The sequence below is a fragment of the Acomys minous genome, assembly GCF_964271855.1.
Source record: "Acomys minous genome assembly, chromosome: 17".
Lineage (NCBI taxonomy): Eukaryota > Metazoa > Chordata > Mammalia > Rodentia > Muridae > Acomys > Acomys minous.
In genome coordinates, this window is record NC_140500.1 from 21,696,949 (window position 1) to 21,924,774 (window position 227,826).

Below are 227,826 nucleotides of genomic sequence, written 5' to 3' on the forward strand. Positions count from 1 at the left end.
GGGGACTATGAGAAACTGTAATGTGTGCGGCAGTTGCCTGTGTCCCCATCGTAACTGTATGCTCGGCTGGAGGAGGAGAAAGAGGGGTATGCAGGTGCACCAGGAGCCCACTTCCTTTAAGATCCCTGCAGCCAAGTCTAACTTCACAGCGGTCTCAGCTTGCATCACCAGGCCCCTTAGCAGGCTTTCAGGCGGTGCCCCTCTGAGCTCTACCCAAAAACAGCCTTCGCAAGGATGCATGCACACTGTGACACACGGTGACACACGCTTCCTCCTTTCTGAACAGCTAGCTCCTCAGTCCCTAACAACACCAGCTGCCTCTTGGGGCTCACTCGTGTTGAAAAAACGGGATGGGGTGGGGGCAGGACACCAACCGCTTCACCAATGAAGCCCGCTCCCCGCCGTCCTCCTCGCCCCCTCCCTCCCCGAGCCTTCCTTGCCCCTCCTCCTCTAAGTCACAGCCGTCCAGTTTCCCCGCCCCACCCTCGCCACCCCCCCGACCCCAAGACTGGCCAGAGGCTCCCTAACCCCGGGCTCGCAAGCCGCTGACCCAGGGAGACAGGGCCCTCGAGGGGCTGCAAGCTAGCACGCCGCGGGCTGAGCCGGAGAGGCCGGGCTTGGGGGGGAGGGAGGCCCAGAGGGAGGGAGCGAAGGAAGGAGGAGGGTTGGGAGCTGGAGCCGGCAAGCGGCGGGAGCTCAGGCGAGCCTCGTCGGGAGTGCGTCTTCTCTGGAGAACAGGGCGCAACTAGAGGTAAGAGGACCCCTGCCCAGTCCCTCACGAGTCTCCGCTCCCCCTCCACCCCTCCCGCCCCGCCAGCTGCCTCCGCGCCCCTCCTCCCTAGCCACCTGCTGTTTCTGCCCTGGAGAACACCCTAGGTGACAGGAGGGAGGAGCCGCCTGACCTTATCTCATCAAGGCGAAGGGCGAGGGACCCCTGTCGGCCAGGAAGCCCCCAATCTTCCCCCTCCCCTTTCCTCCTCTCTCTGTCCTTCACCTCCTTCTCTCCGTCCTTCACGTCTTTCTTCTTCCCTCCCTTTCTGACTCCTTTTCTTTCTTTCGGAACCACCAAACTGGGTCTGGGGGGGGGTGGCGTAGGTTGGATGAAGGTGGGTGGGAAAGGGTCCAAAGGCTGTAGGGGAGGCCAGTGGGGGGCATCCAGACCAATTCCCTACACCTCCCTCTGGCTATCCATTGCCATGGCAACTAGGATGTACTGGGCTAGATGGAGGGGGGGGGGAATAAAAGTAGGGGGGATGGACTGAGACCTCTTGGGGAAAGCGCGAGTCTAAGGTTCTTTGCAGGAAATAGATGGTGGCACAGCTGTGCGCCCCCCTCCACCTCTTCCCCCTCCCCCCCGTTTGCCCCGAAGGTATTATGCGGGTCCTTATAGCTTCTATTCTGTTCGGCGTTCCACTTGATTTCCTAGTGCCTTCCTCAGATCTCACTGAACCGTGTCACTAAGACCAAGACCCTCCTCCTCTCCCTCATCAGAGGGAAACTGAGGCTCTGGGCCAGGGGAGGAAACCCAAGGTCCCCTAGTGAAGACAGCCAGCCTATTGAAGGTCGGCTCCCCCCCCCCCAGCTCTCTGTCCCCCTGCTCCTACCTCCACCCTCTTCCTTCTCACCCCCCTCGCTCCAGTATCTCCTCCCTAGGGGTTTCTGAACCATTCCTTCTATTTTCAGATACTACCACTTTCCCCCCTTTCTCCTCTGCTCAAACTCTCCTCCTTCTCCCTAGTCCCCCCCTCTTTCCATTTCTGGATGCTTCTGATGTCAGTGGTTCCCCCGCCTGCAGGTTCCCTAGCTACCCACCGCTTCAAGCCCAGCCTCCTTTCTCCCATTTTCCTTTGGGGAGCTGAAGGGGTGAACATTTAGGCTTAGATTTAATGGGCTGAGCGCAAAAGACCACAAGGTCTAGGAGAATAGCATGTAGGAGAAGGGCTTGAATGTGAGTCCTCCCCCCCCCACCTCCCAAAAAAAGGGAAGGCATCACAAGTCTCCCATTAGCAACTGAAAAAAGATCTGGGGACATGCAGACAGGGGTGGGTCTTTTGAGCACAGACTATTATAAGAAGGAAACTTAGAATTCCAAAGCAGGTTGAAAGGGCTAAAAAGAACGGAGCCAGGGAGCCTGTCCCATGTAGTCTGGAAGTGTGGGCGGGCTAATCCGTGTGGGCGAGCAAGCATCTGATTTAAGGCTTGAGAACGCTCCGAATGACCCCAAGGACCCTCAGCAACCAGTCATCCCTACAATTTCAAGAGAAACGGGGCACGAATGAGCTGGAGTTACAGCATAGGCCTAATTTTTGCTTCCTTCCATCCCCTCTTCCCTCACAGCTTGTCCAGGGGACTGAGCTCCACCCCTACCCGCCAAGACTCCCCCAACGGTCAAGACTGGAGAAAGAGACCTGGAAGTTCCCGCACGAGCATCAGAGCTCCCCAGCCACCCTCATCGATGGGAAAGCAGCCAGCTTGCCTCCCTGTCAATTACAGGGATAATTGAGAAAAGGCCCCGCCCAATATGGAGGCTGAGGGCTACCACCTCTATTGACTGTCCTCTGCCTTCTCACCTGCCCTGCCCACCTGGCCTTAGCTGGGTCAGTCATGCGATGCTGAGCAGGAAGGGAGACTCAGGGTCAGCTTGCCTGGCTACAGGGCAGGGATTGTGGGCAGCATCATGGGGGTGTGCGTGAGCGGGGCTCCAGGGTGAGACCTAGCCCCCGCCCCCAGGAATTCACGGGGGGGTGGGGGTGGGGGTGGGGCCAAGGATAGAATGGCTCGGGGTGGGTTGGGGGCAGAAGAGGCCTCCTTAAGGTCAAATGCATTGTCCTGGCTGGCCTGTGGCCTCTTGGCCCTGCTGGCCAATGCCTGGATCATCCTTAGCATCTCAGCCAAACAACAGAAGCACAAGCCGCTGGAGTTACTGCTCTGCTTCCTGGCGGGGACACACATACTCATGGCGGCTGTGCCCCTTACCACCTTCGCTGTGGTGCAGCTCCGGCGCCAGGCGTCCTCTGACTATGACTGGAACGAGAGCATCTGCAAGGTCTTTGTGTCCACTTACTACACGCTGGCCCTGGCCACCTGCTTCACAGTTGCCTCGCTCTCCTACCATCGCATGTGGATGGTGCGCTGGCCTGTCAACTACCGCCTCAGCAACGCCAAGAAGCAGGCACTGCATGCCGTCATGGGCATCTGGATGGTCAGTTTTATCCTTTCCACGCTGCCATCCATTGGCTGGCATAACAACGGAGAACGCTACTACGCCCGAGGCTGCCAGTTCATAGTCTCCAAGATTGGCCTCGGTTTTGGCGTTTGCTTCAGCCTCTTGCTTCTCGGGGGCATCGTCATGGGATTAGTCTGTGTGGCTATCACATTCTATCAGACACTGTGGGCCCGACCCCGGAGAGCTCGGCAGGCCCGGAGAGCGGGGGGCAGTGTGGGAGCCAAAGCAGGTGGGCTGGGGGGTTTGGGCACCCGGCCAGCTTTTGAGGTGCCAGCCATTGTGGTGGAGGATACTCGAGGGAAACGGCGGTCCTCACTGGATGGCTCTGAATCTGCCAAGACATCCTTGCAGGTCACCAACTTGGTCAGCGCCATCGTTTTCCTCTATGACTCACTCACAGGGGTGCCCATCTTGGTGAGATTGAGGTCCCCTCCGCTGTTCTTAATATTCAGGTCCCACCAGTCCTATCAGCCATGCGGAAACTCCATCATGGTTCCTCCAGTTCCGTCACCCATCGTCTTCCCCCTCCACCGGTCCCCTGACACTTGTGGTTCCCTGTCTTTATCATCTATCCTCAGCTCCCACTACTCAATCTCCCAGCTCCATCGGGCCATTCTCCCACTTCTACTTCTATTCTATGATCCACTATCCATCCACCCTGCCCTGAGCCATTATCTACTTGCTAATTCTCTTTGGAGACCAACCAGTCTCCGAGCACTCCTGAGTGGGAACCCCAGGCTTACCCAACCACACTCTCCAGGCCCCGTTCCTCAGTTTCTCTCAGGCTTTGAGTTTCTTGCAGCCTCACTCTCCCTGCCCCCCTCTTTCTCTCTCAGTCTCTCTGTGTGTCTGTCTCTGTCTCCCCCCTCCCCCCCCACTCACACTCAAACCCTCAACAACACCGGGGTTTTGTCTCCAGCACTTCCTGACTTTCCTCATTCAGTCCCTTCTCCATGCTCAGCCGACCTCCCTCGCATTAGGGGTGGGTATGCGGTTTAGGTAGGGCCTGGGCTCTCGGGCCTGACCTGTCATTCCCTATCCCCTGCCAGGTGGTGAGCTTCTTCTCCTTGAAGTCAGACTCAGCTCCGCCATGGATGGTGCTGGCTGTGCTGTGGTGCTCCATGGCACAGACTCTGCTTCTGCCCTCCTTCATCTGGTCCTGTGAGCGCTACCGTGCAGACGTGCGCACAGTGTGGGAGCAGTGCGTGGCTATCATGTCTGAGGACGATGGCGATGACGGTCAGAGGAGGGATGGGACTTTTTCTTTCCTGGACAGCTACCTCTGTTTTCTGTCCTTTCCACTGCCCTTCTCCTTAAGGAGATGTGCTGCCCTAGTGTGCCCCCTGCTGGTCTAAGTTGGAGCCAACTCCTGGCTCCCCTTAGTTCACTCTACCATCCAAGCCTTGCTTCCTCCCGCACTGAGGAGCCTTTCTCTAGGCCTCTGCTCCTTTCTAGAAGCCTACACTGCCCAGCTTGGTCCATGCCAAGCAGAGTTCCAGAGAAAGGGCCCTCAGTCCTAATGCAAAGGAGGCGTGGCATTACAGGGAAGCTAAACTTCCTGAAAGAGATTCTCTGCTCTTGGGACAATGCTTGGAGAAGAACAAGCAAACATATCTGTCTGTATAAAGGACAGTGAATGCAACAAAGTTGGCCAATCCCTTGATTCTCCTGGGGCATACAGGTTAATGGGACCCAAAGGGTCCTCCTGGACTTTCTGAAGGGGATGGGGAAGAGGGTAGGTGCTGTCTGCCTGTAACCGCTCTCTGCTCTTTCTCCCTCCTAGATGGGGCCTGTGATGACTACACAGATGGCCGAGTGTGCAAAATCCGTTTCGATGCTAATGGGGCCACAGGATCAGGCAGCCGGGACCCCTCCCAGGTGAAGCTGCTGCCCGGACGCCATATGCTCTTTCCGCCTCTTGAGAAAGTACACTATTTACAGGTATGGGACAGAAGGACTCACCTCCATTCTGGTCCCCTGCACCACTACTCCACGGCTTTAGACTGCAAGGTACCCTAGGAGGCAGATGAAGGAAAGAGGAGGGGAAGAAAGGTTCGCTCGGACCTCTCAGAACCAGGTTTGCCCACTAGAGCAAATGCTTTGGAGAAACGGAAGAGCGTGAAGCCATCTTGCAGGGTCCCCACTTTGGTTTCTGCCACCTCTACCTTTGTCTCTGCAGCACCTCCAGGTCTCACCTGCTCCTCTTCCCAGGTCCCTTTGTCCCGCCGATTGTCCCATGACGAGACCAACATCTTTTCTACTCCTCGGGCACCAGGCTCCTTCCTGCACAAGTGGTCATCCTCTGATGACATCCGGGTCCTCCCAGCCCACAGCCGAGCCCTTGGGGCGCCTCCTGAATACTTGGGACAGGGACACAGACTGGAGGATGAGGACGATGAGGACGATGCTGAAGGTGGGGGCTTAGCCAGCCTTCGTCAGTTCCTAGAAAGCGGCGTTCTGGGGTCAGGTGGGGGACCCCCACGAGGTCCTGGCTTCTTCCGGGAGGAGATCACCACGTTCATCGACGAGACACCTCTGCCTTCTCCAACTGCCTCACCAGGACCCTCTCCTCGTAGGCCTAGGCCACTGGGTTTTTCACCTCGACGACTCTCCCTTGGGTCCCCTGATAGCCGAGCGGTTGGACTTCCTTTGGGGCTAAGTTCAGGGAGACGCTGTTCCCTGACAGGGAGTGAGGGGAGTTCAAGGGCTTGGGGAAGACCCTGGGGCCCAGGGAACCCCATCTTCCCCCAGCTCACCCTGTGAGGTCACATGGGGACCTGCTTAACTCAGAGGAGGGGACGAGGGTGAGTGAGTACTCCTCATTCTGGCCCTGAGCCTGTGGGAGCTGCCTCCAGAGAGATGGGCACTGGATATGGGCTCTGGAGCCCCAACTCTCTCCCATCCAAGCGACCAGATACCCTACTCACCTGTCTTCACCCCTAGCAAAATGTATTAAAAGGCTGAAGTGTTGCCATGGAAACCTTGTGTTCAGCATCTGCGGTGGAGAATGGTCAGTGGCTTGGACAAGGGAGAGTGGCTCAGAGAGGACAAAATGGAGAAAGGGCACGGGGAAAAGATACAGAGATGGTCCAACATGCAGACGTAGGAGAAATGGGCTTAGAAGCATATGATCCTGAGATGGGACACTTGAGTGTGTTAGCTTGAAATGGAAAGGATCTTTGTTTAAATTAGTAAAAGCGCGCAATCTTCATCTCCCCTAAGTGCATCGGGTCTTCATTTTCTGGGATGAAAAGTTTTGGTGCTAGAATTGGTGTCCCAAGCCCGGAGTCTTCCACGCTGAGTTTTAAAGGTCCTTCTCCATCCCAAAGTGGGTTGGCAGAAGCGTGGGTAGATGAACGTGTGAGGCTTGTCCACAATCCTTTCCAGGATTGACGAAAATGAAGTTACCCCCACGCCACAGGCATCCCAGATCCTCCATTTCACTCTTTTTCATTTTCCTTTCTTATCCACGCTAGACCCATGTGTCCCTCGGAAATCTCGCTTGGTTTCACTTTGGTTTGGCCCTGCGGCAGGACTAAACCCAGCAGGTTTCCTTGGCTTCACTCATTCCTTCTCTCTTCTTCTCCCTCCTCCTCTCCATCTTTCCTTCCTTCTCCTCCCCCTGACCCCCCTTTCCTCTCCCTCCCTCCCTCCCGGCTCCGCGTTTCCCTTCGGCAGTGGGCCCGCGGCTCTGGGCACCATGCTCCAGTTCCTGCGGTTGCTGCTTTTGCTGCTATTGCCTCCCCCAGGGTCTCCCGAGCCTTCCGAGCCCCCGGGCCTGGCCCAGTTGTCGCCGCTGGAGCCACCCCAGCCCCCCGACTTGCTCTACGCGGACGGGCTGCGAGCCTACTCCGCCGGGGCTTGGGCGCCTGCCGTGGCACTGCTGAGAGAGGCGCTGCGGAGCTGGGCGGCACTGGGCCACGCACGGCGAGACTGTGGGGCGAGTTGTGCGGCCGAGCCTGGTGCCGCGCTCCCCGCCCAGCTCCTGGGCGCCCCGCAACCTGCCTCGGGGCCCGGGACCTGGGAACCGCTGTTGTTGCGCGCCACGCTCCGCCGCGCCGAGTGCTTGACCCAGTGCGCAGCGCGAAGGCTGGGCCCGGGGGGCGCGGCGCGGCTCCGCGTGGGGAGCGCTCTGCGGGATGTCTTCCACCGGCGGGAGCCCTACAACTACCTGCAGAGGGCCTACTACCAGGTGCGGGAGCCTGGGAGGGTGCTAAAGTGGCTGTCTTACTTGGAGGTGACCAAGAGAGGGCGAGATGTTCTCCGCCCGGACTCTAGGGTGGAGTCGTGGGGGGCGTATAACGGACCTCTACACTTGAGTGGGTACCATCAAAACGGTGGCCAGTTTTGTGATGGCTGGCAGAGGGAGGGCCAAGGGAGAGTGGGGGTCAAGTTGAAATGAAGAGGAGTCGGAGTAGATCGAATATGGAGGGAGGGCTCTGCAGTTTTATTTTAGCGGCTCTCAGAGAGAGAGAGGAGAGAGAGAGAGAGAGAGAGAGAGAGAGAGAGAGAGAGAGAGAGAGAGAGAGAGAGAGAGAGAGAGAGAGAGAGTGTGTGTGTGTGTGTGTGTGTGTGTGTGTAGTGGGTTGAGCATGAGCCTTCTCAGGGGCAGGACAGAGCTTCAGGAAGGCTGAATGAAGGAGGCGAGGTCTGGAGGAGGAAGCAAGGCTGAGGCTGGAATGTGGGTCTGTGGCAGTACCCAGGGTGCAGCTACCAGGACGGTAGTGATGACTACGTGGCTGGAGGAGGGAGGGGCTCAAGTTACACTCACCTCAGCTCAGGGTCCTAGAGGCCCACAGATTCTAGTCAGTCACGGTCTCTCCCACTGCCCCATCTACTTCAGCCATTCATTTCGTTGTCCCCCAGAACTGAAACCCCGAGATTCTCAGCCCACCCACTGCAAAGATTTCAGACCTCCTTTTTTTTATGTACCAGACTTCTGGGATTCCTAACGTTCTGGCTTCCAAGGGATTTTGATGGTTTCCAGGTGGGACAGTCCAGATTGGTTAGGCTCCCATAAGGCTCTGGGGGAAGCCCGACCCCCCCCTCCAACACCTTTGGGCTCTGATAGTTCATCCCTTTGGCTCTTCAGTTGAAGAAGTTGAACCTGGCGGCTTCTGCAGCACACACCTTCTTTGTGGCGAACCCCACACACTTGCAGATGCGAGAAGATATGGCCAAGTACAGGCGAATGTCTGGGATCCGACCTCAGAGCTTCCAGGACCTGGCCACGCCCCTGTACTGGGTGAGAGCCTCCGTGCTGGTTGGATGCTGCCACCGCTAGCCTTGGGCAGTTTGAGCATCAGGAGAGCTGGGCACAGTTCCTTAGTGGCCCTGGGTGAAGAGGGATCGTAATAAGCCTCCTCTGTGGGCACTAAAGTGTGTGCTGGTCCAACAATCTGATTCTGAGGCCACACTTGTTCTTCCTCCAGGTGCATGAAGTAGGATAATGGATTTTATACTCCAAACAAGCCCATTTCTTTTTCTTTCTTTCTTTCTTTCTTTCTTTCTTTCTTTCTTTCTTTGTTTTTCTTGAGGGAGGGGGTGTTTCAAGACAGGGTTTCTCTGTGTAGCCTTGGTTGTCCTGGACTCACTTTGTATACCAGGCCGGCCTCGAACTCACAGCGATCCACCTGCCTCTGCCTCCTGAGTGCCTGGATTAAAGGCGTGCGCCATCACGCCCAGCTTTAAGCCCATTTCTTTTCCACCTCCTTAGCTTTCTTTTGGAAACAGGCTCTCACTGTGCTGCCCTAGCTGGCCTCAAAGTCAATGAGACCCAATTGCCTCTGCCTCCTTTGTGGCAGATTAAAAGCATCTGCCACCATGCCCTTTGACCTCCCAATCTTGTTTGATAGCCCACCACCACCAGTCTCAGGTGACTTAAGTGCTCCCGTTGCCCACAGGCAGCCTATGACACTGGCCTGAAGCTACTGGGGCAGCAGGAGGCAACATTGGCACTGCCCAAGCTAGAGGAGGCCCTCCAGGGAAGCCTGGCCCACATGGAGAGCTGTCGTGCTAACTGTGAGGGGCCTGAGGAACAGCAAGGGGCTGAAGAGGATGTGGAGGAAGAGAGCCAGGGAGGCCTGTATGAAGCCATTGCAAGTGAGGGGCTTGACTGTGTGCTGTGAGACAGTAAGGATCCCGGGGTGGGGGGGGGAGTATAGAATGTATGCACAGGGTATAGCTCATTTGTATTCTCTGCAGGACACTGGATACGGGTTCTGCAGTGCCGGCAGCGCTGCGTGGCAGACACAGCCACTCGTCCTGGTCGCAGCTTCCCTGTCCCTGACTTCTTCCCCAGCCAGCTGCGAAGGCTGCATGGGGCCTATGCTCAGGGTCAGCTTGGGATAGGATGGCGGCTCACGGGAGGAGTTGAAGATTTGTCTCTGGTGCCATTCTGAGCTCCATCTGTCTCTGCTTTCCATCTGACTCTGCACTGATGGTCAGGTCCCCTCTGGGGACCATCGCTTTAGAATGCTGTTCTTTGTCACCATTGTGCAAAGTTGGGGGGGGCGCTGGGCTACCTCAGCCCTTTGCTGCTTCTCGCCTTCCCCCTTTATTCTCCCCTCCTCCTCTTCTTTGAGCTCTGCCATTGAAGGTATGTTTGAGGATGCTTTTGAAAGAAGTGCTGGGTGGGCACATCTCACCATCAGGCTGGGGCTTCTGGGAGTTGGCAGTTTTCCAAGTGACCTTCAGCTTTCCTTATCTCCTGCCCACTTCTGACCTTCCTCCGTCTCCAGTGGGGAATGTGTCTCAGGCCATCGAAAATGTCCTGAGTGTCCTGCTCTTCTACCCAGAGGATGAGGCTGCCAAAAAGGCTCTGAACCAGTACCACACTCAGCTGGGAGAGCCAAGACCCGGCCTGGGACCACGAGAGGTAAGCCCTCCCTTCAAGCTCACAGATGGGTAAGGCTTGGAGCAAGCACTCTCAGCAACCCTGAGAGTGACCTGGATTCTATACTTCATTGTGGCTTCTTTGTTTAATTAATTAATTAATTTGTTTGTTTTATTTTATTTTTATTTGCTCACATGTATATGCTCCATATATGTGTGCTCTCAAAGGTCAGAAGAAGGCGTGGAGCCGGGGTGATGGGCGCACACTCCTTTAATCCCAGCAATTCAGAAGTTAGAGGTACGCAGATCTCTGTGAGATGAGGCCAGCCTGGTCAGCAGAGTGAGTTCCAGGCCAGACCCTGTCTCAAAACAAACGAACAGACAAACAACAAAAGAGGGCATGGATGGAATGGAAATTCCTGGGATGGAGTTAGGATGGTTGTGAGCCACCTTGTGGGTGCTGAGAACTGAACCTGGGTCTTCTGCAGGATCAACAAGTGCTCTTAACTACCAAGACCCTTATTTACTTATTTATTTATCTTTAGCCAGGGTCTCAATATTTAGCTCTGGCTGGTCTGGAACTCACTGTATAGACCAGACTGGCCTCGAACTAACAGTGACCTGCCTGCCTCTGTCTTCTGAGTGTTGGGATCTAAAGTGTATAAGATTACACCCAGCTCTTTCTGGCTTCTTATCCAAGCTCTTTAGCCACCAAAGGGACCCCCAAGTCTAGGTTCTGACTTCTGCCTTAGCTCCCTGACCGCCCCCTGCAACCTCCCCCCACATCAGGCGGTGTTTACTTAAGAGTCTATCTCCAGAACTATTTTCTTCCCTTAATCTTATGTCTGCCTGTCTGTGTGCATCAACACACACACACACACACACACACACACACCTCTCAGTTACTCTCTTATTGTGAAAGCTGACCCACTGCAGCATCGGGCGTGGTGAAGGACCTCAAGAGCGTGCAAATGTCCCACAGAGCCCAGGGCTGCCCTGTGTTCCAGCTTTCTCTTCCTTTCTGCTTTCTGTCTCCCCTCCTCTCCGTCTCTGCCCGGCTCAGGACATCCAGCGCTTCATCCTTCGCTCCCTCGGGGAGAAGAGACAGCTCTATTATGCCATGGAGCACCTGGGCACCAGCTTCAAGGACCCGGTAAGCAGTTGTGTTCTCTCAAGAGTGAGGCACAGTGATGGTAGATGGCCATGTACCGCTGCAGTCCGCAACAGTGTCCCACTTGCCCACAACCCTGCAGACTTAGCGAATTCTGGCATCCCGGGTTTTCAGGGACAGTTAAAATGGCCCGGGGATCATGCATGGCTAAGAATCGGTCTCTCTGCCACAAATACCTTCTGGTTACCAGCTTGCCCTGATCCCAGTTTCTTTACCTGTAAATTGTAAAGATCACACACTTTGCACAGTCCTATAAGCTGTGCCATCTGATTTTTTTTTTTAAAGTACAGAAAGCGTCACTACTGCCAACTCCATTACACTCCTTTAGTTATGAGGAGCAAGTGTCATTGTCACGAGCCGTACTTAAGCCAGTAGTTTTCCAATTGACTTTTGGAGAGCTGGGATGACTTAGTGATCAGTGCTTGCCCAGCACACATAAATTCCCAGGGTTCTATCTCCAGTACTGCAAAAAGAAGATGGAAGGGAGGGAGGAAGAGGAAGAGAAGCGGGAAATATTCTGGACCCGCTGGTTCTCTGTTGGAGGAGGGGATGGGTTGTCCCACACCGACGGTGGGTGTTTGGCTGCTGCCCTGACGTCTTCCCAGTAGATGACAAAAGCACACCGATAGTCCTTAAATCATGAAATCAATAGTTTCCAGACACTGCCTAGTGTCCCCTGGGAGGGTGTCAAATCCCTCTCGCTGAGGGTGATGGATAAAAGTGGGGGCTGTAAGGCTGGTTTAAATCCTACTTCACCACTTATGAGCTATGTACAGTCGGCCCTAGTATTTGGCCTTTCTGTGTCTCAGAACCCTCAGCTGGAAAGTGAGCACGTGGGAACTACCTGCTTCGTTAGACTATTACAAACTTTAAACTACACATCTCACTGCAAGTTGTAGAGCTTTTTGTGGCTCCCCACAGCTTTTAACACCTAGGAAACAGTAAGTGCAACGGGAGTCGTTGACCATTATAGTCTAGAGCCCTGAGGCCGTAAGCTGTGGGTGAGTTAGCTCTGGCACCGAGTGCAGGCTTTTCTCTCCTTTGCCTTCCTCGTTGAAAGCAGGAAGCCTTTAACATGGACCTTCAGATTTTAGTGTCAGGAATCACAGGAGCTAAGCATGCCGTGATGGTGGTGTTCTTGACTGTCACAGGACTCATGGACCCCAGAAGATTTCATCCCTAAGGCACTGAGAGAGAAGCTCAGGTAGGACATGCCCTGTGGTGGTGGCCACTTGGCCAGGCTGGGAGGTGAGGGTGTGTCCCCGCTGTCTACTGAGTATGTCTCTCACCCCTGAGAGAGGATCAAGAGAAGAGGTCTTGGGACCACGAGCCTCCACAGTCAAAGCCCCTCACTTACTGGAAGGGTGAGTTCCTTAGGCTGTGCGGCATGGGGGGGGTGTTGAAGAGGGGGGTAGAAGCCTGAATTCCTGAAATCTGCCAGCTGAGGCCCTCCAAGTGAGCCCCAGTGACCTGCCCCCCCCCCCCCCCCCCCGCTTCCCCTTGTAGATGTCCTTCTCCTGGAGGGTGTGACCCTCACCCAGGATGCTCAACAGCTGAATGGGTCCGAGCGAGCTGTCTTGGATGGGCTGCTAACTCCAGCTGAGTGTGGGGTTCTACTGAAGTTGGCTAAGGTATGATGGGTGTGGTTCAGCTGCCTGGTTAGGGACCCTCAGGCTCAGCTGCCTGCTCCTTGAACTTGGCCTGTGTCCACCCAGTGTTCTGGCTGTCTCAACTTCCTCTTAAAGTCTGTATTTTATCTCAACTGCGGAAAAGTTCCTTTTCCTCTTTTTATTTATTTTACTTATTTTTCCATAAACACAAGGAGTTTATCATGATACGCTCTTCACAGTACCTCATGTAAAGTTAATAGCCCAAAAAAGTCTATTTAAAACTATACTGATGAGCCAGGCATGGTGGCGCACGCCTTTAATCCCAGCACTCAGGAGGCAGAGGCAGGCGGGTCTCTGTGAGTTCGAGGCCAGCCTGGTCTACCAAGCAAATCCAGGACAGGCAAGGCTAACACAGAGAAACCCTGTCTTGAAAAAAACCAAAACCAAAAACAAACAAATAAAACTATATTGATGATGTAAAACAGGCATAGCATGAAAACAAAGACTCTTCCTGATTTTAGAGACTCTCTTAATATGGAATTATCTTTTTAACATTTTTAGTGTCAGTTCTGAGTGAATCGGGGTGGCCTCTTCCTTTGTCGCTCAACAAGCCTCCTGCCCTGATCCTGTTCTGATGGCATCTCTCGTGTACACAGTGTCTGTGGAAGGAACTTTAGAACAGCTCCCTTTTTTTTTTTAGATTTTGAGACAGGGTCTCACTAGGTAAATCAGGTTGGCCTTGAACTCAGAGAGATCCAACAGCCTCTGCCCGTGCTGGGATGAAAGGTGTGCGCCACCATGCCTGGCTCCCCCTTCTTGGTTCCTTGTTTGAAGTCTTCTGGACTACTTTTTTAGAGCTATAGCTACGGAGGACATGTGTCTGCTTTGGGTGACCACATTTGGGACAAATGCCTGTGTTGTGCTTAGTAAGGTCAGAAGGGTTTTTTCTCCTACATCTGTTAACGTCAGTCCTGCATCTGTTTTGGGAGCTGCCATCCAAACGGTGCTGTCTAAAAGGCCAGAACTTTCTATATCCACGGGTATCATTTGCTAGTGTGTGAGTGTGGGTGGACGCTGGCCTGCTAACGCCCACAGGGGGGCTGCAGCCGCTTCCAGAGCCTCCAGGATGCCCAGGGCACACAGGCAGAAGCCCCAGCAGCAGCCGTCAGTCGCCACGTTCCTCTACTTCCTTTCCCTCTTAATTTAGCTGACACAGATAGGGTGGGGTGTCCTTATTTGAGACAGGGTCTTGCTATGTTGCCCAGGCTGTCCTTAAATTCAGGATCCTCCTATTAGTACCCCACCTAGCCTTCTGTCCTAGAATGACAAGCCTTGCAGGTGTATGTCACCACACCTGGCCGCAGTGGATGTGCCTTACAACTAACAGAAGAAAAGGCAAAACGGAAGAGCATAGGCTGGGTGGGTCCAGCAAGGCTCCCTGGCTACCCGAGAATTCAGGTGCCACGCAGGGTCCCTTTCCCAGGTATTCCATCCCAGCTTGGGTTGAATGACCCATGCTCACATGTGGAGGCTGCCATCTGGTGATGCTTCGGTCCTCACTCCAGACCTGGACTCATTTGTTATGTATTCATGGAGTGCCTGTTGTGGACCAGAGAGCTCTGAGTTCGAGGCCAGCCTGGTCTCCAGAGTGAGTTCCAGGACAGCCAGGGGTACACAGAGAAACCCTGTCTTTGAAAAAAAAAAAAAAACAAAGACAAACAAACAAAAACAACAACAAAAAAGGAAAGACAGAAAGAAGTGTGTACTATCTAAACAGAAACACTGGCATGCCGAGTCGTAAGTGGTTTTCCCAGAGGGCTGATATTCCAGTTCAACCCTACACCAGTCTTGCTGTGCTTTGCAGTGTCAGGGGCTCAAACCAAGGCTGCTGTGCACATTAGGCAAGCACTTTGCCACACCCTCAGCGCCTTCTATCAGTCTTACTCATCTGTTGCCATCCTAGCCACTGGGGAGGCTCAGGCAGGAGGATTGCTTGGGCTTGAGCTTTTAAAGCCAGCCTGGGCAACATAAAGAGACCCAGTCACAAAGGAGAGAAAGAAAGCAGACAAGGGAGAAGACAAAGAAGAAGAAGGAGGGGCTGGAGAGATGGCTCAGTGCTTAGCAGCATTGACAGCTCTTCCAGAGGACCCAGGTTCGAGCCCTACCACATGGTAGCTGACAGCCATCTATAACTCCAGTGCTAGGTGATCTGAAGTCCAGCTTACATGCAGACAAAAACCCCAAGACACATTTTAAAAGTATAACAAAAACATGAAGGAGGAGGAGAAGCAGAAACAAGTGCTTTCTAGGAACTGTAGTAATACATGAGTTAAAACTGTGGTCCAGAACCAGGCAGTGGAGGCGCACGCCTTTAATCCCAGCACTTAGGAGGCAGAGGCAGGTGGATCTCCATCAGTTCGAGGCCATCTTGGGCTACAGAATGAGTTCCAAGACAGCCAGAGCTGTTACACAGAGAAACCCTGTCTCAAAAAACCAAACAAACAAACAAAGTGTGGGCCAGGCTGGGCAGTGCTGGCACGCACCTTTAATGCCAGAATTAAGGAGGCAGAGGCAGGCAAATCTCTAAGTCTGAGGCCAGCCTGGTCTACAGAGCAATCAGTTCTAGGACAGCCAGAACTACATAGAGAAATCCAGTCTCAAAAAAAAAAAAACAAAAACAAATGAGGCTCAGAGGTTAAGGGCACTGTCTGCTCTTCCAGAGGTCCTGAGTTCAATTTCCAGGAATCACATGGTGGCTTGTAACCATCTATAATGTGATCTGATGCCCTCTTCTGGCCTGCAGGGACACATGCGAGCAGTGTACTGTATAAGTAATAAATAAATCTTTAAAAAAACAAACACAAAACCCAAACCAAACAGAACAAAGTGTGGACCAGATCCAGTATTTACCTGTGACTTTGGGCAATTCATTTAAATGTTTGTGAGTTAGTTTCTCATCTGTAAAGTGAAGTTAATCATAATGTTTCTATCATGGTGTTGTCCTGACAGTTAGATAAACTAGCACATCGGAAAGCCTTTAGGAGGATGGAGAAAGCTCAAGATGCTTAGTTGCTGTCATGCTGCTGTCTGTTATTAAGAGGATATAGGAAAGAGGGAGAGAGCCCAGAGTGGTGGCCTATCAGCAGGGAGGGCCCTCTGTTCCCTCGCAGGGAGTGTCAGCTTGATTGGCAGCTGGTGGATTTAAGCAGAGCACATCCCAATGAGGGTAGATCCAAGCGCTGCATCCTGTAGACTCAGGAGCTCCCTCTAGTGACAGTCTTCAGAAGGCAACGGGAAAGAAATGGGTGGAGGAGTATTAGTATTAGGAGAGGTTCAGTGAAGAGAGGGGAACAGACAGGAGAGGCAAGGAGTAAAAGTGACAGAATGCAAGGACTAAGTCTGCTGAAGGCAGTGAGAGGACGACACCAAGGGTAGCCTCAGACATCTTTTCAATCCTTAGCTTAGTCTGGCCTGAGGACCTTTGCACTTGTTTTTCCCTTTCACATATTCAAGTGGCATCTCTGCAGTGTCTGGTTTCAATTTATAAATCACCCCTCTAAGTAGCCACAGGTGAACATTTGTAAAATCATAACCTTTGTTTTAATTTTCTTCATGCCACCTCTGGCCATCTGAATTGGTTTTTCTATGCATCTTATCTTAAAACATAAATCCCAGGGGCGGAGGAGGTAGTTTATTTGGTGGAGGGCTTGCCTAACATGCACAGAGCCCTGGGGTTTGATTTCTAGCACCTCATGAGCCAGGTGTAGTGGCAGAGATCTGTAACCAGCACTGAAGAAAGCTGAGGTGGGCTGGAGAGATGCCTCAGAGGTTAAGAACACCGACTGTTCTTCCTAAGGACCTGTGTTCAATTCCCAGCAACCACCTGGTGGCCTCTTCTGGGGTGCAGGTGCATATGTGGGCAGAGCAATGTATACATAATAAATAAATAAATAAATAAATAAATAAATATTTTTTAAAAAAAGAAAGAAAGAAAGCTGAGGTAGGAGGATCAGGAATCCAAAATCATCTTCCGCTACATAATCAAGTTTAAGATCCACCTGGGCTACGTGAGACACCATCTCAAACAGCTTACAAACAACGAATAGGGCTAGATGGTTCGGTGTATAGCTAGCTCAGAAGTGGAGATTGCTCGGCATGGGTTGGTCCTCCCTAGGTTTCATCCTAGCATTGCAAAAGAGGAGGAGAAGGAAGAGGAAGAAGAGAAGGTAGAGGTGGCAGCCAGATGTCTTAGTGGTCTCTCGGGGCTGAGGTTTGCACGCAGAGGCAACTGTGGAGTCACGTTCATACTGAGATTCAGCAAGCAGACTGGAAAAATGAATGTCTGTAGGGCATGGTGGTTCACTGCTATGATCCCAGCACTTGGGAAGTGAAGGCAGAAAGATTGTGGCAGACTAGGCCACATATTGATTTCCAGGCCAACCTTGGCTGCAGAATGAGACCATGTCTCAAAGCAAACAAACAAACAAACAAACAAAAATCCCTTAAGTAGACAACCAAACATGGCGTGACCCCAGGTGGCGTGAATCATTGCTAATCGTTGGATAATAAGGATCTAGCATCAGGAGCAATGGAATCCTGGAGCCCATAGGTTCTCCAAAACAAAACAAGACATCAGTGGGACAGGGTCAGCACTGTCCCACCCCTTGAAGTCTCTGCCTGGCCCATCAGATTCCTGCTAGCATCCCACTTGCAGAAAGACTCCTGTCTCCCTAGGGAAGGGTGACCCAGTACTTCCTGCTCCAGACTCCAGCTCTGTCTCTCCTCCAGCCATTTTTTTTGGGGGGGGGGGTGTTTTTTGAGACAGGGTTTCTCTGTGTAGCCTTGGCTGTCATGGACTTGCTTTGTAGACCAGGCTGGCCTCGAACTCACAGCGATCCACCTGCCTTTGCCCCGCCCCCCCAAGTGCTGGGATTAAAGGCGTGCGCCACCACACCTGGCTGCCTTCAGCCATTCTTACAATCTCAAGGTCCCTTCTTCCCCACTATGGGATGCTCTCCAGGATAAAATCTGCAGGCTTCCCTTGGTAAGTAGCATTCCAGAGCTTTTTTGAGAGTGACAGTCCAGGCAACTGGGACAATTGCCATTCTCTGGGGGAAAGGCCATAGCTCAGGAAAAAAAAAGTCACAAGGGAATTCTGGAAGATTCTAGTCACCTCCAGGGAGTGAGAAGGCCCGGAGGAGAGCCTGGTAGTGTGTGGCAGGGAAGTATGCTGGGAGTGACTAAACCCCTTCCTGTTTAGGATGCAGCTGACGCCGGAGCCAGGTCTGGCTATCGCGGCCGCCGCTCCCCTCATAGTCCTCATGAGCGCTTTGAGGGGCTCACGGTGCTCAAGGCTGCTCAGGTAAGAGGAGGCACCTGGGCTGGGCTGGTGCTCAGGGACTTGAGAAGAGAGGCCATGTCAGGAGGCTAGGTACCAGGGCCCAGGCTCCCATGGAGGCATTCTCTGGGGACCTAGATCACTGTGTTCTTGGTCCGTAGTTGAGTAAGGGTGTGTTCTGAGCCCTAGGGCCCTGGTGTTGTCATGGAGGAGGAGTTTGGGCTACTGGACAGTCTAGACCCACATAGGAGAGTAGTGTCAGAGAAACGCGGCAGCTAACACTAGGCCTACCTTCCATGGCCTCTCTCCCTGCCTGCAGCTGGCCAGGGCTGGGACTGTGGGCAGACCTGGTGCTAAGCTGCTTTTGGAGGTGAGTGAGCGAGTACGGACCTTGACCCAGGCCTACTTCTCCCCGGAACGGCCACTGCATCTATCCTTCACCCACCTGGTGTGCCGAAGTGCCATAGAAGGTAACCGTCAGGGAACCGCATCATGCCTGCCCAGGCCTTGGGTTCCGTCTTCACTGCAGAACATCCCCTACTGGCCTAACTGGGGGCAAGGAGCACCTCTGCTTACTTGTTGCCCCAGGAGCTACAAGGCATGTGGGTAGAGTGAGCCCAGGGGGCCGAGGATGGGGACCCTGATTCGTTCACTAGATCTGTTTACATCCCAGGGGAGCAAGAGCAGCGCATGGACTTGAGTCACCCGGTCCACGCAGACAACTGTGTCCTGGACCCTGAGACTGGTGAATGCTGGAGAGAGCCCCCAGCCTATACCTATCGAGACTATAGGTAGGTCACCTCTCTGGGGACAGGCAGGTAGTCATACAAAGGTCCAAATGCTGTCTTGTCGCAGGCCTGGGACTGGGTTGGGGTGGGGGTGGGGGTAGGGTGGGCATGGGTGGGCAGGGATCTCACTGCCTCCTGTCTTTACTTCCCAGTGGACTCCTCTACCTCAATGATGACTTCAAGGGAGGTGACCTGTTCTTCACTCAGCCCAACGCCCTCACGGTCACGGTAGGGGGTTGGGGCAGAGGGCCCAGCTGTGGGGTCAGGATTCAAAACAGAGGCTCTCCAGAGGCAAATGCAGGGAAATGGCTGGGGCCACATTAAGCCTGTCCCTCCCCGCCTCTCTGGTCCTGCTGGCCAGCAGAGGCTGAGCCCCACAGGAGATCTCTAAATGGTCTCCCGCCCTGACTTCATAGTTTGCCTCACCTCCTGAGGGCGGTTGCTAGGCACAGGATACACATTTGGAGTTCCAGCTGTTGAGGAAGCTAAGGTTGGGGGAATCACTTGAAGCCAGGAGTTCAAGGCCAACCTTGGCCAGGAGGCAGCTCAGTGGGTAAAGGTGCTTACCCCTAAGCCTGACCACCTGGCTTTGGTCACTCTAGGACTGACATGGAGGAGGAGAGAGCCAGTTACCACACCTGTCCTCTGACCTCCACACCAGGGTGCAGCATTCATCCTCACTCATAATAGAAATAATAACTCAAAACCAAAACAAGTCAAGGAGGGGCTGGAGAGATGGCTCAGTGGTTAACAGGACCAGGCTGCTCCTCAGAGGACCTGGTTTGATTCCCAGCATCCACATGGTAGAGTCTCTAACTCTAGTTTCAGGGGATCTAACCCCTCTTCTGGCCTCTACAGGTACCAGGAACAAAACATACACACAAAATCATAATATATATAATCAAAGGAGAGTGAAGCACAGCCCACGGGGACCCCACAGAGCCCTGTGTGTGTTCATATTCTAGGGATGTGAAGGCTTAACCCTTCCTCTCCCACAGCAAGGCCCCAGTGGAGCTGGTAGCATAGACACAGACAGGATCATTGGACTAGAGTTCATGAGGGGGTGGGGGGGCAGGTCCTAACATTTCTGAAACTCACTCTCCTAACTAAGGGTGATAGTAATAGTATCTATTATTATTGACATTGGTATTACTACTACTACTACTAATTTATTATTATTATTATTATTATTATTATTATTATTATTATTATTATTAACAGAGTTTTGCTGCATAGACCAGGTTGGCCTTGAATTGACTATGTAGCTAGCCCTGGCTGCTCTTGAACTTACAGAAATCCTCCTGTTTTGGCCTTCTGACTGCTGAGATTAGACATGCACCACCCCCAAGTGACTGACTAGTTAGCTGTCTCTTCTTTTCCTTTTGTTTCTAGAGACAGGGTCTCACCCCGTAGCCCTGGATGGCCTAGAGCTCACTATGTAGGCCAGGCTGGCTTTGAACCACAGAGATCCACCTTTTCGACCTCCCAAATGCAAGGGATTAAAGTCATGTGCCACCATGCCTGGCTTTGCACACACATATTGTGCAGAGTGCAGGTTGTGTGCATATGCCAGGACATGTGCGTGTCCCCGTGCACATGTGGAGATCAGAACACAGTTTCAGGTGTCATCCTCACCTCCTATCTCTGCCAAACATCTGGACCTAGGATTACTGGGATTACAGGCAGGAGCTTCTTCATCCAGCTTTTCTGTGGGTTCTGGGGGATCCGAACTCGTATCCTCATTCTTGCACAGCAGGCACATTGCCCACTGAGCCATCTTCCCATACTTACTATGAGAAGTCATTTTTTTAATGTTTATTTATTTTATGTGTGCATGTGCGAGAGGTGGATGGAGGGGAGGGCGCATCACACACATACACACACACACACACACACACACACACACACACACAGCTCGTGTGTAGAGCAGAGAATAACTTGTGGGAGGTGACTCTCTCCTTCCATGTGGGTGCTAGGGGTTGAGTTCAGGTTGTTTGCTGGTCTTGTTGGCAAGCACTTACCCCCTGAGCTATCACTCTGACCCCATAAAAAGTAATTTATATAATATGTTTACAAGAATGAACCACATGGGTAGGGGGTGGAGGTGGGGGTGGGGGCGGCGGTGCATGCCTTTAATCCCAGCATTTGGGAGGCAGAGGCAGTCAGGTGGATCTCCATGAGTTCAAGGCCAGCCTGGATTACAGAGTGAGTTCCAGGACAGCCAGAGCTGCTACATGGAGAAACCCTGTCTCAAAAAACCAAAACCAAAAAAAAAAAAAATTAATGAGCATTAGGTGTTGCTATTCTCCCATTCCTCGATCATGGAGACTTCTATTCCTGGTCCTAGAAATGGGCAGGAAGAGGGGCAGGCATGATAGTACACACCTGTAATGCTAGCATTAGGGAGGTTGAGGCAGGAGCTCCAGGCTAGCCTGTGTTCTTACACAGAGGAATTCTGCCTTATTCTTCATCCTAAAGCATAAGCAGAGAAGATCAGTTGCCTTCTGTGTACTCGTGCACAAGCTAGGATTTCCTCAGGATAGAAACGCTTCCAAGGTCTATGTCTCCTTCCATCACATCTGGCGCCGCCTTAGGGCTCATGGGGTCAGGCAGGAAAGGTCAGGCTCCAGGACAGGGAACCAACGCGACCCGACCCGACAAGAGGCACCTCCCCCTTTGGCTTCCATCTCCTCAGGCCCCGGTTTTACATTTGCTCCTTCCTGAGCTGAGTGCAGTTTCTCATTTGCCCCCTCCCCACCCCCAGCTAGTCCCTGAATTACGGAGTGAGGAGTAACAGACAAGGAGTCTGATTCTGTGTTGCCTTTCCCCTCAGGCTCAGGTTCGTCCTCGATGTGGGCGCCTGGTGGCCTTCAGCTCCGGTGGTGAGAATCCCCACGGTGTGTGGGCTGTGACTCAGGGACGGCGTTGTGCCCTAGCACTGTGGCACACGTGGGCACCTGAGCACAGGGAGCAGGTGAGGAGGAGGAGGGGTAGGAGGAGGCGAAGAGATGGGCAGGTGGTCACTGCAGACAGACGGGCTAACTAACGGAGGATGGAGGGATGCTTCTGAGTGGGTGGAGCTCTTGAGTGAGTAAGATGGTCCAGGAAAGGGGGCGGGACCCGGCCTGAACTACAGTTTTATCCATCCTCAGGAGTGGATAGAAGCCAAAGAGCTGCTGCAGGAGGAAGAAGAAGAGGAGGAAGAGGAAGAAACTCCCAGCAGAGACTCTGCCCCAGAACCCCCAAGTTACAAGCTTCAGCGGGTCCAGGACAAAGTTGGGAAGCCACACCGGGTCCGAGAGGAACTGTGAATGGCTGAGCCAACTTCTTAGGGGTACGGCCACTGAACCTGTGAAGGAACCGAGGAGAAGGCCTTGGGTGACATCAGGAACAGAGTACCATGCCCTGTCCCTTCAGTCTACCATCTTGGGGACCTACAAAGGCCACCAAGGCCTGGACTCACAAGCTTACTACACAGACTGAGCCTAGAGCCCATCAAGCCTGGGAGGTCTGGCCCCAGCTGAGGGACCTGCAGGGTCCCTAGGACAGAAGAGATCACTGTGCCTCTCTGAAAGCCATGGCAAGGACTGATGGCTGACTGCTTCTAATAAGAAAGACAGAGAGGGAACAAGCCCAAGCCGGGCATGGTGGCGCACGCCTTTAATCCCAGCACTCGGGAGGCAGAGGCAGGTGGATCGCTGTGAGTTCGAGGCCAGCCTGGTCTACAAAGCAAGTCTAGTACAGCCAAGGCTACACAGAGAAACCTTGTCTCAAAAAACAAAAAACAAAAAACAAAAAAAAAGAGAGAGAGAGAGACGAGGCCATCCTCTCCCAACCTGTGCAATAAAGAACATGAAGCTGCCCTAGCCAGGGCCTGGTCTGGTTCATCCCAGCTTTGGCGCCTGCTGGAGGTCGGGGTGGCTAGGGCTGGCCTGGGTGGAGACAGGTGGTATCTTTGGGCCTCCCAGAGGTGGAGCCACGACAGTCTGTGATTTGTCAGGGAAATCTCAGCCACCTGCTGCCTCATGCAAATAGGCCCGCGTGCCCCATCACCATCACAGCTGCTCCTTGGGCCTCCAACTCTAAGCCCTGTCATCCGTCCCTGAGGTGGGCAATCCCTCTGGCTCCTACCTCCCCAGTCCGATAAGACCCCAGGAGTCACATGATCAAGCATGAAGACAGATCCCCACCCACCCACACCATTCTAGGAGAAAGACACAGGGTTCTATTCTCTTTTGTAGCCATTTCTTTGCCTACAAGGCAGGGGCACATTGGCCCAGCTGCCCCCCGCCCCCCCGGGGTCCCGTGTCAACTCCCCCCCCCAACTAGGATCAGGCCCAGGGGCAGCTGGTTGGGGCTTGTCGAGAAACAGGATTATCCGGCTCAGTCCCCTCTAATCTCGGCTTCTGCCTGTACCCTCTTCCCCCACAGCCCTCAGTGAGGGAACGTGGTTTGGGGTGTTGACAACAGGGTCATCTATCACCCTCCTGTCCTGGCTGCTGGCCTGCTCACTGAACAGGCCCGCCCTGCCAAGATCATGACCACAAGTGGCAACTAGGGCCTGGGGGCCCGCTGGAGCTGCGGCTGCTGCTCCTGTTTTGCTCCCCAAACCCAACCAGTAATCCTCACAGCTTTTCCTTGATCCATCGGCTGATGCTCTTATCTCTGCTGGCAGACTGACCATAGAGGCACCCCTTCATTCCCCCCAACCTTCGTGTGGCTGGGTGAGAGGGGGGCTGTGCTGTTCTTCTCTGGCTCACTGGCCTGCTCCCCACCCCTCCAGGCTAGCCCAAGTCTCTAGAAGCCTCACACCTCCCCCCCTGGCCTCTTCCCCACCCCTGGCAGCTGATTTCATTTGCCTGACGTGGTTGTTGCTGGACTTACCCTTCCCTGTCAGTCCCTCCCCGCCCCCCCCCCCCCAGTTCCCAGTCGGGGCCAGGCCAGGCCAGCTCCTCTGGCAGCAGAGGGGGGCAGGTGACAGGCAGGCATCGCAGCTGAAGAGAGTGAGGAGGCGCCTGGAAAGCGGAAACCTGGGAGACGTCCAGCTAGAGCCCAAGTAAGAGGGAGCTGGCCAGCTCTGCCCTCTGGGGCTGGGGGCCCACAGGGAGGGCTCAGGCAGGGCTGGGATTGATACCCAGGAGGGATACGGCTCTCAAGAGTAGGGTAGGACGGAAGGGACAGAAACACGGTCTGATGGGCACTCCTCAACACCTGTTCCATGTTCCCGGCAGGAGGCAGAACTACCCCTCATCCTGTGTGCCATGGGGGAGATGGAGCAGTTGAGGCAGGAAGCGGAGCAGCTCAAGAAGCAGATTGCTGTAACCCCAGAGCCCTTGCTTGTTCTGGGGACCCTGGAAAAGAGAACTCAGGACATGTGGGGGTGTGGCCTGGGGGAGGGGGGCTGGGCTCACTCTTGGGTGACACTTTAGAGACCTCTGGCCTGGAAGGATTCAGAGACTTTAAATTTGAGGATCTCACATTTGAGACCACTGCCCACCTGCAAGAGCCCCACACCCACCCACATGTGAGGTGCATGTGTGTCCCCCACCCCCACCCTACCATAGCCTCCCTGATGCCTGCTTTCCCCCACAGGATGCTCGGAAAGCCTGTGCGGACATCACCCTGGCTGAGGTGAGACCTTCTGCCCCTCGGAAGCAAGCGGGACAGGGTAGGAGGGAAGGGGACTGACCGAGCACCTCAGGATCATGACCATACTGCCGCCTGAGCTTTTAGTACATCATGTCCTTGAAGTGAGGAAAGACATTCATGATTCAATTCAACAAACACCTCTTAAGATCTGCTCTGGGCCAGCCATTATATTGGATGCTGAAGACAGACACTGGTCTTGTCCCCCTTCAACCTGAGCAGTAAGGACCCGGAGGGTATGCAGGATCTCTCATAGACTCGAATTGACGGTTGTCTAAGACCGTGGCTTCTGAGATGCACGTTTCTTCACCGATTTCTCTAAAACCGAGATGCATCTAACAAGACGTGATAACCTTGTCGCCCTATTGTTTCTCCCTTGGTGATGCCCTTGGTAATACTGTTCCTTAGACTTGATTCACCAAGCCATGTCAGGTAGCACAGACTCGCAATCTAGCTACATGGAAGACCGAGGCAGGATTGAAAATTCAAGGCATGCCTGGCCTGCGGAGTGGGTTTAAGACCAGCCTGTCGCAAAGTAAAGAGTTGAGCTATGAAAAGAGAGATAAATCCTTTTAAAAGAAGACATGAAGTTGGGTAGGGGGAGGAGGGGGAGGGTGGATGTGGGAGGAGTTAGGAGAAGTAGGGGTGAGTATGATGAGCATGCATTGCGTGCATGGGTGAGGTTACCACATAACTAATAGAAATATTATATTAAAAGAGTACAAAGGGCCTGGGGATATAGCCCAGCGATAGAGTTCTAAGCTACCGCACCTGAGGTCCTAAGTTCAGTCCACAGTGCTGGGGTGCGAGGGTGGGGGTGGGGGGTGGGGTGGGGAGACAATAGAGCCGATTGTATTAAATATGTTCATAAGAGTAAACATGAAAAAGACACTGGGCCAGACACTTGACATAATTCTGTATGATATCCATGGCAACTCTGTAAGATAATAAGCCCAGAGAAAGGTGTGATGACTTGCTGAAGGTGACAAAATACGGCAGACCTGGCCTGTGGCCTCCGGAGGTTTAGCAGCTAGGAGGCTGGTTGTGGCTGAAGGGGTGGAGGTCGGGATTTCAGCAGGTGCAGTCCCGGCTGACGGCAAACGTCACGTGTGTCGCCTGTGTGCGGCTGGTGTGTGAGAGCAGACGCCTAGCAGTGCGCTGTCACCTGGGTGTATCTCGCTCCAAGTTTATGTTCAGCGACCTCATAGCAACAGCTTGAAATTGTTCAAGGTGGGGGGCTATCTCCAGAGCAGCAGTTCCCCCTCCATCTCAATTTGGAGTCACTATGCTAAACACTTACTATACCATTTGGCAATGGTATCCAAACACCTGCCTACTGTAGGGGGCTCAGTCACTCTAGGCCGGGGACCTCTTTCTCTAATGTTAGGGAACCCGCTCAAGTGTCTGGTTCCCAGCAGAAGCTCATAAGGAGCAGGGGCCTTTGCTGACACGTGAAACCCAATACCCTTTTCTCTGCAGCTTGTGTCTGGCCTAGAGGTGGTGGGACGAGTCCAGATGAGGACGCGGAGGACATTAAGGGGACACCTGGCCAAGATCTATGCCATGCACTGGGCCACTGACTCTAAGTGAGGATCCACAGGGGTCTGAAGGGGAGAGGGAGGCAGGGTAAAAAAAAAAAAAAAAACCGGGATGGATGACACAGGTGCCCTCTCTCCAGGCTGCTGGTAAGTGCCTCGCAGGATGGAAAGCTGATCGTGTGGGACACTTACACCACTAATAAGGTATCAGTCCTTCCTACTGACCATCCTCCAGGAAGGACCCTCCATCCATCCTGGGGGGGTGCTATGCCTAAGCTCTCTGCCCCGTTCACCGGAAGCACAGTCTCACCTGCCCCAAATCTACCCTCTCTGCAGGTGCACGCTATCCCACTGCGTTCCTCCTGGGTCATGACCTGTGCCTACGCGCCGTCAGGGAACTTTGTGGCGTGTGGGGGGCTGGACAACATGTGCTCAATCTACAACCTCAAGTCCCGTGAGGGCAATGTGAAAGTCAGCCGGGAACTCTCCGCCCACACAGGTGCGAAGGACTCTTTCTGCTGTGTAAAGGGTAAAAGAAAGTTAAATAAAGTCCAGGTCCCTGGGCCAGTTGTGACCTGGAGCCAGGGAACTGTCCTTCTAACCACCTCCAGGTTATCTCTCCTGTTGCCGCTTCCTGGATGACAACAACATCGTGACCAGCTCTGGGGACACCACGTGGTAAGGGGTGAATGTCGTGGGTGCTGAGGCAGGTCATCCTGTCCTGGGCAACTGTGACCTTTTCTCTTCAATGGGCCCCTTCTCTCCTGGCAGTGCCTTGTGGGACATTGAGACGGGGCAGCAGAAAACAGTGTTTGTGGGACACACTGGTGACTGCATGAGCCTGGCTGTGTCCCCAGACTACAAACTCTTCATTTCGGGAGCTTGTGATGCCAGCGCCAAGCTCTGGGATGTGAGGGAAGGGACCTGTCGTCAGACTTTCACTGGCCATGAATCGGACATCAATGCTATCTGTGTGAGTGTCCCTCTAGGTGTGGCCTTCAGGAACTACCCTAGACCCCAATGCACAATCTCTGACCCACTTCCTCAGTGCCCTTTCCTTGTAATTTTTTTTTTTTTTTTTTTTTTGGTTTTTCGAGACAGGGTTTCTCTGTGTAGCCTTGACTGTCCTGGACTCACTTTGTAGACCAGGCTGGCCTCGAACTCACAGCGATCCGTTTGCCTCTGCCTCCCGAGTGCTGGGATTAAAGGGGTGCGCCACCACGCCCGGCCCCCTTTCCTTGTAATTTTTAAAAATAATTTTATCTTAGAGGATAGTTTCAAAGCCAATAGCAAGAAACCCTATATCTGCTTTACCCAGATCCACTGTAAATATTTTGCTACTTTTGCTTGACCCTTGTCTCTAGACACGTGTGTGTGCATGCACATGCACATACACACACGCGCACACACACACACACACACACACTCAGATCCTCCCCTCTGTTCTCTATTCTCAGATCCAACTCAGAGCTTTTTACACGTTAGACAAGGGTCCCCCCCTAGGTCCTCCTTCCTGGGTCGTTTGAGAGTAGATTACATATATCATGGTTCTGCCCCCTTTAAATACTTCCTGGAGGGCAGAAGAGGGTGCTGGATTCCCTGAAACTGGAGTCACAGTTATCAGCTGTCATGTGGGTGCTGGGAACTGAACTTGGGGCCTCTGCAAGAGCAAGTGCTCTTAGCTGCTGAGCCATCTCTCCAGCCCTAAGTCATAAGTTAAAAAATACCTCCCAGCCAGGTGGTGGTGGCACACACCTTTAATCCCAGCACTCGGGAGGCAGAGGCAAGTGGATCGCTGTGAGTTCGAGGCCAGCCTAGTCTACAAAGTGAGTCCAGGATGGCCAAGGCTACACAGAGAAACCCTGTCTCGAAAAACCAAAAAAAAAAAAACAACAACAACAACAACAAAAAACCCTCCCCTGCCTCTGCCCCCCAAAAACAAGGTTTCACTCTATAGCTCTAGCATGCTATAGCTCTGGCTAGCGACTGCAATTTGCTCTGTAGACCAGGCTGGCCTCACACTCAGAGATCTGCCAGCCTCTTACCTCACAAGCGTTGGGATTAAAGGCGTGCAGCACCACTGCCTAGCCAAGTTTTTAATTTTTTTTTTGTTTTTTTATTTTATTTTTTGTTTTATTTTTTGTTTTTTTTTTTTCGAGACAGGGTTTCTCTGTGTAGCCTTGGCTGTCCTGGACTCGCTTTGTAGACCAGGCTGGCCTCGAATTCACAGCGATCCGCCCGCCTCTGCCTCCTGAGTGCTGGGATTAAAGGCGTGCGCCACCACGCCCGGCCTCAAGTTTTTAATTTTTAAAAAATTATTTTCAGTCTGTGATGTACATGTGGTGGAGCTAGTCAGAAAACAACTTTTGGGGGGTCAGTCCTCTTCTTCCACTGTGAGTTCTGGAGATCAAACTCAGGCCATCAGGCTTGTGTACTTGTGTAGCAAATCCTTTTTACCTGTTGAGCACATCCCCCCTGCCCCCCACCCCATCCCCCTGTGCCCCTTCCCCCCACCCCCCCACCCCAGGTGTTACTCTATTTCCCACACATTTAAAAAATTTTTTTGTTTTGTTTTGTGTTTTTTGTGGTTTTTCGAGACAGTTTCTCTGTGTAGCCTTGGCTGTCCTGAACTAGCTTTATGGACCAGGCTGGCCTCGAACTCACAGCGATCCGCCTACCTCTACCTCCTGGGTGCTGGGATTAAAGGCGTGCGCCACCACGCCCGGGCTCATTTAAATTTTTTTTTAAAGTTTTCTTTTTAATTTGTTCACTTTACATCCCAATTGTGGCGCCCTCCCTCATCTCCTCCTGGTCCCACCCTCCCTCTTTCATCGCCCCCTCCCCACTCCCCTAGTCCTCAGAAAGGGGGAGCCCTCCTCCCCTATCATCTGATCCCAGCCCGTCAAGTCTCGTCTGGACTGCCTGTGTGCTCTTCCTGAGAACCCCATCAGGGGGAAGTGATCAACCAGTGGGCACTAGAGTCCACATCTGAGGCAGCCCCTACTCCCCGGATTATGGGACCCACAAGGAGACTGTGCTGCCTACCTACTATATCTGAGCAGAGGGTCTAGGTCCTGACCATGCCCAATCCTTGGTTGGTGCATCAGTCTCTGCAGCTGCCCCACCAGCACCACCTAGGCCCAGATTTGTTGGCTCCATCAGTCTCCTTGTGGAGCTCCTGTCCCCTCCATGTTTTATTTCCGTCACGCTATAGGATGAGCCCAGGTGAAGGCTAATGAGCTGTCTCCTCAGTCCTTCCTTCTGGCTTCTGCGACAATCTCATTGAGTTGTCCAGGCTTGACTGGCACCCACTTTATAACCTAGGCTAGCCTTGAGCTTGAAGCAATTCTCCTTGCCTTAACCTCCCAAGTGCTAAGATTACAGGTATAAAAGGCTACGGTGTAAGTCTTATGTGTATGAGTGTTTTGCTTGCATATATATCTGTGCACTGTGCGCATGCCTGTCGCCATGCGGGTGCTAGGGATTGAACCCGGATCTGCTCTTAACTCCTGAGCCGTCTTTTCAGGGCCGGTATAATTTGGAGAACCAGGAAATTCAACATATACAGAATACTGTAGTTCATATTCAAATTTAACCAGTAAGTCTCATGCATATCCGTGCCACACTTTTTTGTCTCTAGCCTGGAACCACTCTTCTACTTTTCTAGAGTCTGACATTATCTCCCCCCACCCCCACTGAGGTAGGCTTTCTCTGTGTAGCCTTGGCTGTCCTGGACTCACTTTGTAGACCAGGCTGGCCTTAAACTTACAGAGATCTGCCTGTCTCTGCTTCCTTGAGTGCTAGGATTACAGGCAAATGCCACACACCCGTTTTTCATTGGTTTGTTTTTGTTTTTCGAGACAGGGTTTCTCTTGAACTAGCTGTTTGCCTCTGCCTCCCAAGTGCTGGGATTAAAGGTGTGCACCACCACTGCCCAGCAACATTTGTTGTTATTATGTTTGTTGTTTTCTTTTTCTTTTTCTTTTTAAGACTTATTTATTTATTACGTACACAGTGTTCTGCCTGCATGTCAGAAGAGGGCACCAGATCTCATTATAGATGGCTATGAGCCACCATGTGGTTGCTGGGAATTGAACTCAGGAATTCTGAAAGAGCAGACAGTACTCTTAACCTCTGAGCCATCTCTCCAGCCTGTTTTTGTTTTTGAGACAGGGTTTCTCTGTGTAGCCTTGGCTGTCCCAGACTTGCTTTGTAGACCAGACTGGCCTTGAACTCACAGAGATCTGCCTCCCTGAGTGCTGGGATTAAAGGCACCACACTTAGCTAATATTATATCTTTTTTGATAAGAACACACCAGTTTTCTATAATTTCTCTCCAAGCATACCTGTTATTCTTCATGATGGCAGTCAGGTTATATGCTTGGACCTTGGGCTGTTCTTACACACCCTGATCTAGTCCATTAAGGTACTAGTTGTAGGCGTCTGGTCTTTCGGTTGTGTGGTCATGGGAAATTTTGCGGCTCTTGCCTGCAGGATGGAATGATGCCGGCCTATAGTGCTGCAGTCAGGGGCAGAGAGAGCTATAAAAATACAGTAGTGGACAACTATGCTGCAGCTGGCTGCCTCACCCTACCAAGCAACAGACACAGAAGCTGGGAGAAGTGACTCCCCATTGGGAGCCAAGAAGCAGGCAGGAAGGCAAGGCCGCCCAGGGCAAGAGCCTTGACCACTTTTTACCTGTATCCTCAGTTCTTTCCCAATGGCGAGGCCATCTGCACCGGCTCAGACGACGCCTCCTGCCGCCTCTTTGACCTAAGGGCAGACCAGGAACTGACTGCCTACTCCCATGAGAGCATCATCTGTGGCATCACGTCCGTAGCCTTCTCGCTCAGTGGCCGCCTGCTCTTCGCAGGCTATGATGATTTCAACTGCAATGTTTGGGACTCTATGAAGTGTGAGCGTGTCGGTAAGGGTGTGCCCCAGACTTCCCAGCCCTCCGTCCTTCCCACCGAAACCTTTATTATTTATTTATTTATTTATTTATTTTGTTTTTTTGAGACAGGGTTTCTCTGTGTAGCCCTGGCTGTCCTGGACTCGCTTTGTAGACCAGACTATCCTCGAACTCACAGCCATCCGCCTGCCTCTGCCTCCGGAATGCTGGGATTAAAGGGACCCTCTTAAAGCTGTTCCCTAATTGTTGCTTACCTGAAGCCTTGGAGACCACCACCCTTTGCTCCTGAAACTAAGACCAGGCTCACCAAACAGGAAGTGCTCTAAGCAGCCCTTCCCCTGCCTAGTGTCATGCCTGCTCCTTCTGGGTACCCCCAAACCTGTGTACCTTAAATGTCCGGTCTTTTGGGTACCTGAGGCTTCAGGTCCATACAGTGTTGGGACAGCCTCAGGGAAGTGTGGATGGGAGTGAATTGAGGATGGAGAGGACACCAAGGTCCAGGGTCTAGCCTGGGGCCTTTTCTAGCATTAGTCTAGCCTAGAGTAGAAAAAGACAGTCTGGCTTCTATCAGGAGAGACCAACAACTGAATGAAAAGAACACATACTCCAGAGGTAGACTGCAGATCCTATTCAGGTGTTTACTTTCTCAGTTTACTTATAAAGGTCATTCCCCTGGGGCTTGCTTTATTTTATATATATATAATTTATATAGTATTCTGCAGGCATGTGCTCCTGCCCACAAGAAGGTATCAAATCTCATTACAGATGGTCTTAAGCCACCATGTGGTTGCAGGGAATTGAACTAGGGACCTTTGGAAGAGCTCTTAACCTCTGAGCCACCTCTTCAGCCGCTGGGGCTTGCTTTTTTTTTTTTTTTTTAACCTGGAAACAAAGGACCCCTTTTTTGGGCCCTTCAAAGTGTGCCTGGCCTCCCCACAGCATACTGTACTAATCAGTTTACCTTTACCCCACCAGTGACTCACGTTCTCCTGACAAGAAATCCCTCTCCTCAGGGCTAGCTTCCTTCAGTTCCTTAGTCTCTGTCAAGGTAGTCTGTCTAGTCCTCCCAAGCTAGGGCTTCTGTTCGGTACACAGGGTTTTCCTGTGTAGCCCTGGCTACCCTAGAACTATCTCTGTAGACCAGGCTGGCCTTGAACTCACAGAGATCCTGCCTGTCTCCCGAGTATTGGGATTAAAGGCGTGTGCCACTGCTGAAGCACAGACCCTCACACACTGTGACAAAGCAGGCTGACTCGTTTCTCTCTCCCTCAGGCATACTCTCTGGCCATGACAACAGAGTCAGCTGCCTGGGGGTCACAGCTGATGGGATGGCTGTGGCCACTGGTTCCTGGGACAGCTTCCTCAAAATCTGGAACTGAGGCGGCTAGAGGAAGAGAGGAGGAATGCCATGAGGATTCTCACTGCTTCCTTCCATGCCCCATCTCCTTAGGGTCAGTCTTCTATATCCCGGGGGCCATTCCCAGTAAGTTTCCCTTTGAGAGCAGTGGGGATTATGGGAGTGTGCCTTTGGAAGCATCAGGGACACAAGGGCAAAGAACTGCCCCATTTCCTCCCATGGTCTCCCCTCTCCTTAGTCAGCACGGCTTCCCCCTTAATAAACAGGATGACCCCTTCCCCACTCTAGAGTCCCCCTGGGCTACCATAGCCTTTGTCCAGACCTGGAATGGCCAAGGTGCTCAGCCCACGACTATGGCTGTCACTACTGGTCTCCTGGCTCCCTTCCTTTTACACTTTCTCCTTTTCTATCCTTCCCCCCCCCCCCTTTCTTATTACCTAATAAAACGTAGCATCCTGGTACCTCTGTGATGTCTGGCTTCTGCCCCCTTTGTGCTCCAAAAATTCCCAGGTCCCATTAATGGACAACAAGATATTACAAATGCTAGGATAAAGGCTAAGTACTAGGTAGACTGTGGGCAGGAGCGGAAGTCTCACAGGGAGGCTGAGTGGCTGGGGAGTGTGTAACAGCTTGCCATGGACGACAGTCATAACAGGTGCAGAGCTGACAGGAGTTCGATGACAAGGGGCCCTGCAGGTCATTAAAGAGTTTCACATGGGGCAGTGAGCTTGTCAGAAAAACAAGTTTACGGTGGTGAAATGAAAAGAGAGGCTGGGGGTAAGAAACGCAGGGGCGGCAGGAGTGGGGCTGAGTATGCAGTTCAGTAATAAAGTACTTGCCTAACATGAGCAAAGCTCTGGGTTCACTCTCCAGCAACACACATGCACACACATACACATGTACACGCACACTTACGCTTATGCGTGCACACACGTGGCAAAACAGAAGAGATTAAAATACATAGACTCACCAGGATCTAGTGACAACCTCACAGATCTGTCTTTCTGAACAGGAGGAATTCAATATGATGACCAATCTTAGGGAAAGCTCATAGAGTTTATTTTAGGGAAATTAATGGTGAGTGCATTACCTGGAGAGAGGGACCTGAAAATTATCAGGAGCAGGTAAGTAATAGCTAAATGCAAACAAAAGGGGAAGAGGAGAGAAGGGCAGAGCCCTGGGGACATCACAACGTAAGCTACATGAGAGGCTCCGAAGTGGCAGGAGAGGATTGTATCCAGGCCCCATGGGCCCCAGGCTGCCGTTCTACACACAGAAGACCCAGTGCAGCTTTGCTCTAACTTTTTAAAGTATCATTTAAAACCATCTCCTTTAATATACAAGAAACACACAAAACATCAAAGAATAATGGCCAACTACCAGAGTTGGTAGCCTGGGAGGACTCAGAAAACAGGACTGTCCTCGGTGCCATTTGGGACGAAGAGGTGAAGAATGCAGCCTGTCACCAGCCCGGGGAGAGGGCAGCGTGGCCCTAGCTCTCCATCAAAGCAAAGTGCTGGTTTTCCTTGTCATGGTCCTGGTTTTGTTCCCATGCGCCTCCTCCAGTTTTCAGAAATCTTCCAGTTCCAAGAATGGCTCCTTCCTTCAGGTCCTTAATATTTTCACTTAGGGGAGATGGCCGCTTACCCTGCAGAAGGAAGTAAGTGTGGGGCCAGAGGGATGCTGTTAGGGAGAAGCGATGCTCGTTTTCTCCCCTTTAAATATTTTATATATGTATATATAATATTTATATATTATTTATATATATAAATGCTCTATGTGCATGTATGCCTGCATGACAGAAGAGGGCATCAGATCCCATTATAGATGGTTATGAGCCACTAAGTGGTTGTGGGTGTTGAACTCAGAACCTCTGGAAGAGCAGCCCATGAGTGCTCTTAACCGCTGAGCCATCTCTCTGGCCGTATCTTCGTGGCAATTTTCACCCTCTCATCCTTTACCTGTCGTAGTGTCAAGGTCCCAGGGGAGTTGTCATCCTGCAGGATGGTGAGAGGGGACCTCCCTAGCACCTTGCTGTTGGCTTTCCGTCTACTGCGCTTAGAACCTATGGTTAAGAAAGGTTTTGTTAAAGTAAGGAATCAAAGTTGACGGCTTACGGTTTATTCTTCATCCGTTATCCCAGGACAAGGTCCCAGCTTCTCCTCCCCCATCTCGCTCTTCGATTTTGTACCTGAAGACTGGGGGGTCTCTGGATCTCGGCAGGGCTTGTCTGAGTTCTGGCTGGCCACTACGGTCTCTGTGGATTGTTTTGTTTCCTCCTTGGTAACCATCAGTTTGGAGGGGAGTTCAGCCTGGCTCCTAGGCAGCAACTGGTCATCAAGGGATAACTGAGAATCCAAAGGCAGCTCTAGTTCAGAAGATAAAGGCGTTTCCTGGGGCAGAGCAAGCTCTGGGGAGGAAAGCGCTTTGGACACTTCGGTCTCAAATACTTCACTCAGCTCTTTCACCAGCGGACTCTTAGTATCTAGAGGAAAGAAGGAAAACAAGCTGTGGCCTTGTGATACAAGCAAGGGGGAAGAGATAAAGGGGCGCATGCTCAGAGGGAATCCAAGATGGGAGGAAACAAACTATGGAGAAGGGTGTGGTTCAGAGTGTAAACACAAGCAGGAGGGCTGGGTTTCATCCCAACTGGGCCAGGGGAACTGGGCATCGTACCGCATCCCTACAGTTTTAGCACTCTCAGTACTAAAGTAGGATTGCCTCAAGTTCCAGACCTAGTCTTAAAAAAAAAAAAAAAAAAAAAGGAAAAGAGAAAAACGCCACATTAGTAGATAAAGGAGCTTGTTGCCTGAGTTGGATCCAAAGAAGCTACACGGTAGGAGAGAACTGACTCCCTAATGTTGTCCTCTGACCTTCACACATGAACTGTGCCAAGTGCGTGCCCACACACACATATAAATGTTAAGAAAAAAAAAAGTTTAAGTGAGAAAGGTCCAAAACAGGAGGATGGAGCCCCTGGCATGCTCAAGACCTTTGGTTCAAACCCCAGCACAACAAAAAACAAGCAAAAGAAGTCTACCAAGATGAGACTTGATAGGCTGTGACCATATGGTGGGGGAGGAGGTCCCCTTCTGTCACAGACCTAGGGGAGGGGAATAGGGTGAAAGAGGGAGGGAGGGAGGAACGGGAGGAGACAAGCAAGGGGATAAAAATTGAGATGTAATCTGAATAAAAAAATAATAATAATAAAGAAAAAACAAAAACAAAAACAGTAAAACAAAAATGGTCTTGATGCTGGCATTGAATAGGTGTAGGTTTCGCCAGCATTCCCTGGGCCCATCACTTACCAGCACCACTGATCTTCATGGGCGTCCGTGCAATGCCAAGAGTAGGAGAGCGGGGATCCGGGTCTTGTGCCTGTTTAAGACTGTTCAGCTGTTCTGTCATTAGGCTTGGCTGTGGAGAGCTCTCCACCTGTCAATACCATAAGTTAGAATAAGTCTGGGCCCTGATTTTATCTCCTCCCCATATTCCCAGCCAGAACTGCTGATGCCCACGGATATGCAGCCTGCCTGACGCACATTAAGAATGCAGAAAGTTGGTGGCACGGCGGTGGCACATGCCTTTTATCTCAGTACTCTGTAAGTTCGATGCCGGCCTGTTCTACAAAGTGAGGCCAGGGCTCTGTTGTTACACAGAGAAACCCTGTCTCAAACAAACAAAGCAGAAATCCAGTTAATGAAGAAAGAGCATGATTTTGGAAGACAGCAAGGAGGGTAGGGTTTGGAGGGAGGAAAGTAAAGGCAAAAATGATGAGATTATATTAGAACATCAAAACAAATAATAATAAAGAAGGAGGGGGAAGAATGCAGAAAGTAAAGTTCCAGGGCAGGGGGATGAGGACTCGTACAGAAACAAGTTAGGCAGAGACAACTTCTCTGCATACCCTCCCCGAGCCCAGCATACCTGAATAGGAGTGCGCTGGATGCCGGCACTAGGTGAACGAGGGTCTGCTACTCGAGCCAGATGCTTATTGTGGGGCAGAGGTCGTGCTGGAGTGCCCGAGACGCTCTGAGTAGAACCCATCTCCACTAGGGGTGGGGACGGGGCCCGGCTGTGCAGACGTGGAGGAAGGGACGTTCGTCAGGAGCGACTCCGGTCTCGGAGCTTACCCGCCTCTGTGTCGGACCTCTGACCCCAGACCCACCCTATCTTCCCAGTTTCCAGCAGAGAAACTTCCAGGCCCCTAGCCCAGGGACCTCTTCGGGGATAATGAGTTGAGCTTTCTAAAGTAGATTTTCGGATTTACCCAATAAATTTACTCGCATCACTTACCGGGCCCCAGCTCGGCCACTGGGAAGTTACCAACTCGAGAAACAACTCCAAAAGCCAGGGGTTTCAAACTTCCCGCCACGCCCCCTGCCCTGACCCTATTGGCTGAACCGAAGCCGACTCTCATAGGCCAGTTGTGGGGACGTGCGCCCATTAGAGCACAAAGCCATTGGTCTGGAGGGTGTCTATTATTGAGGACTGGCCAATGCGCTGAGGACTGGCTTGCCCTCCCGTGAGCCGGGGACTTTTGTTCAGTATGAGCCTGTCAGCGGTCGATTTGAGATCTTGTTGAGTGCTGCTTAGCTTTTATGTTTTGTTAAGCAAAATAGAATGAGATTAATAAAGTATATGCACAAAACTCGCTGGAGAGCGAGTTACGATGGTTTGCCTAAGGCGAGACAGCAATCCTTATTGGTTGGCGGAGTTACCACACATCTCTCAAAGTCCGCTTCATTGGCTACTGCTTTTCAAATACCAAGAGGACAAGTGCCCATCTGCTTTCCGATTGGACGAGTCCTTGGCAAAGTTTCAGTAATCACTGGGTTTAAACAACCCGCAGTTTCTGCTCTTCCGCGAAAGGGACTCTACTTCTAGAGCCCTTGAGTCAGAGCCCCAGCAACCCCTGGCCCTCTCGGCGCCTCCACCTGCGCGCCTGCCCTGGCAGAGCGGGATTGGTCCTTCCGACCAGCAGTTGTCCCAGCAGCGCTTTTTATTGGCGTTCGCGGAGAGTGGACAGAGGGCGGAGCACCAGGGGCAGGCTGAGTCCAACTGTCGTTCTCGCGCGTCTTGCTTTTAGCGCATGCGCCTAGCGAGCTGCGCTCATTGGACGCCTGAGTAAGGAGTAGGGGGCGGAACTAGGGGCCGTGGGAGCTGCTGTGTGAAGAGGTGCTGCTGCCGGTGTCATGGCGGAGCTAAGTGAGGAGGCGCTGCTGTCAGTGTTACCGACAATTCGTATCCCCAAGGCGGGAGACCGGGTCCACAAGGACGAGTGCGCTTTCTCCTTCGACACGCCGGTAAGCCCATTCCCCACGCCCGCAGGGACCACGACTTCCTTCCATTGCCCTGGTCATTCGGCCAGGCCTTGCAAGCCTGGGGCTACCGCCTCCTTGCGATGCACCCTGGGACTTGTAGTTTCCCTCTCATCTCTCTGCTTTTGCTTTGCATTATCTGGAGCTCTAGTGTGACTACCACTCCCAGAAGCTATGGCTCTCGCCTTGCCCATTCCTGGTCTCGTGAAGCATTATGGGCATTGTAGTTGTCTATGTCCCTTGTTCCCATTCTAAGCTAGGGTTGGAACCCGACCGGCGCACTACATCCCCCAGGCGACACCCAGAAAAGGCCTGGAAGGTGGCCTTGCACGTTGCGCAGAGCTCTCCGGGTTTTGTAGTTTCAAGGGAGAGGACTAGGGGGCGACTCCCCACTATTCTGGGGAGGGGTCGAGGTTGGGAAGGTATGGCCTGCTGCTTCTAGTCTGGAAGAGGGCTGGGAAGAAGACCAATATGGAGAAAACCTGAGTTAAACAGTCTTCACGTGTGGTTAATTTGGACAGGAGGTGGAGAAGTGGGCTATTGATAAGAAAAACACCCAGTGGAAAGCTCTAGGCGTTTCTCCTTGAACTATGGCCGCGCCCCTCTCCCTTTTCCTCCGTTCTTCACAGGTTCCTGAGACAATCCCCTTTCAAGTATTCCTAGTAAGGGTTTCTTTCTTTGGAGGATGCTAAAGTCTCCTTTTCCCATCTTGCTCCCACTCTTGTCTACTTAAGACAAAAGCCGCCACCCACACCGCGCTTCACGTCTTGGAGGCTCCACCTTTTACCTCCCCTCCTGCTGTTCTGCCTCCCTGTGTCATCTTCAGCTGTAGACAAGCCTCCAGGCCCGAGCTGAAAGGGCTGCAGTTTGGTTGGGATCCGCCCCCCTCACCACCCCTCCCCTCAAGCGGCTGTTGGGCCCTGCCCAGAGCATTCAGCCAGACCAGCTCATAGCCTGAAAACTGCAAGTCAGACTGGAAAGGCTTCGTTAATGCATTCCCAGTGCTGAGTATAGCAACATGATGTGATGCCCTCTTCAAGACCAGTACTGTGACTTGTGGTTTGTCTGGTCTGCTGGGCTGTTGTCAGGGCCCTAGATAAAGCTCTGCCTCTTTGGCTTTGGTAGAAGTAAAGGCAGACTGCTGGCCACAGCACCAGAGGTTTTCTGTCCGTGCTAAAGCTGGCACCTTTTGTTTTCATCTGGAGTTGCTTGAGAGTGCCCACCTTCCTCCCAGGAGGAAACGGTAGATGTCCGTGGGTCTCTCCTTATACTTAGAGCAACTTCAAAGTTCTTGTGTCTCCTCAGTAAGTACTTTATATATGATGCCCCCAAGATGTTTTTGTTTGTTTGTTTTGTAATTTGCTAACGCCTTCCCATTTTCACTCTAAAGTAAGAGCTCTCCAGTGTAGCCTGTGTGATTTAGTAATGAGCACATCAGATCATGTCTGGTCCTTTTTATGGAAGAGAGTGTAGCTGAGGTTTGTGATGAGAAATGCTTTATTCATGAGCACTGCTGTCTACACTGTTCCAGGGGTGGCACGGTGCAATTTGCTGGTCCACTAATGGCCTTAGATACTGTTTTACTATCACAGTGGAGAAAACTTCAAGGCCTCAAAGACTTGTATTCCAGGAAAGGATGCTATTGTCAATGCCTTGGATCTGAGACAAGACTTCATTCTCCAGTGTCCTCTCCCACCGCCTCTATCGCTCTTGCAAGGGCACAGGCTTAGCCTTGGCCGCTGTGACGCAGGATGGGCACTTACCTTCCTGTTCTTCCTGAGCTTTACTCTTCATGAAGGGGATCTCTCAGATGGGTGTGGTGGCAGCACACCTGTGACCCCAGCCAGCCCCGGGAGGCTAACGCAGAACAAAAGCCATCCTTGGGTCATCCTGGGCCACACTGCGAATTCCAGCCAAGCCCAGGTTACATGAGGAGATCGTGTCTCCAAAGTAAATAAAAGGGGATGGTAGCTTTGAAGCTGCAGGTAGATGAGGCTTCCCTGGGCATCTTACAGAGGAGAGGGATGAGGTAGGTAGGGGTGGCTACTGGCTGTAAAATGATGGGTTTTGTGACCTTACTAAATTAGGGTCAGGTTTAGCTGTGAGTCCCAAGCGAGGTATTTTTCCTGAAAGCCAGGGTTTTCCTCTAGGGGAGAGTGTGGCAAAGGAGAGGTTGACTTTTGTCAGGCTCATGTTAGGTGTACTGCTTGGTGCTGCAGTCTCTGCTCCTCTGAATGACAGAGATCAGGTGGGGTTTGTCTGGTTGGGATCTGTCTGAAAGCGTAGGTCTTTTTTTTTTTTAATATTTATTTATTATGTATACAGTGTTCTGTCTGCATGCACATCTGTAGACCAGAAGAGGACACCAGATCTCATTACAGATGGTTGTGAACTACCATGTGGTTGCTGGGAATTGAACTCAGGACCTCTGGAAGAGCAGCCAGTGCTCCTAACCTCTGAGCCATCTCTCCAGGCCCAGTGTAGGTCTTTTTTATCCAAGAAGGATCTCTTTTTGTTTTGAATTTAATCCACACTGTAAACCCCATTTACTTTCTGGGCCTCCTGAGCTAAAGAAGAGGAAGGGACCCTCTGTGGTTGGTTGAGCATCAAAGCCCACTCAAAGAATGAGCGAGAGCATCAGTGACTGCGGGGTATCAGCTGCAACATGAGCTCGTTGCTGTTTTCAAATTCAGACAAGGATAAGGGAGACCTTCAGCCATGTATCATGTCCCGAAGGCTAAATAAGTTGCTAAGAGCCACACAGTGTCAGGAAACCAGCTGCTTCTGGCCCTTGGTCCTTGGTTTCCCCACATGTGCAAGTTTCCTCTTTCTTGTTTCCCCATTGTGTCCTGCAGGAGTCTGAGGGTGGCCTCTACATCTGCATGAACACATTCCTGGGCTTTGGGAAACAGTATGTGGAGAGACATTTCAACAAGACAGGCCAGCGTGTCTACCTGCACCTCCGGAGGACCCGTCGACCGGTAGGCACGGGGGCTGAGGTGTAGGCTGGGAATATCCAGACACATTCCCTGGGGTGCCTGTTGTGGATGTCTTTTCCCTTCTTAGTTAGGGTTATTGCTGTGAGGAAACACCACCACCAAAAACAAGTTGGAATAAGCTTTCGCATCATAATAAATCAGTGAAGGAAGGCAGGACAGGAACTTCAGCAGGGAAAGAACCCGATGCAGAGGCCGTTGGAGAAGTGCTGCTTTCTTATAGAACCTAGAACTACCAGCCTAGAGTTAGCAGCCACAATGGGGTGGACCCTCCCACATCAATCATAACTAAGAAAACACCCTACAGCAGTGCTTCTCAACCTTCCTAATGCTGCGGCCCTTTACCACACTTGTTCATGTTGTGGTGTCTCTAACCGTCAAATTATTTTCATTGCTACCTCATAACTGAAATTTTGCCGCTGTTATGAATTGTAATATAAATATTTTATATGTGATCCCTGTGGGGGATGCATGCATAGCTTGAGAGCTGCTGCTCTGCAGGCTTGCCACAGCCCAATCTTATGGAGACATTTTGTCAACTGAGTCTCCCTTGTATCAAGTTGATATAAAACTAGCCAGTACACCTCTAACTCCCCTATTATTGTCCTTTGCTTTTCTTTTACCTGCTCTCATTTGTGTCTCTAAAACTTGCTACAACTTCCATTTTGCTGTTAACCATCCTTTTTTTCTCCCGTCTTCCTCTGCTGGTCCTGACCCTCGTGTGTGTGTGTGTGTGTGTGTGTGTGTGTGTGTGTTTTGCTTTTGTTTTTGTGTTTTTTTGAGACAGGGTCTCACTGTGTAGCCTCGGATAGCCTGGAACTCATAGAGATCCTGCCTCTGCCTCCCAAATACTAGGATGACGTCATGCACCATCGTGCCCAGCCCTCTGAACCTCTTTTCATTGCAGAAAGAAGAAGATAGCAGTGCAGGCACTGGAGACCCCCCTCGTAAGAAGCCCACCCGGCTGGCAATTGGTGAGCCATCTGCTAGGAGAACCCTGAGCATGGTGGGTGGCCTTGGAGCTCTGGAGGCGACACATTGGAGAAGAGACAATGACAAATGCTCGTTGCCCTGCTTTCTTCCTTATTCCCTGTCCTACCCAGGTGTGGAAGGTGGGTTTGACCTCACCGAGGAGAAGTTTGAATATGACGAGGACGTGAAGATTGTCATCTTGCCAGACTACCTGGAGATTGCCCGGGATGGGTTGGGGGGGCTTCCTGACATTGTCAGAGATCGGGTATGGCTCTCTTATCACCCTCCCCAGAGATTCCAGGGCAGGGGGGCTGCTCTTGTTGTACTTGGACAGCACTAGGGGTGAGAAGGGGCCATGGGGCAGAAGTCAGATCCTGGCTGACTCTCTGCTCCCTTTAGGTGACCAGTGCAGTGGAAGCCCTGCTCTCAGCTGATTCAGCCTCCCGCAGGCAGGAGGTACAGGCTTGGGATGGGGAAGTGCGTCAGGTGTCTAAGCATGCCTTCAACCTCAAGCAGCTGGACAACCCTGCTCGGATCCCTCCCTGGTGAGGCCTGGCTCCTCTGATCTGTGGGCACAATCCCTAAGGCAAGGGTAAAGAGGAGCTGGTGAAGGGACAGGTAGGGAGCAAGACCAGAGAGAGGACGTGGGGGAAGGTGACCGATGCACGACATAGCCAGAAGGGAGAAGAGCGGGCTGCTGGACTGGCTAGGGTCTGCGGAGCACCCTCAGGCTGCCAGCCCCAACCCACAGTTCAGCTCCTTTTCTTCTCCCTGGGCCAGTGGCTGGAAGTGCTCCAAGTGTGACATGAGAGAGAACCTGTGGCTCAACCTGACAGATGGCTCCATCCTCTGTGGCCGACGCTACTTTGATGGCAGTGGGGGCAACAACCATGCTGTGGAGCACTACAGGGAGACCGGCTACCCCTTAGCTGTTAAGCTGGGCACCATCACACCCGATGGCGCTGGTACTCACCTGCCCCCCCCCACCCCACTTAATGTGTTCTAGTTACTCATTTCCTTTTTTTTCGTTTTTCGAGACAGAGTTTCTCTGTGTTGCCCTGGCTGTGCTAGACTCACTTGTAGACCAGGCTGGCCTTGAACTCAAATTGATCTGCCTGCCTCTGCCTCCCAAGTGCTGGGATTAAAGGCTTGCGCCACCACACCCGGCCTCTAGTTACTCCTTTCATATGACATGAATAATACATAAATGCATTCCCCTGATTAAAAAAATGAAAGACTTATAATTTCAGTACCACCTTTCACAGATCCTAGCCCCCTTAGAGACGGTGTTGTCTGTTGAGTAACTCTCTCTAAACCTGTCTGACTGTAGTAGCTTGTGGGCAAGGGGTGGAGTCAGAATCAGAGTTAACACTGGGTATGGGAGTGCACTGGTGCACATCTGTTGTCTGAGCACTTAGGGCGTGGAAACAGAAGGATCAAGAGTTGGAGGCTATCCTCAACTTCATAATGAGTGTGAGGCCAGCCTGGGCTATGTGAGACCTATCACCAGAAACAGAGGAAAGGAGAAAACCCAACACTTACATGCACTGAAAACGAAAATCACAATCCCACCCCTCATCCTGTTTGACCCTATTTCCTCTGACAGTCAATCCCAAAGGGGCTTGTGCCTCCCTGACATTCAGGTGAGCCAAGAGGGTGGTCCTTCACTGGCTGTCCTTATGTCCTCTGGGCAGGAGGTAGAATTGGCGGCCAGGCCAACGCCAGACTATGCCTCCTGCCACACGGCCTCTGCCTTCTGTTCTAGATGTGTACTCGTATGATGAGGATGACATGGTTCTGGACCCTAGCCTGGCAGAGCACTTGTCGCACTTCGGCATCGACATGCTGAAGATGCAGAAGGTGAGGACAACCCCGCCCCTGCCCCAGTTAGCTTCAGATTCTCAGTCCTGCCCCTGGCCCTCTGTGCCTGAAGCCGAGGTCACCCAGGTGAGCGCGTGTGCACACACAGGCACGCAGGCGCGCACGCGCACACTCAATTTTCTCTTGAGAAGTCTACAGTCATTGGTCATTCAGTGAATACTACCAGATAGTTGTTACATACCAGACACTGTGTGAGTAAAATAGATCTGGTCATTTGGGCAGTGGTGGTATATAACTTTAATCCCAGCACTTGGGAGACAGAGGCAGGAGGATCTCTGATTTCAAGGCAAGAGAGAGAAAGAGACAGACAGAGAGAGAGAGGGAAAATTAGGTATGCTCCTTGCTTTCAGAGAAGTTCTAGGAGCAGGGCAGGTCTTAGTCATGTGGTAGTTGTCATCACCATGGTTTGCGGCAGAGGCCCTGGCCTGCCTCGGGGACCAGGGATGCTTCTCTGAGCAGTGTTCTTCGACTGATGATCTGAGGGTGAGTACAGTGACTTCAGAATGGCAGCAACCATCCTGAGTCAGGAGAGGCTTGCTCATTTCACCCTCGTTCACGCAGAAGCCTGATGGTTAATAGCCCTGGGGCGACGCCCGAGCCCCTAATTCCATAAACCCTGGGCTGTGTCTGGGTCTTGCCCTAGACTCTGGGAAACTTCAGGGCTGAGTTTCTTGCCCAGTCTAAAGTTCGCTTCTCTGCAGACGGACAAGACAATGACTGAGCTGGAGATAGACATGAACCAGCGGATTGGCGAGTGGGAGCTGATCCAGGAGTCGGGCGTGCCGCTCAAGCCGCTGTATGGGCCTGGTTACACGGGCATCCGGAACCTGGGTAACAGCTGCTACCTCAACTCCGTGGTCCAGGTGCTCTTCAGCATCCCTGACTTTCAGAGGAAGTGAGTGATTCCTTCTCTTTTCTACTGACCTGTGGCTATGTACTGTGCACCTAAACCTCTGTAGGGTTTAGTTTTCCACATTTTTGAGTGACTTAAGGAAGGCTGTGAGAACCTGTGGAGGGGAAAAGATACAGTAGCTGAGAGAATTATTAGTTGACTGAAACCAATTGCCTTTTAACATCTTAGCTCCTCTCCTGGTTGCCAGTCTCTTTGCACACTGTCCTTGGGCTGTCCTTGGTACCCATGTGCCTGCTATCCTTCTTTAGAATAGCTCTGTTCTCCCATGGCGGGCATGCTGTAAAGGGAGCATGTTATAAAGCTGCCCTAGCGCACACTCCCCACCTGTAGAGTAGAAAAGAACAGAAGAATATGAGTTCTGTTTATTCTGACCCTGCGCTCTTTTATTCCCTTAGCTCTGCCTGGGAAAGAGTCTAGGAAGAGTGCCTTGGGCACACTGCATGCTGCCTTTAGTTGAGGAGGGAGGATGTACAGAAATGGGCTATAGCACCAGGGTGAGCACGTTCATGGGATTAGTGGATGATTTGTCCCTTCCTTTTTCCTGCTTCTCTTCCTTTGCCTCTTAGGTATGTGGACAAATTGGAGAAGATCTTCCAGAATGCCCCAACAGACCCTACCCAAGACTTCAGCACCCAGGTGTATGTACCCAATCATAGCTGTTGAGAGCCTCCCAGCTCTTTACTCCATGACCGCCTGGGATGGGCACGAGTAGAGCCCCTAGACAGCTAGACGCTGCTGCAGACTGCCTCTTCAACTGAGTCCTGTGCAACCTGAGGTGTTCCCATCCCTACAAAGCCACACATAGCTTGTTAAGAGTTGTCTAAGTTATTGAAGGGAAGAGAAAAAGATGCACACAGCTTCAAGGATCATTAGTTGACCAACTGCATGGTTTTCTTGGATATTATTACAGGGCCAAGCTGGGCCATGGCCTTCTCTCTGGAGAATATTCCAAGCCAGCATTGGAGTCAGGTGATGGGGAGCAGGTACCAGAACAAAAGGTGAGCTTCGGACTTTATTCTTTGTAGGCTCTAGAATTGTAGAGAAAACTTAACAGCTGGGAGATGTCTAAATTGGGTCACTTGGTGCCTACTGAATCTCTGCCCTGGCTCTGCATAGGAAGTTCAAGATGGCATTGCCCCTCGAATGTTCAAGGCCCTCATTGGCAAGGGCCACCCCGAATTCTCCACCAATCGGCAGCAGGATGCCCAGGAATTCTTCCTTCACCTCATCAACATGGTGGAGGTAAGAATGGGAGGACGGCAGAGAGGCCGCCATTGATTCTGTTTGCCTTCGCTCCCCACGCACTTGCTTCCTCTCCCCAAACCAGTCCCTGGGATTTAGCAGTCTGCTTGCACTTAGCCTGCCCTGGACGTAGTAGTTGTGTCTGAGGAGCTTAGTCGAGACAGTGACCCTTACCTGTGATTCCTACTTGTGGTCAGCCCAGTTAAGCTGAGAGCAGCAGCAATGAAAGGGCCAGGAGGTGGGGCACAGAGGGAGAGCACTTGCTCAGCATGCACGAGTCCTGGGTTAGGAACCCCAGCAGGGGAACTAACAGGGAGAGACACAGGGAGAGAGTATTACGGAGTTTGAGGACAGTTACCTAGGGGAGGCTTCGACTCTCTCTTGCACCCCTGTGCTCCTGAGTGGCATCTTCCAGTCCACTGCCATTCCCTACTGGCTCTCTAATAAAATATTTTGAGCCTCAATTTGTTCTCTTGGCTGCCCAGACCTTCCTATCCTGCCTGTTTCCCATAGAGGAATTGCCGGAGTTCTGAAAATCCAAATGAAGTGTTTCGCTTCTTGGTGGAGGAAAAGATCAAATGCCTCGCCACAGAGAAGGTTAAGTACACTCAGCGTGTTGACTACATCATGCAGTTGCCCGTGCCCATGGATGCAGCCCTTAACAAAGGTAGCTTGCTTGTTCAGCAAGGCCTTGGTGTGAATGGAGGCCGAGGTGTGGGGATGGGGTTAATCTTTCCTGCAGCTTGTTAGCACTGCTGAGGTGAGAGGCAAGGCACAGGACACATGTATGTCCGGTAGGCTTTGGTGGGGTAGGGAAACGGGAGTAACTTAGGGCACCAGGCCAGCAGGCAAAGTTTAGCAGAGAACAAGGGGTGTCCTCTAAGAATGCACCTCCTGATTGTTTCCCCAGAGGAGCTTCTAGAGTATGAAGAGAAGAAGCGGCAAGCGGAAGAGGAGAAAGTGCCACTGCCAGAACTGGTTCGGGCTCAGGTGCCCTTCAGCTCCTGCCTGGAAGCCTACGGGGCCCCTGAGCAAGTGGATGACTTCTGGAGCACAGCCCTACAGGCCAAATCAGTAGCTGTCAAGTATGTCCTTTGGCCTGGGTTTGCGCTGCAGGCATTGGTGGGGAAATCACTAAAGACATTGACCCTTCTGTGATTCCTACTTGTAGTCAGCCCAGTTAAGCTGAGAACAGCCTCTTGGCTGTTTGCTCATCCCTTTGGTGGATGGTCTCAAGATTAAATCCTCTAGGCCTGGGGTTTTGTCCCTAAGGGTACCAGAAGGTTTTAGCGGGGATAGACATGGATGATGATGTCATCTCTTACCTTATCCTTTCCTGACACTTGGCCTTGTCCTGTAGTGCAAGCTTTTTCTAGTATGGCCTCTGTGCTTGGCCTCTGGCATGACTTTGAGAGCTGAAGAGTTTTAGGGACCAAGAGTTTAGTTGAGTTTTAGGGATAAGTCCTCATTGCTGCTCTGCAATAGTCCTCCTCCTGCCTTCTGCAGCTCCTTGTGTAGACCCTGATTCCTACCCAGGCAAGAAGAGAGGGGACTGTCTTGTGGGATACTGGACTTTATCTAAAAGAACAAAGCCCACTGTAGAGAAAGGAGAGTCCTGGACACCAGCACATTTTCTTTCTCCAGGACCACACGGTTTGCCTCCTTCCCTGACTACCTGGTCATCCAGATCAAGAAGTTCACCTTTGGCTTAGACTGGGTGCCCAAGAAACTGGGTATGCTGGTTGGGATGAGGGTGGTGACATAGAAAGTCCTAGATAAAAGATAGTCTTGTTTTGTTTTGTTTTTGTTTTTCGAGACAGGGACTCTCTGTGTTAGCCTTGCTTGTCCTGGACTGGCTTTGGAGACAAGGCTGGCCTCAAACTCACAAGGATCCTCCTGCCTCTGCCTCCTGAGTGCTGGAATTAAAGGCCACCACACCTGGCAAGGTAGTCTTAACATACATCAATTAGCCGGGCATGGTGGCGCACGCCTTTAATCCCAGCACTTGTGAGGCAGAGGCGGGCGGATCGCTGTGAGTTCGAGGCCAGCCTGGTCTACAAAGTGAGTCCAGGACGGCCAAGCCTAACACAGAGAGACCCTATCTCAGGAAAAAAAAAAACCAAACCATACATCAATTAGTGTTCCTCAGATTCTCTCTGAAAGGGGAAACATTTTGTGTATCTAATTTGAAAAGACACAAATTAAAAACTTTTTGTTTTGTTTTTGTTTTTGAGACAGGGTCTCACTGTGTAGCCCTGGCTGGCCTGGAACTTGCTGTGAAATCAGGTTGGCCTCACACTCACAGAAATCTGCCTGCCTCTGCCTCTCAGGTGCTAGGACTAAAGAAAGGCACATGCCGTGGGGCCTGCCTAACCCTGTTTGGATTGTCATGAATTCCTGCTGATGGCATTGTTGCACATTTCCTAATTGATGCGCTTGATGAAGGTGCTTTTATTGTGATGATCTTGGAGCAGGTCTTACAGGTCCTGGCTCTAACTTGACACTACTGATGTATCTTGAGTCTCTGGAGAAGGAAAGTGAGACCTTCAGAAATACAAAGCACTCCGTTGGAGAGCCCCTGCCTGTCTGTAGCTCCTGGTGCTAGATGTAGGGCTAGAATACAGGTGCCTTGACTCCTACGCTTCCACATTGTCCCAGGTTGAACCTATTAAGACCAAAACAGTTCTAAGACATGGGCAGGTGCTTGAGGGTTCATGGTGCCTTCGCAGGGCAGCAGGAGCCGCTCAAGTAACCCTTCCGACCTTCACAATTGCAGACGTGTCCATTGAGATGCCAGAGGAGCTAGATATCTCCCAGTTGAGGGGCGCAGGGCTACAGCCGGGAGAGGAGGAACTGCCTGACATTGCCCCACCCCTGGTCACTCCGGATGAGCCCAAAGGTAGCCTTGGTTTCTATGGCAACGAAGACGAAGACTCCTTCTGCTCCCCTCACTTCTCCTCTCCGACATGTTAGTGATTCTTCTTCCTGCCTGTCTCTCTCCCTTGCTAATGGGGAGGGCTTCTCTGTATTGCCCCCCCCTTTATGTTTCTCCTGTCCTCCCTTTCAAATTTTCCTCTTTACCCTTGTTGGATGTGAAGACTGGCTGAAATACTCGCAGCTACATTTTTACTAAGGATATCAGTAGCAAGGCTAATTGCCTCTCTGTCTTTGTTGCTTCCTTGGGGTGGGTTGGGGAGGGGGAAAGAAATCATGCTCTATAAATGTCAGAAAAGTGATCACCTTTGGGATACCAGGTCCACATTTCTTTGTCGTTATTTTTAGTTCTGTTATGAAATGCCTGTCTGTGGAAGCAAAAAGCATGTAATGGGTGATTGGGAAAAGGCTAGAGGCTGGCCATGTGGGAGGCTAGAGAAACAAATGGAAACAGTATCAGTAAGTCAGAGTGCCTGCCTTTCTACTGCAGCACCCATGTTGGATGAATCCGTTATCATTCAGTTGGTGGAAATGGGCTTCCCTATGGATGCCTGCCGGAAGGCTGTCTACTACACAGGGAACAGTGGGGCTGAAGCAGCCATGAACTGGGTGATGTCACACATGGATGATCCAGGTAGGCAGAGGTGGGTAGGAGGGTGGGGCAGGATCTCCATCCATCCCCCAAACACTCTTCCCTTCCCCATCCACAGATTTTGCAAATCCCCTCATCTTGCCTGGCTCCAGTGGGCCTGGCTCCACAAGTGCAGCAGCAGATCCCCCACCAGAGGACTGTGTGACCACCATTGTTTCCATGGGCTTCTCAAGGGACCAGGCCCTGAAAGCTCTACGGGCCACGGTATGGGCTGCCCCAGCTAAGGACTTGGAGCCCATGGGGGAAAGTGTGGGTGGGAGTAAGGTCACGTGAACACCTTTGGTTAGTAGTAGCAAAAGCCAGTGTAGTGCGGTTGAAGCCGCCAGAGGCCCCCACCCCCACCCCTTGACTCTGATAGCCAGTGTTGGGTGCCTGCCTGACTCGTTAGGAAAAGTAACCCTTCCGTCCTCTCCAAGAACAACAGCTTAGAGCGGGCTGTAGACTGGATCTTCAGTCACATTGACGACCTAGATGCAGAGGCTGCTATGGACCTCTCAGAGGGACGCTCAGCTGCTGATTCCATCTCTGAGTCTGTGCCAGTGGGACCTAAAGTCCGGGATGGTCCTGGAAGTGAGTGTCCCCAAGAATCAGGGCAAACCTAACACTGTCTGCTGCACCTGCTGCACTCTAGTGCTGTGCTCTCCTCAGTCTGAGGGGTCAGAAGCGCTCTCTCTGATGGGCCTTGTGAGGGTGGAATTCTAGGTCCTGGGATGCCCTTTGCCCTGAGTTTGAGCTGTCCCGTGGGAATCTCTTGTGTTTTCTCCTTTGCTTTATCTTTCTCTTCTTCTCCAGAGTATCAGCTCTTTGCCTTCATTAGTCACATGGGCACCTCTACTATGTGTGGTCACTATGTCTGCCACATCAAGAAGGAAGGCAGGTAAGGGGCTGGCACTGGGCGCTGCGAGTGAAGAGGTACTGATGGGAACAAGGAAGGGCAGTCTGGGAGGCAGGAAAAAAAAAATGCCTCCCACAGGGATAAACAAGCCACATCTCAGCACTGAATCTGGCTGTCTGCTTTTATAAAATACATTTTACTGGTACCTAGTCATCTGCTTGCTTATGGATTGCCTGTGGTACAGTAAAGTTAAATCGTTGTGGCAGACTGTAATTACTCAGTGAAAATGCTGGTCAGTAGCTGTGTGTGCTGGCTTCATAGCTGCAGTGCTAGCACTGGAGGTAGAGGTGGGAGAACCAGTAGTTGAAGGCTCATCCTTGGCTACATGGTTAATGAGTTTAAAGTGAGCTTGTGCTACATGAGACCCTGTTTCCAGGGGGTGTGGGGTGGGCCATAGAGATGTTTGTTGGCTAAGAGCATTTGCCACTTTTTTTTTTTAAGATTTATTTTTTATTATGTATGCAGTGCTTTGCCTGCATGTACACCTGCAGGTCAGAAGAGGGCATCAGGTCACATTATAGATGGGTGTGAGCCACCATGTGCTTGCTGGGACTTGAACTCAGGACCTCTGGAGGAGCCGTCTCTCCAGACCAAGCACTTGCCATTCTTACAGAAGAGCTAGGTTCAGTTCCCAGCACCCAAATGGAGGCTAACAATCATCCATGACTCTACTTCCAGGGGGTCTGGCACCTTCTGGCCTCAGTGAGCACCTGACTCCTGTGCACACACCCTAACCACAAACACACACACTCACATTTTAAATCCTTTTTTAAAAAAGAAAAAGGAAAGCCGGGCGTGATGGCACATGCCTTTAATCCCAGCACTCAGGAGGCAGAGGTGGGCGGATCACTGTGAGTTCGAGGCCAGCCTGGTCTACAAAGTGAGTCCAGGACAGTCAAGGCTATACAGAGAAACCCTGTCTCGAAAAATAAAATAAATAAAAAAAAAAAAAAGAAAGAAAAGAAAAGAAAAAGGACCTCTTATAGGGACAGTGCTTAGAGGCACTCAGAATGGTCCAACGTTTGACATGCCATTGTAGGCTCTCCTACAACACAGCCTCTAACAAAACTAGGCTGTCTGAACCCCTGGCAACAAGATTGTTTACCTATACACCAAGGTTGGGAAGCAGCTAAATCCACATGCGGTATGTGTCCAGGCAGACTGCCCGGGGTTCATGCTGTGAGGCTACACTTATGAGACTGCCCGAGACAGAAGCACATCAGCTCATCCTACTGTGGCTCCATGTGTGCCAAGTGTGTCTGCGACAGGATCGAGTGGGCTTTCCTTATTGAGCAGAAAATCATTGTGAAAGTGTTGAAGGCACAGGCATAGAAAGCAAAATAAATATGCAGCTTTTTTAAAAAAAAGATTTATTTATTAGTTATACAGCATGTGTGCCTACAGGCCAGAAGAGGGCACAAGATCTCACTATAAATGGTTGTGAGCCTCCATGTGGTTGCTGGGAATTGAACTCAGGACCTTTGGAAGGACACCCAGTGCTCTTAACCTCTGAGCCGTCTCTCCAGCCCCAAATATGCAGCTTTTTAAAGTAATAAAAGTCAAGGCTTGGTCTTAAAAAAATCTGGCTCACCCACAGGAATGGGTGGAAGATGAGTATAAAAAAAAATGAAATTTAGACTGACAAGATCCCAGTGAATAAAGGCACTTGTCAATCCTGACAGCCTGGGTCAGAACCAGAAAACTTCCTCTGACCTCTGAACACACCATAGGTCAAGTGCTTATTAGTGCAAAATAATTGTTTGAAAATACAATCTGGCTGGGCATGATGGTGCACACCTTTAATCCCAGCACTTGGGAGGCAGAGGCAGGCAGGTGTCAGAGTTCAAGGCCAGTCGGACTAAGGAGAGAGTCCAGGAAGCCAGGGCTACACAGAGAAACCCTGTTTTGGGGTTGGGTTGGTTTTTTTGTTGGTTGGTTTGGTTGGTTTTGGTTTTTCAAGACAGGTTTTCTATGTGTGTAGCCTTGGCTGTCCTGGACTCACTTTGTAGACCAGCCTGACCCTGAACTCACAGAGATCCACCTGCCTCTGCAAGCTGGGCGTGGTGACGCATGCCTGTAATTCCAGCACTCTGGGAGGACCCCTGAGTCTACAAAGTGAGTCAAGGACAGTCAGGGCTACACAGAGAAACCCTGTTTTGCAAAACAAAACAAAACAAAACAAAACAAATGTAATTTGGCTGTGGGCAATCAAATACACATTTGATCCCAGCATTGGGGAGGCAGAAGTAGCTAGATCTCTTGAGTTTGTGACCAGCCTGATCTACATATAAGGTTCCAGGATGGGACCCTGCTCAGAGTAAACATCTGAAGACATCAAATAGGGGAAATGACCCAAGATTTTGAATCTCCTTTCAGACTGTTAGCTGGACTATAGATTTGGGCATCTAGGCATGGACTGAGAGTTGGCATCTTTTCTCAGAAGCACCTCAAGGGCCATGCCTGAGAGATGAACATGATGCAGCGCATGGACTGCCCACTTTGTTCATTTTCTCTGTCTCTTTACTTCCCAGATGGGTGATCTACAATGACCAGAAAGTGTGTGCCTCCGAAAAGCCACCCAAGGACCTGGGCTACATCTACTTCTACCAGAGAGTGGCCAGCTAAGAGCCCGCCCTCAACCCTTACCAATTTGGGCAGGGGACAGACCATCTGGCATGAGGGACAGGGGCTGAGGGACGGACTTCAGCCTCCTGCTCTGTACCCTTTTTCTTTTTGTCCCCAGCAGCAGGAAAGAGCTGGAGGCCATAGGAGAATGGCCAAGCAAAGAGGATGGGTACTCAGTAGACTTTGGGGTTAGAGCAGGGATGGGACAGGAAGGGGCCAGCTGCCTGTCCACAATGGGACCTCGCTGCTTCCTTCCCCCGTCCTTTGGATCCACAGTGCTCTGCTTCTCTGTGATGGCCCAGCCCCCGAGTGGGGAGGGTCTCATCTGTGTGTGCGTGGGTGTGGCTTTATGCAGCTTTCCGGGGGAGGGAGCGACTGTGCCTCCCCTCCCCTTATGTGTTTGCTCCCTCGTGGGGCAAAGGAGGATTTGAGGGAAATAGGGACACCCCCACACCCTTTGCCCTTCTGCCTCAGCCTCCTATTCTGTCCTCTCGGTCCTCTGGGAAAATGCCAAAAATACACGATGTGAATAAAAGTACAATGACTGGTTTTGTTTAGTTCTTTTGGGAGGCTTACTTCTGCGGGAAATTACTGGAGGGGGCAGGTTCAGTGAGGCCCAGCTAGGGTCCATTGTCCTAATCCAGCCCCAGGCTGTTGTCTCCAGTTCTAGAAGTGCTCAGAAAACAGCCAAGGCTACACAGAGAAACCCTGTCTCAAAAAAACAAACAAAAAAAGTGTTTAGACCACTGTGAGGTGGGAAAAGGGAATAAAGGGGTGAATTTTGAATAATCCCCTCTCCCCGTAAATACTGACCGTGTACTTGGTCTAGCCCTGCTGTAGCTGGACAAGTAGAGAGCAGGGTGGGCAGTCCATGCTGCTCTCAGCCAGTCTGCCTCCGTCCCCTTACGCTAGCATCCCACTCTGCTCCATTTGGCCAATGCCTGACAAGACCTGCAAGGACTGAGGCCCAGTAACTACAGCGATGTTTGCGAAACACTTGGTTCCCTTCCCTTGTGATTGCTGGCAGGGCCCCTCAACCATGGCTTTGCCTTGTGCTATAGGGGGAAAGGGGCTCTCAGCCCCAAAGAGATGGCTGGCCCAAGGCCGTGTTGCTGCCAGCTCCACTGGGAAGTCCTTTGGTTTGAAATTGCAAAGTTGGTTCCCCTGAGCGCGAGACTCAACATAACTGTCTAGCGACTGAGGCAGGACGTTTGAGCCCCCCCGGAACCCCTCTAGAACGTTACTACAAAAGAGGAGAAACGTCAGAATATCGAAACATCAACGGGAGGTGGAGAGGCGGAGGGGAAAAGCCTAGCAAGCAAGGGGCCGGGCTAACCATGGCGGAGGGCGGGGAAAAGGAGGAGTTCTGCTTCACAGCGCTCTATATAAGAGGCCAGTGGCCAGGGATGTGTGCTGGTATTGACCTTCAGCTAGACTGTTCTAGAGCAATGGCGCCTTCCAGGAAGTTCTTCGTGGGGGGCAACTGGAAGATGAACGGGAGGAAGAAGTGCCTGGGAGAACTCATCTGCACACTGAACGCTGCCAAGGTGCCGGCGGACACAGGTGAGCTGCGTTTGGGAGCGGAGGTAGGGGGGATGGGTCGGGCGTGGCAGCACCTGCTCAGCGTCCGAGTGGACCTAGCTGGCTGGCCAGGGGACAAGGGCTATTTGGTGTCCAGGCAGCACAGAGATGTACGGAGGGGGGGGAAGGCATTTAAATTGTTCTCTGGGCCTGTGGGGTCCCGAAGGGTTTCTTGGGGTGGGGGCTGGGTGGAAGATCGCCCTTGGCAGCGGACGGGAGTTGAACCAGCTAAAGGGACAAGGGTTAGGAAGCGGAACCAGTGTCTGGTTGGATAATCAAGAAAAGTGGCACGTGTCCCCCAGATGGTGAGGGAGGAAGCTGGGCTTGCGCGGCCTCTCAGCTACCTGCCCCCTGGGCCTCTGGATCCGTGCGTCTCAGCACGTAGCCCGAAGCTCCTCCCCTTGCGGCCGCTCGCTTCGGGCTCTGAGCTGGGGTCTCCCATATCTCTACCCCGCCACAGCCTGGGCCACTCCTGCCTTCTGCCTTAGGGACTGAGCGGGTGCCAAAGATACTGAGCGGTTAGGGAATGAAAAGCAAGCCTACAGCTCTCTTCAGTCTGGAAATGGGAAATCACAAGGTCTCTTGTGAGCCAGTCAACTCCCTGCTGCTCACAGGATCCTCGGGCATCTCCCTCCCCCCCCCCACGCTACCCACCTAAATCAGAACGACCGAAGGGTATCTCCCTGCTCATTTATTTCCCAAAGAGTCCAATACAAATTCCGGTAGTTGGCCTTTTATCCTTAAGCTAAAAAATCCTTGCCGGGTTGGAGAAGTGGAGATGGCTATTTTAGAAAAAGGTTGGCCCCTGGAGAATGCTGAGTCTAGAAGGTGTCCATTCCCAGAATAGCCTGAGGAAATTAGAACCCCAGCTGTTAAAAGAGCAGAGGGCTGGGTAAGGGCCATGGCCTGTCCCGGGCGTTAAGAAGGTTCTGGGATTGGTGCCGGCCCAGCCTGGGCAGTAGTATAGTGGACAAAGGTCAATTTTCTGGACTGAAAACCGGAGGAAAAATCAGGACCGTGAAAGTGAAGGCATGACGGTGAGCCTGGAGAGTGAGGCTTTCTCCCGTCTCGTTCTCAGAGGTGGTTTGTGCACCCCCCACCGCCTACATCGACTTCGCCAGGCAGAAGCTGGATCCCCAAATCGCTGTGGCTGCGCAGAACTGCTACAAAGTGACCAATGGGGCCTTCACTGGGGAGATCAGGTGACCCAAGGGCAGAGAGCGTCTAAGGTGGGGGGGGGGGCGCTTCCTTGGGGGCTCCTTGCTAAACTTTGGTGTTTCTTGTTTTAGCCCTGGCATGATCAAAGACTTAGGAGCCACATGGGTAGTACTGGGACACTCGGAGAGAAGAAATGTCTTCGGGGAATCCGATGAGGTCAGTAAGCGAGAGGGAAGACCGGCTGCTTTCATCTGAGTGGATGTCTTACCACATTTATTGTTCGTCAACAGCTGATTGGGCAGAAAGTGGCCCATGCCCTGTCAGAGGGACTTGGAGTGATCGCCTGCATTGGGGAGAAGTTAAATGAAAGGGAAGCTGGCATCACGGAGAAGGTTGTTTTCGAGCAAACCAAGGCCATCGCAGGTATCTCTGGAGAAAAAGACCTTTGAGCCTAGCAAGGGCCACCGAGTCGGGGAGGTCAAAAGCCCTGCAGCCTGCCTGTTTATGTTGAGCCAGGAAAAGCCCTCTGTTCCTGCAGAGGGCTTAATCCCTACCAGTCAAAAGCCACTGGGGGTTGGTGAAATGGCTCTGTGGGTAAGGGTGCTTACTGCCAAGCCTGAGGAACTGAGTTTGACCCTTCCTTCCGCCCCCTCCCACCCCCCACCCTAAACCCACATGGTAGGAGAGAACCAGCTTGTGCCTCCCTATGTGCACCCTGGCATATGAACACATACACCAGGGCCAGGAGGCCGTAACTGGTGGGACAGCTCCGCCCTGTTCACTGTTTTCTCTCTGCTCTCCGTCCTGCAGACAACGTGAAAGACTGGAACAAAGTTGTCCTGGCCTATGAGCCTGTGTGGGCCATTGGTACTGGCAAGACTGCAACACCTCAACAGGTAATTGCCCAGGAACCCTCCCCTCGGCCTAGCTTGCTTCTATAGACCTGGGCAGCTAATGCGGCTCATCCAGGCCAACCCCCTTTAGAGACAGGGGGGCCCCAAACTCACCAAGAGTGACTTACCAGGGATGGTCTGTAAAAGTAGTGTTTATTTGCCTGTTTCAGTTGCTGTCTCCCAAGGCTTGCTGCCTCCTCTGTTAACTTAGGCCTAGAGTGTTTTCAGCCTCTGAGTTACTGCTTAATAAGCTCACCTTCACTTGCTCTTTCTGGGCTCATAGCTGGCTGGTTCAACTCAGCTGTTCTGGCTCAAACTCTTCTCCAAGCTGACTTACTTAATCTGGCTTCTCTCTCCGCCTGGATCTCCTCTGCTTGGCCTGAAACTAACTCAGCAGTCTGCTCTAATCATCTGCCATCTTCTCATTTTCTGGCTCATTCCATCTTCACCTGAGTTCTCTCTCTCTGTAAAACTGCCTAAGTAACTTCCCTTTCCTCTCTCTTCTGAGAGTTGGGCATATCCTATTCTGTCAAATCTCTGATTTGTCACTTTTTCTACCACTCATTCGACATCACTTTCAAACATGGGTATTTCCTTCTACACACTAACTTTACCTTCGTTGTTTGGGAGTAAAGGCGTGTACCACCACTCCCGAACCTAAGCTTTTCTTTACTTGATGCTTGCTCTACACCACGCTGGCCTTGAACTCAGATCTGTTTGCCTCTGTCTCCTGAATTAAAGGTGTGTTTGTATTCCAGCTGGGTCACACAGACCTGGAAGGTCTTTGGGTGTGATCTCTTGCCAGAGCAGCCATGTTCTGAATTAACATTCCTCGACAGTGTCCATTCCAGGCTGGGCTGGGATTGGAGTTTTGCTATTCTCTGATCCCAGGGCTTTTCTGGAGACTAAACTCTGTCCAGATTCCAGTGATTCTTAATCTCTTTGTATGAACAGCAAGGGTCTTACTTAGGCTGCCTCCTCCTTTTAGGCCCAGGAAGTACATGAGAAGCTCCGGGGATGGCTGAAATGCAATGTCTCTGATGCGGTGGCTCAAAGCACCCGGATCATTTATGGAGGTGAGTGGCTTTGGCTCTAGCCAAGGTAGAAATGGACTAAGACTGAGGTGGCCTTCCACAGAGAGGTGGGGCTTAAGTGTACTCATCATAGCCCTGACCAAGCTATCTTCCTGTTTCTGTTACAGGTTCTGTGACTGGAGCAACCTGCAAAGAGCTGGCAAGCCAGCCAGACGTGGACGGCTTCCTCGTGGGTGGTGCTTCTCTCAAGCCTGAATTCGTGGACATCATCAATGCCAAACACTGAGCACCAGCCATCCCCTGCACCCGCCTGCTAAACCAGGCCTAGGTTGCCCAGAAGTGTAGTAACTGCTCCCACCAGTCAGGAGCTTCTGATGATGTCATCTGCCCCATCTTGTGGCCTAATCCACACTGTACCTTCCTGAACCTTTTACACCTCCTTGTGGTTGGGACCAGGCCACTCCCTTCACCGCTTACAGTGGTTAGAATGAAATATGTCACCAAGGTGTCTTCCTGGCTGAGGGGCAGAAGGGTGGAACTGACTTAAGTCCCTCCAGGCCCTAGCAAGGGCTGGAGTTAAATCACCTTCCTTTCCATTTTCAGTGTACATTAAGGCCAAGATCCAGTGTACATTAGCCCAAGAGGCAGGGATGCTCCCCTCCCCCACAGTGCCGAAGCCCTACTACTGTGTTTGTGATCCATCCTCCGTGTAAGGGAATAAACACCTGGCCCTAAGCTTTGTGGTTTGCCATCTTCATTGCGTGTTTCTATATACTTTTTAAAAAAGATTTATTATGTATACAGTATGCGTCAGATCACATTATAGATGGTTGTGAGCCACCATGTGCTTGCTGGGAATTGAACTCAGGACCTCTGGAAGTGTAGTCAGTGCTCTTAACCGCTGAGCCATCTCTCCAGCCCTCCATATACTTTCTTAGACAGTGATAGGACTCCATGGGGTGGGGGGAGAGGGGGCAGTGAAGAAAAACTAGGCTGACAACACCTCGTTTTTTTTTTGTTTTTTTACTTGAAAAACATCTTTTGTCCTAGGCTGCCACGGCCTTTAGTATCATACCCATGTCTTGCCCCTTGGATAAGGATTAGTGAAGGGACCCAGCCTCTCCCCTCAGCGTCACTGGCGTTTGTTTAAGTTGTTTAGGCCAGCGGTGCCTCTCCACCTGTCCCTACAGTAGGGATGGTGGCAAGGTGCCAGCACACTATAGTGCTACAGAGTCATTTGTAGAGCAGGTAGCGCTTCATGGCAGGGGGCAAAGGTAGAGTGGTTATTTGGCCAAGCCGGGTATCCCCCAGTGCACGGCGCACACACAAGCGGCTCAGGTGCAGAAGGGATTGCGGTTCCTCCGCTGAGAGAGAAGGAAGGCAAGGTTAAGTAGAGGTGCAACTCCAGCCAGACATCCTCAAACCCTAAGATCCGCTCAGGCTCCCTTATTTCCTCCTCCAATTCTGCCTCCCCCTGGGCTGAGAGACCTAAAGCTCTGAATTTCTGCATCACACATCCAGTAAGGCCTGGGAGTGAAACTAGAGCCACGGCCGCCTAAGTGACAGGCCAAAGTGAAACGAAGCCCCCTTCCTGTAGTCCGACCATGGGCTTCCATCCCAAATCATTGCCAAAAGAGGTAATCCAACCCCCCACACCTAGTCCAGGTCTCACCTCTTCTTTCGCCCATGTAGCGGATGCGCACCTGGCACTGGCCCCAAACAGCGCTTACAGAGGGATAGAGGGTCCTGCCCTTCAGTCCACGGAAGGCTGGTCCCAGGTAGGTGCCCCCAATAGAGTAGCCCAGAGTACCCTCCTCCATGTCGAGAACCACCACCAGCTTCTCAGGCACCACCAGCTGCTCACCCTGAGGTCCGGCTGGGTACTGGGGGGCCTCAAGACCCTTACTCTGATGATACAATTTTCCCCGCCCAATATCCCAGCCCCACGACTCGCTGTTGCTGCCCAAAAGCGCCGCATAGTGGTCAGCCTGCAGCGGGGCTAGGGCGGTGGCCACGCCCACCACGGCGTGTGTGCCCCTCTGCTCCAAGGGCCAGCTGATTTCCCAGGCATGCAGGCCCCTAGAGTAGCCCCTCTTTCCCCGAACCCCATCAGTGCTCTGGGCCACAGGGCGCCGCTCAAAACACAGCCCCCCTTCCTTGACATCGATGTTCTCGGAGCAATCCTTGGGGTTCCAACCATGGCGTCGTTGGACCCCTAGATCAGGAAGGGGGTCAGATAGGAGCTCCTCCAAGCCCTCGGGGGGAGAGAAGTCAGAGTACAGAGCCTGGGAGGTGGGGGTGCTGCTGCTGCCCCTTGCCAGGGCCGTCTGGCCCATGAGGTGTGCAGCTGAGGGGCTTCTCGAAACAGGTTTGCTGGGGCGTCTCTCTTCTGGAAGTTGAGCTCCGGATCGTCCCCTGGAGCAGCGTGGGGGAGAGAAAGTACTGTAAGGCTCAGCATCTTTACCCTAGGTCTCCCAGCTGTTCACCAGTGTGTGCCAACCAGCTGGCTCTTTCCTTGGTCCCCCAACCCTCCCAGGCCCATCACTCTGCTTTCACCTCCTCTGCGCTGCGGCCCCAAGTTTCTTACGAGTTCGCCCCATCAGACCTCACCGGGGACCATCCCTTTGGAGTCTCTAACGGCCGCCCCCATGCCCGCACCTCGCTGGGTACACACCGCACACACCAACCCCCGCCCGCAGGGACCTCAGCCGAAGCACAGACAAGGGTAGGTCTAGACGCGCCCCTCTGACCAGCAACTGCTTCCGGCTCCAGCTGGGCTGCAGGACACCCGCCCGCGCTCCGCCCCCCCGGCCTCGCGAGGCGGTTAACCCTTTCGTCACCGCCCAGACCACGCCCGTCATGCCACGCCCCCTTGCGAACCTCACGGCCAGCAAAGAATCCAGGCAAAGAATGTGTGGTGATTCCAGTCGTGGACAGGCGAGCGTGCTTTGTGGAGCACACTCTGGATGGGTAACCTCTTATCCCCCACCCAGGACTCGATCTTCCCCGACGTGAAACTCCTCCCGGCAGTATATCCTTGGGAGGACACCTGACAGCTGCGTGCCCCGCCCCTTCCCCCAGCGTCCCTGCTTAGAATTAACCCTTTGATGACGTCATCGCCTTGGATTCTGTGGGGAGAGTGTCCTCCACTGGAAACCTTTGTGCTGTCTGGGCGAGTCATTCCTGAGCCCCTACGTGTAAGAAAGAGGCTTTGACACCGTTCCTGAACTGCTGCTCCCCATCCCGTAGGTCGTGGGGACTATGAGTGTTTGCGACTACTTAGCAGGCACATTCTCTAGTACATGTGTTTTCAAGGGTTAGTTTTCAACGAAGTTAGATCACCAGCTGCGTGATCTTAGGAAGGTTGCCATTGATTTTTTTTTTTTTTAAGATGGGGTTTCTCTGTGCAACCTTGGGGTCCTGGCCTCTCTTTGTAGACCAGGCTGGCCTCGAAGTCACAGTGATCCCCCTGCCTCTGCCTCCCAAGTGCTGGGATTACAGGCATTGGCCACCAGGCCTGGCTGCCATTAAATTTTGACCTCCTCAAATGCCTATTGATAACAGTTCAAAATTCCCATAATGCAATAGGTAGTTTTAACTCTCTGTGTGTGACAGGTCTCGCTCTGGGGTCTCTGCTGGCCTAGAACTCCCTAAGTAGTCCAGGTTGGCCTCGAACTCACATTGATCATCAGCCTGCCTCTGCCTCCTGAGTGTTGGAATTAAAGGTTTGAAATGGCCTCCTGTAGCTTTATCCTAGGACAGAACTGGATCTGCAGCCAAGAGCTGGCCTTGAATTCCTGCTCCCCTCAGCTCCACTTTCAAGTGCTAGGATTATAGGGATATGAGTCACGTAGGGCTAATTTTAACTTTTTAAAATTCACATGTGGGGCTGCCGAAATGGCTCAGTGGTTAAGAGCACTGGCTGGCTGCTCTTGCATGGCACACCCACATGGCAGCTCACAACCATCCATAAATTCCAGTTCCAGGGGACTTGATTTCTTCTGACCGCCACATGAATTTGGAATAGACACCCTGTGCTGTCTAGTCTTGTATCAATGTGACACACAAAGGAGAATTTTGAGAGGAGGGAATCTTAATTGAAAAAAAATGCTGCCATAACATCCAGCTGTAAGGCATTTTCTTAATTATTGGCATGGGAGGGCCGGGCGGGAGGGCCCGGCCCATTGTTGGCAGTTCCACCCCTGGGCTGGTGGTCCTGGGTTCTATAAGAAAGCCGCCAAGCAAAGAGCATACATGGGCTGGACCTAGACCCCCTACACATATATAGCAGATGTGAAGCTTGGTCAACATGTGGCTCCCCTGTCAATGGGAGTAGGGGCTGCACTGCTCTCTGACGCTGTTGCCTGCCTCAGGCCTCAGTGGGAGAGGATGTGCTTAGTCTCACTGAAACTTGAGGTACCAGGGTGGGTTGGTACCCATGGGGGTAGGGCTTCTCTTCTTTGAGGAGGAGGAGAAGGGGGAATGGTGGGAGGGAGGTGGGAGGATGCGGCTGGGAAGGAGAAGAGGGAGAGGGGCTGGGATTGGGTTGTAAAGTGATTAGACAGACAAACAGATGATAGATAGATAGATAGATAGATAGATAGATAGATAGATGATAGAAGAAAGCAGGCTGAGCAAGCCATGGAAAGCAAGCCAGTCAGCAGGACCCCTCCATGGACTCTGCATCAGCTCCTGCCTCCAGGTTCCTGTTTGAGTTCCTGTCCTGACTTCCTTTGGTGATGAACATCAGTGTAAGCCAAAATAAACCCTTTTCCCCACACCTTGCCTTTTGGTCATGGTGTTTCATTGCACCAACCGAAACCCTAAACAGGACACACGCATTCATGCAAAACAACCATACACATAAAATGAAATCATCTTTAAAAATAAACTTTATATGTAATAATGTTACTTAAATAAATGTCGCCCAATTATTGTTTCCTTTTGGGTGCTGGAAATTAAACTCAAATCCTATTTACTAAGCAAGCATTACTTACACTACCACTGAGATACAACCTCCCACCCCTACCCCAAGCTACTCAGTGAATTTCATGTGTGTGTATACGCTTGCCTGACAAACACCAAAGACATTTCTCCCACTCCAGAAGGTATATTTGTTACTTAGTCCCTGATACTCTATATTCCTAAGGGTATGACATCATGAACAATGTTTGTTTGTTTTTTTTCCAGACAGGGTTTCTTAACCTCTAAGCCATCTCTCCAGCCCCTGACTTTTTTTTTTAAAGACTTATTTATTAATATGTATACAGTTCTCTACCTGCAGGCCAGGAAAGGGCATTAGATCACATTACAGATGGCTGTGAGTCACCATGTGGTTGCTGGGAATTGAACTCAGGACCTCTGGATGAGCAGGCAGGGCTCTTACCTTCTGAGCCATCTCTCCAGCCCCGACTTTTTTTTTTTTAATATTTGTTTATTATTATGTATACAGTGTTCTGCCTGTATGAACACCTGCAGGCCAGAAGAGGGCATCAGATCACATTATAGATAGTTGTGAGTCACCATGTGGTTGCTGGGAGTTGAACTCAGGACCTCTGGAAGAGCAGACAGTGAGTGCTCTTAACCTCTGAGCCATCTCTCCAGGCCCTAGCCCATGACTTCTTATTTAGCCCTGTATTGCAACTGCTGAGCATTTTCTGGTTCGTGTCTCAAAATCAGTAAGTGCAATACATTTAGACAGATTTGGATTTGGTTGGTTTGGGGTTTGTTGTTGTTTGAATACATTTAAATATTTTTAAATTGCACTTATTTTTGTGTGTGTGTGACTGTGCGTGTGTGTGTGTGTGTGTGTGTGTGCGTGTGTGTGTGTGTGTGTAGAGGTCACAGGTTGACTTTCAGGCATTAGCACTCTGCTTCCATCTACCATGTGAGTCCCAGGGTTGAACCCAGGCAGTGAAGCTTGGCAGCAAGTGCCTTTACCAGTTGAACCACGTTGCAGCCTCTGTGTGCCTGTGTTTCTAATGTATATGGGTATTTTGCCTGCATGTGTGTCTGTGCATCATATATGTGCAATGTCTATGGATGTCGAGACCAGAAGAGGATCCTCTGGGGCTGGAGTTGCTGATGGTTGTGAGCTGCCGTGTAGGTAGGTACTGGGAATTGAAAATGAGTCTACTCTGGACTGATGGAGAGATGGCTCAGAGGTTAAGATCACTGTTTGCTCTTCCAGAGGTCATGAGTTCAATTCTCAGGAGCTACATGGCTGCTCACAACCATCTATAATGAGATCTGGTGCCCTCTCCTGGCCTGCAGGCACACATGCAGGCAGAACACTACCCAGAATAAATAAACCTGAAAGAAAGAGAGAAAGACAAAAAGAGAGAAAGAAAATGGATCCATTGGAAGAGCAGCTAGTATTCTTAACCAGAAAGAGAGAGAGAGAGACAGACAGACAGACAGACAGAAAGAGAGAGAGGGGCTGCAGAAATGGCTCAGAGGTTAAGAGCACTGGCTACTCTTCCAGAGGTCCTGAGTTCAATTCCCAGCAACCACATGGTGGCTCACAGCCATCTGGAATGAGATCTGGTTTCCACACATGCTGGAATTAAAGGCGTGAACCACCACTGCCCGACAAGCAGCTAGTATTCTTAACCACTGAGCTATCTCTGCAGACCTTGGGTTTGTTTGTTTCATTTTGTTTTCTTTCTTTTCTTCTTCTTCTTCTTCTCCTCCTCCTCCTCCTCCTCCTCCTCCTTCTCCTTCTCTTTCTCCTTCTTCTTCTTCTTCTTCTTTTTGGTTTTTCGAAACAGGATTTCTCTGTGTAACAGCTCTGGCTGTCCTGGAACTCGCTCTGTAGACCAGGCTGGCCTCAAACTGACAGAGATCCTCCTGCCTCTGCCTCCCAAGTGCTGGGATTAAAGGCGTGTGCTACCACCACTCGGCTTCTTCTTTTTTTTTTTTTTTTTTTTTTTTTTGAGACAGCATCACATGCAACCAGGCTGGCTTCCATCTAGTGTGTAGCCAAGGATGGCTTTAGACTTCCAGTCTTCCTCCAAGTGATTTTCTTTAAGATCTATCACATGAGCAGGGCAATAGTGTTGCACGCCTTTAATCCCAGCACTTGGGAGGTAGAGGCACGTCCCTGTGAGTTCGAGGTCTGCCTGGTCTATGGAGTGAGTTTCAGGACAGCCAGGGCTGTTACACAGAGAAACCCTATCTACAACAACAAAACAACAACAACAACAACAAAAGATTAATCACGAGCTTTTATGGAACTGAAATAATTTTAGATTTAAATGGTCCAGGTTTACAAATGTCTTTTTTTGTTTTTGTTTTGGTTGTTTTGTTTTTTGTTTTTGCTTTTCAAGACAGAGTTTCTCTCTATATAAAGTGGGAATTATTGGCCCTAGTTTAGTAAGCTTTTCTTCCAGATTCTTTTTTTTTTGGGGGGGGGCAGGTTTGTTTGCTTGCTTGCTTTTGCTTTTTATTTTTGTTTTTGTTTGTTTGTTTGTTTTTCTCCAGACAGGGCTTCTCTTGCAGTTCTAGCTGTCCTGGACTTGCTTTGTAGACCAGGCTGGCCTTGAACTCACAGAGATCAGCCTGCCTCTGCCTCCTGAGTGTGAGGATTAAGGTGTGTGCCAGTACTCCTGGTTTCTTCCAGATTCATTGTTTGGGTGACAAATGAAGTGGTTGGACTGCCTGCAGATGGGTCCTGTTGTACGGAAAAAAAGGTCCTTTAGAGCACCACAACCTAACTGAAAAAACTAAACAGATCTAGCCTTTTAAGATATACAGAGAAGACCAGCACTGGGCTCAGTAGAACACTGAGCAGCTTCCATCTTACAAGATGGCCAAGCTTTGCCCTATTTAACCAGATCATTGCTGAGTCATTCAATATGCTGTTATAAAACTAAACCTTCTCTTATTCTCACAACAGACGATTCCAGTTTTCACAGACTCATACAGAAGGTTTAGGTATGTTTAACTTCAGCCTTGCCAGAACTAAAGAGCTAGTAAAATGGTAGCATCAAGTGTGGGTGGGGCGGGGGAGGGGGCAAGGGGGAGGGAAGACCAGGACATCTGCTGAGACACTTCTTTATGGGACAGAGTGTCTGCACCAGTGAAATTTCAACAATATGGTTGCCTAAACAAGGCCTGAACAGCAGACAACACCAGCTGACATGCCAAGGAGGAAGGAGAAAATCTCACAAGGCCCCACCCCTGGATGAAGAGCTAAATGCTGCTGAGAGAGAATCAGTATTCCTCAGGGGTGAGCGCTCTACTTGGGTTTTCCAACACCAACTAATCAGTCCTAAAAAATATATGCATCCGAGCAACACTGAGTGAGTTCAGCAGGTTGTATTTATATGTTTATATGTATCAACAATTAAAAACAAATGATATTATGTAACGTGTAAAACAAAGCAGAAAGGACCAAACCCGAAAAGGAAACCTATTTTCCAAACTCACCAATAAGAATGAAATGGCAACTGGTCTGAGGTTGAGAAACCTGCCATTACTGGACGCCCATAGGCCCCGCCTGCGGCTCCGCCCCCATGCCCCTGGTGCTAGTCCCGTAACTAAGGCAACGCAGGGGCAGGATGGGAGCGGGGAAGCTGACTCACGCTGGCTCACGGTCACGCGCGTGGGCGCACAGTGTGCGCTGCGGCAGCCTGGGGGTCTCGCGCGCCCCTCCGCGGCCGTGTGTGTGTGTGTGCTGAGTCCTCAGCCCGCCCCAGTGGTCGGCTGTCCGGGCCCTCTCCACGCAGCTCCTGCTTTGGCCTTTAATACTCAGGTCTGGAATGTTCCACCAGAGGACTCCTGGCTGCGGGGACCCCGTAGGGGGGTGTGGGGGGGGCGTGTGTGTGTGTGTGTGCGCGCGCGCGCGCGCGCGCGTGCGCCTTTTGAAGGTGAGCTGATATGTAAGCAAGAGTTAGAATAAACCTGGTGTGGTGATGACGCCTGTAACCTTAGCTATGTGTCTGGCCAGAAGGATGATGGAGAGCTTGAAGCTAGCCTGGGGTATATACCAAGACTCTAGCTAAAAACAAAGCAGAATCATACTGAAAAGTTTCTCCTGCAAGGCGGAGAAAGCATGGATGTAGAGAGAACCGAACCTGGACCCCGGAGGGTGATTTAGGGCAACACCTTAATTGAGGCTTGCCTCAACCCAGTTTGTTTTTGAAGATTCCGTAGTGGTAGCCCTGATAAAATGTTTCCTTGCTCTTAGTCTTCCGACCTTCTTGATGTAAGGCCTCCACAGGCAATCTGTTTTTATGTTTTTCTCCCAAGGTCTGAAGTGGGAGACCGGTCAGTTTATGTTAGAAATCTCACGGGGCAGGGGGCTGCAAGGTCAGTGGGAGAGGGCTTTCCTAGCATGTAGTAGATCCTGGAATTGATTCCTGGCAGTGGGGGCGCCGGGGGAAAACCAAATAAACCACCTCAGGGAACGGTCGCAGGAGACCCCATCTTGAGAATTTATGGGCAGCTGTTGATGCTGGGAAATTGAGAAAGCTATCGTCTGTGGTGTAGACATTGGTTAGTCAACAACCACCCAAATTCTGAAGTATGAAAGAACACAGCCATTACAGTAGCCACGCCCTCTAAAGCTCTGCCAACTCCACCAGATATCTTAGTTTACCTAATAAAATGCTTTGTGATCTTAGTGGAAAGAGTCAGAACAAGAGGACCAAGACACAACCTGGGTAGGGTACGTGTCTCAAAACAGTTATGACCGAAATGCTTATTTGCAATCCTACCCTTGACATTCTTGGCGGCCTCAGTTTCCCTCTGATGCATCCTAACCAGGGTACTTTCCAGGCTTGGCGTTTCACCACTCTTCTCCAGTGATGGCCCAGGAAAAGGGAGGAGCATTTTGTTAGTTAGCAAAGCCAAACGGAAGGGAAGGTTTCCAACGATTGCTTTTTATTTTATTTTATTTTTTAAAAAGATTTATTTATTATTATGTATACAGTGCTCTGCCTACATGTACATCTACAGGCCAGAGGAGGGCACAGATCACATTATAGATGGCTGTGAGCCACCATGTGCTTGCTGGGAATTGAACTCAAGACCTCTGGAAGAGCAGTCAGTGCTCTTAACCGCTGAGCCATCTCTCCAGCCCACGATTGCTTTTTAAAAGCATGGTAAAGTGGTTGGAAAGATGGCTCAGTGGCTGCTCTCCCAGAGGATTAGGGTTTGATTCCCAGCACCCGTCTAGCGGCTTACAACCACCTGTAACACCAGTTCCAGGGGATCTGATGTCTTCTTCTGGCCTCGGGGAGCACTAGGCACATACATGATGCACCAGACATACATGCAGGCAAAACACATGCACGTTTTGCTTTGTTTTGTTTTGTTTTGTTTTGTTTTTGTTTTTTGAGACAGGGTTTCTCTGTGTAGCCTTGGCTGTCCTGGACTCACTTTATAGACCAGGCTGGCCTCGAACATACACGTTTTTTAAAAAAAATAATTAAACGATATTTTAACCACATTGAGAAGCCAACTGTGGTACAGATATGTAATCCCAGGAGAACAGAAGATAGTTCTGGCAATCTAGTGAGACTCTTGTCTCAAAACGAGAAGGAGAGCAGGGCCAGATGTTGTACACACATTTAATCCCAGCACTTGGGAGACAGACAAGTAGATCTCTGTCTATTCCAGTGCATCCAGGTCTATATAGCAAGTTCCAGGACAGCCAGGACTATATAGTGACACCATGGAGAAACACACGGACAGACAGACAGACAGACAGACAGACAGACAGACACACACACACACACACACACACACACACACACGGGGGGGGGGGGGAGGGTGCTCATGCACATGTAGGTCACTGGTAGAAGACACTCAGCGAGCATAATGCAAGGCTCTAGTTCAGTCACTAGTTGTTGTGTGACAAACTTTTCCTGGGGAGACACGACTCACATCTACTCACTCCAGATAGGGAATCCACAACAGACCCAAGTATGAATATCCTCAAAGTCCAAAGTAGTGAACCAGTTAGCTTTATTGGGGTTACTTACAGAAGTAGATATGACTCAAAGACAGCTGTGTTACCAAAACCCACCCAAGTATGGATGACAGCTCACAAAAACTAGGGAACAGCCTGCCAGCTCAACAGATTAGAGTGTGTTTTTCCAGGTGCCTCAGCTGGTCTAAACCTCCTCCAGGCAGCTGGTTTGTTCTAGAGTCTTCTTTGCAGCCCACCTTTTTTCAACATCTGAAATGGACTCTCAGCTTTTAATGTACTCCGGCAGGGAGGGGCCTAGTTGAATCTGATCGGTTTCAGGGACTTCCTGAAGCTATTTTGTGTTGCTTACCTTCTTGACCAAGGAGCTTGGCTAAATGAAATGTTTCAATCTCAAAGGAAACTGTTACAAAACACCCTCAAAAGAAAAAAAGGAAAAAAAAAAGTGATGTGGGCGCACACCTGTAATCTCAGCAGTCTAGAGGCCCAAACATCATGGCTATGGTTGGAGAATTGTCTGGGCTGCATAGCAAGACCTTGTCACAAGAAGAACAACTGAAAGATAGCATGTTAAGGACTATTGAGGTAGTTCAGTGGTTAGCAATCATCAGTAAGCCTGCCACCTCAATTAGATTCTTGGAATCTACATGGTGGAAACACACACACACACACACACACACACACACACACACACACACACGCACGCACTGTGGCAAGTTCTGTCTGTCTGTCTGTCTGTCTGTCTGTCTGTCTGTCTGTCTGTCTCTCTCTCTCTCTCTCTCTCTCTCTCTCACACACACACACACACACACACACACAGAGTTAAAAACTGACAGAGAAGTCAGTGAACCACGGCTTAAATCTAGCCTGCTTGGCACCTGTGTATAGTATACGGACCCTTTTGCCTAATGTCTTCTCTGGTCTCTTCAGTGGCAAATTGTGGTTAAAAAAGGAATGGTCATCCATGGTGGCGCACGCCTTTAATCCCAGCACTGGGGAGGCAGAGGCAGACAGATCACTGTGAGTTCGAGGCCAGCCTGGTCTACAACGTGAGTACAGGACAGCCAAGGCTACACAGAGAAACACTGTCTCAAAAAACTAAAAAAAAGAAAGAAAGAGAAAGAAAGAAAGAAAGAGAAAAAAGAATGGTCAAAGAAAAACAGGAGGAGGACCTCTGAGTTTGAGGCAAGCCTGGTCTACAAAGTAAGTCCAGGACAGCCAAGGCTACACAGAGAGACATTACCCTTCCCCCAAAAAAGTGTTTGCTTCATAATCACGAGGACTGGAGTGCAGATCCCATGTGCTCTTCTGGTCTTCTAATGCACATGTGGGCGCACACATATTTGTATACACTTATGAAAATGCACACAATAAAAGCACACAAGATTGCTGTGAGTTCAAGGCCAGCCTGGCCTACCAAGTGAGTCCAGGGCAGCCAGGGCTACACAGAGAAACCCTATCTTGAAAAAGTCAAAAATATATAAATAAATAAACAAACACACAACACTTTGACAAGTTCTTCTGAGCCCCCTCGCCTCCCTTCCGAGCTTACAGATAGCTCCCACATCACCGTGTCCTCCCTCACATGAGGCCTCAGGACTTCCTGACACTGTTTACTCGTGTCCCTGGTATCTGTGTGTCCTTACGTCTTCCAATAAGAAAGAACTCCAAAAAGGAGAAAAGGATGAAGCCTGGTACTAGCCAGAGGAGGAATTGGTTCCCAGAAGATTTCAGACTCAGTTCTGCCAAGCTGTCACACCACCTGCAGGCGCGTGTGAGCAGAGACCTTGAGGGCCAGGTTAGGGTGTGCATATTGACAGGACCTCACATATGACTTCAAGCCCGGGAACCCAGATCCCTGTGTTTTCCCAAAGGGGCAGCATGGGAATAAAGCTTTCTCTCCTTTTCACTACTAATTGTCATTGTGTTGGGTTTGGGGTGGAAGCTGAGAAAACTCACCAGATATGGCAGCTTAAAATGGAAGCTCAGTGGCCAGGCGAGGTGGTGCACGTCTGTAATCTCAGCATTCCAGAGGCAGAGGCAGGTTGATCTTTGTGAGTTCAAGGCCAGCCTGGTCTACAAAGAGAGTTCCAGGATAGCCAGGGCTATTACACAGAGAAACTCTGTCTCAAAAAACAAAACAAAACAAAAAAGCCGGGTGTGGTGGCGCACACCTGTAATCCTAGTGCTCAGGAGGCAGAGGCAGGTGGATTGCTGTGAGTTCGAGGCCAGCCTGGTCTACAGAGTGAGTCTAGGACAGCCAAGGCTATACAGGGAAACCCGGTCTCTAAAAAAAAAAAAAAAGAAAAAAAGAAAAAAAAAAAAAGAAAGAAAGAAAGAAAAGAAGACAGCCAGTTCAGGATCTGAACTTGTCCCCATGGGAATTCCTTTTTTTTTTTTTTTTCCAGATAGGGTTTCTCTATGTAGCCCTGGCTGCCCTGGACTTGCTTTGTAGACCAGGCTGGCCTCAAACTCACAGAGATCCACCTGCCTCTGCCTCCCAAGTGCTGGGATTACAGGCGTGCGCCACCACACCTGGCTTTGTACTGTATATTTAAAGGATAAAAGCCATAGAGCAAGGGGAGCAGGGTGGGCTATAGCCTTGTCCAGTCATATTTTGAGGGTTTTGGCTAGGAATTTTCTATCAGTCAGGATAGGAGTAGGTTCCTGGGCCTGGGAACATGAGTTTAGTTGAGCCCGCCGGCAAGAGGGAGAAGTTGTCCTTGAAATGGCTGGAGTCAGACAACTGTCTCCTTACAAATTGTCCCTGAGATGTCTGGACTCAGACAACTTGCCTGCATGTACACCTGCAGGCCAGAAGAGGGCACCAGATCTCATTATAGATGGTTGTGAGCCACCATGTGATTGCTAGGAATTGAACACAGGACCTCTGGAAGAGCAGCCAGTGCTCTTAACCTCTGAGCCATCTCTCCAATTCTGCCCCCCAACCCCCCACACAACTGTTTCTTTATAACAGAAGCTATTCAGCTATTGGGAAGTCCCCAGCTCCCCTAGGGCCTGGGGCCTTCCACTTAGTTTTTCCCTATGAGTCTGAAAGCGAAACTGTAGTACTTAGAATTAAGTTTCATTTGCTTGTTCCCACAATTGAACTTGTCATATTGAGGACTGGTGGTAGAATCCAGCCTGCTAGAACAGCCAGGGCCCCAAGTATCAGTAACAATAATAATTTTACTACAATCTCTATCTTGTTTCGTTTTTCCGAGACAGGCTTTCTCTGCGTAGCCATGGCTGTCCTGGAATTTACTCTGTAGAACAGACTGACCTCGAAGTCAGAGATCCGCCTGGGATTAAAGGCGTGCACCGCCACCACCCAGTGTAAAATCTGTGTTCTCCATGTGATTTGCCGTCATTCGTGTCCGTGAAATGCTGTCACGGCATGCTGCTGTGTTTTCTCCCTTCTCCTTGTTCAGTCACAGTTTCAAATTAGCCATTTTTATCCCGTGCACACACAAACCAGAAAGTGCTTAAAAGCAGAGATTCCTGTTCTTCCTGTAGAGTCTGATGTTGGACTTTGTCTTAGTTACTGGTGTGTTGCGGCAGACACCACGACCCTGGTTCCAGAGCGTCAGAGTCTATGACCATCATGGCTGGTAAGACGGCAGCAGGCAGGCAGGCATGGTGCTGGAACAGTAACCGAGAGTGGACGTCCTGACCCGCAAGCACAAGGTATGGGGAGTAGGAAGGTGGGCAGAAGAACTAAGCTTTTGAAACCTCAACGTCCACCCCAGTGACTTACCTCCTTCAACAAACCCTGTCCTCTCACACAGTTCCAGCAACTGGGGACCACGCAAGCATTCAAATCCATGAGCGTATGGGGGCCATCTCAATCAGGCCACCACAGATTTTGTGTATTTATTTATTTATAAACAGGTTTTGACTAGATAGTGTAGACCAGCCACAAATTAGTTAATTTGTTAATGTAAACTAGTTAGTTAAATTTTAATTAGTTAATTAAAATTAAAAGAAAGAAAGAGTTTTTCTTACATAGCCCTGGAGAGTTCCAGAACTCACTCTATAGACCAGGCCATCCTTGAACTCACAGAGAGCTGCCTGCCTCTGCCTTCTCAAGGGCTGAAAGGAAGGGCGTGCACCACCATCCCCAGGTCCCTCCCTCAAATTATCTTTGTAAGAGGGATGAAGAGGATGACTTGGCAGTTGAGAGTACTTGTTGCTCTTGTAGAGGACTAGGAGTTCCACTCCCAGCACGCACACGGTGGTCCACAGCCATCTGTAGCCCCAGTTCCGGGGAATCCAGTGCCCTTCTTCTGAACTCCTCAGGAACCAAGTACACACATGGCACATACACATACATGTAGGCAAAACACACATAAGTAATTAAGGGATTTTTGAGGGGGGTTGTTTGTTTTGGTTTTTCTTTCTTTTTTAAATATATTTTATTAATTTATTCATATTACATCTCATTTGCTATCCCATCTCTTTTATCCTCCCATTCCTCCCTCCCTCCCTCCCATTTCCCCCTACTCTCCTCCCCTATAACTGTGACTGAGGGGGACCTCTTCCCCCTGTATATGCTCATAGAGTATCAAGTCTCTTTTTGGTTTGTTTTAGTTTTTCAAGACAGGGTTTCTCTGTGTAGCCCTGGTTGTCCTGTCCTGGAGCTTGCTCTGTAGGCCAGGCTGGCCTTGAATTCACAGAGATCCACCTGTCTCTGCCTCCTGAGTGCTGGGATTAAAGGTGTGTACCACTATCACCTCGCTGGTAATTTAAGTTTTAAACAAAACTCTTTTTTTTTTTTTTTTTTTTAAGATTTGCTTTGTTTTTAATTATATGCATGTGTGTGTTTGCAAGTGCTCCACAGGGCAGAGGCATGGATCTCTGGAGCTGGAGCTGCAGGAAGTTGTGAGCCACCTGACAGGGGTGCTGAGAACCAAACTTTGGTCTCCTGCAAAAGCGGTGCATGCTCATAATCTCTGAGCCAAGCTGCCAGCCCATAACCTCAAACTCTTTATCTTCCTGTCTCAGCCTCCCAAGTGCTAGACATGAGCCACCATGGCTAGGTGGATGTTATTTAAAGTCTTTTGTTTATTTTTGAGACAGAGCCTTGCTATGTGTAGCTCAGTCTGGCCAGGTGGATGTTATTTAAAGTCTTTTTTTTTTGTTTATTTTTTTTTTTTTTTTTTTTTTTTTTTTTTTTTTTGGTTTTTCGAGACAGAGTCTCTCTGTGTAGCCTTGGCTGTCCTGGACTCACTTTGTAGACCAGGCTGGCCTCGAACTCACAGCGATCCGCCTGCCTCTGCCTCCCGAGTGCTGGGATTAAAGGCGTGCGCCACCACGCCCGGCTTTTTTGTTTATTTTTGAGACAGAGCCTTGCTATGTGTAGCTCAGTCTGGCCTGATGCTCACCATATAGTCCTACTCTGACCTAAGATTTATGGCGATCTTGCTTTAGCCTCCCAAGTGCTGGGATTACAAGTGTGTACCACCACACGCCAGGCACGGTGGCATGCACCTATAGTCCTAGCACTTGGGTGGCAGGGGCAGGGTGATCTCTGTGAGTTTGAGGTCAGCCTGGTCTCCAGAGTGAGTTGCAGGACAGCCAGGGCCACACAGTGAGACACATAACAAAACAGCCCACAAGTGTGCACCATCCCCTTTAGCATATAATCTGAACATAAGAAGATAGAAATATGGAGCTGGAGAGATGGATCAGCCATCAAAACCACTGGCTGCTCTTTCAGAGGAGCAAGGTTCGAGTCCTAGCATCAGCATCAGGCAGCTCACAGCCGTCTGCAACTCTAGCTCCAGGAGATCCGGCCGCCTTTTCTGGTCTCTTGAGTGCACTGTATGCACGGGATGCACAGATATACATGCAAGCAAGACACCTTTACACATTAAAGACTAGTAACAACAAGAAGAAACACACATATACACATCTCTCGTAGTTGCTGGATACAAAAAGCTGTGGCTGGTTAAAAATACAAAGGAGGTCTTCTGAGAACCCATGTTTTCCAGACAGGTAGGCACATCAAGGTATTCTCCAATGAGATTTTGATCTTCGGCTGTTTCCAGTCTAGAGAACATAGGCAGGTAGGTGTGCTGCAAATCCGTAAGCCCAGGATATATGAGGTGGAGGCAGGAGGGCCAGCTGTATGGGGCCAGTCTCTGCCCATGAGCCCCTACCCCTACCACCAAAAGGTAGCCAGATAGACAGAGCGCCTTTGGGAAGTTCCAGGCCACAGTGACCAGGTTCACATTGGCCAGGCATCACCTAGGAGAGTGTGCTTAAAGCCCCAGGTGGGCAGCTGGGCGTGGTGACTAATGCCTGGAAAGCCAGCACTTGGGAGGTGGAAGCAGGGGTGTGGTCAACTGTTCAAGGTTAGGGCTGGAGAGATGGCTCAGTGCTTAAGAGCACTTCTTGGTCTTGCAGAGGACCAGGCTTTGGTTCCCAGCATCCGTGTGGTGGTTCATGACCACCTGTAACTTCAGTCCTATGGAATCTAATGCTCTCTTGTGCCCCCCTCACGCACCTGGCACACGTGGTGCACATATATTGTCAAGTGAACATTCATACACATAAAAGTAAATAATATACAAAAAATTGTAAGCCGGGCGTGGTGGCACATGCCTATAATCCCAGCACTCAGGAGGCAGAGGCAGGCGGATCGATGTGAGTTCAAGGCCAGCCTGGTCTACAAAGTGGGTCCAGGACAGACAAGGCTATACAGAGAAACCCTGTCTCGAAAAACCAAAAAATAAAAATAAAATTAAATAAATAAATAAATAAATAAATAAATAATTGTAGGTCCAGGGCTATCCTCAGCTGTATAGTAAGTGTGTATAGTAAAGTTGAGACAAATCTCAGCTACATAAGACCCTTAAAAAAAAAAAGTCCTACATGTGACCAAGTCTTCTAGTCTCCAGAAAGTGTATCAAACACAAAACTAACAGGTGTGGGCCCTGAACAAGTGATGGATTCACTGTGTTGCTAACTCTTTAATCACCTTCGATAATAAATCCTATTTCCTGAAAGAACAGAAAGTAAAGCAAGCCTAACTCTTCTCTTGAAAAGAGGCAAGTCCTGGTGAAACACTTCCAACAAAAAAAGTAGAAGTGATGACATATGACTTTTATGTATGTTCGTGTGCACAAGGGTATGGGGAAAGCCCTAGTGTATTGCATGTGAAGGCCAGAGGACATCCTTAGGTACCAATCACTGCTAGGATGCCAGCCACCCTGCCTTCTCTGAAACCAGATCTCCTATTGGTCTGGGGCTCACCAACTAGGCTAGCACCATTGGCCCAGGGATCATTCTATTTCTGCCTCCCCGGTACTGGGATTACAAGCCTATACTATCATGCTGTGCATTGGTATATGGGTTCTGGGAATTGAACTCTGGTCTTCCTGATTGCAAGGTAAGTACTTGACTTGATTTATCTTCCCAGCCCAATGGTGTGTGAATTACAGGATTAAGTTGTGTTTTTCTGTTTTGTTTTACGTTTATGTGGTTTTTTTGTTTTGTGTGTGTGTTGATGTTTGTTTGTTTTGTTAGTTTTTAAAAATATTTATTTGTTTATTACATATACAGTGCTCTGCCTGCATGTTCATCTGCAGGCCAGAGGAGGGCGTCAGATCACATTATAGATGGCTGTGAGCCACCATGTGGTTGCTGGGAATTGAACTCAGAACCTCTCAAAGAGCAGTCAGTATGCTCTTAACCACTGAGCCATCTCTCCAGCCCTGTTTTGTTAGTTTTTTAAACACAGGGTTTCTCTGTATTGTCTTGGCTGTCCTGGACTTCTTTGTAGACCAGGCAGGCCTCGAATTCACAGTAATCCATCTGCCTCTGCCTCCCAAGTGCTGGTACTACAGGCATGCGCCACCATGCCCAGCTGTTTGTTTGTTTTGAGGCAAGGTTTCACTATGTAGTGCTGGTTGGCCTGGAACTCATTATGCAGACCAAGATGGCCGCAGACTAACAGATATGCCAGCCTTTGCCTTCTGAGTGTTGGGATTAAATGTGTGCCCCACCGCACTCAGGCCTGCTTTCCCTCTTATTTGGGGACAGGGTCTCACTAAGTTCCTGACTGTCACCCAGACTCCCCCGCCTCTCCTCCTGCTTCCCCAAGGATTACAGACCTGCACTTCCAGACAGCGTGTTCTGGGTTGTTTTGAGACAGGGTCTCATGTATTGCAGACTGGCCTCAGCCTCTGTGTAGCCAAGGATGACCTTAACCTTCGGATTCTCCTGTCTCTACTTCACAAGTGCTAGGACGCTGAGTGTGCACCACCACGCCAAGTGTACGAAGCGTTAGCACTGAGCCCAGAGCTTCATACATTCTAGACAAACTCTCTACCTACTGAGTTACATTCCAACTCTGGAGATTACGCTATAAAAAGGATAATGACTTCTAATCTTAGTCTCTTCCTTTCTTGGGTCGCTGGGTTGATGTGAACCAGCTGTCATAGTCTGAGGGCACTCAGCTTCTAGAGAGGACAGAAATAATGGGCTGTCTTGGCAACAGCTGTATGAGTGTGTTATCTTGGAAGGGAGCTCCCCCAGTTCAGCCCTGCACCTGATAGTCTGACTGTAATACCACAAAGCCACTCTTGGATTGTAACACAAGAAACTGACATAAAGTTTAAGCAAATAAAAATAAATAAATTAATTAAATAAAAAAGAAAGAAAGAAAGAAAGAGAAAAAAAATCGCTGCGCGTGGTGGCGCACACCTCTAATCCCATCACTTACGGAGTCAGAGGCAGGTGGATCTCTGTGAGTTCGAGGCCAGCCTGGTCTACAAAGCAAGTCTAGGACAGCGAAGGCTACACAGAGAAATCCTGTCTCAAAAAAAAAAAAAAAAAAAACAACCCTCAAACCAAACAAACAAAAAATAAAAGAGGAGAAGGAGGAGGAAGAAAAGGAAGAAGAAGAAGAAGAAGAAGAAGAAGAAGAAGAAGAAGAAGAAGAAGAAGAAGAAGAAAAGAAGAAGAAGAAGAAGAAGAAGAAGAAGAAGAAGAAGAAGAAGAAGAAGAAGAAATTTTTGTTTGTTTGGTCTATTTTCGAGACACGGCCTCAATATGTAGCCCAAATCAATTGACATGGAACTTGAAGCAACCCTCCTGCCTCAAAGGACTATAGACAGGAGCCTCTGTAATTGAACTGTATTCTAACTAGACCAGGCTCTGGGGGAAGGAGAATCTAGCTCTCATCACATAGTGTAGATGTAGCTCTTGCCAGCTAAACACAAAATCAAACCTTCAGCGGCTCCCCACAGCTTCCAGGATGAAGTCCAAGCTCCTCACTGTGATCTAGCTCTGTTTCCCCTCCCCTTGCACACACCCCCACACTGCACCTACTGTTCCAGCCGGGAGAGCCACCTGCTTTCCTTGAGCAGGCATTGAGCGCTTTCTTCAGGCCTGTGGTACAGGTGCCTGCTCAGTATGGAATCTGCCCCAAATATCTGATACTGTGCTTACACAAATACTGTAAAATTACCCCCTTGGGCTTAGGGTGTGGCTCAGTGGTAGAGTGTTTGCTTAGCACGCTTAGGGCCCTAAGTTCCATCTCTAGCTCTGAAAACAGAAACGGATAGCAACGACAATAATGAAACTCTCCTGCCACTCACTAAGAGTCCCATCCTGCTGGCGAGTATTATGATGGCACCTGTTTCATTGTCCTGATTGCCTGTGCACTTAGCCCCAACACTGTAAACCCCTTGAAGACAGAGGCTGTACTAGACGTGTGTGGGGACTTAGCTCTCACAGCCTGGCCCAGAACAAGAGTCCAACAGAAGTAGATTGAAGGATGCATCTGATACACCTACCTATTTCTTCTCAGATAAAACCACACCCGTTCCATTGACCACATCCTCTCACGTGGGTCTTCTCCTCTACAGTGAATTAATGCTTGTTGTTGGTTTGAGACAAGGCTGTGCAGCCCAGTCTAAGCAAGGTAGAAAGATGGGGAAATTATAGGGAATACGAGGAGCCAAAGTCCCCTTCCCAGAATCTGACTGAAGTCTCTCTCACTAGTAGAGACAAGTCCTTACTCTCTGTAGTGGCTGCTGACACTGAGGTAACAACTCCTTGGAGTAACTAGACTGTTACTTAGTTGCAGTATAGATACTGTATCCTGCATCCCCGTGAGCTCTTAGCTACTGAAATGCCCTCAGGTGGTCCCAGGAACCAACCACCTCGTTAGCTTCTTTGTTGACCCTTTGCAGAAAATAGCTTCAGATCACCAACATTTTATGTATGATTGTGGTAAAGATGAGGTTCTTTTGACGAACAGGTGGGCCTCTCAGGTGGGCTTAACTTTTCTTTCCTTCTTTTTTTGTTTTGTTTTGTTTTTTTGAGACAGAGTTTCTCTGTGTAGCCCTGGCTGTCCTGGACTCACTTTGTAGACCAGGCTGGCCTCAAACTCACAGTGATCCACCTGCCTCTGCCTCCTGAGTGATGGGATTAAAGGCGTGCTCCACCACAGTTCAACCTTTTGTTTTGTTTTGTTTTTCGAGACAGTGTTTCTCTGTGTTAGCCTTGGCTGTCCTGGACTCGCTTTGTAGACCAGGCTGGCCTTGAACTCACATCAATCCACCTGCCTCTTCGTCCCAAATGCTGGGATTAAAAGTGTGTGCCACCGTGTCCGGCTCCTTAACTTTCTTTTCAAACAACTCTTTTCCCTTCTTCACTAACATGCTTAGAGTACGTGAGTGCGTGTATTTTCATAAGAGGCCAGAGGTTGGGCAAGAGAGATGGCTCAGAGCACTGTCTGTTCTTCCAAAGGTCCTGAGTTCAATTCTCAGAGACCATGCGATGGCTCACAAGCATCTATAATGAGATCGGGTGCTCTCTTCTGGCATGAAGGCACACATGTGGGCAAAATGCTGTATAAAATAAATAAATGTAAAAAAGGAGGGGAAGAGGTTGATATCAGGTGTCTTCCTCTGTTGTTCTCCACCTTCTTTTTTAGACGGGGTCTCTCACTGGACCTAGAGTTCATGAACTGATTAAAGTGGCCAGTCAGTGAGCCTCCTGTCTCTGCCTCCCCAGAGTTGGAATTACTGGACTTTGCTGGCTCTGTTTTTTAACAATTAAACTTTATTATACAACCCAACTAGCTTACACAAGAAGGAAAAAAGGGTAAAGGGAAACAAGAGTGAACCTTCTGGTATCCGTTCCACGGGACAGGTCCCTAGGTGTTTCTGGCCTGCATGCTGGTCCAGCCTGTCCACTGATCCTTTTCACGATCCATGTGCACTTGAGCTGCCCCCTCTCGTCCGTCCTCTCTGCCTGCCTGTCTCTCACATGCAAGGGCCAGTCTCCTCCTCCCATGGAGGGTGGATTAGAAACACAACGTGTCTTGGTATCCCCGCACACACACACACCTGCCCCGCCCCTCTGCTTCCCAGGGTGGCCCCACCCAGTCTATCTCAAAATTAATCTCAGGGAGTATCCCTGGTGTGTCCAAGGGCAAAGCCGGCCAAGACTGCTTTCACCTGTGACAAAGTTTACAATCCTTCCCACAGGACTTTTTTGGTTTTGTTAGTTAGTTTGTTTGTTTTTTGTTTTTCTTTTTTGAGACAGGGTCTCTCTGTATCATCCTTGGCTGTCCTGGACTCACTTTGTACACCAGGCTGACCTCAACTCACAATGATCCACCTGTCTCTGCCTCCCCAGTGCTGGGATTAAAGGCGTGCGCCATCACACCCCGCCTTTTGTTTTGTTTTGCTTTGTTTTTTGAGACAGGGTTTCTCTGTGTTAGCCTTGGCTGTCCTGGACTTGCTTTGTAGACCAGGCTAGGTTTGAACTCTCAGAGATCTCCCTGCCTCTACCTACTAAGTGCTGGAATTACAGGCATGACCCACCACGCTAGCTGGACTTCCGTTTTTAGTGTGGGTGTTGGGTGTCTGAACTTAGGTCCTCATTGATGCCCAGTTACCCACTCAGCCGTTTTTTCCAGAGCAAAAATAAAGTTTTTTATTCTTTTTTTGTCTTATATGTATGAATGATTTACCTGCATGTATGCTTTTATGTGTACCATATGTGTGGTACACATATGTACCTAAGGAGTCAAGAGGAAGGCACTGAATACCTTGGAACTGGAGTTTCAGATGGTTGTGAGCTGGCATGTGGGTGCTGGGACTGAACCTGCATCCTCTGGTCCTCAACCTTCCTGATGCTGTGACCCTTTAATAAAGTTCCTCGCTGGATGTGATGGCTCACTCCTGTAATCCCAGCACTCTGGGAGGCAGAGGCAGGTGGATCTCTGTGAGTTCGAGGCCAGCCTGGTCTACAAAGTGAGTCCAGAACAGGACAGCCAGAGCTACACAGAGAAACCCTGTCTCGGGAAAAAAAACAAAAACAAAAAAACAAAAATTAAAGCAACCATACTGTTAAGATTTCATGGGTTAGCCTGTAATTACTTTCTCTGTTGAAGCCATGAGTCCAGAGTTGACCTGTGGTCCCTGAATTCCTAAAGGATTAAGGGAATCCCCTAGGGGGTGGCAGAATAGTCCTGTGTCTCCTCTCTTGTCCCCTTGACAGGCTAACCTTGAACTTACTTTATAGTCTAGGCTGGCTTTGAACTTAGAGCAGTCCTCCTCCTACAGCAGCGAAGTGCTGGGATTGACTCAGCGCACTCGCTCCTGCTTGCAAAGCGCTTTCAGCTTTCAGAGAACTTTATTATCCATCCTTTCGCCTATTATTCTAGCACTTGGGGGGCTGAGGCAAGATTGCTGGGCCAGCTTGGGCTACACTGTGAATTCCAGGCCGTCCTGGGCTAGAGACTGACAGTCTGTCTCCAAATATTTTTTTTTTTCTTTCCTCACAATAACATCAGTACTGAGACTACCGAGGGGGTGGGCAGGAATTTGTTTAATAAGAGTCAACCAGCCGGGCGGTGGTGGCGCACACCGTGAATCCCGGCACTCGGGATTAAATGCAAAACCGTTTATGTTGTTCTTGAAAATTCTCTAATCCTTTGAGGTGAATGCTGCTTCATTTTGCGGTAGCCCAGGCTAGCCTGGAACACCCTCTTGCTTTACAGAGAGCTGTTGCTTACAGCTTCACGCCACTGTGAGTAATTCAGCAACATAGTTTTAGATAATATAGGCTTGTGTGGCATAACCGGAAGACCACGCAGCTATTGCGTGACAGAGATGTTGGGAACCTTAGTATTCATACTTTAAAGTTCCTGCTTCACTAAAGCCCCTGCTCCGTAACACCAGAGGAACAGTTTTGTCTATGGTGTCCCTCAAGCTAAACTGATCCAAAGGAACACTTCCTGAATTTCAGCCCACATCTTCCATCAGATGCAATCTTTAAAAAGATTTATTTAACTTTGTCAATGTGTGTGGGAGAGAGGTGGCATTGTACATGAAGGGTAGAGACATTGGATGGCCAGGAGACAGAGTTATAGACAGTTGTGAGCCACTTTTTGTGGATGCTGAAAGCCAAACCTGAGTCTCCTGCAAGCACCTGAGCGCTCTTAACCATTGAGCCATCTCTCTAACCTCCAACTGTTTATTTTGGTATTTTGAGAGAGTATTCCATTGTATAGCCCTGGACTCACTTTGTACGCCAGGCTGGCCTTGAATTTACAGAAATCTGCCTGCCTCTGCCTCCTAAGTGCTGAGATTACAGGCAGCTCCACCCCACCTGGCTTTTTAGCTTTCTTTTTCTTCTTTTTTTCTTTTTGTCTGGCCTCCAGTTTGCATTTTATCTACAGCATGTAACAAGTTAATGAGTCCCATATCTTGTGGTATTACTTAATTGTCCCACAAGATAGTATTAGCTGGGAACGGCAGCACACACCTGTAATATCAGCATTTAGGAGGCCGAAAAAGGAGAGTGATTTCAAGACTGCCTGGCCTACAAGACTGCCTCAAAACAAAACAAAACGCAGTCACGGCAAAGACCCAGAATGACTCAGCAGACTCTCGCCAGTTGTTAAAGTTTATTCTACAGAATCCTAGAGAAATGCTAGTAAACTGCAGATCTGCCAAGACTCCAAGCTGGGCCTTTTATTTTTCGGATTTATTTTTATTATTTTACATGTGTGAGCGGTTTCCTGCTTATGTATGTGTATCGTGTGCGTGTCTAGTGCTTATGGGGATCAGAAGAGGACCGTCAGAGCTCCCTAGAGCTTGAGTTACAGATGGTGTGTGGGTTCTAGGGATCGAGCCTGAGTCCTTTAGAAGAGCAGTCAGCGCTCTTAAATCGCTGAGCCATCTCTCCATCACCTGCAAGCCGGGTGAATGGGTGGGGTGGGGCGGAGGTGTGTGTGTGTGTGTGTGTGTGTGTGTGTGTGTGTGTGTGTGTGTGTGTGTGTGTGTGTGTGTGTGTCTCGCATGCTGGGTCTTTTGATAGCATGGCCCTTCCAAGGCCTACCAGGAAATAACAAATGAGCCGAACCAGAGCAGCAACAGATCTTGCCTCTCTTAGTGCCTTCCCCACTCGTCTACCGACCTCCCCTTTTGCTTTTTAGTCATAGTCTTAAAGCTCAATGTTCTTTGCACCGGACACCTGGTCTCTTTAAGGACTTAATGGCCAGCCCCGCCTCCCTCTCACTGCTCTGCGCCGCTGTTATAAGTGGACCATTGTTTTATGTCCGCCGACAATTAACCCCGTGACACTCTTTGCTTGCCTCCTCCACGTTCCCGGGATTGGGAATTTGGCCTCGTAACCTGGCAACCACTGAACTACTCGCTGAGGGTGGGTGTAGGGACCTTAAGGTTTATGCTTTACGGTTGGGTAACTCCAGACTCTCAACGGAAGCTGGCTGCAAAACCAAGCGTCCCGCCCCCGTTGCTATAACAACAGTATACAGCCCCTGCCTCCCCGCTGTGTCTTCCAAAACACGGTCCTTGCCGCTGCACAAAGATCCTTTCCATAGCTAGAGGAACAGAATCAGGGTCTGCGGCCCCTTCTGAAGGCAAATTGGGTTGGAGGGTTGAAGACTGTGCGTCGGGGAAATAGTGTTAAGCGGAGAGATCGCATTAGTAGAGCAAGGGGCTGGGGGCGGAAGAGAACCGGGAGGGGACGTGTGGGTAAGGGAGGGGAGGGGGGGAGGAGTTGGTAGAGGAGATTTTAGGAAAACATGTGAACTCTACCAAAGGGAGTTCGGGAGGCAGGACTCTGGGCTTGCTGGGCCAGAGTTGGAACCACTGTGAAGGCAGGAAGGGTCTGGGAGTATGGGAAAGTGTCCTGAAGGGAGGGGTGAGAGGAGGCGTCCTCCAAGCAAAGATTAGGAATCCAAAGATGGTCTCCAGAATGAGGAAAGAAAGACGCTCAGGTGTGAACTCAGAGGTGACAGAGTCTGTAGAGGGTACCTGTAAATGGAGGTGAGGGACTTGGGGGCGGGGTGGTTGGTGGAGCGGGGGCTAAGACGACCTCTCTCAGCACCAGGACTGAGTTTCATCTGACTCCAGAGCGCAGAGGGGAGAAAGATGTCGGACGAAGATGATCTGGATGACATTGAGCCGGACCAGGATGACCTGGAAAAAGATGAGGATGAAAAAGAGATGGAGGAGTGGGAAGACTACAGGAAAGAGGGCGAAGAAGTCTCTGAGGAAGTGAGAGCCTGGAAACGGAGGGGACCTGGGGGGACCTGCGCTTGAGGGAGCCGCAAAGGGCTGCCTCTGTTACTCTCCTCTTGCAGTGGATGCCCATGCCCCTCACCGAGGCCATGATGAAGGAAGGGCTGTCTTTACTCTGCAAGACTGGCAGTGGGCTGGCCCATGCTTACATTAAGCTGGAGGCTAAGGAGAGGTGAGGGCCGCAGAAACTGCACGTGCCTTCCCTCTCTCCCATCCTGACCTAACTGGAAGAAGAGGAGCCGGGAAGGCGTGGTGGCGCTCGCCGCCTTTAATCCCAGCACTTGGGAGGCAGAGGCGGGCGGTGCGTTAGAGGCCAGCCTGGTCTACAAAGTGAGTCCAGGACAGCCAAGGCTAACACACAGAGAAACCCTGTCTCAAAAAAACCAAAACAGAGAGAGAGAGAGAGAGAGAGAGAGAGAGAGAGAGAGAGAGAGAGAGAGAGAGAGAGAGAATATGAATTCACTTCAGAGAACTTCTGAGACCCTTGGTGGCTGGAAGGGTGGGTAGCTAGCTAGCTCAGCGGGAGAGAGCTTGCCTCTGGGTTCGTCTTCAGCACAGTAACCCTAACCGAAACTTCTGTGTGGGCTCTGAAGGCTTACCTGAAGCGTGTGGGAGAGCATTTTGTTTCATGTAGCCTTCATTGTAGAGTCTCCCTGCCTGGGCTGAGTGGTAAGAAGGCTTGCCTACAGTGCACAAAGAGATCATTCCGACCTCTTCACTGAAAACCAAGAGCAAAGCTTCGCCTACCTCCTCTTCCCCCTCCCATTCCGTCATCCTGTCGTAAGCTACCTCTGCCTTACCCTCTGTTTTAGCACCTCTCCCAGTCCTTGCTGGGTTCTTAACCTTTATGGTGGATCTTCTCCCCTGCCGTCTCCTAGGGACCTCACAGACATCTACTTACTCCGCTCCTATATCCATCTTCGCTACGTGGACATTTCTGAGAACCACCTAACGGACCTGACCCCGCTCAATTCTCTCACTCACCTCCTGTGGCTCAGGGCTGACGGCAATCAGCTTCGGAGTGCCCGGTTGAATGAACTGCCCTACCTTCAGATCGCCAGCTTTTCCTACAACCTGATCGTGGACACGGAAGGCATCTTTCATCCCCGTCTGGGAAGCTTGGATCTCAAAGGTGGGTCCTTAGGAGGAGATGCACAGAGCTCCGCTTCCTAGCAGGTAGTATCTGATTCTTGGCTGAGCGGCACAGCCCATCCATCTGTATCCATGCATTCATCTTACAATAGTCTTTATTAAATTTTATTTTTAATTACATTATATGGGTTTGTGCAGGTGTCCGTGGAGACCAGAAGAAAGTGTCAGCTTCCTGTGATCTGCCTGCTGTGGGTGCTGGGAATTGAACCCAAGTCTTCTGGAGGAGCAACCAAGGCTCTTTACCATAGAGTCATCTCTGCAGCCACTCATTATAATATTTATGACAGTTCTTCATGCTTGAGATACAGCAATGAGCAAAATCAAAAACCTCTGTTCTAATGGAGAGTCCATTCTAGTTTGGAGGGATGGATGGTTAAGAGTGAGTGTAATAATAAGTCTGGTGTGGTGGCGCATGCGTTTAATCCCAGCTCTCTGGAAGCAGAGACAGGCAGGTCTCTGTGAGTTCCAGGCCAGCCTGGTCTACAAAAAGAGTCCAGGACAGCCAGGGCTCTGTGCAACAGAGAAACCCTGTGTCGAAAGTCAAAACAAAAAAGAGTGAGCATACTAAATACAAGCCAGGCACAGAGGCTCACGACTGTAATCCTTACCCGCTGGAGGCTGCGTCAGGAGCGCTGAAGCTCAAAGGCAGCCTGGGCTTCATAGGGAATTACACATCAGCTCAGCCTGCAGAGTGAGACCCTATCTAAAACAGAACCCAAAAAGGAGATAAATTCTATTGAAAAATAGGTTGGAGAAAGACCATTGTGAAAGGCACAGGTGACACAATCTCTCTCTCTCTCTCTCTCTCTCTCTCTCTCTCTCTCTCTCTCTCTCGTGCATGCTAGGCAAGCACTCTTCCACTGAGCCATATCCCCAGCCCTATCATAACTTATTTTATTTTATTCATTTATTCATTTATTTATTTGGTTTTTTGAGACAGGGTTTCTCTGTGTAACAGTCCTGGCTGTCCTGGTCTCTCTTTGTAGACCAGGCTGTCCTCAAACTCACTCTGCCTGCCTCTGCCTCCCAAGTGCTGGGATTAAAGGCGTGCGCCACCGTGCCTGGCACCTTACCTTATTTTTTATAAGTTTTGTTTTGGTTTGTTTTGTTTTTTGGTTTTTCAAGACAGGGTTTCTCTGCGTAGCATTGGTTGTCCTGGACTTGCTTTGTAGACCAGGCTGGCCTTGAACTCACAGAGATCCGCCTGCTTCTGCCTCCTGAGTGCTGGGATTAAAGGCGTGCACCACCACACCCGGCATTTTTCATAAGATTGTTAAAGGTTTACTTGCTCTGCACTTTAAGTATGAGTGCTTTGTCTGCCTGTACAGCATTGGATTTCATTATAGATGGGCTGCAAGCCACCGTGTGGTTGCTGAGAATGGGACTTGGTACCATGCTCTGAGCAGCCAAGCCATTTCTCCATCCCTGACTTAGTTTTAATTTTGAGAGATAAGGTCTTATAAAATTTTCAAGCTGGGCTTGAACTCACTCGGTAGTAGAGCAGAAAGGCTGTAGATTTGTGACTCTGCTGCTTTGGGCTCCTAGGTATTATAGGTCTGAAACACTGGGCCCAGCACAGATGACATTTTAAACTGGTTGTTTAGGGAAAACATCACTTGACCAAAGATGTGCACGAGGGAAGAAGTTTGTCCTGTGCATTGCCAAGGCATTACCAAGTCATTCTCAAAACACAGATGGACAAACCCAGGCCCACTTGCCTCAGGGCTCCGAAGATGTTGGCCTTCCACCCTGCATTAGAGAGCAGAAAAGAGACAGGGGAGCCAACATTTTTAGTGTTGAGCATTGAGAACGCACCTCTGAGCTCTCGACTCCCGCCTTTTCTACAGGGAACCGCATCCGCTACATCACTGGTCTGGATCCTGAAAGACTGACTAGCCTGCACACCCTGGAGCTCCGGGGGAACCAGCTAGAAAGCACAATGGGAATCAACCTTCCTAAGCTAAAGAATCTCTACCTGGTAGCTTGCTGGGCCCCAGGGTGGTAAAGGGAAGGGGCCACAGCCTTAGGTTCTAGTAGGCTCAGCCAAAAGCCTCACCACCTTGGAGGTGATGGGCTCTGAGTGGTGCCTGGCTGGCCCACGCCTTCAATCTCAGCACTCGGGAGGCAGAGGCAGGTGGATCCCTGTGACTTGGAGGCCAGCCTGGTCTACAAAGTGAGTCCAGGACAGCCAGGGATACACACAGAGAAACCCTGTCTCGGGGGGGGGGGGGGGAATTTTATTTTAGCCAGGCAAGGTGGTGTATTCCTTTAATCCTAGCATTGGGGAGGCAGAGGCAGGCAAATCTCTGTGAGTTTGAGGCCAGCCTGGTTTACAAAGCAAGTCCAGGACAGCCGGGGCTCTGTTACACAGAGAAACCCTGTCTTGAAAAACCAATATATATATTTATATTTACATATATGTAAAAGAGTGTTTTGTCTGTCTGTCTGTCTGTCTGTCTGCGTAGTAGCATGTGTGTGCCTGGTGCCCCTAGATGTGAGGAGGGAGGTCAAGGTCAAATCCCCTGAAACTGGAGTTACAGATGGTTGTGAGCTGCTGTGTGGTGCTGGGAACTGAGCCTGGGTCCTGCTAGAAGAAGAGGAGGTGCTCATCAGAGCCATTACTCTGGCCCCAAGTTTACTTTTTTTTTTTTTTAAAGATTTATTTATTATGTGTACAATGCTCTGTCTGCATGTGCACCTGCAGGCCAGAAGAGGGCATCAGATCACATCATAAATGGTTGTGAGCCACCATGTGGTTGCTGGGAATTGAACTCAAGACCTCTGGAAGAGCAGACAGTGCTCTTAACCGCTGAGCCATCTCTCCAGCCCCTTACTTTGTTTTTGAGACAGGATCTCTTTGTATGGCCTACACTGGCCTGACTCCTTAGATGGCTCAGACTTGCCCTCTTATCCATCCCCAAGTGGGCGCTGGGGTCACAAATGTACACTGCCACACCAAGCTCTAAGGGTCTGTCTGTTTAGCTGCATTCCAGAATGGTACTATAGCCACTTGTCAGTTGGTGGGCGGGGCTCCTAGACCGAGGGCAGGTTCAAGTAGCTTTCCTGTAATAGGGATGACCCTGATGGGATAAATAGCAGGAGACTGTAGCCGAGCTTTACTTGTGGTAGCAGTGGCTTTTTCTTTTTCTTCTTTTGTATTGAGAATTGAAACTAGTGCCTTACACATGCTGTAGGATGCGCTACCACCAAACCGCCTCCCAGAAACTATTATGGGTTTCCATTTTCCATTGACAGAGTTATTATTGCTGTTGTTGGAGTTCTGGGAAATCTAGTCTTTGGGCTTCTCTCTCTCTCTCTCTCTCTCTCTCTCTCTCTCTCTCTAGTTAAAATTACTTTATAATTATTCTTATTTTGTGTATGGGGCATGCACAGCATGGCATGCATCTGGAAGTCAGAGGATGGACAGCAGGAGTTGGTTCTTTTCACCGTGTGGGTATGTGGGGCGGGGTGGGGCGGGGTGGGGGATGAACTCACGTTGTCAGGCCTGCCTGCAAGCACCTTTACCCACTGAGCCATCCTGCTGGGCCCCTCGTCTTTGTGTGTGTGTGTGGGGGGTCATATTTGAGATGGGGTCTCACACTAGAGTCCAGGCAGGCCTGCGATCCATGAGATAGCCCAGGCTGGCTTCTAAGTTATGACAATTCTCCTGCCTCAGTCTCATGAATACTAGGATTTGGGGACTGGGGCGGGGCATCACACCTAGCTTTGCACTTCTGTGTTCTCTGTACCACACCATCTGCCCCACTCCCCTTCTGCACTCCTCCCATTCTCCTTGGATTTCTTCTTGCGTCAATCTTTTCCAACGCCCTCTCTCTTCTCCCCTCTCTGGGTCAATGTCCCGTATGTTGTGTGCAGGCTCAGAACCTGCTGAAGAAGGTGGAAGGCCTGGAGAACCTGAGCAACTTGACCACCCTGCATCTTCGAGACAACCAGATTGAAACTTTGGATGGCTTCTCCAAGGAGATGAAGTCACTGCAGTACCTCAACTTGAGGTATGGGTGGGATCTTCTCTTCGACCCGCCTTGCACCTGCCCGTCACCAGGAGCAGCTCCTGAGTCAGTGGTCCCTCTCCTAGGAACCCTCGCCTGGTTCTCCTTCCCAGTCCCGCCCTCCACTTCCCTTTCTTTTCCATTTGCTTCGAAGAGCAACACAAAGATCTAGGGAACCCTGTATCCTTAGAGTAATTCAATCTACGGTGAATAAGAACTTAATGTGGCCTGTGGCCGGGCAGTGGTAGAGCACACCTTTAATCCCAGTACTCGGGAGGCAGAGGCAGGCAGATCACTGGGAGTTCGAGGCCAGCCTGGTCTACAAAGTGAATCCAAGACAGCCAAGGCTACGCGGAGAAACCCTGTGTCGAAAAACCAAGGGGAGAAAAAAAAAAGCACTGTCCACTCTTCCAGAGGTTCTGCCTCCTGAGTGCTGGGATTAAAGGCATGTACCACCAAAATCTTTTTAAAAAAAAGAACTTACTGTGTTTGGTAGGGCCTGTGCTATGCTTTAGGAACATCTAAAAGAATCAGAAGTGGCTGTGCAGTGGTGGCGCACGTCTTTAATCCCAGCACTTGGGAGGCAAAGGCAGGCAGAGCTCTGTTAGTTCGAGGCCAGCCTGGTCTGGTCTACAGAGTGAGTTCCAGGACAGCCAAGGCTACCCAGAGAAACTCTGACTCAGGGAGAAAAGAGGCGGGGGGGGGGGGGGAGGGAAAGAGAAGCAGTCCCTGTTTGTTTTGAGACAGGGTTTCTTTCTCTGTGTAGCCCTGGCTTTCCTGAAGCTCACTCTGTAAACCAGGCTGCCCTGGAACTAACAGAGATCCACCTGCCTCTGCCTCCTGAGTACTGGGATTAAAGGCATGTCACCACGGCCCACAACTGCCCAACTTCACTTTCTTTTCTTTTTTATTTATTTATTTTTTCTTTTTCTTTTTGGTTTATTTCTCTGTGTAGCCTTGGCTGTCCTGGACTCGCTTTGTACACTGGCTGGCCTTGAACTCACGGAGATCCGCCTGTCTCTGCCTTCTGAGTGCTGAGATTAAAGGTGTGGGCCACCATGCCCGGCTTTCATTTTCATTCTCAAATATGAGAGTCTTGCAATGTTACCCAGGCTAGCCCCAGTCTCTTGTATTGGATTCAGCCTCCTGCCTCCTGGGTAGCTGAGGTTATGGGCATTCACCACTATGCTGTTAGTCCCTGTTTTTAAGTGATTCACAGTCTGACCTTTTCCTGTCTCAATCCTATACAAATGGCCTTTTACCTCTCCCTTTCTCGTCTTCTTTCTCCTGAGCTGACCGTTACCTGTAAAGGACAGTTCTTAACCTAAGATACTAAACATAAAATATGTTGGGGGGGATGCACACCTGTAATCCCAGTACTCAGCAGAGGCAGGTGGATCTCTGTGAATTTGAGGCCAGCCTGGTCTACAAAGTGAGTTTAGGATAGCCAAGGCTACACAGAGAGACCCTGTTTCAAAAAATCAAAACCAAAGAAACAAAAAACAAAACACCAAAACCAAATAAAACCAAAAACAAACCCCTCAAGGCCGGAGGTGGTAGTACGTGCCCATAATCCTAGCACTTGGGAGTAAAAAGCAGGCCGGAGCTCTATGAAGTTCAAGGCCACAAAGTGGTCTACAAAGTGAGTCCAGTACAGTCAGGACTACAAGAGAAACCTTGTCTTGAAAACAAACAAACAAACAAAAAGGTTTTATAGATGTGTGAAAGCAGGAAGGTGCCATTTTCCATACAGTCTTGGAAAGAAGTATGTTAGAAGACTGAGCTTTGTGTTTGTGTTTGTTTTTGTTTTTGTTTTTCTTTTTTTCCAAGACAGGGTTTCTCTGTGTAGCCTTGGCTGTCCTAGACTCACTTTGTCGACCAGGCTGGTCTCGAACCCAGAGATCCATCTGCCTCTGCTGGGCTTCAAGTGCTAGGATTAAAGGTGTTCGCCACCACAGCTGGCTAAGACTGAGCTTTTTATTCAGGCTGGAAGAGCCAATGTGTCCCCAGCTCTGGGTTTCTTACTGAAGGAAGCCCCCCTCCCCACTCTCAGGTCTGACCTCCAACTGAGCTGACCTGACCCTCCTAACGTCTGTTGTGGTATGGCTAATACAGAAAATGTCTGCTCCTATAAGGGGCATTTGCCTCTCCTCCCCAAATACAAGATGGGATGAGGCCTAGCTTTGCTGCTCCAAAGTGTTAAGATGTCACTTGACAAGAGTGTCTAGACACTGGCATTGGGTGATGATTCCTCGAGGGCAGAGGGGTATGGGCTGGATAAGTCTGGTCCTTGACCATCCTTGCTTCCAGGGCTCAGCAGGAGGTGTTCTGACAGAGGAAGCCCAATTCCTAGCTAGCAACCAAAGCCCATTTTCCCAGGTTAACCCCTCGTGGTGTGACCTCATCCACAGGAGTAACATGATTGGTGACCTGAGCGAGCTGGCCAAACTGCGGGACCTGCCCAAGCTTCGAGCCTTGGTGCTCCTGGACAACCCGTGTGCGGAGGAGACTGACTACCGCCAGGAGGCTCTGGTGCAGATAGCGCACCTCGAGCGCCTAGACAAAGAGTTCTACGAGGATGAGGACCGCGCGGAAGCCGAGGAGATCCGCCAGAGGCTGAAGGAGGACCAGGAGCAAGATCTCGAGGCAGAACATGACCTGGAACAGTACATTCCACCAACTTAGTGGCTCTTCCAGCCTGCACGGACAGTAAGGGTGATGCTAGGGAGGCAGCTGGGGGAGGTCGAAGGCCGGGCACACAGGAGGAGAGGCCAGGAGAACCCTTAGCAGAGACCAGAGTTAGGGGCTGGTGGTATCTTAGGTATAAAGAAAAGATCAGAGCGGTGGTGGCGCACGCCTTTAATCCCAGCACTCGGGAGGCAGAGGCAGGCGGATCGCTGTGAGTTCGAGGCCAGCCTGGTCTACAAAGTGAGTCCAGGACAGCCAAGGTTACACAGAGAAACCCTGTCTCAAAAAACCAAAAAAACAAAACAACAACAACAAAAAAAACCCAGAGAGGCTTAAGAAGAGCTGATAAAAGACACAGGCGACCAGAAAAGTAAGAAGAATTGGAGGGCGGGCAGAGGAGCTGGTGTACAGCCATATCTGGCAGAGAGACTAGTAGGAAAGGATGGGTCTGGAGAGCGGTATGGGGGAGCTTATGGGGAGGGAGGTTGCTGGTGGTGTGTGGAGGATGTAGCTGGGCCAGGGAAAAGATCCTGCACTGAAAAGCTGACGCTAAAAATAACAACACAGGGTGGGGAGGCAAAAGGAGGGCAGGGTGAAGCAGAGAGCCCGAAAAGCCTGGAGATACAGGCATTTCGAGTGGAGCACAAGCATCACGTCTGTTTTCTTCTTCCAGGAGGCCAAGGACACCAGCCTCAAGAATTGATAAGACTCCAGTGGGAGGACCACCACATTTATAGCCTTCCCACAGGAAGTGGGAGATACTTCATTTTGTCCCAGACTCGAAATCCATCACATCCCAAAGCCCAGACTCTGGGGTGGTCATTTCTGTGGGCCTAAACTCCTAAGGTCTGTCTGGCTGGAGCCTAGACCTGGGACGGATCACAAGCAGGTCCAGGGCAACTAGGATGTTAGTAGGTGTTGTCTGGAGAGAAAGGAGCTGAGGAGGTGGGCTGTGATGGGCCGGTTCAGGTTTCAAATAAAAAGGCATTTTTATATTGTGTCTGACTGAGTTCGTGAGCCTCTGTGGTGGGCTTCTCTCCATCAGTATGGGCTAGTACCTGGCGCAGTACTGGAGTGAGGCTGCGCCTGATTCCCTCGAGTTGGCCGGCTGGACAGGGATTCTGAGCACCGGTGTGCTTAGGGGGTGGCCAACCTGGTCCTAGTTCGCCCCGGCCCCTCCCCCACCCATTTGGCTCCCCACCACCACCCGCGCTCGTACTTGCATCTCCGCCTGCAGCTCTTGACTCATGGGGGCCCCCCAGGTCACATGCGTCCGCCCGGCTCTATAGGCGCCGCCCCCTGCCCTCCCCCCTCCCCCGCCCGCGCCAGGAGCCGCAGCCGCTGCCACTCCTGCTCTCTCTGCGCCGCCGCCGTCACCAACGCCACCGCTACCGCCACCGGCTGAGCCTGCAGTCCTCGAGGTGAGGCCCGTATAGGGCCGCATCCCCCTAACTCGCTCCTTGCCGCGTCCACTCCCCGCTGTCCTGAGCTTGGCACGCCCGGCGGGTGACGCTGCATACCTGCCTGTCACCTGCCTTCGCTGGCACCCTCCATCCCCGGCCTTCCCGGACAGCTCCCGGCTTTCTGGCTCGTAACCTCCTCCTGGTTTTAGGTACCAGCTCTCTGCACCTGTTTCCCTAACTGCACGATTCCACCTTCGCCTGCCCCTCTCCCCACGCCGGTGTTCGCCTAGGGTCCTGCCGATTTGTTTCTTAAGTTCTATGCCAGGCAGCGCGTGTTTTCCTGGCACATCCTTTTTGCTTTGCGTTTGCGAAGATACCCTCTCTCACCCTTCCTTGGCTGTCTCAGACTTGCTCTATCTGGACTCATCCATTAGTCTCTCCTTCTCTTCCCCTCTCTCTGGCATTTTGTTTTCTCTCATGCATGGGGGAGGGATGGAAAAACTGAGAAATTTGTCTCGGGGTAGGGAAGACGATGGGTCTACCTCACCATTCCCCGCTGCAAGCCGGTAGGGACTAGAGGCCTCCTTAAAAAGAGGAGGGACTCATATTTACGAGAGAGAGGTGACGACCCCGGAGTGTTTCATAGACCCTGTGTATGTGGGCTGTCAAGTTGGGGGTCCACCTGCCCCGACAATGCCTCTCCTTCCTGTTCCAAGAACGAAGGGAAAAAAATGCCAGCCTGGCAGCCATCCTCCTGGGGAAGTCTAGGGGAACCCCACTGGTCGGTGAAGCTGCTGAGGGGCGAAGAAAATCGCTGTCGCTCTCCTCCCCTCTTCGCTGCGGTGCTCTCCCATCTTGTCATGAGATGTACCCCGCCCCTACTGCAGTGACCTCCCCTTCCTCACTGCATTGACCTTCCCTTCTCTCCACGGGGGAGGGAGAACCCCTTCTCCTGTGGTTGATTGCAGCTGCTCCTCCCCACCCCCTACCCACTGCAGTAACCTCTTTCCCAGCCCTCCCAGCCTCTGACCCCTCCCACTAGCCTAAGGCTCCACCCCGCTAAGCCTCTTATCTTTCTCCTTCCCTCCCTTCCACCCAAGGAGATCCCAGCCATCATGTCTATAGAGAAGATCTGGGCCCGAGAGATCTTGGACTCCCGTGGGAATCCCACCGTGGAAGTGGATCTCTATACCGCCAAAGGTGATGGGCAGGCGGGCATGGACTTTCCATGGCCCCCACTTCTCCTACGCTGGGCCTGGACAGGGTTGAGAGGTCTTCTTTCGAACTCAGGGGCCATGGGTGCTGGATCAGGTTCCCAGGGCTGGAGTGTGGAATCTGATCTTCCTTGACTCTTGGAGCCAGGCTAGGTGGGGGTGGGTGGGGTGGGGGGGGTCTGTGTTCTAGTTCAGAGTGAGAAAAGGCCCTGCCTCTGTGTCTGTTCTGTGTGCCTGTGTGAACACAGGAGCACGGGGCTGCTCTGCCTAGCATAGCTTCGTTTCTGTGGCCTCCCACTTGTGCCCGTGAGGAGGCCCTGCTTGTGTAGCCGGCACACTGCAGGTGAGTGTGTGTGTGGTGTTAGGGCACAGTACGGGGAGAAGTCTGGATGTGGCAGGCAGGAGTTGAGGCCAGAAGGCTCACGGAATCTTTGCCTCCGGAGTGTCCTCCCTCCCTCCTCACTATTCATCTTCTTCTAGGTCTTTTCCGGGCTGCAGTCCCTAGTGGGGCGTCCACTGGCATCTATGAGGCCCTGGAGCTAAGGGATGGGGACAAACAGCGTTACTTGGGCAAAGGTGATGACTTCCCTCTCCCAGCATGCCCCAGTGCCCTAGGTGCCCTCTCCCTCCTCTGTCCACTCTCCATCTCCTCCTGGCCTGACCAGCCCTTTTTCCTTTCTCTAGGTGTCCTGAAGGCAGTGGAGCACATCAACAGTACCATTGCACCAGCCCTCATCAGCTCAGTGAGGCCCGCTCTTTCCTGGGAGTGGCTGCTAGACCAGAATCCTAGAAGAAACCTTGGGGGCAGGGGGGGGGGGGAGGGGGGACCCGCGCAAGGGGAGACCGGGGGGGAAAAAAAAGCCCACTCTTTAGGAACTGTAGTTACAAAGGCAAGGGTGGGGGAAAATACTGCTTACGTAGTCTGTGCATAAGTTTAAGGTCCCAAAAGCTGGCAGGGACCCCGCTCAGATATAAGGCTGTGTGTGAAGGGGAGGGGGGCCTCCATCTTAGGGCCCAGCCTCCATCTTGGCTCTGGGTAATGGGGGGCTCTGCCCACAGGGTCTCTCCGTGGTGGAGCAGGAGAAACTGGACAACCTGATGCTCGAGTTGGATGGGACCGAGAACAAATGTAAGCAGGGGCTGGGCTCGGAGGAGGAGGAAAGCCCGCAGGGAACTGAAGGGGCTGGGGGGGCTGGGGTCACTTGGACTGTCAAAGACTCTCCTCCTCCCTCGCCCAAAGCCACTGCAGAAGGAGGGAGTGACATTAAACAGAAGGAAAAGCCTTCCTTAAGCATAAAGACAGGAGTGGGCATGAGGCAGTCTAGAGGATGCTTAGGAAGAGGTGAGGCCTTCCCTTTCTTGTCACCTCCGTTTCCCAACCCCTCTATTTGTAGTAGAAAATGAGCTGCTGGGGGCGGCGGGAAGTCCCCTTTACTGGCTCTTCCGAGGAGTATAGGTTGGGGGCAGGGGCTACAAAAGAGAGGAACTTTTTTGCTTAGTGACTTCTTCCTCTATAATCCTCCCAGCCAAGTTTGGGGCCAATGCCATCCTGGGTGTGTCCCTGGCCGTGTGTAAGGCTGGAGCAGCCGAGAGGGACTTGCCCCTCTACCGCCACATTGCTCAACTGGCTGGGAACTCCGACCTCATCCTGCCTGTGCCGGTGAGCACTGCACTTGCCTAGCCTCTCGCAGGGGAGGAGGAAGCATGCCACCCGGTGAGGGATGATGGAAAGTCGGAATGTTGGGCAGCTACAGAGAAAGGATGGGAGTGTGAAACCTGAGCCTGGCATCCGGGCATCTCAGGATGGCTCTCTCAGGGCCAGGAGGGAAAGGCTTTAGGGCTCTTCTGTGACTCTTTGACCTTCTGTGGCTCCCCAGGCCTTTAATGTGATCAACGGTGGCTCTCATGCTGGGAACAAGTTGGCCATGCAGGAGTTCATGATCCTCCCGGTGGGTGCTGAGAGCTTTCGGGACGCCATGCGACTTGGGGCTGAGGTGTACCACACACTCAAGGGGGTCATCAAGGACAAGTACGGCAAGGACGCCACCAACGTGGGGGATGAAGGCGGCTTTGCCCCCAATATCCTGGAGAACAGTGAAGGTGAGGCCCGGAGCCCTTACTCTGGCTCTGAGTCTCACACTGGGAAAGGTGGCACACACAGGTCCTGTGGGGGTACTGGTGGAAAGCCCTTGAACTTCTGAAAATCTCAAGAGGTCCCAGCTCATGGGATAGGCTCCAGGGGGCCTTTTGATTTCGCACCCAGACTTTGGAGCTCAGGCTGTTACCAGCCCGGCCAAATCTGTTAGCGTAGGTTCTCACTGGAACTCCTGAGACTATTGGTAAGTAGTCTGGGTAAGGTCTGGTTTTTTGGTTCTGTTTTGTTCTGTTTAGATTTATTTATTTGTTTTTATGTATATATGAGTGTTTTATCTGCAAGGACACTGGCAGGCCAGAAGAGGGCATCAAGATCAAATTATAGATATAGGTTGTAAGCCACCTTTGGAAGAGCACACAGTGCTCTGAGCCATCTCTCTAGCCTCTCCAGTTCGTCCTTTAGTGCCCCTGTCTCAGTTAGATGGCATATACCATGCTGTAGGGAGGTGGCTGGTACCATCCCCTTCCCAGCCCCTCAGGTATCGCCAATTCTTACATTTCCTGTGGTGCAGGAGAATAGGAACTGTAAAGGTAATGGTTAAAAGTGAAGACAGCCGGGCGGCGCAGCGGCGCATGCCTGTAATCCCAGCCCGGCACTCAGGGAGGCAAAAGCAGGCACATCGCTGTGAGTTCCAGGCCAGCCTGGTCTACAAAGTGAGTCCAGGACAGCCAAGGCTACACAGAGAAACCCTGTCTCAAAAAAGAAAAAAAAAAAAGTGAAGGCAGTGGTGGCACATGCTTTTAATAGCAGCAGAGGCATAGGCAAGGTAATCTCTGTGCCAGCCTGGTCTACGGAGTGAATTCCAGGACAGCCAGGACAGCAAAAGCCTGTCTCAAAAACAAACAAAAAACAAAAGAAACAAACAAAACCAACAACAAAACAAAAAAAATGAAGAGACTAGTTGGAGGTATGGCTCGGGGATAGAGTGCCTGCCTGCTCAGCCTGTTTGAGGCCACCAAGCCACACGCAAATGTACTAGTTTGTGCATGTAATCATGCACATACTTACACACACACACACACACACACATGCGCACGTGCACACACACGCACACGCACATGTAAATGCATGCATATTCATACCCATGCATACACAGACTCTGCTCTGGAGTCAGATTACTTGCATTTATTTGAACCTTGAAGAGTTACTGGCTGGTGTGCCTGGAGAGATGGCTCAGAGGTTAAGAGCACTATCTGATCTTCCAGAGGTCCTGAGTTCAATTCCGGGCAACCATGTGGTGGCTCACAACCATCTATAATGAGATCTGTTCTCTCTTCTGGCATGCGCTTGCCAGTAGAGGACTCATACGCATAAAATAAATAAATAAATCTTAAAAAAAAAAAAAAGAGTTGCTGGCTGGAATTCCCCCATTTGGGAGGTTGAAGCATAAAGATTGCTATAAGCTTGAAGCCTGGACTATATAAAACTCTGAAAAAAAAAATATATATATATAATGAAAGAAAGAAAGAAAAAATAAAAGAGAATCATGATAATAGAAAGATACAGAAGTGCCGGGAGGTGGTGGCGCACACCTTTAATCCCAGCACTTGAGAAGCAGGGACAGGCGGATCTCTGGGAGTTCAAGGCTGGCCTGGTCTACAGAGTGAATCCAGGACAGCCAAGGCTTTACAGAGAAACTCTGTCTAAAAAAAAAAAAAAAAAAAAAAAAAGAAAGAAAGAAAGAAAGAAAGATACAGAAATGGCCTTTTTAGGAACCAAGCATTTAGGGCTGATGTTGTGGCACACACCTTTAATCCCAGCACTCAGAAGGCAGAGACAGGTGGATCTCTTGAGTTTGAGGCCAGCCTGGTCTACAAAGAGAGTCCAGGGCAACCAGGACTAGATAGAGAAAACATGTCTCAAAAAAAAAAAAAGAAAAGAAAAGCAAACAAACAAACAGACATACAAAAAACAACAAGCATTTCATCAGGGCATGGAGGTGCATACCCTTAATCCCAGGTAGGGGCAGATACAGCTCTGAGTTCAAGGCCAGCCTGATTTACACAGAAAGTTCCAGGCTAGCTGGGGCTACATGGTAAGAACCAGTCTCAAAACAAAACAAAGTGAAACAAAAGGGAATAATCCAAGTTCTACGAATGTCACTGAAGATTTGAATGAGATAATATATGTAAAATGCTAACATGAAGTGATAAACCAAAGAAAGTGGCAAGAGGCTGGAGAGGTGGCTCAGTGGTTAAGGACACTTCCTGCTCTTGCAGAGGACACAGGTTTGGTTCTCAGCACCCATGTGGTTCCAGGGGATCCAACACTCTCTTCTGGCATCCATGGGCACCAGCATGTGCATGGAGCATGGACATACATACATGCAGTCAAAACACTTAATACACATTACATAAAAGTAAGCAAATACTTAAAACACACACACACACACATGCACACACACACACACACACACACACACACACACACACACACACACACACACGGCCTGCTAGCCTGGTGGTGCAGGCTTAAGCATCCCAACCACTTAGAGGTGGAGGCAGGAGAATTGAAAGTTTAAGACATGCCTAAACAAGCTGGGGATGGCGATGAATGCCTTTAATCCCAGCCCTCTGGGAGGCAGAGGCAGGCAGATCTCTGTGAGTTCAAGGCTGGCCTGGTCTACAAAGTAAGTCCAGGACAGCCAGGGCTACGCAGAGAAATCCTGTCTCCAAAAACCAAAAACAAACAAACAAACAAACAAAAAGACATGCCTGAGCTATGAAGTGAGTTGAAGGCCTCCTGGGCAACTTAGACCCTTTCTCAAAATGAAAAAGAAAAAGGGATGGGAATGTGGCCTAGTGGCAGAGAACGTGCCTCAAATGAATGAGTTTTAGATTCAAACATCAGGATGATGATGTGTGGGGTGGGAGGGTGGGGGAGGGGACCAACACTGCTAGCTACAGAATTCCACTTGTTTCCCTAGATGGCCTCTCTTGCAGACCCTTTCTTCCTTCCTTCCTTCCTTTCTTTCTTTCTTTCTTCCTTTTTTGGTTTTTCAAGACAGGGTTTCTCTGTGTAGCCTTGGCTGTCCTGGACTCGCTTTGTAGACCAGGCTGGCCTCGAACTCACGGCGATCCACCTGCCTCTGCCTCCCGAGAGCTGGGATTAAAGGCTTGCGCCACCATGTCCAGCTTGCAGACCCTTTCCACACCTCCCTACAACAGCCCTCTCTTTCCACTCTGAATCTCCTTTCTGTCTCTCTTTCCTTCCTACCTATTTTTGTCTCCTACTTAGAATCTCACTGTGCTTGTCTCTAGCCTTGGAGCTGGTGAAGGAAGCCATTGACAAGGCTGGCTACACGGAAAAGATCGTGATTGGCATGGATGTCGCGGCCTCTGAGTTCTATCGCGATGGCAAATACGACTTGGATTTCAAGTCTCCCGCTGATCCTTCCCGATACATCACTGGGGACCAGCTGGGGGCACTCTACCAGGACTTCGTGCGGAACTATCCTGGTGAGAGCAAGGGATGTGGGAGATAGGAGAGGGACAGAGCAGAGACAGACAGGGACCCTGAGAGGGCAACTGAACTTCATGGGGTACAGAGTCTGGAGTCCGGTGATGTCCTAAGGAGCCTGAGAAGCAGAGACGAGGGGGAAGGAACTTCCTGCAGAGCTGTGCTTTCAGTGGCATGCACATGTGCACACTGGGATGGCTGTCTCCTCCATCCAGTTCAGAAGCTGGGCTCTAAGAGCTGCAGGGTCCTAGGGAGAGCTCTAGAAGGAACCAGGGGTGGGAAGAACATGAATGGATGTGGCAGAAGATGGGCGGGCATTCCCACCTTTGATTGGTGAAGGTAGGTACTGAATGAAGTTGGTACTGTGGCCTGGGGAAGGAGCAGAGATTCCACATCTGCCAAGAAAGGGCTTCCGTCCCGATCCATCGAGACGGCTGCTGGTCTCCATCTTCCTAAGACAGAGCGAGGGAAAGTAGATACCAATTGGGAAGGAAGGAAGGACTTCCTGGGAGTAAGAGCAGAAATAAGTATGTGCTAAGGTCGCTCCCTTGCTACTGGAAGTTTTATGAAGTGCTAGGGACCAGAGCAGGCTTCTTTGGGAAGGTGGGGGAACAAGGAAGAGGGGGCTGTCTTAGCTGGGAAGTCAAACGGGGGGGGGGTGTCCTTCCAGAGAGCAAGAAGCATCAACAGCCCCTCTCCCCTCCCTGGACAGTGGTCTCCATTGAAGACCCATTTGACCAGGATGATTGGGCAGCTTGGTCCAAGTTCACAGCCAATGTCAGCACCCAGATAGTGGGCGACGATCTGACAGTGACCAACCCAAAGCGCATCGAGCGGGCAGTGGAGGAAAAGGCCTGCAACTGTTTGCTGCTCAAGGTCAATCAGATCGGCTCAGTCACGGAAGCCATCCAAGCGTGAGTGGCTCCTGGCCTTCTCCTACCTGGCCTCTTTGTTTCCTCAAAAGTCCTGCTGGCTCGATTCCGCACAATTCTCTCACTCGTCATCTCTCTGTACCTCATGGTCTGCCCACACTTGCCCTTAGCCACTTTCCTCCAGGTGTTTCTTGACATAGACCAAGCCTTGGGCTGGGAGGGAATAGCTGCACTTTGGGGGTAGAAGGTCAGGACTGGTCTATGCTGCAGGTGCAAGCTGGCCCAGGAGAATGGCTGGGGGGTGATGGTGAGTCATCGCTCCGGAGAAACAGAGGACACATTCATTGCTGACCTGGTGGTGGGACTGTGCACAGGCCAGGTAAGTAGAGTCAGTCTGTGGTATTAGGGGATTTTAGGTCTGGGTGGTTCCTCTCCTGACGGAAGGATGAGAGAACTTTTAAGAGTAGAAGTTTTGCCAGGCGTGGTGGCACACGGCTTTCATCCCAGCACACTGGAGGCAGAGGCAAGTGGATCTCTGTGAGTTCAAGGCCAGCCTAGGTTATATTGTGAGTTATAGGACAGCCAGGGCCACACAGAAGGACTCTGTCTAACAAACAAAGAGTAAAAAGAATAGAAGTTTTTAAAAAATTTTTTATTTATTATGTATACAGTATGCATCCGATCACATTATAGATGGTTGTGAGCCACCATGTGGTTGCTAGGAATTGAACACAGGAACTCTGTAAAGAGCAGTCAGTGCTCTTAACCACTGAACCATCTCTCCAGCCCCCAAGAATAGAAGTTTTTTAATTCCAGCACTCGGGAGGCAGAGGCAGGAAGATCACTGTGAGTTCGAGGCCAGCCTGGTCTACAAAACGAGTCTAGAACAGCCAAGGCTGCACAGGAAAACTCTGTCTCGGGAAAACAAACAAACAAAAACAAAAAGAATAGACATTTTGAGCTGGTGAGATGCCTCAGCAGGTAAGGGTGCTGGGTGACAGGCCTGAATGACAGTGCCTGGCACCCACATGTTGGATGAAGAGAACCAACCCGTTGTCTTCTGGCCTCAACATACACGCACAGCATAGCATGAGCAGACCCACAAGCATATACACAGACACAAAAGAAACAAAGCATTAATTTTTACAAACACAAAGTAGAACTTTCAAGGCTGGAGCTTAGCTCAGTTGCAGAGTAACTGCCTAGCATGTGCAAGGCCCTAGATTACATTTAAAAAAAAAAAGAGGTAGGGTATGATGGCACACACTTTTGGTCCCAGCAGTTAGGAGGCAGAGGCATAAGGATCTCTATAAGTTTAAGACTAGCCTGGTCTATATATCAAGTGCCAGGACATCCCAGGCTACATAGTAAAACCCTGTCCTAATAAACAAATAAACAAAAGATGGCACATGCCTATAGTTTTTTTTTTTTTTTAAATGAGACAGGGTTTTTCTATGTAGCCTTGATTGTCCTGGACTCTCTTTGTAGACCAGGCTAGCTTTGAACTCACAGAGATCCACCTGCCTCTGCCTCCCAAGTGCTGGGATTAAAGGCGCGCATCACCATATGCCTGTAGTCTTCACACTTGGGAGGCAAGAGGATCAGGAATTCAAGGCTAGCCTGTCACTTTGAGGCCAACCTTCATGAACTATCTCAAAATTGGAAAAAAAACGGGGGGGGGGCAGGTTGCGGGGGAGGGGAGTACAGTTGTTCTATCAGGTGAAGGAAATCTTTAAGCTGCATATCTCCTGGAATGTTCCAGATCAAGACTGGTGCCCCATGCAGATCTGAACGTCTGGCGAAGTACAACCAGCTCATGAGGTGAGGAGGGTCCCTGAAAAACAAGAAACTGAGACCTGGGGCTAAACATCCCAGCCGTTACCATTCCGTGTCTAGCACTCAGGACCTGCATAGTAGTTGAAGCCGAGAAAATAGTTTTGCTTAGTGGGTTCAGGGACGGTCTGAGTGACAGATCACTATGGTTACACAAAAGCCAGGGAATGTTCACCTTGGGGCAGTCCTCGGAGGAGGAGCCTGCAGAGGGGACCCAGAGAGAAAAGCAGAGCCCTCTGCCCTGCTGACTGCTACCCTCTCCCATCGTCTCTCAGAATTGAAGAGGAGTTGGGGGATGAGGCTCGCTTCGCCGGACATAATTTCCGGAACCCCAGTGTGCTGTGAGCCCTCTGGTTGCCTGAGGACTGGAACCTCCGCCTCATCCTCTGGAGCCTCCTTGCTGCTGTCCTGACCTGCCATAGTTCACCCCGATACCTTGAGCCCAGACTCATCCAGAAGACCTCGATGCACCTGCCCCAGCTGTTCTTGGCTTCTACAACCCCTTGCTGTCTCTGCTCTTCCTCTTCTCTGGGGCCCCATTTTTTGGGGATTCCATTCTCCCCCCCCCTTTTCCCATCTATTCTCTCTTAAAAACAAAACAAAAACAAACAAACAAACAAAAAAAAACCAAACAAAGCTGGAAATGAACATGAAGATTAGAAGGGGTCCACAAGAGAACCCTCGGTGTCAGATGGGAGCTTCAGGATTAGGGTGTTGGGGTGTTTAGGGTGGAGCCATGTGGCCTGTGTGCTTTGTTGTTGTTTTCCATGTTGCGTGTGTAAGCCTTGAACTATGCATAGAACTAGTGTTTGGGGGGTGCTGGGTGTGTGTTTATGCTTGGTTAAGGAGCGCGTGTGCATATTTATTTATTTATTTACTTATTTACTTACTTATTTATTTATCTATCTAATCAGCTGGTTGGTCAGTCATTTCCCTGTAACTCTATAGTCTGGAAATGACCCGACTTGACTGGACTGGCCTCTGTGTTTTCGTGTGGCTGCGCCTCCTGATGACTCGGGATGGGAGGCTTCGCTAACATGGGAAGGGTAGCAGGAAATGGCCTTAGCAATCGGTTCACTTAGTGCACTAACTGAAGCTTGGTACTTTACAGAATGGGGCTGTGTGCCTTGGGGGGTGGGGGTGGGGGGGCTCTTCTCCTACAAATCTCTCTCCAGCCCTCGGTTCCCTTCTCTTTCTCCGGCTGCACCAGAGCACTGCCTCACTCTCCCACGCTATCTCCCACTCTTGCCACTGTCTCTGTGGCTTTGAAATGAGCGCCACCATTAAAGTCTGAATCGCAGTGTACTGCTCGGTGTCTGAGGACTTTTACTCTCTATTCCATATGAGAGGAGGAAAGACAAAGGACTGGATATTGGTGAAACTAAATAGCAGGGCTGGGGAGGGCACAGAAAAAGGAAAGCCACTGAGCACATGACCAAGTCTGTGGCCTTGCTGGCTAGGTGGGGGTCCATGTTGATTTTAATATTTATATATTTATTTATTTTGGGGGCGTTTGTTTGTTTGTTTGTTTTTGTACACAGGGTTTCTCTATGTAGCCTTAGCTGTCCTGGACTCGCTTTTGTAGACCAGGCTGGCCTCGAACTCACAGAGATCCGCCTGCTTCTGCCTCCCGAGGGCTGGGATTAAAGGCACGCACCACCACGCCCGGCCTTATTTTTGGTTTTTCAAGACAAGGTTTCTTCATGTAGTTGTCCTGGAACTCACACTTTAGACCAAGCTGGCCTCAAACTTAACAGAGATATGCTTGCCCTTGACTCCAGGGTGCTGGGGTTAAAAGCGTGCGCCACTGGGCAAGACTGAACTAAAGACTCTTAACCCTCAGATGTTAGGGATAGCATGTGGGGTGAGGAGTAAGGTGTTTACGGTTCCCAAAGGCTTTTCCCAAAGTACTAAAGCAGTAGACTTAAAAACTTAAAGCGTTCCTGTAGTGGGCCTCCTCAACAGAATTCTGGGTGGCTTTGAACTAAGTCAGGATTTCATGGCTACCGACTTGGTATTAGGGGCCTGAGGAATCTGAGTTCTCCAGTAAAATGGATGCTATGCCTTAAGTACTCAACAGCCTCCTCAGCTGGCCAGACTGTGAGGAGGCTATCAGTGTGTGGCTAGAGGCCCTTTAACTCTTCAGATCCAGTGGGGCCCTGATCTTGAACCACTTACCCCACCTTGGGGTACGGTTTCCTTTACGTGACTACGCTTCAGGCACTAGGGCTCAAGCTTTCAGGCATCTGCCCATGGGTAGCCGTGACCACTAGAGGGAACCCAAGTTCTGCAGGACACCGTACTAGACGCCAAGGTGAGGCTGGGGTGGGAAGAATTTCGAGGTTGCACTCTCTGCCTGCCTCTAACTGATCCTCTCAAGTTCTGGTCTCAGGCTCCCTCAGCTTTCCTTTCCCATTCTAGGGTTAACAGAAATGTTCAGGGGCCACATCGCCGCCCTCATCTCATTCTCCCTCCCCACACCTTCCTCTATTTTCAGTTCAAAGAACGTTTTGCCCCCTCTCCTTGTGCCTCTTAATTTCTGTGTAACCATCTCATCTTTCCCTTCTCTCCTAGCACCCCTTTCTGCCTTGGATAGGGCTTGCTTCCTTTTTCTCTGTGGCTGCTTTCCCAGAAACTCCCAGGCTGGCCAGGGCTATTGGAGCTGCCGCCACCTTTCCTAAGCCTTGTCTTTTCTTCCCTCCATCCTAGCTAGGTGTCTTTCTCTGACAGCACTCCCTCCCACCCTCCAGGTACTGAGTTGGATTGGGTTACAGCGAGCTCTGCTTGAGCCTCCAAGGCCCCTCTCTACTTTCCTTTTGTGCCGTTGCCTGGAGACCAGTGGGTTGTGGGGGGCTGGGGCCAGAGAGGGAGCTGGGGTGAAGGGTGGGGGTGGGGTGTATATATGATGCTCCCAGCAGTGAGCTATGAGCCTGGCTTTGGGCACCAGAGGAACTAGAAGCGGCAGTGCTTTCTTCTTTTCCTAGTCTCATGTCGTTCCCCCACCCCCACCCCCACTCCCCCCCACCCCGCCTTACCTAGGCCTACGTTTTTGTTTTTGTTTTTTTCTCTTAGGCTTAGATAAGTTACCATTCTTGGCTGTTGCCTCTGTGGTTAAACATAGAGAAAAGCTCAGTCTAGAAAAGATTTAGAAAGGGTCTGGGCAAGGCCCAGTGGGGAACTGAAAGGAAAGAGAGAAAATGCAACAACGGGGAGGGTAAAAGGGAGGGGAAGGAGAGAGGAGGAGTCATAGAGCAAAACAAGAGTTGGTGGAGGGAAGTCCATCTCGGAGCACAAGAAACAAGGGCACGAGAGGACAGGGGGTTGGCCTGGTCCCTTGGAGGCCCTGGAAGGGGACAAGAAAATGGGCATGGGGGGGGGGAGTGTAAAGTGAGTCCCTGCAGAAGGGATTTCAGAGTGTGGTAGGGGGGCGGTGATGGTGGGGAGGATATTCGCTCCTAGATCAGCAAGCATTCTTTCTGTTTCCCTAGTGCTTTGGAATCTGTGTAGAGCTTTTGGTTAAGTTCAAGAACTTGGCTGAATCTGGCCTAAGGAATGGTGGCACAAGATCTACTTGGGTTGCTACAAGGCCGGCCTTTCTCCTCCCTTCCCAAAAGGTGGCATGCCCATTCAGGGCCGTCCCCTCCCCCAACCCCACCCATTTGCTGTGCAGGTAGACTGTCCCCAGAAATACCCCACCCCCACTCCACAGCTAGTGAACTACTAAGGGCTCCCAATCCAGACTCCAGCTCCAGCTCTTCCCGCCTCCCAGCCTGCCTCCCTCCCTTTCTCTAGCCTTCCCAATTTCAGCTGCCAAAAATCACCCTGTCTCTAGTGTCCTTTGTCCTGAGAGATGTTGTTGCTGGTGTGGGGCCAGACTTAAGAGACCAGAAGAAGGCAGTGGTAGACTGATGGGGAGTGCTGACTTCATGGCTGTAGACTGGGCATGGCTGGCACAGGCTGGAGGAGGAGAGCTAGGAAGAGCATGATGTGGTCTGGGCTGGGGGCTGCCACCATATTCCAACAATTGTTATGGGGAGCCAGGGCACCTAAGGATGTATGTAGGCCCTTTCCACCTAACGCCCCACTTCATCCCTTCTGTGACCATGACTAAAGATGCTAGTGGTAATGACTTCAAAACACCGATACAGTAGTATATGGAAGGACCCGAGTGACGTTCCAGGGCCTGCCGACCCCATTCTGTCACTTCTCCACAGTGTTCTCCCTTCCCACCTCTAGCTCCTCTCTCTTCCCATCACTGACCCTCCCTCCAGGATGACACAAAGGACCTATTTATCACGTATTTCCTTCCAGATCTCTCTCGTCCATTCTCCTCCACTTTATTTGCCAAAGGAAATAGTTCTTAGTGCGATTGGGAGTCCTCGCCTTCAGGTTTTGTCAACCCACCTGAAACCAGTCTCCCTCCAGAACAGGCATCTGGCTTCACCTTTCTCCGGGCAACCCCTCTTCTCTCCCACAGAGCTATCTCCGGACTTCCCTCCAGCCTTCCTTCATCATCCCCAGATTCTGGTGGTTTGCATTCAACACCAATCACCCCTTAACTTTGTCTCCATTCCAGGAACACCATCCTCTTAGTATGTCTTCATCTTTTCATTCTTCTCCACCCAGGTCCCCAAACTTCCATCGTATTCTCTCCGAATAGCCCCCTAAGCCCCTTTCCAGCCTTAGCTTTCCGGCCCAACCTCTCCATCTTTCCAATATAGCCCATTATCCCAATCTCTACTTCGGTATGCCCCAAACTCCTCCCACCTCACCCCTGCCACAGCCCCTCTAGTCCCCAAACTTCTCTAGCCTCCCCATGTCTGCCTTTAGAGTCCACAGCCCCTCCCACCCAGCCCTCTCCCGCTCGGGGCCCGCGAGCTCCCCACGCTCTACGCCGCGAGGCCCTCTCTCTCCGCGCCCCGGCCGGCTTCGGCCAACTCGCCCGGCGCCTCCCCTTCCCCGATCCTCCTCCCCCCCACTGCCGCGCGCTCCCTCCCTCGCGTCTCCTCCGGGCCCCTCTCTCCACCGTTCCTCCGCGCTCCCTCCTTCTCCCTCTTCCTCCCTGCTCCCATCCCCCTCTCCCGAGCGCCCTCCCTCCGCCGTCCGCTTTCCTGTGCGAGTCGCCGGACGCGCCGCCCAGCCTGTCCGCCGGCCCGCAGCCCCGCGCCGGGCCGGGGCCTCGGGCCAATACGCGTTTCGGGGCTGCTGGCCTCGGGGCGGGCTAGGGGCGCGCGGCACGAGCGGCGGGAGGGCAGGGGGTCGCGGGCCTCGCCGGGGCCCGGAGTGCGGGCGGCGGCGGGCGCGGAGGCGGGCGGCGCAGCGGGGGCGGGCGGCGCGTTCCGGGCGGACGGGCGGGGAGCGCGAGAAGCCGATCGGGGCTGCGAGGGGAGCGGGGCATGGGGGCCGCCCTCCGGGGGGGCCGGGGTCGCCGCCGCCGCCGCCGTGGCGGCGACTGAAGCCGCGCAGCGAGCAGGGACGGGGAGTGGCCGCCGTCTCCGGGAGGCGCCGGAGCCCGACTGCACTCGCAGCTAGCCAGCCGTCCCGAGCCGCTCGCAGGTAAGGTCCGCTGCTGCCTGCCCGGGCCGCCCGGTGGCTCCCCGCCCCCCCCTCCCGGTCCCCCCCCTCCCGCCGCCGCCGCCTCCATTTGTTATTTTCCTGGTCGCGTTCCCCTCACTGCGGGCACGACCGGGCCGGAGGCTGGGGGGCTCAGGGGGTGGGGCCGCCCGGAGGAGGGACGCGGGCCCGGGAGTCGCGAGCTCGGGAGGTGGGGGAGGAGGGTTTCGGGAGGAGGGCAGACCGGGCCGTGCGTCGCCAGGACCAGAGCCTAAAAGGGGAGGAACCCCCGAGGTGGAGACTAGGCGAAGGTAAAACGGGGGATGCTGTGCGGGTGGTTCGCGGAGAAGGCAGGACGGATCGGAGAGATGGCAGCGAGGTGGGGCGTGAAGGCTCCCGAAGCACCACAGGCCCAAGAGCCTCGGTTCCAAAACCTAGGGTTGCGGGTATTAGGAACAGAAGGGAAGTGGGAACCGGGAAAGGGGTGTGGTAGGTGGTAAGACGAGGATTGTAGCTGCCGAGAAGAGGAGGATTGAACCCGGCAGGGGTGGTGGTGGTGGAGAAGGACTAGGAGAGGCCCAGCTAGGAGAAGCTGGACGTTTTCAGGGGTGGAAATGGGAAGGCTGTATCTTTTGTGACTCAGTTTTCTTTTCCCCCACTCCAGTTCACCTCTGACCCTGTTTTCATAATCCCAGACCTAGTTACTTCGTGAAGGGGCACTGAGGCTTGGCAGTGTGAGTCCTCCTAACACCAATAAGAAAGGCAGGAATACTGAAGGAAGAATTAGGAAGGTTGGGAGGATTGGGCAATCGTGGAGGCATTCCAAGGAATTGTGACCTCCACCCTCATCCCCAGAGCACTGGGCCCCACAGCTGGGCTCTATCTGGGAGGCCGTCCGTCGTTACTGCTTTGATGGCAGAGGTCTCTCTTTGTGCCTGGGGGCAGGTTACCCTAAAGCTCCCTTCCCTGAGGGTACCGTGGGAAGGTCGGAGTTGCGTTGGCAACTAAGGTGGTAATAATGGCTGCCAGATGGACCCCTGGGATGATCTCTTGAGGGGCACTTTTTTTTCACCCATTTGTTGCCATGGCAGTGATGCAGTGGGAAGTCCACTAGGTGGGGATTCGGTATGTGGACTGGACCTCAAGCCTGTAGCCATGTCCTGGGGGCTCTTGGTGGGGTTTTGCGAGATGGCTAAGAAGGTGCACCCTTCTGCCCCAGAAGTCTGTTGGACTGGGTAGCCCTGTTGCTGCAGGTTGTTCCTGCAGGCGTCTATCTGGGTATGACAGGAAGATGAAAGTATTGTTACTCTAGCTATACGATCTTGGGCTGGGGGTAGCTCAGTGCCAGCGTTGTTTCCTAGTATGCATACACAGGCCCTGAGTTTGAGCTTCAGAACCAAACGAAATAAAGAACCAAGTTATATCATCCTGGGCAGTTTCTTCTGGCCTCTTGCCACCTGTGTGTCTTGCAAATGGTTGACTTTTTAAAACTATTTTATTTTCCTGAATTCCTCTTTGGACCTCTCTTTCTTGTTGTCAGTTCTCGGGGTGACCCCTCCACTCAGCTACTCCTTGGCCTTTCACTTTTCTGAACTTACTGAAATGGCATGGCTCTCCATGCCTGTCTCAGGTGAGGGCAGCCCAAGGGAAAGGCCATGACACAGCCTAGAGTACAGCAAGATGCTCCGGAAGGGGAGCCAGGAGACTGGGGCATACCTCTGGCTGTACCTCGGTGACCTTGGGCAAGTCACTTCTCTTGTCTGTGAGCTTCACCTCTGTTGTGTGATGACACAGCGTCTGTGGTTCCTTCAACGGTCCTGGGTTCTAACAAGGCTTAGGATACTGCTTTGCTGTCTGCCGGTCTGTGCTTCATGGACATACATAGCCTGGCCGGTCAAGAATGATAGAGGCTGGCCGGTGACCCTGAAATACACTCCGTAAGTTCTTCCCCGGAGAGCCTGTAATATAGACATTTTCTGACATTCATGTCACATTTGTTCCTTATTTTCTGTTTTTTTTGGAGGGGGGGAATGTAATTGCACTTATTTATTTTTGTGTGTGCAGTGGTGCACATGTGGAGGTCAAAGGGTAACTTGGGTTGGGTTCTCTTCTACCATGTGGGTCGCATGGGTCATTTGGTTTTTTGTTTGTTTGTTTGTTTGTTTTTAACTCACTACCTAAGGAAATGACCTTGAACTAGTGATCTCCCTGCCTCTACCTTTGATACCTGAAACTGCAGACATTCACCACACCCTGTTTTATAAGGATCTAAACCAGGGCTTCATGAATGCTACTCCCCCACCCCCACCCCCCTCCATCCACCGATGCTTACTTATGGACTCTTTACTGGTTTCTCACTTCCCTTGCCTTCTGAGTTTGGTCTTCCTTGCTTTAGGTAGGGAAGGCAAGTATGTGCAGTTGCACAGGGCTGATACTTTATAACTGTTAGTTAGTGACAGCCTTCCAGCCAAGATGGAGTGCCACTTGGTGTTGCAGTGCGCCTCGCCTGCATTCGGACTTACCTATGATCTGATCAGTTCCCTCCCTCCCTCTGCCACTCCTTATCCCAGGAATTTCTGCCTGGTTTGTTGACTGTTTTTTTCCCTTCCAAAGCTACTCATTGCAAATTTAATCAGATTTCGCCTGATTAAAAAAGGTAAGAAAGGCTCACAGTGATTGCTCTGTTCTCCAAGGCACTTCGGTTGTATTTTTTGACCTTTCGGCTCTTTTAGGATCCAAACTGACTTGGTGAACTGGTTCTGTGATGGGCGGAGATGGGTACCCTGTTTGGGGAGGTGGGGGGGTGCGCTGGTAAAGAGCCAGGCACAAGAAGTCACCTTTGTTGTTATTCTTGTTTTTTAAATAATTTATTCAGATTACACCTGATTGTTATCCCCTCACTTGTATTCCACCCCCCCACCCCACCCCCCCTGTCATTCTTGTTAACGATTTCTTCTGCTTAGTACTGTTCTTTGGAAATTTGTTTATTCTCCCTCCTCTTTTCATTTGTGGTTTCTTTTTCTGAGAGAGGGTTGTGCTACTTAGACTGGCCTTGAACTTGCTATTTGCCAAGGGTGGCTGAGTGTCACCAGGCCTGGTGATGTGTACTACTCTAAAACCAACCCACAAAACAACTAGAAAATATATAAAGGAAAACTATGACAATAGCATTTTTTGCTTTTAAAATATCTTACAGGCTGGGGCATGGTGGCACACACTTTTAGTCCTAGCTCTCAGGAGGTACAGGCAAGCAGATATCTGTGAGTTCAAGGCCAGCCTGCCTCTGAGAAGCGGGTGGAGAGAGAAAGGGATGCTGGAGAGATCGCTTCGTGGTTTAGAGCACTTGTTGCTCATCCAGAGTACCTAGGTTCTAGTCTCGGCTCCAAATGACAGCTCACACCACCCTAACTGTAGTTGCAGGGGATCTGTTAGCCTCTTCTGACCTCCTCAGGGACTAGGCACACACGTGGTACACACACATACATCCAGGCAAAACACTCATACATAGTAAATGAAAACTTAAAGATGTGTGGGTGGTATTATGGAGGGATTTGACAAGTACCAAGGGCCGGAAATGCAGATCAAGGTGCTTGAGGTCCAGGGTTCAGAGCGTAGCACCAAGTAAGCCTGTAATCCTGGCCGGGGAGTGAGGCCGGAGGGCCAGGAGGTGAGCACAGCTGAAAGTGGCTGGCTGTGGTGACAGCGATAGATAGATGGCGGTATCCATATTTGTAGTGCTGGATACAGGTAGATAGATAGGCTGGTGATGCCAAGTGAGAAGACAAGCTTAAGATTTGTAAATCTAGGCCGGGTGTGGTGTCGTACACCTTTAATCCTAGTACTCGGGAGGAAGAGGCAGGTGGATTGCTGTGAGTTCGAGGCCAGCCTGGTCTACAAAGTGAGTTCAGGACAGCCAAGGCTACACAGAGAAACCCTGTCTCAAAATAAACAAAAAAAAACAAAACAAAAAAACCCCACCCACCCACCCAAACAAACAAACAAACAAAAAAACAAAGAAAGAAAGAAAGAAAAAGAAATATTTTGAGTTAGTCCAGGCTATGGTGGCATATGCTTTTAATCCCAGCACTGGGAAGGCAGGTGGATCTGAGTTCTGGACCTGCCTGGTCTTCAGAGTGAATTCCAGAACAACCAAGGCTACACAGAGAAACCCCGACCCCATCCCCCTCCCCCCCAAAACTTTTTTTTGAGTTGGGCTGGTGAGATGGCTCACTGGGTCAAGGCACTTGCTGCAAAGCCTGACAACAGGAGTTTGTTTGATCCCTAGGTCCCCCATGGTGAGAAGGGAGAACTGACCTCTGATCTCCAAACATACATTATAGCATGCTCATACCTGTCCCCTCAGCCAGCCAGCCAGCCAGTATATTTTGAGTCTGCCTAGTGTGAAAGCTTTGACATTTCTTTTAAGCCCAGGAAACACGAACATAGTCATCCCTTGCGATCTGGGGAATTTGTCCCAGTACACTCCACACACAGCAAAATGAACACACTCAACTCCCGTGGCTGTTTATCCCTGCACACACTCTCCCATCATGTGAAGATCATATACAGTAGCCAGTCCCACGTGTTCGTTAAAGTCTACCTGTTCAAAGCCGAGGCTACAAACCGTTGTAGACCTAGCTACCTGCCGCCGCACAGAGGTGAACAATGGTTGGCTGGTGAAAGCAGGAAGAGGAACTAAGGCTTGTGAAAAGGTGGGACACAAGCCGGCCGTGGTGGCGCACGCCTTTAACCTCAGCACTCGGGAGGCAGAGGCAGGCGGATCTCTGTGAGTTAAAGGCCAGCCTGGTCAACATAGTGAGTTCCAGGACAGCCAAGGCCGCACAGAGAAACCCCATCTGGGAGAACAAAAACCTAAATAACAACCGCCCCACCCTGTAAGACTACTAGATAATGCATCCTTCTGAGGCTGTCTGAGTGCTGGGCAGTTCTGAAGATGCCCAGCTTTGGGGTTGATGTTGGTGAGGCAGTGCTGCTCGAGACTGCAGATAGGACACATTTTTTTTTTTCTGCACCATCTTATATAAAAAAAAGATTCTTATCTGTGTGACTGATCTAGGCCTTCTTAGAATTCTCTCTGACTTCGGAGGAAAGTTGAGAAGAGCGATCGTGGCCTTTGAAGTTGGATTGCTGAGGGCTTGGCTCTGGCTTCGTCGTCGCCGCTCTTCCCTGTGGCCGGTGGGGCAGGTCACAGCCACAGTTTGAGCCTCAGTTTCCTCACTTCCTCATGCCCACGTTAGAGTGTGACCTCAGAGACGTTACAGGAAATCATTATATAGAGGGCTTGACACAAAGGAGACATTCGGTGACCTAGCCCTTCAGCCTCGCTTCTTCCTGCTTTGGAGTTTGTAAGGCTCTGGAATTCATGAGTGCACAAATGTTTTGTTTTGTTTTGTTTTGACACGGGAGTTTGCTGTCTAGATTAGGCTGACCTTGAATGTGTGATGACCACACTGCAGCCTTCTGAGTGCTGGCATTACAGCCCCCACCACCATACCAGGCCACAGGTCTTTTTTAGGGCTGTGAAGGGTAAAATCCTGCTGTGTTAGGCTGGGGCTCATAGGTACATCTGATTTTTTTTTTTCTTTTCTTTTCTCCAAGACAGGGTTTCTCTGTATAGCCTTGGGTGTCCTAGACTCACTTTGTAAACCAGGCTGGCCTCCCAACTCACAGAGACCTGCCTGCCTCTGTCTCCCCAGTGCTGGGATTAAAGACGTGTGCTATCACGCTCAGCACATCTGAATTTTTGGAAGAGATATAAGAATTTCCTTCCCTTATCTGATGGAGGAGTCACAGTCTCTTGTGGTCTCTGTCACCTGACCCCAGTGCAGCTTCAGCCCCTACTGTTTCTGCTACAACATGAAGACGCTGATGGTTTTTCCTAACAGGTTTCACTGAACACACCCTGCAAGTACCACGTGCCCACAACCGCTCCCAGCTTCCCAGGACACAGCTGTGGGGAGCTTGGGGCACAGCAGACAAGTTTCTGTATTCAGCTGCCCAGGCAGAGGAGAATGGGGTCTCCACAGCCTGAAGAATGAAGACACGACAGAATAAAGACTCGGTGAGTAGACGCCATCGTAAGCAATATCACGGGCTGGGGCAGGAAAGCTAGGAGGAAGAATTGAAACAGTCTGTATAGCCTAAAATTAGGTGCAATGTAATAAAAACACTACCTGCATCCCTCCTGCCCTCAGATGTCAATGAGGAGTGGACGGAAGAAAGAGGCCCCCGGGCCCCGGGAAGAGCTGAGATCAAGGGGCCGGGCCTCCCCTGGAGGGGTCAGCACATCCAGTAGCGATGGTAAAGCTGAGAAATCCAGGCAGACAGCCAAGGTATTCCGTCCTCTGGTCTCCACGGGTGCGCGGCACTGCAGCTGAGGGGTGTTTTGGGGGCTTCAGGTCTGGCAGAGCCTTGAGGTAGAAGACGAGAGTGTTCTCTTCTTCCTAACAGAAGGCCCGAGTAGAGGAAACCTCCACCCCGAAGGCCAACAAGCAGGGCCGGAGTGAGGAGATCTCAGAGAGTGAAAGTGAGGAGACCAGCGCACCCAAAAAGTCCAAAACTGAGGTCAGAGACCTTGTAACTATCGTGTCGTTTTCTGACTATTCTTTCTCCAGACTTCTTGTGTGCATTGTTCCTGCCTAGGTAGGAAAGTGCTGTCTTGGTGTGTTATTTGGGCGGTTCTGTCTGTAGTATGGTGGACGGCTTGTGGAACTCTAGTTAGAACACTAAAGGGACTGGAAAGGTAGGGAAGGGAATTACAGTGCAAAGAAGAAGTAAGCTATAAGGAGGATGCAGAAGTGCTCTACCTAGTACATAGTGCTCAGTCCAAGCACCTAATAACATCTAAAAGCAGGTGAACCTCTCTTATCCTAGCATTCAGAAGGTGGAGGCAGGAAAATAAAAACTCAAGGTCATTCTGGCAGTAAGGGCAAACATATTTAATCCCAGCACTCAGGAACCAGAGGCAAGCCAGCCTTGTCTACAAAGAGAGTTCTAGGACAGCCAGGGCTATCCCACAGAGAAACCCTGTTTTGAAACAAAACAGAACAAAAACAAATATCAAAAATAAAAGAAAGAAGGGGGCGCGGTGCTTGGATAAATGGTCCATCAGTTGAGAGCACTGGCTGCTCTTCCAGAGGAACGTGGTTCAATTCCCAGCACCCACATGGCACCTCACAACTGTCTGTAACTCCAGTTCCAGGGGATCCAACATCCTCATACAGATATGCATGTGGGCAAAACACCAGTGTATGCTGGGTGGTGGCAGTGCATGCCTTTAATCCCAGCACTCGGGAGGCAGAGGCAGGCGGGTTCGAGGCCAGCCTGTTCTACAAAGTGAGTCCAGGACAGCCGTTGGGACCCATGTATGCTGGTGGAGGTGAGACAGAGAAACTGTGTCTCAAAAAACAAAAAACAAAACAAAAAAACCCCCACCAGTATACATAAAACAAATCTGTACACCCCCACCCCCCGCAAAGGAAACCAAGCATTTGGAAATAGCTAGAGGAGGCCTGAGAGGAGAGGGTCCTCGTCAGATGGCAAAGGTCAGCAGTCGGCTGTGAAGGGACAGGGTTTGAGATGGACACTTGAGAAAGACTAGGGTTTGACAAGGAAGGAGATGTGTCGACTATTAGGAAGCAGGTAAGATGTGGGAGACGCTAGGTGACAGACGGTGGCTTCACGCGAGCCTCCCCATCACCGTGTAGCACAGCACTACTGTGAAGAGGAAATAACTGTGGGAGGTAAGTTTGAATCCTGGGAGAAGAGGAAAACTTAGCCCTCTTCCCTGACAGCAGGAGCTCCCTAGGCCACAGTCCCCCTCGGATCTCGACAGCCTGGATGGGCGGAGCATTAATGATGACGGCAGCAGTGACCCTCGGGACATAGATCAGGATAACAGAAGCACATCCCCCAGCATCTACAGCCCCGGAAGTGTGGAGAATGACTCGGATTCATCTTCTGGCCTCTCCCAGGGCCCGCCCCGCCCCTACCACCCACCCCCACTCTTTCCTCCTTCTCCTCCCCCGCCAGACAGCACTCCCCGACAGCCAGAGCCTGGCTTTGAACCCCATCCTTCTGTGCCGCCTACTGGATATCATGCTCCGATGGAGCCCCCCACATCTCGATTATTCCAGGGCCCACCTCCTGGAGCCCCTCCCCCACACCCACAGCTCTACCCAGGGAATACTGGTGGAGGTGTTTTATCTGGGCCCCCCATGGGTCCCAAAGGGGGAGCAGCTGCCTCTTCAGTGGGTGCCCCTAGTGGAGGCAAGCAGCATCCCCCACCCACCACCCCAATTCCAATACCAAGCTCTGGGGCCAGTGGTGCCCCTCCAGCAAAGCCGCCCAATGCACCAGTTGGCGGTGGGAACTTACCTTCTGCTCCACCGACAGCCACTTTCCCCCATGTGACACCAAACCTGCCTCCTCCGCCTGCCCTGAGACCCCTCAACAATGCCTCAGCCTCCCCTCCTGGCATGGGGGCTCAGCCAATCCCTGGGCACCTGCCCTCTCCCCATGCCATGGGGCAGGGCATGAGTGGACTTCCTCCTGGCCCAGAGAAGGGTCCAAATCTGGCTCCTTCGCCCCACCCTCTGCCCCCAGCTTCCTCCTCTGCTCCGGGACCCCCAATGCGGTACCCTTATTCATCCTCTAGTAGCTCAGCAGCAGCTTCTTCTAGTTCCTCCTCCTCTTCCTCCGCCTCCCAGTACCCAGCTTCCCAGGCCCTGCCCAGTTACCCTCACTCCTTCCCTCCACCAACCAGTATGTCTGTCTCTAATCAGCCACCCAAGTACACCCAGCCCTCCCTCCCATCCCAGGCTGTGTGGAGCCAGGGCCCACCACCTCCTCCTCCTCCTCCTCCCTATGGCCGCCTCTTGGCCAACAACAATACCCATCCAGGGCCTTTCCCTCCTACCGGGGGTCAACCCACAGCCCACCCACCAGCTCCTACACATCACCATCACCAGCAGCAGCAACAACAGCAGCAGCAGCAACAACAACAGCAACATCATCACGGAAACTCTGGGCCCCCTCCACCTGGAGCATACCCTCCTCACCCCCTAGAGAGCAGTAGCTCCCACCATGCACACCCTTACAACATGTCACCCTCCCTGGGGTCTTTGAGGCCCTACCCACCAGGGCCAGCACACCTGCCTCCACCTCATGGCCAGGTGTCCTATAACCAAGCAGGTCCCAACGGTCCCCCGGTTTCCTCTTCCTCCAACTCTTCCAGCGGCGCTTCCTCTCAAGCCTCTTACTCGTGTCCACACCCCTCCTCATCCCAGGGACCCCAAGGGTCACCCTACCCCTTCCCGCCAGTTCCTCCAGTCACCACCTCTTCAGCTACTCTTTCCACTGTCATCGCCACCGTGGCTTCCTCGCCAGCAGGCTATAAGACGGCCTCACCACCTGGGCCCCCTCAGTACAGCAAGAGAGCCCCATCCCCAGGGTCCTACAAGACAGCCACCCCGCCTGGATACAAGCCAGGGTCACCACCCTCCTTCAGAACAGGGACCCCACCCGGCTATCGAGGCACCTCTCCGCCAGCAGGCCCAGGGACCTTCAAACCAGGCTCGCCCACTGTGGGGCCAGGGCCCCTGCCACCTGCGGGGCCTTCGAGTTTGTCATCTCTGCCTCCACCACCCGCGGCCCCGGCGACAGGGCCGCCCCTGACTGCCACGCAGATCAAACAGGAGCCAGCGGAAGAATACGAAGCCCCCGAGAGCCCGGTGCCTCCGGCTCGCAGCCCCTCGCCCCCTCCCAAGGTGGTAGACGTGCCCAGCCACGCCAGCCAGTCCGCCAGGTGAGCAACCGTGCGGCGGGGGGTGGGGTGGGGATCTGGAAGCGGAAGGCGAAGGGGCGACAGGGAGCCTCGAGTTCACGTTCTCCGTGCTACTAAGAGTTGGGAGACACGAGCTGGTGGGGACTGCTTTTTCTTTTTTTTGAGGCTCGGGCTCACACTTGTGCGCCCGGCAGGTTCAATAAGCACTTGGACCGTGGCTTCAACTCGTGCGCGCGCAGCGACCTGTACTTCGTGCCGCTGGAGGGCTCCAAGCTGGCCAAGAAGCGCGCCGACCTGGTGGAGAAAGTGCGGCGCGAGGCCGAGCAGCGCGCGCGCGAGGAGAAGGAGCGCGAGCGCGAGCGGGAACGCGAGAAGGAGCGCGAGCGCGAGAAGGAGCGCGAGCTGGAGCGCAGTGTGGTGAGTGCGTCACAAGGTGCGCCGCGCGCCTCGCCCGGTTCCCGGGCTTCGCGGCGCCGCTCGCTACGCCGCCTGGCGGAGGGGAGGAGCCACTGCAGCCCCGAAAGCTCAGGTTTCCAGGCAAAAGAAAAAATGTGATGTGGGATGGGGCACATTGGTTTTCGATCACTGAGGACAGATGGGCAACCTGGGGCCAGTAGCTAACTGTTTCTCGTATTCGCTATTTTGACTCCACTTGTTTCTGTATCCTACAGAAGTTGGCCCAGGAGGGCCGTGCTCCAGTGGAGTGCCCGTCTCTGGGTCCAGTACCCCACCGGCCTCCTTTTGAACCTGGTAGCGCTGTGGCTACGGTGCCCCCTTACCTGGGTCCTGATACTCCAGCCCTGCGCACTCTCAGCGAATACGCCCGACCTCATGTCATGTCTCCTGGCAATCGCAACCACCCATTCTATGTGCCCTTGGGGGCAGTGGACCCGGGGCTTCTGGGTTACAATGTCCCAGCCCTGTACAGCAGCGACCCAGCTGCCCGAGAACGGGAGCGGGAAGCCCGTGAACGTGACCTCCGTGACCGCCTCAAGCCTGGCTTTGAGGTGAAGCCTAGTGAGCTGGAACCCCTCCATGGGGTCCCCGGGCCAGGCCTGGATCCCTTCCCCCGACACGGGGGCCTGGCTCTACAACCTGGGCCACCTGGCCTGCATCCTTTCCCTTTTCATCCGAGCCTGGGGCCCCTGGAGCGAGAACGGCTAGCTTTAGCGGCAGGGCCAGCCCTGCGTCCCGACATGTCTTATGCTGAGCGGCTGGCAGCTGAAAGGCAGCATGCAGAAAGGGTGGCAGCCCTGGGCAATGACCCACTGGCTCGGCTGCAGATGCTCAACGTGACTCCCCATCACCACCAGCACTCCCATATTCACTCTCACCTTCACCTGCACCAGCAGGATGCCATCCATGCAGGTAAGACACCATTTCCTGCTTTGGACTGTGGCTCCATTGTATCCTGTTCCTCCGGCCAGAATTTTCCTCCCCTGGTCCGGCCTCAGTCACCCTCTCCTGAGATTACTGTTCTGATCTTTGCTTCCTCACTTTCCTTCCCACTCTCTCACACCCTCTTTATAGTCCAGCCTTGTACCCTTGACAGCAGAGCAGGCTGGAGCCTTTCGAAGGACCATCTTATCTACGGCCCTCTTCCTCCAAGCCCCTCACACAGCAGCGTTCTTGTTTCTCTGTACAAATCTTGTTTGTCGCCAGCATGTCCTTTCCTTATAGCTAGGGGGTCTTCTGTGTTTCGGCCCATCTGTAGGCTTAGAACTTTTTGTTTGTTTGTTTTTTGTTTTTCTTTTTAAAGATTTATTTATTATTTATACAGTATTCTGCCCACACGCCTGCCTGCCCACCACAAGAAGATACCAGATCTCATTACAGGTGGTTGTAAACCACCATGTGGTTGCTGAGAATTGAACTCGTGACCTTCAGAAGAGCAGAGGTGCTCTTAACCATTGAGCCATCTCTCCAGCCCCATGTTTTTTGTTTTTCGAGACAGGTTTTCTCTGTAGCCTTGGCTGTCCTGGACTCATTATGTAGTCCAGGCTGGCCTCGAACTCACCAAGATCTGCCTGCCTCTGCCTCCCGAGTGCTGGGATTTAAAGATTTAGAGCCTTTTAGGAAAGCCCATATAGCGTTGGTTTTGGTGCCATAGGCAATAATGAGCTTTACTGTCTTACTAAAGTACGTAGAGCCCAGGACACTGCCTGCTTGGCCTTTAGACTTGTTCTGTTTTAGTTCCTTGTTTCTTCTTTCCCTCCTACCTTTTCCCTTGTTAGAGCTTTATTTATTTAGTAAGAAAGTATGTAAAACAAGAGGCTTTTGACATTTTTGTACATTGTCCCCTGTTCATATCCAACTGGCCTCTTAATATTTCTTGTTTTTCTGGGTTTTTATTTGTTTGGTTTTGTTTTTTGTTTTTTGTTTTGTTTTGTTTTTTGAGACAGGGTTTCTCAGTGTAGCCCTGGCTGTCCCGGACTCTCTTTGTAGACCCGGCGGGCCTTGAAATCCCAGAGATCCACCTGCCTCTGCCTCCCTGAGTGCTGGGATTACAGGGGCGTACCACCGTATCCAGCCCTGTTTTCATTTCTTAAATTTTAAAAAAAGAAAATGTTTCCTAAACATATTCTTCATCCCTTCAAAGTAACCTGGTCTTGTCTTTGCTCGCCGGCGCTCTGTGCTAACTGCAGTCTCCTGGCTTCAGTCATCTGTCTGCACACTGTCTGCACACTGTCTTCACACTGTCTTCACACTGTCTGCACACTGTCTGCACACTGTCTGCACACTGTCTTCGCACTGTCTGCACACTGTCTGCACACTGTCTGCATACTGTCTGCACACTGTCTTCTGTCCATCACCCAGGCCTTTAGCTCCTCTCTCCTGGCTTCAGTCCACTTTGGGCCCTTTGTGCCCATCTCGCCTCAGGCTGAACCCCTTCCACCCCCATGCATGCTTGTCCCTAACCCTGCCTCCTGGTGACACCGTCCTCTTCTCTGCCCTCCAGCCTCCGCCTCGGTGCACCCTCTCATTGACCCCCTGGCCTCAGGGTCTCACCTTACCCGGATCCCCTACCCAGCTGGGACCCTCCCTAACCCCCTTCTTCCTCACCCTCTGCACGAGAACGAAGTTCTTCGTCACCAGCTCTTTGGTAAGGATGGAGGTCGGGATGGAGAGGCTCGAGTGAGGGACGGCCTGGAACAGAGGCACTCGGGTGGTGGAACGGGCTGAGTGGAGTTTGCAGAGAGATGTGTGCAGCTAAGCTGAGGCCCTTCTACAGAGCCTCAAGGCCGAGGGCCAGGCAAAGCGGTTAGGCCTGATAGGCGGTGTAACTTTACATTTTAGCCGTAGCTTCCTCCGACTTCCTGGAGAGTAGTGGCTGACCGTCCTCAGCCGCCAGTCATAACTCCTGTGCTTTCTTCTCACAGCTGCCCCTTACCGGGACCTGCCAGCCTCCCTTTCTGCCCCCATGTCGGCAGCTCATCAGCTGCAGGCCATGCACGCCCAGTCAGCCGAGCTGCAGCGCTTGGCGCTGGAACAGCAGCAGTGGCTACATGCCCATCACCCATTGCACAGCGTGCCACTACCTGCCCAGGAAGACTACTACAGGTACTGTGGGTTGTCCCCGGAGCAGAAGGGGAGGTGGGCTGTGGGTGTGGTACAGCAGGGATGCCGGGCTCTGTGGAGGGGGAGCCGTCCTTTCTCAGTCTCATCTCTATGACGCGTTGCCTCTTTATCCAGTCACCTGAAGAAGGAAAGCGACAAGCCGCTGTAGAACCTGCCATCCAGAGAGCACCCACTGCTCCTTCATCCAGACCTTGGAGGACCCTCCCCCAACCTTTTGACCCCACCCCACCCCACCCCCAAGCCGAGGAGAGGGTGACGCCCACTTGCAGAGTTTCTGCAGCTGCGCAGAGGGAAGAGGGGACAGACAAGGCCTAGGCCCCGGCTTGTGTGCAGAGCTGTGAAGTGGCGAGGGTGGGGACAGAAAGTGCACAGTATCTTGGACCAGGTCCCTCCTCCTGTCCCCTGCTTTTCTTCTCCTCTATGCCCAATGGTTGGTGGCCACCGCCCCTCCCCTAACCCGTTGGTGTGATTATTTCATCTGTTAGACGTGGCTGTTTTGTGTAGCATTGTGTGCTGCCCCTGCTCCGTCCCTGTGTGTGCACCCCCTCGGCGATATGTGCCCCTTGCCTATCCCACATTAATAATTTATATTATATAAATATCTATATGATGCTCTTTAAAAAACATCCTGACCAAAACCAACCAAACAAAAACATCCTCACAGTCCCCCAGGGATATGTCTGTGACTTGTTTTTTGGGGGTGGGTGGGGAGGGCGGGTGTGGGTGCTGGTGGGTGCGGGGAGGGCGAGAGAAAGTGGGGAGGGATGGGGTTTTCTTACGGAAACTGAAGAGTTGGACAGGATCTTTCTTGATTTTTGGATTCTCAGCTATACTTATGGGGGCGCCCAAGATTGGGAAGTTAAGGCAGCTGAGGTCTTTCAGAGCAAGAACAGGATCACAGCAAGCATGACCAAACCTAAAATCTATAAAGACCCAGGAAGTCCCTATGTCCCTGATCTAAGGGTGCCACCAGAGTGCCTCACAGACAGCTTCAGAGATGTGCCTTCACTTCTATAGCACAGTTCGATAAGTGGTTTTGAAACAGTTGAGTTTACATAACTTCAGTGGGCCAATAAGATTAGTTTTGAGGCATTTAAAAAAGATTTGTTTATTTAGTTTTTTTGAGACAGGGTTTCTATGTAGCCCTGGCTGTCCTGGACTCGCACTGTAGACCAGGCTAACCGGTCAGCCTCTGCCTCCCACGTGCTGAGATTAAAGGCATGTGCTACTGGGCCAGGCTAAAGATTTATTTTTAATTGTGTATGTGTTTGTATCTGTGCTCCTGGATGTAAGGGCCCAACAGAGGTCAGAAGAGGGTGTTGGATCCCTTGTAGCTTGCATTGCAACAGTTCAGAATTACCAATTTTCTAACTCCTCTGTGTAACAGCCCTGGCCATCCTGGACTCGATTTGTGAACCAGGCTGGCCTTGAACTCACAGAGATCCGCCTGCCTCCTGAATGCTGGGATTAAAGGCGTGCGCCGTGGAGCCCACCTCCCTCTATTTTTCATGAGGGCCGGGTAGAGCAGGCTGGCCTTTAACTAGTGATTTGGCACACTATACCCTACCCGGTCAGGCCTGAGGTTCTGGAGCCCTTGCAGTTTGAGGAGACGGAGGGTTGGCAAGAGCCTGTAAGGATAAGAATACAAGACATCAGGCCACATCGCCTACTACTACATAAGGCCCATTTGCGTCGGCTTTTGCTCGAAGCTTTTATAATTGCGAAGCTTTTTTTTTTTTAAACTAACAGCAAAGGAACGGTGATTGGCTGTTTTCAGCCAATCAGCATTGAGTCATTTGCATAGCTTCTATCAAGTGGTCACAAACTCAAGAAACGATCAATTTTAGTAGTCTTCTAGAATATTATTTACCGAACTGAATAAGAAAGTGTGTCTTGTCATTCACACATTAATGGAAGCATGAGGGATTGACACATTGGTCTCACCCTCACCGAAAGTGGAGTTCGTGTTCTTCCCTGGCTCGCGGCAGACACACTTCCGCCAAGTGTTACAGCTCTTTTTGAATTTGTCTAGCAGGTTTTCTGACTTTTGTCGGAAAACCCTTCCCACTCTCACAGGTCTAAATGACAGTTGCCGTTGCTGGTGGCCCGGGGTGACGGGGTCGGGTTCCGCGGAGGCTCTCTAAAAAGGGCGTGCGTCTATACCGCGCGTAGCAGACACTTCCGCCCCGTACTTCCTTTCCGCCTCCGCCGGCCTTGCAGCCGTGGGGGGAGGCGGCTGGCTGCAGGCTTCTCCGCATCTCCTCTGTATTCCCAGTGTCCAAGTAGCGAATGGCGTCCGCCTCGGCCCAGCCCGCGGCCCTGAGCGCAGAGCAGGCCAAGGGTGAGGAGCCTCGTCTGGGCGTGGGCCGTCCTTACCGGGAGGGCGCGATACTGTCCTTCCCCAACTGGGGGGCCCCTGCCCATCGGGACGAAGGGTCGGGAGGATGAGCCTGTTGGGTTGCGGACGAGGCCTCGGCGCACTAACTCCCTGCCTCTTTCCTCCTCTGGGCTCACCCGCCCTGCTCCGCGGACCTCCCTGGGATGCTGTCGCCTCGCAGTGGTCCTGGCGGAGGTGATCCAAGCGTTCTCGGCTCCAGAGAACGCCGTGCGCATGGACGAGGCTAGAGACAATGCGTGCAACGATATGGGCAAGATGCTGCAGTTCGTGCTGCCCGTCGCCACGCAGATCCAGCAGGAGGTTATTAAAGCCTATGGCTTCAGCTGCGACGGGGAAGGTGGGTCCCACATGCAGTGGCCAAGGGATGGTCTGGGGGGTGGGGCGCATGGTCCGTGGGCCCCTGAGTCGATCCCTTCCTCGCCACAGGGCGGCAGTCACATCAAACATTGGCACTCAGATCCTAGCCTGAGATTGCTTTTTCTTTCTTTCTTTCTTTCTTTCTTTCTTTCTTTCTTTCTTTCTTTCTCTTTTTCTTTCGTTCTCTTTCTTTCTTTCTTTCTTTCTTTCTTTCTTTCTTTCTTTCTTTCTTTCTTTCTTTCCTTCCTTCCTTCCTTCCTCTTTGAAGTTCTAGCTCTTGAATCCAAAGCCCATAAGCTAGGCAACCTCTCCACCACTGAGCTGAGCTCTATCTTCCTAGCTCTCTTTGAGTCAGGTTGCCCAGGCTGGCCTTGAACCAAAGAATCTCCTTTCTCAGCCTTCTGAGTAGGTGATATGACAAGCTTGAGTCACCAGGCATAGCTCTAACCTGAATTCTTGTGTGCCTGACAAGCAGGCTTCCGCAGTGCATTTTGGTTAATAGGTTTGGTGTTGGAGGCTGAATGCTCTCTCTTCCCAAGGACTCATGTTCATTGATTGATTTGGCCTAGCTAGCCAGCCAGGGACTACCTAGAAAACTCATTCATATTTAGTATGCTTGAGACAAAACTGCTAAGCATGGTTTACCAGAGAATGAAAAACAAAACAAAACGAAACGTAATTTTGTTTTCCAAGACAGGATTTCTCTGTGTATCCCTGGAACTCGCTCTGTAGACCAGGCTGGCCTCGAACTCACAGCGGTCCACCTGCCTCTGCCTGCTGAGTGCTGGGATTAAAGGCGTGCGCCGCCATGCCCGGGTGCTTTCGGGCTTTTACATATTGTGTGCAGGTGTGCCTAGTGAAAAATGGAGGAAGGTTGATTGAAGCCACGCAGGACGTCGGCGTGTGTGGTCCTCTCTTGCAGATGGCCGTCTGGCTAGGAGATCCCCTACACTAGGGAACGCCCTGCACACTGGTCTCCAGCAGTGTGGACTGACTTGCTCCCTCTTGCAGGTGTCCTTAAGTTTGCCCGCCTGGTCAAGTCTTATGAAGCCCAGGACCCTGAGATTGCCAGCCTGTCAGGCAAGCTGAAAGCCCTGTTCCTGCCACCCATGACACTGCCGCCTCACGGGCCTGCATCTGGAAGCAGTGTGGCTGCCTCCTGACTTGGTTCTTTGTGCTGCCGTTAGGGGAGAAGCCCCTGTGTTCCAGAGGAAAATAAATGTGCTTGTGACTAAACCTCCGAGTCAGTCATTTGTAGTCCTGACTTGTTGCCTCCTGACTGCCTCTGGCCTATCCCCACCCCGTCAGGTCTAGTCTTTGCAGGGCCCAACCCTGCTCTCAGGAGTCCCAGGCCCCTCCTTCCTTCCCAGGGTGTGGGAGGCTAAATGGGCCCCTTGGCACACTGGGAGGCTTGCTCACCAAGGTGGTACCTCCTACAGGCAGTGGGTTTCCAGGGTTTTCTTCGGGCCCTCTGCTTTCCCCTGTCTGTGAGATACTGTGCTGGGGGCGGGCCCTTGGCTAGGGTTACTTCCTGGTCTTTGCCTCTACCCGCCCTCAAGCTGCTCCAGTCAGTTTGAACTCCAGGTGGGACAGCAGGACGCTCCTCCCCGTCCGTGAGAGGTAGGTCCTGGCAGGCCTAAAGCCTGCTGGACTGCTGCGGGCCTCTGGGGAATTTGGCTGTGGTGGGCGGTCTCGGGCCGGCCCCGCCCCACCTGTCTTTCCCTCCGAGACCTGTAGTCCAGTGCCATTGGTTTGACAGACTGGCTAAAAGGAGGAAGAGGCTGAGAACCGGACTAATCTCCCTGAAGGAAGGTCTGGATCCCCCAACAGCTGAGCCATTCGATTGGCCCCGCCCCCGCCGCCCTTTGACTGTGACTTTCCCCACTCCTCCAAGAAGATGCTGTCCCGCGGGTAAGTCCCCTGCACCACCTGTGTCCTACAGACTCCTGTTAGTCTAGGTGGAAGGACATTGTTTACGCACTCTCAACAAGTATGCCGCCATAAAAAAACCTGCCACCACCATCACCCCCTGCCCTGAGTCGGCTTCCTGTCCCTGTGAACTCTCCTTACCAAGATACAGGACCTCCAGGCTCAATCATATTCCGCTGCCTCGTCTTTCTCCCTCCTGCCCCGCCCCCCCCCCACGTGTTTTCTCATTTTTAACCAGGGGCCTGTGGTCCTCTGCTTCTACCTCCTGCCTAGGACATGCCCCGCCCTAGGTAGTTCGCATCACGCTAGAGCAGACAGTCTGAAGGCACAGTTCAGAAAAATTCTCCCACTCCTAGGCAACCCCATCTCCCTTACTTCTGGATCTTGGTTGTGTTGCGTCCCTTCACTGCTCCCCGAAGGGAGGGAGCAAACTTTGATAGATAAATGGTGAGTATCCACGGTGGGCAGGCGGTACTGATCAAAATGTTGGTATATAAGCCAGATCTAGTGATCTCTGTCTAGAGAGCTGACACTGTAGCCAGAGATGGCAGAACGAATACATAGGCAACCCAATGACTAGGATGATTTTAGATGGCTGAAGTATTAGCTAATGCCCAGGAAAAGAAACAGCTGAAGGTGCTAGCAAGGGTGTGTGCTGGAGACGTAAGTGGCTGATGGTATTAGGGAGCACTTTCAGAAGAGGTGCTGTTTGAGTTGAGACCTGGTGATGAGATAGGGACAGCCATATTGTCATCAACAAGTCAAGTACCATCCCAGGCAGAAATGTCAAGCGTGAAGCCTTGGTTGGGGGACGAATTGACAAAGGATGGTGTTGTTCCTCCAGAGGGAAGCCTAGACTTTGGTGGGGCTCAGATGTTGTAAGTGAAAACCCACCCAGGGAGGGCTAATGGCTTTGTGGGTTGTTTGCCCTGGGATCCTGCTGCTTTTGCTTTTTTGCTTTTCATGTTCACGTGACCCTTTCTGTTTGCATTCTCCATCGCCTGAGGTCTGGCGTGGCAAGGCCTCTCCCAGTAATAGGGCTCTTCTTGGTTCTTCAGCCTGGACTTGCAAGACCTCTGCTGCTGGGGTCCAGCCCCTGGTAGACTTTGGTTCAGTTGCGTCCGTCAGCTTGCACTGAGCAAGCCAAGTGTATGTGATGCATGCCACCCCTGTGTTCTGGTCCATCTGCCGTGGGAATGACCTGCTCCCTCCATCTCCCAGCATGCTCTGCTGTACCAGTCATACCCCTTTAAACCTGCTGTGACAGACAAATCTCTGGCCCCAGACAGATTTGTTGTTTTTTTGTTTGTTTGTTTTGTTTTTTCTTTTCACCTTCCCACTCACCAGTCACTCAAAGCTTGTGACTTTGGGCAAGTTACTTAACATATCTGAGTTTTTCTTTTTGTTTCTAAGATTGGGATAGAAACAAGTAAACAGTATTGTCATGAAAATTAACAGTAGTACAATTGTCTCAGGTGGGTATAGTGGTTTATGACAGCACTAGGGAGGCTGAGTTTGAGAATCTTGAGTTTTAGGCTAGCCTGGGCCACACCTGGCAAGATCCTGTCTAAATAAACATGATCATCATCATTACCATCATCATCATCATCATAATAATAAAACAAAGATGAGGGTTATTGCCTGGCAGGCATAAAACCCTGAGTTTGGGCAGGTGGTGCAGCTAAGGCTACACAGAGAAACCCTGTCTCAAAAAAAACAAAACAAAACCAAAAAACAAACAAAAACGGGGCAAGGGGGCTCACACCTGTAATCCTAGAACTCAGGGAGGCAGAGGAAGGCAGATCTCTGTGAGTTCAAGGCCAGCCTGGTCTACAAAGCAAGTCCAGGATAGCCAAGGCTATACAGAAAAACCCTGTCACTAAAAACCAAAATAAGTAAATAAATAAATAAATAAATAAATAAATATCTAATAAAGCAAACAGGTGAGGCGGCTTGTGCCTGTAACCCCAGTGTTCAGGAGGCCGGAGCCTGGGACAAAAGGTCAAGTGTGATGGGACATGGCAGCCCTAGGGAGGTCATCCTCACCTACATAACTGCTAAGTGATACAGTTTCGTGTCATCAGCTTTCACGTTTTACAGTGGATTCTGTCTTTTGATTTCGCACTTGCAGGTTCAGCCAACTATAGACAAAAGGTATATCTACTGGACAGGTGCAGACCTTTTCCCTCGACAAAATTTCCTCAGTAATACAATATAATGATTTGCATAGCTTTTACATTGTATTGTGTACACAGGGATGATAAAATATGCATCAGTACACGTGTGGGTCACATGCAAATACATCTGCACAGTTTGGTATCTTCTGGTTGCTCTGGAGTCAGTCCTGCATGGACATTGACAAATGACTTGTTTTTCCTATGTGTAGCCCTGGCTGTCCTAGAACTCACTCTATAGACCAGGCTCGCTTTGAACTCACAGAGATCCACCTGCCCCTGTCTCCTGAGTGCTGGGATCGCAGGCATGTGCCACCTCACCCAACAGTCAAGAGTTTTCACTGGAAACTTCTCTGTGTTGGGGGCACATGGGGGCAAGTGAGGATGCTGGTGGACCTCTCCATGCTAGAACCATCTATGCCTCTTGTTTTTCCGACCCTCGTGGTGATCTGAGTCCAGATAGTGTAATATACAGGCATTTAGCAAGAAGAGAAAAGCCTAAAAGGAAGGTGGAAGGGAGGGAGGGTTTAAGTGATATTTGATGTTTTCTTTCAATTTATTTATTTATTTTTGGTTTTTTGAGACAGGGTTTCTCTGTGTCCTGTGTCCCTGGCTGTCCTGGACCCACTTTGTAGACCAGGCTAGCCTCCATCTCACTGAGCACCACCATGCCCAGCAGATATTTGATGTTTCCAAGAATACTCAAGTTCTTGTCATAGAGTATTAAGTTTAAAACAAAAACCCAATAACTACCAGGGCTTACTACATAGCCCTAGCTGACCTGGAACTCTTTATAAAGCCTAGGCTGGCTTCAAACTTGTATTTATTCATTTACCTCTGTCTTTCAAGTGCTGGAATTACAGGTATGTGCCATTGCACACAGCAACCCAGGGCTTCCTACACGCTAAGCAAGAACTTTACACAGCCACAGTAAGCCCCTGTGTGTTTTTTTTTTAGATTTATTTATTTATTGTCACATTATAGATGGCTGTGAGCCACCATGTGGTTGCTGGGAATTGAACTCAGGACCTCTGGAAGAGCAGGCGGGTGCTCTTAACCTCTGAGCCATCTCTCCAGCCCCCTTGTTGGTTTTTTTCTTTTTTTTGGTTTTTTGAGACAGGGTCTCTCTGTGTAGCCTTGGCTGTCCTGGACTCACTTTGTAGACCAGGCTGGCCTCGAACTCACAGCGATCTGCCTACCTCTGCCTCCCGAGTGCTGGGATTAAAGGTGTGCGCCACCACGCCCGGCTCCCTTGTTGGGTTTTTATATTCTCTTATTTTTCATGTTTTTGAAATATGATATGTACACTGTGAATAAATATTAAGCATACAAATAACTCTACATTTACTCATGAATTTCCTGCATTTGTTGCAGAGGTGGAATCTAGGGCCTTATGCTATCACCGAGCAACACCTCAAGCATGACACAATTTTTAAAAGTGTAAGGGAGCCAGATGTGGTGGTAATGCCTACACTTCCAGCTACTAGAGAGGTTGAGGCAGGAGGATTACAAATTCAAGGCTACAGAGTGAGTTCCAGATTATTCTGTGCAACTTAGTGAAAGCCTGTCTTGAAATTTAAAAAAGGAAAAAGAGAGCTGGGGGTGTGGCTCAGTGGTAGAGCATTGACCTAGCATGTCTGAGGTCCCCAGGACTGCAGAAATGTGTTTTTATGTTAGTTTTGGTTTTTGAGATAGTGTTTCTCTGTGTAGCCTTAGCTGTCCTGGACTAGTTTTGTAGACCAAGCTGGACTCAAACTCACAGAGATCCGCCTGCCTCTACCTCCAACCCCATGGAATTATAGGCCTGTGCCACCACACCCAGTGTCAGAAATGTAAAGCGAATCAAATGAATAAGAAATAGGCTGGACATGGGTGGAGCACGTCTTTAGTCCCAGCACCCGGAAGGCAGAGGCAGGCCGATCTCTGGGATCTTTGTGAGTTCAAGGTCAGCCTGGTTTACAAAGTGAGTCCAGGATAGCCAGGGCTATACAGAGAAACCCTGTCTCAAAAAACAAAACAACAACAACAAAACAAAACCAAAAAGCCAAAGAAGGAAAGAAAGAAAGAAGGTAGAAGACATGCCTCAAGTGATGCTTGCCATGGATGCTTAAAGGACTGGGTTCTATTTATTTATTTATTTATTTTATTATTATTATTTTTTTTTGAAATAGGGTCTCATACTATGTAGCCCTGGCTATCCTTGAACTCACTTTGTAGACCAGGCTGGCCTCAAACTTACAGCAATCCACCTGCCTCTGCCTTCAGAGTGCTAGGATTAAAGGTGTGCGTCATCATGCAGGGCTAGGGCCAGGATTCTGATTCCAGTATGACAAAAATGTCGAATCACCACAGACAAATAACCTCCTAAAAAAGGCCTCTGTCCCAGCTCTGTTCTCCAGCAACTTGTCTTCCCTCTGGTCTTGGCTTGGTAGCTGTTGTATTGTTTTGTGTTTGTTTATTATTTTTTTAAAAGATTTATTTATTGACCCGGGCATGTGAGTTTGAGGCCAGCCTGATCTACAAAGTGAGTCCAGGACAGCCAGGGCTACACAGAGAGACCCTGTCTCAAAACACAAAAAATAAAAGCAAAAAAACAAAAAACAACAACAAAAAAAGCCAGGCGTGGTGGCGCATGCCTATAATCCCAGCACTCGGGAGGTAGAGGCAGGTGGATCAGGCATGTGAGTTCGAGGCCAGCGTGGTCTACAAAGTGGGTCCAGGACAGCCAAGGCTACACAGAGAAACCCTGTTTCGAAAAACCCAAAAGATTTATTTATTTATTATTATGTATACAGTGCTCTATTTGCATATACACCTGCCCACCAGAAGAGGGCATCAGATCACATTATAGATTGTTATGAGCCACTATGTGGTTGCTGGGAATTGAACTCAGGACCTCTGCAAGACTAGTCAGTGCTCTTAACCCCTGAGCCATTTCTCCTCCCTTGTTTTGCATTTATACCAGGGATTACCTTCGGGGCTGAGAGATAACCATCCCTGTGAGCATCTGCCATTGTTGGGATCTTGGCCAACTCTAACCTCCAGGAGTAAACCCCCCCATCCCTCTACCTGCCCCCCCTGCCCCCCCCCCCCCCCCCCCGCCTCAGAGTCAGGGTATAGGAAAGAGGCCTATAAACAGATAGTCCTACAAGTAGAAATGGCCCACAGCAGACGGTGCTGCCTGAGGCTGCTCTGTGGGAGCTCTCTGCTGCAATGGTATCTCCTTTGGACAAGGAGTCTATTGACTACTGTTCTTTGGGTCCCCGAGGGCTGGCAGGCAGTATTTAAAAATCCTTGGCTGAGTCCTGCATCTTACTAAGTATAAGGCCTGGGGCCGATGCCTCAAATTCCTCAGCCTCAGTTTCCTTGTCCGTCAAAGTGGGGATCAAGATAGCGCCTGTGTGAGGAAGCTGTGGTGAGGTGTATCTCACAGGAGGCATGCAAATGACATTGTAGCACCTGAGTCCTGCATGTGGCAACACTCCATTAAATGGCAGTGTCCCTGCACACCATCATTAACTAGACTGTGCCAAAGAGTGCTGAGCAGCAGCAGCTGGTAGAGGAGGAGGGGGTGACCTGATGACCCTTGGGATTCGTGGGGTGTGAATCTTGACCTGCAGGGGCCCCAAGGGGCGTGACACACACACACACACACACACACACACACCTGTCCTTATCTTCTGAGTCATGAATGCATAGTGCCATTCTCCTGTGCCTTTGATGGCAGACTGTGGGAAGTGGGCCCTCCCCCACCCTGCAACCCTTCTGGCTTCTCTTCCCTTGCTCTGAAAAGAGAAGTACAAGTGAGTTCCCCCAAGGGGTCGGCCGCGCCCCTTCCTGTCTCCGCCCTGCTGGCTGCCCCAGGCCAGTAGAGTGGTAGCCCGTGAGCAGGACAGCAGGTTGCCTTCATAGGAGGCCTTGGCTCTGAGAGCCCTGCTTGAGGCTCAGCCCTAGAGTTTTGGCACGCCTGCTGAGACCGGGCTGTTGCCTTCACTTTTCCTACAAGCCAGTTCAGCAAGAGCCCCAGGATGGTGAGGTAAGGACCTGGGACCCATCCATGGAAGGTAGGAAGCAAGGGTGTTCCTGGAGTCCAGGGGACATTACCTCATCGCCCTATGTTCCTTTAGGTGGTTTCACCGGGACCTCAGTGGGCCAGATGCAGAGATCCTGCTCAAGGGTCGCGGAGTCCCTGGGAGCTTCCTGGCCCGGCCCAGTCGCAAGAACCAGGGTGACTTCTCGCTCTCAGTCAGGTGGGTACCCCTCCCCGCGCTTTGGCAGCTCATCGTGTGGGCCCTGAGCATTCTTGCGTCCCCTGGGTTGTGCCGCCTGCCTCCTCACGTCACCCTGTATGTCCCTGCCTGTAGCCCCAGCATGTCCCCCATGACTGTCTCTGTCCACCCCGTGCCTGGCCTGGAGGCTTTTGCCATCAGTCCCCCTGTCTCCCTTTTCATCCCACTTCTGTTCCTGTGCCTGGAACTCACTCGCTACCCTGGTGCCTCACAGGGTGGATGACCAGGTGACCCATATTCGGATCCAGAACTCGGGGGACTTCTATGACCTGTATGGAGGGGAGAAGTTTGCCACCTTGACGGAGCTGGTGGAGTATTACACTCAGCAGCAGGGCATCCTGCAGGACCGAGATGGCACCATCATTCACCTCAAGTTCCCACTCAACTGCTCGGACCCCACCAGCGAGAGGTGAGGGGCATGGCAGGCTGGCCCTCTCCTTTGACATAAGTGTAAAGGAGGTGAGCACCCAGCCAGGTGACCTGCTCAGTCTCTTCCGCCTCCCTGCTCTTCCGCCCCTGTTATAGCTCAGTCCTTTGAGCCTCTTTCCTCAACAGCCCGATGACGCCCATAATCAACCGATTCCCTGTGCCCTGAGGAAGCAAGACAAGGGGCTCCCTTTGCCCTTTCTGCGGGGTTCCTGTGGCCTAGCAACCTAGCCTTGAGAGTGACAGAGAGGCCACCCCTTGTGGCTGGTGGTTCCCATCAGGTTGGGCTTGTTACTAGAAAGCTCTTTCTTCTATGGAGCTCTGTTGCCTTCCTCTAGCTCTCCACGCAGTCTTGGGCTGTAGGTCCCAGATGTTAACAAGGTCTTGGAGGTCCGCCGTTACTGGAACAGTCAGGGGCTTATCTCAGCAACACAACGAGGTAGGGCTGGACAGAGCTTGGTTGAAGCAAGGTCACTGGTATAGAGGGGCCCAGGCTTACTTGGCTCAAGGAAACACTCAGGATAACCCCCACTAGTGCTTCAAAGACATGGCCCCCATAGCTGGTCTGGCTGGTCTGTGGGTCTCCACAGAGCATATACGAGGGGTAGGCGCATAGACTGATGGATGTCCCTCAGTCTGCTGTGGCTCATCTTACCTGTATGACATACAGTGACTGACAGCTCCAATTAAAGCAAAGGGCACTGTAATAACACTGGCTTTTTATTTTATTTTTTTTAATGGACTCCTGGGGCCATGCCAACTTGTTAAAATGATTCTGAGCTTTCATCTCCCCAGTCCCTTACTCCTCTGCTGGAGCCTGAACTCAGGGCCTCGTGCATACTGAGACCCTGCTTTGCCACTGGGCTACCTTCCCAGCCGTTTTTTAAGGATTTTGTTTGCTTCTTTGGTTTAGACTTGTACTTACAAACTTAGCTCTATGTTTTTGTTCACAAGTTATTGACTAAAGCTTAGAACTGGAGGCCTCCAGGCTGCGGTTCAGTAGGCAGAGTGCTTGCCTGCCATGCGTTAAATACTGCGGTTGATTCCCCGCAATGCACAAGCCTGGTGCCACATGGCTGCAATCCCAGGTGGAGGCAGGAAGACCGGAGAAAGCCAGGCCCATCCTCAACCACATAGCAAGTTTGAGGCCAAATTGGCCTATATGAGACCCTGCCTTTAAAACCTAAAACGAGCTCGGTGTGGTGGCGCACGCCTGTAATCCCAGCACTCTGGGAGGCAGAGGCAAGTAGATCTCTGTGAGTTTTTGAGGCTAGCCTGGTCTACAAAGTGAGTCCAGGACAGCCAAGGCTACACAGAGAAACCTTGTTTCGGGAAAAACGAAACACAGGTGGTGGCGGCACACACCTTGAATGCCAGCACTCAGGAGGCGAAAGCAGAAGCCAGTCTGGTTTGTAGAGCGAGTTCCAGGTCAGCCAGGGCTATGCAGAGAAACCCTGTCTCAAAAAACCAAAGCAAACAACAACTAAGCCAAATAGACAAACAAAAATAAAAACAACAACAAAAAGGACCCTGTGGTTCAGTTCCGGAGACCCCTTTTCAGCCAACATTAAGAAGCTGGTCTAAGCTTCCTGGGAGACGTGCCTCTCCTGTGGTGAAAGGGAAGGGAAGCCAGTCCTCACCTGCAACACCCAGGGTGGTCCTGCCTTTCAGAGTCTCCTTTACTTTTTTTTTTTTCCCCTTTGTTTTCCCTTTGTTGCTGTCCCAAGCCAGGATCCATCCTGCTACAGGAGATGAATTATGGGGGTACAGCAGCATGGTAGCCAGTGTGTTCCCTGGGACAGGGTATCAGGAGAGACAGGACAGCATCAGGAAAGCTGGGGGCGGGGGATGTGTGTGGGGAAGCATGGGACACTACACGGATGATACACTGCGGACAGGGTTGTGGGTGACTCCGAGAGAGGCACTTTGGATCACCAGCTAGGAAAGCTCACTTTCATCCCTAACCTTAGGGTGTGTGGAAGGCAAGACCCAACACTCCTTGTGTCTTTTCCCCTCCTCTTCTGGGAAATTTGCATCTGTCCCTTCAATGGTGAAGCCTGTGGTCAGTTCACATTTGCATGGAGACTTCCTCATCCTGTCCCTGAAGGAAGGAGTGTGAGCCCCCTCACATTGCTTGGGGGCCCTGGCCTGTCCCTGAGGTAGGCTCGGGTGGCCCAGGATGCCTGGGTTAGGGTAAGAGCCTCTGAAGGACCCTGAGCCATGGTGTCCTCTGGACAGAGTTGAGGAGGATCAGGAGGACTCATACTAGCCCCAGTCCCTGCCGTCCTTACCCCCTCACCCCGTCCTGCTCCCTCCCCCACCCCCCATCCTTGCGGTTGGAAAAATGCTGCCCTCCCCTGCCCCTGAGCTGAGGAAACCTCACAACCTCACTTCTCACTCTCTCCCCAGAAGGAGTTTTGTGTTTTTTCCATCACGTGGTTTCCTGTGAGGCTAAGCATTGTGGGTCTACAGTTTCCTCTTGGGAAGGGGGTGCTTCACGGAAAGGCCCTTAGTTCTCCTTTCTGACCTGCAACCCCTTGGAGCCCCCTGGAACCCCCGCTAACCCTGGAACCCTGAAACTGCTCTCTCCTCTTTCAAGTGTTTGCGCCCCTGCCGCTGCCGCCACCGCCTCCTCCTCCTCCTCCTCCTCCTCCTCCTCCTCCTCCTCAAGGCGGTTCCCATCGGTCCTTACCGACTGCTGTCTCTTCTGTGGTTTGGGTCCGCGTACATTATTCTGTCCCAGTTCTTAACTCAGTCCAAGTCTGCTTCATGGTGACACTTCATTTTGTCCCTCTAAGTATTCTCGGTACAGCCTTTCTGTTATTCCTGACTGATCAGGAGCAGCTTCAGGATTTGGCTGGAACCCTTCCTCCCGCCCTCCCGCCCTCCCTTCCTTCTGTTTATCTAGGTGCTGGGAAGGGAAGCCAGGGTCTTTTTTTTGTTTTTTGTTTCCGAGACAGGGTTTCTCTGTGTAGCCTTGGCTGTCCTGGACTCTCTTTGTAGACCAGGCTGGCCTCGAACTCACAGTGATCCCCCTGCCTCTGCCTCCCTGAGTGCTGGGATAACAGGCGTGGGCCGCCATGCTCGTCTGGAACCTAGGGTGTTACAGGTCCCATTGAATTTAGTCTCAGTGGTTAGAACTCTGTGGAGGTTTGTCTTCCAGGATCAGTGTGCAAGTGCTTAGCATCTTTTTTTTCTTGCTGTAAAGTAGGAAAAATGGCAACCTCTCAGGTTTAGTTTTGGTTTTGGTTTATTTTGGTTTTTCGAGACAGGGTTTCTCTCTGTAACAGTCCTGGCTATCCTGGACTCACTTTTGTAGACCAGGCTGGCCTCGAACTCACAGCGACCCGCCTGCCTCTGCCTCCTGAGTGCTGGGATTAAAGGCATGCGTCACCACCGCCTGGCTATTTTTTGACTTTTTGAGACAGGGTTTCTCTGTGTAGCCTTGGCTTTTCTGGACTGTAGACCAGGTTAGCCTCGAACTCACAGTGATCTGCTTGCCTCTGCCTTCTGAGTGCTGGGATTAAAGGAGTGTGCCACCATGCCCGGCCCAGCAGCAAACATTTTTATCCATCTCACATAAGCCCTTTCCTTCCTTCCTTCCTTCCTTCCATTTCTTTTCCTTTCTTCTTTCTTTCTTTCCTTCCTTCCTTTCTTTTTTTTTTTTTTAATTTTATTTATTGGTGTTATGCCTATATGTATGTCTGTGTAGATCTGTCAAGTTACAGACAGTTATGAGCTGCCATGTGAGTGCTGGGAATTGAACCCTGGTCCTCTGGAAGAGCAGTCAGTGCTTTTAACTGCTGAGCCATCTCTCCAGCACCCCCACTTCCTTTCTTTTTGAGAGACAGAATCTTACTGTGTATATAACTCAGGAGGGCTTGACACTCACTATGTAGACCAGGCTAGCCTCAAACTTACAGTGATCTTGCTTCTGACAACCCAAGGCTGGAATTATAGGTTTGGGTCACCACACCTGGCTGTTTGTTTTGTTTTTGAGTTAGGGTCTCACTGTGTAGCTCAGGCTGGCCTGAAACTTATCATGTAGAGCAGGCTGGCCTCTTTGAAGCAATTCTTCTGCTCAGCCTACTAAATGCTAGGTATTTATTTATTTATTTATTTATTTATTTATTTATTTATTTTTGGAAAAGGGTGAGTCTTTTTTTTTTTTTTGAGACAAGGTCTCTATGTTAGCCTTGGCTGTCCTGGAGTTGCTTTGTAGACCAGGCCGGCCTTGAAACTGCCTGCCTCTGCCTCCTGAGTGCTGGGATTAAAGGCATGCACCACCACTCCTGGCTTTGAGTCTTTTTCTTTTTTTTTTCTTTTTCTTTTTTCCCCCAGAGCTGAGGGCCAAACTCAGGGCCTTGTGCTTGCTAGGCAAGCGCTCTATCACTGAGCTAAATCCCCAACCCCCTGACTTTGAGTCTTAAAGCTATGTTTATGCAGATCGTATTGGCCTCAAATTCACTATTACTCTCATGTCTCCTGAAAGCTGGGATTCCAGCTCCAAGCTGGGATTCTAACACTAACCCTGGCTTTTTTTTCCCCCTCTCAGCATTTATGTGAGATAGTAATGGATCCAGTTGTAGTGGTAGATTTGAAAGTTTGTAGTTCAAGCCTAGCAGGTAACAGATCTCAGCTCTCACCCTGGGACTTAGCCACCATCTTTTCGATGTATCCTCTCTAGGTGGTACCATGGCCACATGTCTGGAGGCCAGGCTGAGTCACTGCTGCAGGCCAAGGGTGAGCCCTGGACATTTCTTGTGCGTGAGAGTCTCAGCCAGCCTGGTGATTTTGTACTCTCCGTGCTCAATGACCAGCCGAAGGCTGGCCCAGGCTCCCCACTCAGGGTCACTCACATCAAGGTTATGTGTGAGGTAAGTCAGCTGGGCTGTGGGGAAAGGCCTCATGCTAACACATCAGGGGGAGCTGTTGGGAGGGTTTTTTCCTTGGGTTGGATTTAAGACTGGGGGTGCCAAGAGGGGGACTGAGCCCTGAGGGGTGGCCCTGCTTGGTGTCCCTTCAGGGAGGACGCTATACTGTGGGAGGCTCAGAGACCTTTGACAGCCTCACCGACCTGGTGGAACACTTCAGGAAGACAGGGATTGAGGAGGCCTCGGGTGCCTTTGTCTACCTGCGGCAGGTGAGGGGCCAACATGCTTGCTTGCCTCTTCCCTTCCTCTGAGCCATCAGAGAAATGGCCTTCAGAGGTGTCTCAGCCACTGACTTCCTGCCCTCCCTCACCCCAGCCTTACTATGCCACTCGGGTAAATGCAGCAGACATTGAGAACCGGGTCTTGGAACTCAACAAGAAGCAGGAATCGGAGGACACAGCCAAGGCCGGCTTTTGGGAGGAGTTTGAGGTGTGTGCTGGGCACAGCAAGGCTGGGAGAAATGAGGCCACCTGCCCTCTCTCCGTACCTCCAACATGACCTATATGACCTATGGCCTCTCCCACCCCACCCCACCCCCCACCCCCGATGTGCCCTAGGGCGGGGGCTCAGTTCTCTCCCATTTCAGAGTTTACAAAAGCAGGAGGTAAAGAATTTGCACCAACGGCTGGAAGGGCAGCGGCCGGAGAACAAGAGCAAGAACCGCTACAAGAACATTCTCCCCTGTGAGCACGAGCAACCCTCGCCCCGCTCCACCTCCCGCAGACTCCTACCCCCTCGCATCCCCACTGCCCAGCAGAGCTCTCCTCCATCCCAAGAACCTCCAAAGAACGCACAACTACCAGGCCCTGGCCCCTCCTGCTCATGAAGCCCCTGCCCCAACCAACCCTAGACACATTTGTCCCCTACCTGCTGTCCTATCCTCTCTGAGCCTATGGCGTTGGAGACAAGAACAGCTGTGAGTTTGGGAAGGGTCTGCCCCACTGGGTGACCCAAGCTGTTCCTTCTTTCCCCATGCCAGTTGACCACAGCCGAGTGATCCTGCAGGGGCGTGACAGTAACATCCCTGGGTCTGACTACATCAATGCTAACTATGTTAAGGTAAGCTGGGTCAGCCGTGTGGGAAGGAACAGATGATGCTTTGCTGAGAGCTCCCGGTTTCTTGGGGTCCATGGCTACTGATGCTTCTGGGAAAAGGTGATGGTGGGTGGTGCTGGCACACCCTATGCCCAGAGGTTTACAGTTCTGGGTTGGGTCTCCCTGTGCTTGTACCCCAGAACCAACTGCTAGGTCCAGATGAGAACTCTAAGACCTACATCGCCAGCCAGGGCTGTCTGGAGGCCACAGTCAATGACTTCTGGCAAATGGCCTGGCAGGAGAACAGCCGCATCATCGTCATGACTACCAGAGAGGTGGAGAAAGGCCGGGTAGGGCAAAGCCCCAACTTCCTGACCTCTACATTTTCTTTCTGACCCTCCTCAGTCCCTGTTCACCACCATACACAAGCAAGATCAGGGGCTCAGAGGGGTAAATGTGCTTGCCGGCAAGCCTGACATTGTGAGTTCAATCCCTGGGACCTCTGTCTGCAAGTTATCCTCCAACTGTGATGTGCATGCTGTGGTACATGTGCACCCATACAGGGACATTCACACACACACACACACACACACACACACACACACACACACACACACTACAATTTTTTTTTTCAAGGCAAGATCAGATGCCAGTATAGAGTAACACCTCAGTGACAAGGTCCCAGTGCCTCCTGAGCTGAAATGTCCACTATAAATTGTGACTCCTGAACATTCAACCCTTCTGAGTGACATATGCTCAGCTGTGATGATATAGCCCAGTGGCAGAGTGCTTGCCTACTACGTGAACCCGGGTTCGATCCTCAGCACCACAAAGTCTTTAGTGTATTCCAAGGCAAACATTCCTCATACGTCCCCCTCCCCCAACCCCATCCCTTTGCCATCAGCCCCTCCCCAGCAGGCTTCACCTCTGATTGCTTCTAGATGAAGAGCTGCCCCTTCAAGTCCTGTAGCTTCCTTCCAATCCTCACGATTCTACGTAATGCCCATTGCCTCTGCTGGGCTGAGCGTGTTGGCCTTCTGAAGGCACTAGCTCCGTTTTTGCTAGGAAATGGCTTTCCCGGACCTTGCAGATTGGAGGCCAACCTCCTCTGTAAAGCTATCTTGCATTGCCTCCATAGCCCTGTGGGAGAATTGGCTCCTTCCCTAGTTCTGCTCCTGAGATGCGCCCTGTCTGCCCATGTCACCTGCCTGTGTGTGACCCTGTGTCCTAGGACATGGACAGTGTCTGACTTGGTCTTTCGGTTTCTTACTGCTGGGGATGGAACTCTGGGCTTTGTTATAAGCACGCGTTGTTCTCACTGACTGAACTGTGCTCTCGCTCTCCGCCTCTCCTTTGAGTTTGCCCCACAGCTGGTTGGTACAGCTTCAGTGGCCCCTGACTGGATGGTGTGCTTAGATGGTTAATGAGGTCCTACATGGTGCGGGTTAGCCCGAGGCCAGATCTCACGACCGATTCTGAGCTGGCTCATCTGTTACCTAACAAACATCCAGGGCATGGATGGGGACGGCTTAGCGGCTAAGCGTTTGCCATGAGGGCATGAGGACGAGAGTCTGGAACCTCAGACACCCTTGTACATTCTGGGTGGGCAGAGGGGTGTATACCTACAACTCCAGCTTTGGAAGTAGGGTACAGGGGACCCCCAGTGTAAGCTGGCTAGCCCAGTTTGCCCTCTCTGTGAGCTCTGGGTTTGACTGATAGTCCCTGCCTCAGTGAGTAAGGTGGAGAATGATGGAGGATGACTCCCAACATCATTCTTATGCTTTTATAAGCATACCACCCCCATGTATGTCTCTATACACACATGTATACCATCCCCATGTATGTGTCTATACACACATGTATACCATCCCCATGGATGTCTCTATACACACATGTATACCACCCCCATGTATGTCTCTATACACACATGTATACCATCCCCATGGATGTGTCTATACACACGTTCACCATCCCCATGGATGTCTCTATACACACATGTATACCATCCCCATGGATGTGTCTATACACACGTTCACCATCCCCATGGATGTCTCTATACACACATGTATACCATCCCCATGGATGTGTCTATACACACATGTATACCATCCCCATGGATGTCTCTATACACACATGTATACCATCCCCATGGATGTGTCTATACACACACGTTCACCATCCCCATGTATGTCTCTATACACACATGTATACCACCCCATGGATGTCTCTATACACATATGTATACCACCCCATGTATGTCTCTATACACACATGTTTACTATCCCCATGTATGTGTCTATACACATGTTTACCATCTCCCATGTATGTCTCTATACATACCTGTATGCCACCCCATGTATGTTTCTATACACACATGCATACCACCCCCATGTATGTATCTATACATACATGCACACCATTCCCCATTTATATATCTATACACACATCCAAAAAACCAAAACCGAAACATTTGGTTCTATGGCTGGGGGCCCGGAGGGAGACCCAGGGCCCGCCTCTGCTTTACCACTTTCCTTCTCTGTTTTCAGAACAAATGTGTCCCATACTGGCCCGAGGTGGGCACTCAGCGGGTCTATGGGCTCTATTCCGTGACCAACTGTAAAGAGCATGACACAGCGGAATACAAACTTCGCACCTTACAGATCTCCCCACTGGACAACGTGAGCATCCCCAGTCCTCGCCCACGGCAGGAGTCTCTCCTTGATTTGTTTGCTAGTCTGGGTGGGTGGGACACGGATATTTTGTAGAAGCAGCAGGCATTTGACTCTGTGTCCTTGGTATAGGGGGACCTGGTTCGGGAGATATGGCACTACCAGTACCTGAGCTGGCCTGACCATGGGGTTCCTAGTGAGCCTGGGGGTGTCCTTAGCTTCCTGGACCAGATCAACCAGCGACAGGAGAGTTTGCCTCACGCGGGGCCCATCATCGTGCATTGCAGGTGAGAGCCCGTCATGTGGGGGTGGGTAAAGAAAACAGAGCTGGGCCTGGAGCTGCTCAGAGGTTCAAAGCACCCTGGCTACTCTCCAGAGGACCTGGTTTGATTCCCAGCACCGACATAGTGACTCATAGCCTTCTGTGACTTCAGTTCAGGGGATTCAGCACCCCCTTATAGCCTACAAGAGCACTGCCTGGTGTACAGACACACGTGCAGGCAAAACACCCCACACATGTAAAATTAAAATAACAGCCAGTGCCCGGGGAACACTGCTGGGTCAGCACTTGCAGCCACGTGGCTAGGGACTCAGTTAATGTCTGTCTTCGCCCCCCCACTTCATTTCCCCGTACCCCCACCCCAGTTTCTGGGCTCCCTCGCTGGTCCTGTCCTGTGGGTGGGCCTGGCTTGAAGCAACCTCACTGCTGCCTGTTATTCTGTTGTGCCTTCCCCAGAGGCCTCCCCAGCAAAGGCATCTAGTCCTGGCCGCCAGATACAGATGCAGAGAGGCCTGGTCCCCAGGAATTAGCCCAGATCTGGCCACTCTGTTTTCTGAGATCAGCTCTACTCAGCCAGCTTCTAAACAACTTGCATTTATTTGGGATCAGTGTGGAGCTACCACCCTCCCATTCTCTCTTTTTTGTTTATTTTTTTCGAAGACAGGGTTTCTCTGTGTAGCCTTAGCCATCCTGACCTCACTTTGTAGGCCAGGCTGGCCTCGAACTCACAGCAGTCAGCCTGCCTCTGCCTCCTGAGCCCGGCTACCTCCTCCCCTTTGACATGAATAGCTGGCTCTGTGGCTAGGTAAGAGGAGGTGGGCAGGCAGGTCAGCATGGGGAGAGGTCCTACAAATGAGCCTTCCCAGGTGGCCTTGCCTTGGTTGGTGGGGGACAACAGGGAAGGGCTCTTGGATAAGAGGCTGCTTGCTTATATCAACTCTGTGACCTTGGGCAAGTTACTTATCTTCTCTGACCCTTGGGTTTCTTTCTCCTCTCACTGCTCATTGCTGGGTATGGTGGCATAAGCCTGTACTGTCCCAGCGTTTGGGAGGCTGAGACAGGATGATCATGAGTTCTAGGCCACATAAGACCTTGTCATTATGGTCATCCCTCCTCCTTCTGCTCCTCCTCTTCCTCCTTCATTTGTTTTTTTGGTTTTTTGAGACAGGGTCTCCCTGTGTTAGCCTTGGCTGTCCTGGAATCTCTTTGTAGACCAGGCTGGCCTCGAACTCACAGCGATCCACCTGCCTCTGCCTCCCGAGTGCTGGGATTAAAGGCGTGCGCCACCACGCCGGCTCTTCTTCTTTTTTTAAAGACTGATTTATTATGCATACAGTGTTCTGCCCTCGTGTACACCTGCATGCTAGAAGAGGACACCAGATCTCACTCTAGATGTGAGCCACCATGTGGTTGCTGGGAATTGAACTCAGGACCTTTGGAAGAGCAGCCAGTGCTCTTAACCTCTGAGCCGTCTCTCCAGCCCCTCTCCCTCCTCCTCCTCCTCCTCCTTCTTCTTGGCAGGACATCCCTTGGAACGGCCCTGGCGGCCCTAGAGCTCTCTTTGTAGACCAGGCTGGCCTCGAACTCCTAGAACTCTACCTCCCTAGTGCTGGGATTAAAGACCTCATCTTAAGGACAAAAGTTTCTAGTTTGTGTGTGTGTCTTTGGGTGTGTGTGCCTCTGTGTGTATGTCTATGTATCTGTGTGTTTTTCTGTGGGGAAACAGGAACCAGTTCTCCTCTTCGTGCACGTCCTTGGAACCCCAGGGCCTGTGGGAGCTTCAGACTCCCTCCTTCTCTGCACCGTTAACCTGCAACTGGGCTGGAAGTACCCTCCCATACAGTCTTGGGGGACAAACTCTGCCATCCTGGGGACACCTCATCCCCTAGAACCTCTCTGCCACCCCTCCCCCATTCGCATACTTCTTGAAATCCCCATGGCCTTTATTTAGAAGTTGCAGGAAGGAAGTGGTATGGGGGGGCGTTATTTTTGACAATCTGGGTTTGAAATTAGACAGCTCAGCTTATGGCACGGGCAGCGCGGACTGGGCTGTAGGAGGGGTCTGGGGTCCAAGCCATCTATTTGCCCAGGGGTGGTGGGCAAAGGGAGGTGCAGTACTGCATTTTTTTCACTTTGTGTGCCCCAGGCCAGCGCTTGCCTTTCTGTCATGTTGAAGAAAAGAGAAATGAAATTCCACAGAGAGAAAGGCCAAATGCCACCTCCTCTGTCTGTCTGTCTGTCTGTCTGGTGCTGGGGATGGGACCCCAGGGCCTTAAGCATGTTAAACACATGCTTTACCACTGAGCCACACCCTAAGCCAAATATAACTTTGTGTGTGTGTGTGTGTGTGTGTGTGTGTGTGTCCCCGGTGTGTGAATGTGTGTAGAGGCCAGAGATCCAAGTGTTCCTCTATGGCTCTCTACCTTATTTTTGTATGTATATATTTTTGTGTGTTTGTCTGTGTGTGTGCGTGTCTGCGTGTGTGTGTGTGTGTGTGTGTGTGTGTGTGTGTGTGTGTGTGTGTGTGTGTCCCAGTGGCCTGGGATTTGCTAGGTAGACCAGGCTGGTTTTTGTTTTTGTTTTTGTTTTTGTTTTTCCCCAAGACAGGGTTTCTCTGTGTTAGCCTTGGCTTTCCTGGACTCACTTTGTAGGCCAGGCTGGCCTCGAACTCACAGCGATCCACCTGCCTCTGCCTCCCAAGCAGGCTGGTCTTGAATCCACAGAAGTCTACTGTGTCTGTCTCCCAAGGACTGGGATTGACAGTGTGCACCACACCAGACTCTCCACCAGGGTCTCTCGCTGAGCCTGGAGCTTTTCATTTTCAACTAAGTTGGTTGGCAGTGAGCTACAGGGATCCTGTCTGGACCTCCCCCAATGCCCTGGTGATGGGATTACATGGCCTCTGTGCCTGTCTTTGTTGTGTGCTGGGAATCTGACAGCAGGCCCTCATGCTTGCATGATAGTCACTGAGCCATCTAGCCCATCCCAAATATTTTGTTTATTTGTTTGGTTTTGTCTCTCTATGTAGACCAGGCTGGCCTCCTGAGTACAGAGATTAATATCATGTGGGGGCTGGAGAGATGGCTCAGCAGTTAAGAGCACTGTCTGCTCTTCCAGAGGTCCTGAGTTCAATTCCCAGCAACCACATGGTGACTCACAACCACCTATACTGGGATCTGATGCTCTCTTCTGACATACGGTGTACATGCAGATAGAGCACTCTCATACATAAAATAAAAAATTAATAAATCTTAAAAAAAAACATGTGTCATCCAGGCATAGGGCACACACCTGTAATCCCAGCACTCAGGAGGCAGAGGCAGGCAGATCTCTGTGGAGTTTGAGGCCAGGCTGGTCTATAAAGTGAGTCCAGGACAGCTAAGATTACACCGAGAAACTCTGTCTTGAAAAACAAACAAAAAATCAAACCAAACCAAACAAAAAATGACGTGCCACCACCCCTGGCTCTAAATATAACTCGTTGGTGTTGTTTTTTTGAGACAAGATTTCTCTTTGTAGCTTTGGCTGTCCTGAAACTCATCCTGTATACCAGGCAGGCCTTGAGCTCTGTGATCCTCCTGTCTCTGCCTCTAGAGTGCTGGGATTAAAGGTGTGTGTTACGACCACCCAGCTCCAAATTTAACTCTTGAAGGCAGTCATGGGGGACCAGGTACCCGAGGAGCCGGCAGGACAATGTCAGGGTGTGGGTACTGTTTCTCCCATGAATGGGGATTGCCATCAGTTGGGAGGAATGACAAGTGGGAACAGGAAGTGGGGGACGAATGCTGGGAAGGAAGGAAATGGTGTCAGCACCTCAAAACAGGCCCCTGCTTGTACATCCATGACTGGGGCAGAAACATACGTGCACTGCTGGCCACAACCTGCCTTTGCTGGCCTAACGATCCATACCCACTACTCACTCCTGTGGCTGTAGCCTTGCCTACTGTTGAGGTTGGCCCCTGGAACAGTTTGTTTCTTGGGGACAGCCAGGCAGGCCTTGTGACGGTGGTGCCTTCTCTCTGCAGCGCTGGCATCGGCCGCACAGGCACCATCATCGTCATCGACATGCTTATGGAGAGCATCTCTACCAAGGGTGAGGTGTCCTGGGAGGGTGCAAGGGGGTGGGGGTGAGAGACGGGCAAGCGGTCCCCTGGCCTTTGTCTACCCTCAAGTTCCACTGCCACCCTCGTCCAGGGCTAGACTGTGACATTGACATTCAGAAGACCATCCAGATGGTCCGGGCGCAGCGCTCTGGCATGGTGCAGACGGAGGCACAGTACAAGTTTATTTATGTGGCCATTGCCCAGTTCATTGAAACGACCAAGAGGAAGCTGGAGATCATACAAGTGTGTTCAGAGTGGGGCTGCTGGGTGGCGAGGGGGAGAGTGGGCATCGCCCAGGCTTGCTGGTACTACCATCCTCCCACCACACCCACCTTTGCCCACAGTCCCAGAAGGGCCAGGAGTCAGAGTATGGGAATATCACCTACCCTCCTGCCATGAGGAGTGCTCACGCTAAGGCCTCCCGTACCTCCTCCAAGTGAGTGGTCCTGCTTGCTCCCCCCAGTCTCTCCCCTCCCTCTCTTGCCTTAACTGTCCTTTCTGGAGTGGGCTAGTGTGGAGGTTGGAGAGATCCTGCTTCGAGGTCAAGCTTCTTCCTACTGATTGGTTAAATAAACAGTGTGAGCTAATTGGAGACGAAGCTGAAATAGACAAATGCAGGTTTATTAGGTTTATTAGGAGGGGGAAGGGGAGGGGGAGTGCTCACTGGGGGTCGGGGAAGGGAAGGAGAGAGGGTAAGGAGGTGGAGAAAAAGGGGGACCCTGGAACCAAAATGTCTGGTCTACACAGTGAGTACCTGGGAGAGGGGAAGCCCCGCCCTTAGGTAGAGGGCAAGCCATGCCAGCCACGCCCTGTTCTTAAATCTTTTTTTTTTTCTGAAGGGCCCATTGTGAGCATGTGTGGGCCCATGCTATGGACCATGCTGTGGACTCATGGATGAGATGCAGCCTCTGTCCCTGGGAGCCTTGGGTCTAGTCTATGGTTATCTTGCTGTCCCGGGGGCTTCATAAGTGAGAGTCTGGAGGGGCTGCTGGTGCTGGGTCACCCTTCACAGTTTCCAGATGTCTCCTCACCCCGCTCCCCCACCCCCCCAGACACAAAGAGGAGGTGTACGAGAACGTTCATAGCAAGAACAAGAAGGAAGAGAAAGTGAAGAAACAGCGGTCGGCGGACAAGGAAAAGAACAAGGGTTCCCTCAAGAGGAAGTGAGCTGGGCATTCGTCCGCAGGTGGCCACGGTGCGGGCCCTTCCTGCATCATCTCTTCTGCCTCTTCTCTCCCTGCCCCCACTTCCCCCACTCCGGTTCAGACATGCATGGGATGGTCACAGTCTCACCTGACCCTGTCTGTGTGTCCTTAGATCTTATGTCCCCTTCCCGGGACCCAGATACCCTCTGACCCACTTCCTCTCTTATTTGCAGCATCAGCCTTAACCCCTGCAGAGGCCTCCACTGGACAGATCAAGAGCTGCTGCCCATACCGGAACTTGGGACCGCCCCCATCCTCTTGTAATTTAAGTGACTGTGGTCCTCTGAACCTGTATATAGCTCAGCAAGTCCTCAGGCAGAGCTGGACCCTCCTATTCTTGTAAATAAAGCCCCTGGACCACCGTGGTGTGTTGCCTCCAACTTTGTGCCCTGTGTATCCAGGGACCCTGGGCAGGACGGGCTGGGATGACATGGTGTGGCTGCATAAAAGCTCAGCCTAGACCCGACTCCGGATGCCACTTCACACAGCTAGACAGATGGCTGTGGCAGTCCTGGTGCTTAGATCGCTCTGTTTTCCCTGTCTCATCCGTGCTGGGGATGGAACCTAAGGCCTCCTCCTATGTGCCAGGCAAACAATCCAGTCTTCTTACAACAGAGGGTGATCTGGGCTCTTCTGCCCTCCTTGGCTTGGTAGTGAAGATCACTGAGCCAGTGAGTGCCTGTGACAGTGGCCATAACTGCATTACACACTGGCAACAGGCCCAGGTACTATTTAAGAGACTACAGGCTCAGAGGGTGTCAGGGAGACCAAGCACTTGGCTTTTGTTTTGTAGTACTTGGGACAAAGCTCAGGGCCTCTCACATGCTAGGTAGGGAACAGCTCTCCAGTGAGCTACAACCCTTAGCTCTCAGTCTGGATACCTTTTTCATCCTTACTATACAATGGAGAAAACAGAGGCAGAGATCAAATTAACTTGCCCAAGGTTACAGGCCTACTGGCCTTGAGAGTTCGTGTCCTCATTACCTTGCAGACTCAGCAGGGTCCACCCCAGAAGGTTCGCCATGCAACCTGCTGTTGATTGCTAGATCCAACCAGGCCGATTTTTTTTTTTTTGAGGGATTGATCCAGGCTGGCCTCCCCTGATCAGCAGTTCCCAAAGCACACGGGGAACATCCCACTGCACCCACTGAGGCGCCCATCTCTCATCGTCCTCGACACGGAAGATCACTTTATTACTCTCTCTCCCTTCTTTTCCCACTGTCTAGTTGAGTTCTTTAGATATGACTTGAGTCTCCTTGTCAGCTGAATGTGCCAGCCTGAGTCTCCTTGTCAGTTGAATGTGCCAGCCATACCTTGGGAAGAGCAAGGGTTAAGGATAGTACATTGGGCTTGAATGCCCACTGTGTCATGGATCTGAGGGTAGTGAGGGTGACATGGGAGTGAGCTTACCCTACTGGGACTCAGAAGATGTTGAGGGTGGAGGGTGGGGGTGGGGGGTGGGGTGGGGACCAGGTCCGAAGCAGTCCACAAAAAAATAATCACAACGGAAAAGTATGGAGAACAAAGAGGAGGGAGAAAGGAGAGGCTCGGGGATTGAGCAACCTGATAGCTCCCTGGAGCTGTGGCCCTCCAGGGGGTGCATGGGTGGGGCCACCACCTGTGCGCCTCAGGGCCCCTCTCCCAGCAACACAGAACCACACAGAAGAAAGGCAGGATCTATTCCTCTAACCGTCCTGGACTAATTCTTCCAGGGCCAACTGAGAAGAAGGCTTGCTGAGAGGTGGGTTGCTAGCACTGTCTGTCCAGGCCTAGCTGCTGCAGGGCTAGGGCCGGAAATGGTGGGGTTGGCGGGAGAGGGGGGGGGGGGACTGTTTTCATCTGGACAGGGTAAAAACCAAAGATCCGGCGGCATGCTACAAGGGGCTTGGAACTCCACAGGTCTTGTAGGGTTTACTCCTTTCGCAAGTCTCAAGGGGTCGCCCAACTCTGGCTGAGGACAACCCTGGACAGGGACACAGACCAATGCCTGCCCTTAGCTGACCCCACACTGACCTCAGGGATGATCCTCTGACTCTGGCCGAGGGCAGGGTTGGAGAGGCCTCAGGGATGCCTGAGGAGAGGGTTTTTTGTTGTTGTTGTTGTTGTTTTTCCCCCTTAGCTTGTGGAAGAAGCCGCTGGGAGGGAATCCAAAGATGGCCTCTCTCTTTATTCCTTTAGAAACAGGCAAAGACTAGGTAGGAGAAGAAAGGCCGCCAGAAAGGGCGGGAGGCCTGGCGGGGTGGCCAGGCCTCAAGAGGAGGTGCCCAGGGCTGGTGCTGGCAGGGAAGGAGTTAAGGCGGAGAAGGTGGGGGGCCAGCCTATGGCAGGAGGACACACCTGTGCGCAGGGCAGCAGGCGGGCGGGGCCCAGGTGAGGCGCCAGTGTTGCCCGGCAGGTGAAGGAGGAACAGTGGAGGCCAAGCTGGCTCTAGGCGGTTGAATCCGGGGCCGTTGACACCCCTTCTTTTCTTCTGCACCATCCTAGGGGTCAGGCGGGTCTGGCACCAGGTAAAGGCCACTGATTAAGGGGTCCTGGGGCTGCGCTAGGAACCGAAGAGCTCAGTGAATTAGTGTGTTGGGGGCAGGGACAGGCTGTGGAATGGTAGGGGGCTGGCTCGCAGGCAGACAGTAGAGGGGTGAGGCGGGGGGTGGGGGGGCTTGCTGAAGTTGGTTTTGGCTTCAGTGATGAGCAGCTTAGGTACGCCGGGTGGTGAGCTGCAAGGCTCACCCGGAAGTGTCCTCAATGACGCCGAGGTGGGGGATGGGAGCCGGAGATCTGCGGCTTCTCCACCGGGCTTGGCCTTAGCCAGGGCTGATCTTGGAGGTGGACTGGTTGGGTAGGGGCCCTCGTCTTACCCAGCAGTGTTTGGGTGCTGTTTGGGACTCTCTAATACTGCCGGGTAATGATGGAGGCCCCTGTCCCTGTGTCAGCGTCGTCCACTGCTTCAGGCCCCCCATCTGGCCGCAAACCCCTTCCTCCCCCACATACCCTGAAAGCACCTTCTCCTGAGGTAAGGGTTCTGTAGAAGTGGCTCTCCGCTTGGCCGCTTGCCCACTGGAGGAACACAATGGCCCCAGCCCCTCCTCCAACCTAGTGTGATTTGTCATCTGGTGGAGCCAGAACTTACCAGAAGGAGACCTTGGCCTTGGGTTGTCTACGGAACGCTAAGAGGCCTCTGTGTGCCAGCCAGAGGCTACTTCGCTGCTTCTCTCTAGCACTTGGTCAGCGGGAGTCTGGTTCTCTGTTGTCTGGCTCTGGGTCCATCTTCCAGTGCAGTGTTGGATGGTTGAAGTACGAAGCTCCTAACACTGTCTGGTAAAGATGGCCCCCGGGTCAGTTCCCTCAGCCTACCTTGGAGCCTCGAAGACCACGGAGGCCTCCAGACCAACAGCCTCTGACCTTTAACCTTCAGGATGGGGTGTGTATGTGTGAATCACTTGGCCAAGGGCAACAATGGGAAAGACACAAAATGGCTGCCTTCAGAAGAGCAGAAAGATTTGGAAACACATCTGGTCCCCAGGCACTTCCATTGTCTTTTTACCAGGGGAAGATGAATGCCCAAGGGTCACATGGGATGTTGATTCAGGGCCACTGCACTGTCTAGCTTAGGCTTCCTAGACAGGAGAGAGAATCTATTTCCTTCTAGAACACACGAGCTGAAGCTTTACTGCACCCTCTATAGAGCCCAGTTAAGATTCCATTCTTCCCCTATTGCATTGTGTTTTATGGTTCCACATATTTGTCTACCCCCAAAAGAAAGACGGCGAAGGTTCTAGTGAGCAACATGTATGGACAGTGGCTTTTCCCAGCACCTGAGACTGTGTCCCCAGAAGAATGAGGTAATCTGTGGAAAAATAGGTTCTTGTTCAGTCGGCCTCCAGGGCCTGCACCTCCATAGAGAGAACCCTATTTGCAAATACCTCACTGCACCTGGTGACTAAGTAACAGTGCACTGGGCTTTGGGACACTGAAGCCCTCAGGAGGAACACACAGGATCTCCCATAGCTACCCAGAAGCTAGTTACCAAGGAAGCATCTCCCGTTGGGGTCACCCCAATTTTAGTTTGGCTCAGCAAAGCCACAGCTGCTTTGCTTTACAGAAGATATTATTAAATCAGCTGGTTCATTAGGTAGACACGTGGGCAGGGTGAAGGGTGCAGTTGGGCCTTTGGTTCTGAGGCCTGCTGCTCCCAGCTCAGGTCCTACAGTGGCAATCTCATAGTCACAGCCAGACTGCTTGTGCCCTCTGCTGGCAGAGGCCCAGGGTGCATGTGACCAACTGTATGTAGCTCACTCAGATGCAAAACTTGGACTTCAGTTTTAAGTAATAAAAATTTTATTGAGAATTCCTGGGATGGTGGTTATCTCCCCCCTCATTCCGGGAGAGGGACAACACTGCAGGAAATCGCTAAGAAATCACACTGTTCCCATCCCCCTGGGCCACTACAGGGAGGAGGGAGACCCTCTCAAAGTTTTGCTCTTCAGTCTTCCTTAATCCAAGAGGGCAGACACAAAGGAATCCATCACATGATGCTTGGGTCAGGGTGGGGTGTGCTTCACCCCGCAGCTGGCTCCTCGGAACTGGAGGAATGCACCCTTCTCTGGCGGTGTTCCTGCTGTCTGCTCACTTCTTCTTTATGAGACTGTCACTGTAGAACAAAGGAAACATCTCTAATGTTACTGGGGACATAAATATGAGATGCAGAACATCCCAAACCATCCCTTCTTCCCAAATGAAGGTTCGACTATGGGAAGGTGTGGGGAGGGGCAGGTCCCAGAGCAGATGGCCCGCAGGACCCTACAGTAAGGATGCAGTCACTTACCTTCCCCTGAAGCCAGCACGTTGTCAAGTGAGCAGGAAACAGAAGAAGAGAAATATGTGTGATGAGTCGGTTTCCGGCCCCAGCTGCCCTAGACCCTTCCCCGCTCCACATAAGCAAAAGAGCTCTCTCCGCCTCTATTTCTGTGTCCTGACAAGCTTTCATTACCAATGAAGCAGCGTTCTCAAGCAAGGACACCATCAGCCATCACATTAAATCACATTAAACTTAAATATTTATAAATAAAGTGCCTTTTCCATAAGACATCCTAGTTGGTTTCATGAAGTCAGTCCTAGAGGATCTAAGATAGCGACTGCCAACTAGCCAGATGCCCATTTTTCTGACTAGAAACTGTCAAAGGCCCTGTGCCTACTGTGACAGAACCCAGAGCCGAAGGAGCAGAAGTAGGTGCTCTGTTCTCTGCAGTGGCACCTCTTACCGAGTAAAGCTTTCATCCTGTAGATTCAGCACAAGGTTGTCAGCTGTGAGATAGATGCGGTTCTGTGATGTGGCGATCTACAGGATAGGGAGTGGATGCCTGCGTTACAGGGGCCTCGAGTCTCTGGGGCCCAGGGGAAGACAGCGATGAACAAGAACAACTGCTCTAGTACAAAGATCCAAGCAGTGAGAAGCCTAGCTGTTACAGTCAGTTTCCTAACAGCCGTTAGTCCAAAGGCTGGTGTGCACTGTGGGTCACGCTGGTCGGGGGGGGGGGGGGGGGGGGCGGCGAAGCATGGTACCAAGGAAGTTGTTCAAGCACAGACTCAAGCCAGGCTCTAATGGGCATCCCAGGGAGAGCGCGGCCGTCCACTCACCGTTTTAGAGATGTTCTGGGCGGCCCGGATCTTCCGGAGCTTGATGTAGCCAGGGTTCTTGCTCAGTGCTTCTCCAAGGTGAGCACACAGGGTTAAGGGTTATGGGGCCATCTAGACCAGGTTACATCTGCAACCCCCACCTCCACCCCAAGAGCCATCCAGGCTGTCAGATTCAAGGTTGCGCTCACATGGCTACTCACACTTTGGCTACCCACTGTGGGCCTCCCTACAGGACGCTGCCAGAGCTATGGTGGCAGCCGACACGAAGGCAAGGCCAGCAGTGCTATCGATCTGGCCTTACAGTAGGGAGTCAAGCTTCTGTACCCCCACCAAGATTTCAGATCTCACTGTAGCTGTCCCCACCCCACCCCCACCAGCCAAGAGTCAGTAGGTGGTCGCATTCGCCTTAGTCTCATCAGCCAGCCCAGGAGGGAGGGGAACAGGGTGTCCGAAGGGAACAGAAGGATATCATCTTGGCAGCCTCGGCTTCCCCCTCAGCCTGCACGATCTTCTGTCGCTGTTCCTGCTTTGCTTTTTCCACCAAAAACTGGGCCCGCTGGGCTTCCTGCTGGGCTGTGTTGGTGAGTGAACCAGAGGTATAAGAATCCGGAGCACACACAGCCCCCCCCTCCGCCCGAAGCCCCGTGATCCACGCCTCCTGGGACTTACCCACTTGTTTGGCTTCTACAGCAGCTGTGTATTCCCGGCTGAAGCTCAGCTCTGTGATGGCTACATCATCCAGGATGAGGCTGAAGTCCTTGGCTCGCTCTGTCAGCTCTCTTCGGATCAAAAGGGACACCTGGGGGCAAGGGCGGGGCGGGGGAGGGAGGGGTGGTTTGAGGGGATCAGAGAACTGGGAGGAAGATGGTACTGCTGTAACCATCTGGGTACCAGGCTCCTGAGCATGGGAAGCAAACCCACCACTTAAATCCTCAAACATTCACCAGAAACACACTGATTCAATCCCCGCATGTGACAGGTGTTATGACCGGCCCGTGTCACACTGACACCTAAGCTTCCCTTTTTTCAACGCACTATGTAACTCCTTAGCCTCCTGCCAAGCAAGGAGAACTTTAGAGATGTGGGTAAGACTATATTGCCGTTTTTTTCTACTGTGCTTCCTCAACACTGACCGGTATCAGGTTCTACAATTGTTTCTCCTTGTTTCCCACGTCAAACTGGCCATGCAGCCAAGGGTAACTTAAACTTCTGATCCTCTGGCTTCTACCTCTTGAGTGCTGGGATTGCAGGCAGGTGCCACACCTGGCTTAAATAATGCCTGGGAACAAAGCCAGGGCTTGTGCATGCTAGGCTAGTGTTCCCCAACTAACCTACAGCTTCACCCCCACTCCACCCCAACCCCCATCCTCAAATGCCTCTGTTTTGGTCCCTAGTACCCTGGACCAAGGACAGACATGCTGTTGCCATGCAGACAGTGATAAAAGTCAGACCTGAGCCCGCTGGGTAATCAGCTGCGAGGCATTGAACTTGGCCACCACACTCTTGAGCACCTCGTTGACTATGGACGGCAGCACTCGCTCCTCGTAGTCCAGCCCCAGGCGCTGGTACATGCTGGGGAGCTCTTGGGCGTTGGGTCTAGACAGCACGCGCAGGGAGATGTTCACCATCTGCAGGTCTGAGGGAGGCGGCAGCGGTGGCCGGGTAAGGCCAAACCCCTTCCTGAGCGGTTCTCCCGTGAGCGCCTCCCACCATGCCTGGCATCACTGTGTGGCAGCGCAGGTAAAACCGATTCCTGTTTACTGTGAGATCTTTCCTAGAGGTCTTCTCCTGGTACAGCCCAGCCCCCCCCCTCCACCCGCACCCCCAGCCCTTCTTCTGCCCTAGACTTGGCACAGCCTCCAAAGTGAACTCCACCAAGCAGCATCACAGCCATGGGTTTCCCCCTAGACTCTATAGAGACTTTGAAAACCAGAATTGGGAACTGTTTATTTCGCAAGACCAACAGCTTCAGGAACGAATAAACAACATAACCCTGAAAAGAGCACGAAGCAGCACCTCACTTGGGCTACTTGCCTCCATGTGTACATGTGAGTGGGGCAGAGACCTGGGGGAGATCTCCCAGGCCGGGCTTCTAAACAGCTAGTGAAGAGTGGGGGCACTTTCTCCAGAGCGCGGATGTAATCATCCTTGGATGCAATCAAGCAAACAGGAAAAAAGTTCACATCTAGGCAAGGGTGACCACAGAGAAAGGCAATCCTGATTCCTTTTACCCTAGGCAGAGGTAATATTTAAATGTGCAAGCATGGCCCAGCGCTGGAATGTTCTGTATTAAGCCACAAGGCATGCTCTTTTTTTTTTTTTGCAGATGGAGAAACTAAGCCTACCGTTTCTGGCGGCCTTGCCAGGTTCATTTTATGTTTACTTGTTACCCCACCGCCTCGCAGCTCCCCGTTGCCCTCACTTACCTTTGGAGCCTGTAGGGGAGGAGATTTTTCGGGGTCTGGCCCGAATGTCATAGATGATGGGGTACTGGAACCAGGGGATCCTGGAGAAGAGGTCAGGGACAGGGATTGGGAAACTGCAGTTTCATGGATTTTTTTTTGACAAGTTTCCCCCACCACACGTCTTTGGGCCTGTTCCTCCCGATGACCACAGACAAGGAGATTCTCTTTTCCCTTTCGAGAACAGCCCTTTATGCACGGCCTGAGTTTCGGAGCACCTACTGTCCTGGGGACAGGAGTGAGGATGGGAAAAGGCATCACCGAATCCTGTTTTGCAAGTCTGGCTATAGCCGTCAAGGGTGAAGGGTCAGGGCCCGTTCGCGCTGCCCGCCATTACCTGAAGTGAAGGCCTTCGGCCAGGATCGTGTCCTGTTGCACGCCACCAATGCGATTAAAGAAGATGGCTCTATGACCCCCTTCCACTGTGGAGAGAGGGGGTGGGAATCAGGAAAAGCTGCTGGTCGGCGCAGGTGAGGCGCGGACGAGGGAGCAGGTAGGTGCGGACACCTTGTGTGTGTGTGTGCGGGTGGTGGGGTGGGGACAGGCCAGTGGAGACCGCGAGGTTCCAGGCCAGTGGAAGGAGGTTGCTCACCGGTGAACACGGACTCACGGACGCCGTAGGCCACGGCCCCGGCCCCCAGCAATAGCTTGAGCGCCGTGCCCATGCCCCGAGGCCCGGCGGGCAGGCGTCCCGCTAAGTCTTTTAAGTTCTGGGCCATGTCTGCTCCTCCTGAAGGCAGCGGCACCAGCGGTCAGGAGGGGGGTGCCCGCCAGCTTCTACCCCACTCCAGTTTATAGACCTCGCCTTGCGCACACGAGGATTGGGGGCCCTGGGTGCTCGCGGGAGAAAGGGCACCGGAAGTGCGCGTACTTCTGACCCCTCCCCCTTTTGCCTAGGGCGATCCGAACTCCGCGCACAGGAATGGCGCACCCGGAAGTCCCGCCTCTTTTGGAAGGATGCCCTCCTAGAGAGGCTTCGGTAGTTCAGGACTGCACGTATCGCCATTTCCAAGCGCCCTCTTTCGAAATGGCAGCTAGAAAGGAAGTTTGCAGTGAGGCCGGAACGCGAAGTCCTAACCTAAGGACGTCAGCGCGACTTCCGGTCTCCTTACAAGATGGCTGCGCCCAGTGGTGGTTTCCAACCTCGTGAGCGGCGTTTTCCAGTGCAGGAACAGGACTGGGATACGGCGCCGCCTAAGAGGCCCCGACTCGGGGCAGGAAGCAAGAGCGGAGGCCGAAGGCTCATCGTGGTGCTGGAAGGGGCTAGCCTGGAGACAGTCAAGGTAGTTGGAACAGTGAATGTGGAGTGGTAAATTGACTAGATTCTATGGGGACCAAGGGACACAGTATGTATGGAAAAGCTGAGCAGTGAAATTTGTTTTTGAAGAATGACCTTATTTTGCAGGCTGTTGGCATCCTGGGTTGGCAGTACCTTGTTTTGCTCTTGACTCATTCCAGCAGTCAGAAACCTCGATTTCCTCCCCCCCCTTTTTTTTTACTAAGTGATCAATTAGACTTTTACTTTAATGTAGTAATTAATATTTCCAGCCTAACTGCAGGCTTTTATATATTCCTCCCTAAGTGATTGCCTATCACCAGTACTTAAATTTTTTTTAATGTGCATTGGTGTTTTGCCTGCATGTATATATGTCTCTGTAGGAGACACTTCCTCTGGAAGTGGAGTTACAGACAGTTGTCAACTGCCATACGAGTGCTGAGAATTGACCCCGGGTCCTCTGGAAGAGCAGCCAGTGTTAACTGCTCCATCTATCCAGCCAGCATTGTTATTATTACTGTTGTTGTTGACAGGGTCTCATTGTGTAGCTCTGGCTGGTCTGGAACTCTCTGGTGTCTTCCCATCTCTGCCTTCTGAGTGCTGGGATTGAAGGCGTGCACTGCCAGGCACCACCAGCTGCCTATTAACTCTGAGTGGTATTGTTACTTTTGGGTTTTCTGAAACAGGGTTTCTCTGTTTGGCCTTGGCTGTCCTGGACTTTCTTTGTAGACCATGGGGCCTCCAACTCACAGAGATCTGCCTGCCTCTGCCTCCCTGAGTGCTGGGATTACAAACCAGCGCCACCATGCCCGGCCTGAGTGTTAATTTTGACATTATTATCACACTAGTAATCCTATAATAACAGTAATGTACAGTAATGTGGAAACCTTTCCTGGACGAGTGTTTGAGACAGTAGATGCACCAGATTGCTTCGGTTCTTGTCCTTCTGAATGCCAGTTTTGTGATGTAGGCAAATCAGTTCACGTAATTGTTATAACTGGCTAGAGTAAAGTTATTATATTTATTTAGAATAATGTCTGGTACCTGAAATACATTAATATTACTTATTACAGGCTACTTACTAAGAAGTCAAAAGGTTATGGCCAATTAAAATTCCTAGAGCAAAGTGGGAGTGATGGCTTGGCTAAGAGCACTTGCTCTTGTAGAGGAGTTTTGGTCCCCAGCACCCACACTATGGCTCCCAGGTGTCTGTCATTCCAGGTTCAGGAGATCTGATGACCTCTTGGCCTCCCCGGGTACTGCACCATGTGGCACATACATACAGGCAAGCAAAACACCTACACACATAAAATTACATTAAAAATATGTGTATACATTTTTTATACATTATATGCATTCTAATGTATGTACACACACACACACACACACACACATATTAGCCCACCACCTGCCTTTAATCACAGCACTTGGGAGGCAGAGGCAGACAGATCAGGGCAAGCTGTGAGTTCAAAGCCAGCTAGGTCTGCATAAAGAATTCCAGAACAGCCAGGTCTCCATGTATAGAGACTCTGTCTCAAAAACCAACCAGCCAACCAAAAATACATATTAAGAAATTCCTAGCTGGACATGGTGCCCTATACCTTTAATCCCAGCACTTGGGAGACAGAGGCAGAAGGATCTCTGTGCGTTCAAGGTCAACCTGCTCTATAGAGTGAATTCTAGGTTAGCCAAAACTATACACAGAGAAATACTGTGTCAAAACAAAACAAAATAAAAAAACAAAAAGAAAGAAAAAAAAATTCCCAGAACATTTATAGTCTAGAAGAGCTCCAGGCTAGGTAATCATCAGTAGTATTTCAAAACTGATAGAAAGATAGCTGGTTGAGATTTTCACAGACTATATTATCCTTTTCTTTTTACCCCATCGTCAGGGCTGGGGATTGAATATACTAAAGAAGTATCCGATCACTGAGATACATGCCCAGTCTCTTTTTCCCTTTTGATTTTGATGTCCAGGGTCCCAGTTTGTTGCCGGGCTGGCCTTGAATCACTCTGCAGCTCAGGTTGACCTTGAACTTGTGATCTTTTTGCCTCTACGTCCTGAGTGGCTGAGATTACAGGCCTCCCTATCAGTTCCAGCTGTATTTGTAAGTTTTGTTGAGCCAGGGTTTCTCTGTGTTGCCTTGGCTGTCCCGGACTCGCTTTGTAGACCAGGCTGGTCTTGAACTCACAGCAGTCCATCTGCTTCTGTCTCCCGGGTGCTGGGATTAAAGGCGTGCCCCACCATGTCTGGCATCTTTAAATTCTATTTGTATCGTTTATGTGTGGGTGTTTGCCGGCATGTGTGTCTCTACCATGTGCATGCCTGATACCCAGGGAGGCTAGAAGTTGTTAGGTCAGACTTACAGGTGGTTGGGAGCCACAATGTGGGATCTGGGAATGAACTGGGCCCTTGGGGAGAGCAGCCTGTGCTGAGTTGAGCCATGTTTTCAGCCCCACATTAAGTTCTGTGAAAGCATTAAGTTCTCTTATACCATAAGGCCACTGAATATTATTAACTGCAAACCCTCCTGATTCGTATTTTTTGTATCACTAATTACTACTTATTTGTTCTCTTTTTTTGAGACAGGGTCTTATTTATTTATTTATTTATTTATTTATTTATTTATTTATTTTTTATTATTTTTAATTTTTTTTTGGTTTTTCGAGACAGGGTCTCTCATTGTTGGCCTTGCCTGTCCTGGACTTGTTTTGTAGACCAGGCTGGCCTCGAACTCACAGAGATCCGCCTGCCTCTGCCTCCCGAGTGCTGGGATTAAAGACGTGCACCACCACGCCTGGCTTGAGACAGGGTCTTACCATTCAATCTAGGCTTGTCTAGAACTTGCCATCTTTCTCCTTTGCCTTAGCCTCTTGAGTGCTGGAATTGTGGGCATAGGCCACCATGTCCAGCTAATTGTTGAATATCTGTTGCTGTTCTATTGTACTTTTTGAGATGGGCCTCACCCTATACCTCATACTGGCATGGCATCTGGTGGCCTCCTAAATGCTGGGATTACAGGTGTGAGCCCCCACATCCAACTTGGGATGCTGCTTCTGAGACGGTTTCTCTGTGTGGCCCTGGCGCTCTGTAAAGCAGGCCAGCCTGAAACTCACACCTGCAGACCCACCTGCCTCTGCCTCCCAAGCGGGCACTCCTGGCACTGCTTCACTTTAGTAGAGGTTAGACCAAGGGACTGCTACATCCCAGAGGGCAAGATGGTTGGGCTAGCGGAGCGTTTACCATGCACTCCACAAACATGGGACTTGCGTTCTATGTAAGGACCTATGTAAAAAGCCCAGTCAGGCCTTTAATCCCAGCACTGTGAGACAGACAAGGAGGTAGATCGCTGAGTTTGAGGACAGTTGGAAGAAAGGAAGGAAGAAAAAAAAAAAAAAAGAAAGGAAGGAAGAAAGAAAGAAAGAAAAGGGCCCAGCTCAGTTTGTAATCCCGCATCGGAGAGACAGGTGAATCTGTAGGCTTGATAGCCTGCCAGCCTAACTGAATTGGTGAACTCAGGTTCTGTACGGAACTCCATCTCAGGAAATAAGAGTGATGGGGAGGACAGCAGACACCAACCGCTGGCCATTGCATGTAAGCACACTGCGTGCGCAGGCACACGCTGTACCCACACAAGCTGATGTAAAAGTATAGAGGTTCATCTATTAATAAACCATTTCTGTTCTTCATAGTTTGTAGAATCGTGATAGTTTACTGTTTCTCTGAGGACAGAGTATTAGATTTCAAACTTTCTCCTGTTTTGTCTTTTTTTTTTTTCCTTTAAGACAGGGTCTCTCTGTGTAGCCTTGGCTGTCCTGGAATCGTTTTGTAGACTAGGCTGGCCTTGAACTCACAGCGATCCGCCTGCCTCTGCCTCCCAAGTGCTGGGATTAAAGGTGTGCGCCACCACGGCCGGCTCCTGTATCTTTAATAACGTGAAGTGTGTGGCTTTAGGCCAGTACAGGTACTCACGCTTCACAGACTGTCATGGTTACTGGGAAGCACGCTCATGTTTCCTGTTGTGGTTCATTAAAAGAGAACCTGGGCTGGGCATGGCTGGTGCACACCTTAATCCCAGCACTCAGGAGGCAGAGGCAGGTGGATCTCTGAGTTCAAGGCCAGCCTGGTCTACAAAGTGAGTCCTGGACAGCTAGGGCTGTTACAGAGAATCCTTGTCTCTAAGAACCTGGGCCTGGAGAGATGGCTTGTTCTTGCAGAGGACCCAGGTTCAGTTCCCAGCACTCACAGGATGGCCCATAACCTTAGGTCACTCTAGTTCAGCAGGATCTGATGCATCCTTTGCAGGCATCAGGCACACACATGGTGCATATGTATACATGCAGGCCAAACACTCATACATGTAAAACCAAGTAAATCTTTTAAAAAATTAAAAGCACAAAACCTCCAGTTTTATCCTACTAATGGATTGAAATTGGATCATTCAAAAAGTCATTTTCTTTTTTTTTGGTTTTTCGAGACAGGGTCTCTCTGTGTAGCCTTGGCCATCCTGGACTCACTTTGTAGACCAGGTTGGCCTCGAACTCACAGCGATCTGCCTACCTCTGCCTCCCGAGTGCTGGGATTAAAGGCGTGCGCCACCACGCCCGGCACAAAAAGTTATTTTCATTTATGATTAAGGGCATCCTAAGGACTTAGTTTTTGATCATTTGTTTTAGTCTGGCAGTCTATTTTTATGTGTGTGTGCTGCCTGCATGCGTTTATGCATACCCCATGTGTTCAGGTGCCTGAGCAGGTCAGAACGCTCCTGGAGCTGGAGTTAGAGATGTAAGGCACCATGTGGGTGCTGGGACCTGAATCTAGACCCTTTGCAGGAACACTCTTAACCACTGAGCCATCTCTCTAGCCCCTACTCCATTTATGTGGGGCTGGCTCAGTGACGGCTTCCAGAGGACCAGGTTCAATTCCCAGCACCCACCCACATGGTGGCTCACAAGTGTGACTCCAGTTCCAGGAGGTTCAGTGACCTCTTTTAGCCACCACTGGCACTGCATGAATATGGTACACAAACATACATGCAGGCACACATGCACATAAGAGTAAATAAATATAAATATTTATTTGTAACTATGTGTATGTGTGTGTACCACTTGTGTTTGGATGCCGGTGGCAGCCAGTTTTCAGATCCCCTGGAGATAGAGTTCTAGACCATCTGACACGGGGGCTGGGAAATCAACCCGGGTCTCTTCAGCACTGGATCGTTTCTCTAGCCTCTTGACACTCTTGTTTCAGCTATTCTGTTGATCCTAAAACTTTCATCCCCCAAATATTTGAAATGCTTATTGTCACTTTGTCTCTAGACATGAGTTCTAGTGATACACAAAGCAGACTTTGAAAACCTGTGTTTGTATATAACACTATGTTTTTACACTTAAAAATTTCCTGGCTGTAGGTGTGGGTTCTTTCCTACTGTGTGCGTCCTGGGGATGGATGTCAGGGCAGGCTTGGCAGCTAGTGCCAACTCAAAGGCCATGTTTATAGACTTCTGTATGTGGTGTGTGTGTGTATACTTGGGCATGTGTGGAGGTCAAAGGACAACTTGTCGGTTCCCTCCTTTCACCACATGAGTCCTGGGAATTGAACTCAGATCTTCAGGCTTGGTGGCAAGCACCTTTATCTGCTGAGCTATCTGTCCAGCCAGGTTTAGATTTGGACGGACGGACTGATTCTCCTAATGTCCTGCATTTGAAGTTGCAAATGACAGATATCTGTTTCAGAGTGCAGCCGCAGCTGACTTCACTTGCCCTGTTAATAGCATGCATAGCCCTGGCAGGGTACTTCTCAGGTGCCCAGTTCTCCTGACACGCCATCTTTGGCTCTTTGCTTTCGAGGATTCTTCGGTACAAGGGAGTTTCACATATAATCCTAATTCTCCAGTGCCTCCCCTTTTTCTTCCAACTTTTCAAGCTTTCATTTTGTAGTGTTGGGGTTTGAAATCAGGGCCTTGCTAAGCCCTCTGCCACTGAGCTACACAGTCCACCTGCTTTCTCTCTTTTTTTTTTTCTTTTTCAAGACAGGGTCTCTCTGTGTAGCCTTGGCTGTCCTGGACTTGCTTTGTAGACCAGGCTGGCCTCGAACTCACAGGGATTCACCTGCTTCTGCCTCCCGAGTGCTGGGATTAAAGGCGTGTGCCACCACGCCCGGCTTCCTGCTTTTTCTCAATGGTTTGCTTATACCAGATTTTTTGTTTGAGGTGGGGTCTTGCTGTGTCATAGGCTGGCATTTCCCTCAGCACATACACACTGCTCTTTTGACTAGTCTTGGTCATGAATTCCTGTCTGATTCTAGAACTTGTGATCTCGCCTGATAGCCATAGGCCCTAAAAACTAGATGTGGTGTGACTTGTGCCCCTCCTTCTGTGCTGTGAGATGGTCATTCTGTGTGACAATGTGGCCATAGGTTGGTGTTTCTGGCTCAGGTCTAGAGTGGGCTTGGATTCGTTGCGGTTTGCTCAGGCATGGCTCTCCTCATGTTCTGTTCTTCAGGTAGGAAAAACTTATGAGCTCCTCAACTGTGACAAGCACAAGTCCATGTTGTTGAAGAATGGACGGGATCCAGGGGAAGTCAGACCAGACATCGCTCACCAGGTAATTGTGGGGGCAGAGCTAGTGACCCTGAGTCCACAGAAGGCAGCCAGCACTGTTTTCTCAGCTTCCCTGCGCCTTGCTGTCTCCTTTCCTCAGAGCTTGCTGATGCTGATGGACAGCCCCCTGAACCGAGCTGGCTTGCTACAGGTTTATATCCACACACAGAAGAATGTGCTGATTGAAGTCAACCCTCAGACTCGAATTCCTAGGACCTTTGACCGCTTTTGTGGCCTCATGGGTGAGAAACCTTAGGACTTAAGTTCTGAATGAACTGGCAAAGTGAAGAGGAAAAGGGAGACTCTCACATACCCAGGCCTCCAGCAGTGGGGAGTGACCGCCATGTCCATGGAAACCCACTTCCCTGTTCTTTCTGTGTGAGGGATAAAGCTGCCTGAGCTTGTCAGCAGTATTAGTGATGTGCCCGACAGTGTGTGCAGCATCTTGGAGAACACGGGGTGCTGTAAAGGACACACAGCTCAGTGTCCCCAGGGCTGCTTCTGCTGAGGTCACTGGGCAGAGGAATGTGGTCTCTTCCCACTACTGAACTCTCTTTTCCACCCCCTAGTTCAGCTTTTACACAAACTCAGTGTCCGAGCAGCTGACGGCCCTCAGAAGCTTTTGAAGGTGAGCTGGTGAGACCTGTTGGTAGGTTCTAGGGCTGGTTCTGAGGCTGACTTTTCCTTTTGTCCTTAGGTAATTAAGAACCCAGTGTCCGACCACTTCCCAGTTGGCTGTATGAAAATTGGCACTTCCTTTTCCGTCGCAGATGTCAGTGATGTGCGAGAGTTGGTGCCCAGTAGTGACCCAGTTGTTTTCGTAGTGGGGGCCTTTGCCCACGGCAAGGTACAGTGTGGGCTCTGTGCTTAGTTCTTCCTGGAGCTGCAGCGCAGGGCGGGCGGGCTTCCACAAGCAGTTAGCTAGCCTTTTGAGAAGCCCTGTCCTCACAAAGTGGAAGCGCAGGCACGACACAAGCGGCAGTTGCATTCCTGCCCCAGCATGCATTCTTTGAGGACTCTGCCATGTCTCTAACAGATCAAGAGCTAAGTGTCCGGCTTTTGTAGCAGTCTGACATTGAGCGACAGTGCTGCTGAGACGCCCTGGGGTTTGAACCTGCCACAGGGCAGCGTTGCCTGACAGCTCCTTCTCTCCGCAGGTCAGTGTGGAATACACAGAAAAGATGGTGTCCATCAGCAACTATCCGCTCTCTGCTGCCCTCACCTGCGCTAAGCTTACCACAGCTTTTGAGGAAGTATGGGGTGTTGTTTGAGAACAGCAGCGCCCGGTTTCGGACAGGACTGTTACGTCTGTTGACTCCTAACATCTGCTGGAAGTTAGTCTTCTGAACCAAGATGGCGGAGTGGGGAGCCCACACCCAATAGTCGTTTTTCCTATAAAGACTGTTTTGTTTTGTTTTGAAACCCGATTGTTTTTGAGTTCTTAAACTCAGCAGCACATGGTAGTGTAAACTGTCCCCCTCAGGTTCTGGTGTTCCAGACTTGAAGGTACGAGTTCCCGATTTCCTAGATTCCTGTGCTCTCAAGGACCCTGATGACCTCAGCTTTAGCCAGCACAGAGCCCGTGTACGAAAGAAAGCAGTCTGAGGTGCTAGCAGTGAAAAACTGAACAAACAGAAGTGACTTTATCTGGTATAGTTCCAAGATAGAAAAAGTGGAGCAGGCAGGCCTTGTCCCCTCCCTCCCCCCATGGGGGGGCGGCGGTATCGGCACATATACAGTCGTAGTAGATTGGCAGAAGAAAACACAACAGATTCCTGGCTAGAGGGAAGAAATAAGGCAACGTGCATGGGGGAGTCCAAAGGGGGTGCAGCCCCTCTGCTCCTCCCACAAGAGCTTCCCCTTTGGCCTGGTGAAGACTTGGCTGTGGCAGAGGCACTGGGAGCGCTGTGACGTGTAGCTCCTGGCATCTCTGCTCTGGGGTGAGGAGTGCTGTGAGAAGGGAGACAAGTAGCTCCTGCACCGGTCCAGCTCCCGGCCACCTACGAGGCAGGGTGTGTGGTTAGAAGGTCGCCCGAGCGCGTCTGGTCCCTTCCCAGCAAAAGTGCACTCCCAACAGGGCGCGCTACACCGAAACCCACGCTTTCCCCACACTCTTTCTCCCCAGTCTGCGCTTCTGGGCTATTTACTTACCAGGGAAAGAGGTCATTCCCTTTTTTTTAACTTTTCTTTTCTTGGCACCATTGCTTTGTGAACATAAGGCAATACGAACAGTAGGCTCAAGAAGAAGACGTGTCCAAGGAAGTAGATGGATCTGTACACCTGTGGAGAGACAGAGAGCACTGAACCAGATGTGAGGCGCAGGCTGGCTCTTGCTTCTTGAGGCTTTAGTGACCCTGGGGCAGCCTTGCAAGCTGGTCCTCACTACCTTAAGCCATTTGTCCCATGTGAAGAGGCAGAAGGCAGTCATGGAGTAACCCATGAAAAGCCAGTGGATGGTCTGCTGCACCAGGTAGTAGCAGGGCTGCAGGGCAGTGATGGAGGCCAGGCTGCTCAGGACTGGGCTCTCCTGAATTAGGCTGGTGACCTGGGGAGGAGGCGAGGTCATGAGTCGGGCCCTTCTCCCCAGCCCCCTTCTCCTACTACCCTGGAGTCATACCTGCTTTTCCACAATCACAATGAGGAATTCCATCTGGAAGCAAATCAGGTATCCTGAGTGTAGGCCGTGCCAGAGGGCCAAGAACAGCAAGGACAGACCTTGTGAGAGTTCTTTATTTCCAAGAAACTTGAGGCGTTTGAAGATGTAACTAGAGGAGAGGGTGGGTAAGGATGAATCTCACACTTGACTCTGGGTTCTGGCTCCCACTTGTGGCCACCGAGGGTACAGGAAACAGTGCTACTAGGTTGGCTGAGCTGGAGGAAAGCTGCCATAGTTCAGACACAGCAGAGACTCCAGGCTTAGATGGGTAAATGGGGACCACGCAGAACTGAGTGTCTACTGAGCGTCTGGCACCGCAGGTGCTATGGTGCAAGGATAGGTTGTCAGGCTGCTTATGTGTCAGGGATGGGACTATCCAGACAATGGCAAGACCAGGGTTTCTAGCCAAGGCTTGAGGCACTTTTACAGGTTTTTTTTGGGGGGGGGGGAGGGGGAGCTTGGTGAGAACAAAAGCTTAGAGTGATAAGTAGGAAACAGGGACAGAGGTGACAGAACATTCCTGCCCTCGGGTGCAGTGCTTACCGGGCTACCCAGGCGTTGGTATTGATGTTGAAGGAGGCGATGGTGCCGTTGAAGCGAGGAGTCGTTTCAAAGAGCCACACTTTCATGTTAGCACAGGCATCCCATTTCGCAGTCCCATTTTCAATGCCATTAAAGCCCAGTCCCGACAAAATGCACACTCCTTCCTGAGGGGAGGGGCGGCTTAGGGTTCTTGCCACTCTACCCTCCTAGTCTCCCCAACTTGTCTAAGTGTGAGTTATCTTCCCAACTTACTGTGACCAGCCAACAGGTGACATACTTGTACAGCACAAATTTGCCCCAGATCAGCATGTACATGCACCGGAACCAGAATGGGCGGCTCTTGAGAAGAGAAACATGGGCATTAGGGGTGGCACAGAGGCATGGCACGGTCCCCTCAATACTATTTTTAAACATGTGCCAGCTCCTTCACTCCTGTCAATTCCACAGGTGCCATGACAGTACTGACCTGCCTGTCTGTAACCAGCCCACTACCTCCTCCTCTGCAAAGTCTGGTTAGCACAGAGGCGCCCTGCATATCCACAGTATGTTAGTTTTCAGAGATACGGAACTACTGTAAGCTTTTCAGGGGGACTGGAGCAACAGGCAGCTTTCCCTCCTCTTGGAGTATGAACTCCCCACAAGCCCCTAAGTTGCTCAGTTAAAAGAAGCCAGGCTGCAGAGTCACAGCTACTGCACTCCTAGGAAGTCATCTGGCATGAAGCAAGGAAAGCTTGGGGGTTTTTGGGGGGAGTGGGGTGTGGGAGTCAGGGAATGTTAAAGTGTAGCTGGCTGCCCCCCATACCCAAGGTTTGCTCATGCAGGTGATGGTCTGGGTGGCACACACCAACTTCATAGACTACAACAACCCACATGCATCTGTAGATGGTATGGCCTGCTTCTCAGTCCTCTACAGGGCTCTTATCCCTTTTTGTGAGGCATTGCTATGCGGACACCACTCACATCATAGTCCTCAGTGAGAAGGTAGTCTTCTGTGATGTGGGGGCTCAGCACGGTGTAGCCTACCAGGTAGATGAGGCCCAGACTCAGGCGTTTGAGAGCAGGTATGGTGCTAGAAAGGAACAAGTGGGGTCACAGACCGGAGGGCCCCGCCCCTCACCCTCCGACCTGCAAAGAGAGGCATTTCAGGGTGTGGCAACTGCATGTAGTGGCACCAGGGGTTTCCAGAAAGACACTTCTGTATGCTTGGCAGGACTGAGGGCAGAAGGGAGCAGTGTGTGGGAGGCTTTAACCCTTGGCCTGTCACTGAGCTCAGAAGCTCACCAGGATTCTCAGTCAGTGGGAAGATTAAAAACCCCTGTACAAGCGGGGTACAGAAGCACACCCCTTTAATCCCAGCACTCAGGAGGCAGAGGCAGGCGGATCTCTGAGTTCAAGGTCAGCCTGGTCTACAAAGCGAGTCTAGGACAGCCAGGACTGTTACACAGAGAAACTGTGTCTTGAAAAAAACCAAACCAACCCCATGTACAGGACAACCAGCAATTTCAACTCATGCTGAAACAGGGTGACGACTTCCCAGTGAAGATTCTAGTGGCTTTTGCCTTATCTCCTGTTAAGTATATATTTTCTTTCTTTCTTTTTTTTTAATATTTATTTATTTATTATGTATATAGTATTCTGCCTGCATGTACTGCAGGCCAGAAGAGGGCACCAGATCTCATTGTGGATGGTTGTGAGCCACCATGTGGTTGCTGGGAGTTGAACTCATGACCTCTGGAAGAGCAGTCAGTGCTCTTAACCACTGAGCCATCTCTCCAGCCCTAAGTATATATTTTCATATACACTTTCGTATATTGAACAAGGTCTATGTGAGAGGAGGCTTTGAAGGGAGGGGCATACCTGGAGGGCAAAACCCCAAGGCATAAAAAAACAAGTCTTTACATCTGTACTTCAGGGTCAGCAGGAATGGCTGGGGAGGAGCACGTGGACATTATCCACATGACACTGTGTAAGTTGGGCCTCCATGCTGGGGTTGGCCTTTAGGAAAGTCACTTCAGAAATGGTAGCACTAAGTGGGATACCTACACAGAGGTGTTGACTGAGAGGGGCAGTTACCTGTTTGGCATCCTCCCCGGTATGTCAGTCAGTTGTCCCTGCACCAGCTTCATGTAGTGGTTCATTGAGAACTGGGGCCCTACCAGGAAGGCTCCATAGAAGTAGGAGAAGCCAGCAACTTCCAGCAGGGAAGGGACACCCCGTATGGCATATTTCTGCTGCTCAATGGTCAGGGAATTCTGTGCCAAGGAGAGAATGCACGGTTCAGGATAGCTTTGACTCTTACCCCCAAGAGCCGGTCTGAGGGCTCCCAACTTGTGCCCCACTGCCTGGAGCTCTTTAGTTTGGCTTCTCCTTGGTGGGGGTGGTGCGTGGAAGGTTGCTTTATGTGTGGGGTAGCTTAGCCAACAGCTGCCTGTGGCTGCTGTGACAAATGCCTCGCTGGCACTGATCTCTGAACTTTGCGCAAGAGCTGGATCCTGGACAAGACACCCTGGCTGGTCCTCGCCCAGTTGTTATCTGAAAGACCGCTCGGAGGCTAGGGAATGAGGCAGAAGCTCCGTCCTCGTGGCAGAGCCGTCGTTTGGTAGCAGTGCATTTTCTCCCTCCCTCTGGTTCTCCTTAGCCTCTGCCACGGAGTAACTACGTACCATGTCTTTGCCTCCATCATAGTAGTCAATAGTCAGGCCTGGGCAAAGAGAGGAGGGGGGGGGAGACATGAGGATGTGGTCTGCTGCTAGACAGGGACATCAATATGGTTTATTTTTGGCTTAGTGGGGGAGGGACCCGGCTGTAAAGGAGGAGTCCACTTACCAATTAGCTTTAACGTCAGGACACAATGTGGCATTGTCCACTTGATATCGTAGTCACCAGTGGCTGTGTAGTAATATCCAGCAAGAAGGTAGGCCTAGGAGAGGGGAAGTCTTTACCCTTCTCCCCCCCTTTGTGGTTTATAGCCTGCCACGCATAACTCTCCTGCCTTAGCCTTCCGTGCCTGTGCCTGTGCCACCATGCCTCACTTCTTAAGTGTCCCCTTGTTCTGAAATGCCCCGTAGTCTTTCATTCTGGTCCCATAATTTAAAGCATTACAAAGTTCCTTTGAGCCAGGCTTGCTGGTGCAGACCTACAATCCTGGCACTTGAGAGACTGAAGCCAGCTTGAGCTATAGAATTTGAAGGTGCCTCGGTCACATGGTGAGACCTGTCTCAATAAATCAAGAAATCCTACAAGTGGGGGCGTTGCCACCTCAGCGAGGAGTGGGTCGCCTAAGGCCCCAGATGGACACTTACACACTTAGCTTCCTCAGCTCACTCTATATTGGTCTTCTGCCTCACTTTTGAGTGACAGCCCTTATGTCAGCTGGGCCAGCCCTGGGGAGAACCAAGGAACCCTGCTGGCACAGTCCAGAGGCAAGCGGTGAGCTACTGCTACCATCTGCCCAGGGCCGGTGCTGCAGGACCTGCCCAGCCAGAGCGCTGTGTGTTGGGAGGAGGAAGTGCAAGCCAGGTCTCTTCGGTCACTATGCTATCACTCCCTGCCTCGCCCCTCCCCACACCTGCTGTTCAGATGGGAGCCGAGTTGTTATGAGAGAAATTTACCATCTGGAAGCAAAAGGTAGTGAAAATGGCAGTGGCGGTGCGGCCCATGAGTCGCAGGATGAGGAACTGAAGGACGACACATAGCAAGGAGTGGTAGAACTGGGAGCCTGGGTGCAGAGAGGAGAGCAGCATTAGGACCTTCGTGTCCACACTCCTCCCGACATCCCCAACCACAACGAAGAACACAGCAAGCCGCGCGGGAGGATGGGGATGCAGCTCAGGAGGTAGCATGCACACAGCCCAGGGGCTGGTGGGCTAGGCTGGACCAGGCACGGTGTAGAGGCAGGAGGATCAAGATCACCTTCTATACAGTTCAAGGTCAGCCTGGGCTACGAGACACTGTCTCAAATGTGTGTGGGTGTGCTGTGATAAGTGTAGAGGTCAAAGGGCAACTAGAGGGAATTCGGTGTCTTCATCCAGCTTGTGGGCAGGTCATCAGACTTGGCAGCAAGTGCTCTTACCTGCTGAAACAACTCTCCAGCCCCTGAATAACATTAATTATCGTTATTATCATTATTATTTTTATTTTTGAGACAGGGCCTCACTATGTAGCCCTGATGGGCCTGGAACTCACTACGTAGACCGTGCTGGCCCTCCTCTGCCTCCTGAGTGCTAGAATTAAAGGTGTGCGCCACAATGCCTCGTACTAATTTATTTACCTCTTAACTGATACATAAGTGTACATACTTATGGGGTACCAACTGATCTTTTGATATATGTTACCTTACTTTGAATTATTTAACATACTGTTTTTCAACATGTTTAAAAATATTTACCTTGGATCAGAGGGATGGGTCAGTGGTTAAAAGCACTGATTGTTCTCCCAGAGGACCTGGGTTCAGTTCCTAGCACCCACATGGCAGCCCACATCTGTTTGTAACTCTGGTTCCAAGGAATCTGACCCCCTCACACCAATATATGTAAAATAAATTTAAATATATTATTTAAAAAATCTTTATCTTAGCCGGGCATTGTGGCGCACGCCTTTAATCCCAGCACTCAGGAGGCAGAGGCAGGCAGATTTCTGTGAGTTCAAGGCTAGCCTGGGCTACAAAGTAAGTGCAGACAGCCAAGGCTAGACATAGAAACACTGTCTCGAAGAACCAAACTAAACCAAACCAAAATAAAACAACAACAACAAAACCCCTCTTTATCTTTATTTATGTGTTTGTGAGTATATGTGGGTGTATGCGGGTCCATGTAACCAGAGGAGGGCTTCAGACGCCCTGGGACTGGAGTTACAGGTGGTTTTGAGTTACCCGGCATGAGTGCTGGACTGAACTTGGGTCCTCTGGAAGAAAAAATCCTGCTGTGGCATCTTTCCTGAATCCCATTTTCCTCCTTTGGTTTTTCAAGACAGGGTTTCTCTGTGTAACCTTGGCTGTCCTGGATTGGCTTTGTAGAACAGGCTGGCCTCGAACTCATAGAAATCTGCCTGCCTCTGACTCCCGAGTGCTGGGATTAATGGCATGTGCCCCCACGGCTGGCATGACTCACAAATATTTTTATCAGTAGGGGAATGTAAAAAAACAAAAACAAAAAAAAAAAAAAGAAAGAAAAATTAAGTTGGTTTTTAAAAAAAGAAAGATTTTAGTTATTTATTTTATGTATATGAGTGCTCTACCTGCAGGCCAGAAGAGAGCATCAGATCCCAGTGCGGATGGTTGCGAGCTACCATGTAGTTGCTGGGAATTGAACTCAGGACCTCTGGAAGAGCAGTGTCTTTAACTGCTGAGCCATCTCTCCAGCCCCTTAAGTTGTATTCTTACTGATTCAATTCTCTTTATTTTTTTAAAAAGATTTATTTACTTATGTATATGAATACTCTGTTTGCATGTATGCTTGCATGACAGAAGAGGGCATCAAATCCCATTACACATGGTTGTGAGCCACCATGTAGTTCTGGGGAATTGAACTCAGGACCTATGGACGAGCAACTGTGGCTCTTAACTGCTGAGCCATCTTTCCAGCCCTCAATCTTTTTTTTGTCGAGATGAAAACATTTTAAAACTAAAACTTCCTATCCCAGGGGAGTTTTGCTCTGCTCTGTTCCTCCCCAGTCACTTACCAAAGTTGAAATAAGCAATTGAGAGGCCTGTCACAGTGTGGAAGAGATGGATGAGGTAGCTGTCCTTGTAGAAAAGGTAATGCCGGTAAAACAGAGCCAACGGGTAGCCTAGGTGGGAGGAAAATAGGAAGAGGGTCATTGATGCCTGGCGCCATTGAGATAGAAAAAACAGGATTAAAAAAAAACCATTATTATTAGCTGGGCATGGTGGCGCATGCCTTTAATCTCAGCACTTGGGAGGCAGAGGCAGGTGGATCCCTGTGAGTTTGAGGCCAGCCTGGTCTACAAATCGAGTCCAGCTAAGGCTATACAGAGAAACCCTGTCTCAAAAAGCAAAAACCAAAACCAAACCAACCAAACAAAAAAACCACCCCTATTATTATTATTACTGTGTGTGTGTGTGAGGTATGTGTGTGTGTGATGTATGTGTGTGTATACTCTGTGCTACAGTGAACAGAATGTTAGACCACAGCCTTTGTAGAGTCTACTCTTTCCATCCACCTTATGTAGGATTCAGGGATCGAACTTAGGTCTTCAGCTTACTTAACAAGTGCCCTTTACCCACTGAATCATCTCACTGCCCACCCCTGCCAAAAGACATTATATGGAGGCTGAAAGAGAAGACAGAATAGTACTCCCATAAATGAAGTTGTTTGTTTTTGTTGTTGTTTGTTTTGTAAATACACATTTAGAACTGCAAGTATTTTTAACTAAGACAACATAAACTGAATCCCAGGACTAGCTTTTATTTATACCTACCAACTACTGAGGAAACGGTGTAGTGACAAACATCCACAAAAGGGTGCTGGGGCCAGCCTGGGCTGCACAGTGAGTACCTGGCAGGGCTGGGCTCCATGGCAGATTATGTTTCAAAAAAGCCTAACAAGGGCTAGAGATCTCCCTCAGAGTGCTTGCCAACATGCATGAAGCCCTGGGTTTGATCCAGACACAGCAGTACACACTTGAAATCCCAAAACTCGGGAGGTGCAGTCAGGAGGACCCCAAGTTCAAGGCTACCATCACCTACTTACCAAATGAGGCTAGCTGTGGGTGGGACCCCGGGTCAAACAAGACAACTATTGCTAAGAAATCCTCTCTCCACTGAGAAATAATAAGGTAAAGACACAAAGTCTGGGCATGATGGCACATGCCTCTAGTCTTATCACTTGGAGAGGCCAAGAAAAGAGATTTTGAGTTTGCAGCCAGTCTAGCCTATGTAGAAAGAAACCTGCTAAACAAACAAAACAAAACACCCAGAGAGAATATGTCCACGACGCTCAGAAACAGTGCCTTGCTCTCTGTGATCTGTCCTGTGAGGACAGCACCCTCGGACTTCTGAGAAGACTAAAACGAACCTAAAACTAAACTAAACTGTTAAACTGCTGAACTTTGGGCATCAAGTATAGAGCTTATTTTGGAACAGTAGAAAAATGTCTTCCAAACTTAATTCAGGGTATGATCCAAGGGCTATGAGCAAACTTTTGGGGGAGCTCCTAGAGTTCTACACTGCCAAGAGTTGCTCAGTCAGAGAGGGCCAATGCATCTGGTATCCCCAAGTCCAAGACAGCATCGGCAGAAGCTTCACTGCTGGCCGAGCTGGCATGCTTGCCCTTGGGCACATATGGCCCAACAGTCTCCCTCTTGGTTTTCTGGAAAGACACCTCACCTACTCTGGGAGCTGGTCATGGCTCACAGTTGCTGTGGTTCTTGCTTTTAAAATATAAAACACAGGGACAGGGAGATGGCCGAGCTGGGAAGGGCACTTGCCACCAAGCCTGATGACTTGAGTTCGATCTCTGGGGTCTACATGGTGAAAAGAGAACCGATTCCTGTAAGTTGTCCTCTGACCCTCGCACACACAAGTAAATGTAATAAAGGAATTAAAACAAAATGCAGCTGGGCATAGTGGCCCACACCTTTAATCTCAGCACTTGGGAGGCAGAGGCAGGCGGATCACTGTAAGTTCGAGGCCAGCCTGGTCTACAAAGTAAGTCCAGGACAGCCAAGGCTACACAGAGAAACCCTGTCTTGAAAAACCAAACCAAACCAAACCAAACCAAACCAAACCAAACCAAACCAAGCCAAACAAAATGCAGTTAGTATATTATTGGCAATATAGTTTTGAGCTTGAGGTAACTGATTTTTGTTGTTGTTTGTTTTTTGTTTTTGTTTTTTTGAGATAGGGTTTCTCTGTATAGCTTTGGCTATCTTAGAACTTACTCTGTAGACCAGGCTGGCCTTGACCTCAGAGACCCACTTGCCTCTGCCTCCTGAGTGATGGGATTAAAGGCGTGCACCACAACTGCCTGGCAGTAATTGCAATATTTTAAAGAGCGTCAATTCAGAAGAAAAAACACAACTATGTTTGTATTTGCAGTATAAAGGACTGAACCTAGTGCCTCACACATGCTCACAAAATGCCACACCACTGAGTAATATGCCCATCCTCTGTTTACATTTCATTGTTTTGGATAGGGGCTCAGGAAGCTCCCTACATTGACCCTGAAGTCTCTACCATCTAGATAGGCCTTGAACTTGTAAACCTTAGCCCAGAGTAGCTTCATCTCCAGTTATTTGTTATAAGCAAATGGATAACCACATAATTGTAGCCTTGGCTGTCCTGTAATCACTTTGTAGACCAGGCTGTCCTGGATCCACTTGCCTCAGCCTCCCTGAGTGCTGGGATTATAGGTGTGCGCCATCAGGCCCAACTCATAGTTGTCCTTTTTTTTTTTTTTTTGGGACACAGGGTCTCTCTATGTTGCTCTGGCAGTTCAGGAAGTTGGCCTGATGAAGTCCCACGCTGGCCTCAACCTCACAAAGATACTCATGTCTCTACTTCCGAGGTACAGGAACTGAAGATGCTGCTGCCGCGCCTGGTTCCTCGCAGTTGTCCTTACACAGCCCAGGCTAGCCTGGAACTCACTCTCGTTCTGATTTCTCGGGACTACAGAAACCAGACGTGGTGGTGCATACACCTAAAATTGTAGCACTTGGGATGCAGAGACAGGAGGCTCAGGAATTCAAGGGCATTTCTGGCTACACATCAAGTTAGAGGTCAGTCTTTGCTGCATGGGATGTGCCCAACAAAACAAAAAACCGTAAACTTTTTACTTTAAACAATCTATTTATTAGTGTGTGCCTGTGTGTGTGTATGTGCGTGCATGGTATGTATGGGTGTGAGGGCCACAGTGAGTGTGTGGAGGTCAGAGGGCAACTTTGTGGAGTTTGTCTCTTGAACCATTACACAGATCCTGGGGTTGAATTCATGCGGGAGGCTGAGGCAGGAGATTCTCGTTGCCCCGGGGGCTTAGAAATCCTGGATACAGACTGTCTCCGCGGACTAAACCCTTTAATCTTGTGGGATGCCCCAAAACTAAGGAACATAAAGCACTACTCTGCCCCCTACAGTTGAGAATTTAAAGTTTTCTTCTTTTTCAAAGATAGGGTTTCAGGTGGCCCAGGCTGGCGAATTTGCTCTGAGCTGGGGCTGGTCTTTAATTCCCAGTCCTTCCCCTCCTGACTGCTGGGATACTGCCGGGGTTGCTGGCTCCTACCACCTTGCTGGATGGCACCCAGGGCCTGTACTCCCCTCCAGCCCTAAGTCAGCACTTGTTGGTGATAGAGGTCACTGCATTTCAGAGTAGAGCTGTGATGACCTCCTGCCCTGTGGGGTGTGGGAAGCTGCCTCGTACTCTAGAACTTCCACTGTCCTGGATGCCGGGCTCTTGTATCCACTTTGTCCAGTTTTTCCCGTCCTTTCCCTTTGCTATTCTGGGATCAATAGTCACTTCTTGAGCTCGCAACAGGCCTGCCAAGAATAGTTCCTCTCCCTATTTCTAACTCACCACGGAGTTTAGAAAGCATGATTTTGTAAGACAAGAAAAGATGCGTGACAAGAGCCAGGGTCTTGGCTGTGTGTGCTCTTGTAGACTTAGCATAGCTTTGGTTCTGGCTGCTTCAGGGGACCTGCTTGCTACCTCCTGGTTTGGGAAGTTTGGAGGAGTGCAGGTTGTACAGTCCCACACAGGTCAGGGACTGCCGCAGACTGGGAAACACATAAGAAGTCGAGGAGCTGGCAAGAAAATAGAAAGGACAGAGCAAGCTGGGTTACCAAGAACACTGAGAGCACAAGAGAGAAGGGTTAAGGCTGTGAGGAAGCTGCTAAGAGGAAAGGGATGGACTGGGCTGGGTGACTTGCTGTGACAACCCAGGCCCATGGTGGGTATGTAAACACTGAACCTTGCTCTTGGCTGTTGCCCAACTCAGCAAGCTTTGAAGCCTGGCCGCTGGTCACGAGGAGGAGCTGTTTTCAGAGAGAGAGAGAGAGAGAGAGAGAGAGAGAGAGCGGTGCCCTGCAAGCTGTTTCTGAGTCTTAATTCCTTCTTTGTGGGAACTAGTGCTTAATACAGTGGCAACCATCACCTACAAACCCTCAGAAACACCAAGCCGCACCCAGCTGCTTGCCCGTCGGTCTGACTGGGAAGGACGTGTGCTTCAGCACCACCTTGCTAAAATCCTAAAGACAGGTCCCGAGAACGAACTGTCAGCTTTGGTTCAGTCTCACTACACAGGTTTTAATAACTCTGAGGACCTGTGGCCGTGTTGTCTTTCTCCTTTGTGATTGTTAAAGGAGGTTCTTAGCGGGTGAGGAATGGGGTCTGACATACAGCGCAGGCCAAGGGAAGCCAGGCAAAGCTGCATTCCCTGTGGTCTACACGTGCTTCTGACTGAGCTATGGCTGGGACCTGAGACACCACGCTGTTGCTGCTATGCTAGCTCCTCCCTCCCTACACACTTGTTGTACAGTTACCTATCAATCTTAACGTTCGAAGAAAACGGGAGTGAACTGTGTTTATTAGGGCCTGATGCATTTGTCTTTCATCTCTGTGGCCGTTCATGAACTCTGCAGGAATATGATAGGGTCCCATTTGGTCTGTCAGCAGGTCACATGACCCAGGCCCAAGAAAACGAGCTACGTTTGTCAGGTGAGAGGAAGGAAGTGGAATTCCAAGTGCTATGTGCTGCCGGGCCAGCTGATATCAATTCTACAGAATAACACCCCCCCCCCCCCAGCTGGGGGTTGGGGTTTGAACCTAGGGACTCGGGGATTGAACCTAGGGCCTCACACACGCTAGGCAAGTGCTGAATTACTCCACCCCCACTGAACACTTTTTCCTGCCTCCTAAAACATCCAAACTTGTTTCTCTATTTTTGCTGTATTGCTTCTGTGGAAACTCCTCGATGCTCACCCAACCTAATATGAACTTTTCCTATTTTAGTCCCATATCCCCTGGCTCCTCCCTGGATATTTTTAGTGTGATATTTCATACTATCTCAAATGCCGTATAACTAAACCATCTTTTTTTGTAAGATGATTTATTTTATACAGTGAGTGTTTTGCCTGCGTGTACAAATAGGTACCATGTATGTGCCTGGTGCTCATGGAAGCCAGAAGAAGAAGAATGTCAGATCCCCTGGAAATGGAATTACAGAGTTGTAAGCTGCCATGTGAATCCTGGGAAATCAAGCCTATGTCCTCTGAAAGAGCAACATGTGCTCCTAACTGTGGATTCACCTCTCCAGCTTGTGTGTGTGTGTGTGTGTGTGTGTGTGTGTGTGTGTGTGTGTGATGTGTGCTACATATATTTTCAGTTAAGATCCCCCCTATATCTCACCCCTAAGCCCTGGCAATGGCCTCCCAATGTAGCCACATGCCCCAGCAACGCTACCTCACAGAAACTCTCCTTCAAAACCTCAGAGACAGCTGGGCGGTGGTGACGCACACCTATAATCCCAGAACTTGGGAGGCAGAGGCAGGTGGATCTCTGTGAGTTCGAGGCCAGCCTGGTCTACAAAGTGAGTCCAGGATAGCCAAGGCTACACAGAGAAACCTTGTCTTGAAAAACAAACAAACAAACAAACAACAACATATTTTTGACAGGTTCTCACTAAGTTATCTAACTATCCATTTATTTATTTATGTGTGTGGTGGTGGGCTGCGCATGTGTGTAAAGGTCAGAGGACAACTTACGGGAGTTGGTCTCTCTTTTCACTATGTGGGACCCGGAGACCAAACTCAGGTGCTGGTAAGTGCCTTACTTACTGAACCACCACACTGGCCCCCAAATCTCAGACTTAAGGACTGTTTTCTAAATTTCTAGCTAATGCCCACCCCCACGCGTAACTAAAACAAGCCTGTCTGGTTTTACCCAAACATGTCCTAGGTGTTTTGTAGCTGTGCCGAGCCCTTGCCAGCTCCCTTGTGTGGAACAGCTCCCCTCAAAATCTCTACAGAGCAAAATCCTGGCCATTCCTCAAAATTCAGCTAAGTATCTCCTTCTGACTACAGAGAACTCATGCAGTAATGTATTATGGCCTTATGACCTAAGTGTCTGGCACACAACTCACTGTACACACTGCATAGCAGCCCTTATGTTTTGTATTGTGTGTCTTTGGATATCTGATAGTGTGCTCTGCCTATACTTTATATACATAAACTTTTTTAAAGGTTTATTTCATGCATCTGTGTGTTTTGCTTGAATGTATGTATGCACACCGTGTGGGTGCCTGGTGCCCACAGAGTTCAGAAGAGGGCATAGGATCCCCTGCAACTTGAGTTAGGGATGGTTGTGAGCCAACACTGTGGGTTTTAGGTGACACACCCATGGCATCTGCAAAAGCAACCAGTACACTGAATTGCTGAGCCAACCCTCCAGCCCCAGGTACTTTCTATTTTGTGTGTTTGGACAAGTGATTGACCTTCAGTAGCTGTTTCCATACCGTGTGCCTGCTTTTACACACACACACACACACACACACACACACACACACACACACACACACGGGATAGTAATACCAGACGTGCACCAACCACTGCATCTGGCCGTTTACACAGGCTCCAGGGATGGAACTTGCGCTCTCAGGGTCGCACAGCAAGCTTTCCGTTCAGAGCTGTCTCCCAGCCCCTTCCTGTAAATTATCCCTTTCCCCTTCCTAGGATCCGGGGCCTCACAGGTGCCAGGCAAGCACTTTAACCCAGCACTCCTATCACTGTTGTGTTGAGTGTGATATGGGCACTGGTATGCCCAGTGCACACACAGAGGTCAGAGGTCAATTCTGTGATCTGTGCTCTCCTCCTACCTCTATATGGGTTTTGAGAATTGAACTCAGCGTGTTAGGCTTGTGGGCCAGGTGCTTACCCACTGAGGCACCTGGCTAGCGCCCCAACACCCTGTTTTATTTTTGAGACACAGCCCACTATGCTGCTCAGGCTGGCCTTGGACTCACGAGCCTGTTGCTTCAGCCTTACAGTTTCTGAGACGGCAGGAGTGTTCCACGCCCCACATAAGTTACAGCATGCACTAGTATACTCTCGGGGGACACTAGAGTGACAAACTGGTCTGAATGCTTGTCCTGCTCCTTCTCTGTCACCCCTGGCCACGTGGAGCCAGTGCTGTAGAGTGAAATGGGTACCTACTGGAGGCTGCCCCCTGTGCCTCGACAGTGACCTGTCCAGTGATCTAGTTCTTCAGAACCCATCCATAGGCTGCTGTTTACCCATTGGATGTCTCCTCGAGCTCAGAGCCTCTCTTGATCGCCACTTGCTACCTGCTCAGCATCTTGTGTGGGTGTCTGCTCAACGGACAGCTTGACCTACCGGGCGCAAGAACCTGCCCCTCTCGGGGCCTTCCTTGTCTCATTTTATCTTATTTTTATTTTAGGACAAGGTCTCACCGTGCAGCCCTGGCTGGCCTCAAACTCAGAGATCCATCTGCCTCTGCCTCCCAGGTGCTAGGATGAAGGGCGCGCGCCACCATGCCTGGCCCCTACCACATTCCAGACGGCAGCTTACTTTTGTCTTTTTCAGAACTAAAACCCTGCCCACCATCACTGTTACCTTCCTTCCCTTCTCTTCACAACCAGCCAGTTCTGTAGGTCTACCATCAGAGCGTCAGGGTTCTGCCCTCTCCTCTTCACCTTCGCTGCGTCCCCTGGTCAAGTCACCATTATAATTACAGTCATCTCCTGAGTGGCCTCCCCACATCCTTCACTCCTTACGCCATCGCAGCATCCAGCTGATTCAATTCTGAGTCAGACAGTGCAATCGTATGCTGGAAACCCTCTGAAGGCCCATCTTAGAGAGCGCACGCCCAGCCAGAACATGCAGCACCCGGTCCCATCTCTGCTGGCTCCTCTCTGATTCATCTCTTCCCCTGGTCTTCACCCATCTGCCCTGGATGTAACCCCCGCCCCCTTTCCTGGAATGTTCCAACAGGGTCGGCCTTAGAGCCTTCACATTAAGAGTTCCCCGTATGTACGGAATGATCTTTCCATACAGCTCCTCAGCACTTCAGATGTTTGGTAAAATGTCACTTTAACAGCGAGGTCTTCCCTGACCATCTTACCGCACCACTGCTCTCCACCCCTGTGGCCGTCCCAGCAACACATGCTATTCTTTCTGTGCTCTGTCTAATTTCCCCCTTGGCACTCACCGCTCTTTAACAGACTGTATATTTTATTTACTTATCAGCCTTTGAAGGCAGAGATTGTTGCCCACTTTGTTCCCTACTGGACAGCACACTGTTGGGCGGTTGAAAACAAATGCTGTATTCTCTCCACAGCTAATAAGATAATCATTAAGCATCCATCATGTGGCTAAGCATTGCACTAAGCATTAAGAGACGTATGGCAGGATTGCTAGGGGCACTTTTTTTAATCTTAAGGAGCCTGCAGCTTTTCCTTAAGGTAGAGATAAAGAAATGCCAACTCTAGGTGCCATGGCAAGTGCTAACTGTGGGGAGGGCAATACTGGGGGGTTTAGAGGAGAGACAGTGATGCCGGAGTGGGGTGGATAAGGCCCTTCCAGGGGGGAAGAGGTCAAGACAGTGACATAGGCAAGTGCATGAAACATGCATTCACTAACTCACAGACTCACCAACATAAAAACAAACCTCAAAAAGAGTGACTGGCACAAGGGTTGGCACAGGACCTTGGGGCAGAGCCAGTGTCCTCTGGGGGGCCACCTGCCACCTTTTCACTTCCACACTCCTGCTGCTTTAAGCAAAGAAATGTGGGATCGCTCGCTCTTACAAGGCCAGCAGCTGTAGCACAGGGAGTGGCCAGCCACTGCCCCAAGACAGGGTAACACCAAGGAGGAGGTGGCGAGGTGCTGGGGACCTGTCCCTGACACGCTGGATCTCAGCTTGTTCACTCTATGAACTCCCAGAACTCCTTGCTTTTTCAGAGGGACCTCTGACAGCCAGTTTAAACACAACTGACAATCCTCATGAAAACAATATCAAGATTAGAGGGCTAACAGGTCAGTTTTATCTGGCACGATGACATTCCTATGCTTTAGACCTTACACAAAAATTATAAACTAAAGGAACCCGATGGTAACCAGCTCCCCCCCCCCCACCAGTTGTATTGTTTTGTTTTTGGTGGTTTCTTCAAGACAGGGTTTCTCTGTGTAGCCTTAGCTGTCCTGGACTCACTTTGTAGACCAGGCTGGCCTCGAACTCACAGCGACCTGCCTCTGCCTCCCAAGTGCTGGGATTACAGGCATGCACCACCACACCCGGCTGTTTTGTTTTTAAATTGTTCTTCTCGTCCCTAGCTTACAAGAGAAGTAACCTAAAATTACCATTTTGCATCTGCTCTCTCTCCAGGTCTTTTCTGTCAGAATCGCCCTTCTCGGGATGGAGAGACGCCCAGGGGTGAAGGACGAGTACTTGTTTCTCCCTGCAAAGGACCCAAGCTCGTTCCCAGAACCCACATGGTGGTTCACCAGCCTTCCTTCGTTCCTTCCTTCTTTCCCTCCCTTCCTTCCTTCCCTCCTTCCTTTATGTTGTTTCACTGTATGCTACAGCCAGTGTATATAGAATAGTTAAGCCTTGTGAAACAGAAATCCATGAAAATTCAGAGAGGTAGATGTTAAGGATCGATAAGCAGAAAAGACTGTGTATCATGGCCCGTGTTGTAGAGACGCTTCTGTACAGACTTCAAGTTTCCGTGAGTCTTCACTGGCTCACGAAAAGCGGTTTGAGAAACCTCGAGATGTATGCCTACAGAAGGAACAGACTTTCTGGGGTCTGAAGGGACTTGTACTTGAAGACAATCCAGTCAGCAGAGGGTCATGGTGAGTGTTCTACAGACACAACTGTTTCAAGGCTGCGGCTGCCTGGGACACCTTCACGCGGCTGAACCCAACATTGCGCTAGGGACAGTCTGACTGCCAACTGAGGAGCGGCAGGTTGCGGGCCACAACCATTTCTAACTCCAGTTCCAGAGACTCTGATGGCTTCTTCTGACCTCAGTGGGCACTAGGCACACACATGGTACATTTACATGCACTCAGGCAAAACATTTGTGCAGAAAAAAAAATTAAGCTGGGCAGTGGTGGCCCATGCCTGTAATCCCCGCACTCCGGGAGGCAGAGAGAGGTGGATTACTGTGAATTTGAATTCAAGGCCAGCCTGGTCTCCAAATCGAGTCCAGGACAGCCAAGGCTACACAGAGAAACCTTATCTTGAAACACAAACAACAACAACCATTACTCTTCCTGTTTCCTCCACCTATTATTCTATTCTGTAGAATGAAGTGTTCCTCAATCTTCGTTTTTTGTTCTTGGAGACAGGGCTTTTCTGTGTAACCCTGGCTGTCCTGGACATGCTCTGTAGACCAGGCTGGCCTCGAACTCTCAGCGATCTGCTGGCTTCTCCCTCCCTCTGTGCTGGGATTATAGGTATGCACCACTGAGTCTGCCGGTGCTTCCTAATCTTTAAGACAAAACAAAACAAAAAAAACCAAAAAACCCAAAAAACCACACCTTTATGATTACTGTGTGTAAGCTTGTGCCTGTGCATGTGTGTCTGTGTGGTGTGTGCACACCTGTGTGCTTGTGTGCTGGAATACACATATTTGCTTGTGTGGTGCTCAGAGAAAGTTTGTTATTTTCTGCTTCCACCATTACTTGGACTCCATGGATCTCATGCAGGTTTTCAGGCTTGAGCCTCCAAGTGCTTTTATGTGCTCAGCCACCTTGCCAGTCTTTTACAGATTTAACCTTTATTATTAACTCACTCTGTAGACCAGGCTGGCCTTAAGACTCACAGAGATCTGCTTGCCTCTGCCTCCCGAGTGCTGGGATTAAAGGTGTGCGCCACCACGTGCAGCAAAGGCTGGTTTCTTTAGCTCCCCATGCCCGTGAGTCCCCGTGGCAGGTCTCTACCGAATGAGGTATTTGTTCTCTGACTTGAAGCTGCTTATCTCATATTGCAGCTTGGTGGTTAGGAAGAAGGTGATACCACTCAAAGTGACACAGAGATTGGCTGCTGCCATGGCATGGTTAGTGACAGATAAACCCAGGAAGAAAGATAAGCACAAAGGCAGATCATAAAAAGGAGAGACCAGGTGGCAGCGACAAGGCTCAGCAGGTGGCCTGGTGGCCTGAGTGGGATCCCAGGACCCACATGGTGGAAGACCTCTAAGCTGTCCTCTGAGCTCCATATGTGTGCCACATACAGGCATGTACACCACATACAGGCATGTACACCACATACAGGCATGTACACCACATACAGGCATGTACACCACATACAGGCATGTACACCACATGGAATGAAACAATAGAAACTGTGACCAAAGGTGAAAGCCAGAGAAAAGAACTGAATCATTCCCAAGCCTCATGAACCCGCCCCCCCCCCACATGTGAGTGGCAGCACGAGGGTCACAGAACCAGGAGTCACTAGCCACTGAGGGCGAGTGACAGTGTAGAAAGGCAGACTGCAAATGAAGGCTACTCCTTCAAGGACTTGCTACTGAGGAAAGGAAACATTTCTTTGTTTTTCTAAGACAGGGTTTCTCTGGAATTCCCGCTGTAGATCAGGCCTCCAGGGTGGGATTAAAGGCAAGTGCCACCACTGCTCCGCTGAAATGACATATTTTTTTTTTTTCCCTTTTTGGTTTTCGAGATAGAGTTCCTCTGTGTAGCCTTGGCTGTCCTGGACTCACTTTTGTAGACCAGGCTGGCCTCGAACTCACAGAGATCTGTCTGCCTCTGCCTCCCAAGTGCTGGGATTAAAGGCGTGTGCCACCACACCTGGCCTGACAAGATCTTACTATGTCATGCTGGATGACTTGGACCTAGACAGACCCCCTGCCAGGGCTTCCTGAGTTCTAGGAGTACCTTTTATTTTATTTTATTTTATTTTATTGATAGTGTCTCCAATATGTAGCCCAGATTGGCTTCAAACTGTTGGCCATCCTCCTGCCTCCATCTTCTTTATGCTATGTACCCCTAAACTCATGATAAATGTATACTCAGTCTTTTATTTTTTTTTAAAGATTTATGTATTATGCATACAGTGTTCTGCCTGCATGTATGCCTTCACAACAGAAGAGGGAACCAGATCTCATCATGGATGGTTGTGAACTACCATGTGGTTGCTGGGAAATTGAACTCATGAGCTTTAGAAGAACAACCAGTGATCTTAACCTCTGAGCCATCTCTCCAGCCCTTATTCAGTCTTTTTTTTTTTTTAATTAAAATTTTTTTTGGAGTGGGGATTGAAACAGGGTCTCTCTATGTAGCCCAGGGTGTCCTGGAACTTGCTTTGTAGACCAGGCTGGCCTCAGACTCACAAAGATCCACCTGCCCCAGCCTCCTGAGTGTACTACTATGCCTAGCCTAATTTTTTTATTTTTAAATGTGTCTCTGTGTGTGGAGTGTGTGCAGGTGCCATGGAGCTGGAGCTGGAGCTGGAAGGTGACCTCAGTCCTCTGTAAGAGCAGGCTATTCTCCTAAACCCTGAACCATCTCTCCAGGATGGCCAGACACTCACAAGAGAACTGCCTGCCTCTACCTCCTGGGTGCTGGGATTAAAGGCCTGAGCCACTGTGCCTGCCTTTTTCTTTTCTGAAAGAGAACCAGCCATTCTCCTGCCTTTGTTCCTAAATGCTGGCGTTAGAGGTGTGTGGCACCACACATGCACAGATGGACCACACTCAGATACGGCTTAATTTCAGTTTGCTTTTGTCAAATATTTTCGTGTGTTAATTTTTAACACTTTTTTTTTATTCTGAAGATTTGTCACTTAAAACTTTTCTCCCTTCCATTCTTTCACCAAAATGGAGATTCCTTGTGTAAGCGAACTGATAGAAAGGGGAGAACTAGCTGTGCCTGCTAAGCCTAAATGAGTTCCCCATTAAACACTCCGTGCTGGGACTTCATTACTGATCCACTCTGTAGCTGCAAGGCATGGAGAGCAGGGACACTCAAGAGGGGGGCATGGCTCATCTCTGGATATGCTCAGAACAGATTCTTTTTGCTTTCTGATCACCAGATTAAGCCGGCCTGGCAGTCTGGGCAGGGTGCCAACCCACCTTCTGCACTCCAGCAACCTTGCTTATCTTCAGCTGAGTCAGATTCCTCGAACTGAAGAAAGCTTAGAAATCATCTACTCAAACCCTTCATTAGGCAGATAAGGAACTGAGCCCCATAGGGGATGACTGGTGAGCTGAAGTTAATAGAGCAGGGCTCAAGTTAGACTCCACACCGCCCGACTTCATCTACTGCTCGGGCCATGTGCGTTGGAACTTCGCAGTGACCTGGGAGTGGCGCTACCGATAACTAACTTCCTTTTAAAAACTGCAGCTATATTCTCTGGTCTTTAGATAACAGTCTAAGCCCAGCCCTTGTTCACAATCACACCCATTTTTATGCCTGCATACCCCCCTGTTTAAGAACGTTTCATAAAAATCTTCTTTTCAGGTGGGTGCCGTGCTGGCAGCACGTGCCTGCAGTCCCACCTAGTTGGGAAGCTAAATGGTTTGAGCCCAGGAACTCAAGGGCAGATCGGGCAACATATATAGTGACACACAATCTTAAAACAAACCCACAGCACTTTAATGCTACATACAAGTGCTTTCCTGTACTTTGTCAGTCTAATTACTGGGTACTCAATTCCCTTCTCTATAATAATACCCCAGGGCTGAGCATCTTCAGCATTCTCCACAACAGTGATAAGGGACTAAGGAAACTAGGACAAGTGATCAAAAGTGTCCAGGGGATGAGGGCCCGAGGCAGCGATTATTATTACTACTCTGCAGTATTGGGATGGAAACCAGGACCTCACGCATGCTAGGTTAACAGCTAGCTCTACCCCTGACCTATAGCTCTGGGATGGAGGATTTAACTGTGATTTTTGTTTTATTCCTTTTAGACACAGGCTCTTGGGATGTAGCCCATGCTGGCTTGGAACTTACAATGCAGCCAAGGCTATCCCTAAACGCTTAGACTCCTGATCCGCCTGCCTTTCCAGAGCTGGGATGTCGGGATTACTGGTGTGTACTGCCACACCTGGTGCTAGGGGATATTCTGAAGATGGACTAGTGGTTAGTGAAAACGAAAAAAGTATTTTTGTGGATGTTAAGAAGTATTTTTTAAAAGCAGAGAGATTGATAGTATTCATCTATAAATCTCAGCACTTGGGAGGCAAGGCAAGAGGATCAGGAGGTTCACGCCAGCCTTGGCAACAGCCTAGGCTACGTGAGACTCTGTTTCAAACAAGGACAACTACAAAAAGTATCTTTTTGTTAGTTCCTCAATGCATCAAAACATTCTAAGCCTAACTTCCCCAGAGCTCCACCAAGAGTATGCCTTCTTTACTTTCAAGCCAAGTACTTTTAGGAAGTCAGTCTTTCCGTTTCAAAGCTAATTAATGGCTGATCTATGAAACTGTGGCGGCTTAGCCAGTATCAACAAAAGCCAAATGAGAAAACTATGCTGAGGCAGGAATAGGGCTCTGCCATCACCAGCTTACTATCATGAGTTCAGTGAAAGTCATCCTGAGGGCTGCCCTTAGGAGCACTTCCTGGCTGATCAGATGGCCAAAGCAATGTCCCGGTGCCTGGCATCTAGACTGCAGCATTGCCCTACGGAACGACACAATGTTATTTCTCTTAGTAGAAGAGTGACCACAGCCCTTCAGGCTGGTTTTGAGGTACCCAGGAGACCCTATTTGCCTCCCCTGGCAAAGGTAAACGACCTAGCCGTCCTGCTAATTGGGGGGCATTTAGTCACACTTTAATTCTCTTCAAATTACCACAGCATGTAGTAGCCAGATTTTCTGGGCTCTGGAATGGGAGTGGTCTGGTCAAGGTTCAGATCTACAGGCTGAAAAAAACCCAGCCACATCCCATTTCTGAACTAGGGAAAATACCAGCCATGGAGCAGGCCACTCTGCAGATTAATAGAAATTACCAGCCATGGAGCAGGCCACTCTGCAGATTAATAGGAAATACTGGCCTTGGAAGACTAGCCTGATGACCCAAGTTCAGTCCCCAGAACCCACATAAAGGTGACAGAACAGACTCCACAAAGTTGCCTCTGACCTCCACAAGGGTGCCATGCACATTCTCCTACACTAACAATAAAGAAATGGACCTGCAAAAGCACCATGCACATAAAGCCCTTTATCTCAGCGGTCACTGATTTCACATACTACACAAAACTCTGCCACCCAGAAATACTGAATGGATTGCTTTTTTTTTTTCTTTTGTTTTTTCCAGACAGGGTTTCTCTGTGACTATCCTGGACCCACTTTGTAGACCAGGCTGGCCTCGAACTCACAGAGATCTGCCTGCCTCTGCCTCGTTGAGTGCTGGGATCAAAGATGTGCACCACCATGCCCAGCTCTGAATGGAAAATTTCAAGAATAAACAAGTCCTAAAACTGTACACTATTCTGAGGCTTGTGAATAAGTCTTGCACTGACATGAACCACCATTCTTTTATCTAGGGTTTCCATGCTGTATATGCTACCCACTTGTTAGTGACACTTGGCCATCACACAGGCAGATCCACACTAGTGTCTGCAGATGAGAGTAACCTTCACTTAATAATGGCCCAAGTGAGAGAGCAGTGAGGCTGGCAACTCAGACATGCCAGAGAGGCCGTCAAGTGCTTCCTTTAGGTGAAAAGCTAAGGTTTGTTTTTGTTATTTCTTGGTATATTTGAGTCTATGGCTGGTCTAGAATTCACTATGTAGCCAAGGCTGCCTCAAGGAAGCCCTCCTGTCTCAGTCTCCCAAGGGTTGGGATTACCTATGGGTGGCTGTAAGGAGTTACAGTACAATAAGATGTCTATGTATGCATGTAAGATCTGCCACATGTATAGCATAATTTTAATTACAGTGCAATCTTACAATTTCTCCTTTATTATTCATTACTGCTGATCCTTACTGTACCTAATTAAGCAATTAAGCTTCATTACCAGTGTGTGTGTGTGTGTGTGTGTGTGTGTGTGTGTACACAGTACATATAGGGTTTGGTGGGATTCACTCAAGAGTCTTAGACTGCAACCCTGTGGATTAGTGGGAGAATATTATACTTTAAACAACTTGAAGATATCTGCTCATAAAAGTTCAAATATCTCATATAAGCATATTTCTTTTTTTTAATTATTTTTATTTATTTATTTATTTATTTATTTTGGTTTTTCGAAACAGGGTTTCTCTGTGTAGCCTTGGCTGTCCTGGACTCGCTTTGTAGACCAGGCTGGCCTCGAACTCACAGCGATCCACCCGCCTCTGCCTCCCGAGTGCTGGGATTAAAGGCGTGCACCACCACGTCCGGCTTTTGTTTGTCTTTCTTAAGAAAGGTTATCTTTGTAACCTTGGCTGTCCTGGAGCTTGCTCTGTAGATCAGGCTGGCCTCAAATTCAGAGATCCTTTCTTAAAAGCCATTTAAAAATTTTTTCATTGTTACTTTGTGTGTGTGTGTGTGTGTGTGTGTGTGTGTGTGTATAAGGATGAGGAAGTCAGAGGGGTGTCAGATTGCCTGGAGCTGAAGTTACAGGTAGTTGTGAACTGCCTGGTGTTGGGTGCTGGGAATCGAACTCGGGTCCTTTGGAAAAGCAATATGCGCTTTTAACCACTGTTTCTCCAGCCTCTGCTGCTTGAGTGCTGGAAGGAAAGGTGTGCACCACCATGCCAGGTGCCAGCTGGGGAAGGAAGCTGGCTGCCTGTGCCAGCATCAGGCCCGAGGAGGAGCGGTCAGGCTGAGAAGACTCTGCCAGGGTGAGACTCCCTGGGAAGCCAGCTGGGATGTGGGTGGCACCTCCCAAGGAAATCTGAACGGAGAGGCAGCAGGATGATTGTTCTGGACTCTGGAATAAACAGTCACTTCGAGCTTGCTGGGCTTAGCACAGGAAAGTCTCACGATCTAGGGAACTTCCTCGTTGGCTGTTAACATGTTTATCTGCAGAGCATCCAGGGGAGAGAAAGCCCAGTCCTGTCTTATCTGGTCTGCTGGGGGCTAGGCCTGCTCAGCTTCATGGCCCTGTGATTTACCTGGTTTCTTTCCAACCTTCCCTAATACTGCCTCCCTGCCATCAGTGGGGCAAAACCTAACTGTTAGAGATATAAACAAGGTAGGCAATACTTCTTTGCTCAGCAGATGTCTCAACAAATAAAATAAGCTCTGTGCTGCTCAGCTGTGGTGCTAACAGGAGAAAAAGTAGTCCAAATTGTCCTTATCAACTTGAGTTTGTGTCACTGGGGCATTCTTGCTTTCTTCTGTGTCTTTAGTGGAAAAATAAAGTTGGTGGTGATGGTGGTGGTGGCAGCAGTGGGGGTAGACACGTGAGTGTGTGTACATACATAGACACAAAGACACACACACACACACACACACACACACACACACACACACACACACACACACTCCTTTAATCCTAGCACCCAGGAAGGCAGGTTTGTCTTGAAAAACAAACAAACAAAGAAACAAACAAACACCCCAACAAAACCCAAAACAAAACAAAAAAAGAGTGGAGACAGGCTCCCCAAGGGAGAACTTTTACTACCTGTCAGTTTCCCAAGATTTTTTTGGGGGGGATGGGGAGGGTTTCGAAACAGGGTTTCTCTGTGTAGTCTTGGCTGTCCTGGACTCACTTTGTAGACCAGGCTGGCCTTGAACTCACAGTGATCTGCCTGCCTCTGCCTCCTGAGTGCTGGAATTAAAGTCGTGTGCCACCACCACCTGGCTTTACAACAAGATTTTAAAGGTAACATGGCACAAAACGCTCTTTCTTCTTTACCCATACTATTTACGGGGCTTTAGATGCTTTATCTAATTTTTAAGTTAAATTTATTTTATTTTATTGGTTTTTCGAGAGGGTTTCCTTTGTGTAGCCTTGGCTGTCCTGGGCTCACTTTGTAGACCAGGCTGGCCTGGAACAAACAGAGATCCACCTGCCTCTGCCTCTGCCTCCTGGAGTGCTTGGATTATAGGCATGCACTGCCATGCCTGGCTAATTTTTTTTATTCTATTAGGCACATATATGGTTTCATTCTTACTACATGAGTAGATTTTATTAACTGGTTTTCATTTTATCGCATCTCATACAGTAAGTTAAATACAACTGAAAGAGGCATCCCTTCTTTTAGTATTACTGTTATTTATTTTATGTGAATGGGTATTTTGCCTGCAAGTACGTCTATGTACCATGTGATGCCTGGTGCTTGCTGAGACCAGGAGAGTAAGCTGGATCCCCTGAAACTGAGGCATTATGTGGGTGCTGGAACTGAACCCTGACCTCTGGGAAAGCAGCCAGTGTTCTTAACTGCTAAGGCAGAGGCTCTCAATCTTCCTAACCCTGTTGCCCTTTAATTCAGCTCCTCATGTTGCAGTGACCCCAACCATTAAAAAAAAATTATTATTATTATTAATTTAAAGAGACAGGGTTGGGGAGGGGTTAAAAAAAAAAAAAAAAAAAAAAAAAAAAAAAAAAAAAAAAAGAGACAGGGTTTCTCTGTGTAGCCTTTGCTGCCTTTGTCTCCTAAAGTGCTGAGTTTATAGGAGTGCACTGTCTTGCTTGGCCATAAAATTATTTTCATTGCTCCTTCCTAACTATACTTTTGCTACTGTTATGAATAAATATTTTTGGAGATAGAGGTTTGCCAAAGGGGTTGTGACCCACAGGTTGAGAACCACTGTCCTAGCCAGGCATGGTGGCACACACCTTTAATCCCAGCACTTGGGAGGCAGAGGCAGGTGGATCACTGTGAGCTCGAGGCCAGTCTGACCTACAAAGTGAGCCCAGGACAGCCAGGGCTACACAGAGAAATTTGTCTTGGGAAAATAAAACAAACAAAACAAACAAACAAAAAGAGACCCACTATGCTGAGCCAGCTCTCCAGACTCTCATCCCTTACCTTTGAAAAGTTGTTTATTCTTTTATAATTGCAATGGAGCGTGCACGGGCACACACGGGTATATGACATACTTTGGTGGTATACCCATGTCTAGTGCCCTCTTTATATCTCTCTTCCTCATTCTGTGTGGTTGAATGGTGTTCCATTATATGGGCAACTTACTATTTATTTTTTTCAAGACAGGGTTTCTCTGTGTAGCCTTGGCTGTCCGGGGCTTGCTTTGTAGACCAGGCTGGCCTCAAACTCACAGAGATCCGCCTGCCTCTAACTCCCTGAGTGCTGGGATTATAGGGGTGCACCACCATGCCCGGCTTTAACATACTGTTTATTAATTCATCGGTTGGTGAACAACTGGATTGCTTCCACTTTTAGCTGTTGTAACATCATGTTGGCTTATGTGAGCAGATGCTTTCAGCACTCTTGAGCCTATCCCTCGATTCACCCCACTGGTTCTCAGCCTGCAGCACAGGGAAGAGGTACTTTGGGTACACATTTTGCAGATTAGATGTTAGTTGTTTAACTTTCTGAGAAACTGGCAAACTTCCACATTTTACATTGCTAATAGCAGTGCACACTGGCCCAACTTCCCCTGTGGCCATCATGTGTTCTGCCTGAGACAAGCTATGCAGACAAGCTGGTCTGTGCGGCTGTTGGCTTGTTTTGTTCTGAGGTGATCTTGCTGTATGCTCCAAGCTGGCCTCAGTCTCAGGATCTTTCTGTCTTGGGTTCCTGAGTCTGGGATTAGGGGTGCACCACCACATGCAACAGTCAGCACCATACTTCCGTAGCAACCAATGTTATCAAACGACTCTAGGGCAGTGCTTCTCAACCTTAATGCCGCAACCCTTTACCTCATGTTATGGGGCCCTGCCAACCATACAATTATTTTCATTGCTACTTCATAACTGTTACTTTGCTACTGTTAGGAATCATAATGTGAGTATCTATGTTTTCTGATGGCCGTATGTGACCTCTCTGAAAAAGTCATTTTTTAAATTATGTACAGTGTTCTGCCTGCATGTACACCTGCAGGCCAGAAGAGGGCACCAGATCTCATTACAGATGGTTGTGAGCCACCATGTGGTTGCTGGGAGTTGAACTCAGACCTTTGGAAGAGCAGTCAGTGCTCTTAACCTCTGAGCCATCTCTCCAGCCCCCTAAACTTTTATTCTTATCTCGTATCCCAACTTCAGTTTCCCCTTCTTCCACTTATCCTAGCCCCTCTCCTCCTGTCCCCCAGATCTCCAGATTCACTCCTCCTGTTTGCCAGAGAGAGAGAGAGAGAGAGAGAGAGAGAGAGAGAGAGAGAGAGAGAGAGAAAAGCAGGCTTCCTAGGGATATCTGCTAAGCATGGCCTAACAAGACACAGTAAGACTGGACACAAACCCTCATAGCATGGCTGGACATGGCAACCCAGTAGGAGGAAAAGGGTCCCAAGAGCAGGCAAGGGCCAGAGACACCCCCACTGCCATTGTTGGGAGTCCCACAAGAGCAGGTAGCTACACAAGCATTAGGTACATGCAGAGGAGCTGAGTCAGCCCCATACAGGATCTGTGTTTGTCACTTCAGTCTCTGTGAGCCCCTATAAGCCCTGTTTAGTTTATTTTATGGGCCGTGTTCTCATGGTGTCCTGACATTTGGGTTCTTTTTATTACTGAATTTTATATATAATTATATATATGCCTGTATATTAGACACTTAGGAAATACACGAGTTACAAATATTTTCTCCTATCCTGTGTATTATTTTTTCATTATTCATGACAGTATCCTTTGATGTACAAGAGTTGTTACTCTCCAGTTCTAAAGGAAAGCAGTTTGGGCTGGGCATGGTGGTACACACCTTTAATCCCAGTTAGTACTGGTCTATGGCACTTTTGTTGTATGACATCATAAACAAACAAACGAAGGGAGTATGTCCTTGGCTGTATGGTGCTTGTCTTCCGAGCATTAGGAGGTCAGAGGCAGGAGGCTTTCAGTGAGACTGAGGGCCCTTAAACCTCATAAGGAATTTAAGGTCACCCTGGCAGCAAGCCACGTGGACTGGGGTGTGGCTTGTTCAGTAGACCCTGGGTTCTATTCTGCAGGCCACAAACCCAAAGCAACTCACTACTCACTACCTACAAGTTTGTGTCCTTGCTTTCAATTCCTAGGTTTTCAGATGGGCGATGCCTTATTTAGGGACATGACCACAGCAACGCTTATAAAGGAAAGCATTTCACTGTGGCTGGCTGACAGTTCGGAGGTTTAGTCCACTGTCATCATGGCGGGAAGCATGGTGACATGCTGGCAGACATGGTGCTGGAGAAGGAGCTGAAAGTTCTTCATTTGGATCTGCAGGTAGCAGGGAGAGACTAAGACACACTTCCTCCAACAAGACCACATCTCCTAATTGTGTCACTCCCTATGGGCTACGGGGGCCACTTTTATTCAAACCACCACAGGCGATCAATGAAGAGTTTTAAAAATGGTCAATATCAGGTTTGGTGATGCACACCTATAATCCCAGCTACTTAGAAGGCTGATGCAGGAGGATCACTGCATGTTTGAGGCTAGATTGGGCAAGACAGAAAGTTCCAAGTCAGCCTGGGTAACTTAGGAAAATCCAAATAAAAATAAATGAAGTGAGACAGCTCGTCCTTTAACTACGAATGTGGATTAAAAACAAGAGTGAGTAATCCTGGCGGTGCCCACAGTTCAGCATTTTTGCTCAGGTCCCATGTCTACACTCCATCTTGAATCAATCTTGTCCACTTTTGTCTGAGGTGTGGTGCCAGGAGCTGTAAGGGGCACCATTCCAGTTGGCTTCTGCTTGCTGGCTTGGAAAGAGCGGTTTCCTATTTACAGACAGTAATCTAGAGTGGTGTCCAGTGGACCTGAGTTTAGAACTGCTGTCACAGCACAGTGAGACCCTCGGGAGCTAGAAAGTAATTACCACCGCTACAGGCACGCAGACGGAGATCCCACACTACACCACGGCCTGCATAGGTGGGTAAATCCTTTATTTCTATAGTGAATTCTTCATTACTTCCAAAATGACTGCCTCACTTTATATGGACTTTAACAGATAGGACCATATCTGGGCTGTTTGTTTTGAGACAGGGTGTCACTCTGCAGCCTTGGCTGGCCTGGAACTCAATATATACAACAGGCTTCAAACAGCTTCTAATTCACATTGATCCTGCCGGCCACTGACTCCCACAGTGTGTGTGCCATCTCCACCCTTTGGCTTCTTGGCAGCCTCTTCCTTGCCAGAGATGCCACAAGGATTTGAGGGCTCTGATATCTGATCTGATTCTTCAATGACTTTAGGGTTACCTCTTAAGAGTATGTTGGGGGTTGTTAAGAATAGTAATAAAGGCCCATTAAGTCCTTCTAGTCAAGAGAGCAGACATCTGCTCTGGGTGGAGTCATTGGAAACTGTGATAAGAGTATCTTATTTGCTGGGCGTGGTGACACAGGCCTGTAATTCCAGCATTCTGTAGGTGGAGGCAGGTGGATCTCTATGAACTCCAGACGAGACAGGGTGACTCTGCGAGACTTGGAATGTTGAACCCAATCTAAAACCTCAGTATGATTATTTTTGACTTAGCTGGCTCTCTCTGATGAACCTTCCCTCTAGCTATGATGCAATGTCACAGGTACCCAAAGCCTTTATTAATGTTTACTGTATACGTGGTTCTTTTTTTAGTGTTTTTTTTTTTTTGAGAAAGGGTTTCTCTGTGTATCCCTGGCTATCCTGGACTCACTTTGTAGTCCAGACTAGCCTCAAACTCACAGAGATCCACCTGCCTGTGCCTCCTGAGTGCTGGGATTAAAGGTGTGCGCCACCACGTGTGGCCTGTATACGTGACTCTTATGCTGAACAGTTCATTCAAGGTGCCCAGAGCTCATTCTCCTGACTGATCTTCAAAGCTATGATTTGAATAGAGAGGAAATGAGATCTTAAAAACCGTACATTTCAAGCCAAAATAAAGTCCTCAACCAGAAATTACTTTTTTCGAGTGCTTTATTCTCCGTACCCCTTTCTTGGTTTGAAAACGGGGAGAGAAAAACAACACATATGACGCTTGCTGAGTAAACAAGATATAGGTAAGGTGTCATGTCTCATGCTTGCTTGCTATCACAGCTGACACTAAGGGGAGAGTGGAGTTCCTTCCTGGGTACAACAGTGAGCCCAGGTCAGCCTGGGTTACACTATGAGACCTGGCATGGTCTCCAAGGAACTATTACTGTTTCACCAAGAAAACTCGTCCTAGGCTTTAAATCTCCTGGTCTTTAATTTCTAACTGCTGGTAACACACACACACACACACACACACACACACACACACACACACACACACACACACACAGTTCCCCGGCAGGTGCAACTGGGATCTAATTCTTGTTAAAGCCACAAGCCAGTTTCATTAATTGCATTAATAAATGTAACATCAGTTACATTACGAGGTGAGTGATGACTCAACAGCCCAGGATTTGAAGAACAACAGGGCATTGCTTAGAGCTCAAGGCAAGCCTATAGGCCACATGAGGTCCAGGCCAGCCTCAGAAAAACAAACAAACAAACAAAACAGAAATGCTATACTGCTCAAGGTGGCTGATTGGATACAAAAAGCTAAATTGGCAACAACTTGGTCCAATCATGTTGTAGGGAAGTTCTGTTAACTGACCCCTCATTTGAACCTCCCGGATGGACACAGTCACAACACTGAGGATCTATAAGGAAGAATGACCAGGCACGCTGGCCAGTGGGGGACACTAAGCCACAAAGAATCCAAGAGAGCCGTTTTTCCAAAGATCTTAACATACACTGAAAATGTCAAAAAGTTTGAGACTATCTGGACATCAAGTATTACAAAATAGATGATGAAATATTTTCAACAGTCTACCTTGTAGCTCTAGGGCAGTAAGTGTAAGCCGAAGGTCTTACAAACAGGCAGGTCTTGGCGGGGCCTGGTGAGTGAAACCGGAGATCCCAGCACCTGAGGCTGAGGCAAGAGTGAGCCCACAGTCATCCTGGGCTGAAGACAGGACCCAGTCTCAAACAACTGGTGGCAGATTACTCAACTGAGCCTGGTGGTGTGGGCCTATGATACTAGCTACTCTGGAGGCTGAGGTGAGAGACGTGATATAACCTAGTGCCTGCTGAGCAAGGCTGGTTTCAAATAAAAAGCAAGAGGCGAGCTAGCTGGGTAGGACAAGTGGCTGAGGCAGGAGGATTCTGTGAGTTGAGCGCCAGCCTGGGCTACAAGGTGAATTCCAGGCCAGCCTAAGGTACAGTGGAACATCTTAGCCTATATATCTTCAATCAGTCCAGAGTCCGGTGCAGCTGACACCAGCATTCCATCCCAGCACCTGGGAGACGGAGCTGCAGGATCAGGAGTTCAATGTTACCCTTGGCCACTCACAGACTCGTCTCAAACCAGAAGCTTCAGATGCTGAGAAAAATCTCTGGCCGTGAATTAGCATAAAGTCTGAGAACACAGATGTCATATAATTTACCTAGACTTTTAGAATTGGAAGGGCCCGGTTTTATAGTATGGCTCAGTTGTTTAGTTAATGTGACTGAATTGTTCCATTTAGTTAGCTTTGATGTCTTTAGGTTGTGATTTCAATGCCACCCCAAGAAAGACTGCAGGGAACAATGGCTTTTTCCCTGACTTTGGTCCACAGGGAGTTAATCCATGGGCCTTGTCCTATTTTTCTTTTAAGTCACTAACATGAGTGACACTGATTCTAAACTTCCAGGCAAAGAATTCCTACTCCTAACTGCAATTTTTGAGCAGCCAGTCAAGCAAGCTACGGCCACAGCCACAGAACCCCATGTGGGCAGAACGGCCATCTGTTCTATTTGGCCAGTTCTGACTTTGGATGCTGAAGTATCCCGTGTGCTGAAAACACCTTCGTTAACAGAAAGGATCGCGGAGGACATTTGTATTTTGAACCTCTACTGGCTCCACCCAAGCCCAATATGGCCGTGAGCTCGGACTCCAAGTAAGTATGTTCTTAAGTAATTCATCCCTTCTAGTCCCTGGTTGTTGGGAACAAGGGAGATTACAGCAGTGCTGCAGTCATCTTCTGAGAGCCTGCCTGAGCATCCGCTGCAACAATGTCTGGCACACAGCAAGCCCTTCATAAATGGCAGCTACAGAAGCCCAGTGTGGTGTTCCTCACTTGCAATCCCAGGCCCCGGGAGAGGGGGGTGGAAAGATGAAGGCCAACCTGGGCTACCTGGGATGTCATCTCACCAAACACAAAGAGAGAAATAATAAATAACGGTAGTTACTTCTGTTGTTAATAAGGCAGTGATATTAACCTAATGGATTAGACCCTCTTTACCTATAAGCATTTCACTTCCTATCTGATTCAAGCATGAAACCTAACTGTACTCCGCCACCTGGCTCTTATGTAGCACAGGCTGGACTTGGTAGCTGAGGCCCATCCTGAGCCACCTTCCTCCACCTCCTGAGTGCTGGGATCAGAACAGGTAGAGATCAAACCCAGGACACACAGCAACTGAGCCATCATCCCAGCCCTGCCTAAACCCGCTTAGCTTCTTTCCCAAATCCAAGCTCAGGTCTTACAATTTCCTCCGAAGTTAAAGTAAACCTCAGAGTAGATCGTGATGCGGCCCTGAACAGTAGCCGTGCTTCTTTTTGTCTCTCTGTGCACTTTAGGCAGGTGCTGCTGTATAAGGCTCCTGGTCTCCCACTGAGCTACATAACCAGGGCTTGGCTTAGGGTCTAGGCTGGCCTTGAACTCAGGACTGTGTACAGACGGACACAACTACACTCAGTCTTTTTGGAGGGGGAATTACTTTTCATTTTACCAACAATTATTTCTGGAGTCAAGTGCTACGCTGTAAACTCCGTGGACACTGTGGTAACTAGTAATCTACAGCAGGAAGATTTCATTCAGCACAAGGAAATATAAAAAAGGGACTTGATTTCAAATGCGTGTCAGGAAAGGGCGCTCAGAGGAAGCAACAGTTTGGTGAGCAACAGGTGTGTCAAGTGAGTAGCTGAGCGGAGAGCTTCAGGGCAGTAGGGTCAGCTTTCACAAAGGCTCGAGGGCAGGAAGGGCTTACTGCTTTCTCTGAGGAACCAAGGAAAGGCTGTGTGGCTAGAGGCTAGGTACGCACTTGTTTGAAACAAGGCTAGAGCAGCAGGTCGGGGCTTACCAGGCAGGCATGGGGAGCCCCTGGATGGTGCTGAGCAGGAGACGCAGGAGGCTGCTGGGGGCAGGGGTGTGTGTGTGTGTGTGTGTGTGTGTGTGTGTGTGTGTGTGTGTGTGTGAGTGACAGATGGCTGGTGATGGAGAGGAGGAGAACTGGAGACACAATTTGTTGTTTGCACAAATGATGATAGGGGTGTGAGCAGTGAGTGACAGGGAGGTGACATGGTGGAGTCTTTTATTTCCCTGAAACATCAGCTATGTAGATGAAAATATGTTCAGAAGCCACTTTACAAACAATTCTGCATTTCCCAAATGGATCCACTTTGCCTCCAAGTCATCTGAACCCAAATCAATGAACGTACTAGTTACTCCCCACCCCCCACCCCTTTTAAAATCACCTTTGTACGTGATCTTTCCAGCTATAGCTCCGGGCACAGTATTGCCCATTCAAAAATCAAACACCAACAAGGTTTTTGTCTTTGTGAGACAGCCTCATTGAGCAGCCCAGGCTGAGCTAGAAAAAGTGGCGCCCCTTCTCCATCGGGGTCCTACTGCTCATGTGCTTCCTACGTTTTCCCATCTGAGTCCGAGGAGGAAACCTCACTCTGTACCTGAGGTTCATCACTTACTGAAATGCTCCATCTTTAACTCTCATAATGCTTTTGTACTTCTTACAGCATTTGGGTTTCCGTCTTTTATTGCGATCTGCACGCTGCTCTCACGGCCTATTCCCCACCGTGACAGACCATAATGTCTGAGCGCACGGCTTCACTACACATGTCACTGCTCTCACTGCTCTTGCCCTTGTGACATCAAGAGCACTACTTGTGCTGGGTGGTAGTGGCACATGCCTTTAATCCCAGCACTTGGGAGGCAGAGGCGGGTGGATCTCTGTGGGTTCGAGGCCACCCTGGTCTACAAAGTGAGTCCAAGACAGCCAAGGCTACACAGAGAAACCCTGTCTCAAAAACAAACAAGAAAACAAACAAACAAACATGGCACTACTTGTCCATAACAGATATAATTTGTTGAGTTTATTAAAGAATTCATGTTATAAGTTAAGGAATAAGACCCAAGTTGAAGGGGGATGCTTCCCAGTAGCATTTGTCAGCACCAGGGCTTGTAACAAAATTCACCCTTAGCATCCATGCAATCACACTCAACACAAATGTCTACACCAGTAGTGATCTAGCTACTGAAAATACTACAATACAGCCCCCCACATAACCTCACTCTGGCCTTATATGTTGAATATTAAAATTATAAGGTGGTGAGTCTGGTATGGTGGTACATACCTTTAATCCCAGTCCTGAGTTAGACTCAGACAGACCTCAGCAAGTTTGAGGCCAGCCATGGCTACATAGTGAGACCTGTCTCAAAAAGAGTTAAAACAACAATAACAAAACAAGCGGCCCAGCAACATTAGCACGTGTGAAGCCCTGGATTCAATTCCCAACAGGCCCTCCTTCCCCTCTCAAACTATAATCAGGGCTCTTCTGGAAGCTTCTGTAACTCATAATGCGTCATGAGTTCAATGTAGGGACATAAACGATATCAAAATAAGGCAGGAAGGGCCAGCATTGTTTCCCAAAAACTTGTTTCTAATATATTTATACACTGTGGAAAGTATTCTTTCTCATCATAGGTCTTTAGCAGGGAGATCAGAAAACCAGGGTTTTAATACTCTTCAACCCACAGAGAAGGTAGAGAGCTGGGCGCGAGTTCAGTCCCCAGCACCTGATCACTGCCTCTCCCCATTTCTTTCTTTCTTTTTTGTCTTTTGCGACAGGGTTTCTCAGTGTAGCTCTGGCTGTCCTGGAACTCACTCTCTAGACCAGGTTGGGCTCAAATTCAAAGAGCCATCTACCTCTGCCTCCCACGTGCTGGCATTAAAGGCATGTGCCTCCACTGGCCACCAGCATCACTTTTTTCTTTTCTTTTCTTTTCTCTTCTCGTTTTTGTGGCCTTGGCTATTCTGGACTCAGTTTGTAAACCAGGCTGGCCTCAAACTCACAGAGATCCACCTGTCTCTGGCTCCTAAGTGCTGGGATTAAAGGTGTGCCCCCACTGCCCGGGTCACTGTTTTCTTTAAGATTTATTTATTTTTTAAAATTATTTTTAATTCTGTGTACTTCTTCTGTGTGGATATGTACAGGTGAGAGCAAGCACCAGCTGTGCCAGGTCCCCTAGAGCTGGAGTGACAGGCAGTTGTGAGCCCAGTGATGTGGGTGCTGGGAATTGGACTCGGGTCCTCTGGAAGATTAGCCCCAATTTTGTTTGGTTCTTTGAGGCAGGTCGGTCCCATGTAGCCCAGATTGGGTTCAAACGCAAACATGCTGTTCAATAAAAGGATGACCTTGAACTCCTGCTGCCCCTGCTTGCACTCCCAAGTACTGGAATTACAAGTTAATACCTCTATAAGGAAAATGCATTTACAAGCAAAACATACTTTTCATGTACGGGCCAACCTTATCAATTTGTATTTACACGTGTATATTTAACCTATGCCTAGAAATAGCATCATATATAGACATGTAATTGGACAAGGAATGCAGTGTAGTGGTCCAATGCTTGGCGAGTGTGAGTTAGGCCTTGGATTTAACCCCCAGTATGGGAAAGAAAGAAACCAGCCCAGAGTTGATCTGAAAACAGTGTATAAGCTGGGTGGTGGTGGTGCACATCTTTAATCCCAGCTCTTGGGAGGCAGAGGCAGGCAGATCTCTGTGAGTTCGAGGCCAGCGTGGTCTATAGAGCAAGTTCCAGGACAGCAAGGGTTGCTACACAGAGAAACCCTGTCTCGAAAAAAAAAAAAAAACTAAAAAAAGAAAAAGAAATTAAGCAGTGTATGTGCAAAGACAGGAAGGGAGGGAGGCCGTGGGACTGACAGAGTGAATAGGCGAGAAGGCTTGGAAACGTGGCAGATGTGCCAGGTGTTTGTTATGTGTAGTGATGACAGACGAAAGAAGTGGGGTAGGATGTGCACACAAAAGACAGATTCCAAGTCCTAATTCCAACCAGAGTTCCATTTAACAGGCTGACCTGACAATTTGTTGTTGCTTGTCTTAGACTTAGACTCAATATACTGTTGAGTAAGCAGCAGAGGACCGCGTACCTAATGAATGTAAGCGTTCTTAATTGCCAATCCCAACTCCAACAAACTGGGTCAGGAGCAAGGTTCAAAGAGTAAGTAACAAGCTCAAAGCTGCTGTGGGTACATAAAGCTAGAGATGTGGGGTGCTGAGAAATCTGAGTAATGTCTGAGTCCCATGCACCTCTAAGGTCTTGGGATCCTAGCAAGGAACAGGATAACCTTTATCAGAAGGAAGATCTTCTTGGCACGGCAAGAAATAGGCAAATAACAATAGTATTGGTCAGCTGGGCGTGGTGGCGCACACCTTTAATGCCAGCACTTGGGAGGCAGAGGCAGGTGGACTGCTGTGAGTTCGAGGCCAGCCTGGTCTTCAAAGCGAATCTAGGAGAGCCAAGGCTACACAGAGAGACCCTGGCTTCAAAAACCAAAAAACTAAAACAATGGTATTGGTTGGGGTTGTTTAAATATGAATTAAATCTCCTGTCATTACCTACATTGGCAATATTATGTGTCAATGTCTCTACTGACTCCTGGATAAATTCCAATTTCCTTCTGGAATTTAAACCCTTCCACACCAGCCCAATCTATCTCAAACTTTTAATTTTTAAAATAGGGTCTCACACCAACGTCCCAGGCTTAAACTCACAATTTTCTTGCCTCGGTCCCACAGTGCTGGGAAATACAGGCAGGCATTAAACCACCGCACCCAGTTTATCACAAACTTCCTACAGTTGAGATCTGCTAGCCCCCTCTACTCATGCCCGGGCCATCTTTCCTAGAGCTTTCACTTATTTTTTTTCCCCACCCTCACTCTCTCAAGTTAAAGTTGTACAGCCTTCCCCAAAAGTTCCAACTCCTCAAAAAAATCTATGGAATTGACTCCCATCTCTGATCCCTTGGTCTATGGATTTTTACAGGAGTTTACAGCAATCTTATGGTAAGCACAGCTAGCACAGGATTTCATATATAAGAAAATTACATGTAGAGGGATTAAACAGCTTGTATAGGGTGCAGTCCTTTGTGATAGGGGCAAGGCTGGGTCAGATTCCTTTAACTTCTAAGTCCACGATTTTTATCACACCATACTACCTCTATGTATTAAAAAAAAAAATCTTGAAGAATGTGGTTTTAAAAAAAGCCTATAAAATAGCTATAATACAGCTTGCCATGACATACATTCAGATACATCACACCCTTTGAACCATACGAATTATAGTCACTTGGAACAAGCACGAAGTTTTTTGTTTTTTGTTTTTTTTTTTGAGACAGAGTCTCTCTGTGTAGCCTTGGCTGTCCTGGACTCACTTTGTAGACCAGGCTGGCCTCGAACTCACAGCGATCCGCCTGCCTCTGCCTCCCAAGTGCTGGGATTAAAGGCATGCGCCACCACGCCCGGCCCATGCACGAAGTTTTTTAAAGGGTGTTAATAGTCCTGTTTCCTAAGACCAGTGTAAGAATGTATTCCAGGGTAAATGACAGGTGGGGGGCTAAGCGGAAAAACAATATAAGGAAATATTAGAAACAGAGCTGAAAGATTATAAGTACAATATACGTTGTCAGTGCACAGAAGAGAATGAAAAGACATAAGTATGTTATATGGGGTAGAGGAGGCCCATAGGGCTAAAATAGCCCAAGTTTGAGGCGTATCATAAGAGGAGCGCATACTGGGGGCTGTTAATAACAGATAAGCAGTACACATGGCCAGAGTCGAACTCTCGAGAGCCACATATAGACACGGGTCGCGAGGACACGGTCCGACATATCCATGACAAGGTGGGAGGTGACTGAGGGGCCAAAGGGCACGGGCCGAGAAGAATGGAAAGAGGTTCAGAGGGTACGGAGACCCCAGACTCGAGACAGGACTTGTGTCTTCCCCTCCACAGCTGGCTGGTGTACTCGAGGACCTACACCCGCAGCCCCGGAGCCCTCTGGGTGGTTCAGGGCAGATAGGTCCTGTCCCCAGTCCCCAATCTGCCTATTTCCCTGGGACTCCGCGAGGGGGCAGAGGCAAGCAGGAGGGTCCTTACCCAGGAAGATGGAGATGATGAGCCGCAGCGCCTGTTCCGACGCGCCCAGGGACGCCGCCAACTTGTTAAGGCTCAGATCCTCGACACCCGGCCACAGCCCCCGCATCTGCTCCAGCGTCTCTCCCACGTCCCCGTCCGCTGCAGACGCCATCTTAACTGCGGGCGCCCCCCGGGGACCCCCAGCTCCGCGCCCCGAATGTGGGCAGAACGCGGTGGCTTCACCCCCAATTCCGGCCGGGGGCCCGCCCACGGCGTGCGCATTGGCTGCGGGCCCGCCCAGAGCCTCTAGGCCCACCCGATTATTGGTCGATCCAGCCGGGGGCGGGGCCGAGCGCAGCAAGGTAGGAAGAGGGCGGGGCCGAGCGTTTGTAAGGCAAAGGTGACTCCCGTGTGGAAGGCAAACGGACCGGGACGGCAGGGCGGGGCTTGCGATCGCGACCTAGCTGCCATTGGAGAGCAGCCGGGAGCGCGAGGCGAGGTGACAGTACAACTCCGTCCTGCGGGCTCCGGGAAGGAGTGGGTCGGCCGGGGTGTCCGGCCGGCTCGCTCGCTGCCTTCCCATTGGTTGAGACAGGAGCAGGCGAGAGTCGGGGCGGGGGGAGTGTGTGTGGGGGCGTCACCAGACCGCGAGGTTACTCTCGGTCGCCAGCGCTGGGGTTACTGGGGCATGTAACGGAGAGGCGCGAATGCCTGCTAGCGCTTCGCGAGCGCCTCCTAACGGTACCTTTTCGGGGGGTCCTGCAGTTCTCAAGCCTTTCCAGAGGGGTCCGGGGCGGGGGTGGGGGGAAACCCAGGGCCCCAAGAACACTATTGGACCCTTTTATTCTACGTAGCCCTTCCCTTCTTGCGTGTCCCTTTCGGTTGTTCACTTTCTCGGGAATCGAACCCAGTTCACATGCACGCTTTCCCGCCGGAGCTACCACCCTACTCCTTACGCCGAGTTCCTTTTCTATAGTAAAACCGACCTTCGCTCCAGAGGCAATCTAATTAGGATATGGATATATATATATATATATTATATATATATATGTATATTAAAAAGAGCCTATTAAAAACTTGCCGTTTTAAAATTAACAATTAGACTAGTTTTGTCACCGCTTAAATAACGTGTGTTCATGAAGAACACTCAAGCAGTAGAGGCTCCTATGTCGCTTTCCGGTCTCACTTCCCATCGGTGACCCCAGGGAAGGTAACAATCCACAGGCGTATGTAACAAAGGGACTCACAATTAATTTCTTTCTTTCTTTCTTTCTTTCAAAGATTTATTTATTTTATTTGTCCAGTATTCTGCCTGCATGTTCCTGCATGCCAGAAGAGGACACCAGCTCTCACTCTAGATGGTTGTGAGCCACCATGTGGTTGTCTGGGATTTGAACTCAGGACCTCTGGAAAAGCAGTCAGTGCTCTTAACCTCTCAGCCATCTCTCCAGCCCGGGACTCACGACTTCTTGTCATACAGAGTTCAGCTATGGCTTACACTTACATAGCACTTTGTACTTTTTTCCTGGCCCCCACCCCCCATCCCTCTTCTTTTTTTTTTACTGGGGAATTGAACCTAGGTTTTGCACGTGCTGGGGAAGCATTGCATCATTGAGCTGCATCTTCTGCCTTTTTATATGTTCTACTTTTATATTTATTTATTTAGGCCTTTCTTTCTTTCTTTCTTTCTTTCTTTCTTTCTTTCTTTCTTTCTTTCTTTCTTTCTTTTTTTTCGAGACAGAGTTTCTCTGTGTAGCCTTGGCTGTCCTGGACTAGCTTTGTGGACCAGGCTGGCCTCGAACTCACAGCGATCTGCCTGCCTCTGCCTCCCAAGTGCTGGGATTAAAGGCTTGTGCCACCACGCCTGGCCCCTTATTTTTAATTAAAACCTTTTTTTTTTACATTTATGTGTATATATGTTGTGGGGGCGGGGCGGGGGAGCGGCTAGCTTTTTGTCCCAGAACCATTTGCAGGAGTTCTTTCTGTCTTTCACCATCTGGATTCTGGGAATCAGACTCGGGCTGTCAAATGGTAACAAGTGCTTTTACCAGATTAACCCTCTCTCTGGCCCACAATGATTTTAATTGGTTAAATTTTAATGTAAAAAAAGATTTACTTTTTTGTTGTTTTGTTTTGTTTTGAGACAGTTTCTCTGTGTAGCCTTGGACTCTGTGTCCTGGACCTCGCTTTGCGGACCAGGCCGGCCTCCAACTCACAGAGATCCACTTGCCTCTGCTGAGATTACAGGTGTGGGCTACCGAGACTGGCTGATTTACTTTATTGTTAATTATAGATTTGTGCCTGTGTGGGTAGTGTGTAGAGGAGGATTTCCTTTCACCGGAGTCTGGAGTTACAAGGCAGCGGTGAACTGTTTGACGCGGGCTCTGGGAATTGAACGCAGCAGTACTCGCTTTTAACCACTGTGTCATCTCTCCAGCCCTGCCATTATTTTTAAAAAAGAAATATTTCACTCTTACTGAAGAGTAGAGACTAAGAAAAAAGCACCTAAGCCAGTGGTTCTCCGCCCTTTAACACAGCTCCTCATTTTGTGCTGACCCCTAACAATAAAGTTATTTTCATTGCTACTTTGTAACAGTAATTTTGTCACTGGGATGGATCATCATCTAATTATTTTTGGAGCTAGAGCTTTGCCTGAGCGGTTGAGATCCACAGGTTGACAAGCACTGACCTATCCGGGTTGAAGAGCCTGCTGTAACCCTTTCTGATGTTATCTCTTCCCTTCTTAATCTGAGACTGAAGATCTTAGTCAGTCACTTGACTGATATCAATATTCATCTCATTAAGCCATTTTGTTTAAAGCAGTGAGACTGGGCCTTGGGTGCAGCAGGTGAAAGGGCTTGCTGCAAAATCCTGTCTGACTTCCTGCAACTCATGATAGGAAGAGAGAACCAACTTCAAAAATCTGTCTTCTGACTTCTACACATGTACCGTGATATACCTGTGCCCACACTCACACATGCGTACACACATCACATCATACACATACACACAAATTTTTTAAAAAGGTTTTTTTTAGTTTTTGTTTTTTGAGTTGTGGTTGTTGTTCTTCAAGACAGGGTTTCTCAGTGTAACAGCCCTGGCTGTTCTGGACTCACTTTGTAGACCAGGCTGGCCTTGAACCCACAAAGATCTGCCTGCTTCTGCCTCCAAAGTAGTGGGATTAAGGCGTGCATCACCACTCCTGGCACAAATAAAAATTTTAAAAGTGAGTGGACATGGTGGCACACAGCTTTCCCAGCACTTGGGAAGCAAAGACAGGAGAATTTCTGTGAGTTCAAGCCAAGTCTGACCTACAGAGTGAGTTCTGATACATCCAGGGTTACACAGAGAAACCCTGTCTCAAAAAAACTGGGGGGAGGGGGGCAAGACCATTTGCTTCTGTGGCAGAGGACTCAGCTTCTCACGTCAGGCTGCCCACGCTCACCTGAAACTCCAGCTCGAGGGGATCTCGTTCCCTGCTCTAGCTTCTGTGGGGAGCCACATGTGGCACCCGCACAAATAAAAGTAAGTTTTAGAATTAGTAAAACTAGAGCTTGTGGTGGTGGCACCGGTTCTGCAGTCCCAGCGCGTGGGGAGCAGAGGCTGTAGGATTACTACAAACTGGAGCCCAGCTGGGGCTACACAGAGTTGATACAGGAAAAAGGAAGCTGGGCCAAAAATAGTGGTTCATGTACTTGGGAGGCCTTAGACAGGATGAGTTCTGTGAGTTCCAGGCCAGCCTGGACTACCCAGGGAGATTCTGTCTGTCTGTCTGTCTGTCTGTCTATCTACCTACCTACCTACCTACTTATCTGTCTGTCTATCTATATATCTATGAAAAGGAGAAAGAAAGAAAGTAACATTATTTTTTTAAAAATCATGGTGGCTCATCTTGGTATTCCAGACACTTGGGAGGCAGAGTGAGGCAGGAGGGTCATGAATTTAATGTCACCTTCAGCTACCTGGATAATTCAAGACAGCCTGGGCTATATGAAACCCTGTCTTAAAAAACAAAACCAGCAGGGCGTGGTGGTGCACGCCTTTAATCCCAGCACTTGGGAGGCAGAGGCAGGCGGATCGCTGTGAGTTCGAGGCCAGTCTGGACTACAAAGTGAGTCCAGGACAGTCAAGGCTACACAGAGAAACCTTGTCTCAAAAAACAAAACAAACAAACAAAAAACCCAAAAAACAAAAAACAAAACAAAACAAAACCCAATGGCCAATCATGGTGCTACATGCCTTTAATCTCAACAGTTGAGAGACAGAAACAGGTAGATCTCTGTGAGTTTGAGACTAGCCTGTGTTCCAGGCCAGCCAGAGCTACACGATGAGACCTTGTCTCAAAGCAAAACAGGTTTGTTTGACCTGTAATCCTCCTAACACTTAAGAGTCAGAAGACAGGCAAACTGCTGAGAGTTCCCGGCCAGCTGGGACACCTACTAAGTTAGAAGGGCCAGCCTGTCCTACTGAGTGAGACCTTGTATCAAAACAAACAAAACAAAACAAAAGAACTCCAAAGTGGGCTGACACAATGACTCTGGGTGAAGACACTCGCTGCCAAGCCTGATGACCTGAGTTCGATGCCCAGAACCCACTGGTGGAAGGAGAGAACCAAGTCCTGAAAGATGTCCTCTCAGCCCTGCTGCCTCTGACATTTCTCTTTACAAAGGACCAAAAACCTAAAGCTAGAGAATTAGAGTCCTTCCCTAGCATGTGCTAAGGCATGGGTTCCATCTAAGCACGGTGAAGAAGAAGAAGGAACAAAAGAAGGAAGCAAGGAAGCAAGGAAGGAAGGAGGGGTGAGGATGGAAAGAAAGTGCAACCACACCTGCTTTTTTTTTTTTAAGATTTATTTATTTATTATATATACAGTGCTCTGCCTGCATGTACACCTGCATGTGAGAAGAGTATACCAGATCTCATAGATGGTTGTGAGCCACCATGTGGTTGCTGGGAATTGAACTCAGGACCTTTGGAAGAGCAGTCAGTGAGTGCTCCTAACCTCTGAGCCATCTCTCCAGCCCCCCACACCTGCTTTTTATGTGGTGTTGGAAATCGAATCCAGGGCTTTTTGCTTTATACCTCTTGGGCAAGCAGTCAACAAACTGAGCTACAGTTCCGTGCTCCACTTCAGGATTCAGTCATCTCCAACAGGTCCAACCTGAGAGTGTCTCCTGTAGCCCGTAGAACTCAATATCCGGTGGCCCAGGATGACCTTGGACTGCTGGTCCTCATGCCTGCATTCCCCACTGCTAGGATTACAGGCCTGTAACACCATGCCTGCTTGGTGGTGAGGACTGGAGCTGGGGGCTTCCTGCAAGCACCCTATCGAATGAGCCACATCTTCAGCCTCCAACCTCTTAATGTGAACACACGGCTCATCAAGTTTCAACATTTAAGCCTTTGATGTCTGGCAGCGCCTGCAGGGTCTAAGATCCCGGGAGACCCCTCCCCTCCGCCTTTCTCTCAAGTTACTGCCTTCTTTTCCTCCCTGATCACACTTCTGAAACACAATGCCCTGCGCAGCTGTTCTCTTGTTCCCTCTATGCCCTCCGACCTCCTCTGCTTCCTTGTGGCTAGGCCAGGTGACCAGGGCTGGCCACGACTGTAAGCAAGAGTGAAGTGTACTGTTTCTAAGCCAAGGGTCAGTGTGCTTTTTAATTTCTGTCTCCTCTCAGCTTACAAACGTCACCTGGCGTGGCTGTTAAGAGGGACAAAACATGCGGATGGCATCAGACTTACTGTGAGCTACAAACGAGTAAACCTTTATGCTATTAAAACCCCACAGTCCAAAGTTACTGCTTAAATTACCTATTACTCTTTGTTTTGGGGGCAGGGTCTCCTGTAGCTCAGGCTGGCCTCAAACTTACGATGTAGTCCAGGATGGCCACCAGCTCCTAATCTTCCTGCACTTGCTTCCCAAATGCCGGCATCACAGGTCTGAGCCGCCATTCCTGGCATGTAAAAAAAAAAGCCTTTCTTTCTTTCTTTCTTTCTTTCTTTCTTTCTTTCTTTCTTTCTTTCTTTCTTTCTTTCTTTCATTTTTTGAGAGGCAAGGTTTCTCTATGTAGCCTTGGCTGTCCTGGACTCACTTGATAGACCAGGCCGGCTTTGAACTCACAGTGATCCACCTGCCTCTACCTCCTGAGTGCTGGGATTACAGGCATAAAGAAAATATTTTTTAAGACAGGGTCTTCAGGGCTGGAGAGATGGCTCAGTGGTTAAGAGTGCCGCCTGCTCTTCCAGAGGTCCTGAGTTCAATTCCCAGCAACCACATGGTGGCTCACAACCATCTATAGTGTGATCTGATGCCTTCTTCTGCAGATAAAGTACTCATATACAATAAGTAAATAAATTAAAAAAAAAAAAGACAGGGTCTTCACACTCACTATGTAGAGCAGGCTGATCCTTGCAGCAATTCTTTTGCCTCAGCCTCTTTTATTTATTTATTTATTTTTTTGGTTTTTTGAGACAGGGTCTCTCTGTGTAGCCTTGGCTGTCCTGGACTCGCTTTGTAGACCAGACTGGCCTTGCCTCAGCCTCTTAAGTTGGTAGGAACAAAGGCAACATGCCTGGCTATTCACTACTCTATCTTCATAAGAAATCTCCTCCCCCCCCCCTCGTGTGTGTGTGTGTGTGTGTGTGTGTGTGTGTGTGTGTGTGTGTGTGTGTCTGTTGCTTACTTGCTTGCCCAGCCTGATTTCTTAGGTTTTTGGTTGTGAGCCATTTCTCCAGCCCCAACCTACTTTCTTATAGCACCCAGGACCACCTGCCCAAGAGTGGCTTCACGCACAGTGAGCAGCCTCTCACTCATTCCTTAATTAAAACCTTTCCTCATAAACTTACCTACAGCTTGCTAAGATTGCTTTGGCTAGCTGTGGCTTTTTGTGTTTCATATAAAATTTGAAATTGTTTTTTCCTGTGTCTGCAAAGGATGGCCCTGAAATTTCTTCTGGGATTGCACTGAATCTGTAGATTGCTTTCCATAGGATGGTAGGCCGTTTTCACAATATTAATTTTTCCAAACTATAAACATGGAAGGGCTTGCCATCTTCTAGGATTTTCTGCAATTTATGTATCTATTTTCTTTTCTTCTTCTTCTTCTTCTTTTTTTTTTTTTTTTGTATTTTCAAGACAAGATCTCACTATGTAGCTCTGGTTGTCCTGGACTCACTTTTTAGACCCGACAGGCCTTGAACTCACAGAGATATGCTTGTCTCTTCCTCCCAAGTGCTGGAATTAAAGGCACATGCCATTTACACTTTATTTCTTTATTGCTTAACCTTTCTTTGTAGAAGTCTTGAGCTCCTATTAATTTTTGTTAATTACCAATTTTATATTTTCAATGATTTGAAAATCCAATTAAAGACTGATTTAAAAATATTTATTGCCACTGGGCGGTGGTGGTGCATGCCTTTAATCCCAGCACTTGGTAGGCAGAGGCAGGCAGATCTCTGTGAGTTCAAGGCCAACCTGGTCTACAAAGTGAGTCCAGGACAGACAAGAATACACTGAGAAACCCTATCTCAAAAAAAACAAAAACCAAAAAAACCAAAAAAAAAACCAACAAAACAAAACAAAACAAAAAAAAAAACCCAACCAAAAAACCAACCAACAAACAAAACCCCCAAAACCAAAACAAAAATCCTCCCAAACAAAAACAAAAACAAAAAAATTATTGCCTAGGACTTCTAGTTAAATACACAAAAATAAAACAATTTAGAGACAGTAAATGTTTCCATTGGGAAGAGCATTAGAGCCAAGCTATCTTTAGTTAGAGTCTCCTCCTTTTAACACTTGCAGGTTGAATTAACACACTCACCAAACATTAAACTAAGTCATCTTTGTCTTCAAACATTTCCTCCCTTCCTTAAATCAGAGGGGAGTGTCCAAGGCAAACCGACCAAATGAAAGCAATTTAACAAACTAAATGGCCAGAAACCAAAATGACTGCAGAGGCCTGGAAACACATTTGAAAACACACACACACACACACACACACACACACCCCAAAGCTGAATGGTGGGAAACAAAAATGCTTTCAAAGTGAGCAAAATAGAGCCTGAAACACATGCTTCGAAGGCACACACTCTCAAAAAAGGCAACGAACAAGGAAGATCGAAACCAAGAAACTCAGAATAGACAACAAAGAGATTGCTGGCTGAACTAAGGGAAGTCTGAGGCCCAGAAAGAACCCAGCAGAATCTACCCAAGGAGATAGTGTTGTCAGGTCTGGACACAAAGGACCTAGCTGGTAACCTCTACCCCCTCCACCCCTCCCACCCCTACCCCCCCACCCCGCCCCCACCCCCGCCAAATCTGGGTGACTAGTCCAGTGGTTCATTCCACGACTGTTGACACTCAGACAGAAAGCTCACCTCACAGGGAACAAATATGAATGGTCACGGCCCAGGAGCACAGATGCAGGTTACCCCAAATGCCGTGTTCCAATTTAATGACAGTTTCACCAGGTGTTCAGCATAACAGAACAAAGAAAGCAACAGAAAAAGAAAGCCACAAATGAAGGCGCTTTTCAAATGCAGTGGTGGGAACATCAGGTGGGTGGGGTACAGCAAAGCAGGAGAAAAATCTCTGTTGTGGGCCCCAGATACTATCTGATGACATGCTTGGCCTTTTGGCGGGAGTTCCAGCCTCTTAATACAGTCCAAAAGGTTCCACCTGATAGGTACAAGGATGCTAGGTCAGACACAAAAGTCGCCAAGAAATGGCTAGTGAGGGATCTGATGACAGTCTGAGATGGACTGTAATTAGGCTCTCCTAATTCCAATTTCACCTGCTTCCACAACCACTGAAATTCTAGTCAGTTACTTGGCCTTGCAGAAAAGTTTCTGTAAGGTGTGGTTCCTTCTAGAAGCTTCTATTCAAACACACACACACACACACACACACACACACACACACACACATATGCACATATATATGTATAGGTTGGTTGATTGGTTTTGTTTTGTTTGTTTTATTTTTCAAGGCAGGGTCTCTCTGTGTAGCCTTGGTTGTCCTGCACTCACTTTGTAGACCAGGCTGGCCTTGAACTCACAGTGATCCACCTGCCTCTGCCTCCCGATGGTTTTGTTTTTCAAGACAGGTTTTCTCTATGTAGCCCTGCCTGTCCTGGGACTCACTCTGTAGACCAGGCTGGCCTTGAACTCACAGCGATCTGCCAAAGTGCTGGGATTAAAGATGTGTGCCGCCTCCTCCCAGCTCATATATATTTTGTAAGGCTTTCTTTACTTTTATTTTATGTGTCTGGCTGTTTGGCCCGTAAGCATGCCTATCCAGTATGTGCATGCCTGGTGCCTGGGGAGTCCCGAAGAGAGCTTTGGATTCCCTGGGACTGTTACTGATGGTTGTGAGCTGCCACGTGGGTGCTCAGAACTGACCTGGGTACTCTGAAAGAACAACCAGTGCTCTACACCCGTGAGCTACCTCTTCAGTCCCCATATCGTATTTTCAGTGAGCATCTCTTGGCCTCAAACTCACTGATGACCTTGAACCCTTGAGTCCCCTGTCTCTGCCTACCAAGTTTTCTGGGATGATAGGCACAGACCTCTATTCGTGCCTAGGGTGTACACCCACAGCACTGAAGGAGGGCGCCGGTGGGGTGGGGAGACAATAAGTTCATATATTTAACATATATATATTCATCTATGTGTCTGCAAGGAGGAATGCTTAAGGTGATTTACTGTGACTGTTTAATTGAACACATGGTACCATCTAGCGTCACTGGGAAGGAAGTCTGTCTCCATGAGGAAGTTTCTAGATTAGGGCAGCAGTGGTCTAGTTTTGTTTCTGTCGCTATAGTAAAATACCCTGACAAAAAGTGACCTAGGGGGAGTATGGCTAGTCTCATAGCAACTTGACACAAGCTAGAGACACTGAGAGGAGGGAGCCTCAGTTGGGGAAACGCCTCCATGGGATCAGGTTGTAGGAAGCCTGCAGGACGTTTTCTTAGTGATTAATGTAGGAGGGCCCGGCCCTTTGTGGGTGGTCCCATGCCTGGGCTGGTGGTCCTAGGTTCTATAAGAAAGCAGGCTGGTAAGCCATGAAGAGCAAGGCAGTAAGCAACACCCCTCTATGGTTTCTGCATCAGCTTCTGCCTCCAGGTTTCTGCCCTGTTTGAATCTATCTTGGCTTCCTCCATGGTGATCAGCCAAATAAACCCTTTTGTCCTCAAGTTGCTTTTGATCATGGCATTAGCTTTGTGTCCAGCCATTGAGTTTCCTCTCCTACATTAAGCCAAAGGCAGATCTCCAATGTCTGGAATCCCTTAGTGAGGGCCACGGTTTGCTCCATGTTTCATTCTACTATTGGAGTATTTGCCAACACCCTGTACCATGAAGCGTAGAACTCCTATTGAGCCGATGCCAAGAAGGGTGGCTTGGTTCCCCTTCTGTTCCCTTTGCTGTCAATCTAAACTCTCAGTATCTATTTCTACTTATGTTGCTAAGATTTCTGCTTATATAAATTAGACAACAAGCAACCACTTCCCTTTAGTCTTGAAACAGAGTCACACTATGTTGTCTCTATTGGCTCCAACTCCTAGGGTCAAGCAATCCTTCCTGCTTAGCTTCCTGGGTTGCTGGGATTTCAGGTCTGGCTTAAAGCACCCCTCCTCCTCCTCCTCCTCCTCCTCCTCCTCCTCCTCCTCCTCCTCCTCCTTGTTTTTTTGAGACATGGCTTTTCTGTGTAACAGCCCTGGCTGACCTGGACTCACTTTGTAGATCAGGCTGGCCTCCTACTCACAAAGATCCGCCTGTCTCTGCTCCCTGAGTGCTGTGATTAAAGGTGGGCACCACCATGCCCAGTAAAACAATTCTTTTGGAGTATGGTACATCTCCTGGTGGGTTATGCTTTTCCTCTTAGTGTTGCTGGAACTTAAGTTGTATAGATTTAGACACAGAGTGGAGGGGTGGGGTGAGTCCCAAAGAGCCATGTATTGTTTTGCTCAGCAACGGCTTCAGGGAGGTTGTTGACATTTCGTTATTAAGCAAGGCAGGTGTCGTGAGTGGTGTTATGTCAGAAACAGGCAGACATGTTTGTTTCTTTGGACAGTGTCACAGTGTGTTGGTTAACACCAAATCCACAAGCTACTTTGATTTGGTTGGCTGCCATTTGCCAGGTAGTCCCAGTTTTCCTTGATAGATAGCTGGTGTACGGGTACTTTTACTCCAATCTTAAGCACTTGGGAGGCAGAGGCAGGTGGATCTCTGTAAGTTTGAGGCCAGCCTGGTCTACATAGTGAGTTTCAGGACATGCAGTGCTATGATGCTACAACAACAACAAGCAGCCTTGTGTCATATTTCTCAGCATTTGGAAGGTAGGGGCTAGGATTAGAAGTTCAACATCATCTGCTACTACACGGTGAGTCCCAGTCAACTTGGGATATATGAGATCCTGTATAAAGGAAAGAAGGAAGGAAGGAAGGAAGGAAGGAAGGAAGGAAGGAAGGAAGGAAGGGAACAGGTCCAATAGGGCCGTTGCTATTGAAATGTTAGGTGTTCCTTTCTTTTTCTTTTTAAAGATTTATTTATTATTATGTATACAGAGCTCTGCCTGCATGCACATCTTCAGGCCAGAGGAGGGCATCAGATCACATTATAAATGGCTATGAGCCACCATGTGGTTGCTGGGAATTGAACTCAGGACCTCTGGAAGAGCAGTCAGTGCTCTTAACCGCTGACCCATCTCTCCAGCCCCAGGTGTTCTTTTCTTTATGGGAACCAGATGGAGTTTCGCACTCTAATAGGTACAGTGTGTTGGATCAGTTCTCTGGCCTGGTTTCCTTGATATGATTTAAATATGCTCATATGGTTCCAATTTTGTATCATAAAGATACAAAAATGTTAAAGAGGGCCGGGGAAAATGTTCAGGACCTGAATTTGGATCTCTAGCACCTGTGTAAAAAATAGGTGTGGTGGTGCACATTTTTGTTTGTTTGCTTGTTTTTGAGACAAAGTTTCTCCATGCAGCCTTGCCTGTACTGGAGCTAGCTCTGTGGACCAAGCTGGTCTCCAACTCACAGATATCCACTTGCCACTGCCTCCCGAGTGCTGGGATTAAAGGTGTGTACCACCATACCAGGCTGTGGTGCCCATCTTTTATCTCAATACCAGTGAGATGGAAGATCCTGGGAATTTGCTGTACAACCAGTTTGACCAAACTAGTGAGCTCCAGGCTCAGTGAGAGACCCTTTCTCAAAAGCAGACTTCAGCCACCACCACCTTTACCACCACCACTACCAAAACCAAAACCCAACCAGTGAATAGGGAAAAACACTTGACATTGACTTCTGGCTTTCATATGCATGTGCACATGCATGCACTAGCGTGCACACACACACACACACACACACACACACACACATGCACGCGCACACACACACACAGCACATATACACCTAGCCCTACCCTGGTAATATGACAACAATTTCAGTGGTTGGCGATTAGGTGACAAACTGCAGGTGTTGCTGAGGAGCCAAGCCTCCAGCCTGCAGCTGAGCCTCAGGGTTGAGCCAAGCTGCAGAGACACAGCATAGGTTGGGTCCAGAAGGACAGACAACTGGGTAGATGGACAGATGGATGGATAGAAATTTGAATAGGTCATGTACAATGGGGACAACTGAGCTGAAGCTCATGGGATGACCCGTTCTCTGCCTGTTGGTCCCCTGATACAAACATCAGGTGGTCGGATGACAGGTCCTTTAGGGTCACTGCCATCACAATATTTGGTGTCCTTTAAGGGAGCCAGATGAGGATTTTGCTGTCCTCTTAGGTCTGGTGTGTCTTGTTGGTTCTCTGGCCTGCTTTTCTTGATATAATATGCCCATACAGTTCCACTGACTTTGATAAGCTTACAGAGCTGCACCCTTTTTACTCCGAGGAATGAATTTATCAGCCCAGGCCTCCTGGGTGGTGCTGGGCAGGCGGGGGTGTCTACATGCCCAGCCAGGCAGGGAGTTATCCTGCTTCTGCGTTCACACTCAAAATGGAGTTCAACACTGCCCTAGAGAGACACAGTCTGGCTGGGCATGGTGGCTCACGCTTTTAATCCCAACACTCGGGAGGCAGAGGCAGGCAGATCTCTGTGAGTTCAAGACCAGCCTGGTCTACAAAGTGAGTCCAGGACAGCCAGGACTGTTACACAGAGAAACACTGTCTTGAAAAACCAAAAAAAAAAAAAAAAAAAAAAAAAAAAAGAAAGAAAGAAAAAAAAAAAAAAAGACAAAACAAAAGAGAGACACAGCCTGAAAAGCTGCTGTTCTTACTATGAGAATTACAGTCTGATCTCAACAGCAGGGGGATCCTTTGGGGAGCAGGGTGGGAAGGCTGGGATTGCCAGCTCCATGGCTTCATAGATAAAGGCTAATACTGCAAAGCCTCACTATTTAAATTCAGTCTCTGGGACCCACATAGTGGAAGGAGAGAACCAACTCCTGCAAGTTGTCCTTCCCGCTTCCATATGTGTGTTCACACACACACACACACACACAGAGACACAGACACAAAACAAATGCACAGGCACACATGCACACACTACACACACATATACCCACACACATGAACACACATATACCACATGCACACACACACACACACACACACACACACACACACACAGAGACACAGACACAAAACAAATGCACAGGCACACATGCACACACTACACACACATATACCCACACACATGAACACACATATACCACATGCACACACACACATGCACACATGACACATAGCACACACATGAATACACAGAGTGTAATTTAAAACAGAGGATGCCGCTGGGCATGGTGGCACATGACTTTAATCCCAGAACTGGAGGGGCAGAGGCAGGTGGATCTCTGAGAGTTCAAGGCCAGCCTGTCTACAAAGAAGTCTAGGACAGCCAGGGCTGTTACACAAAGAAACCCTGCTTTAAAAAACCTAAAACCAAACCAACGAACCAACCAAACAGAACCCAGAGGACTCAGGCCTGGTGATGGTGGTAACCCAGCACTCTGAAGGTGGACCTCTGAGCCTGGTCTACAGATCAAGTTCCAGGACACCAGAGCCACACAGAGAAACCTTGTCTCATAAAACAAACCAAAACTAGGCTTGGTTATGTCCACCTGTAACCCCAGCACTTGGGGAGGCAGAGGTAGGGGATCTCTGTGAGTTTGAGGCCAGCCTGGTCTACAGAGCGAGTCTACAACAGCCAAGGCCACACAGAGAAACCCTGTCTCAAAAAACCAAACCAAACAAACAAACAAAAAAAACCCAAAACAAAACAAACAAAACAAAAGGAGTCTTCTCCCTTCCATGGAGATGGGTGTGCTTCTTTCAAAGTGACAAGTTTCATCAGAATTTAGGGACTTGGGGCTGGAGAGATGGCTCAGAGGTTAAGAGCACTGACTGCGCTTCCAGAGGTCCTGAGTTCAATTCCCAGCAACCACATGGTGGCTCACAACCATCTATAATGGGATCTGATGCCCTCTTCTGGTGTGCAAGTGTATATGCAGGCAGAGCACTGTACACATAATAGATAAATAAATAAATCTTAAAAAAAAAAGAATTTAGGGACTTGATGTCTGCTTCATCAAGGTTTCCCCACATGTCCCCATTATAAAGAATGGAATCCTGTCACTTCCCAGTCAAGCACTTCAGTTTAAGAACAGATATCAGGCCAGGTGGTGGTGGCACACACCTTTAATCCCAGCTCTTGGGAGGCAGAGGCAGGCTGATCTCTGTGGGTTCAAGACCAGCCTGGTCTACAAAGCAAGTCCAGGACAGTCAGGGCTGTTACACAGAGAAACCCTGTCTCAAACAAAACAAAACAAAATAAAGCAATACAAAGCAAACAAACAAAAAACCCCAACAACAACAACAACAACAAAAAAGACACCAGGGCACTGAAGTTCAGTGTGCTGTAACTTAGCCAGTTGCAAGATGAAACTGGAGGTGAGCAACACTGGGCCTGCAGCTACAGGAGGAGTGTTTCTGTAGCACCCAGAGATGCTGTCAGGCTAGTTGTGGAGTTCAGGGCGCAAGGCTGCAGGAACATACCTGCCTTTGGGAACACAGAGTCCACTGTGCTCTGTATTGTGGGAGGTCAGAGCCCAGCCATACGCTAGGACAGAGAGCACATAAAGTGCACGTCCCCAAGTGGGGACCAAAGGAGGAGATCCAGGGCACATTTAAAAGCCACTACAAAGCCAGTGATGTGGCTTGGAGAAAAAAACGCTTGTTTCACAAGCTGGATAACCTGGCTTTGATCCCTGGAATTCCTGGTCAAAGGAGAGATCTGATTACTGAAAGACCTCCACATGGGCGCCATGTCAAGAACACACACACATACACACACACACACACACACACACACACACACACTTTGTCCCTCCCCTTCCCCTCCCCCCTTCCTGTAGCTGGGCCTGGAAGCACAGACCTATAATCACGGCTCTTTAGTAGGCTGAGGCAGGAGGATTGCAAATTCAAGGCCTGCTCAGTGGGTAAAGTGCTTGTTGTCCAAGACTGAACCAGAGTTCATCAGTCCCGGAACCCGTGGAAGGAGAACACTGACTCCACCAAGTTGTCTGCAGACCTCCCCATATCCAGGCACGGATGTGCTTTATCAGTTATACACACATTGTAATAATAAAACATTAAGAAATACACTAGGGATATAGAACTCAGTGGGATAGCACTTGTGTAGCTTGTTTAAAACTGTTATGTTCAGCTGGGCCGGTGGTGGTACATGGCTTGAATCCCAGCACTTGGGATCTTGTTTTGTGTATTCAGAAGAAAAAGTTGCCAGCGGAAAAACAACCAACCAAACTAACAAACAACAACAACAACAACAACAAAAAACCACACTAATATGTTCCATTTTGGAAGCGAGCCAGATGGTTACCTCTCTAGAAGATAATAAACTGAAAAGCTAACCACATATACACAGAAAAATAAAACCCAGTGTTATCATTAAACTTTCGTGTAATTTTTGTCCTTTATTCCACTAGAAAACAAGTTTTTTTTTTAGTGCTCTTCTTTCCTTCCTTCCTCTCTTCTCCTCCTCCTCCTCCTCCTCCTTCGTTTTTCAAGACAGGATTTCTCTGTTTAGCCTTGGTGTCCTGGACTTAGTAGACCAGACTGGCCCCGAATTCACAGAGCTCTGCCTGCCTTTGCCTCCCAAGTGGTGGGAGTAAAGGCGTGCGCCACCACTGTGAGAGCAGGGTCTCTGATTTGTGTTTAGATACTCACTAGAGTAAGCATTCTTTATTTGTTTGTCCATCTGGTGGGGCAGGCCTATAATCCTAGCTACTCATGAGGCCAGGACATAAGAATTACAAGTTCAAGACCAGCTTGGCAGCTTCAAGAAAATACGTCTCTGGGTGTGGTGGTGTACGCCTTTAATCCCAGCACTCAGAAGGCAGAGACAGGCTGATCGCTGTGAATTCGAGGCCAGCCTGGTCTACAAAGTGAGTCCAGGACAGCCAAAGCTTACACAGAGAAACCATCTTGCACCCCCCCAAAAAATAAGCACTGTCATGAAAAACTAAAAAAAAATAAAAAAATAAAAAAAAAAAAGAAAGAAAAAGAAAATATGTCTAAACAATAACAAAGTGCACTGGGGTGGGGCTGAGGCAGGAGCCAAAGAGATGGCTCAGCAGCTAAGAGCACTCACTGTTCTTGCGGAGGACCTGAATTCAGTTCCTAGCACTCAGGTCAGGGAGTTCACAACTGCCTGACACTCCAGCTCCAGCGCATCTGACATCCTCTTCTGGTCTCCCTGTAGGAACTGCACACATGTGGTATACACAGACATACATAATAGCACATACATTTAAAGAAGCACCTTTTAAATTAATTAAATTTTTATTTATTTATTTATTTGTGTGTGTGTGTGTGTGTGTGTGTGTGTGTGTGTGTGTATGGGTGTACAAGATATATGTATTTGCGGGTAGGTCAGAGGACAGCTATGAGAGTCAGTTCTTTTCTGTCATGTAGGTACAGGGAATTGAACTCCGGTCATCAGCCTTGGCAGTGAGCACCTTCACCCACTGAGTCATCTCACCAGCCTTATTAACAAAACAAAACAAAAAACTAAACTAGCCAGGTGGGGTGGTGGCGCAACCAAAAAAACCAAAACCAAAGTACTAAAAAGAGTGCTGTGGGAGGGGTGCTCAGTGGCCGAGTGCTTGCTTAGCACACCCTGGGTTCAGTCTGAAGTATCACAAATCAATAAGACCCTATTTGTTAGATACATGAATTATGGTGATATTAGAAGTCTGTTTTTCCCTTCTGTGTACTAGAGATTGACCCCAGGGCCTTGGGCATGCCAGGAAAGCGCTCTATCCATCAAGCTGTATTCCCCACCCTGGAAGTGACAGTCAGCTGCCACAGAGAAAGGACGCTCTGTTTGGGAGTAGTAAAACATCCGGAGAAGCCAGTACCTGCCATCTGGTTCTTATGGGCATCAGAGTTCCAGAGATGTACAGCGCTGTCATCAAGGAAGATGAGTTTCTGTCTGGTGCAGGATAAACCCAGGGGCGATGAGAGAGGAACAAGTGGCAAGGTCAGATTTGGGAAAGGTTAGCAGAAAAAACGGAAAACAGGGTTTGGCCCACTGTAGAAATGCTGGCCATTCTACGTCCCCCCCCCCCTTTAAAAAAAGATTATTTATACAGTATTCTGCCTGCATGCCAGAAGAGTTGTGAGCCACCATGTGGTTGATGGGAACTGAACTCAGTAGATGCTCCCTTAACCTCCGAGCCATCTCTCCAGCCCTTCTAGATCCCTTTTTAAATTCCTTAGGGTAGGAGGAAAAAAGTGAGATACCAAGATAAGCAACTTATAATGAGGAAGGGCTTATCTCCTCGGCTCGGCTCATGGGCTCATAGATTTCAGTCCTCAGTCACTTCCTCCGGTTGTTTTGGACCTGGGAGGACATAGCACGTCACGCATGTAGCACACACGTGGCTACAGTGTATGGCGGCAGAGGCTGCTCACGCCACTGGAAGCAAAGAGAGGAACAATATGCCCTTGTGGTTTAACCTCCCCCCCCACAAAACTCAGAGGCTGAAGGCTAACACAAGGGTTCTCAACTTGTGGGTCTCAGCAACCCTCTACCTCAAAAAAAAAAAAAAAAGGTTTACATTGTAATTCATGACAGTGGCAAATTTACAGTTATGAAGCAGCAATGAAACTATATTAAAGGTTCACAGGATTAGGAGGGTTGAGAATCACTCCTCTAATAGCTCCCAGTAGTGCCATGGGCTTGTGACCAAGCCTGGAACAGGTGTGACTTTTGCTTACTGACAGTGTTTCATTACAAGAATGAACCACGTGCAGGTGTCACAGGAGCAACAGAGCCGTGGGGAGAGTCCAGCTTTAATTTGTGAGGTCATGGCACAGGTATGGTGTGCTGGGATGGCAAATTCCATCCTATACACAGGGCCCTGGAAGAAATTGGGGACGGTCTGACCTTGGATTCAAGTGACTCGTTCCTGAGCCTGAGCATGGGAAGGTCTCCAGCTTCCTGGAGGAATTTCAAGGTTACAGAGTTACTAGAGGTGGTTTTGCTGGGGTTGCCAGTAACTTAAGGTCATTAGAGTTGGTTATTGAAATTAAAAATTAGAAGAGAGCCGGGTCAGGTGGTGCACGCCTTTAACCCCAGCACTTGGGAGGCAGAGGCAGGCGGATTGATGTGAGTTCCAAGGCCAGCCTGGTCTACAAAGTGAGTCCAGGACAGCCAAGGCTACACAGAGAAATTCTGTCTTGAAACAAACAAACGAACAAAAAATTACAAGAGAGTCCAGTGTGGTGACAGCTGTAATCCCAGCACCCGGAGGCAGAGGCAAGACAGTCAGGATTTCGAGGCCAGCCTTTGGTGCACAGTGAGTTTAAAATTCACCTGGAATACATGTGAACCTGTCTCAGAACAAAACCAAACATGAGGCAAGGAGAAAACCTGCCCGAGAAGGAAAATGCCTTAAAACAGTGATCTCATGAAAGTCAGTGCTAGGAGCCATAAAAGAGATGCCTATCTGTAAATGCCTGGAGACATTTGAAGAAATGTCCCTCCAGGAGGCTGGAGAGATGGCTCAGCTGTTAAGAGCACTGGCTTCCGTTCTAGAGGACACACGTTCAATTCCAGGACTCACAAGGAGGCTCACAGCCAGCTTTAACTCCAGTCCCAGGGCATCTGGTGCCCCCTTCTGGCATCTTCAGGCACTGCATGCATAGGCATATGTAGGGGGCAGAACAAACATTAAATAAAAATAAATAAATAAGGCCGGGCGTGGTGGCGCATGCCTTTAATCCTAGCACTTGGGAGGCAGAGGCAGGAGGATAACTGAGTTCGAGGCCAGCCTGGTCTACAAAGCGAGTCCAGGACAGCCAAGGCTACACAGAGAGACCCTGTCTCGAAAAACCAAAACCCAAACCAAAAAAACAAAAGCACCCGCCCCCTCCCCCCCCAAAAAAAAGGCTTGTGCTCTAGGAGAAAATAGAAACTAGAAGTTTCACACAAGAATGGCAGTGGAGCCGGGCGGTGGTGGTGCACGCCTTTAATACGAGCACCCGGGAGGCAGAGGCAGGTGGAGCTCTGTGAGTTCCAGGCCAGCCTGGTCTACAAAGAGGATAGCTGGGGCTGCACAGAGAAACCCTGTCTCAACAACAACGACAACAACAACAACAACAACAACAACAACAACAACATGGCAATGGAGGTGAGGCTGGAGGTATAACCTCGTGAGGAAAAGGATTTCAAGCTAGTATGAAACAGAGCTGTTACTTCATGAAGTTTCTTTCTTTCTTTCTTTTTTTTAAACAGATTTATTTATTTATTATTATGTAATAAAAATATCTACTTATTATTATGTATACAGTGCTCTGCCTGCATGTACACCCGCAGGCCATAGGAGGGCATCAGATCACATTCCAGATGGTTTGGGCCCCACCATATAGTTGCTGGGAATTGAACTCAGGACCTATGGAGGAGCAGTCAGTGCTCTTAACCTCCGAGTCATCATCTCTCCAGCCCCTTGCTTCTTCTTCTTCTTCTTCTTCTTCTTCTTCTTCTTCTTCTCCTCCTCCTCCTCCTCCTCCTCCTCCTCCTCCTCCTCCTTTGTTTGGTTTTTCGATTCAGGGTGTCTCTGCGTTAGCTTTGACTGTCCTGGACTCGCTTTGTAGACCAGGCTCTCGAACTCGCAGTGATCCGCCTGCCTCTCCCTCCTGAGTCTGGGACTAAAGGCGTGCGCCACCACATTAAAGGCATAAAGTTTAAGTACAAGAGGCAGTGGGGGAAAAAGTAAAACATACTGAGAGCACGGGTGTGGGCTTCTCAAATAAGAGACCCATCTGAGTGTCGACAGCAGCTGGATGTGTTGTTTTGGGTGGATAAGGACCCCAAATGAGGTCACTCAATAAGATTAAGGCTGATATCGTAAAACCCTAGGTTACAAGGGTTGCAAAGGTGGGGGGAGGGGCTTAAGATGTTTTTATTATTTATTTTTTTAAACCATGTTTTAGTTTTCAACACTAGGTGGCTACCGAGTGGCAGGAATATGCTTCCAGCTGTGAGGGAGGTGGGGTAAGTGTCCTACTCTAATACGTGTGTGTGTGTGTGTGTGTGTGTGTGTGTGAAATGAAAGTGTGCAAACCCTGGGGCTTCCACGGCAACTGGGCAAGGAAATGCTGTCTCTGTGTTCTCCCAGCTCTCTGAGTGTGTGTTGGGGGGAGGGGGAGCGAGGGGGTGGCTGAGCGCCTACCTGTGGGTTTTAGGAAGGCCCCACAGTTGAAAGAGCCATTGCTGTCCCCATGACCTGCCAAAAGAGTCTCCACTTCTAACACCATCATCTCTCCCAGGGCTGCTTCAGCATGAGAGCTCTGTGCCTACAATGTCGCTGGTCCCCTCTGCCCACGTGAAGACCCTCCAAGTGGTTCTCATCTGTGGCTTGGTCTCAGGTCTTGGCCACAGCCTGGGAAGATGGCAGGAATGTGACAGTTCTTCACTGCTGGGCTTTCCCAGGACCTTGAGCTCCTTAACATGGGCAGGCCCAGAACTTCCATCCGGGCCCACGCTGGCTGTACAGGATCTGGCCCTCACGAGGCAGACGGCTCAGAGGCCTCCTAGAACTGAAGCTGTCCGCGTGAGAGATAGACAGGGGTCTTCTGGCTTTGGCAGGGTTCTGAGGTACAGCTGGCTCACCTTGGACTTGGCTGGAGTGGACCCTCCTGCAGGCTGGGTAGCAGGCGGAGAGATACCGAGCCCTGCTTGTTTCTTCACGGGAATATCCTTCTTGCAAGGAACCACATCGAACAGCCAAAGGACAGCGTGCTAATGGGGGAACCATGAGCCATTTCTGTTTAAATATGCAGAGTCCCACCAGGTTCAGATAAGGGGCCTGGGTGGAACTAGTTAAAATAGTCTTCCTTCCTTCCTTCCTTCTATGCTTCCTCCCTCCCTCCCTCCTTCCCTCTTTTCATTCTTCCTTCTTTCCTACTTTTCATTCTCTGCCTCCCAAGTTCTAGAGTTAAAGGTGTACATCACCGTCGCTCCACCTTTTAAAAATCTATTTATCTAGGTGCTGATGAGGTAGCTCAGCCGTTAAGAGCACTGTCTGCTCTTCCAGAGGTCCTGAGTTCAATTCCTGGCAACCACATGGTGGCTCACAGCCATCTATAACATGATCTAATGCCCTCTTCTGGACTGCAGGTGTACATGCAAATAGAGCACTCATATACAACAAACAAACAAATAAATAAAATCTTTAAAAACATGTATGTATGTATGTATGTATGTATGTATGTATGTATCTGTTTGTCTAGACAAGGTCTCACTATGACTCTCTGGCTGGCCTAGAACTTGCTATGTAGAGAGTGGCCTTAGACTCCCAGAGATATGCCTACCTCCCCAGTGGTGGAATTAAAAGTGTGGGCCATTCCTGGTGTAAACTATTCTTTTTAAAGCGAATTAATTTACTTACTAGTGTTACATGCATACATGTGTGTGTGAATTTATGTGTACCATGTGTATGAAGGGGCCCTTGGGGGCCAGAGGAAGGCGTTAGATGCTCTGAACTAGAGTCACAGGAGGTTGTGAACCCTTATGTGGGTGCTGGGAACTGAAGCTTGGTCCTCTGGAAGAACAGTCAATGGTCTTAACCATTGAGCCATCTCTTGAGCCTCCAAGATATTTTTACTGTAAACGAAGGTTTGGTATTGCTTTTGATTCCCAGAAATATACCTGGAGGAGGAACGAGGCCATATTTAAGGTCATATGGGCTTAGACCTAAAAAGAATAGTTCATAGCCTGGCATGGTGGCACACAGCACTTGGTAGGCAGAGGCAGGTGCTCTCTGTGAGTTTAAGGTCAGCCTAGACACAGAAAGTTCTAGATCATCTCTAGGGCTACACAATGAGACCCAGTTGTAAGAAAGAGGAGGAGGAGGAGGAGGAAGAGGAGGAGGAGGATGGTTCATTGCCATTCTGCTGTTGTTGATTTAGATTTACTTATTTAATTTTATGTGGATGACTGTTTTGCTTGCATATATGTATGCGCACCACATCCATGCCTGGTGCCCAAAGAGGCCAGAAGAGGGTGTCAGGTCCCCTGGAACCAGAGTTACATTGAAGGCTGTAAGCCATCATGTGGGTGCTGGGAATTGAACCTGGGTCCTTTGGAAGAACTGCCAGTTCTCGTAACCTTGGAGCCATCTTTCCATGTCCTTGTTAACAAAGGAATTTAGGAATGGACTCAGAAGAAGCTTGAGGGCCATTTTATTAGAGTCTGAGAGAGAAACAGGGTAGGTAAACCACAAAACCTGGCAGACGCTGGGAGGAGAAAGATGGAGAAGCAGAAGTGAGTCAGGCCTCTTAAGTTAGGGTGGAGGGAAGCTGGCAGGTTAAGTAATGCAGGTCAGTGAGCAGCTGCACGTTGGAAGAGGGGCTATGGTTTGAGCCATCTCTCAAGCCCTTGTTGTTGTTGTTGTTGTTATAGAGCTTTTAGCCATGAGATGTCTGACTCTTTATGAACTAGCTTGTGGGCTTTATGCATGTTCTGTTAGTTACATAAAATGGGAGCGCAGGCGCTCACTCTTTCTCTTGTTTGCTTGTGAGCTGCCTGACAGGAGTGCTGGGGAGCAAGCTTGGATCCCCTGGAAAAGCACTGCATTCCCCCTAACCACTGAGCCATGTCTCCAGCCTATGGCTTATTTTACTTTCATTTCTGTGTGTGTGCACAAACCTGTGGGTGCCACAGGAACATCAGCTCCCCTGGAGCTGGTGTTACAGGCAGTTCTTAGCCACAGCTTGGTGCTGGGGATTGAACTGGTTGGCTGTCTGCAAGAGCAGCAAGCTCTTGTAACTGCTGGGCCATCTCTGCAGTCCTAGTCTTCCCCGAGAAGCTGATTTGAGAGTGTGTCCCCCCTATCTAGTCTTGTTTGTTTGTGAGACAGAGTCACAGCCTGTAGCCCGGGCCTGACTGACACTTCCTGTGTAGACCAGACTGGCTTGATCTGGTGACCCTCTTGCCTGTGCCTTGCAACTGTTGGGCTTGCACCACAGTTTCCCCTTCACTGCTCAGTTGATGCCCAGTCTTGCTGTTTGTTCTATAATAGAAGGAAGAAGGACTCTATTGGAGCAAAACCTGGTAACACTAGACTCGAACTTGCCTTCTAACACTAGGTCTAGCTCTGAGTAACCAGAGGTAAGCCATGCGCACAGACACCACGCTTCATCCTCTCCACATCTTACCACGCCTGAAAAAAGTGGAGACCAATGTGTGTGAGAATATTAAACCTTGATAGTGGGCTGTTACCTCAGTCCTGCGTTGGGATGGGGTAAGCACTAATTATGGGTCCCTATAACCATATTGCCTTTGCAAGATGATGCATCTGACCCAAGGGCCATGGCTTAGTGACTCTGGGTTGTACCCCATTA

At 50.2% G+C, this 227,826-nt stretch overlaps 15 protein-coding genes and 1 pseudogene across 48 annotated transcripts; 12 read left to right on the plus strand and 4 right to left on the minus strand.

The window, feature by feature from the left end:
- The first annotated feature begins 324 nt into the window (after positions 1–324).
- GPR162 (G protein-coupled receptor 162) lies at positions 325–6,442 on the plus strand. Its single transcript, XM_084765098.1, has 5 exons — positions 325–751; positions 2,338–3,640; positions 4,276–4,465; positions 5,010–5,167; positions 5,438–6,442. The coding sequence occupies exons 2-5, from the start codon at positions 2,774–2,776 to the stop codon at positions 5,987–5,989; spliced, it is 1,767 nt and encodes a 588-aa protein (XP_084621224.1). The 5' UTR covers positions 325–751; positions 2,338–2,773; the 3' UTR covers positions 5,990–6,442.
- Positions 6,443–6,704: 262 nt separating this feature from the next.
- Positions 6,705–22,857, plus strand: P3H3 (prolyl 3-hydroxylase 3). The gene is made up of 15 exons (XM_084765090.1): positions 6,705–7,418; positions 8,319–8,471; positions 9,130–9,328; positions 9,431–9,562; positions 9,967–10,103; positions 11,124–11,213; positions 12,383–12,435; positions 12,528–12,595; positions 12,738–12,862; positions 18,102–18,203; positions 18,499–18,649; positions 18,853–18,970; positions 19,120–19,195; positions 21,801–21,941; positions 22,120–22,857. Exons 1-15 carry the CDS (start codon positions 6,927–6,929, stop codon positions 22,276–22,278), a joined length of 2,196 nt encoding a protein of 731 aa, XP_084621216.1. The 5' UTR covers positions 6,705–6,926; the 3' UTR covers positions 22,279–22,857.
- A 1,051-nt stretch (positions 22,858–23,908) lies between these two features.
- On the plus strand, positions 23,909–32,937 carry GNB3 (G protein subunit beta 3). The gene is made up of 10 exons (XM_084765137.1): positions 23,909–24,023; positions 24,199–24,285; positions 24,560–24,598; positions 26,093–26,199; positions 26,292–26,355; positions 26,488–26,650; positions 26,763–26,829; positions 26,923–27,124; positions 30,862–31,078; positions 32,336–32,937. Exons 2-10 carry the CDS (start codon positions 24,229–24,231, stop codon positions 32,440–32,442), a joined length of 1,023 nt encoding a protein of 340 aa, XP_084621263.1. The 5' UTR covers positions 23,909–24,023; positions 24,199–24,228; the 3' UTR covers positions 32,443–32,937.
- A 520-nt stretch (positions 32,938–33,457) lies between these two features.
- On the minus strand, positions 33,458–37,385 carry CDCA3 (cell division cycle associated 3). Its single transcript, XM_084765159.1, has 6 exons — positions 36,717–37,385; positions 36,348–36,495; positions 35,729–35,855; positions 34,612–34,905; positions 34,382–34,485; positions 33,458–34,068 (listed from the first exon to the last, which is right to left on the minus strand). Exons 2-6 carry the CDS (start codon positions 36,465–36,467, stop codon positions 33,913–33,915), a joined length of 801 nt encoding a protein of 266 aa, XP_084621285.1. The 5' UTR covers positions 36,468–36,495; positions 36,717–37,385; the 3' UTR covers positions 33,458–33,912.
- A 140-nt stretch (positions 37,386–37,525) lies between these two features.
- USP5 (ubiquitin specific peptidase 5) lies at positions 37,526–53,400 on the plus strand. 2 transcript variants are annotated; one of them, XM_084765061.1, is made up of 20 exons: positions 37,526–37,726; positions 40,597–40,722; positions 41,645–41,711; positions 41,841–41,974; positions 42,109–42,254; positions 42,490–42,674; positions 43,475–43,569; positions 44,292–44,485; positions 45,070–45,141; positions 45,414–45,501; positions 45,620–45,745; positions 46,259–46,412; positions 46,656–46,830; positions 47,390–47,478; positions 48,522–48,713; positions 49,170–49,313; positions 49,390–49,535; positions 49,748–49,901; positions 50,124–50,208; positions 52,758–53,400. In XM_084765061.1, exons 1-20 carry the CDS (start codon positions 37,616–37,618, stop codon positions 52,849–52,851), a joined length of 2,577 nt encoding a protein of 858 aa, XP_084621187.1. In that variant the 5' UTR covers positions 37,526–37,615; the 3' UTR covers positions 52,852–53,400. The 2 variants fall into 2 exon arrangements, with proteins under 2 accessions (XP_084621187.1, XP_084621188.1); XM_084765062.1 differs by having other exon boundaries at positions 37,527–37,726; positions 48,522–48,644.
- On the plus strand, positions 50,215–52,748 carry LOC311587867 (large ribosomal subunit protein eL34-like; annotated as a pseudogene). The gene has a single exon. The product of its transcript is annotated as a large ribosomal subunit protein eL34-like (transcript).
- Positions 53,401–54,173: 773 nt separating the features above from the next.
- TPI1 (triosephosphate isomerase 1) lies at positions 54,174–58,252 on the plus strand. The gene is made up of 7 exons (XM_084765154.1): positions 54,174–54,414; positions 55,511–55,634; positions 55,722–55,806; positions 55,881–56,013; positions 56,401–56,486; positions 57,472–57,559; positions 57,685–58,252. The coding sequence occupies exons 1-7, from the start codon at positions 54,189–54,191 to the stop codon at positions 57,801–57,803; spliced, it is 861 nt and encodes a 286-aa protein (XP_084621280.1). The 5' UTR covers positions 54,174–54,188; the 3' UTR covers positions 57,804–58,252.
- On the minus strand, positions 58,114–66,259 carry SPSB2 (splA/ryanodine receptor domain and SOCS box containing 2). 7 transcript variants are annotated; one of them, XM_084765144.1, is made up of 3 exons: positions 66,103–66,259; positions 59,190–59,932; positions 58,114–58,881 (listed from the first exon to the last, which is right to left on the minus strand). In XM_084765144.1, the coding sequence occupies exons 2-3, from the start codon at positions 59,851–59,853 to the stop codon at positions 58,751–58,753; spliced, it is 795 nt and encodes a 264-aa protein (XP_084621270.1). In that variant the 5' UTR covers positions 59,854–59,932; positions 66,103–66,259; the 3' UTR covers positions 58,114–58,750. The 7 variants fall into 7 exon arrangements, with proteins under 7 accessions (XP_084621270.1, XP_084621266.1, XP_084621268.1 ...); XM_084765140.1 differs by lacking the exon at positions 66,103–66,259 and adding an exon at positions 60,398–60,580; XM_084765142.1 differs by lacking the exon at positions 66,103–66,259 and adding an exon at positions 60,268–60,322.
- Positions 66,260–83,117: 16,858 nt separating this feature from the next.
- Positions 83,118–92,875, plus strand: LRRC23 (leucine rich repeat containing 23). Of its 20 annotated transcripts, none has more exons than XM_084765133.1 (8): positions 83,119–83,141; positions 83,829–84,001; positions 84,088–84,197; positions 84,904–85,157; positions 87,025–87,155; positions 89,054–89,190; positions 91,599–91,896; positions 92,549–92,875. In XM_084765133.1, exons 2-7 carry the CDS (start codon positions 83,876–83,878, stop codon positions 91,870–91,872), a joined length of 1,032 nt encoding a protein of 343 aa, XP_084621259.1. In that variant the 5' UTR covers positions 83,119–83,141; positions 83,829–83,875; the 3' UTR covers positions 91,873–91,896; positions 92,549–92,875. The 20 variants fall into 20 exon arrangements, with proteins under 20 accessions (XP_084621250.1, XP_084621259.1, XP_084621254.1 ...); XM_084765129.1 differs by lacking the exon at positions 83,119–83,141 and adding an exon at positions 83,197–83,341; XM_084765127.1 differs by lacking the exon at positions 83,119–83,141 and adding an exon at positions 83,207–83,361.
- Positions 92,876–93,169: 294 nt separating this feature from the next.
- Positions 93,170–104,116, plus strand: ENO2 (enolase 2). 2 transcript variants are annotated; one of them, XM_084765112.1, is made up of 12 exons: positions 93,170–93,296; positions 94,379–94,478; positions 94,973–95,068; positions 95,177–95,235; positions 95,552–95,621; positions 96,019–96,152; positions 96,370–96,592; positions 99,908–100,105; positions 100,819–101,020; positions 101,249–101,357; positions 102,741–102,799; positions 103,087–104,116. In XM_084765112.1, the coding sequence occupies exons 2-12, from the start codon at positions 94,394–94,396 to the stop codon at positions 103,154–103,156; spliced, it is 1,305 nt and encodes a 434-aa protein (XP_084621238.1). In that variant the 5' UTR covers positions 93,170–93,296; positions 94,379–94,393; the 3' UTR covers positions 103,157–104,116. The 2 variants fall into 2 exon arrangements, with proteins under 2 accessions (XP_084621238.1, XP_084621239.1); XM_084765113.1 differs by lacking the exon at positions 93,170–93,296 and adding an exon at positions 93,320–93,487.
- A 4,100-nt stretch (positions 104,117–108,216) lies between these two features.
- On the plus strand, positions 108,217–122,421 carry ATN1 (atrophin 1). 4 transcript variants are annotated; one of them, XM_084765058.1, is made up of 11 exons: positions 108,243–108,367; positions 109,029–109,098; positions 114,271–114,446; positions 114,580–114,717; positions 114,836–114,949; positions 116,179–118,190; positions 118,364–118,586; positions 118,841–119,537; positions 121,129–121,272; positions 121,550–121,730; positions 121,863–122,421. In XM_084765058.1, exons 3-11 carry the CDS (start codon positions 114,420–114,422, stop codon positions 121,894–121,896), a joined length of 3,570 nt encoding a protein of 1,189 aa, XP_084621184.1. In that variant the 5' UTR covers positions 108,243–108,367; positions 109,029–109,098; positions 114,271–114,419; the 3' UTR covers positions 121,897–122,421. The 4 variants fall into 4 exon arrangements, with proteins under 4 accessions (XP_084621183.1, XP_084621186.1, XP_084621184.1 ...); XM_084765057.1 differs by lacking the exon at positions 109,029–109,098 and having other exon boundaries at positions 108,217–108,367; XM_084765060.1 differs by lacking the exon at positions 109,029–109,098 and having other exon boundaries at positions 108,217–108,367; positions 116,182–118,190.
- A 1,319-nt stretch (positions 122,422–123,740) lies between these two features.
- Positions 123,741–125,739, plus strand: LOC311587866 (protein C10). The gene is made up of 3 exons (XM_084765171.1): positions 123,741–124,089; positions 124,307–124,483; positions 125,515–125,739. The coding sequence occupies exons 1-3, from the start codon at positions 124,038–124,040 to the stop codon at positions 125,664–125,666; spliced, it is 381 nt and encodes a 126-aa protein (XP_084621297.1). The 5' UTR covers positions 123,741–124,037; the 3' UTR covers positions 125,667–125,739.
- A 231-nt stretch (positions 125,740–125,970) lies between these two features.
- On the plus strand, positions 125,971–147,912 carry PTPN6 (protein tyrosine phosphatase non-receptor type 6). 3 transcript variants are annotated; one of them, XM_084765096.1, is made up of 17 exons: positions 125,971–126,123; positions 126,263–126,414; positions 132,734–132,856; positions 133,110–133,304; positions 138,009–138,198; positions 138,348–138,464; positions 138,571–138,684; positions 138,842–138,938; positions 139,235–139,314; positions 139,491–139,640; positions 141,837–141,968; positions 142,092–142,246; positions 146,265–146,332; positions 146,434–146,585; positions 146,687–146,778; positions 147,395–147,537; positions 147,721–147,912. In XM_084765096.1, exons 2-16 carry the CDS (start codon positions 126,401–126,403, stop codon positions 147,507–147,509), a joined length of 1,794 nt encoding a protein of 597 aa, XP_084621222.1. In that variant the 5' UTR covers positions 125,971–126,123; positions 126,263–126,400; the 3' UTR covers positions 147,510–147,537; positions 147,721–147,912. The 3 variants fall into 3 exon arrangements, with proteins under 3 accessions (XP_084621222.1, XP_084621221.1, XP_084621223.1); XM_084765095.1 differs by having other exon boundaries at positions 125,982–126,414; XM_084765097.1 differs by lacking the exons at positions 125,971–126,123; positions 126,263–126,414 and adding an exon at positions 132,460–132,642.
- Positions 147,913–152,801: 4,889 nt separating this feature from the next.
- PHB2 (prohibitin 2) lies at positions 152,802–156,523 on the minus strand (the record flags this gene model as incomplete). The annotated part of the gene is made up of 8 exons (XM_084765153.1): positions 156,236–156,523; positions 155,981–156,065; positions 155,608–155,687; positions 154,633–154,817; positions 153,851–153,980; positions 153,651–153,754; positions 153,182–153,259; positions 152,802–152,882 (listed from the first exon to the last, which is right to left on the minus strand). Exons 1-8 carry the CDS (start codon positions 156,360–156,362, stop codon positions 152,802–152,804), a joined length of 870 nt encoding a protein of 289 aa, XP_084621279.1. The 5' UTR covers positions 156,363–156,523.
- Positions 156,524–156,592: 69 nt separating this feature from the next.
- EMG1 (EMG1 N1-specific pseudouridine methyltransferase) lies at positions 156,593–164,943 on the plus strand. The gene is made up of 6 exons (XM_084765164.1): positions 156,593–156,926; positions 163,424–163,525; positions 163,622–163,763; positions 164,091–164,149; positions 164,219–164,368; positions 164,679–164,943. The coding sequence occupies exons 1-6, from the start codon at positions 156,759–156,761 to the stop codon at positions 164,790–164,792; spliced, it is 735 nt and encodes a 244-aa protein (XP_084621290.1). The 5' UTR covers positions 156,593–156,758; the 3' UTR covers positions 164,793–164,943.
- Positions 164,944–165,137: 194 nt separating this feature from the next.
- Positions 165,138–204,399, minus strand: LPCAT3 (lysophosphatidylcholine acyltransferase 3). The gene is made up of 13 exons (XM_084765105.1): positions 203,912–204,399; positions 172,400–172,507; positions 170,332–170,438; positions 169,547–169,640; positions 169,384–169,421; positions 168,794–168,972; positions 167,681–167,789; positions 166,973–167,059; positions 166,721–166,884; positions 166,139–166,286; positions 165,908–166,066; positions 165,673–165,801; positions 165,138–165,521 (listed from the first exon to the last, which is right to left on the minus strand). The coding sequence occupies exons 1-12, from the start codon at positions 204,060–204,062 to the stop codon at positions 165,685–165,687; spliced, it is 1,461 nt and encodes a 486-aa protein (XP_084621231.1). The 5' UTR covers positions 204,063–204,399; the 3' UTR covers positions 165,138–165,521; positions 165,673–165,684.
- Positions 204,400–227,826: the final 23,427 nt, after the last annotated feature.

What these genes read in the sequence shown, in the direction of transcription:
- GNB3 (XM_084765137.1), top strand. Translation starts at nt 24,229, where the DNA reads ATGGGGGAGATGGAGCAGTTGAGGCAGGAAGCGGAGCAGCTCAAGAAG. An exon ending in AGCTCAAGAAGCAGATTGCT is followed by an intron (nt 24,286 to 24,559) that starts GTAACCCCAGAG and finishes TTTCCCCCACAG; the next exon opens with GATGCTCGGAAAGCCTGTGC. An exon ending in CGGACATCAATGCTATCTGT is followed by an intron (nt 27,125 to 30,861) that starts GTGAGTGTCCCT and finishes CTGTATCCTCAG; the next exon opens with TTCTTTCCCAATGGCGAGGC.
- ENO2 (XM_084765112.1), top strand. Translation starts at nt 94,394, where the DNA reads ATGTCTATAGAGAAGATCTGGGCCCGAGAGATCTTGGACTCCCGTGGG. An exon ending in TATCCTGGAGAACAGTGAAG is followed by an intron (nt 96,593 to 99,907) that starts GTGAGGCCCGGA and finishes GCTTGTCTCTAG; the next exon opens with CCTTGGAGCTGGTGAAGGAA. An exon ending in TGGGACTGTGCACAGGCCAG is followed by an intron (nt 101,358 to 102,740) that starts GTAAGTAGAGTC and finishes GGAATGTTCCAG; the next exon opens with ATCAAGACTGGTGCCCCATG.
- SPSB2 (XM_084765138.1), bottom strand. Translation starts at nt 60,117, where the DNA reads ATGGGGCGAACTCGTAAGAAACTTGGGGCCGCAGCGCAGAGGAG. An exon ending in GGGGCCGCAGCGCAGAGGAG is followed by an intron (nt 59,933 to 60,073) that starts GTGAAAGCAGAG and finishes ACGCTGCTCCAG; the next exon opens with GGGACGATCCGGAGCTCAAC. An exon ending in CTACATGGGCGAAAGAAGAG is followed by an intron (nt 58,882 to 59,189) that starts GTGAGACCTGGA and finishes CTTCTCTCTCAG; the next exon opens with CGGAGGAACCGCAATCCCTT.
- LPCAT3 (XM_084765105.1), bottom strand. Translation starts at nt 204,062, where the DNA reads ATGGCGTCTGCAGCGGACGGGGACGTGGGAGAGACGCTGGAGCAGATG. An exon ending in CCTGACGTTAAAGCTAATTG is followed by an intron (nt 169,422 to 169,546) that starts GTAAGTGGACTC and finishes CTCTTTGCCCAG; the next exon opens with GCCTGACTATTGACTACTAT. An exon ending in ACCAACGCCTGGGTAGCCCG is followed by an intron (nt 166,287 to 166,720) that starts GTAAGCACTGCA and finishes CCTCTCCTCTAG; the next exon opens with TTACATCTTCAAACGCCTCA.
- ATN1 (XM_084765057.1), top strand. Translation starts at nt 114,420, where the DNA reads ATGAAGACACGACAGAATAAAGACTCG. An exon ending in GCGAGCTGGAGCGCAGTGTG is followed by an intron (nt 118,587 to 118,840) that starts GTGAGTGCGTCA and finishes TGTATCCTACAG; the next exon opens with AAGTTGGCCCAGGAGGGCCG. An exon ending in GCAGGATGCCATCCATGCAG is followed by an intron (nt 119,538 to 121,128) that starts GTAAGACACCAT and finishes TCTGCCCTCCAG; the next exon opens with CCTCCGCCTCGGTGCACCCT.
- USP5 (XM_084765061.1), top strand. Translation starts at nt 37,616, where the DNA reads ATGGCGGAGCTAAGTGAGGAGGCGCTGCTGTCAGTGTTACCGACAATT. An exon ending in TCCGGAGGACCCGTCGACCG is followed by an intron (nt 40,723 to 41,644) that starts GTAGGCACGGGG and finishes TTTTCATTGCAG; the next exon opens with AAAGAAGAAGATAGCAGTGC. An exon ending in ACCTCATCAACATGGTGGAG is followed by an intron (nt 45,746 to 46,258) that starts GTAAGAATGGGA and finishes TGTTTCCCATAG; the next exon opens with AGGAATTGCCGGAGTTCTGA.
- PTPN6 (XM_084765096.1), top strand. An exon ending in GCTTTTGGGAGGAGTTTGAG is followed by an intron (nt 138,685 to 138,841) that starts GTGTGTGCTGGG and finishes CTCCCATTTCAG; the next exon opens with AGTTTACAAAAGCAGGAGGT. An exon ending in CTACAAGAACATTCTCCCCT is followed by an intron (nt 138,939 to 139,234) that starts GTGAGCACGAGC and finishes TCCCCATGCCAG; the next exon opens with TTGACCACAGCCGAGTGATC.
- TPI1 (XM_084765154.1), top strand. Translation starts at nt 54,189, where the DNA reads ATGGCGGAGGGCGGGGAAAAGGAGGAGTTCTGCTTCACAGCGCTCTAT. An exon ending in CAAGGTGCCGGCGGACACAG is followed by an intron (nt 54,415 to 55,510) that starts GTGAGCTGCGTT and finishes TCTCGTTCTCAG; the next exon opens with AGGTGGTTTGTGCACCCCCC. An exon ending in AGACTGCAACACCTCAACAG is followed by an intron (nt 56,487 to 57,471) that starts GTAATTGCCCAG and finishes TCCTCCTTTTAG; the next exon opens with GCCCAGGAAGTACATGAGAA.
- GPR162 (XM_084765098.1), top strand. Translation starts at nt 2,774, where the DNA reads ATGGCTCGGGGTGGGTTGGGGGCAGAAGAGGCCTCCTTAAGGTCAAAT. An exon ending in TCACAGGGGTGCCCATCTTG is followed by an intron (nt 3,641 to 4,275) that starts GTGAGATTGAGG and finishes ATCCCCTGCCAG; the next exon opens with GTGGTGAGCTTCTTCTCCTT. An exon ending in TGAGGACGATGGCGATGACG is followed by an intron (nt 4,466 to 5,009) that starts GTCAGAGGAGGG and finishes TCTCCCTCCTAG; the next exon opens with ATGGGGCCTGTGATGACTAC.
- LOC311587866 (XM_084765171.1), top strand. Translation starts at nt 124,038, where the DNA reads ATGGCGTCCGCCTCGGCCCAGCCCGCGGCCCTGAGCGCAGAGCAGGCC. An exon ending in GAGCGCAGAGCAGGCCAAGG is followed by an intron (nt 124,090 to 124,306) that starts GTGAGGAGCCTC and finishes GTCGCCTCGCAG; the next exon opens with TGGTCCTGGCGGAGGTGATC. An exon ending in CTTCAGCTGCGACGGGGAAG is followed by an intron (nt 124,484 to 125,514) that starts GTGGGTCCCACA and finishes TCCCTCTTGCAG; the next exon opens with GTGTCCTTAAGTTTGCCCGC.
- CDCA3 (XM_084765159.1), bottom strand. Translation starts at nt 36,467, where the DNA reads ATGGGTTCTACTCAGAGCGTCTCGGGCACTCCAGCACGACCTCTGCCC. An exon ending in TCCAGCGCACTCCTATTCAG is followed by an intron (nt 35,856 to 36,347) that starts GTATGCTGGGCT and finishes TGGTATTGACAG; the next exon opens with GTGGAGAGCTCTCCACAGCC. An exon ending in AGAGACCCCCCAGTCTTCAG is followed by an intron (nt 34,486 to 34,611) that starts GTACAAAATCGA and finishes TCTTAACCATAG; the next exon opens with GTTCTAAGCGCAGTAGACGG.
- EMG1 (XM_084765164.1), top strand. Translation starts at nt 156,759, where the DNA reads ATGGCTGCGCCCAGTGGTGGTTTCCAACCTCGTGAGCGGCGTTTTCCA. An exon ending in GCCCTCAGAAGCTTTTGAAG is followed by an intron (nt 164,150 to 164,218) that starts GTGAGCTGGTGA and finishes TTTTGTCCTTAG; the next exon opens with GTAATTAAGAACCCAGTGTC. An exon ending in GGGCCTTTGCCCACGGCAAG is followed by an intron (nt 164,369 to 164,678) that starts GTACAGTGTGGG and finishes TTCTCTCCGCAG; the next exon opens with GTCAGTGTGGAATACACAGA.
- LRRC23 (XM_084765116.1), top strand. An exon ending in GGGAAGCTTGGATCTCAAAG is followed by an intron (nt 85,158 to 87,024) that starts GTGGGTCCTTAG and finishes CCTTTTCTACAG; the next exon opens with GGAACCGCATCCGCTACATC. An exon ending in CTGCAGTACCTCAACTTGAG is followed by an intron (nt 89,191 to 91,598) that starts GTATGGGTGGGA and finishes CCTCATCCACAG; the next exon opens with GAGTAACATGATTGGTGACC.
- P3H3 (XM_084765090.1), top strand. Translation starts at nt 6,927, where the DNA reads ATGCTCCAGTTCCTGCGGTTGCTGCTTTTGCTGCTATTGCCTCCCCCA. An exon ending in GCACCAGCTTCAAGGACCCG is followed by an intron (nt 11,214 to 12,382) that starts GTAAGCAGTTGT and finishes TGACTGTCACAG; the next exon opens with GACTCATGGACCCCAGAAGA. An exon ending in GCACTGAGAGAGAAGCTCAG is followed by an intron (nt 12,436 to 12,527) that starts GTAGGACATGCC and finishes CTCACCCCTGAG; the next exon opens with AGAGGATCAAGAGAAGAGGT.